This window comes from Amblyomma mixtum, chromosome 3 (assembly GCF_055824585.1).
Source record: "Amblyomma mixtum isolate Tamu chromosome 3, ASM5582458v1, whole genome shotgun sequence".
Taxonomy (NCBI): Eukaryota; Metazoa; Arthropoda; class Arachnida; order Ixodida; family Ixodidae; genus Amblyomma; species Amblyomma mixtum.
In genome coordinates this window covers 360,518,474-360,806,831 of record NC_143014.1, presented here as the reverse complement: position 1 = coordinate 360,806,831, position 288,358 = coordinate 360,518,474, and the positions used below count along the sequence as shown (strand labels likewise).

At 47.0% G+C, this 288,358-nt stretch overlaps 8 protein-coding genes, 1 long non-coding RNA gene and 2 pseudogenes across 9 annotated transcripts; 6 read left to right on the top strand and 5 right to left on the bottom strand.

Moving 5' to 3' along the window:
• Window positions 1-12,926: 12,926 nt before the first annotated feature.
• Window positions 12,927-15,284, bottom strand: LOC149356531 (uncharacterized; annotated as a pseudogene).
• An 80,969-nt stretch (window positions 15,285-96,253) lies between these two features.
• Window positions 96,254-98,092, bottom strand: LOC149356530 (uncharacterized). The gene is made up of 3 exons (XR_016289820.1): window positions 97,978-98,092; window positions 97,411-97,505; window positions 96,254-96,327 (listed from the first exon to the last, which is right to left on the bottom strand). It is a non-coding gene; the product is annotated as an uncharacterized LOC149356530 (long non-coding RNA).
• Window positions 98,093-107,335: 9,243 nt separating this feature from the next.
• On the bottom strand, window positions 107,336-164,494 carry LOC149356529 (uncharacterized). Its single transcript, XM_089576367.1, has 9 exons — window positions 164,438-164,494; window positions 159,621-159,737; window positions 147,670-147,793; window positions 138,048-138,134; window positions 137,034-137,127; window positions 125,243-125,360; window positions 117,279-117,321; window positions 107,406-107,507; window positions 107,336-107,346 (listed from the first exon to the last, which is right to left on the bottom strand). Exons 2-9 carry the CDS (start codon window positions 159,726-159,728, stop codon window positions 107,336-107,338), a joined length of 687 nt encoding a protein of 228 aa, XP_089432493.1. The 5' UTR covers window positions 159,729-159,737; window positions 164,438-164,494.
• A 7,835-nt stretch (window positions 164,495-172,329) lies between these two features.
• Window positions 172,330-177,598, top strand: LOC149356528 (uncharacterized). Its single transcript, XM_089576366.1, has 6 exons — window positions 172,330-173,682; window positions 174,772-174,982; window positions 175,364-175,430; window positions 175,536-175,815; window positions 177,204-177,414; window positions 177,456-177,598. The coding sequence occupies exons 1-6, from the start codon at window positions 172,330-172,332 to the stop codon at window positions 177,596-177,598; spliced, it is 2,265 nt and encodes a 754-aa protein (XP_089432492.1).
• Window positions 177,599-183,954: 6,356 nt separating this feature from the next.
• On the bottom strand, window positions 183,955-187,834 carry LOC149356527 (uncharacterized). Its single transcript, XM_089576365.1, has 2 exons — window positions 185,842-187,834; window positions 183,955-184,801 (listed from the first exon to the last, which is right to left on the bottom strand). Exons 1-2 carry the CDS (start codon window positions 186,061-186,063, stop codon window positions 184,115-184,117), a joined length of 909 nt encoding a protein of 302 aa, XP_089432491.1. The 5' UTR covers window positions 186,064-187,834; the 3' UTR covers window positions 183,955-184,114.
• Window positions 187,835-209,723: 21,889 nt separating this feature from the next.
• Window positions 209,724-211,730, top strand: LOC149356526 (uncharacterized). The gene has a single exon (XM_089575367.1). It carries the CDS (start codon window positions 209,724-209,726, stop codon window positions 211,308-211,310), a length of 1,587 nt encoding a protein of 528 aa, XP_089431493.1. The 3' UTR covers window positions 211,311-211,730.
• A 4,234-nt stretch (window positions 211,731-215,964) lies between these two features.
• Window positions 215,965-216,973, top strand: LOC149356525 (uncharacterized). The gene has a single exon (XM_089575366.1). The coding sequence runs from the start codon at window positions 216,083-216,085 to the stop codon at window positions 216,971-216,973; it is 891 nt and encodes a 296-aa protein (XP_089431492.1). The 5' UTR covers window positions 215,965-216,082.
• Window positions 216,974-229,860: 12,887 nt separating this feature from the next.
• Window positions 229,861-251,780, top strand: LOC149356523 (uncharacterized). Its single transcript, XM_089584192.1, has 2 exons — window positions 229,861-230,178; window positions 249,906-251,780. The coding sequence occupies exons 1-2, from the start codon at window positions 229,861-229,863 to the stop codon at window positions 251,358-251,360; spliced, it is 1,773 nt and encodes a 590-aa protein (XP_089440318.1). The 3' UTR covers window positions 251,361-251,780.
• LOC149356524 (uncharacterized) lies at window positions 236,014-237,177 on the top strand. Its single transcript, XM_089577786.1, has one exon. The coding sequence runs from the start codon at window positions 236,132-236,134 to the stop codon at window positions 237,020-237,022; it is 891 nt and encodes a 296-aa protein (XP_089433912.1). The 5' UTR covers window positions 236,014-236,131; the 3' UTR covers window positions 237,023-237,177.
• Window positions 251,781-256,356: 4,576 nt separating the features above from the next.
• On the top strand, window positions 256,357-257,468 carry LOC149356522 (uncharacterized). The gene has a single exon (XM_089577785.1). It carries the CDS (start codon window positions 256,423-256,425, stop codon window positions 257,311-257,313), a length of 891 nt encoding a protein of 296 aa, XP_089433911.1. The 5' UTR covers window positions 256,357-256,422; the 3' UTR covers window positions 257,314-257,468.
• Window positions 257,469-260,558: 3,090 nt separating this feature from the next.
• On the bottom strand, window positions 260,559-273,089 carry LOC149356521 (serine/threonine-protein kinase PLK1-like; annotated as a pseudogene).
• Between the last annotated feature and the right edge of the window lie 15,269 nt (window positions 273,090-288,358).

The window sequence follows — 288,358 nt, the reverse complement described above, 5'->3', positions numbered from 1 at the left end:
CAGTTCTTGCCTCCGGAACTGCGGCGCCTAGTTTTCCGTTTGGAGGGGTGGTGACCGGTGGCGCATAGGAGAGAGCGAACGGCGTCGAGGAGACGACGACCGATGGCTTCGGGTGTAGGATAGTTTAGTTTAGTTTATGGGGTTTAACGTCCCAAAGCGACTGAGGCTATGAGAGACGCCGTAGTGAAGGGCTCCGGAAATTTCGACCACCTGGGGTTCTTTAACGTGCACTGACATCGCACAGTACACGGGCCTCTAGAATTTCTCCTCCAAAGAAATTCCAGCCGCCGCGGTCGGGATCGAACCCGCGTCTTTCGGGTCAGCAGCCGAGCACCATAGCCACTGAGCCACCGCGGCGGCCTTCGGGTGTAGGAGTCGGAGCGAGACGGAGAGGGATTCTGAGGAGGTAGAGGAGAAGTGACAGGGACGGAAGGCAATGGAACGTCGTTCGTTGGCGGGCGCCCGTAGTCGTAAGGACGGGATCCGCGCGTGCGGCACCAGCGGGCCACATGACCAGCGAGACCGCAGGCATAGCAAATCGGGCGGTTATCTGGGGTGCGCCACGGATTCACAGGGCGGGGACCGGTGCGAGGCAGAGGATGGTGAGTCAGTGGCAGTGCAGAGGCGACCTGCTGCTGAGGGTGTACGTTCACAGGTGGCACATAAGCAGGCATAGCCGGCTGAGGTCGTGGCCGGGCGACGGCCTCATCATATGTCAGCGGTGCAGTGACCAGAGGGGGTGGATTAGTAGGCGGCAGGACCTCAGCTACCAGCTCCTGGATGACACGCTGAATAGAAGGCGACAGCGATGGCGTTGGAGCGGGTTGGCAGGTAACCAGCGATAATTGACGAGCCACCTCCTCCCGCACAAACTGCTTGATGCGCTGAAGAAGTGTCGGCTGACCGTGGGCAGGACTGTCTGCTGCCAAGCTTGAAATGGTGTCGTCCGAGCAAGTGGTACGGCGGGTGACATGTCGCTGTTTGCGGAGTTCGTCGTAGCTCTGACACAAAGACACCACGTCGGAGACGGTTTGGGGATCTTTAGACAACAACATATGAAACGCATCGTCCTCAATCCCTTTCAGAATGTGTCGGATTTTGTCAGCCTCGCTCATAGATGGATTGAGCTGCTTACACAAATAAACGACGTCCTCAATATAACTCGTGAAGTTCTTGCCGTTTGCTGGGCACGACTGTGCCACTGTTGTTCAGCCCGAAGGTTTCGGACAGCGGGGCGGCCGAAGACATCAGTCAGGCTGGTTTTTAGAGCCGCCCAGGTAGTAAAATTCGCTTCGTGGTTGCGGAACCACAAATTGGCGACATCAGTCAAGTAGAAGATGACATTCGTGAGCTTAACGACGTCATCCCATTTGTTGTAAGCACTCACGCGTTCGTAGGAGGCGAGCCAATCTTCTACATCGGTGTCGTCAGTGCCGCTGAAGATCGCAGGGTCGCGCTGACGGACGGCACCGGAACCGACGACAGCGGTGGGGACAGGTTGGGCCGAAGTTTCGGTTGTCGTGGTAGAGCCTGGTAGCCTGGGCATCGTGGCGTAGCTCCAGGAGAAGAGCAAGCAGCACCTCCACCAAGTGTAATGTGGGGACTCGCACAGGTAGTGTGGACGGCCACAGTCCTTGTCCCAGCAGTGCTTCTCAGCAGGCCGGCTGTTGTTGTTGTTGTTGTCCTCTAGAAAATGGCGCATACCCACTGCGGGGGATTGGCCAAGACACAGGCGGCAACTGATAGGTGTACAAAATGTTAAACAAGAAAATAATGGTGGGGAAAAATAAAATAATCATGATAATAATAGCAATTAGGAAATAAATGAAAGGATCTCAGATGAGTAATTGAAATAGGCTAAAGAAATGCTGTGAGATCGGTGACTGAAATAGAGAACGGGGCTAAATATTCCACGGTTCAGAAATCTTTGATTCCAGAGAAATATTGATCATGAGAAAGAGCACAGCTTAAGACGGCAGCCGTTTAGTGTCTGTAAGGAAGTTTTGCATGGCGGAGAGCACATTCCAGTTGCTGTGCCCAAGGGAGGAAGCCCCAAGAGACAGAGCAACCCCAGCTGACAGACTTAAACCAAGCTGTCGTAACGGAAGCTCCAGCAGGCGGCTCCGTAAAGAGGAGAAACGGCGGCAGGTCAACAAGAAATGATCTATCGTTTCGGGTTCTCCGCAGAACGGGCACAATGGGGAGACCGCCAGACCAGATCTATAAAGGTAGAAGTTTAAAAGAGGCACGCGACAACGTAGACGCGAGAAGGAAACCTCAAGCTTGCGTGATCGCCATCCTTTACTGCACCACGGGTAAAGGAGATGCCGGAATTCGGGAGAGGAGGTCAGAGCTGATGCTGCGAATTCATTCAAGAGCAGACACCTGCTAAACCTGGCCGCCGTAATATATGCGCTGGGTGGAAGCACAGATACGACTGGGCCTTGAAGAGATGCCTTCGCCAGGGCATCAGCAACCTCATTCAAATGGATTCCTCTGTGCCCAGGCACCCAGACCAACCGTAATGAACACACGTGGGGTGGAACCAAGCATTTGAGTAACCGAAGTGCCCGAGATGTTGTAGGCGCGGTGAGAGAGGAACACAACGATAATGAATCTGTCATAATTATGACAGAAGACAAGGAGCTGTTTAATTTGCGCAACGCTAAGACTACTGCTAGAAATTCGGCCAAATAAATAGGGGTGTAATCGGGAAGGCGGAGTGAGAATGACCAGTCAAGGGAGATGGAGAAAATGCCAACACCGGCCTTTTCTTCACACTGTGAGGCGTCTGTCGCTATGAGCACATGAGATTTAAAGCACAGCAGGTAATCCTGCAATAAACCACTGAGCAAATGAAAAGGCATTAACTTTGCATGTTTTGGAAAGATGTCATCGAAGACAATCTGAATAGATGAGTTGGCGCATACCGGACGGATGTCCGAAATGCGGACGTTTAAGGGGTCCAGGAGGGATTGCACCAAACATATCTGAGGGGTACGGAAACGAGACCAGGTTTCGTTGAAAAATAGCCTAGGCTGACGAAGGAAGATCAAATTGGAGGCATGGAGCGAAGAATCGCACATTCTTACGAATGTTTTCACCGTTAAGAGCCGAAATCTAGAAATCAATGATGGAGTACGCGCTTCCAGGTACAAAACGGAATTCGCCACAAATTTTGGAAGGCCCAAACAAAGGCGCAACGCCTCCCGCTCCAAGAGAATCAAGGGGCGAAGTTTATACGCTGGTGCACCAGAGAATAAAACACAGCCGAACTCTAAGACTGGACGGACGTACATTCTATAAATCATAAGAAGTGAGTGCCTTCTCATGCCAGAACGAACACTGCTCAGCCTGCGCAGCATACCGACTGCTCGGACTCCTTTCACAGTGATCTGCTCGATATGGGCCCCCCAGGAAAGAGAAGGATCATAAATTACTCCGAGGTATTTGACACTTTGCACTTGAGGAATTACATGGTTCCGGTAAACAATAGAGATATTAACTGGACGAGAGAGCGGAAAAACCAATAAAGCACATTTATTGACATTAAGGGACAGATTAATGTCTCCTAACCATTGGTCTAGGACATTCAGGTAGGACTGTAAGGACTGGTACAAAGAGGAAATGTCGTTCTCTGAAGCAAAAAAGGCGATGTCATCAGCATACACATAAGTGGACACCTGAGGACTGCAGGGAATACTGCTGAGTAAGATGTTAAAAAGTACAGGGGAGAGGACCGCCCCTTGGGGCACTCCTCTCGCTTGCCGAAATTTGCTTGATGAAACACCGTTCTGAAAGCAGTAAAATTCCCTGTCAGCAAGGAATTCAGCAACCCAAGCCACAAAGTATCTCGGAAGTTCTACTGCCTGCAGTCTTTGCAAGAGCGTCCTGTGCTCAACGCTGTCATAGGCTTTAGATACATCTAAAGTAACAAGCGCTGCGTATTGGTTTCGGCGACGAGCTAACTGTATGCGGCTCTCCAGATCAGTATGGGCACACCATATAGAGCATCCTGGCCTGAAACCTATCTGCCAAGGGTTCAAAAACCCAGTCTCTGAAATAACGGACATTATTCTATCATGCAACACCCTCTCAATTAACTTAACGAGATTCGAAGTTAAAAAAATTGGCCTTATATTGTCTAACACATAACCATCTCCCTGCTTTTTAAGCAACGGGATAATCTTTGCTAAACGCCACTTATTTGGAATCCATGGTCCCTTAAGAGAGTAATTTATAAGCGCCAGTAAGTCGGTGGGAGATTCCTCGAACAAAATTTTAATCATAGAAGAAGTCACACCATCAGGGCCAGGGGCCGCGGGTGGAAGGCGGGATACAGTGTTCGATAGCTCAGTGAGGGTGACCTCCTCGAAATCGTCCAAAGTGGCAAGAAATCTCTGAGGAGAAGGAAGAAGAGCCGTAAACCGGCGCTCAGGACCTCTGCCTATCTCTTCCAGGGACTGTGCAAGTTCAGCCGGTGACTGAACTAGGGAGACAGCGTTCATGGTGGACGAGATTAGTTTCCTGGATTTTAGGTAATTGAATAAAGCGCGCCTGTTACCAGATTTTGAAAGGAATTCGTAGCGTTCAGTATCGTGCAACTCCTTTGCACGAGATACGGTGCGCTTAAACGTAGCAGCAACGAACCTATAATCGATCCAGTTTTTGGGACACTGATTATGGAGAAGTTTCTTCCAAGCAGCCTTTCGGCGCCTATAATCGCGAGCGCACTCTGCGTTCCACCAAAGGCACGGCGATGTTCCCTTATGTGCCTGAACCAAGAACTCCGATTTTTTACGAGCTCCATCCAAAATTGAACAAATGCGGATGGCATTACCTCCACTGTTGGAATGAGATAATTCCTGAAGGTCTGCTTTGAGGGCATTTTTAAAACTGTCGTAATTTATGAATGTGCGCCGTGTGCTGTTAGGAGAGGTCAACTGGCACATAACATGGAAGCTGATCGGAAGGTGATCACTATTGGAGGCACAGTCAACTGGCGCCCAAGAGGACACAGTTATACCGGGGGAAGAAAATGACAAGTCTAACGCTGAGCGAGCCTGACCACGGACAAATGTGGGGAGACCCGAATTTAAACATATGAGGTTATTCACACAAGCCCAGTCCCATAAGAGCGCACCGCAGCGATCTGTACGAAACCCCCACGAAACATGATGCGAGTTGAAGTCTCCAACAATTAAAACCTGTTTCCTGCAACTAGATAAAAGCGAGTCAAGAGGCCGAACGTCATGCACACCTGTTGGAAAATATACATTAGCCAGAGTGAGTGGCTGATATCCAGGAATATTGAGATCAAGTGCCTGAATTTCGCACTGCCTGTCCATATATTCAAATGACACAGTTGCCCTGTGGCAAAATTTTTTGGATACGAACAATAGCAACCCACCACCTCTTGAGGGCCGGTCAAGCCTGAAAGAACGATAATTTTGTAAATTGTACTGAGAATCTTTAGAGAGCCACGTTTCCTGAAGAGCAATTAAATCTGGACTTAATTTACTGATTAAACAAACTAAATCTGTTGAAGCAGAAAGAATAGACCGGCAGTTCCACTGCAACACCTTCAACGACCCTATGTCGCCGAAAGGGCCGCAGCGGAGACCGCCTGATCCAAAATGCTGCCTTTGGGTGTAGATCTAGGGTGATTCTTTTTATTCTTCGACTGAGAGCAAGACGGACTAGCACCACCTATCGGAGACGCACTGCGCTTTTGAGCACGCATCTCAGTCTCCATATCAACGCACTCTTCAGATGAGAGTTCTGTCTCACTGTGATGTGAATAACTGGTTGTAGGGATAGACGAAGACTGTGATTGAGTCTGACTCAGAGGATTGGAAGTCACGGGCACAGAAGGTTGGGGAGGTGCAACCAATGGAGAAGTGATTGTGCCACAAAGGGGCGCAATAGAAGCTTGCAATAAAGTGGACATTTGGGATTCCATGACCTGCGAAATGCACGCGGACAGATTTTCAACTATGCGATCCATGGCACTTGCCATTGCTTTCTCCACCGCCGCCGCAATCGCTTGCGACAAGGAGGAATCCACAACGGTTGCATGCCGCGCTGCCACACTTGCATAGCCAGATGTCCTATCTTTGATGACTGCAACTGCCTCACGTCTTGAGCACCTGCGCTTGTCAATCAACTCTAGTACTTGCACTTCCTCAGCCCGCGCTGGGCATTCGGAATGGCTTGCTGAGTGTCCACCGCCACACAAACAGCATTTCTCTTGTTGAGCAGAACACCCAGCGGGGTCGTGGCTCTCTCCGCACCCACAGCAGCGAAAACTCGATTTACAGGCCTTGGCGCTATGGCCAAACCTCCAGCAATTACGGCACTGAAGGGGCCGAGATGTAAATTGATCCACACGGAAAATCAAAGGCCACACCTTAACTTCAGATGGACAGGACAGCCCCGCAAATGTAGCAATAACAGTCTCCGTCGGTACCTTTGTTCCATCCACCACACGACTGCATCGGTGAATGGCGATCACGCCAGCCGAAGTGAGCTTTTCTAATGTCTCGGACGCGCTTAGCCGTGGGTCTACGCCACGGACTAGCCCTTTCGAACACGCCAGATGAGGAGGTATGAACGCGCTCACCGGGTGATTGGCAAACGACGAACACTTCAGCAGGTCGGCTACGCATGCCTGGTCTGGCGATCTGCATACGATCCCTCCACGGCCGAACTGCCGGACGTCAGTAATCTTCATGTAATGGGGGGTGGTAGATTTAAGCGCAGCCTGAACAGCCTCCGGGTTATTCAGCTTGATGGAGCCCTCATCCGCGGGGACGAGAGCAACCGGTATGCTGCTAACTCCGCCACGGAGGAAACAATCAAGAGGCAGCTCATCTGGGGCGAGACAAGCTGACCAAGGGGTGTTCCCCTGGCCGGGAGAGTTTGTGGACATCAGTCCACGTTCCCGCGTTCAGTCACCCTGGAAAATAGGAAGAAAACCCAAGAAATCAAGCAGAAATTCAAGGAATAACTCAGCACCGCCTGGTACTTAGCCGCAACGCAACAGCAGAACCCACAGGCTCCTGCGCTCTGCAGGCTCTGGAAGCGCTGCTGTTGTTGTTGTTGTTGTTGTCCTCTAGAAAATGGCGCATACCCACTGCGGGGGACTGGCCAAGACACAGGCGGCAACTGATAGCTGTACAAAATGTTAAACAAGAAAATAATTGTGGGGAAAAATAAAATAATCATGATAATAATAGCAATTAGGAAATAAATGAAAGGATCTCAAATGTGTAATTGAAATAGGTTAAACAAATGCTGTGAGATCGGTGACTGAAATAGAGAACGGGGCTAAATATTCCACGTTTCAGAAAGCTTTCATTCCAGAGAAATATTGGTCATGAGAAAGACCAGAGCTTAAGACGGCAGCCGTTTAGTGTCTGTAAGGAAGTTTTGCATGGCGGAGAGCACATTCCAGTTGCTGTGCCCAAGGGAGGAAGCCCCAAGAGACAGAGCAACCCCAGCTGACAGACTTAGACCAAGCTGTCGTAACGGAAGCTCCAGCAGGCGGCTCCGTAAAGAGGAGAAACGGCGGCAGGTCAACAAGAAATGATCTATCGTTTCGGGTTCTCCGCAGAACGGGCACAATGGGGAGACCGCCAGACCAGATCTATAAAGGTAGAAGTTTAAAAGAGGCACGCGACAACGTAGACGAGTGAAGGAAACCTCAAGCTTGCGTGATCGCCATCCTTTACTGCACCACGGGTAAAGGAGATGCCGGAATTCGGGAGAGGAGGTCAGAGCTGATGCTGCGAATTCTTTCAGGAGTAGATACCTGCGAAACCTGGCCGCGGTAATATATGCGCTGGGTGGAAGCACAGATACGACTGGGCCTTGAAGAGATGCCTTCGCCAGGGTATCAGCAACCTCATTCAAATGGATTCCTCTGTGCCCAGGCACCCAGACCAACCGTAATGAACACACGTGGGGTGGAACCAAGCATTTGAATAACCGAAGTGCCTGAGATGTTGTAGGCGCGGTGAGAGAGGAACACAACGATAATGAATCTGTCATAATTATGACAGAAGACAAGGAACTGTTTAATTTGCGCAACGCTAAGACTACTGCTAGAAATTCGGCCAAATAAATAGGTGTGTAATCGGGAAGGCGGAGTGAGAATGACCAGTCAAGGGAGATGGAGAAAATGCCAACTCCGGCCTTTTCTTCACACTGTGAGGCGTCTGTCGCTATGAGCACATGAGATTTAAAGCACAGCAGGTAATCCTGCAATAAACCGCTGAGCAAATGAAAAGGCATTAACTTTGCATGTTTTGGAAAGATGTCATCGAAGAAAATCTGAATAGATGAGTTGGCGCATACCGGACGGATGTCCGAAATGCGGACGTTTAAGGGGTCCAGGAGGGATTGCACCAAACATATCTGAGGGGTACGGAAACGAGACCAGGTTTCGTTGAAAAATAGCCTAGGCTGACGAAGGAAGATCAAATTGGAGGCATGGAGCGAAGAATCGCACATTCTTACGAACGTTTTCACCGTTAAGAACCTAAATCTAGAAGTCAATGATGGAGTACGCGCTTCCAGGTACAAAACGGAATTCGCCACAAATTTTGGAAGGCCCAAACAAAGGCGCAACGCCTCCCGCTCCAAGAGAATCAAGGGGCGAAGTTTATACGCTGGTGCACCAGAGAATAAAACACAGCCGAACTCTAAGACAGGACGGACGTACATTCTATAAATCATAAGAAGTGAGTGCCTTCTCATGCCAGAACGAACACTGCTCAGCCTGCGCAGCATACCGACTGCCCGGACTCCTTTCACAGTGATCTGCTCGATATGGGCCGCCCAGGAAAGAGAAGGATCATAAATTACTCCAAGGTATTTGACACTTTGCACTTGAGGAATTACATGGTTCCGGTAAACAATAGAGATATTAACTGGACGAGAGAGCGGAAAAACCAATAAAGCACATTTATTGACATTAAGGGACAGATTAATGTCTCCTAACCATTGGTCTAGGACATTGAGGTAGGACTGTAAGGACTGGTACAAAGAGGAAATGTCGTTCTCTGAAGCAAAAAAGGCAATGTCATCAGCATACACATAGGTGGCCACCTGAGGACTGCAGGGAATACTGCTGAGTAAGATGTTAAAAAGTACAGGGGAGAGGACCGCCCCTTGGGGCACTCCTCTCGATTGTCGGAATTTGCTTGAAGAAACACCGTTCTGAAAGCAGTAAAATTCCCTGTCAGCAAGGAATTCAGCAACCCAAGCCACAAAGTATCTCGGAAGTCCTACTGCCTGCAGTCTTTGCAAGAGCGTCCTGTGCTCAACGCTGTCATAGGCTTTAGATACATCTAAAGTAACAAGCGCTGCGTATTGATTTCGGCGCCGAGCTAACTGTATGCGGCTCTCCAGATCGGTATGGGCACACCATATAGAGCATCCTGGTCTGAAACCAATCTGGCAAGGGTTAAACAACCCAGCCTCTGAAATAACAGACATTATTCTACCATGCAACACCCTCTCAATTAGCTTAACGAGATTCGAAGTTAAAGAAATTGGCCTTATATTGTCTAACACATAACCATCTCCCTGCTTTTTAAGCAACGGGATAATCTTTGCTAAACGCCACTCATTTGGAATCCATGGCCCCTTAAGAGAGTAATTTATAAGCGCCAGTAAGTCGGTGGGAGATTCCTCGAACAATATTTTAATCATAGAAGAAGTCACACCATCAGGGCCAGGGGCCGCGGGTGGAAGGCGGGATACAGTGTTCGAGAGCTCAGTGAGGGTGACCTCCTCGAAATCATCCAAAGTGGCAAGAAATCTCTGAGGAGAAGGAAGAAGAGCCGTAAACCGGCGCTCAAGACCTCTGCCTATCTCTTCCAGGGACTGTGCAAGTTCAGCCGGTGACTGAACTAAGGAGACAGCGTTCATGGTGGACGAGATTAGTTTCCTGGATTTTAGGTAATTGAATAGAGCACGCCTATTACCAGATTTTGAAAGGAATTCGTAGCGTTCAGTATCGTGCAACTCCTTTGCACGAGATACGGTGCGCCTAAACGTAGCTGCAACGAACTTATAATCGATCCAGTTTTTGGGACACTGATTATGGAGAAGTTTCTTCCAAGCAGCCTTTCGGCGCCTATAGTCGCGAGCGCACTCTGCGTTCCACCAAAGGCACGGCGATGTTCCCTTATGTGCCTGAACCAAGAACTCCGATTTTTTACGAGCTCCATCCAAAATTGAACAAATGCGGATGGCATTATCTCCACTGTTGGAATGAGATAATTCCTGAAGGTCTGCTTTGAGGGCATTTTTAAAACTGTCGTAATTTATGAATGTGCGCCGTGTGCTGTTAGGAGAGGTCAACTGGCACATAACTTGGAAGCTGATCGGAAGGTGATCACTATTGGAGGCACAGTCAACTGGCGCCCAAGAGGACACAGTTATTCCGGGGGAAGAAAATGACAAGTCTAACGCTGAGCGAGCCTGACCACGGACAAATGTGGGGAGACCCGAATTTAAACATATGAGGTTATTCACACAAGCCCAGTCCCATAAGAGCGTACCGCAGCGATCTGTACGAAACCCCCACGAAACATGATGCGAGTTGAAGTCTCCAACAATTAAAACCTGTTTCCTGCAACTAGACAAAAACGAGTCAAGAGGCCGAACGTCATGCACACCTGTTGGAAAATATACATTAGCCAGAGTGAGTGGCTGATATCCAGGAATATTGAGATCAAGAGCCTGAATTTCGCACTGCCTGTCCATATATTGAAATGACACAGTTGCCCTGTGGCAAAATTTTGTGGATACGAACAATAGCAACCCACCACCTCTTGAGGGCCGGTCAAGCCTGAAAGAACGATAATTTTGTAAATTGTACCTAGAATCTTTAGAGAGCCACGTTTCCTGAAGAGCAATTAAATCTGGACTTAATTTACTGATTAAACAAACTAAATCTGTTGAAGCAGAAAGAATAGACCGGCAGTTCCACTGCAACACCTTCAACGACCCTATGTCGCCGAAAGGGCCGCAGCGGAGACCGCCTGATCCAAAATGCTGCCTTTGGGTGTAGATCTAGGGTGATTCTTTTTATTCTTCGACTGAGAGCAAGACGGACTAGCACCACCTATCGGAGACGCACTGCGCTTTTGAGCACGCATCTCAGTCTCCATATCAACGCACTCTTCAGATGAGAGTTCTGTCTCACTGTGATGTGAATAACTTGTTGTAGGGATAGACGAAGGCTGTGATTGAGTCTGACTCAGTGGATTGGAAGTCACGGGCACAGAAGGTTGGGGAGGTGCAACCAATGGAGAAGTGATTGTGCTACAAAGGGGGGCAATAGAAGCTTGCAATAAAGTGGACATTTGGGAAGCCATGACCTGCGAAATGCACGCGGACAGATTTTCAACTATGCGATCCATGGCACTTGCCATTGCTTTCTCCACCGCCGCCGCAATCGCTTGCGACAAGGAGGAATCCACAACGGTTGCATGCCGCGCTGCCACACTTGCATAGCCAGATGTCCTATCTTTGATGACTGCAACTGCCTCACGTCTTGAGCACCTGCGCTTGTCAATCAACTCTAATACTTGAACTTCCTCAGCCCGCGCTGGGCATTCGGAATGGCTTGCTGAGTGTCCACCGCCACACAAACAGCATTTCTCTTGTTGAGCAGAACACCCAGCGGGGTCGTGGCTCTCTCCGCACCCACAGCAGCGAAAACTCGATTTACAGGCCTTGGCGCTATGGCCAAACCTCCAGCAATTACGGCACTGAAGGGGCCGAGATGTAAATTGATCCACACGGAAAATCAAAGGCCACACCTTAACTTCAGATGGACAGGGCAGCCCCGCAAATGTAGCAATAACAGTCTCCGTCGGTACCTTTGTTCCATCTACCACACGACTGCATCGGTGAATGGCGATCACGCCAGCCGAAGTGAGCTTTTCTAATGTCTCGGACGCGCTTAGACGTGGGTCTACGCCACGGACTAGCCCTTTCGAACACGCCAGATGAGGAGGTATGAACGCGCTCACCGGGTGATTGGCAAACGACGAACACTTCAGCAGGTCGGCTACGCATGCCTGGTCTGGCGATCTGCATACGATCCCTCCACGGCCGAACTGCCGGACGTCTGTAATCTTCATGTAATGGGGGGTGGTAGATTTAAGCGCAGCCTGAACAGCCTCGGGGTTATTCAGCTTGATAGAGCCGTCATCCGCGGGGACGAGAGCAACCGGTATGCTGCTAACTCCGCCACGGAGGAAACAATCAAGAGGCAGCTCATCTGGGGCGAGACAAGCTGACCAGGGGGTGTTCCCCTGGCCGGGAGAGTTTGTGGACATCAGACCACGTTCCCGCGTTCAGTCACCCTGGAAAATGGGAAGAAAACACAAGAAATCAAGCAGAAATTCGAGGAATAACTCAGCACCGCCTGGTACTTAGCCGCAACCCAACCCGAGCTTCGTCTTCTGTCGTCTTCCTCTCCTTCATCGGCGCTAGCCGCTGGGGCAGCAAACCCCAACTCTCTTTCTTACACTCCCTTATTGCAAATCTGCTCCACCTTAAGAGATTCCCCTAAACATTTGACCAACTCTGTTCCCACTTCGAGTTATTGATCAATTCGCTCTCGCCCTACCATAAGCTTGCCGCCTCGGTTAGTGCTGGTGGAGTGACGGGTTCGAACGCCGAACCAGGATGTAGTTTTCTTTAACTGCGAAGTTTCTGTGGAAGCTGTATATTTTTGCTCTGTAGCCGTGTGGATGCGCATGGGTGGATTCCAATGAGTAATTAGTCCCTTATTACAGTTTTTGCATGTTTCACATGACCTTAACACGATCTGAATTTACAGTGGATGATTTAGCTGTTGAAGCTGAAATAAAATTGACATCAGAAACAATTTCATTAATCATTCACACATCATTGTCAGGGTAAGCTGCATCAATTAACAAACTGTGAATTTGCAGCTTAACCTGTTCTTTTCTGCGGCCATCCACCTTGCTGAGAAGGCCTTTTAAGCTCAAAAGGAAGTGCTCGTCATCGTCTACTGATATGGTAGCCGTCGTCAAGTCACTTAGCCTCTGCCGGTTTTCTTTTAGAGCAGACATCATCAATTCATCCATGTCCATCCTCTTTCTTTTAGCACGCTTGCTGAGGGTCTTGCCTGGCGCACACATTTCGCTTGTGGCAGGCTGCGCACTTAGGGCAGGCTGAAAGTCTGGCTCATTACACTCCATCGGTGCCGATGCAGAACCCCCTTCCACCTCATCAGGCAGTGCAGGCTCCTCCTCAGTGCTGTCTATATAAAATGAGAGTCATATGCCCTCAACAGAAGCAGCTGAGTCGGTGGCTGCGTCAAGTGACTGTGAATGCTGAACTGCAGCCTCGTCTCTTCTTGCCAGGCTGTGGATGGTATGAGAAAAAATATATTAGACGCTTAAATGCACACATAAACTCAAGCATAATTAACAACATGAAGAGAATAGCACATGCAAGGTTTGTGTCACACGGGGCTGTTTATAAACTCCCTGTCAACACGTGACAAGTCAGTGGTGCCCCATTGTATGGGCTGGTTTTGGCTTCTAAATATTTTTCTGCTCTTGGTGGCCTTTTGTCACAGTAGAATGGAGCAGAAATGCTAGCCATGTGCTCTGGAATGAAGTAGGTTGCGGAGAAAAAATAAATCTTAACCAGCACTACACATAAATGGGGCACCGGTTTTTATTACTTCAATGGAAATCAAATGTAGACTACAGGGGAGTACAATATTACAAACATGCAGTAACAGAGATGAAGGGGCCTATTTGTCCAAATATTTTACCAATTCCCTAAAAAAGACACCTGTGTTGCGGTAGTTTATTTTATGTGCAGCGTACTGGCAGTTGTGGCCCATTGGTTGTTCCCACTTTAGGAAGTGAAGAAGTGAACTGATTCATATATATCAAACATACTACTAAAACAGATTGCGTGCAAAGTACCAATGCCGAAATTCAGAGTACAAAGGATGTCGCACTGTTGGCTGCAGGTTTGTTTGTTGTTTTTTTTTTAACCAGGGGGTCAGTTGGTGTACGCAAAAAGGTAGGTACATGAGCCTGGTTTTATTTCTTTCTTCATCAAAATATGGCGGCTGCAGCCAAAAATATCAAACCATGCTTAGCAGCAAAACGCAACAGCCACTCAGTAGCAAAGAAGCTAACAATAGGCCTTCACCTTCGACGTTGTATTGCGTCAGCCAGGAACATGAGGTTTGGCATCAACGTCCAACTTTTTTCCACGTCCGCTGCGCCACTGCCAGACTTTGCATACCCTTTCCTGAGGCGAAGAAACTTCTGCCTCAGGAAGGCCCACCGATGTTGTAGCACTGGCACTGCATTAAACATAGGAAAAGAACATATTTACTTTTTACAAACAAAACACTGCACATATTTTTCTGAAAAATGCGTTCGTCTGAAGAAACCTCACTGCTGCCGAATTATGCTGATCTCATTTCTTCAGCCCAACATCAGGTTTATGAAAATTTGTGAACACTGCCGTAGAAGTCAGCTACATTCGTTCTTTTCAGCCTACCAGCTGGAGTTCGGCAGGGTAGCATCAAAAACAAAGAGGGTCACTTCATCACGGATTAAAGACAAAGCGATAGCAAGACACTCGTGCCATAGAGACCCATAGTGTGACCCACTCCCATAGACACCCTTGGACATGTTGGTTACAGTTCGACTCCCAAGCGAAGGCTAGCGCAAGTTGCGACTAGCAGTTCTGTGCTACAACTCACGCAGATTTCAACGCAATCAGTCACGCACGTGTGCGCTAATTCCAGGGCCCACAATCTGCCCTAGAAATCGCCGCTTCACCGAGTGTGACAGCGAAACACCGGAAAAACGCTTCAACAGGCCCCTTGTCCTATCGCATAAAAGCACCGTTGTAGACACGTCGCTTGATGCTACGCAGGCTTTTTACGGGCTGCAAGAACGCACAAGAACGAAACGGGCAGCGCACCGCCGTCAATATTGTCAACGCTCATCCAGCGCCATAATCGCACTTTTCTAGACGAGGGAAAGCATTTGACTGCCGCAAGTTTGTCCGCAGATAGAAAGAAACGAAAAGCACTTACCGCTTTGATTCAGCGCACTAGAGATTTCGAGCCAGGCGTCGTTTTGTAGCTGTTTGTCACGGTACGTTTTCAGTCGCTGGTCGTAGAGAACAGGCCTCTGCCGAACTTCTTCAATGAGCAATTCATCGGATAATATAAAAGGGCGTTCGGCATTGATCATGATGACAAACCACGACACAACACAAGCGAGCTGAGACCACGTGCTGTCGGAGCAGCGCTGGTCGGAGCTTCGAAAGGAAGGAACATCGATTTGCGCGCAAAATTTCGGCAGGCCGGAAGCCTCGTGACCGGAAAATGAAAACCGAAACTGGCGTACGCATTGGCCGAGCAGTAACAGTTGCATCTGTGCTCGTCGTAAAAGTTGCGGGTCCACCAACATTTACGTCCACGCTGACAGCAGAATTTGCGTACTTTACGCTCAATGCAACACTCGTCTGAACAGACTCATTGCGCTTTTTACGTTTACGCTTACGATCCGTAACAACGATCCGTGCGTAGCGCACGTACTCTGAACGCGGCTTAACGCTCACGCTCAACGCATCCACTTCAGGTACGCCTCGGCAACGACGACTACTGATGTCATCAATCCGGTAAACTAATTCGGTAAACAAACCTAAGAAGAGAATGGAGCTCATTTTAAAGAAACGTAGAGCCTTGCGCTCGCAAATGACGAAGCTCATCAACAAAACGGAGGAGAGCCAAGCATCCCTCACAAGTACAGAAGCTGTGTCATTTCACGCTCGGCTCAGCAAGCTGCAACAACAGCTAGAGCTTCTCAACGAAGAAGTTGAACCATTGGTACCAGAAGATGCTGAAAACTAATACCAGCAAGTGTACGAGTATCAAGACCATGCTATATCCTGCCTTGCTGGATTGCAACTTCGAATGGAGAGTGGTTCATCAACAACGCAGACTCCCGTGGATTCGGCGGGCAGTGGCATTACCAACCAAACGGCCACGCCAGCCACCCTAACGACCACGTCAGTGAAGACGAGAGTGAAGCTGCATCAAATTGAATTAATCAAATTCACCGGGCGGTGCTCGGACTGGCAACCCTTTGGGAAGTGTTCCAGCAGCTGGTAGACAAAAACGAAAACTTGACTGACACAGACAGGTACCACTACCTGCGAGCATTGGCTACAGGCGATGCGGCAGCTGCACTGGCGGGCCTTCCATCGACGTCACGATGTTACAACGACGCCATCCAACTCCTGAGGAAACGGTTCGGCAACGAGGAACTTCTTGTTCAGGAACATCTCAAGAAGCTAATTGATTTGAAGCCGGTGCGTTCTTCAGAAGATGTCCGTGGCCTACGCCGTCTCTACAATACCCTGGCGGCGCACGTCAGAGGCCTAGAAACGCTCGGACGGAAGTTGGATTCCTACAGTTCAATGCTCTTCCGATTGTACAGCGAGCAATGCCCTGGGACATCTTACTAGACTTCAGCCGAAGGTGCGACGCCGACAGCCTCACCAGCGAGCAACAAGGCTCTGTCTCCGAAACTTCGTCACATACTACCGACGACAGCGGATAAGGTACCGTGTCCTCATTTTCTAAGCTACTCTCCTTTTTGAGAGTAGAGGTGGAAAGTAGAGAGAACTTGGCATCATTGCAAGGCATGGACCAGGGGCAAAGACCTAGAGAAGGCATGAAGGAGGGTCACAAGCCGCATGGAAAAACGCATGACAAGCAGGTCCGATCCGCAGCGACGCTGCATCAGAGTGCAACACCGCTGACCTGCTTCTTCTGTGACTCCAGCGAGCACCAAACGCAGAACTGTGACGCCTCAAAAACCGTGGAAGAAAAGAAACGACATCTGTGTTCCTCTGGTCGTTGCTTCAGGTGCACGAAAACTGGACATCAGTCACGAGCATGCCGCGTAAACGTGCAGTGCAACAAATGCCGCAAGAAGCATGCCAGCACGATGTGCGACCCGACGTACTCTAGTAACAAGAAACCCGAAGCGAGCCGAACAGTGACGAGTGCACAGATAAGCCTCGAAGCTCGAAGCGACAGCCACACTCTTAGAAAAAAGGGGCGAATAGGGGGCGAGAGGTTAGTCTTTTTGGGGACTAACTGCAAAGGGTGTAACTGTTGGTCCCCTTCGAAAGGGTGCAACCGTTAGCCCCCGGGAGCAGACATTTAATGAAAAAATGCAAACGACGCGTGATTTCCAACGTAATTTATAGCGGAATAGTTTCCGACAGAACTTCACACATATAACAACGATAAAGGAAACAGAAATAAACATACATGAAAACACCAGGATTCGAACCGACAACCTTTGGATTATGAGCCGAGCGCGGATATGACTACGCCGCCACAGAGGACAGTCCACGGTAGAAAATAAAAGCCTTGTATGCGAAACACACACACGGTCTGTCTGTACCGCTCAAATTGTTATCACAGTGTGGTGGTTTTGGTGTCATATGCTTTTGAAAAAACCTGCGGTAAGCTTTAATGCGCACGCACAACGGTCTAAATCACGTTTTGGCCAAAAAAGAAATGCTAAACTGTGTATACATTACGGCCGGTACTTCACAACCACAACAGTGGTTTTATTTTTGTTTCTTTTTTGCGTATAAGGTGGTCTTCTTCCTTGCAATTGGCAGCTGCACATTACAGCCTGTTGAAAACAAAGGTAGAAGGCGATGGTTCACTTCGTTTTTTGTTACCGGCGGAGAGCGGTGACAGGGAATTGACTGCTATAAGTGTCGCCGATACTTACACAGCATCACATAAGCTCGTAAACAACGGCAACGGTATGAAACTAAGTGTACTTGCTCAACCCTAACTTTTACAACTCACATTTGACACGTATTGAAGTTCGTAGTAATTGTTTATGCACTTGCACAGCTGCCAGCCGTTTCGGTGGCACGAAGCCTATTTCTCACGGAAAAGGGTATCCGCCTCGTCACAGGCAGCGGCAGTGCCCTCACTGGCCTATAGACGACATCCATGCGCTTCAAAAATCGAGTACTATTGCAGTCAGGGTCTTCTCGCGCAATTTTCGCGGGCTCCTGTGCTGCGATTCGCCTCCCGTTAGTCTCTTTCTCGGCAGTTAGTCCGTTGAGTTTGCGCACGGCGCGCATTTTTGGCAAGGAGTGTGTCGTGTGCAAATTTACGGACTAAAGAGCCCTTTTTAGGACTAAAGTTGTCTTTACTCCCCCCTGGACCGGTTTTTTTCTGAGAGTGCACGGGAGACAGCTCCACTCGCAAAAGAACCGTTTTGCTGCAGACCGCGACTGCGTTGTGTAGTGGAGAAGCTTCCAGCGCTCAGGTGCGAGTTTTGTTCGACGGAGGCAGTCATCGCTCTTACATCACCGCTGACACCTCGCACGGAAACTGGGATGCACGCTTCTCGGGCATGAAAGGTTGACCGTCGGTGTGTTCGGAGGCCACCAAGAGGAACGCGAGTTCCGAAGAGTGAGAGTCACTCTAAAGACAAAGCGCGGATGTGAACGCGAACTCGAAGTGCTGGAAACAGAAGTCATTTGTGACCAACCGATTCCCTCGCCACCGGGAAATGTACTGCAGAAATTAAGCTCCCTTGGGTACGAGCTAGCTGACTTCTCAATTTAAGACGGTTCGAAAAATGTTGAGCTGCTCATCGGGTCTGATCACATATGGGACTTAACGACAGGCAGATCCGTCAAGCTGGGGAAACGACTGAGGGTGGTGGAAACATCAGTGGACTGTTCAAGGGCCTATTGAGGACGGTGCCGAGCAGACAAACTGACTCCATACCGTGGCACTGCGAACCTCAGTAATTAGTAGAGAAACAACAGATTTTCCTCACACCGCGATCCAACTGCAGCGAGGCATTTATGTAGATGACCTGCTAACTGGTGCAGACGACAAAGAGGAGGCCGTGAAGGTACACACCGAAGCCAACGCAATCTTCCACGCCTCCTCGATGAAGCTGCACAAATGGTCATCGAATAACGAGGGGCTGCGCCAGCTATTTGGGCAAGACTCTAACAAAACCATGCCCCTGGGATTTATGGCTGGTGTACTGAAGGTAATGGGGCTGACATGGGACTCCATTTTAGATCGCCTGGCCTTTGCGCCATGCGTTGCAGACAACACTGCTACACCAGACACCAAACGATCCGTGCTACAAACTACGGCACGGATTTATGACCCGCTGGGATGGCTGTTACCCTTTATCGTGCGGACCAAGATCTTGTCTCAGAATCTGTGGCGACAAAACGTGGATTGGAATGATCCCCTACCAGGAGGTATAGCCGAAAAGTGGATCACATGGTACGGTGAATTAAAACATGTCCCTGAGACACAGGTGCTGCGGTGTTATGGAGCGGATGTCGGCGGGCAGGCAACAAAGACGGATCTACGCATCCTTGCAGACGCCAGTGCCGCGGCTTACGGGGTGGTCGCATACCATACCATCGCCTCAGAAGGTGGCCTGACCTCAACTGTAGTGATGAGCAAATCCAGGGTGGCTCCTCTGAAAGAACTAACTCTAGCGAGGCTGGAACTCATGGCATGTTTACTCGCCGCTCGACTATGCAGATACATACTAAGCACTCTCGGGCGGCACCTGGATCGCGTAATTTTGAGGACCGACTCAACGATCGCGCTTCACTGGATACGAAGAGACGCGGGGCGCTGGCAGCAGTTTGTGCGAAACCGTGTCTAGGATATCCAGCGCGTCACCAGCGGCTATGAATGGAGGCACTGCCCAGGAAAAGAGAATCCCGCGGACCTCCTGACGCGCGGCGTTGCTGTTTCTCTCCTTGCGGCCAGTGACGTGTGGTGGACAGGGCCCCAGTGGCTCCACAAACCTGATAGCGAGTGGCCACAGGGACTGGTGCAGAACACGTTCACGGATGGGGAACTGGAGCATAAAAAGCCAACGAAGGCGCTGCCAGTCACGTCATCTCACGTGCCTTCCCCTGCATTAATGGACATTCAGCGCTACAGCTCCTTCAAAACACACAGCTTGGGTGCTTCGATTCGTCTCAAGGGTGAGACGACGCAACGGCGAAGTCGGAGCTCTTACCGCACAAGAACCGGATCAAGCTGAAATATTTTGGATCCGCAACGAGCAGAGGGAGGGCTTTCACACAGAGTTGAAAAGCATTCAGAACCAGCAGGAACTCTCCGGTTAGCAAATGACTTCGTCATTTCGGGGTCGGGGGGGGGGGGGGGGGGTGAGTGTGTCGGAGACGAAAAGGGGGACAAGATGCAGCGCCATTCGACACGCATTTTCCTCGGTCAGGGACCCTTGTACATGTGTGTGCGCGCGTGTGTATGTGTGTGAGTGTGTGTGCGTGAGCCGACCAAGCGGCAGGCGCCCGAAAGGGGATCCCACGGTCGTCCCCCCGCGACCGTTCCTGAACCGGGCGGCGGGCTGTGAGGTTCGGCAGCGGGGTTGACCGTTGCCGTTTTCCGGGAACTCTACTGTCCATGGTCGGAGAGGCGGGAGGGGCGGCAGAAGAGGGAGAAAAGGAGGACTCGGCCCGTCATCGAAAGGCGACTGTGGTTTTGTGACACGCTCAACGGAAAGGTCGTGCTTCCAGTCTCTCTGTAAAGTTTTCTTGTTTTACCGTTCGGCCAATTAAACCAGTTGTTAAGTTTTACCGGAGTTCCTTCATTGTGAACGAAACTAACGAACGCGTACGTAGAGCACGTACTCTCTCACGTACAATACAGAGCCAACAAGAACGACATTGGCAAGGTCAGCTCTCACTGCCTTTGTAATCTATCCCGTACCTCACCTCATTCTGCCGGAGACTTCGCGTTTGCAATGGTTCCAACATATATCAGCGAACCCGGGTGATCTGTTGCAGAATACCTTGGAATTTAACCCTTTCGGCCCTGGATTTTTTTTTTCGGCGGTAGATTTTTTTGCTCCCAGTTTTTACAATGCCTAGGGCCCCATAACCACGCAGTAAAAATTTAAAGCTTGTGGTGTGAGTATTAATCGATTTACAGGTATGGTGTCAAAATCAGACATCAGGGCTCAATGGGTGTAAAATGCTAGTGGGACCGTTTTGGTAACCGCAACCGACAAGAAAGAAACTAACGAAAAAATTTCTCATTTAGCAGTGTGGAGACCTAGAAAGAAGCTTTTTTTACTTTGTAAGGAATGGATAATCTCGCAGTTTCCACAAAAAACTTCGCTCGCTCCTGTTTACCCTGCGTTTTGTATCATACCTCCGCGTTCTTGTTCCTGTCAGGTTTGTGTTCCAGCTTGTGTACGTCACGTCAACAGCTCACATGTTCAAAACTTGCGCAGTCTTCCTGGAAGGCGACTGTGGTCAAGATAAAGGCTTTCCTCGAATATGTAACGCCCTCCTCTATCGAGCTTCACGAAGCACTTCCGTAGAGCCTAGTGCGAAGGTCGGCAAATCTAAGTTCTATGCTTGCGCGCGGTACACTGCATCTCGCTAGCGCTTGTTTTCAAACCAGCTGTTTCCTATAGAAGAATTCATAAAGTGGAACATAATCTCGTCGTGTCTGTGTCTTGATCGAATGCTGTTCCCTACAGGTGACATGAAATTCCCTCTCATCCATAGGCTAATGAGTTCGGGATATCTCTCGGCCGGGGTGAAAGCAGATGCTGATTATCAGCACACCAAATACGCTTTCTCAAGAAAATACAGCCAAACACGCTGCATTGATCCGAGCGTCGAGGGCGTGCCACACGTGCTGCACGAGCGGCGGAGCGCGAGTTTCAGTGTAAATACCCCGGTCGCTTCTTGCAGCTGAGTGTCGATGCTCACAGCTCACAGGAGGAGGAGAGAGGTAAAAAAAAGGAATAAAAGCGCAAGGTCAGGCGTGCATTTGTTCTGGCTATTCCTTTGGTCCGGTTGCTGTTCGCCGACATCCGCATGGTCATTTCCAGGCTCAATCCGAATATTCACCATGTATGATAGCGAAAATTTCCATTTTCCACTTCATCAGAAAGCAAATTTTAAGATTTTGTCCGTTTTCTGTAATGAACATTCATGTCAGCAGTCCAAAAAGACCGTTAGTATAGGTGCATCTGCTAAAATACTAGCAGATTCTATTCTACAAAGATGACCTATCATCACTCAATGGCCACCGCTGGCAACCGTCGAGCCCTGATGGTGTCAAAATCGCACATGTAAAAAATGTGTTCTAATGCAGCGTCTACGCATTCAGTAATATTTACGACGGGGAAGTGAGCTTGGATAGGCGTTTCACACAATATATAAAAATCTGAGCGCAGAAGAACGAATGTTTAGTGAGATAAAAATGATCAAATTTGCTACACCTCGGCTTCTTCACTCCATGCCTCCCATGCTGCTACTTCTTCTTCCTTTGACCGCACAGCTCAATGGAAGTCCGTGAACAGCGATGTCGATAGCAGCAGGGATCCCTAAGGAACTATTGTATTAAAAATTAATAGTATTTTCTTCTGTTACTGAGGCGTGAGCGTAATATTTGTGTTGTGGTGTCAATTGACGCCGCCAGGGCCGAAAGGGTTAAGCATTTAAAGTACCCATGGAATGTTCGGCCGTGTAACTCAGGCCTGTGTCAGGTGCCAGTGATGCTTCTGCGATGCAGAATCCCCCACTTCAGTTTGTACTTATGCAGATGCGGGTTCGCTACGACAAGCCTTTATACCTCATTTGGAGAACAAGAAAAAATTTACCATTTTCTCCTCTCTTGCCGACGGCTCGCATTTCAGAGAAAGCAGTATTTCGTGGTCCCTATTTCGAGGTAAGAACTTACTTCCTCTCTACAAGTTATCTCGTTCGTTGTGAGCACCACAGGACTCTCGTTATGCACTGTTTGCGGCTACCTGCATGCTTACATTATTGAAACTAGTCGGTAATCATGTTAACTCTACCTAAAATTCTGCCGCATGTCCAAAAAGTGTATTTCATTCTATTCCTGGTGCTTCAAATTTGTTTAATTTATTTCAATTTTGAGATTAATATAATTTTTGAGTTTCAGTCATACTACTAATATACTTCGCTGCCTTACACCTTTTTTTCGCACATATACTTCCTTGGCATTCACCAACGTACATTGGCCATGCCCCGCGTGGGTATCCGTCACATTGTTGTTGTTGTTAACATCGTATAATGGCGCACGCCCACACAGGGGGATCGGCCAAAAAGTGGGGGGCACAGAGATTTTTTTGTGATGAATTTTTTCCATGGGCAAAAAATAAAGGATTACTGGGGAAGAGAATACTGAGGTGAAGAAGAAGAAACACGTGCAGAGCTCGCTCACTGCTGTTGTAATCTCGGCTAGAGCGCTTCATGAACGGGTCCCCGCAAGAGAAGCTGCTGAAACCCTACTCTGAGAGTTCCTGGGGCATTTTCCAGATCTGTGCCTGATGCTTACGGTGTAGAGCCCACTCCAGAGCCTGGACACCCGTGAGTTTCTTCGATGGGCCTCGGAAACCGGCTGTGGCGACAGTCACCAGTCCCGCGTGCACTCTGGAAGAAGCTTTCTGCCGACGCCGTCTGCAGTGCTCAGGTGAGGTGGTGATTCCAATTCCACCGCTAATTTTTAGTCTCGGTTCCTGGCTGCCGTTCCTCGCCTGAGGAATGGTGCATCCCCTGTACTCTCTCGGACCCCGATATAATACTTTATCGCGCAGTGAAAGATCGAGAGCGCCAGAAGCTGACGTTTGTTTTGACGAAAGTTATACTGGCGTTCATAGGCACAGACACAAAAAAGGATAACATTTGCTTACGCGTGCTTTTCTTTCGCGCATCCCGTGTCCTATTCTTCTCGGGCCCTATACTTCTGGGTCCTATTTATGCGCGTTAAGATTTCATCAAATATTTTTATCGTAAAAGATGGACGAAGTCTGCTAAAAAATTTTCACCCCAATGTAAAACGCTGTTCGCATGAACCTCAATCACGTGACCATGCCGTGCTGGATCATCGCTCTAACTTCGCCGTCTTCAGATTGGGCGAGCGCTACATCGGCGTCGCGTAAGACGCCAGGAAACGCTTCAGAGAGTCTCTCGGACGCTGCACACAGTAAAGAATGTTCTAGCCAGCTACATGCGACGGGTTGAACAGAGGAAGCGCGAGCCGGGCCCGCTGCCCGCAGACGCATTCCTGAAAACATTCGGCGGTGCTTATATGCCCACAAATTTCATTAGCAAAAACTTACAGCGCTTACGCTGTGCAGCGTAATGAGGCGAACTCGGAGATGGCCTTGTCACCAGTCCACGCTGTTGATGCGTCACTCTGCCCCTTCTACAGAGTGCGCGTCCACCTAGTGATCATAAGTTGTAAGAAAAAGCGCGGCGGCAGTGTTCCAGTTGCTGGACACTGGACCACAAGATGAGGGGCGAAAGGGTTACATATATAAGAAAACTTGCAACATTTACTCTTTCTAACTTTATCTGAATTTCGCGGCTTAAGCAACCGGCCTCAAGATTGTTTCGCACCGAATTATGTCATAGCTTTTTACAAGCCACTTAGAAGCAGCAAATTACGGGGTACAAATTCAGCCATGTAACGTGGTACGCGTAACGCGTTAGGTGATCACTACTGCCACCTACCTCAAAGCGCAACTGAGACGTTCGCTAACTCAGTCAGTCAGCTAAGCGGCCGTCCCTTCCTCAAAGCCACCGAAGTCTAAACTTATGTTCGCTTTGAGAAAAGGAAAGGCTAAGAAGTGCCTCAGATTGTGAGTGCACACTTCCGCCGCCTCACAGTGCGATTGGTGCTCCACTGGCCCTGAGAGCCAGTTATGCGCCTTTCCTTTCCTTAAAACCTACGGAATGTTTACACTTCTAAAAAGACAACAGTTGGAACTAGACTGTTTGCTTCATGGAAGCCGTCCATGGAGTGCATGAAGTGTGCTGGGAACACGATCGAACCGATGACCGCAAGCGGAAGGAGGCCGAATATCCACGTGGGCGTACTGAAGCAAAAACCGGCATGTGTGACGCACAACCCGTAGTCCCCTCTGAAACGCCAAAATGTGGCTTCTACTCCAGACCTCTCCGCTAATGTCAATCAGCTTTGGTTGATTCATGCACAAAGCCGATAAACTAAGATCGAGTTATTGTATACGCGGTGTTTTTTCAGCGTATGTTAAGTGTGGGGACGGGCTTAGTATATAAGAAATAACTAGCGGGTGACCACACGATCCTAGGTGAGAAATCTGCGTCAGTAGTAATGGTTGTACGTTTCTCTTTTACAATTGTGGATTTCGCGTTGCGTCAGTGAATTTTGTTTCGCAGTCGCTTACTTCTTCCGCGGCTTAGTAGGCTTCAGGTGGATGGAGGCATTCTGTGGGTGAAGGTGGGCGGTATGGCGGTGGTGACAATTCTCGACTGTGGCATATTCACTAGTCGAGGTTCCACAGGGGGCCTTTTTGGTTAGAACGATAATCATATTGCTCACGTAATAAAGAGGCAAAAATACGAGCAGTACGCGCTTGACAGCACATCTTTCTTCCCTTGCTCTACAGTTGCTAATCGAGTCCATTGTAGATTATCCTGTGCCCTTCCGATCGTTCCGTCAGAGAGACTCTAGGCAAAGGCTTTATATCCCTTTTGCTCGAGAAACGAGTTAAAATACGGCCTGCAGACTAAACGGTCGCGCGGATATCTCTCTCGCAGAAGAATGCGCGGTAATTGCTTAATTCAATCCATAAGGCTCACACGGGATGAACTGTTTGCGAGCTAACTCTGCCAACGAGACGTACGGTATTCGTTACTATTTTGAGAAATAAATGTGTGAGGGTATTTGGTCAGAGATCAGTGTGTATGTCCGCATGTGCAGGATCCATGGTATCCTCGCCAATGTTCGATGGTTCTCTTCACCCACTCCTGCGTGCAGGTCTTCCCCCGCAACGTCGCTCACATCGCCCGCCAGCAGTCTTCGCTCGTATTCCTCACCTGCCACGGTCGGCTCGGCGGGGTCATGATGAGTAAGCCTGTATCTACCATCAAGTCGCTGGTTAAAAGCAGCCAGGACGAAAAGTACGCATTGAATGGTATACGCTGGCATGGCATTCGAGATCAAAGTACGCAACATTGTGCCTCACGAAAATACGAAAGTTCGCAATGTCAAATGCTCCCGCTGTGAGAGAGTGGCCCCAAATGGCAGCATTTGCTGCGGCATACTTTCTTGCAGATTTATATTGTCGTCTGTAACGTCCTTGAAGGTAGAAAGTACTGGCTGCCAGCCTTACAATGCTGATGGCCGGTCCGCATCACCACTGATCCGGCAGACGGCTGTAACAAAACTGCTAACACTCGGATTCCGATCTCTGGAATGAAACCATGATACGAAAAATAAATGTCTAATCAAGTCAGAATATTGGAGGCACTTATCTTGGAGCTCATGATCTCTCTAATGTTTTCGGCAAGACCACAAGCCAATACTCATGGGTCGGTGTGATGGAAAAGTAGGCTGCTCAGAAAGACGCATTGGCAAGCGAGGACAGATGGGGCTACAATCCCTCATGCTCATGATGTTTAGGAATGCGGCTGTATACAGTAACGCCGCTGGTATACATTATTCAGAATTTCGATGGAGGAATCCAGACTGTCTTGCGTTCGCAGGTTGTGATATGGGGGTGAAATTTGCCTGCGGAATCTTGTAACTGCCGCCCGCTCAGGATACGAGTTAATATCACGCAGTGGCCGCTGTGAAATTTTCTGGGTGAGCAGAGGCCCAAAATGTATATACGGAAGATATTTCAGTGATTTTCTAAAAAAAAATTGTGGTAACAGCGCGCCGCTCAATTCGAAAATAGTTCCGCTTAAAAAAGAAATATTTTGGACTTGAAGTCCCTTGAGTTTATTAATCGGACCTGCATACACGAAGAACAGCACGTCATTTATCCCTCCCTCACTATCAGCAAACAAGGGGTTATCAGCAGCAGCTGTAGAAAGAAACATTGACTAAGTATGCTGACGTTTGCAAGATGACGTTATCAGAATGCAGCAGTATCTGGGCTCTAACTTTAACAAGAGCTAGGCAGGAGAACGTGAATCCGTGCACAACTCTTCAAGTAGGAAGGCGTTGCACATACCCGACAATTCCGGACAGGAACATTTTTGAACGAGACGATATTTATGAACGTAATTTTTTCATATCTTGGTAAGATTTCATTATAACAAATAACATATCTGAAGGTCTTCCGTCGGCGGGCTTTCATTTTTTTGCTGTTAACGTTTTGGTATGTATTTCTTTTTTGGCAGTATTAACTGCTCGATGCGAGCGATGGAAAAACTTTTAAAGAAAGATCTTGCTACACATTGGAAGAATAGACTATTGCACTCAGTGTTGCTGTTGCAGCATTTCGCAATTTTTCAATATTCAAAATTTTTTCCCAAAAAAGGTGGAGAAGACCCCGTAGCTAGTTTAATAGAAGCTCTGGTTATGCGTCTGCAGCTGCCTCCGCTGTGGTGTACGGCGCCTTTACGAGCTACTTCCAACCGTGTGGGTGCAGGATTCAAGACCGAATTGACACCAGCTGCAGAGACCGACTGGCGCGGCGGCTTCCTCGACGACTTCCAGGATGACCCCTTCTTCCACACTGATGAGCAGTCGCCGACGACGGCCGCCCACGTTGGATCGGTGACTCGCTGCCAGCACCGGATAGCGTCGACCTCGAGTGAGTGGTGGAGAACCGCCGACTGTCACCTTGCGGAAAGAAAGGCGCCTATGAAAGGTCGCGGGTTCCTCTGTGGAGGAGGTATTTTCGAGTAGCTTAAGGGCTCTAAACTTAGGGACAAGCCCTGCAGTAGAATATTCGCTCGAAGCTAAAGAGTTTTTTTGACGCATGGCTGGGCAGAGAGTTAAACAGGTTGGAATAGTTTGGCATCCAGAAGAGTAAACGCTGCAAGTTCAATAACAAATAAGTCCTTGGCAAATAGACGCAGGAAATAGCGGCGAAATCGAACAACATACGTTCCCATAGGGCCAGCATAATATAACAATTATGCCCCAGTTCTGATTCGTTTTGATTCTTTTTCCTTATCACCATTTGCCCACCGATGCCGCGTCTCCGTTCCTGGCGGAACCTTCCAGTCAATAGGGCAGACACCTCGAGTAGAATTGAATTGGCGTAGAGTCATGACTGTAAGGTTCTGCTTCAGTTGCTCCCAATTGTGGTACGCTGGAATCATTGCTGAAGGGTGCTGCATTTTTTCGCTTCTCAAGCACAAGCGCCACCATCACCTCCGCTATGAGGGCATGGAAGGCCGTTCGCAATGTGCGGCTGCTATCTCGGGCAAAGGGTACTTTCAATTCCAAATCATCTGATAGCGGCACTATGCCGATATCGCAGACACAGTGAGCAAGCAAACAAGCGTGGCTACGAGCCTTGCTACTGCTATTGTGATAGGTTGCTTCCGCTGGTGTTAAAGGTGTACTATATATACAATGATGACCGGCCCGACGATGCAGTTCATGAAGCTAGCACAGCGTATCGTGCTGCAGCCGGCTTTCGCTTGGCTTCTCTTGAAGGGCTCATTACCATTTTGGCTTTTTGGTTATCTGCGTCAATTTGCTTTATTATCGCTTCATTTCTTGACAATGTGGACAATTCATGTTGGGTCAAATGTTATGAAGGGCACAAACAAACCATTCATCAATCGGAAAAGTTCCAGCTTTGCAGCTTTGGAAGAAGATAAAAAACACTTCTAGTAAGCAAAGAAATAATGTCAAATTATGCTTCGGGACAAAATGTGCACGCATTTTTTGTATTCCCTTTATCAAAACAAAGTCCAAGTCTAAGGAGACCAGGATCATTGGGAGAAACTTTTGTGAAAGTGTTAATGGGTTGGAGCGCTTTTAATTGTCCCCTTCAAATAATCAGCAGAATTTACCCAGAGCAAGGCTCCCATTATGTAGCCTATACGAATCCATAATCAGACGATTATCTCCGATTACCTAATCAACTTTATGGTTCTTAACTCTATGAAGCACAGTTATGATGCGAAATTCAATGCCGTAACATCAAAGGTGAGCTCTGTTTTAAAATTTTTCATTCGACAATGCGGTTCGAAATATCGAAAGTCAAATATATGCATCTGAATGCTCGTTGAGTTGGTTTCCCTAATTGCTTTATATAATATTAAGTCGCTCGCATATATAACACATCAAATAAAGACGCAGCTTGTATACTTGATGCTGTACAGGAAGTTAACTTTGTTTCGTCGACACTGTAACCCGCAGCGACGCCATTTTATATTTACACACTGCGGGGAGCCAACCTAACGAGCTTTCAAATGTGTGTATTTTGACGTTCGATATTTCGATCCACATTACCGATTAAGAAAATTTAAAAGCTGTTTTCACCTTCGATGTGGGCCACCTTAGTTTGCGCAATATAATCTTGCTGTTTAAGGTCTAAAATAAAATTTCATTAGTTCTTTTTATTCAATTCACCGTCTATTGAATTATATTACGTACATAATGTCGGACTAGTGGTACAGTCAACCTGCGCAGATCATTCCGACGTATCTCTCGTGGATTTTAAAATAAAATCTTAAAATGCTAAAACAAAGCAGAACGAGTGCTCTAGAATATTTCGCTCCAACGATTTTTGGTGCGGTAGCGTCAAAGGCAGTGTTCTCCACAAAATCCTGTGTCGGCGTAGTTGGCGTCGGCGTCGTGAGTGAAAAGTCGCGATTATGATCACAACCTCCCGACCACAGCCTCCACACCGAGTATGAACACAACCTCGGGTAGTGCAACCTGGTCCGGACAAGGCCCGCCGCTGGGAGGACCTGCCATCGCAGGGCAGTGACGCATCGATTAACCGCTGCATCACTGTGACAGAAGGGCTATGAGGACTCCCAGGAATCTATGAACGTAAAGTAGAGAATGACCTTCTTCATAAATGGGAATTAAACAACTACACTCTCTCGTCATACCCTTAAGGGGGTACTTTTGTTTCCCCTTGAACTTTTTTTGTGCTTTTGTTTTTGAAGTTGGACGCCACGGTGATCGCAGGTTCTCGAAGACCGGGCCTTTGGGCTCCAAAGTGGAAATTGACATAGACACGGCATTTAATTCGCAGCATTCCACAGCCACAGCATTCATAACCGGTGGCCTGTCAGTGCGGCACAATGAGTACTAATGGAAGGCCTAGGTTGTCAGTGGCCGTATAGATTCGACATTTCAAAATTTGCGACAATAGCGCCTGCCAGCCGGTACAAAGCGTGGAATGGCTGAGGTCATTTGGAAAGGCCCTTGGTATTCCGGTGACTGAAATAAGGAGGCGATGGTGATGATGATAGTGGTGGCTATTAACATAATGTTGACTTAATTGGATTAATGCTATCGTTTCGATCAGCGCAGGTACCAAGCTCATATAGAGTGAATTTCGCGCGACCTAAGCGATGGCCTTGTTATGCTAGTCTAATTTACTTGGTTAGCAGACTGTGGCAACCTTGCGTAGCTTTTTGTTTTGCCATCATTCATAGTGATCAATGATTTTTTTTCTCGCATCACCAGGCGCAGTTCGTCCGCGTCCGCCTCGTGTAGCCGGCGCGCATCGTGCATCGGGGCCATCAAGTGCCCGCGCGGTCCCCAGGTCCTTTGGCCATTCGCCGGGCTTCCATCCCTCAGTGGGGCAACTCGGCCGTGTTAATTAAGCGGGAACGGTGCGTGGTACAGTGCGCTGTCAAATGCGCCCAAGTTCTGGCTGCTGCTGTTGGCGGTAGCCTGCATTTGCCAGCTGCCGCTTTTTGATCAGGACAACTAAAAGAACGCAAAGCTGATGACACATAGATCTAAATATCTTCAAAAACCAGTCCGGAAACAGGTGACGAGCTGAGAACCATAGCATATTTGCAAAATTCATCGTTTTTTTTAGCTGCGACTGATGTTATACCATTTCCTTTTATATTTAAGCGAAAATTAGCACAAACTCACCTTTTTTAATAGCATACGTGTTAGTAGCTGAATTACCGTGCTCTGGGGAATTACTTAGGTTGCGATAAACCTGAATAAACTTTAGGTGAGTAATAGATCTTTGGAAAGAGCTCAGGTGGCATTCTTAGCAACGTCAGAAGAAACAGCTCGACCAAAGTGTTGTTTTTATAAAGTTCTCCAATAATCTTAAAATGCTAAAGGTGCAGCCGGGAGTTCTATTCAAACGTTTCATTAATGAAGACAATGTTGAAGTGTGCCTCTAGCTAAACAAACGTTTAAAAATGACTACAGGATAATGAAACCTGATGTGAGAAAGTTTCAGTAGCATTCGAATATACGTACCTTCGATGATTACTAAGATTCTTTTTCATGAAGCCGAGGCTTCACTCAAGCGATGTGATTTTTTCTGAGGACGAAGGTGAGTGGAAGAAGTGGGTGGCACTTGTGGAAAATGGAAGTGTGCAAGGGGGGGGGGGGGGGGGTCAAAGGCGGTTTTGGGTTCATGGGAAGCACTCAACCTAGAGTTCAGGTGCGGAGGTGCCTTGTGGGCGGTGCTCTTTGAAGTGGCTTTCCCACTGCCTCTATGAACTCAATTTCGCTGGCGTTTTTCGTTCTGCTGGTGCATTGTTTGGAGGCCTTGTAGAGGGTGTGAGTAGGTGAGTTGCTGGTGGGTAGCGATTCTGGAGGGCAGAGTTTTGTGAGTTGGTGGTGGATGACGCCTCTGGAACTTGGTGGTAGTCGGAGGCGGGGGGGGGGGGGGGGTCGAGGGTGTGCAGACACGTAATGGAGAGGGGAGGGCGGTGGGGCTGTGGCCATTGAGCGGCGCATCTGGCGTTCGGAGGCTTCATTGCTCGATGGTACAGACCGTCAGACAAACAGACGCCGCCATTTCCCTACCGTGACACTGATACTCGTTTCGCAGTAAAGCGGCCTAAGCTGCACAAAACAAGAGGAAAGCGACAAAGTGCGCGTGCCTGTCCTTTTACCGCGATCGCAGTAACTGTGCCAAGTGCCAGCGTTGTCTGTTGGAAGCCTCGCTGAGTGAAGCCTTCACCCTCCTGATGCGCCACCCACCACCAAACTATCTACCTTCACTTTGCACAGTGCCACCACCCACTAGAAGACCACTCGACACCGGTATGAAAAAGGGACGGCGAAATCGATTTCAAAGATGCAGTTCAAAATACTTTTGCCCACCAGAGGAACCAGCCACCTCTCAATCTCAGCTTTCCAAATAAAAAGCAGAAACCCCCACCGCCACCTTCAAGTCTTCCCACCTCCATATTCCAGAAGCGCCACCCATCTTCGCGCATATTGAAATGAAGAAAATTTCTATCGCGCCTGTGACGCCTTTAGTAAAAGAGCAAAAGCAACAAAATAATCATCGAGGCTTAATTCAACTGCTATCCCTCCTTTTACGGTTCAATTTTCATGATCGCGCTCTCAAATTTTTCACTCGTGCTTCGACCAGTTTACGCTATTTTCTACAACAATTACGAATCTACACCAACTGGCCCAAACATTTGCATTGCTAAAGCCCCGTGTTTATTGGACCGATGGCTAGTTATTGCTAAATCTGTCATGACCGTTAACGACCCTTAACTGGAGCCACCTGAGCATACAAACACATTCCCTTCCCGGGATTAGACAAGCATTGGCAGAATTGCACGTGACGAAGCGGAACCCTACAAGCTGTTCTGAGAGTTCTCGTGCAGTTCAGGTGCGAGAGAACTGACGGGACAAAAATTTTGTACGTGAAGAGTTCTTTCGCAGGTAATCTGACACGGAGTCGCGTCTTGGTTCGTGGCAGTCGCTTGACTGCCGCTGAAAAGCGCATTAATGTCTCCCGCCTTTGCTGCACAGAGGGCTGCATGTAAATATTTACTCACAGAGCTATTACCGCAGCTCACAATTTTTGATATTTGATCTTTTTGTCATTGTTTGAAAGGGATAATTCGAAAGTTCATTTTGGGATTTTTTAGCCATCTGTACAAATACTGAGAGTGTGTGTTTCGTGATTGTAAGGGGTCTTCGCGTTTCAGGGTCTTCATTTGAACGTGAGAAATAGAATCTGTCGCGAAACTGTGCCTGACGAAGCTCCGTTGTGATATGTTGTAAAAAATGCACCGTCAATTTCACCGCAAATGGATCATAATCACAGAGTTTGTTTCTTTTCTTTCTGTCCTTTAGGCTCAAGGGAAGGCGCGCCCCGAGTCATACTTCGTGCAACTAACTTGTGAATTACAAGCAACATAAAAACATCGACTGTGAATCTCATGAATCTCAAGGGACGTTTTGATCTTGGGGTTGACGATTCGCATACACGGAAATGCTCGACCGACTGCCGTGCCCAGGTGTCCCGCTGTTTGTCGTTACTATTTTACCTGCATGCGCTCGACCGCACCTGTTCTCTGTCGGCAGTGACAGACATACACGCGCTCAGCAAAGAAATTCTCGCGTTCGTAACGGCAGATGGCAGACAGCAAAATATGACTGCGACAAGGCGCGATAGCTAGAAGCCTGCGCACTGTCGATAGTAGCAAAAAGCCAATTATTTCACTCGGTAAGGAGGTGAGTACCTTTCCAGCTCAGAAAGGAGCTCTGGGCATATTTTAGACTGCTTGTAAGAATCGCAGCAGCCTCAAAATTTATTGCAAGTTCATTTAGATGGTGAGCGCGAATAACAGGTCTCCATGCAGATGCGGCCAACACAGCGTTTTCATCCACCGCGGGTCTCTAGTGGTCGCGCCGTATCTGCTAGGCGAGAGAAGGCACCGAGCTTAATCGTGCTTGCACCTGCCCGCGTGGCCGCTTTGGGCACCTTGATTATGGCCCCTCGCACCATAACCCAAGGGTCGAATTGATGGGCCTTAGCTTTGACGGAAAACTCTGCCACCCTGCCTTCAAAGCGCCCCCACAGGAGCGTCTGTCTGCATCAACTGAGTGACTGAGAGAAAACGCCGCAAAGGTGCTCACATTAGCTTCTGTCTCCTCCTGTTTATCTTATTTCTTGCTGTTCTCCAGAAAGTACCTTGTCCTTGAAGACTTCAGTTAGACAAATCATCTAATATTATTCAAAACTGACTTGAAATTCAGTTCGCGTCTGTATGTGTAAACTCAGCATTCGAAGCATATCGCGTTCATTAAAAAACGCCACTGTTCGTAGAATACCTAAACATGGCTTACTTAAAACTACTTTGTGTGCCCAAGAAATCCGTGTTGGATTATCACATTTAATAACCTATATAGCTTATCAGAATTCAAGCAATCATGTGGATGCAAACCACAATGTGACATAAGTCGCCACCTCCATAAGTACTGCCCATACATTTGAGTACGGTCAGACGCTAATTTTCAAGGTATATAGCATGACACACTCAGAGTTTTTCAAGAATTCGTTTGGTTGACATTCAATCCGCTCTAGGATGCTTCGTTCCTCTGCATGGTCCTTGTACATTAGTGATTGGCAAACCGATACTCAAAAACAGTGCCGGTGAAATTAAATGCAACATAGTGGTGGTTTTTCGAGAGCTTCTCACAGTTTAGATGCTTTTTATTTTTCGAGCACTAAATCTGATATTAACTACTCGTTACTTCGCTCGTTGCATTCACGTTGTGTTAATATAGGTGCTGGTACCTAAATACATGCCATAACAGCGTAAGCCCAGGCTACGCTTCTCATATTAGCGTATGGAATGCAATTTCAACGGTATACTCCTAGATTAGAGCCCCGTGTACTGTGCGATATTGGTGCGCGGTAAAGAGCCCCAGGTGGTCGAATATTCCGCAGCCCTTCATTACGGTGTCTCTCATAGCCTGAGTATTTTTGGACGTTAAACTGCATATACCAAAACTAGCAACTAGACTGTTGAACGTCAATGCAGAAAATTTGAATTTTTGTGCGAGGTCAATTTTTTTTGTTAAGATATGGTAAGCGAACTATCCCGCAAAGGAAAATGTTTTACACCAGTTCATGCTTTAAAGGTAAAATGTATGGAAAAAGGTTTACTTTCCAGCATATCCCATTCCCTCTCCTTATGTTAACTGCACTGCTATAGCTGGCATCCGTTATCTTTGAGCAATTCGGCTCGCATAATTCGGGTGGACTTGAATTCTTTGAACACACTCCTCAGCACAGACACACGCCACCAAAACGCACCGATTGGCCTGGGCACTTGGACACGCCGGCTTGGGCACACATACATGGATGCCATAAGAGCGCATTGGAATTGTTAGTTTTAGCCTCTTCATGAGAACACAGTAGAAACAGATAAGGAATGCATCGTGAGCACTTTCTGTCCTTCGACCGTACCCTGTGTCAGCTTCTGCGTTTTCAAACGAATTTATATGAATGAAAACCACTTTATACCAAGCAGCACTGGTCCCTTAAAACTTGCCCGAACTATCCGTTCCATTTAAAAGCAAAGGAAGTGGCATAAGCGCTAAGTTCAGTAGTTGCACTCTTAAAATATTTGCTACCATCGTCAAGAAGCTTCATTCCTCAGCAACGTGCTTGTCGTGGGAGGTTCCTCGGCAGGGAAATTCATAAAGAAAACTAGACATAGAAATCAGAGCAGTAAAGAACGACTTCTGTCGTCTAAAATTACTTCGGGAAAATTTCGTCAGCTTGTTACATTTTGGCTGTTTATTTACCGCTGCACAGAATTTAGCTGCATACACTATCTCCGCAGCGACCTGTTTCCCCCGTACCTCCACCTACATTCTGGGATAGTGTAACTTCCGGCGCACTAATTTGGAGTCCTTGCTAACTCGACGCTATCATGTGCTTTCCACATCTAGATATATACGTCTGCCTCTCCTTAGAGGGGCACTAAACGGAAATCGCGGACTTTGAAACATGGACTGAGTATTCCTGGCAAGCACTTCCATCGTTGATTCTCAGCGGAAAGATTTCCAGGTTCTTGAGAAAATCGCAAAATAAGTTCCTGAAATCTTCCCGCTTTCAAATCGCCCGGAGATTTCTTCACATCAGCATTATTTTTATGACGTCGTAGTACTCTGTCTCTCCGGCCAACCAAAGCGAGAATGCCAAGCGTGATCTCCGGCTGGATCGCATTTCGTACCATGCGTCAACGCTGTGTTCTTAGATGTTTTTCCGCATTCAGGCGTAATCCACCGGCGTAACGGGTTTTGTCAACAATGCATCAGTGTCCGGAGCGCATGCAAACATTACCAGGTTGGTGGTTACGAGGACACAAACCGCGCAGCAAGCGAGCGGTGCGATTTGGCGTAGACCAATTTCCTCGTCAGGGGAAATCAGGGACGCAGTCTACTGCATTATTTGCTTCCTCGTTTAGTGAGACTCGCCGACACTGTATTGATCGCGATCGATGAACTAGCCCACTCTGCGTCTTTCGATGCGCTCTCGTTGCTGTTATCAGCGAGGGACACTGCACAGTGAGCCGATCAACTAAGTTGGTGTCGGACCTGTTTTCGAATCGAACAGCGTAAGTTCAGCGTTCTTAAGCGTCAGTGGCTATTGATTCAAGAACAATAGTGAGAAACATACCCTTGCGCACAACATAATTCCCTAGTGCGGATACAAGAACTTCCAGTGTCAAGCAAGTAATTATCTTGAACTAAATTCAGATGTCAGGAAAGCGAAAAGTGAGCCTGTCGGTGTTCCTCTGTTTGTACCACCAGTGTCTCATCCAATCGTCAGGAGTAAGGCGGGAAAGCAAAATCTGCAAATCCTAGAGTTGTGGATAATGTTATGTGCATGCGCCATCCGAGTGCATTTTGTGGTGTGCCATGACTCAAAAACAAGCTGTTTATCTTTAACCATATAACGAGGTACAGAAAGCGTACGGCATGCTTGCCCGTTCGACGCGGGCGGGATAATAATATTTCGTCCTCATGGACCTACAAACAGGAATAAATTTCGCCGCTTCATGCCCTGCGTCTGACGTATGGCGTTTACTTTTTGGGAGCCTGGTAGATTTAAGCTGGGCTTATCATTGTTTTCTCTTTTTTTTTTGCGGCCATGGTGATCTCATTCATTGAGCTGTGCTTACCCGTGACTAGGCAATTTTCAATAATTAATTTTATGATATTGCGATTTTTTCACAGTGCCTTAGCCGGGTCTTATAGAGCAGGAAGAGAGCAATGACAAAAACATTCTTCCTTAACGGATTGTTGCTGTATTGGTGGTGAAATACAGCTGTGGTGAAATGCAGCTGTTATGAAATACACCGACGGCAATATCTTACCTTGACCAGTCGCTTGTGGCCGCTTGTTGGGGCTATTGGGTAGATTTTTTTAAAAATCCCCTGTTTATTGTGGTGTAATTCTGTGAGGCAGGGGTGGTATTTCTGTGAGACGGAGAACACGTGGTTAAATGTTCTGAGAGCTATCCTGTTGGGACGTGCTTGCTCATGTGCATACAAACCGTTTTCACCACGCGTTAAAATAAAAACTGCTACATGCGCCTGAAAATAAGAAGCGGCCGGTTTCCCGATGGTGCTTGCCCATTTCCGTGGTAATAGCGATGTAGGGGAAAGCGAACAACTAATCATGGCGGGAGGGAATCATGGCCAGCTGCAGTGGCAGGAATAATCGAGAGATGACGCCATGTGTACTTCGCTTCTAAATGCTTTTACGCCATTCTGGGGCTTATGAATGCTGTTTTCGGTATCATTTGCATATTTTCTATCAGGCGACGCTAGCCTATCGATGTAGCCCGACCTAGTACTCTAATTTAAAGCCCCTCTGGGATTTATAATGCGAGCTTTAATGGCAGCTTAATATCTTTGCATCATAGATTGCTTTACAGGCATCGTGGCGTCAATTTTTGTGTCACGACCACCTATTATCTCACTTCTGCGTTAAGTCCACCGTTGTGGGAGATGAACTGTACATTAGCTCATAACCTTCTATGAAAGTGAATGTTGAGTTTGGGTATATATCTGTAGCCTATTGTGCCCGTTAGAAAAAAAAGCTCGTAGTCCGTGCGCTGTCACACCTTTTCTCAGAGAGATGGTAGGCCCAAACAGCTACTTATTGAAGTAGCGGAAGCCTTTCATATTATCCGGAAAGATAAAGGGTGCGTGAGTACGCCATCTCTAACATTATCTCTTCGAGAAATGAATATGCTACATAGTGGGTAGCGGTTTTGCGCATGCACACATGCTTTTAAAACGGTTTTACCTTGTACCAGCACTAGGAGATTGTTTACATTGCGCAAGTGCGCTGTTTTTTTTTCATGTGTATATTATTACCTGCTTCTTCCTAATAAAAAAATCAGTTGCAAGTACAGCGCTGGTGTGAGTGTCTTGTCTCTTTCTTGGTCTGTGTGTGTTTGCGCTGTTGAACCATCATTATCAATCTACGTCGACTAGCCCAATCTGCAGTTCTTCTACAGTAACTCCAAATTTCGCTGCAGTATGTAATGTTAATTACCGTTTAAAGTTATGGCGGTGATAGTTCGCCCCTCCAGCTGTGCTGCGTCTACTCTGCTGTGCTGGTTGGTCGTAGTGCTGATTTTTCCTTGCGTTATTCTTTATTCGTGCTGTTTTGTCGCTGTGCCCTTTGTCCCCCGCGCTGTTTTGGCTCGTGCTGCTTTTCCCTGTGCTATTTTGTCGCCATGCTGTTTTTTCTCCGTGCTGCTTTCTTGCTGTGCCGTTTTCTCCCTGGGCTGTTTTGTCGCAGTTCTGTTTTTGTGCGCTGTTTCGGTGGATGCTCTTTTGTCGCGTGCTATTCTTCCACGACGCCTTTACCTGCATTGTACGTGTTAAGTGCTAGTTTAGCCGACGTAGATTTTTCATGCTACCGAACATGCCGTGCAGCCGCCTGGCTCCGAGTTAGGTTCTGGCTTCGTTCCCCGTTTTAATGCGTGCGCAAAACCGTGCGCGTGCGTACGCACGCGTTTGCGTGCGTATGTCCGCTAGCATATGTTGTGTGCTCGAGTTTGGGTGTGTGGATGTACTTTTGCGTGCGTTTGCGTGCAAGCGTTTCTTCCTTCCGCGCGTGGCGGACGCCGCGTACGACGTGACCTCGAACCTGTATCATTGTAAAAATGATACCAGCTGGCTTCATTCAAAACAGGAATAATGGTTTTTGCTTGCTGGGTCGTCTTGCAGACGTTTTATTACGCATTTGAGAGCAACTCGACTGTCCTGCTTGTTACTTAGAACTGGTCAGAAAATGGCTTGAAATTTTAGAGACACAGTCACCGTCAAATGTATTAGTAAGTGCGTAGCGTTGTTCAGCGGAAACACCAGCGCTCGTGCCTGAGCATATGCTGCGTTAACTCAGTGGGATCGATAATCAGGGTGTTGTCAGGGTGTTGAACCGGAACCGCACTTTAACTCGAAACCAGAACCTAACCAGAATTTCCAACTGGAACCGGAACTGAACTCAACCCATATTTTTTCCGCAATCTTGCAACTGAACCCGAACCGGAATGATTCAAAGGAACCGTTTCGAACCGGTTCAGGACTCTTCAGCCTCACTTTTTTTTTCAGACAAAATGAGATGATCTAGCGCGTAGGTTTACCCATCCGAGGCTGTCTGCGCTGGAAAGGGCCAAAAAGGCATCCATTCTATGCGACAACAAAAATGAATGAAGTCTGGTGTCTGGGAAGAAACCTAATTGACGCTTCTGCAACGAACTAGCGCCAGTTCTAAAGCATTGTACGCCAGGTTTATGTGAAATCTTGGACTATTGCTCTTCCCCATTTACATGTTTGCGTATGGTTCTGAGTCAAATTGTTAGCGCTGCTCTATAGCTCAAAAAACGAGTATTGGCACCAAATTTTAGCGCGCGTGTTTTCTTCTTTCAAACGATGCTTTCGACATTGGTACGCATTGAGCACCCCGTGCAGCATCCCTGGGACCAATAAATAATTTATATTTCAATTTCTTCTTGACCGTCTTTCGGTTTCATCAACAGAACAATGGCTGTGACATGTAGAAGAATTTAGGTTACGTGAGGCACGAAAAAAGCAGCAATATAAATAGCAATATAATATAGGCTGCTTTATGTGCAGTAGTGAGCCAAAACGTATGAGGGTTTGTACCCGTTTTTCCGCGCCTCACGTGACCTAAAGTTGAACTACGCGTCAAAGCCATCGTTCGGCTTATGAAAGTGAAACAACATGGGAGAATAAATTTCTTTGTAAATTACTCAGCGGCCGTAGGCGAATACTACACGGCGATTCATGTATTCTAATATATATGGGGCATGTTTTGAAAGGAGAAAACACGCAATAAAATTAGTTGTGCATAGCCCTTTAGGTACCGGTTTAGAATACCTTCCCTTTCTTTGCGTCGTTTACCACAAATATATGAAACAAACGACCTAACAGAGTTGTGGTGGTGGCTTTTGAGGAAAGGAAATCGCGCAAAAACAGTCACTTCTTGATGGACACCTCAACCGCGCCGCAAGAAAAGTGAGGAAGGTGGGAGTGAAAGAAGAAAGAGAGAAACCGATACGGTAGTGGAGGGCTCGGGAATAGTTTGGTACAACTAGAGATATTTAACGGGCATTCAGATCGCACAGCACACGGACGCCATTTGTGTTCCGCCTGCAACGAAACGGGGCAGAGTTCGCACCCAGGTGCACCGAATAAGTAGCCGAGTGCCCTAAACACTGAACCACCGCAGTGGGCAGTGCAACACTTACTTTTGGAAGCGTTCGTTGTCTCAGAAAACAGATACTATATAAAACTCCTGACGATGGGTAAGTGGCGGAATAAAGAAAACAAAAAGGCCTCAGTGGCTGTGGAGCTCGACTGCTGCTTCCAAGGTTGCGAGTTAGATCTTGGCCTCGAGGGCCGCATTTCGAAAGAGGTGAAATGCCAAAACGCGCGTGCGCTGTCCCACGTTGAAAAAAAATCGCCAGTGGTATAACTCTTCTAAACATAGTTAAAGTGAAACTCCAGTACACTTGGCTACGCTTTGTTAAAAGCCTGAAACGCCTCGCAGGCGTTTCAGACACGCTGTCAGCCGCGCTCTTATCCATGGTGAAACTGTGAAACTGCATGCGAGAGTGGCGGCGCCTCCTTGAGCGAACGCCGAGTTACGTGCATAATCACATGACCATATCTGGCGAAGTGGCGGTCAGCGCACCGCGGTCAGAGCAGCGGCATGGCGGCTGCAGCTGCGGCGAGTCACGTGTTCTTACGTCACAGCAACTCCTCCGGCGCTCCTCTTGCTGAAGGTTGAAGTGCAACACATGATGACCTTGGCGAAACAAGGCGTAGTGGAGCTCTCGCTCTAAAACCCCAGCCAGTCTAATCTGGAGTCTTCCACTACAGCGTCCATCATATAGGCCCCGTGTCTACTCGGCACGTTAAACACGAGGTATTACCACTATTATTACCAAATAAAGGATGGATAAATTGGTGCAGCTTCTTTTTTTAGAATGCGAATATTATTTTTTGTACACGACGGAAAAAAGCAAGGAGTGCGCGGGCAGTGGTTGAGTTATAAGACAAAATTAAATGCCGATTATACAGAGGGGCAATGCCAAAATGCCTGCGTTCGCTGCCAAGTGACAGTGATAGTGCCCAGAAAAATGATACTGCAATGACATGTAACTGCGATGGAATGATTTCGTTACTGCGATTAGCTGAAGTGGTCTGGTTATAAAAAACATTGATGCCAGTCGCCAGCGGGTGGCTTCATCACACTGTTGTCGGACTGCTGGATCTTGAGTCCTCTGTCTTTAGGCTTATATCTACTTTTCACTCGCATACTTCCAGTTCTTGGTGTCTGAGATGAGAGGCTTATGCTTGGTGTTTTTTCGTAGAACGCTTGGGCGACGGCATACGTTGAGCATTCACATCAATCCTCCACGGCTACATCGGGTACAGGTGGGTGATGGGGGTACGTATGAAGGTTGTTGAATATGGTTTTTTACCAGTGAGTGCCCGGATGTGCGCCCACCGGAGTGTGCATCGAGCGTGGAGGCTGCACGAATGCAAACACACATAGCGTGGTTATTTTATGCGAAGCATACTACTTTAGCTACCACTTCAGCCCTTCACCGTGGCTATGCGCCTCCAAATCACGTGATACATGACGTCACACCACGTGAAACGATGACGTCACGACAGTAGAGAAACGGGTGCCCACCTCGCGCCGTCGCTGTGGTTGTGCACCTCCAAATCACGTGATACATGACGTCACACCACGTGACACGATGACGTCACGACAGTGGAGAAACGGGCGCCCACCTCGCGCCGTCGCTGTGGTTGTGCGCCTCCAAATCACGTGATACATGACGTCGCACCACGTGACACGATGACGTCACGACAGTAGAGAAACGGGGGCCCACCTCGCGCCGTCGCTGTGGTTGTGCGCCTCCAAATCACGTTATACATGACGTCACACCACGTGACACGATGACGTCACGACAGTGGAGAAACGGGGGCCCACCTCGCGCCGTCGCTGTGGTTGTGCGCCTCCAAATTACGCGACACGATGATGCTTCGCACTCTCCAGGCTTAACCAAGTTAAGCCTCAGCCATTTTTTTGGGAAAGGAGGCTATACAGCTCACGCAGTAAAAAGAACGACTGAAACTAAAAGAGTATGCATATTCCGAGTTGAATTCATACCAGTGAAACAGGAAAGCTCCGTTTAGAGATGCCTTAGAATATTTCGCTATCTCCGAGGCTTCTTTTTATTGTTGTTGCATGGATTATTAGCAACCTCTCTGGCCCTCCTCGTGCCTTGCTTGATGTCGTCGAATTCAGCGGTCTCGGCATAAGGCCTCACGCCACCATGACTCCCTTGACTCCCTTCTTCCGCTCGCACATAAAAATTCCGGAACCAGTCAGGAGGTTCAACTTGCGCAACATATTCCTCCTGCCTTAAAGCGCACTGTTGTTTGAACAGTGACCTTTCGAACAAGGTGGTTCTGCGGGCTGATCCTTCATGCGGATTTTCCATACGCTAAGCAGAGTTTGCAGGGAATTCCGTTGTCTTTCATCGCACACAGAAACGTTATAGTGAAGTGCATGATTTCCATGTCTTTTTAAGAGATTTCTGAAGTACGTCCCGCACAATCACAGCATCACGACAAAAAATAATAATTGTACTGCTGAACGATTTCTCGTTGCGAGCACAGGCAGCAATTTACTGACCATGGCATAAACGTCTCCTAGGCGCGAAGGTACAGCCAACTGGTAACGTCTTTGTTTGAAGAGTGCAAAAAGGCTTTCGCCGCAGATTTAAACTACAGTCGGGCCCATTTACAACGGGGGGGGGGGGGGGGGGGGGGCATCTCTTAGTGCACGCAAGGCTCGCCCTCTCCGTCAGCATCGCGAAGAAACGACTCGGACAGTCTAGAACAATCGACGGCAATCCCCCGCGCCGCGTCCGTCGAACGGTGGTGGAAGGGGCAGCCACGCACACAAGGTAGTCGCTCACCGGAGTTTCCTTCTCCCCCGTTTTACGACGCGCGGCAGCAAGAGTGGTCGCGCGGCGCTGTTTTTTTTTGTTTCTTTTTTTTTTCAAACTTGCGCCGAATTTTGTGACACAGGCAGCGAAACGAGTGGAGCTAACACGCCCTCTCGTCACCTCCCCCAGAAAATGCTCGGGGATGGCTTAGCCCAATAATACGGCGCGCACGGAGAAACCCGGCCGTCATTATCGGCGCGTACAAACGTTTGCCGCCGATACCATCATAGTCGCCCCCCTGCCCCAGCCGGTAAGTCGGAAACCCTTCTTATGTTAGCCTTCTATTTCCGTCGAATGTAAGAGTATGTAGTAAGTGGTTTTAATGACATAGAAAATTGCGAGGAACTTTAGCGACTAAAGTGGTGAAAGGCGCAAGCCTGAGTGCTGCAATCTGCTACGCGATTGTTCACTTCACATTCTGTTGGTGCATTAATTAACTGCCAATTAACGACGCTTAATCTTTGCCTTGATGAGTGGAACGTGACAGCGTGTTGTAGCGCCGTCAGGGAGACCACGGAACGCCACGACCCGTTCGGCGCAATACGTTGCCCTTTGAACACAACCCTTTTTGAGTAAAGGAAATGGCGCTGTAATTCTATGTCATTTTGGTGCACACCTGAACCGCACCGTACAGGAAGGGAAGAAGTGTTGTGAAAGAAGAAAGAGAAAGAGGGCTCGTAATGAAGAAAATGAAAATTGTATTTCAGGAAAGGAAGTTACGCAGTAACTGTCTCACATATCTCGGTGGACACCAGTCGAAAATTGTTTTTGAGGAAAGCAAATTGCGCAGTAACTGTTTCACATATTTCAGTGGACACCCGTCAAAATTCCCGCGCAGTGACGTCACGACCATTTCGACCAATCTGAAACGCGGAAAAATTTGCTAACACGTCTTGGTCACGACAGTATGAGCCATTAAAGGCTTTCGCCTTAATAAATGCAAAAAAAAGATTTTTGTTTGCCCCGGAATTTGGTATCGCTGCTCGAAGCACCTGAGCTGGGGCAGCGTAAATAAAGAATAACGGACAGTGTGTTGAAGGGAAATGAAAGGAGTGAGGGGCTAGTAGAAAGGAAGAGGGAGAGGCACACTGTAATAAGTCAATATACATATTGATATATGCACAGGTGGAACACGCGTGATGGTCTGGTTGAGCACAGTACACACACACGCGCGCACGAAACAATGCACAGAAGAGCTGGAATGGGGTGTCCAGCTGATCGTCGTCCAAGGTAGCACAGGCAGAGCGTTCGGATACTGCTAGTAACTACCTGGTGGAGAACAGGCGGGACGTCAAGCCCGTCTGTTCAAGAAATGCACAGATGCTCACCATTGTTCGCTCACGGGTGCGCTCACTGCCCTGCGGCCACAACAGCGTTGTGAGACCGTTTGGGAGAATACCCAAGCGCCCTGTAGGTCGCGAGCATGTCACGACAAGCATCGGCGAACGCGGTACACCGAAGGAGCAGGTGCTCTAGAGTTTTCGCCGCGCCGCATCTCTCACACACTGCACTCGTCGCGAGTCCGTGACACACCCGTCGCTCCCCGGGCCGCACGCATACAATGCGCAATCGAAGGATCATCGCGCGCTGCGCCCGTGTGAGCGGGCGATCTCGCGCTGTACCTACGAGGCAAGAAGCCAGGGCGTGCAGGCGCCGTACGGGGGCGAGCCTTCTGTTAATTGCTCATATTCGTGCAGCGCCGCGCACATCTGTGAGCGGGGGTGCGAGCGAAAACGCTGTAGCAGCGAGCCGCCGTCCGGTGCGCGGTGGAGTCGATCTATGAGGTTAAGTGCCCTGCGCGCTACTTGGAGCTGCAACGGCCATGCTCCTGCCTCGTTGGTGTTTTGCAGCTAGCTGGCCCACTCTGTGTATTCATTGCAAGTGTAATAAATATCATATGAGTGTTCACGCTTTGACGTCCGTCCCTTTGTTCCCTCGAGCACGAATTCCTCCGCGGTTAGCGAGCGGGAACGCTGCATCCGTGGAGTGGAAGTGCGCGGGCGGAAGGCTTGACCCTCATATTTCCACACGGTTAGCGCTGCGCACGGCAGTGCCGCCTTTTACTGCATTTTTGGTTGAGATGTTCTTTCCGGGGTAGGGTCGTGCAGGTTCAGAGGCGCTCTTTCATTTCTGTGCTTAGTGGAAGCACTACCTCTTGAAGTTCGGGGGTAGTTTACGGTGCCTCCTCGTTCGTTATATCCGAGTGATGCGGCCAAAGTTGTTCGTTGTATCTGCGACGAATTCCCATTGCCCTTATGCGTATTTTGACGGTAGTACCGCACCATTTCGTAATAAGCGAGCGTTCGTTATATGTGCGGTCGTTATAAGTGGGCTCGAATACATTCCCTGAATTTGCTTTAATACACTGATATCAAGAAAGGCTGGATAAGGTTGCAAATATATGGGTAGAGTAAATATTGATCGTTCCCAAACTTTGTCATCTGCTTTGTGGACAGGTCGTGCAGGTATCCTAAGGAAAAGTGAAGAGTGAGAAAACCGAACCGGTCAGCACAAAGTTCTGTCACGACCGTGTCCAGAAAAGATAGCAGAGCACTTAGTCTCCAATTAAGCACAGCTGCAGAGACGAGTTGTTTGTAGTTCTGAAAATAAATGCCTTTAAACAAGCTGTTGAGCAAATGGCGCACGACAGATTCGCCAGACTCTACCAAGGGCGCAAAATATTCTGCAGAGGCACAGGTCCCTTTGATAGGGATCAGAAAAGTTACAAAAATTCTTTGTAGTGCAAGTACACCTTCTTTTTCGCAGAATGTTGCACTAGCAAGAATGTTGAAACGCAACATCACAACGAAAATGTTGCCAATTTGTGTCCACGCAGAAACGAAGCAATCTCAACACATCCGAATGCACTGTTTTATCACACGCTTTTAATCAGATGAGGTCTACGTCATTTCAATATGCCAAAGTCGTAATTTCTTACTGTACTGGCGAGAAGGCACGATTAGTTGTGCTTTTGAAGATACTGGGCTATAGGAGCTCGAGATGTATAACGCGAGTCACGAAGGCGATATCGAAGAGGTAATTTAAATAAAATATGTTTGGTAATCTATGGGTTCTAGAGAACGCCAGTGCTCCCAAGAGGCTCTGCTTAAGGCCGATTCACACGACGGACCGTTCGCCCGCGGCCCGCGCACTACGTGTGCATACGTCAGCACTTTGAGGGGCGCGCTGTCGGCCGCCATCCATCCATGCATCCAGCGCGCCTCTCAAAGTGCTGACGTATACACACGTAGTGCGCGGGCCGCGGGCGAACGGTCCGTCGTGTGAATCGGCCTTTAGGTGTTGGATGGCGGCTCTCTTAAATTCTCGCACCATGTAGTAAAAGGGGGGGGGGGGGGGGGGGGGGTTGACAGGCAAGTCGGTTTCGGGGCGACGGAAAGGTGTCTGCCTGTATACAGGTGCCGATACATGAGAGCTTCGTTTCTCAGTAGTGCGCGGGACGTTAGAGGACACGTGCGGCGGTCAAGTCGGCGTAAGCGCACTACGTGCGAGAAACTCCCGACTGTCTCGAGCTGCAGGCGAGAGCAATTACTCGCGCGACGGGGTCTCCGAAACTGCTCAAGCCGGAGATTTTGTAGATGCAAAATCCACCGGCTTTTCGTCTTATACCTTTTCAAATAGGTTATAGCGCACACACAGCCGACTTGCATTAATTTCGAGTTCATTTCATGTTGCGGCTCTTGCCGTAATTCGTCTTTTTGCCGCGGACAATAAATAAAGTGGGTTAAATGAGAACATCTCGCATTAATCAAATTTATTCATTTTTTATTTAATATATCGATGTGCCAGAAAAAAAGGAAACTGCATAACAAGGTTGATTACAACCCATCTACGTTATATATTTTTTTTTTGCCCTGAAACGGTTTGAACCCGTTTGAAGCGGTTCAATACGGTCCGAACCGGTTCGAGCCAGAACGGAATGTCGCTCTGGAGCCAAACCGGAACTGAACCCGAAAGGCGTGAAACCGAACCTGAACCGCACCGGAAAAAATTCCGGTTGAACACCTTGCTTCCAGTAGCAGCAGTCTGCACATCCAGCTTACGATGGCGCACTGAAACTGAATTAGTTGTCAGTTTCCGGAAAAACCAATAAGACTTGCACGAAGTAGCAAACAAAAGGCAGCTTCCTACAGGCCTTACATAAAAGGTATTCGCAGGGCCGCATAGCATTGTTATAGGCGAATGAGAGGATTCTGCTTCAATTTCAAGCAGCAAGAAAAAGTTACAGAAAACAAGAACCGCCGAAAAAACACGTGCTACAGGCTTGACAGCCTAGTGGCAGTATTTCAGAGAAACAGCGCCAGGCTTGTGGCCACTATTTCAGAGAAACAATAGACTACAATGAAGATCGAGCAGAAAGCAAATTTTAAGTTCTATTGCTGACTCTGACACTGATACGTTCATAACGATTTAGTAAAATGTCACCTCATGTTTGTTGTTATTACATGGTTGCGTATTCTTTTAGTCTGCAACTCCCAATTGAATGCATGGCGACGCGCCGGAGGAATGTACTTTTTGTAATGGTGGCAGGACCAGCTTCGTGGTTGACCTATTCTTCAAATATTGCTATAAAATATTTGGCGTGTTTTGGCCTTTACTTCTTTTTTTTTTCTACGGATAACAGTACATCTTCATGGTAGCTCCACCATGCAGTGGGCCTGACACTGGCCCATGTACTCTCGTGGCCCGTAGTATACACTGCCATCTGTTCTTTATGACATCAAAGTTCGTATAGAAAACGCCAAGGCTTGACATCTGCCTTGACAACTGCTGACACTTCAATTGTAAGTATCAACTTGAATTTTGGTGTGCATACTGAATTAAAACCCATCTCGCAGGGATCAGGAAAAGTGTATCAGCTAGATGCAAAAGTCCTAGTTCTTCAATACCCTGTCCTGAGGATTACAGATACCACTGGCTACATATGTACACAACATTTGCTGTTACCGAGTTTTGGGTGACTAAAGAGGATGGCTAATAGTATGTTTGCTCAGTTGTCCTTCGAGCTACAAGTCACTGTGGAGGAACAGATGATAATGTGTTGCCATTGGATGTTATTATTACGTGCATGTTCAGTTCAGTAATTGCACATAGAATGTTGCTATACTGGTTACAGTTAGCAGTGCGCTTTCAAACTGCAAATGTTCTACAAGGAAAACGTCGGATCTTCAGGCAGGATTGGAGGAACGTGTGCTTTGAGTATAAAATGTCCCATATAACAAAAAGTATCGGCTCTACATACAATGCATGAATTAAAAAAGGAGTTTGCCAGGAGAAAGGGATTGCTTCAAACAATTTCCCCCCGTGATACAGTGCCCTAAACCATGGCCAGCCTAAGAGCACTAAATATTGCTATACTTCTTTAAAACTGAATTCCTCACTACTTTAAGCATCTACACTAATAAACATGTACCTATGTCTTAAAGCTTAGGCGTTGATTCAGCATGAATCAAATTACTTGCCTAAAGAACTTTTTGCTGGGCTAGTTGGTCCATTCTGACATTGGTGAAAACAGCGCGAAAGAAGAAGCCCGAAGGCGAAACGAGGAAGTGACAGGAAAGAGCGCTGTTTCAGCGCTCTTTCCTGTCACTTCCTCGTTTCGCCTTCGGGCTTCTTCTTTCGCGCTGTTTTCACCAATGTCAGTACTTGCCTAAAATCTGTCCTTATATGACAGATTTATCCCCTTCACTAGAAGGGGATAAACGTGCGTCTCGTGGTACCGTGAAAAGGTACCAATCGTTGGTGTTTATTTCATCATTAGCCTGACAGATATTACTCACTATTTTCTTAAAACCCGCCGCGGTGGCTCAGTGGTTACGGCGCTGGGCTGCTTTCCCGAAAGACGCGGGTTCGATCCCGGCCGCGGAGGCCGAATTTCGATGAAGGCGGAATTCTAGAAGCCCGTGTACTGTGCGATGTCAGTGCATGTGCGATGTCAGTGCATAAAAACTACAGCAAATTAAAGTGGTTAAAATACACATTTGCACTTTTTTTTAATGCGATGTTGATTGCCTCAGGGCATAAAACGGTATGTAATGATAAATGAGGATGCCTAAATAAATGAGTAAAGGTTCGCTGATCTAATGAAATCGAGTAGTGAACGATGATGAGGTCCTTGTGTCCAAGCGGTGTATGAAGCACTATTATCGGGCGAAAGACCCGCTGCCGCCAGGTGCCGAATTCTTGTCGGCTTCAACGCCGGGCAAACCCACAGCAGATGGTGAATGTCGGCCTCAAGATTTCTGTTCTTGCAGACTGGACACCCGGGGCGGGGAAATACACCTTCGAATTGCGGCCACTTTCGTTTAGCGGCCGGAGTTAGGGCAACCCCGACCCGGATCCTCCGAAGCGCAACCTCCTGTGCACGGGTAAGACCACGGGGGAAGGTTACCGCACACGGAGGGATTAGAGCACGTGTGCGACGCCAGAGGTGTTCCTTTTTTTGTTAAAAGAAGGGTGGTGTCATCCAGTGTTATGATTCGAGGTGAAGACGAAGTTGGGGTCACAAGGTGGATCGCAGAATCTGCACGGCTTTGCGAACTCAGGAGGTCTCGTGGGACCCACTGAATTCGGATTGGCTACGGGATGCATGCCGCGAGACGATGGATGTCCTGGCAAATGTCTGGGGTGCGACTGACGCGTCGTAGTAGGCGTATGACTTGAAGAGCGTCGGTGCGGATGACAATGCGAACCGTAGGTAGTAGGGGAACGGCGGCCACTGAGCATAGTGCCTCTTGAACGGCAAGCATCTCCGCACAGAAGGAGGAAGGAGGTTCTGGGAAGCGAAACCTGGACGTTTTGTTGAGGGCCGGCTTGCGAGGGCAGTAGATTGCAGTAGTGGTTTCGTAAGCCTGGATGCCTGCGTCAACGTATAAAACGATGGAGCCATGCGGCAGATGGGCGTCTTCTTGTGTAATTCGTTCGCGAAACGACGCCGCCGCGAGGGTAGATGATGGCCGACGTAGATCAGTTGGTTTGTTATCGCTTAGCTGCACAAAATGCCAGGGAGGGAGAATTGGCGGAGGCGGCTGTCGAATCGAGTGCGAGGAAGCATACGCCTTGAGTGCACACGTTGCGTGTGTAAGGTTAGACTTAAGCCGGCGAGCATCACGTCTTTGCTGCACCAGCTCATCTAGAGTATTCAGCTGCGCATGTTCTTGGAGCGCCACGATCGGGGTGATGCGGGGAAGACAAGTGATGACTCTCATTGCCTCTCGATTAACGGCTTCAAGGCGATCCCACTGAGCCCTCGTCAAATGCTGGAATTGGGCTTGGTACACGAGGCGCGGTTGCACAACCGCCCGCACCAACTGCCTTGCAACATGAGAACGGGCGCCGCCTGTTTTAGGAGCAATTCGTGTAATCAGACCTAACGCCTGAATCGCTTGCTTTTTAGCTCGAGAAAGCCAAGCAGTCCCTGTTCCTGACTCGTGAATCGTCAAGCCCAATATTTTGACTATCGAACTTTCTTGAAGTGGAGTTCCGGATAGATGGAGACGAATTGGTGTCGCAGCGAGTTTACGGCGTCCCCAGCGGTTGGCAACAAACACATACGTAGTTTTGCTCACTGAAAGCTAAATACCAATTGAAGAGGCATAAGTCGACGTTAAATCTAGGGCTGACTGTAGGGCGGAGGCTTGAGTCAACAGGTCGTGGTGGGTGCTCCAGACAGTGATGTCATCAGCGTACAATAAAAACTTAATATCAGTGACTTCATGTAAGCGCCAAGCAAGAGGGATAAAAGTAATATTAAATAATGTGGGCGATAGTACCGATCCCTGGGGCACGCCGCGAAGAGGCACAAAGGATCCGACGGCCTCGCCACTGAGGCGTATGGCAAAGTGTCGGCCTTCCAGAAAGGATTTTACAAAATTGCGCACTCTAACGGGGAAATGCAGCATGTCAAGTGATTCCAGGATAGCAGCATGACTGATATTGTCGTACGCCTTTTCAACGTCCATGGCCAGTACGGTACGCACATTGTGGCTGCGTGTTGATGCTAGAACTGATGACGCCAAGACAGCCAATCCATGTTCTGTACCTATGGACGTTCGAAAGCCGATTTGGGCGGGATGATAGAAACCGTGGTGCTCAAGCCACCACGACAGGCGTGTGGCAAGCATCTTTTCAGTAAGCTTGCACAAAGTGGGCGTAAGCGATATAGGCCGGAAATTACCAAGATCTGTCGGCGGCTTCCCTGGCTTTGGGATGGGGATCACAATAGCCGATTTCCAACTTTCTTGTACGACGCCTTCTATCCATACCTTGTTGATGGTGGCGAGGAGTTCAGGCAGTAGAGCGGAACTCATGTTCTTGTACACCTCGTACGGAATGGAGTCCGGGCTGGGTGCAGTCTTCCGACGGGCCTCATCTATTGCTGCAAGCAACTCGGGCATGGAAAATGGGCTTGCGATTCCTTCGGCGTCGGCTGTAGATGGTAGCCTGTCGACATATGCTGGAATGCCAGCCAAGGAGGCTCCTGCGGTCCTTGGAGGCAACACGTCATACTTGGGAAAAAACTTCCGCGCTGCTTCTCTTGCGAAATCATCCGGAGCTAAGTTAGCAGCGAAGCATGCTGTGGCCGCTGCGTCAGGACGAGAACCATGTTCCATAGCGCGAAATGTTCGCCATAAAGAAGCATTCCATGACTGTGTCGAAAACTCGTCACACCACGCATGCCACTGCCTTCGCGATAGATCACGTTCATATTGTCACGACCAGAGAGGCCGTGGAGATAGGCGTCGGGAAGAAGCCAAGACTGGGAGCCTTCTTTTCTCTCTTCGGCGATGTAGCGTTCGGCGTCGGGGCGATTGGGTCGGTGCGGCGGCGGAAGCGGGTCGGCGATTGGGGTTAGGGCATCGCGGCGAGTCGAAAGGCGCGTGGGGGAAAACTGCGCAGCGTTGCGGCATCCGACGTCGGGGCTATTCGGTTGCTGCGGCGGTGGAAGCTTTGCGGCGGATCGGCGTTCGGCGGCCTCGCCTCCAAAGGCCGCCGGAGCTAGTTTTCCCGACGAGGGCTCGAGGAACCGCGTTGTCCTGAGGCGAAACGGAGTCCAGAGGGGGAAGACCGGCGTGGAGAAGGCGATCGCGACTCGCGGCGCGGAGGAGACGGCGAACTACGCTGGCGGGTGACATACTCGGCGATGTCGTGAGGGCGCTCTCCAGGCCGTGGACGGGGGCTGTCGATAGAAAATCCGCGTAGTCCCATTTCGCGATAGGGGCACCGCCGGTAGAGATGGCCGGCCTCACCACAGTGATAGCAGAGCGGTCGTTGATCCGGGGTGCGCCAGAGGTCAGTCTTCCGCGGTGCCTGGCGCCAATCCGCCCAGTAAGGAGTAGGCTGAGCAGAGTGCACCGCGACCAATGGTGCGGTGTAAGGCAAAGGCCCAGGAGATGGGGCCGCGCGGCGCACGACGTCCGCGTACGTGACTGGCTGGACCGGAGTCGGTCACGGCGCGGGATCGTATGGAGTCGGTTGCGGCGCCGTCACAACTGCAGCGTCTGGTGCTCTGAGGGCCTGCCGGACTTCCTCGCGGATGACGCTGGTGACGGAATCGACGCGAGGGGCAAAGGTTCCTTGAAGGTGCTGCAGCTCCTCGCGGACCACTGAACGGATGAGTTCGCGAAGGGAGTCCGGATTCGTCCTGGGATCATGGTCGAATCGGTCCAACGTTGACAGTGTCGACGACGGACGCAGTTGCCGGGCGTACTGTTGGGATCTCTGCTGCAGCAATTTCTCCATGTGGACGGCCTCGGCCAGAAACTCCGCGACGGTGTTGGGCGGGTTCCGCACGAGGCCGGAAAAGAGCTGGTCTTTCACGCCGCGCATGAGGTGCCTCAGCTTTTTTTCTTCAGGCATTGCCGGATCGGCGCGATGACAAAGACGCGTCACATCCTCGACGTACATGGCAACACCCTCATTGGGGAGCTGAATTCTAGAGGACAGGGTACGCTCCGCGCTCTCCCGGCGGTCGCTGTTGGCGTACGTACTCAGGAGCTGACGTCGAAAGTCCTGCCACGTCGAGAAAGTAGCCTCACGGTTCTCGAACCACGTGCGTGCAGAGTCCTCAAGGCTAAAGTACACGTTACGCAGCTTTGTAGCGGCGTCCCAGCAGTTGAAGGTCGCAACCCGTTCGTAGTGCGCCAACCAATCTTCGGCATCTTCAAACAGGTCACCGTGAAAGGGCTTAGGCGTTCGTGGGGTCTGAAGAGTGAGATAGGTGGGGCTGGCTGCAGGGACAGTCGGAGGCAGGGCGGGTATTGGCGTCGCCATGAGTGTAGGGGTAGTCGAGGGCTCATCGACAAAAGGGAGGGCTTCGGGGGACAAGCCTCGGATCCTCCGGCTGGCACGATGGACAGGGGTGGTCACAAGAGGCGGGCGTGTCGAGTCGTCCTCAGGAGTAGGGAGCATCGGCCGCACCTCCAACAGTGTCACGACCAGAGAGGCCGTGGAGATAGGCGTCGGGAAGAAGCCAAGACTGGGAGCCTTCTTTTAATTACAGCGCCAGGTTCCAGGACACCGAACAGAACAAGCGCGCCTCGAGAGCCCACCGCCGCTTCGTCGTCGTCCTCGACTCAGCGCGGAGGCCGCGCGGCGCGTTAGGCGCGTGGCAATATCTGCGAGCCTTGGAAGTAAGGTAATTCAGCCTTGTGCGTGCTTGTGCAGAAGTCGAGTCTCGGGAAGCTGCCATCTCCGCTTGTCGGCGAGCAGCCCACAAGTTAAGCAGACCCACATCCGGCACCGGTCGATTGACGTCTGTCCAGGTGACAGTTGTAGCCTTGTTGAGCGCAGTTTGTATGCAGTCCATACGTAGTGTAGATGACTGCACAGAGAGATCTTCGAGCGTAGTGTGAAAGGTGTCCCAATTGACCACAGAACACCTACGGCGTAATCGGCGGGCTCATAACGGATGGAGACCGATGATGATAGGGTGGTGGTCACTACCCCAGCAGTCAGGCTCCAGGTGCCACGAGGGAGTGCCGGGACCGGACCACCACGTAAGGTCCGGAGCATACGTTGGACTGCGAGCATGGCGCACAGCCCGCGTTGCTCAATCGGGATGGTTCAGTAATACAAGCAACGCATCCGCGAAGGCGTCCCGCACACGCCTACCACGGGGGCTAGAAGTGGGGTATCCCCAGTCTGGGTGAGGGGCGTTAAAGTTACCACCGACTAAAATAGGGCACCCTGGGTGTTGTCGTCGCAGAGTTAATAACCACCCCAGATTAATGCGGGAGGAAGCTCCACCGGCGGGCCTTACATAGCATGACACGACTACAAGAGTTGCCTTGGGAAACTTCACGGCCACTGCAACTACCTCCTGATATGAGGTGCACCATTTTTCTAGGGAGATGCGAACTTGAGTAAAGCGCGTATCGACATATACCGCCGCCTTTCCTGGAAGGGCTGCAGTGTGCACACGACGGTCGGTCATTGATGGAGACATGTATCCATTAAAGCCCGGAATGGATGGCAAGGCATTGGTCTCCTGCAGTAGCAGGGCCCACACCTGGAGCTTGTTCATGCGAAGTCGATATTTGAGCTCTCCCAGCTTTGTGGAGAGGCCTCTGCAGTTCCACTGGAGCACGCCACAAAAACGTGTACTCGCCATTTTCGATTAAGCGTCCAAGCGTTGTAAAAGAACGGATGTCAGGTTAGATAACTGGGTTACCATAAATCGGAGGAGAGATGTTGTAGAACTATCCCGCAGTGGAGCAGAAGACCTGGTAGAGTCAGCAAACAATGCGTGAGGGCTAGACGTAGTCGACGGTGCGGCAGCACTCAGTGGCGCGAGGTTGGATTCCGCTGTTCGTCTTCGACGTGCAAGCAGCTCACGGCGCTGTCGTAGCTTAGAAACCTCAGCTAAAAGGCGTGCGATTTGGTCGTCAACTGCTGCCATGTCCTCAGGCAGTGGCTCCAGCATGCTGGTATTGTTTGTAGCCTGAAAGCGACGGCGATCCTTGCACACTTTATCTCTGTAAGACTGTTGAACAGAGGCTGCAGGCGGATTGGACTCGGAAAGCTCTAGCCAGTCGTCGTCATCCCACTGGAGGGCCGCAAACCTGTTGGATGTCTGTATCGGGGCTGCATTTTCAGGTGGAGGCACGAGTTTATGTATCCTACGCCGAACCTTTTCAGTTGCCTTTTGTTTTGTTGGGCAGGTTGTAGAGGTGATCTCATGGTCGTCGGTCTTGCAAAGTCCGCAACGGTAAGACGGTGTGCCTTGTTGCGTAGCCTGATCTTGAGTTGTAAAAGGGCATGATCGGCGCATGTGGCCAGATCTGAAGCAACTGTAGCAGTAGACAGCGCTCGGTTTCTATGGCGGAGGTCGCAGAATACAGCCATAATAGTAAAGGCGTTCTGGAGGAGTTGGTGGGCCTTGCAGTGTGACGATGCAGGAGCGCCCTTTGCCCATATACCGCGCTTGGATAACACGGTGCGAAGGGCAGTATAGCTCACGCTGTAGGGTTGCCTGGTCTTCGGCGACGTCGACGTTGTACACAACACACCGTTGTTGGTCCGAACCTTCTACAAGGTACACCTGGACAGGCACCGAGATCTCGCTTGTAATCGATATACACTTGAGCGTTTGCAGACGCTCGACGGCAGCCAGAGTCGGGAGCCACACAGCGATGGTATTGGATTTCGTTCTAGCGGTTCCAAGACAAGCGTCCAGGTTTGCCTGAAGGATCCTGTTCGGGATGTCTGTGAGGCTTGTGTTTGCCAGAGCTTTAATGGCCACTTTATACGATGCCGATCCAGGCGTCGACACAACGTGGCTGGCATTTGCTAGGTAGGAACGCTTGCCTTGTGAGCTGTTGTTGGCCGAAGATGAATCCTGTGCAGTGTCCCCTGATGGGCGCTTTTGAGAACCGCGAGAAGCCGGAGTCACGGGTGCAGGTGCTGAAGTCATGTCCATTGGAGAGCTCTCCTCCTCACGCAGCGCGGTTGAGGCCCCGTCCAAAAGTGGAGGCTGGGTAGCCATTGCCGTGTTCCGACCAGAGGGCAGATCGCTCACGGGCTGAGAAACATTTGGAGAAGGCGGGATGTGCGCTGCCGCTGATGGACCGGGAGCAGGAACCAGGAGCTGGGACCCAGGCTCAGTTGTCAGAAGAGGTGCTGCTGAAGCCGTCGCGACGAGCGACACCGGCGGAGTCACCTCCGCCAGCGCGTCACCGGAGGCCCTAGGCCTAGTCTCGGAGCACAGTCCAGTTGCAGGGATGACTGTGGGACATTCTGTCAATGCCACACAGCCAGACGGCGCATGAGCTTCGGGAGCTTCTTCAGATGGTATGAAGCCAGTTCTCTTGGTATAGGGAACGTATTGCAACGGATAATCTCCGTGAAGACGACGCAGAGGAAGTGCCCAGTGTGTGCCCGCTTGCCGCTCGGGGCTAGCTGTGATCTGGACCCTGTGCTCCGGTCGTCCTTGTGCCGACATAGACTTCGGGCCACGTAACATCTTTGGTGGACGTGCCGGGTAAACGATCTCCACGCCACGCAGCTCCGAAGCGGTCGTCAGGCCGGGGCTACTACCATCATGGCTCCACCCGGCGAGTCACGAACCACTCCCTCTGCTCCCTTCGTGGTCATGGCTCCTCCCCGCGACCCTGGTACCTTTTCTGGGAACGACGGGACCGATGTCGACGACTGGCTCAGCCTATATGAGCGAGTGAGCACCTATAACCGGTGGGATCCCACCGTGATGCTAGCGAATGCGATCTTCTATCTTAGTGGCACGGCCCGGGTCTGGTACGAAACCCACGAAGAAGAACTGACGAGCTGGGAGACTTTTAAAGAAAAGCTCCGTACTTTGTTTGACAGACCCGATGACCGGAAGCTCTCCGCGAAGAAGCAGCTCGCGTCGCGCGCCCAGTCGTCAACCGAAAGCTATGTGGCATATATCCAAGATGTCTTGGCGCTTTGCCACAAGGTCGACGCCGCCATGACCGAGACCGACAAAGTGAGCCATATTCTGAAAGGGATTGCGGATGATGCTTTTAACTTACTGGTTTGCAAAGACTGCACCACCGTGGACGCAATCATAAAAGAATGCCGTCATTTCGAACAGGTTAAAAGCCGCCGAATTCCACAGCAGTTCTCTCGGCTCCCTAATACTGCCGCTACTTCTTCCTGTGAGGAACACCGATTACCGTCCCGCGCCTCTTCCGAAGATGACCCCGTTACCGGCACTGTGACCCGCATCGTTCGCCGCGAACTGGAAGCCCTTGCGCCTGTTCTGCCCCGTCCGACCGCACCTGATAACTCTCTACCCACCGTGTCGCTGATTCAGGCCGTCGTGCGTCAGGAACTCGCTAACCTGAACCTTCCTCCGGCTGTGTGCACCGTCAGAAGCCCGGACACCCCCCAGCCACCTCTCTCTGTTTATCGTCGCAGCTATTATTCTCCGCAGCGTTATCGCAATCCAAATGAGTGGCGTACGGCAGACGACCTCGTCCCCATCTGCTTCCGGTGTTCTCGCATTGGCCACATCGCCCGACATTGCCGCAGTCCATGGTCTTCACCAGCCCGCAACGTCTGCCCCTCCTTCTACAGTTCTACCTCGACCCGCACCTTCTCGCCCCGAGCCCCGTCCGAACCATCTGAAGCAGCCGTTCCCCCTCCACGCCGATTCTCCCGCTCTCCGTCGCCGCAGGGCCGCCGATCTCGCTCCCCACAGTCGCCTTCAACCAGCCGCTCCCATTTGGAAAACTAAATGATGCAGCTCCCGGAGGTGACGCTGCATCAACGACCCGGACCACAAATCCTCTCTCGACCTCTCGACCAAATCTCCTGGACGTCTTTATCGACCGTGTTCCTGTGCGCGCCCTGATTGACACCGGTGCTCAAATATCAGTGATGAGTGCTGCCCTCCGCCGTCGCCTTTCGCAAAGTCCTCACGCCTGCAATGTCCCGTGTGCGTGTCGCGGATGGTGGCACGCCTGCTGTCGACGGTACGTGTACCGCGCGCGTTACCATTGGCGGCCACAGTATACCGGTTCAATTCACCGTGCTGACCACCTGTGCCCATGACCTCATTCTTGGCTTGGATTTTCTGACTGACCATTCCGCCCTCATTGACTGCTCGGATGGCGTCCTACACCTCGAACTTCCACTGCTGGATTCAGAACCCGTCGATATATCACTGCGACTGTACAGTACCGATTATGCTCGCCTGTCATCCCGAACCGCCTCTTTCGTTCCACTGACCCCTTCTCGCCCAGTTCCTGATGGCGACTATCTCGTTACGCCCAACCTTGACCTCCTGCTGACCCGTAACGTTGCCCTACCTCATACCATCGCCACCATCCAAGCTAACGCCCTTTCTCTGCCTTTCCTCAACTTCGGCGTCTCTTCTCAAGTGCTCCCGTCCGGCATCTGCGTGGCTACACTATCTCCTCTCGCTCCTTGCCACGTCGCTCAGTTGGCCAACACCCCTGTTCACGACACTGCCACCCCGCGCCGGCAGTCTCCTCAGTCGCCCGACGCCTTCACGACCATGATGGCCACCGACCTCAGTCCCGACCAAACTGCCCAGCTTCGTGCCCTTCTCGAATCTTTTTCGGATATTTTTGATGTCAACAACACGACGCTGGGCCAAACTCTCGCCGTCAGGCACCGCATTGAAACCGGCGATGCCCCTCCCATCCGCCGCCGCCCGTATCGAGTCTCTCACGCCGAGCGTCAAGTTATCAATGCGGAAGTTACTAAAATGCTCGCGAAAAACATTATCGAACCCTCGCACAGTCCCTGGGCCTCACCCGTCGTACTTGTGAAGAAAAAGGATGGCTCCTGGCGTTTTTGCATTGATTATCGGCACTTGAATAAGATCACCAAAAAGGACGTGTACCCCTTGCCGCGTATCGATGACGCCCTTGACTGCCTTCATGGTGCCAAATTTTTCTCATCCATAGATCTTCGCTCCGGCTACTGGCAAATTGCTGTAGACGACCAGGACCGTGAAAAGACCGCCTTTGTGACACCTGATGGGCTTTACCAATTCAAAGTTATGCCTTTCGGATTATGCAACGCGCCAGCCACATTCGAGCGCATGATGGATGCCCTTTTGCACGGCTTTAAGTGGTCCACCTGCCTGTGCTACCTCGATGACGTCATTGTCTTTTCGCCCACGTTTTCCACTCATATCACTGACCTTTCCCAGATCCTATCCCTCTTTCGTCATGCCGGCCTGCAGCTCAACTCGTCTAAGTGCCGTTTCGCGCGCCGCCAGCTCACCATCTTGGGTCATGTCGTCGACAATACGGGGGTCCACCCTGACCCTGAGAAGATCCGAGCCGTCAAAGACTTTCCCCAGCCACGTTCTTCTCACGACGTCCGAGGCTTCTTGGGGCTCTGCTCCTACTTTCGTCGATTCGTGCAAGGCTTTGCCGACATCGCCCGCCCCCTAACCAACCTTCTGAAGAAAGACACCACCTTCATCTGGGGACCCGACCAGGCACAAGCGTTTTCCAACCTGATATCGAAGCTTACTACCGCGCCAGTTCTCGCCCACTTCGATGTGACCGCTCCCACTGAAGTTCGCACCGACGCCAGTGGCTACGGCATCGGCGCTATCCTCCTACAGAGACAATCCGGAGAGCACCGTGTGATCGCGTACGCCAGCCGTCTCCTCTCTGCCCCGGAGCGGAATTACTCAATTACCGAACGCGAGTGCTTAGCTCTTGTCTGGGCTGTTGGGAAATTTCGCCCATATTTATACGGCCGCCCCTTTACAGTTGTCACTGACCACCATGCGTTGTGCTGGCTCTCTTCCTTGAAAGACCCTACAGGACGGCTTGGTCGTTGGGCACTGAGCCTGCAGCAGTACAATTACTCTGTACTCTACAAGTCTGGCCGCTTGCACGCTGATGCCGACTGCCTTTCCCGTTACCCCGTTGGCCCGTGTGACAATCTTGGCACTGACAGCGTGGATGCTCTGTGCTCCCTCTCTGTCCTTGCTAACATGGCCGAAGAACAGCGCCGCGATACCGAGCTGCGCTCCATTATCGACCGCCTCAACACCGCCCCATTCGACCCTCCGATGCGCCGCTTTGTGCTCCGTGATGGAGTTTTATACCGCAGGAGCCTTAGCCAGGATGGCCCAGACCTCCTTCTCGTTGTCCCCGAGCACCTTCGCACTGCTGTCCTCCAAGAGCTGCATGATCTTCCCACTGCTGGTCACTTGGGTGTCTCCCGTACTTACGACCGCGTGCGTCGTCGATTCTTTTGGCCGCGCCTCTACCGCTGTGTACGCCGCTATGTTGCTGCCTGCGATGAGTGCCAGCGCCGGAAACGCCCCACCACTCTGTCAGCCGGTCTGCTTCAGCCCATTGACGTCCCACCCGAACCTTTCCATCGCGTCGGCTTAGACCTTTTGGGACCATTTCCGGAATCCGCCTCGGGCAACAAATGGATAGCTGTTGCCACAGACTACGCTACACGTTACGCGATCACACGCGCACTGCCCACCAGTACGGCTACTGATGTTGCCGACTTTCTTTTGACCGACCTTATCCTACATCATGGAGCTCCCCGTCAACTTCTGACCGACCGAGGCCGATGCTTTCTGTCCAGAGTTGTCGCTGACATTCTTCGATCGTGCTCTACGAAACATAAGCTCACCACCGCCTACCACCCGCAGACGAACGGCCTCACAGTACGCTTCAATCGCACTCTCACCGATATGCTGGCTATGTACGTTTCTCCGGACCATCGCGACTGGGATACCGCTCTCCCCTATGTGACCTTCGCCTACAACTCCTCCCGCCATGACACTGCCGGTTACTCCCCTTTTTATCTTTTGTATGGCCGGGAGCCCCTGCTGCCTCTGGACACGCTGCTTCCCACTTCTACTGCTCCGCCGTCTGCTTACGCCCACGACGCCATTACCCGCGCTGACCACGCTCGCCAACTCGCACGCTCCCGGCTCCTCGCTTCCCAGACCTCTCAGCAGGAATTCTACAACCGCCGTCACCGTGTGGTCTCCTTCACCCCTGGCTCCCTCGTCTTGCTTTGGTCGCTATCTCGCCGCGTGGGGCTCTCTGAAAAACTTCTGTCCCGCTACATCGGCCCGTACCGTGTCCTGCGCCAAGTCACCGCAGTCACCTACGAGATCGCTCCGGCCTTCCCCGGTGCCACGTCCTCTCAGCATCAGACCGATGTTGTGCACGTCTCTCGCCTCAAGCCCTACGTCTTGCAGTCCCCCTCACTGCCGTGATGAGCACCGAGACGGTGCTTTTCCGACCGGGGGGCCATGCAACGGATAATCTCCGTGAAGACGACGCAGAGGAAGTGCCCAATGTGTGCCCGCTTGCCGCTCGGGGCTAGCTGTGATCTGGACCCTGTGCTCCGGTCGTCCTTGTGCCGACATAGACTTCGGGCCACGTAACAGTATTTACGCGGATGGCGAGATTTTTCACTGGAGCGATGTGCTGCCACCGTACAGAAACACTTCGTCCACATTTGCACTTCTGATAACAAATTTTAACCCTCTAGGGGGCCCCCCGAATTTATTATCTGATTTCCGTAACGTTGTCACTGCTGAATTTGATTGCACTATGTGATTACATGTGAGCAGCTTTTTCTCATTACCTTTAGCAGCACCAGGTGTTCACAGAATTCACTTATATAAATTCCGATTGCAGCTGCTCCGATTTAACGGCAAACTATGAAAGCTGTAAGTTTATTATTTGACATTGTAGCGCTCTTTAAAAGAAACTCAGCGTCAGCTTACTGAGGACCATGAAACACTGGAAGGCTACGCAAAGAAAGTAATGTGGTGAGCATATTCAACATTATACAATGCTTTAACTATACGAGTTGCCACACCAATGGCGTTTTTTTGCTGTTGAAGACGGAAATAAACTTCGTCAGTTTTTTTGTCACCATGTGTCCAGACCATAAATATGCGATCGATGAATCTTGTGTGAAATATTGGTTTATATGGAGAACTATTCAGGAATTCTGTCGCAACTACAGCCATGAATACTTTAGCGTTATTTGGTCCAATTTCCGTTCCCATGGACGTTCCTCCTATTTACACGTAGTTCTAGCCATGAAACTCTAGTTGTTTCACTCAAGCATCAGTTTTTACAGGTCTGCAAGCGTGTTGCCGTCAACCTGTTGTTTGGATTCTAAGCGCTCATAAGCTTAGACGACTGCTTTGATGCTTCCCCCCTTCTGAACACCTGCATCCATGTGAGGGAATCGCTCATTGAAGTTTTCACTGATTCTCTTTTTTTTTTCTCGTCTTCGTCATCCTCCACCCTCTCCTTCATTGTTTGCATTGGTGCTTTACGTTATTCCTGTGCATCGCGCGTGCTTTAAAAGCTGCGTTCATGCTGTAGTATATCCGAAAAAGGCTGGTCCTCCAGGCGAAACGTCGTGAATTAAATCCTGTTATATTTTTGAATTCCTTGTGGATTTATCTATATACATGGTATTGCCAACCTTGCACAAGGAACTTTTTCTACCTAAGCCTATATACCTAGAAACCTGCCCAACGTATCGGGCGGCATCTCAATCGTGAGGAAGCTTAGGAAGAGAACTCTGGTCCCACTGAGGGCAGTACCTGGCATAGAAGGGGAGTCGTGCATCACTTGACCGCTGCACCATTGCGCCAGGAGTGGCAGGCAGACTCCCAGAGATCTATGAATGCAGAGAATGACTAATTCCGAATATATGGACTTTAACCCATTATCCTTATCCGAACAACTGCCATCAGTGAACGTTGGATGGAACTCAACTTCGGAACCGAAGTGAAAATCGAAGTGTTAGCACAATTCGCATTGCGGTTAACTACGCAAATCGACCACATTTCTTTTTAACAGTGTCATTCAGCTGATGTCTCAGTCTTCAAAGACTGTCTGTGCTTTATTAATGTCATTTTCGTTAGCCACTGCCATGTGTTCACGGATTTTTGATCAGAAAAAAGGCGGAGACAAAAAAGAAGAGCGCAGGGGCGCAGCTCGCCCATTGCTCCTGGATGCGTGTTCGCCAAATGCAGCCGGTACAGCCAGCGATGACAGCGCCACCCACCGGAAGGTAGCAGCCACCATTAAGGCTCGTTATAAATATTCATTCAGAACGACGGCTTCACGCAGTGGATTAGAGGCACGTGTTGCGTATGGAAGATCGCCCGTTCGACTCCGCTCTCTGTACTGTAATTTTATTGTTTTTTTTTAAATTTCATTTCTTAATTTTTTTCCCTTTTAGGTCGCAAATCGTGATTCTTAGTGGCATATAACGCCGTTTAGGCATTATTTAGGGAATAATTATCCCTTTTAGGTAAGCCGTTGTGACAATCTTCAGTCACCGTGATCAATTCACCGTGGTTTCAAGCCTTGTGGCTGTACAGGCTGCAGTTGGCGAATACGCCTCCTGGATGCTCCCCTAGAACATTCCGTCGAGCCGTCCTTGCTCGGGGGCCAGATTGGAACTCGACTTGAGAGCGCCTATGGGACTTCATCCTGATCTCTGCCTGGAGCATATGGTGGACAGCGCCGTGAAGTACGTGGACACTTGCAGAACCTTCGTGTATGCGGTCAAAAGCCCGCACAAGGTATGAACTGTGTTGCGCACAACTCCGACAAACAGACGCTGTTTGTGGCGACAGCAAGGCTATTGCGAGCGAGAAATGTTCTTTAGGCGTCCTTTTGCTCAGGACACTGAGGGGCCTCAGCCAGTTGCAATGCTTCGCACAGGGCACGCGTGCGCAGAGATAAACCGCAACGTGGCTTTCAACGCCGACCTGTGGCCTTCAGTCGCGTTCGTCGCCTGCCGCGCCCACCTCGGCGAGGACACGAGCGACAAGCACGCCTTTCCACCGACCATAGCTGTAAGATAAACGGACCAATGAATTATACGCTGACATGACATACAGGAGCCTAAGCACTCTGCTTTTAGGTCAGCCGTAGTTATTGTGGGCATATTTGACTGTATAAGCGTGCACATGCCTGCTGCTCTCGCTCTGAGGTGAGATAAATGTGCTAATTTGTTCTACAAGTGCTATAGTTTGTGAATTCCTCTTGACACCATTGATGTCCAGGACAAATGAAAAGAACAGCTTTGACTCAAAACGATCATAGCCATTTGAAATAGTCACTTTTTCTGCTTCACCGGTAGCGCTGGTCATACCAGAGTGGGCGTGCAGGTACGTCGAATGTGACTGTAGTCTCTCGCTGTTTGAATTTCTAGCAGAGAGGGTTCAAGTTTAGTTGCTTTAAGACTGCTCAACTGCCTACCTCCGCAGTGGTCCGGTGCCTTCATGAGCTTGGGTTCCTCGGCGCGGGGTTCGCACGCTTCAAAAAAGAACAGACCAGAGCTGCAGATGCCTACTGGGATGACAAATCTCACGTCAACTTCCTCGGCGAGTTCTTCTTCCGCACTGACCCGTGGCCCCCAGCGACAACCAGCAATGATGGTACTGAATCCCCGCAGCCGCAACCGGACAGCGCGGAAGCCGAGTGAGTGATTGTAGTCGATAGCAGCACAACAGCAGGTACTGGCCGTTCAGCCCTACAGGAAAGCAAACGTGTTTTTCAAGTTCACGCTCCGGAAAGATATTAAGTCAACGCCTCACCTAATGGGAGGCCTAAAGTTTTATCGATTTCTTACATTAAATTATTTGCAACATAGGCTTAAGAGTTGAATTTCTTCACCTTCTTTACCAGGTTCGCTTCCACGTCTTATGAAACTGAGTTAACTGGAGCGTCTATCTTCAAGTTCAATGACTCAAGAAAGGAGGTTTGCTTGTGCCGGTGCTCATTACAGTTGCGGTTAGCTTGGTGAAAAAATTTAGGAGATAAGTGAGGGGACCCAGGGACAGTAGTTTGATTTTTAAAAAAATGTTCTTTTGAACTACGTACATTGATTTTGTCACAATTTGAAAAGTGTACCATAAATTTTCGACATACTTGTCTGCGACATACTCAGTATTACTGGCCTTCAGCCAGTCCTATGCGCCCTTTCAAGTTGAAGTAGTGCTAGCAGGGCGATGGAACATGTTTGCTGCAAACATATTGCCAAGCTCATTCAGTGAGCACTGGGTGTGGCTTTGAAATACGTGAACAGGGAAGTGCACAGACTCATTTTTTTCTATCATATATTTTTATTTTAAATACAGGGAGGGACACATCGGTGCGCTCTGTGCAGGTTGACTGTAAAGTAAGGCTGACATGTGCCTGATATGAATCCAAAATTTGTCTATTAACTAGAATTAGGTAATAAAATTTTTGTTTTTTAATTTTAGGTTATAAGGTTGAATTGCGAAATTGAAGGCCAACCTCGAATTTTTTTTTGTTTTAAAATTTACTAATCGGCAATGTGGTTAGAAACATCGAATGTCAAAAATACGCTCTTGAAAGTTCTTTCAGTTTGATTTCTCTGACTGCATATTTATGAAATAGCATCGGTCAATTTTCTTTTGCATAAAAGGCACAAGCAGTTTGTGTATCTTACGATGCAGGAAGACTCTACTTGATTTTAGCTACAGTACCACGCGCAGCGACGCCAATTTATAAAGTATCGATGCTTTTTTGGTTTTGGTTATGGTGTTTAACTGTCCAAAGGTACTCAAGCTATGAGGGGCACCGCAGTGGAGGACGCCAGAAATTTCGACCACCTGGGGTTGTTTAACATCCACTCGCACTGCATAGCACACGGGCCTCTAGCATTTCGCCCGCATCGAAATACGACAGCAGTAGCCGAGATCGAACATATATGTCTTTCGGGTCAGCAGCCGAGCACTACAACCACTGAGCCACCGCGGCGGCCCTACAGAACAATACGAAAAACGCAACCTCACGAGCTTAATGCGTATTTTTCAGTTTTTATATTTCTGACTACATTGGAGATTAAGAAAATGTAAACTAAGTTTACCTTAGATGTTGACGGCCTTCAATATCGCAATGAAGCCTTCTATTTTTTGAATTTTAAAATAAACAGTTGATAAGTAAAATTTAGTTAATCAACCCTTTCGCCCTTCTTGCGTGATTTGACCCCGCAGCAGAAATATTCCGGTCGTGTCTCAGCAACGAAAGAAAATATTATTAATTCTTCCTGGCGCAATTCCTCCGGTATCCCTCTTGCTAACGTAATCACTGTTCACGCATTTCCACTTAGCTGTGCGGTTGAAAGAAGAAGAAAAAAAGTAGCAGCATGTTAGGGATGGGATGAAGAAGCCGAGCTATAGCCCATCTGTAGTTTTGAATCTCACCAACCATTCTTCTTTTCGGCTTAGCTTATTACATGTTTCGTGAAACGCCTATCCAAGGTTATATTCACACTGTAAATATTATTTAATTCGTAGGTTCAATGACATGAATATTCCTCACAGCGACTAGTCGCAATCCTGAAATGATCTTTTTGATCAACTGGAAAATGAAAACTTTCGCTATCGTAGGTGGTGAATGATGGGATCGAGCATGTGAATGGCAACGCGGATGTCGGCTAACAAGAACCGGAGCAAAGAAACAGTGCGAATGAACGGACGGCTCACCTTGCGCTTTATTTCTTTTCATCTGCCGCTCTCCTCGTTAGCATGGGCAGTTGCCTGCAAAAAGCAACCGGGCCATTTATATTGCGACTCGCGAACCGCTGCTCGTGCAGCACGCGTGCCGCACCCACGACGCTGGCAGCTATGCAGCGTGTTTGGCTACTTTTTTCTTGGGAAGGCGCGTTCGGTGTGTTCATAAACGGCTGCACTGTTTCGTCTCAGGTCGCGAGATATCAGCGATATCAGTCTATGGATGAAAGGGAATTACTTGTCGCCTCTACAGGACAGCACATGGCCAAGATGCAGACATGACAGACCATATTCCAGTTTACAAATTCTTTTACCAAGTGATTCCTGAAAAACTACGTTTATTTAGCTAAAGTAAGCCATTCTCAGTTCTACCGGTGTTGGCCGACACCAGAAAGCTGGTGAATCGTTTTAAGTAGTAGGCTGGTTAACTAGTTTTTAGTAATTACCTTTTTAACTCTTAGAGTTAAGCGCCCAGTTGCAACTACAGATATGTAGCCGGTCGTTAATGATAGTCATAACAGTGTTTACAATTTCGAAAACGCGATTACCCTTGGCGCTGGCGCTCGACAAAATTTGGCTTTTTTGACTAGTTATGCGCACTAGAAAGGTCTCTTTGCCTGCATGCTTTTCAAAAGCGCATGTATTTTCGCACGATGTTGCCAAGTTTTGTCCAGGCGTAGCGTCGTGGTTAATCGCGTTTTGCAAATTCTAAAACTGATATTGCTGTTACTAATGGCCAGCTACAAAGCTCTAATTCCAGCCAGTTGTCTAGCTGTGAGAATTGAAACGTTAATTATCTGAAATTAGTTAACCAGTTTACCACTTAAGACAATTCTCCAGCTTTCCGGTGTTTGCCAACACTGGTAATATTGTTCCGCAAAAGCCATATTTTTACCCAAAAAAGTACTTTCGAAAATTATTGGAAACCATGCCTGATTAACCTCGTATAATAAAAAACTGGTTTCAGAACAAACACAAGCCAGATGCATTTTGCGTCACGCATGCTAAGAGCTTAGACCTAATACGCTCCGCGCTGAGCATTACTGAAGCGCTTCAAGAAGCTCGATAGAAGAAGGCGTCGCTTATTTGTGGAAAGGCTTCATCTTGTCCACAGTTGCCTTCCAGGAAGGCTGTGCAAATTGTGGACAGGTGTGTTGTTGACGTGACGTTCTACCAACTGGAGCTCTCGCTTGTGAGCACCAAGAACTGGTACAAAACGCAATGATACAAAACGCAATGATACAAAACGCAAGGTAAACAGGAGAGAGCGGCGTCTTTTGTGGCAACCGCCAGATCCATTGCTTCTCTTACAAAGTAAACGAAGCTACTCAAAGTTCTCCACCTCGAAAAATAAGAAATTCTGTCTTTCAGTTCTTTGTTATAAGTACCGGTAGCCAGAGCGGTCCCTTTCGCATTTTACATCGACACAGGCCTGACGTCTTAATTTTACGCCATACTTGTAAATCAGTTAATAATTGCCCCATGAGCTAGAAATTTGTACTGCGTGGTTACGGGCTATTGGACAATGTAAAAACACAGCAATAAAACCTTAGCAATAAAGCAAGAAACGAAAATAAAAAAACCCAGGGCTCAAAATGTTAAACGTCTTAATTACTGAACGGTATCAATTACCTTTGTCCGCCTTGCTGTGCAATCAACCTGCACAGATCCCTCCGACATTTCATTCGCAGTTTCTCACGTAAAAATCCGTAAATGCCAAAACATAGAGGTTAAGGAGGTGCTAGAATTGAAAACATTGTTACATGGATATATTTTTTCTTCGCTTTTACTTTTTGACGGTGGACAGCCCTGCGATGGCAGGTTCTCCAAGGCCGCGGCTTTGGGCTCCTCAGGTCTCGGACAGGGTCTTCGCCTCCAAAGATTTGGTGGCAAAAGCGCAGCATTATCGCACTGTAGCTGCAATACTTACCCCTTAGAACATAAGGACCTGATTCTCAAAGGCCTTTGCAGCGTGCATGTTACAGCGGTGTAAGTCAAATCTATGCAGGTACCAAGATCAAATGGAGTGAATTCCTGATGAATTAAGCGGTGGCCTTCTGGCACTCGTCCCCTTCTTACCTAGATTAGCAGCGTCTAGGAGCCTTGTATATCATATTTTTTCTGCTTGAATATTGATCAATATTTCTTTCCCCCTGTCTGCAGCCGCAGTTCGTCTGCGTCCGCCTCGTGTAGCCGCTGCGGCACCATCACGGACCTCAGGTGCCCGTTCTCGTCGCTGGGTCGCTCGTCGGGCTTCCGTGCGAGCTTTGGCATGGTAAATGAAATTATCAGAGGAGATAAAGAGCAACCTGGATTCTAGAAGAAATGCGAGTTGAAGATATTTTGGGTTTAAATTATTAAGCGCAACTGGTCACCGGCTCGCCATGTAATGCGTAGCGTTTCCTATCCGCAGCATTCTTGTCGAGTGGTCATTTATGGCGGCTGAGTCAGTACTAATTAAAGGTCCATATTCTTAGCGGCCTTAAAGACTCGACGCTGCAGACACTGCGACCATAGCGCCAACCAGCCGTTGCAACGCCGGGGATGGCCGAGGTAATTTGGAAAGGCACTGTTCTTCCAGTAACTCAAATCGGGCGGAGAGGTTGATAATGATATCGTCATCATCCCCGTGAATATGAAGGTCACTTGCATGAATAAAGACTATCCTTCAATTGGTGCAGGTAGGAAGCTCACATGCAGTGAATTCCAGATGACTTAAGCGGTTGCCTTGTGGCACTCGTCCACTTCTTTAATTTGATTACCAGAGTCTGGTAGCCTTGTGTAGCATAATTATTCTGCATGAATATTGATCAATATTTATTTCCTCGTATCTGCAGCCGCAGTTCGTCTGCGTCCGCCTCGTGTAGCCGGCGCAGCACAATTCAGGAAGACATCAGGCACCCACACCATCCACTGGTCGCTGGGCCGCTCATCTGGCTTCCGTGCCTGTGGGGGAAAACGTTGCGTAACTTCGGGGCCTTCGGAAATGGCCACAGGGTGCTGACAGATGCGGCCGCGTTCCGGGCGATGCTGTTCGCGGTGGCCGGCCTCTACCACGTGTCACTTTTCGAGCAGGCTACCTAAAGGTCTGAACAGGTGATTCTACATGACGAATGTAAATATCTTTCAAGTCCTGACGTTAAACAGACAATGTGGTGCGCACAATGACAGCTTTGTAAAGTTATTCGCTCCTTAGAGCCCCCACTGATGTTAAAGAATTCCCCTTTAATTTTCAACCTAAACTAACGCTAATGTGCCCGCTGTTCTGAAAGTATACCTGTTTTCAGTTAGCTGGAAACACACAAGGATGTGTTTACAAACTGCAAGTAGCTCTGTAGTTAACTAAAGGCGCTCCAGTGAGCTATTTAGGTAGCGCTGAGACTGAATAGACTTCAGGTGAACAGTAGCTTTACGGAAAGAGATGAAATGTAATTTTTAGGAACATCAGCTGAAGCAGCTCAAAGGAATATTTCAATCTTAATTTATTTTATTTCCATATGCTGCCTTCCTCGCTGGGAAATATAGCAGGGTGGGATCCACCTAAAGAAAACATAACATAGTAACACAAGCAAGGAACAGAAAAACAGAACAAATTAACGTAGCTTAAACATTTTGATAAGCAAGCATAGACGACATATTTTAAACAGTGCTGGAAACAAATTCACGATGGATTGATTTTGAATCTTGTTCGTTGGTTACAAGATTCCACCAACTACTGTTCTTGGAACGAAAGTAGAGTTATTACGCGTGCTTTCAAGGAGGTTATTGAGAGACTATGCGCCTTGCGGTAGAACGACATGAAACAAAAATTGCTCCCGTCAGATTTCTTATCAGGTCCATTAATCAGGTGAAAGAGGTATTTTAGTCCACACATACGTTTTTTTTAGTTCCTGCGGCATGTTCCCCTTAGTTAAGAACTCTTTCATTGATGTACATCCAGACCTGGTAAAATTAAGCGAGTCTGAAGACAAATGTGTAATTAGAAACATACTGAAAACTAGTATATGCTCCATACGTGTAGCAAACGTAAAAACAGATTAATGAAAAGTGGTCGATACTTTCCTAACTTTGAACCTGCCCACACCTTTTCTCAAGGAATCACTCAGCAACTCCTGTACAGCGGCGTTCTCAAGTCCGGAGTACAGTACAGAAACATTAGAATTAAGCTTTACCTTAATAGGAAAACCATTCAGCACATCAATAAACAAAAGGGGGAAAAATTCTTAAGTAGCGTACCCTTGTGAACACCAGTCTACTGATAATACTTCTGAATTATGATGATTAACGACAATAAATTGTTCCCGGTGCTTGAGGTAGGCTCCTAGCCAATCTGGAATTTTTTAGTACCCTGCTGAATGTGTGAAGTAGTTTTTGTGAGATATCTTCTCGAACGCATTCGAAAAGTATATAAATTTAACGTCTATTTGTTTCTCATCGTGTATTTCTTTGAGAAAGTCGTGCACTGTTAAGAACCAGTTAGGTACATGCAGCGCAGCCTTTTCGGAAACCATGACGAGGCTTTTTCAGAATATTATATTTTTTTCAAGAATTCTTAGATTTGATTATGGTTGCGTGCCGCAAAAGTTTGCATGTGGTAGATATTCGAGAAATTGAGCGATAGTTTGAATGCACTACCGTATTCCTCTTTTATGTTGTGACTTCAGTCTACAGTCTTCATGACACTCACTACCTGTCCCTCGCACAATGATTTTGTGAACACGACACGCTGGTGCTTCGACGCTGATGCTGCATACCGCCTGAAAATTGTGTTACGAATGTTGTGTGGTCCTGAACACTTTTTATTGTCGAAATTTCAAAGCGTGTTCAATGTGCCTGATTCATTTATTTCAACAAAAAGTATAGGCGCCAGAGACAATTCGATGGATGGCATTCCCTTACCGCTATTAAAGACGACGTTTATAGATGCATTTGCTGTTTTTCTGCCACCGTGGGCTGTCTTACTATTCCTGCACGTTAGAGAAATGGCACGCGAAAATTTTTCGAGACCTTTCGTAGCGAAACTTGGTTGGCGTTCAACACAATAGCTGTCTTGTGAACACGTATTTGACTTTTATGCTGCGAGGAAACGTCCTGTTCTGCTTTACCAGTTACGCGCCTTAGATTTCAAATTTCTTCTTCAGCCGTTTTAATTGCAATGGGAGCCGCAGTATAAAACCCAGAAAATCGAGCGATTCTAGCCATTTTCTTTTTTCACAAAGTTTTTTTTTCCTGCACCAAAGCGAATTCACATCTTTTGTACTTCTTGACAAGGCATAAAATCTAAGCGAAAGCGAGTCAAAAATTTACGTCAGCCCGAGAAAATTTCGGTAAGATGAATATCTGGGCAATCTAAGACGGCGTCTGCACTGGTCAGTAGTGGAAAGGACGAGTGGGATAGCCAGCTGCCACCTGTGACATTACAAACTCTTCCACCTGACCCTCCTATCTAGGGGACTTCCCGCCCACATACCATCACCCTCGACCCCTATCTCCCGACGTCTACCTTCCATAACAGCCACCCACTACGCCCACCTTCACACTCTAGTAAAATCTTGTCTCTGTGAAATGGATCAAAGCAATCATGGAGAATAAATCCAATCGCTATCACCGCTTTCCCATTTTAGGTTACCTGATCGCCGTGCCATTTTTTTTTTCGTGCTTCGTCCGGTATGCGCTGTTTTCAACCACTGTCATGAATCTTCAACTAGCTGAAACGACAGCCTTCCTAAACCTCTGTGTGAATTCTGCAGCTCGATAGCTCTCGGCAAATGTGTCATGACCGAGAGTTTGTGTTTCGGCATCGTAAGCGAACTTCGCGATTAAGGTAAGTCATTTGAAAGCAAGTAATAGAACGGGAATCAAAAGCTAGCCCGACAAAGGTGCGCTGTACGTGAAGAACAACGCATCCTTCATTTTCATTGCAGATGCAATAGAGTCACCGAGTTTTCTTTTTGTCTTTCAGGTTTAAAAGGTGGTGTCGTCAGGCCATCTACATCTTTGTACATAATCAAGGGTTCGACAGAATCCTGTCTGGCGAGGGAGAGGCATAGTGGAAAAACAAAACATACACTTTTTTTATAAACCATCTTTTGGCGAGTGTATGTTTTGTTTTTCCATCTTTGTACATAAATTTTCAATTAGAAGTGACATAAAAACTTCGTCTGTTCCTCTCAAGTCTCGTCTTGATCATGCTGCTGACGCTTGACGCACACTGGAATGCTGGACCGATTACCAAGCCTGCGACCTGCTGTGGATGTCACTATTTTACCTGCATATGCGCTCCAAAGCACCTGGTCTTTGTCTGCACTGACAGACATACACACGTTCAGCAAAGAAGCTCTCTGGTCCGTAACCATTGGCGGAAGACAGCGAGACATGACTCCGGGAAGACGCGACAGCTAAAAACCTGAACAGAGCCCAATGCAGCAAAGAGAGTAACTCACAACTGTGACAGAAGCAAATCTTTCCCTGGGTACTCAAGGTGACTGCCGCTGTAGCTGAGGAAGCAGCTCAGGGCACAGTGTCGATTGCTTGGAAGGAGCACAATTGCCTCAAGAATTCTTGCAAGTTCGTGCAGATTGTGAGCGCTAACAACAGGTCTCCAGGGAGATCCTGTCAACAAGATGCCGCAAGCAGCGCAGAGTTTTTCTCACGACTGGTCTCGAGTGGTCCTCCCAGATTTTTTAAGCGCGAGCGAGCACCAGGCTCGATTCTCCTGCGCTTAGTCACGGGGACACCCAAAGTGGCCACCTAAAATGTTGCAGGGGCCTTGGTGCTTGACCTGACTGCTATATCACCAAAAGTTGGGAATTGATGGCGGTTAGCTTTCACTATAGTGCCTAGAATATACTGGCGCCGCCACCCATGTTTCAGGTGCTCCCTGTGCTATGCCAGAGTCTGCCTGGGTCAGCTCAGTTCACTGAGAAAAGAAGCCGCAGATGTGCTGACATTCTGTTCTGTTTCTCAAGATCAGCACCTTATTTTTCATCGTTGTTGCGAAATGTGTGGAACTTTGTGTGTGGAAATTTGTGGAACTTCAATCAAAATTTTGAGAAATAACCTAATTTTGTAGAAAACCGGTATTAAATTGAGTTCGTCACTGTTCGTGTAAATTAATCTTTCGTATGACATCGCGCTCGTTAGAGAGAGCCACTGTTCGTTGACTACCTGGAAATGGCTTACATAAAACATGTCTCGACTATCTGTGCCCATCAAAGTAGGGTTACATCAGTAGGATTGTCCACCAGTAGGATTTTGGGATCCCTGTGTCTGAGGGAAGCCATCCATTGGAGCTCACCGTTGTATGTTGCCAGACCTATATAGCGCTAGGTAAATTAGAAACAATCTAATATGTGAACACTACGTGAACGTGAACAAACGTGAACAGAGTTTTATACATGAACACAAAGGATCTCTAACAGATATTGCTATGCGGGCTGAATTGAGAAAATTTCTTTTCCCACGGACCAGGAGCAAGAAATAAGAAAATGTGGATGGGCTTAGTCACATTGGCATTTTTGGGACGTATTTGAAGAGCAGCAATGTTGCAGTGCGTTGAATAGAAGAAACTACGAAGGTAATTGGATTGTAAAGTAGAGGATTGATTTTTTTGTTGCCGGAATTACCCTTCAGTTCACAGCATGCTGCAGGCTTCAGGTTTGACAATAGCAGCGACAAGAGATGCAATATCCGGCCTTAACTGTGCGGAGACGATTAGTATAGTGGCTATGAGAAGGTAGTTTGCCATCTACGAACGTGGAACCGAATTGTTCACTTTAAATAAAGATAATAGGAGTTCGAATAAGCACGTGCTCCTGAACAGGGCAATCATACTTGTCGCTTGGTGGCGCAGAGCTGGAAAACTTATGTAAAAAAATTGCAAACTCCGGGACACCGAAGTCTTCAAAGTACTGTCGCAATGTGGTGCTCGCTTGATGTCCAATAAGCTCCATTATTTCCATCTAGGGCTCAACATCGTCCACTCACACAGCAAATGGTGCTGATAAAATTTCGAAAGTTTGGAGAAGCTGAGGGTAAGTTGAAACTAAGCTTTCAATTTTTTCTCAAGACTGCGAAGAAAACATGCGGAAGTAAAGCGAGATTTTTGGAAAAGGGCTCCTAGGGACTTGAAAGTTGAAAAATGGCCGTGCTTATTCGCTTTTATCTCTCCCTGCTAGAGTTCTAATTTCTCCTGAAATTCTCGAACGTCCTTGCTTATTTTCCTTTTGATCTTTCTTTTCTCCGATGTTTTAAAGCCAAGATGTTAAGGTGACCCGATCAACATTTTCGAGAAATGCAAAGGAACTAATGCACTTTTGAATTGACAGCTGAGCAATTGGCTCATTTTTTTCTAAGAAGCTATCGACTTTCTCCCTTAGTTCCAAAAATCTCCTTACTTTTCCGCAGCTCAACCAGCGCACGTCGGTGTGGTATAGGATCTCCTTTTGATTGCATTCTTTCTCTTTTAACGCACAGGTGATTGAGAGATCTTGAACGAAGTTCACTGTGCCAAACATAATTTTCATGACAGACTTCGTATTATGTTTCTTGCTGCGTGTTGTTTCTTGGTGTAAGATAAAGTGCGCCACCACAAACTGCCTCTCTCCCTCTTGCAACTATTGATTGTGAAGGCCGCTCCTGCTTGCGACCATTGATAGGCCATTGCCTGTTGCCACATACACACCCACTCCCACTGCAAGTGGGTGCGTTCAACTCCTTCAAACGCCGGAATTTTGTCCGCACCTGTAGTGGTGGCTCTGATCGGCACAATGTCCAGTAGTTGTTACTGCACGTCGAGTTTTTTTCTGTGCCAAAATGAAGATGCCATATTGGGCGTTATCTGTAATATCAGTGCCTTCGTCATTGGCTAGAGAAAAGACTTCGAATTCTCGACATTGAGTGAATTAGACGTTTTCGATGTCCTGACCTAACTCACTAATTATCTTTATTGCCATGGCCTATCTCAGTAATTCTTTGCAACCGTGCAAGGTGAAACGCTTATCTCTTCGAAATACTTTCTAATGCTGGTAGAGACAGCACCTGCGGCGTCAAGCAAGCCGCTTTTCTCAATTTACCTAAGGGTCAAGTTTTCCAGATTTTGCAATTTGATGATAAATAATGAAGCTTGTTCTCACAGCTTCTTCGGATGCTTTTGGCAGGTTTTCGGAAACCTTCTTGCTGTTTTCCGAGTGACGCCTTCAGTTTATATGTTTTAATGTAAGGAATCATTCTAGTTAATGCGCCGCACTTATCACAATGAGGGGAGAAGAAACGCCGTCGCACGTTGTACTCCTTCGGCACAGGCACAGACTGACGGCAGATAAACACATCACTTTGTCCCGCGACTCAGTGAAGAAATACAGCGTTTTCCATCTAAGTTGAAAAGACTTTTCAGCTTCAACTTTTCGTTTAGTTGAGGCCTTTCACAGCGACATTTCAACATTGAACTTTCGCTGCAAAAACCATATGTTCTTGCTACCAGAAGGGCTCTTGGAAATACTGAAATATATTTGGTGCAAATGAAACACAAGTCACACATGGCTACCGCCGAGTGGTATTCGCTACGGTGACGCGACTAATATACTTTCCCGAAGAATGTTCCAAAAAGAGAGAACAACATAAAAAATACCCTCCTTCCCCCCAATAAAGCGGCTGTAGCTTGCGCTACGTGCATATCAACGTATCCAAGCACTTCTGGCAACAGGCACTTCTGGCTGAGAAGGCCACTCCTCAACCCAAGCTGTTTTCTTGAGTAGGAACGCTTGCATGGCACTCCGATTATCGGTCCTCCCTGAACGCGCTGAAAGAAACAACAAAAGTCGTTGTCCAGCACAATTTTGTATTAATTTTGCGTGCCTTAACACTCCCCTCGATACCCTTGATCTCCAAGTACTAAAAGTGGTAGATGATAATCTCCACCAGCTAAACGTGCAAGCCTTCCTAACTACAGTTTTTTTTCAATTTGTTTGTCCTGAGATTTGGAGCCCAATTTGGCTCTTAAACTACTTAAAACACGGAAATGTACGTGAGGTTAACAGCAGAGTTTCTGAAATAAGATAGGACAAAGAGTACGTAAGGATGCTGTCAGGAAGCTCGTGGATTGAACAGGAAGAAATAAATCGTAGATGGACATCCTTTGTCTTTCGTTTAGTGAGGTGGTGAGAACTTAAACAAAATGCTCTGCAGGACCCTCTGTGCCCACTTCCGCTCTCCCCCCCCCCCCCCGGTAAAAAAAAAACCCATGCCTCTAATCCCACCTGCTCACATAGGTATGCCCTGAGTGCAGCTCGAGGTACGCTCTCAGCGGCTTCAGATCTTTCATTAATGGCCTGTAGCTGCTTGTGTCGTCTTTGGAATGTGATGTATGAGTGAGGAATGTGAGGTATGAGGGGCAGGTTCGATGGTGTTAGTGGGTGCGTATGCAGCACCCTACCTTGCAGTTAGGGTGCGTGTTGACTGGTGGGTGGTGCTCCTTGAAGACAGCTGGCTTTCCCACTGTGTTCATTAATGCATTTTAGCTGAAACTTTTTTGTTCCGCTGCTCCGTTGGCTTCTAGTGTGTGGCGACCTTGTGAAGGGTATGGTTTATAGTTTATTATGTTTACTGTGCCAAAGCGACTCAGGCTATGAGACGCCCTAGTGAAAGGCTCCGGAAATTTCGACCACCTGGGGTTCTTTAACGTGTAGTGACATAGCACTGTGCACGAACCTCTAGAATTTCGCCTCCATCTGCATTCGACCGCCGCGGCGGGGATCGAACCCGCATCTTTCGGGTCAGCAGCCGAGCACCATAACCCCTGAGCCACCGCGGCGGCTTTTGTGAAGGGTAGAGGTAGGTTGATTGTTCGTGGGAAGCGATTCGGGGGGATATATTTGGGTGAGTGAGAGGTAGTTGGCGAGTCTTGACCGAGAAGGGGGGGGGGGGGGGGCGTGGGGTGGAAAGGGAATCGAAAGTAGGCATCCGCTCTCTTAGGGGAGTGTGGTTGGGTTGTGACTGCTGAGCGGTGCTTCTTGAGGGTAGAGGCTTGACTGTCCGATACTTCAGACTGATATACACAGACGCCACCATCTATGCGGTGTGACACTGCTACTAGTTTCGCAGCAAAGCTGCTCTAACTGGACCAAAGAAGAAAGGAAGAGGAATATATCAAAGTTCGCGTGTTATTTACGTTTCAGTGCGACACATTCAGTCAACCTGTCTATCGCAGGCTTCCTTGCCGTCAGCCTCCATTAGCGCTATCTATACCTTTAAAACCCCTACTTCCACACTCCGATGTACCGTTATCTTGTAGGAAGCCACACAAAAGTGGAACAAAAAGCCACGCGGAAATCGATTACAAACACTGAGTTCGAAAGCTTGTTGCTCACCTGAAGTACAAGCCACCTGTTCATTTCACCTTCCTATCTAGAATGCTGACATCTTCGGCCCATTCACCCATCTACACCTTCCAGTTGCGCCACCCACCTTGACTCAAGAAACATTCTGTCCCGTCTGTGACGCCTCGAGTAAATCAGTAACAAAATCAACGCAATCATCGAGGGTAAATAAAGCTATTTTCATCGCTTTGCTTCATCAGGCTTCCTGATCGTACATCTCAATATTTTTCCCTCATGCTTGGTCCAGTTTTTGTGGTTTTCAAACACTATCACGAATCTACAAAAACTAGCCCAGAAGTTTGCATCGCTAAAACACTATGGGAATTCGACGGCTCGTTTTGGGAAAAATAATCGTGACCCTTAACTGTATCCGATTACATCATACAACCCCATTTGTCTCTCGATACTGGACAAGCATTGGCAAAATTACACCTGACGAAACAGCACATTACGCGCTACTCTCAGAGCTCTCGTACAGCTCAGATGCAACAGAACTCACGGGACGAAAATATTATATGCAAACAGCTTTGTCGGAGGTAATCTGGCCCGGATCTGCGTCCTCATCAATAAGAGCGGCTGCAGCGTAGCTCAGGTGCGCATTAATATGCCTCCCACCTGAGCAGCATAGACAGCTACACGTAAATGTTTACTCACAGATTTTCTATGGCAGATCACAACTTTCCAATTTGAATTTTTTATACTTTGGATATGGGTTAATTTTATAATCATTGTAGTATTTGATAGTTGTCAAAATATTAAGAGTTTGTGCTGCGTGGTCGTATGGGGACATCGTGGTTAAGGTTAGTCATTTCAATCTGTGAAATAGAATCGGACATCAAACCGTGTTTGACAAAGAAAGGTTGTTCTATGTTCTGAACAATGCATCGCGCAGTTTCACTGCAAATGCGTCAAGGCGAGTTTTTTTTTTCGTTCTCTGCTTTAGGTTCAAGCCATAGCGTTCCTGTAGTCATCTTCATTGTAAATAGTTTGTGAATTAGAAACGACGCAAAAACTTCCCCTGTGCCTCTCAGGTGCCGTCTTGATCATCCTGTTGACGTTCTGCAGACACTACAGTGCTCGGCTCAATGCCATGGCCACGTGCCCCGCTCTGCCACGTGCCCCGTATTGCTGCCAATCATGACAGAACCAATTATTTCACTCGATACGCATGTGATTACTTGTTAGCTCAGAAAGCAGCTCTGGGAAGAGTTTGGAACGCTAAGAAGCGCAATTTCCTCAAGTCTTGCACCTTTGTGAAGATGGTGAGCGCAAACAACAGGTCTCCGTGTTGAAGCTGCCAACAAGATTCCCCAGGGCCCACGGGGTTTCTTCCAATAGGGGTCGAGAGAGGTTTCCCGGGACATGCTAGGCGCGAGGGGGCACCGAGATTGTTCTTGCCAGCGCCTGGTCTTGGGGACGCCCAAAGCAGGCACCGTGATTATGGCCCCTGAACCCATGATGTTTGATCTGACTGGTATCACAACCCAAGAGTCGAATTGTTCGGCGTTAGCTTTGATAGGAAGCGCTGCTACCCTTTTTTTTTAGCGCCCCTGGGGCGACTTGGCAGCGTGTGTCTGGGTCATCACGTGTGAAAGAGGGAAAGGCACAAAGCTGCTACCCATTGGTTTCTTTCTCACTCTCTGTGCCTTATTTCGTGGTGTCTTTCCGAATGTACCTTTGGCTTCAGGGCTTCAATCAAGCTTTAGAGAAATCATCAAATGTTTTGCAAATGTGTTGTTAGACTGACTTCATGACTGCACATGTAAAATGAGGGTTGGAAGGACATGCCGGTTGTTAGAAAAAGTGGCAGGCTTTTAACGTATTGAAATCGACTAGATGTGCGAAAGCATGTGTTCACTCTTCGCATCTACTTCTTCTACCATATGCCACTGCTGGCATGACGCTCCTCCAGAACTTTCCGAGCTTCCTCCCATTGGCTGCAGCTTACGCCACGCTCCTCCGAAATAACCCGACCTTAAGCGAGAAGACAAGGAAATATTCTTGCTCTGGGTTGGTACTTCTGGTGTAGTGCTTTCACACTAAAACTCAACTCTATGTAGAAAACCTTACGATGCATTACTTAAAACATAAAACGACCATTCGTGCCGAACAAACTGATGCCAAGTTATCACATTTAAATAGCCTGTCAGAATGCACGGAAACATGTGGATACAAACCACGGCGTGATACAAGTTATCACATCGCACGCTTATAGCCAAGTTATGAAGCACGGATTTCATCGGTGCTTGAGGAATCGGTTCGATCCTGAAGCAGTTTGCTCTAAGACGCTGAATTCCTCTACATGGTTCTTCTAGTGCAATGCTGGATGGCGGGGCGGTGCTGAAAAACAGTGCCGCTGAAAATAAGAGTCACAAAGTGGTGAGTATTCGCTAGCTACCCGCAGTTTAGATGCTTATGCTTCTCTGTCTAGCATTTATTTGAATGTTAGCTATCAATATTTTGACCCATGTATTGTAGCTGCTGGTGCCTCAATACCTGCGACAATAATGTATGTCAGTTTGTCGCTCTTCATAGGAATATATGGAGTGCATATCAAGTGTAACCGCCCAGAGGGTTCAACCTGTGTGCTGAAAAATATTATTTTCGTTCCACGCAACTTTCTATTTTTGCCAGGATTAGGTAAGCGAACTATCCCTCTAACAAACGTACTTTGCACCAGTGGGGGCCTTACAGGTAAAGTGTCGGGCAAAAGTTTCACTTCGGAACATATCTCGTTCTCTCTCCTTTTGTTAACTGCGCTGCTATGACTGTTATTCATTTGTCTGAGAAACTCTGCTCACATAAGTCCTGGACTTAGAATTCCTCGAACATACTCCTAAACACGCACACACGCTTTCTAAACGCGCCGATTAGCCTGGGCACTTGGATACACCGGCTTCCCTGGAGAAAACAAACACACTAGTCCATAGCAAGAGAGGCGCAATTGTGATGCCCTCTGTTAAGGGCAATGAAAAGAAGAAGCCCCTCCCCCCCCCCCCCGTGAGAGCTTGTGGCACGTTCATTTGGCCAGGGCAAGATTTCGGTTCTAGTGTGGGACCGAACTGGCGCGAACTGGCGCTTCTAGAGAGAAAAAAAAACGGAACGAAATAGTTTCTAGACGGCCTGGTTTTCAGAGGCAGACCGCAATCCGAGATCTTTTTTTTTTCTATGCTACAATGCAAAGCCTTTACCGTATGGTGCCGGACAGAAAAAAAACAGCGCCGTGGCTACATCACTATCGTGTAGCCCCGTGGATAGCGGGGTAGCTAGGTCACGCGACTGACCCTATGACAGCTAACGCTGACTAGACAAAGGGCCCCAGTCCAGATGAGCGTGTGTTGGGAACGAAGTGTCTAGAGATACATCTGACGAACCCAGTCTCCTGTCACTGAATGTACGGCGTACGTCCCTATAGGCTCATGACTATAGTCCCCTTAAAACTATTCCCGTCATGCTGCTTGCAGTGCGCACTTTCCCGCAACGCTACATTCGCTACATTCGAGGAGCTGTAAAACTAAATTCGAAAGCCCATTCTTAGGTTTCCGCGCCCCAATAAAGGACACGAGACGGCATCTTCACGCCCGGCTGCTCGCAGAGAGCACCGCTAATCTTTGGACGTAACTAACTGCGGCAACTATGCGACACGATGCACGCTCGGCGTCTTTTCTTTGCTCGGTATGAACAGTCTCGCAACATGTCACCTCTGTATGTCTGTATCTTAAGCTAGCTCTGACAAGGATCTTCGGCGCGTGCTGTTCTGCGTCAACCTCTGAAGCGCATATCGAGCGCCCGTAGCCGTCACAGCACGCATCTCACAGTGCAGAATTAACAATCGTCCCAAGGTAATCCGAAAAGAATGTTATGCTAGGTCTTCAACATCCGCAAGCCGAGTAAGTAGGATGTTCATCATTAGTTTACTCTACCTTACACTCATCGCAAAAGGTGTGTCTGGCCTATTTGAGGCATACGCTGGTAGAGCGGACAGACCAGACCGGAGGGCCCGCAAAGGCAAAGGCGTGCTCCTCCGCAGTTCAAAAAACACCAACCGGAAAGCTGGAAGCGTGGATGACCCACATCCTGGTCGACGTTGTTTTTGGAAAACCAGTCAAGCGCCCAGCCCGCAGCTTTGTGACCTCTACGCGGGTTCGATATTGAGCCACCACGGGTTCGAGGTTGGTGTGAGCCGAACTATCCAGGCGATGAGTGGACGGCCTCCGCTCAGCCATCGCCAGAGGCGAGCAGAGGTGCGGCGTGCTCTAGATTTCGGATAGAGAAAATGGCTCGTCGCAAGAACATCCTCAGCGCTCGCGGAGCGGACAGATGGGCCTCTTCGTATGCATGCTCGGTAGTGCGCAGCAAGCGCCGCAGTCACTCGCACATGGAAACGGCAGCGGCGGCAGCTCGAGAAGCGAGCAGAGATGCACATACACTCTGTGCCTTCGCACTTCGACTTGGTAAACAAATATGTCACCTCGTACTGCCTCTAATTTAAGCGAGCTCGCACCCGCATTTGTGCCAGCGGCAATTCTGCAAAGACCTGTGATTTGTACCCGGCACTGCACACGATTCTCGCACTGGAGATCTCCCATCAGTAATAGGCAGCAATTAGTAGTAGTAAAAGATAAATAGTAATAGGCCAGCTCTTCCCTAATTGCAAATCGAATGTTCCTCATTAACATTTGCAAATTCGGCTTCATAGGCATAGCAAAAGCAATAGATTGTCGAATTTCCTTGACGCCTGCGTTGGCTCTGCGCCGATGACCAGGACGACGCGAGTGCCGAGGCAAAGTCCTGCTTCACCGCATAGCATGGGGAAGGAGCTGCAAAGCCGAAAGTAGTGTACGAGGCACTTTCGCAAAAACACTGATGTTTCTGGGGGGGGGGGGGGGGGGGGGGGGGATGAAAAATTGCATGTTCGCAGCTTTAAAAAAAGACGACAAAGTTCGCGAATATGGAGTATAAACGGTTCTCACTTAGCGCGAGCTCAGCAAAAGCAATTGCAGCTCTTGAAGTATGTACACAGAACGCCAATAACCACGTTCCGGGCAGTGTGTAACATTCTTCAACCAAAGGTATACACCATTCTGGCAGATGCGAGTCCAAATGATCGCAATGTGGTAAAATCCAGCAGACTTCCGAGTGAAAATCAAATGGCCGCACTTCGAAAACACTGGTCAAATCGAGCCCACAAGCGAAGGGAAAACAGGAACTCGTTATGCCACACCCGTGAGGGAAGCCAGCAGTTACTGAAACCACGAAGCATAGCAGATTTTTTTTTTCAATTTGTGGTGTTCATCGGCGAGGTCAAGAAACATGGGGGATGTTTTTCTTATTTGTGGTATTTACGAATACCACAAACATCCCGTATGCTCTTTGGTTTCAGTGGCTGTTGGATTGCGACATGTATGTCATAACGAGCCCCTCTTCTTAGATGGACGCCCCAAATTCTTTTTTTTTCCTGCGCAGAATATCCTGCGCTGGCTCTCCATCTGTCCTGGCAGGTGTTGGTAGAAGGGAGGCAACAACGAAGAGGGACCACGCGAGCAGCTGATGCAGCTCAAACTTTTTCTAGTAGAGTCTAGAAACTCCGCCTTTTAAGCCTTAGTACACAACGAAGAAACCAACGAAAGGTCCATACATAGTGGGCACAACTATCTCACTGCGCTGTCCGCGTGCTTTTTTGTGACATACTTTTGTTTCCATGAGTGCCTTACTGCGGGGATGGAGCTTCGTGAACAGCCGTAAAAAATTCGCGCTGCCCACAAAAGCTAGACGCTCCGGCGCGGTCGGAGAATACCGGAAGCAGCCGAATACTGCAGGGGTCATGTGGCAGGCGGTGGGTATTAGAAGGGGTCCGTGCCGCGCGCACTCTACACATACCCTGAGGCACCTCGAGTCTCTGCTATTGTAGTGAAGCCAGGCCAAGTGCCACCAGAATTGAAAATGGCTGCTGGCACCCGTTCCACTGGCGTATAACCCGCAGGCACACGGTAGCATTGTCGTTCAATGTTGTCGTTCAAGGGATTCTGCTGAAGCGTAATTCCTCCCAGGCTTGTGGCAAAGAACCAAAACACACTTAAACGCCACCTCTACTAGTGCACGCAGCAGCCTTCGGTCATCACCTCTGCCGGATTCGGATTTCGGATTCGGATATGTGGCTTTCCCTTTGTATCGGGCGGTCCTTACGGAGAAAACCTCCGAAAGTGTCCCAGCCTATTTTAGAGTCTTCCTCGTCTTCATGGAGATTTCTCTCCACAATATCAAACGATGTTTGGTTGTTTTCGCCGCATCTGCCACGGCATCTGTCCCTCCGATATCTGCTGTTGCAATGGCAGCCGCATTGCCATCCAGTGGCCGGAGCGCCGGGAAACCAAGGGCCTGCGCAAAAAGGGTTCCAACCGGATGTTGTGGCTGAAGCACCGGACAGGACAGAACTACGTGTTCGGCCGTCTCTTCCCCTTGTTGGCACACCACACATGTCACCTCCGCTTCGGTTGCGTCTTGTCTCTTGCATTTGGGCCACCAAAGTCGTGTCCGTAGCACTCCAGCGCGCGCCTCAAAAAGCAGTGAACTTCCTACGGAGTTATCGTAGAATCTCGCCTGCTTGATCTCCGTCTTCCGAGCGCAATACGTACTGAGGGCTTAATTATTCTCCGCGATCGGCCTCCAACGTTGTGTCTCGGTTGCTGACACTCTCGCTCTCAGTTGACCTCTGCTCAGGCTTGTTCCCTTCAGGTCACACAGAGCTGGGAGGGGGACCTCAAACTTGGTCGCTAATCCCCGAACTCTTTTCACCCATCTTGTGGACAGGCTCGAGTATAGGAGGTAGCGTCGGACCCGATTCACCCAGCGCTCTTCCCCCGGGCCCACGACCGGATTTCAAAGCCCAGCTTCGCCACTGCCTCTCTTGCCTCGAATGCGGACCACCCAACGTCACCCTGTACCGCTTCGTTGGGCGTCGACCGGTGGGCGCCCAGTGCTTGTCTGCCCACCTCTCGTTGCCGTCGCTCTAAAAACTCTCGGGTAGCAGACGATAGACACAGCACCGCATTGCCAAAAGTGAGTCCAGGTACCATTACCGCCTTCCATAGGCCTCTAACCACCTCCATGCAGCTGAAGGCCCACAACGCACGTGCCTCGAGTACACACTGGCCTCTCAGAGCCTTCTCATGTACCCGTTTTTCATGGGCGACGAGGTAATCTCCGCCACACGACCACTGAAGTCCATCGCAATGCCGTTGCCGGGCCGCCTCGGCCACTTCGCTCACCTAATGGGCGGACTAACAGACAGAGCATCGAAATAGTCCAGTTCGCATCCTCTGCATCATTTATCACTGAATATTTTAGGAACCGATCGATTTAGGTCTATCTTCTTTAGCCATCTTCGTTCAATATTGCAGTGTTATTTTTTTCCGCTGCTTAAACCTGATCCAACTCATGTGGCCCTGAATTGCCTCGTTCCTGGTTTTGCCAAGAGCATCTCCATATCTCCAAGAGCTCTCAGATTTATTTCTAACCCAGATTGCACTTGTGACGTTAGGCACAATACCAAATAGTACTCAAACAGAAGTCCTGTCACCATTATATCTGTCGAAATACCTGTAAGCCCTTTATGAGCCTATAGTACCTCCACAGTGATCGATGCTTCATTATCGCAGCATTTCCGTGCAATTTCACACACGTGGTGAGTACAAGCTTTTGAATGCATATCTGGCCTGAGATAGAGTTGGGATCATGGACGCTTTTCCGACAAGCGCTGAAGAGATTTTTCCTAGAATTGTGGGCTGCAGTGGTGGCCTTCTCCAACCCCTGAATTCCGCAATAGTGTCTTTTGAAGCCGCACTTGCAACGTCTGGGTTGATGAACTTTGAGAGCACAAATATAAAGGTGAGGCATCCGTCTCGTGACAATATTTTGGAAAAATATTGTCACGTAGTGGTGAATGCAGTCCTGCAGTCCTGCAGAAACGGAACTCTTTATTTGGGCTGACTTGCGCCCGCAAAGAACTGAATCACTCGGCGGCGGCGTAGCAACAAGCGTGCTCGTCGGTCGTCGAACAGAATGCCCGCCGCTGTCGGCCGTGCTCTTTTTAAAGCTGATAGCGAACATTCGAGATAAAGCTTGGGAAGTTACTAGAACATTCTGGCACAAAGTAGAATCGGCTCCGCCTGGATGCGATCAATCGAGATGATTCTAGGCGTGTCTTGCGTCACAAACGAAGCGATAAAGCGGCGTGCCGGAAGCCTTGAAGCATGAAAAAATAAACACAACAAACAAACGCTACAAAGATTCGCGGCATTACTTCCCTCTCAAAGAAGCATCGACTCGATGCTTTAGAACATATGCGGCTATAAACAATCAAAAACGGATTATGCAAAAATAAACACCGAATGTGGAAACACGGCGTCCTTTAGCGTGCATGATAGGGCTTTAGGCGTACGACATGGACCACATCTGGTCGTACGCGGCGTCGCTGGGATGCAGTCATTTGGTCAGGGACTACTTCATAGTCCAATTCACCTAGCCGACGAAGAAACTTGTACGGGCCGAAATAGCGGCGCAAAAGCTTTTCATTCAATCCTCGGCGGCGAATAGGCGTCCAAACCCAGACTCGGTCTCCTGGCTTGTATTCCGCGTTGCGTCTTCGTAGGTTCTAGCGTGTGGCGTCGGTCCGCTGCTGGTCTTTGATCCTTAATCGGGCAAGTCTTCGGGCTTCTTCTGCGCGTTGCAGGTAGGCGGCGACGTCGACGTTATCTTCCTCGGTAACGTTCGGCAGCATGGCGTCCAGCGTTGTCATGGCCTCTCTTCCATGGACGAGCCTAAAAGGCGTCATCTGGGTGGTCTCCTGCACTGCGGTGTTGTAGGCGAAGACTACGTAAGGCAAGATGACGTCCCAGGTCTTGTGTTCGGCATCAACATACATGGCGAGCATATTGGCGATGGTTTTGTTGAGACGCTCGGTGAGTCCGTTGGTCTGCGGGGGGTATGCAGTTGTTCTCCGGTGGCTGGTTTGGCTGTAATGGAGGATGGCTTGCGTCAGTTCCGCCGTGAATGCTGTTCGTCTGTCAGTGATGAGCACATCGGGGGCGCCGTGTCGCAGAAGAATATTCCCCACGAAAAATTTGGCGACTTATGCTGCTGTTCCTTTCCGTAGGGCTTTTGCCTCGGCGTAGCGGGTTAGGTAGTCGGTCGCTATAACGAACCACTTATTTCCAGATGCTGATTTCGGGAAAGGGCCAAGCAAGTCCATGACGATCTGCTGAAAGGGCCTGGATGGGGGTTCAATGGGGTTCAGAAATCCTGCTGGTCGCGTTGCAGGGGTCTTTCGTCGCTGACAATCTCGGCAGGTTCTCACATAATGTGCGACATCGGCAGACAGTCGGGGCCAGTAATACTTGTCTTGAATGCGGCGGAGGGTGCGAGAAAACCCGTGATGTCCAGCTGTCGGCTCGTCGTGTGAGGCCTGAAGAACTTCCCCACGCAGACTTAAAGGTACAACAAGGAGGTAGGCTGCCTTGTTCGCTGCAAGGTTCTTCTTCACGAGGACATCGTTCTGTAAACAGAACGAAGACAATCCTCGCTTGAACGAGGCGGGGGGTGAACAAACCTTGCCTTCCAAGTATTATATGAGGCATTTTATGTCGGGATCTGCACGTTGCTGCTGTACAAAAGAGCTGGAGCTGATGGGTCCCAGGAAGGCGTCCTCTTCGTCGTCCGACGGCGGTGCATCTACAGGGGCTCGTGGCAGGCAGTCGGCGTCAGAGTGCTTGCGTCCGGACTTGTAAACGACGGTTACATCCAACTCCTGGAGCCGCAGGCTCCATCGAGCGAGGCGGCCGGAGGGGTCCTTCAAACTGGCGAGCCAGCACAGTACGTGGTGATCGCTGACCACCTTGAACGGTCGTCCGTACAGGTAGGGGCGGAATTTCGACGTAGCCCAGATGATGGCAAGGCACTCGTTCTCAGTTGTCAAATAATTAGCTTCGGCTTTGGACAGGGAACGGCTAGCGTACGCGATCACCTTCTCCACTCCGTCAATTTTCTGAACGAGGACAGCGCCTAGGCCCACACTACTTGCGTCGGTGTGAATTTCAGTCTCGGCGTTTTCATCGAAGTGCGCGAGGATCGGTGGGGACTGTAAACGACGCTGAAGTTCCTTGAAGGCTTCCACTTGCGGCGCTTCCCATTTAAATGGCACGTCTGCTTTTTTCAAGTTGGTCAGTGGCTCGGCGATGCGCGAAACGTTCTTCACAAATCGTCGGTAGTACGCGCACAGTCCGAGGAATCTGCGCACAGCTTTCTTATCGGCCGATGGTGGAAACATTGCGATAGCAGCGGTTTTCTGCGGGTCTGGCCGTACTCTCTCCTTGCTAACGATGAGGCCTAGAAACAGCAGCTCTTCATAGGCAAAGTGGCACTTCTCTGCTTTCAAAGTTAGGCCGGACGATTTGATTGCGTCTAGTACTGTTCGAAGCCTTTCTAGGTGTTCCTCAAAGTTCGAGGCGAAGACAACGACGTCATCTAAATATACCAGACAAATCTTCCACTGCAGGCCTGCCAGCACTGCATCCATTACTCGCTGAAATGTGGCTGGCGCGGAACAGAGACCAAATGGCATCACCTTGAACTCGAAAAGGCCATCTGGAGTGATGAATGCGGTCTTCTCGCGATCTCTTTCATCGACCTCAATTTGCCAGTTGCCGCTCTTGAGGTCCATCGATGAGAAATATCTGGCGTTGCAGAGCTGGTCTAGTGTGTCGTCGATGCGAGGGAGGGGGTAGACGTCCTTCTTTGTGATGTTGTTCAAGCGCTGGTAATCAACGCAGAATCGAAGTGCAACGTCTTTCTTTCTCACTAGAACAACAGGTGCCGCCCTGGGGCTCTTTGAAGGCTGATTAACGTCGTCGCGCAGCATTTCTTCCACTTGGTCCCGGATGGCTTGTCGTTCTCGTGGCTACACTCGGTAGGGGCTCTGGAGGAGAGGTCGGGCGTGCTGGTCGGTTATAATGCGATGCTTGGCAATCGGCGTTTGTCGGACCTTCGGCGATGACGAGAAGCACTCGCTGTAGCTTCGAAGGAGATTGCGGATCTGATCTTGTCTGTTCGGGGGCAGGGCTGGGTTTATGTCGAAAGTGGGCGAGTTCTCTAGGTCAGGCGAATCTTCTACGGATGGATGGGAGAGCGCGAAGAAGCCTCGTACGCCGGATATTTCGTCGAGGAATGCAATTATCGTTCCTCTGTTAACGTGCCGGTATTCTTCGCTGAAGTTAGTCAGCAGTACTTCGGCTTATCCTTTGCGGAAATGTGCAATGCCTCTTGCGATACCGATTCCCCGCTCGAGAAGCAACTGCATGTTCCCCTCGATAATGGCTTCAGTGTTATTCGCTTCCGTGGCGCCTACAGTGATGATGACGCTTGAGCGGGGTGGGACACTCATTTGGTCTTCCAGGACACCAAGCGCAACGTGATGTTTCGGAGTCCTCATCGACGGGATGGCCTCGTCCGTGGAAAGTGTGATCATCTTGGATCGCAGGTCGATGATCGCTTGATGCTCATTAAGGAAATCCATGCCCAAGATCACTTCGCGGGAACATTGCCGTATTAGTACGAATGTCGCGGGATAGGTATGTCCCTTGAGAGTCACTCGAGCTGTGCACCGTCCTGATGGCGTAATGAGGTGGCCCCCTGCGGTGCGAATTTTTGGGCCGTTCCAAGCGATCGTTACTTTCCTCAGCTGCACAGCGAATGGTCCATTCATCACCGAATAATCGGCTCCTTTGTCTACCAGAGCGGTAACTTTTCGGCCGTCGATAACGACTTCTAAGTCGGATGTCCTGGCTCTGGCGTTGCATGTCGTCTTCGGCGTCAGGTCACGGCTTTGTCGCATATGTGAATTGTGGGTGGGGGTGTGGTCGAAGCTTTTCCTGATGACGGCTTAGTTTTGAAGGCGGTTCGCGTCGTGGTCGAGGCTGTTGTTGCATGCGTCATCGGCGTATTAGGTGCGGCGTCTATGTACGGTGTGGTCGCTGGAGGATCTTCGTCGTTTCCTTCGCAAGCAACCTGACCTCCACAGGTTGCTTTGTTTAATTTCCCCCACGTGGACTAGGGGACCTTCGTCGGACAGCCGCGGCGTAGCTCCGGCCCGATGATGCAAAACGTGCGGTGGACGGGGACGGCGAGCGAGAAAGACTGTTTGTCGACGCGTACTCCCCTCTGTGCAGGTAGTCGTCGATTTCCCGTGGTCGCTGGCCGGGGAAGGGTCGTGGGGCGTCGATGGCGAAACCACGCAGGCAGATGCGTCTGTACGGGCAGTGGCGAAGTATATGACCGGCTTCGCCGCAGTGGAAGCACAACTGGCGGTTGTTGGAAGTCCTCCTGGCGCCGCACTTCCTGGTGCTTGGGCGTCGGTCGTAGGCTGGGCGGGCGGTCGCTGGGGGGCGGCGTTCGGGAACAGCTTGTTCACGTCGAAGAGGCGGACTTCAGCTCTCGCGTTGGGGCTGAGGACTGCGTACTGCAGCGGCGTAGGTTAAGGCTGGAGGCGGAGATGACGGGGTGGCAAGCGTATGCTGCACTTCCTCGCGTACGATTTCCTCAAGGGTCGCTACTTGAGGCTGGTTAGAAGATGGTAGCAGGCGACGCAGCTCTTCCCGTACAATTTCGCGGATAACATCCCGCAGGTTGCCTTCGAATGGAGTGCCTTCCGAGAGGGCAGTCGTGGTCACTTGGGGCTGTCGGGGAAAGTGACGGGCTCGTGCTTCCAAAGTTTTCTCAATGGCGGCTACTTCACTGGTGAATTCCGCGACCGTCTTCGGTGGATTGCGGATCAGACCGTCGCAAAGTGCCTCTTTTGCGCTACGCATCAAAAGCTGCACCTTCTTCTCCTCTGTCATGTCAGGATCGACACGTTGAAAAAGGCGCTTCATGTCTTCTACGTACGCAGTCACAGTCTCACTCGGTTGCTGGACGCGTGATTCTAGAAGCAGCTGCGCTCTTTCTTTGCGTACGACGCCAGTGAACGTACCCAGGAGCTGCTTCTTGAAGGCCGCCCAGGTCGTGAGAGAAGATTCGTGGTTTTCAAACCACGTTCTGGCAGGGCCACCAATGCAAAATAAACGTTTCGGAACTTAGAGCTGTCGTCCCAGGCGTTCAGAGCTGCCACACGGTCGTACATGTCCAGCCAGTCTTCTATATCTTCGTGTGGTTCTCCACGAAAAGTCGGTTGCTTCCGGGGCTGGCGAAGCACGACAAGCGTTGGCTGTGCACCAGGTTCGATAGTGAGGGGCATAGCTGGATAGCAGATCAGCACCTCCACCAGATGTCACGTAGTGGTGACTGCAGTCCGGCGAACAGGAAAACAACGAGGATGTCTTCGAAACGGAACTCTTTATTTGGGCTGACTTGCGCCCGCAATGAACTTAATCACTCGGCGGCGGCGTAGCGACAAGCGTGCTCGGCGGTCGTCGAACAGAATGCCCGCCACTGTCTGCCGTGCTCTTTTTAAAGCTGATAGCGAACATTCGAGATAAAGCTTGGGAAGTTACTAGAACATTCTGGCACAAAGTAGAATCGGCTCCGCCTGGATGCGATCAATCGAGATGATTCTAGGCGCGTCTTGCGTCACAAACGAAGCGATAAAGCGACGTGCCGGCAGCCTTGAAGCATTAAAAAAGAAACACAACAAACAAACGCTACACAGATTCGCGGCAATATTTAAAGGCATCTGCTGTGCGTGCTTTTTTTTTGGAAACAAAAAATTGGCTGTGGTTTCGCTCTGGTCAAACCTGGTAGAGTAGCGAGAGTCTAGCTTCTTTCAGAGACGCAGAACTCGGTTCATCGTCATCTGTCGTCGTGGATGCACTGTCGTCTGCTAATTGGGCCCGTCTAACCACCCGTCTTTACGTCTGTTATCGAGACGCTTAGTACGCTCTTCCTCGGTCTCCTCAGCTGGCCGCCTCCTCTTGCCTTCGTTCGTACCACGAGCCCTAGCTTCCCCCGAGCTGTCCATTTCTGCCACAGCTCCGTATCGTTGCGATATACATAACCGCCGCATCTCTGACGACACTCCGCGCATGCGCACAACTGACGCGGCGGGCGCGTAGATTTTTGATAGAGGCTAAATTCTAGTGTTCCGTGTACTGTGCGATGTGAGTGCATGTTAAAGAACCCCAGGTGGCCGAATTTTCCGGAGCCCTTGAGTCGCTTTGGGGCGTTAAACCCTTATAAACCATAAACCACTTCTTTGATCCCACTGTTTATCGCTTCCTCTATGGCGCGGTTCGGGTGTTCATAGAGATATGTGAGACAGTTACAGCGTGTTCCCTTTACTCAAAAACCGCTTTTAAATTTTATGAAGGAACGCGACGCCTTGCCTGTGGTGCCGCGGCTCAGCGCCCAGCCACGCTGACCTCGCGAAGCGGCTAGCTTAGTGTAGCTCTCGCTACAAAAGTCGTTCTTAACGTTTAGTGGCACGATGAGCATGTTGGTAGCAGCGAATTAGTCGAGGTGTAGCTTCGCGCTGTGTATTGGTTACCACATCCGTGGGAGACGTCCGCTACCACAAGTGGCAATGCTATTGATTCGAAAGTATTACTAGGCTATGTAGGCGGCGTCGTGTCCGCAAAATGTGTTGGCAGCAGTTGTGGGCAACTCTGAAGAGGCAGCGTCAAACGAATGGGTGCAATCGAAAGTGGATGATGTGAGGATGCTTCTAAAAAAAATTAGAAATCGGAAGAATAGTTAATTAATTAGAGCCAAAAATGTTCAAACATTGGGCGGGGCCAGAGCAAAACTCGCGCCAAATTTGAATAAGCCGGAAGTGTGGGGCCATGTAACCATAAGTGTGGTTTGGTTTGGTGGGCGGAGCCAACGCATGACACCAAATTTGAAAGTCCGGAATGAATACTCAGAAGAAACGAGGGAAAATGTGCAGTTAATCGAAATTCAATCAATAATTAACGATTATAGAAAGTGTCAAGAGTGAATTAAGGCGCATTAATTGTGAATGAAGGTGATTTAATTATGAATTAAGATGAATCTGTGATTTTATTGTGATTTAGGTGAATTACTGTAAAATGCTAATTTTGAAATAAGGGGAATTACAATAAATAATTGCGAATTAAGTGGATAATTAACGAACCAATTAAAAACAAGAAAGCAACTTGAAATGAGGAGGCGTCATTGCTTTCGCATTACTACAATTCGGGTTACCACAGTGATCTCGAATTTTTTGGGTGGAGTGCAAGTGGAGGAGCCACCCAGAACTTCCAGGAGTTGCGCGGGTTAGGAAGTCATCAGAAGGGTGATGTTTTGCAGCGCATTTTGCACAGGTTGAATTGGAGCGCGGAGAGGCTAGCCCAAGCAGTCGCGACTTAAAACAATGCGACTATGGGCTCAATTTTTTCACGCAACTAAATCAAATTCCAGTAAAATGTTGAATTGAAAGGTGAAGACGAAGTACTGTACGCACATTTCTTCGTTGCTTCTGCTGAATTCTATACTGTACACATAGGTTGCAATTATTTTTTTCTCAGGCTTTGGATGCTTGTTTCTAAAATTGCAGCCCGAATTATGTTCATGCCTCTGAGAGAGGACGGGGGGGGGGGGGTCTACAAACATTGATTACATCTCCAAAGAGAGCTATGAATGAGGTTTCTTAGGCTCCAGTGAGCAGCACTGATTAACAAGAGGGGGAGCGCCAAGAGTGCAAGACATAGGAAGAAAACTACCAGCTGGGTTAGCTCGGTTTTGGTGCTCATAGTTATATTCTCACGCATAAATCAACAAAACTAGTGAGACGGTATAAAAGACACGCTCTATCCTGATTTTTGTTTCTTGTGTTTTTAGTGCGAAGAATTCTCCACCATGACGTAATTGTATTCCACTTGTAGTGGTTTTCGTGCGTAGCGCGCATACTGTTCTGTAATATTTAACTGATTTCGCTAAGAAACTTGTTTTCTGTACTTCAAACAGCCAAAAAAAACTTTTTTTTTTATTTGACCGATGGATACATCGAAGAAAGGAACACGAATAAAGAAGAAACGAACAAAATCACAGCAAAGAAATAGTGGCTCATAGAAAACAATCAGCAAAGCGGAAAGTTGGGCAAGTTGGATAACGTTCATGATGTAAAAAATAGCGCACAGGGAACACACGGGACGGAAAGTAAACGACGCGGACAAGCGCTAACTCGCAACTGACGTTTATTGCTGACGCGCGCAATATAAGGTAGTCACTTTAAAAACATAAAACAAAAACAACCACAAACAGTCCCTCCTGGAAAGACCAAGTCAGAGGAAAAAATTGAAATTGAAGCATCAGGCGCCACTCATCGCTGCGGAAGATCAGTTAAAAAACCGTTATCAAAAAAGGAATTCAATGCAACGCTGAGGCTAAAAAATCGATTTCACAGTCTGCCAAGTTAACAGAGGGCTCACTGATACACGGATTCCGACATTTCCTAATATAGTATGCCTCCATTATCTCGCGTACACGCTGATCTCGATGTCTGAAAAGTATGACGGTACTAGAAAAAATCGGTTTACAAGTTTTCCCCTTCTGCTCTTCTTTTTTGCTACATTCCCGGCAATGCTCAGGAAGATTGCCATAAAGATCTTTTAGGGAGTTACGGTGTTCACCAAGCCTAACGTTGAGGCATCGCCCCGTTTGTCCTACATAGACAGCTCCGCAGGACAACGGTAGTTTGTACACTACACCCAAGCTGCAGGGAACAAACGGGGCGTGGTGCCTAACGGTGCATCCGCGCTTTTTTCGCTTATCTCCAACACCTTCTTGCCTGTTCCGTATCTGAGAGCTTAAACTGCTCAGCTTGCTTGGCCCGGAAAAAAACCACCTGGACGCCGTAGCGGCTCCCTACCTTCTTTAACCCATGTGCCATTCTATGCACGTAGGGCACCACGCCAGGTGAACACAGCACAGGTGAACAGGCTCAAGGAATCAGGGTATCCCATGCATGTCATCTCGATGACGTGCGGTAAACTAGTGCGCTGGATTAAAAGGGCACAAAAATCCCAAGACGTTGGAAGGGAGCGGCAAAAAGTCGGCGTGGTGCCCTACGTGCATAGAATGGCACATGGGTTAAAGAAGGTTGGGAGCCGCTACGGCGTCCAGGTGGTTTTTTCCGGGCCAAGCAAGCTGAGCAGTTTAAGCTCTCAGATACGGAACAGGCAAGAAGGTGTTGGAGATAAGCGAAAAAAGCGCGGATGCACCGTTAGGCACCGCGCCCCGTTTGTTCCCTGCAGCTTGGGTGTAGTGTACAAACTACCGTTGTCCTGCGGAGCTGTCTATGTAGGACAAACGGGGCGATGCCTCAACGTTAGGCTTGGTGAACATCGTAACTCCCTAAAAGATCTTTATGGCAATCTTCCTGAGCATTGCCGGGAATGTAGCAAAAAAGAAGAGCAGAAGGGGAAAACTTGTAAACCGATTTTTTCTAGTACCGTCATACTTTTCAGACATCGAGATCAGCGTGTACGCGAGATAATGGAGGCATACTATATTAGGAAATGTCTGAATCCATGTATCAGTGAGCCCTCTGTTAACTTGGCAGACTGTGAAATCGATTTTTAGCCTCAGCGTTGCATTGAATTCCTTTTTTGATAACGGCTTTTTAACTGATCTTCCGCAGCGATGAGTGGCGCCTGATGCTTCAATTTCAATTTTTTCCTCTGACTTGGTCTTTCCAGGAGGGACTGTTTGTGGTTGTTTTTGTTTTATGTTTTTAAAGTGACTACCTTATATTGCGCGCGTCAGCAATAAACCTCAGTTGCGAGTTAGCGCTTGTCCGCGTCGTTTACTTTCCGTCCCGTGTGTTCCCTGTGCGCTATTTTTTACATCATGCTCATAGAAAACAATCCACAAAGCCACAATCAGAAGAAAAGAACAAGGAAATAAATCAGGTTCGAGAGGACGTCCGCTGGTGTGGACACGTGAGCAAACCCTCCACTTCATATGACCTTGCCCTTGTGCGAAATAGTTCCTGCGAAGAAGAAAAAAATAGCAGAGTAAGAAAAAAAGAATAGAGAAAATGTGCCATTAAGCCTGAGGTCATCATCATATAAAAAGACATGACTTGAAAGCCCACCCTGCCAGAAATATTATCGATGCAGGTTAAATTCCAGCCAGGACATCTGAACAGCTATTTTGTGCCTCAGGTGGTGGACAAAAATGTGCCGACACTCGTGCTGCACGGGACACTTTTCTTTTACTGTACGGGTCTAAGAAATCAGCGGCGGCAGATGAGTGAAGTATAAAACTAATGACAGGCAATGCAAGCTGCCAAAAACTTGTACCTTAAAGGGTAGAAGCAAAATTTCGCTATCCTCCTACTTTAAAATGATGCGCAAGACGTCCTTAAAAATGAATCATCACATTGGGGTCGCTTGCACATGGTAAATAATTTACAGCCGAATGTCTGCTCTCCTGAAGTTGACGTCATGATAACAAACAAATCGTCTTCATCATGTGGAATCTTCAAGGCCTAGATAGTGACGTATCCGGCTGCGTTGAGATGCTACAGCAGCGCTACGTCACCTAGTATTTTCAAGTGCTGGGCGAAAGTATGAAAAACGACGACGTTGACCTATGCACTTCTTGGCATCTGTGTTGTGACATGACGCACCTGTGCTGTCACGAAACGAACATCAGCGCCCCTAAAGCTGCACCGTCTGTTACACGCGCGCCGGCTCAGTTTCTAATACGTGCCGCTGTCTCTGTTAATTACACACATTGCAACACAAGGCGCAAGTCGTACCGACGACGGCCAAGTGGTCTGAGGCCTGTGAAAACGGTGCTCCTCGGATCCCTGGGAGATACTTTTTTTTTCTCTTTGAAACTATTCCCACCAAAGTTATTTTGCGGCAGATGGCTTCAGCATCCGATAAGGTGGCCACTGCGGTCCGACTGCACGATGATGTCCCCCTAAGTCTACCAAATGTCGAGAATCGGAGCTAAAAATATTCCACGTTGAAAAGGAAAGCTGCTCTCGCATCCTCTTCCTGAAGGTTTAATAATGCCCAGCATGAATAAAAAAGCAACATCACTAGGAGGAAGTTCTACTCACTGCGGCAGCTGGTCACTTCAGCCGTTGCCCCCGGCCGATGCCCAGCAGCCGCATCCGCGAACAGGCCTCCTCTTCCTCGGCCCACGGATCGGATTCTGCTCAAGATAATAGGCAGCGCCTCTGGCAGTACCGTCACGAACTACAGCAACTAATATCACGAACATTGGCAGCAAATCATGTGGAACCTATGCCAGAAATATTGTCTCTGCGTGCTGCATTGCGTATCACCTTGCAAAATGCTTACTGTTAGAAGGCCCTACGGCAGTCTCACTTTGGGGCCTCCTAGTGTGACAGCTATTGTTTAACGAGCATTGTATGTTTCATGAATAAAACTTGAGACGATATAATGGTCCTGTTTACTCAATTTCTTCCAAATAGCACACAATTCCAATTATATGGAAATAGTAAACAGTAGATATACTTCCGGAAATCTACTGCGAAGAGTAGAACAGCAAATTTAGTCACGAACGAGGGAGCTGTTATTACAGCTGAGATGCCACTGTTATTTTTCATATATTCAACTCGTCAGCGATGTGCGTCATGCTTTATCTTTGCATATTTCCTCACCAGGTGGTGTCACAAACGGCCTGTCGACCGGGCCGTGTGCAGCACTGAAGGGCGGTGCAGCCGCAACGCAAGACAAGCCGGGCGTGGCCATGGCCCCGATGCTCTGCTGGTCACCCCGGCCTGCGTGTTTGGAATGTCGCAGATGGCAATAAAAAAATGCTAGTCTATCAATCCAATGCGATTTGAGAGGATAGCAGAGCAAAAAAAAATATCGACACGTACCATACATACGAATATAAAAACATGCCTTCTTACATGCTCAGGGTGTGTTTACTCATCCTGCAAATTGATCCGCCCCGGTCAATTTCACGATATAAACCCAGATATTTATCCGTTCATTGCTGTCCTGAAACCATGTCACGGGCATCCTTTTCTGCTCCTTCTTGCAGAAGCGAACAGTCAAATGCCTTCACTAAGTACGGCTGCCACGCGGTATTTCAGCGAACTTTCAGTCGTCTGGTACAAGGAAAGCGGACTACTGGAACAGCTCTTGAGGTGGTGAATGCGGGGGGGGGGGGGGGGGGGGGGGGAGTGCGCCGGGCTGCCACCCCAGGTGCCGATGACTGTGGCGACGTCTCTCCGCCTATATCCCCGCTTCATTTCGTCCAAGCCTTCTCATATCACAAGCATAAGGAGTACCACATGCTACAAATAACTGTGAGCACCAACACGTGATACGCGCAGAGCAAAAGAGCGATCCACACACTGCCAAAAAGACCAGCCCTCGAAGTCGATGGTGAGGAGTCAGTCAAATGGTGCACGTAGGAGATGCCACCAGGAACATGGATACATTCATGCCTCAAATTCTTGGTATATACGGCTGGAAAATTCGACTAAACAACGTGACAATATAAGCCTGCGCACGGAGCCTAATTGCAGTATAAAGAGCATTTAAAGTAACTATAGAATAAGCAAGTATGACGGAAGCCAACAGGCACCGAAACCGAGAAGCATAGGGGACGTCTTTTTACAATTTGCAGTTTTAATGGGAGAATAATAAAAGCAGAACAAAAACGACCTGCTAATTTCGCGTCCTGTGCTCTAGCGAAAGAGCTACGGTGACGGCTGTCCTATCTGCTGCCTTCGGGGGTATTTATGCGGAGTGTAAGCGAACCTTGAGAGGGTTCAATAGCACCACCCTCGTACAGGGTCAGTCAAAAGTTGCAAGGCCACAGGGTTTGCTTTTGAGCAGCATAGTCGGGCTGTTGAGATACCCTCGAAGCTAAAATATCTGTACAGAATAGAAGAAGGGTCGTTCTACCATCTGAGAACCTCGATAGCTCTATCGGAATCTTAAGTGTCAGGATATACCGATGAAAAGCGGTGCATGTGGCTTGGGAACTTTTGACTGACCCTGTACATAGCGGCGGACGTAGTGTGTCCTGTATTACCGCTAGTGTCATGCAGGAACGTGACCGAAGAGTGAGGGTGGAGGTTGTGCGAGAACCCTGTTATGCTAGCTATTGCATCAAGGCTGCCAGATTGGAGGCCCTCGGTAAAATCCCTTGGTATAGCATCAGACGCGAAATTTGTAAGTCGTGGGTACGAGTCCCACTGGCGGCCAATGGTTCTTTTTTTTTCTTCTCCTTTTATTATTCTCCCATTGATCAAAAACTACAAATTAAAAAAGGACATCCTCTATGCTTCGACGGCTGTTGGCTTCCGTCACATTTGTGATAACGAGCATCACTTTCCATCCCCTTGTCTGCTGAATAGTTTAACGACGGCCTCGAATTTGGTACTCTTGATACCATAGGTAGCATAATAGGGCTCTCGTAGAGCCTCCGCTTTCGCCATTTGACCACGTTCTTACATGGTACTCGCGGTAATACACGACGCACTGCGTCCACCGCTATGGACGAGAGTGGCGCTGGTGAACATTCTCAAGGTTCGCTTACAGCACACATAAATACTCCCAAAAGCAGAAGATTGGACAGCCGTCGCCATAGCTCAGTTGTTACAGCACCAGCGACGAAATTCTAAAGTCCTGGGTTCGGATTCAATCGGCAGCTTCTTGTTTCTTCTGCGTTTATCAATCTCCAATTGATGAAAGTACACAAGTTAAAAAAGACATCCCCTATGCATCTTGGTTTCGGTGGCTGTTAGCTTCCATCATATCTAGACTAAACAGAAAGCATGGCCCGTTCCCACTTTCCATTCTTCAGATGCTTGCGTGTAGCTTACGCTTAGCCCCTTAAAGATGGAGCTAGCATTTCAGGGTGACTCTTTGGCGAAAGCTTTTGAGTTTCTTGAAAAAAGACAGAACAATACTGTAACAGAGTAATCCACAGGAATCAACAACGCCGCCTACATTTCAGAAGCTAAAACTATCAGAGCTCAAAAATGAGCCAGAGAATTACAAACTCTCTGGTAGTATACAAGATACAAGCGCATGCCGGGGAGAATTGAGCGATGAGCGACGGAGGCAAAAGTCATAACGTGCATTTCTGCCGTGACCACCTGGTCTGAATGAGCTCGTAAATGTATTGAACATAGAACTCGCGCAAGAATTTCATCTTCACGTAGATAACAATGAACTAAGTGGAGAAAGAAATTACCCTCCCGTGTGTGCATCCGTTTAGTATGACGGCTCGAAGCGCAGAAACCAAAAAATATTTATTCTCAGAACTGTAGAATACTATATCTCATGTAATTGGGCAGTGGACCTCATTAGCACAAATGTTCAACATAAAAAGTATCGTTTGATGTCGGCATACAATATTTTCAAAGAGGCATCTTCGATGACCACCCCTGTGCATTTCTTCAAATTTTCACGGGGACTCTAAGTAAGAAAAGTTTGAAAAGTTTGTGCTAAACATCTGTGGGTTATCGCTTCGTCGTCAGCTGCATGCGAAATCTATTCAAATTTATTCATGACAGTGAGAAGGTAGAAATTTACCCACCAATCTGCGCCGATTCCCTGGGTGTTCATCTTCTATCTATTAGAAGCGCGATGGGCAGTTTACGAGATTTCAGCTCTAAAAGGGCTGTCAAAGAATTTTGCGGAGGAACGCTCTGAGACACGCTGAGAAGAAATTCAAATGGAAGATGTCGTGTATCGATGCTCAACGGTGTTTAGTGAAGAGTAGCCTGCTTTTCCTAAACACTGAGTTTTTATATACTGGAAAAGGCTAAAAATGGAATACTGGTATCGTCATCGCCAGTGTTTCTCACAAGATAACTGGACTGAGGTCAAGACATTTTTTTTTTGCTGATCTTTCAGGATAGTCCTTATAGTCATTAACTTGTAAATGGCGATGGCAGAGTCCTTTCCGATCATGAGGTCGCAGGTTTTGTTCGAGTGGCGCGAAAATCTTCAGATTCAATTTTTTGGCTCTAAATCCTTCTGCTGCCGCGAAATTATCATCAGAAAAAAAAATCAATTTTACTAAGACAAAAAATTGCATTAAATTTTCCCCGCAGTATTCGTTTAGATATGCGGCACAAAAAATCTTGCAGGATCATTCGCAGACCGAGCTTACTGCAGGGTACATGTAGACGCAGTAGATTAGAGACTCCGTCAGAAATCTACCAAGTACCAAGTCAGATGACCAACTGAGTTCTAAGCCACGCTGGCAGCGCTTCCCTTGGACGTGGCATCCCACGCACGCATCGCCTTTGAGCTGCAATGTTTATCTGGTCGACGCTGAAATACACTTTGTTCGTAGACGCTGCTCCCAACGACATTAAAACCCTGGCAGTGATGATTTATTCTGCACCGACAGCAGGCAACCTGGCGTTGTTGTAGGGATACGGCTAAAAGGAGACAGCACGCCATACACGCAGTCGCACGTACGAGAAATACGAAGAGATTAATCAGCAATTAATGACCATAGTCGAAAAAGCACTGACGCTTACAGGCAAACGTGGCAGTCTGTAATATATCTTCTACATCTTTCTAGCCTTAGTCGCTTTGGGACGTTAAACCCCATAAACCAAACCAAACCAAACCTTCCACATCTTTCGGATTTACTAACAAAACTGATGCCAATAAAAACGTTCGATTCAGAAGCAAGGTGGCGAGTTGGAAAGTTGTACTACCTTCGGCACACTGCAATTAAGCACCAAAAGAAAGAACAAATTACGGGTTCAAAACCTTTAAATACCAAATGAGTTCCTTTCTGAATGAAAACAGAAGCACTAATGACCTCCTGTACGATTGTAAAAATCAAGAAATATGCACGAAAAAAGGGACTGAAATGTTGCCTGCATGATTGCTTGCTAAAACATGTGATCTACTGCAAGATTTCGAATAGTGCACGAGTGTTTTCTGCATAAGACTGTTTATTTTTCTGTGTATGGCTCCATGTATTGTTACAGCTTGCATGTGCTTATGAACTCTGCAGCTTGTGTAGCAAGCACAGTGCAGTTTTTCTTTTTCGTACGTTTATCTTAGGTTGCTTTTCAGCACCTGTCGTATCTGACGACCTACGTTTCAACACCTATCGTATGTGAAGGCCCTTGCCAGGCATCGTGCCTTTTTGCCTCTTTTCTGAAGTGCATGCAAATACACTCAAAATAAAGTTCCAAATAGATTAGTCATCTCAAAAGGAATGCGTGAACCAAACGACTTTCTTGTTGGCTCGATCTTGGTTGCCTGTGCTCTGGCGTGCTATTAAAGGAGTACAGACACTTAAATTTTCTGGCATGTTTTCTTCTTTATGATGGTGCAGGAGACAGAGGAGTACAGACACTTAAATTCTCTGGCATGTTTTCTTCTTTATGATGATGCAGGAGACATTAGTTTGCACTAATCATGACGTGGTTTTCAGTTACGGGCAATAAATAATTTGTAATCGAGGTTTTGTCATTATGTTGGGGTTTCGCCTTCAAAAGCCGAATGATGACTGTGACGTCAAAGTGTGCTTATAGCCAACTGAGGCATGAAAAAACTGCAATACAATCGTTGATTCTACAATCGTTGCCTGTAGGCTGACGTTGGCATTGTAGTGAATTAAAACGACGGAGCAGCAATTATACAGCAAAGCGGAAAGTTGGGCAAGTTGGATAACGTTCATGATGTAAAAAATAGCGCACAGGGAACACACGGGACGGAAAGTAAACGACGCAGACAAGCGCTAACTCGCAACTGAGGTTTATTGCTGACGCGCGCAATATAAGGTAGTCACTTTAAAAACATAAAACAAAAACAACCACAAACAGTCCCTCCTGGAAAGACCAAGTCAGAGGAAAAAATTGAAATTGAAGCATCAGGCGCCACTCATCGCTGTGGAAGATCAGTTAAAAAAACCGTTATCAAAAAAGGAATTCAATGCAACGCTGAGGCTAAAAATCGATTTCACAGTCTGCCAAGTTAACAGAGGGCTCACTGATACACGGATTCCGACATTTCCTAATATGGTATGCCTCCATTATCTCGCGTACACGCTGATCTCGATGTCTGAAAAGTATGACGGTACTAGAAAAAATCGGTTTACAAGTTTTCCCCTTCTGCTCTTCTTTTTTGCTACATTCCCGGCAATGCTCAGGAAGATTGCCATAATGATCTTTTAGGGAGTTACGGTGTTCACCAAGCCTAACGTTGAGGCATCGCCCCGTTTGTCCTACATAGACGGCTCCGCAGGACAACGGTAGTTTGTACACTACACCCAAGCTGCAGGGAACAAACGGGGCGCGGTGCCTAACGGTGCATCCGCGCTTTTTTCGTTTATCTCCAACACCTTCTTGCCTGTTCCGTATCTGAGAGCATAAACTGCTCAGCTTGCTTGGCCCGGAAAAAACCACCTGGACGCCGTAGCGGCTCCCTACCTTCTTTAACCCATGTGCAAAAAGTCGGCGTGGTGCCCTACGTGCATAGAATGGCACATGGGTTAAAGAAGGTAGGGAGCCGCTACGGCGTCCAGGTAGTTTTTTCCGGGCCAAGCAAGCTGAGCAGTTCATGCTCTCAGATACGGAACAGGCAAGAAGGTGTTGGAGATAAACGAAAAAAGCGCGGATGCACCGTTAGGCACCGCGCCCCGTTTGTTCCCTGCAGCTTGGGTGTAGTGTACAAACTACCGTTGTCCTGCGGAGCCGTCTATGTAGGACAAACGGGGCGATGCCTCAACGTTAGGCTTGGTGAACACCGTAACTCCCTAAAAGATCATTATGGCAATCTTCCTGAGCATTGCCGGGAATGTAGCAATAAAGAAGAGCAGAAGGGGAAAACTTGTAAACCGATTTTTTCTAGTACCGTCATACTTTTCAGACATCGAGATCAGCGTGTACGCGAGATAATGGAGGCATACCATATTAGGAAATGTCGGCATCCGTGTATCAGTGAGCCCTCTGTTAACTTGGCAGACTGTGAAATCGATTTTTTTTGCCTCAGCGTTGCATTGAATTCCTTTTTTGATAACGGTTTTTTTAACTGATCTTCCACAGCGATGAGTGGCGCCTGATGCTTCAATTTCAATTTTTTCCTCTGACTTGGTCTTTCCAGGAGGGACTGTTTGTGGTTGTTTTTGTTTTATGTTTTTAAAGTGACTACCTTATATTGCGCGCGTCAGCAATAAACCTCAGTTGCGAGTTAGCGCTTGTCTGCGTTGTTTACTTTCCGTCCCGTGTGTTCCCTGTGCGCTATTTTTTACATCATGAGGAGCAATTATACCACAATTTTTCATGCGTCACATCACCTGAAAGGATACGTTGATGTCACATAATCGTTCGTCTGTTGAAACCAAAACCGAAACAGCGCGACCAAGAAATTTGAGTCTCAAATATTTAGCGCTCGTTGGAGAATGCCTCGAGGTAATCCATGTATGACACGGCGTTACGCATCTTTACAAAGTAAAAACGTGCACCGAAAAGTTGGGTGTCTATATTCCATGAAAAGTGGCTTCTTTTCTTAAATAAAAGAGTATATTGTAAAGTAAAGGCGCCAAAAACCACACACACACACATAAGACAAGAGAACGGTCACAAATAGTTTATTTTGCAGAACCTAGATACATATATACACAGCCAGCAACTGCGCGAGGGACAAAATTAAGCATCAATGTGGTAACGAACGCTCAAAAAACTTTTTTTCCGCCTGATACAGAGATACAGATGTTTCGCTGACACACGAACTGCCTTTCTTACTGACATAGAATGTTTCAATCAGTTCTCTGGCTTTGATATTGCTGCTTCTGGCAGGGATTTACACGGATGAGAAGCATGGCTCACAAGAGCGTGAAGGGCAGGATCTGATATGTTTCGGCAAATTTGGGCCCTCTTTATTTTTTTCTACGTTTCGTTCATGTTCCCTGATTCGCTCATCAACGCAGCGCCCTGTTTGTCCTATATAGGAACGACCGCACGAGAGGGGAATTTCATAAACAACTCCTTCGGCACAGTTCACGAAAGGCCGCCCATGCTTAGTACCGCAGCCTCTTTCTTGTTCTTTTTCTTTTCTTTTGTCGATTTGAGGGCAAATGCTTCCGAGCTTCAGGGGGGCTGAAACGACGAGCGGCACACTATGCCTGCTCGCAACCTTCTTCAAGTTGTGGGCGAACATGTGCAAGTACGGCACCGTCATAGGTCTCACCTCTTCACGAGGGACCTCTGACCCAGCTCTCACTGCCCTCATCTTCAACTTCTGTAAGAGGCTTTCGGCGACCCCTGTCACGAGCGAACCAGGGAATCCGGCTGAAGCCAGCCTAGCCAATTGGTTTTCAAAACTCGGTCGCATCTTGTGAACGCATGTCTTCCTTAACGCGGACTCAGGCAAAGTGACGCAATACCACTTTTCACTAATTTGGAGTGCGAAGAGTCGTATGGCCGAAGGCCTTTTTATGCTCGCGGAGCGTCAGCCCAGCACACATGATCCGTACAGAACTCAGTTTTGATATCTAAAAACTAAAAATTGTTCACTAGCATTCACGCGCAAAATCCAAGCCTTTTCCATGTTGTCTGAATAGGGATAAAACATTATGTGCAGCTTCAGTGAAGTTTAAGCTTGCGACCTTGTTAAAACAATAAAAAAATCGTCCACCTATCTAAAAACTTTAAAAACGGCGTTAGCAGGCTGCTTCGCTGAAGCTGCACATATTGTTTTATCTACTATATTCAGACAACATGAAAAAGGCTTGGATTTTACGTGTGAACTGCTAGTGAACAATGTTCTAGTTTTTAGATATCAAAACTGAGTTCTGTGCGGATCATGCGTGCTGGGCTGACGCTCCGCGAGCATAAAAAGGGCTTCTGCCATACGACTCTTCGCACTCCAAATTAGTGAAAAGTGGTATTGCGTCACTTTGCCTTGAGTCCGCGCTAAGGAAGTCATGCGTTCACAAGATGCGACCGAGTTTTGAAAAGCAATTGGCTAGGCTGATTTCAGCCGGATTCCCTGGTTCGCTCTTGACAGGGGTCGCCGAAAGCCTCTTACAGAAGTTGAAGATGAGGGCAGTGAGAGCCGGGGCAGAAGTCCCTCGTGAAGTGGTGAGACCTGTGGCGGTGCCGTACGTGCATAAGTTGGCCCACAATCTGAAGAAGGTTGCGAGCAGGCATAGTGTCCCGCTCGTCTTTTCAGCCCCTGAAGCTCGGCAGGATTTGCCCTCGAATCGACAAAAGAAAAGAAAACGAACAAGAAAGAGGTTGTGGTACTAAGCATGGGCGACCTTTCATGAATTGTGCCGAACGGGTTATTTATGAAATTCCCCTCTCGTGCGGTCGTTCCTGTATAGGGCAAACAGGGAGCTGCGTTAATGAGCGAATCAGGGAACATGAACGAAACGTAGAGCAAAATAAAGAGGGCCCAAATTTGCCGAAACATATCAGATCCTGCCCTTCACGGTCTTGCGAGCCATGCTTCTCATCCGTGCAAATCCCTGCCAGAAGCAGCTATATCAAAGCCAGAGAACTGATTGAAGCATTCTATGTCAGTAAGAAAGGCAGTTCGTGTCAGCGAAACATCTGTATCTCTGTATCAGGCAGAAAAAAAGTTTTTTGAGCGTTCGTTATCACATTGATGCGTAATTTTGTTCCGCGCGCAGGCGCTGGCTGTGTATATATGTATCTGGGTTCTGCCAAATAGCTAGTTGTGAGTGGCGCTCTGTCCCGTTCTCTTGTCTTGTGTGCGTGTGGTTTTTGACGCCTTCACTTTACAATGAATTACCAACTAGCCCAGCAAGAAGTTCTATTAAAAGAGTATATACTTCAAATACGCTTGTTTCGTCGTCTACCTTCCATTTTGTGGTCGTCTTGCTAATTCTGTCCTTTTAAGAGGAAGATTCGATCCTCGCAAAGGTACCCGCCAAAAGACGCTGGTATCTCATAGCATGATGGACGCGGCAAATGCTTGCAGCAAGACGGCGTTTTGCATAAGGAACAGCAATTTTCAAACGACTTGAAATAAGGAAAGAACAGCTTGCGAAATCTAGGGGTAATCTACGCGAGGATTTCAGCCACAGCATATAAACGGTGTGAAAGAAGTTACCGCCACTTACCATCTCTGGAGGAATTGCTTCCACGGCCTAGGCTCATGTAGTAGACTTCGTCACCCTCTTCAGTGCTCACATCATTGCTGACCATCATCTTGGCCCCCAGTGCTGCAGCCAGAAAAGAATCAACAGGGGCGTCAAACACGCTGCTTTCTGCGACCCGGGAAAATCTCCATGTTTCGTTCCCTGTACTAGACCCTCCTATATTACGCGAATAACGTGAACGGCTGATAAAATTTAGGAGTTCGCGCGCATCGCACACTTCCAGAAAAGCAAAATTTTAGTATGATTTTTTAACTATTTATGCCAAGATATTTACTTTATCACACGAACCTGTTTATGCAACACAAAATTAACGGCAGTATAGTGTCCATTAGTAAAACATTCCACCCCCTGAGAGAATAAGTGAGAGTACCAGGCAGAACTTCCTAAGCGCGCCGTTAAACTAGGCGAAGTCCGTGTGTATTTCTTGGTTTGGTAAAGTGACTCTTAATTTCTAGACACGAAGTGGCACGGCGATTCTCTCCTTCAGGTATTTTAAATGTACCCGGCATCACTGACTTCCTGGGATTAAAGCTATCCGCCTGGAGAAAAATTTTGACATGGGGTGTCCAAAAAGCTGACCGTCGTTGCCGCAAGAGATGATATCCTTCACAGTGAAATGCATGCAGAACATCGTGGCTAGCTAAAATAAGTCCAGGCTTTTTGAATCCAAACTCATAAGGAAGGCAAGTGAAAATACATTACCCATAAGTTTCCAAACGTGCACAGCCCCAACATGACCTTCCACCCCCAGAGAAGGAAACAACACTTCACTTTGCAAGAACAGATCGACACCATTTTGCTACGATGCATTCAAATTGCTTGGAGCCGAGAGTGTGAATGCATCCGGCCCTAGGCCTTCTTTAAACTGGCGTTTTCTGGGTTTCACTGCTTTCAAGTGTACTAGCTCCGGCCTGGAGGAAACAAACTAGCCTTACAATGGCACGGGCGCTGAGTCATGCTGTGTCTACTTTAAACTAGCACTGCACGCAGTATGAAATTGCGCATGCCCCAGTCGCCGATAAGAAAATCTGGTGAATATGCCAACCTTACCTACTTAAAAACGAAAAGAAAGAAAACGGCTTCATGAAGTTCAGTACGTTCAGTGAAGATAACAATGATGAAAACGCACATGACAAACTATGTATAATGTGCAGAACACACACATTCACTGCAGGACAAGAGTTTAGGTTTCCCGTGCACAACTTATTCGAATTAGGCTGATATTCTAACTGAGTTTTCTGATGGAGTATGTGACAAGACTGACTGTCACATATGAGAAATGTGAATAATTGCATCAATAACTGCTATAGGGAATGGAGTCATTAGCAGTGCAGGAATGCTTCAATTGGTAAACTCTCGCCACTGTTAGTCCGCAAGTTTTTCCGTCCAAAGCTGTACTACCAGGACTTGCGTAAGCGACACCGTACTGCTTAAAGCATGCTCTAAATATACGTACCCTAATTCATACTGCAGTTATTTCGGGACATCGTTAATTTGAGCTGCGCCAACTACTCAGGGTTTTAGATTGTATCCCGAACAATAAGGGCTGGTTTTATCAGGTTTAACCTCCCAAAGTGACTTAGATAATTAGGGACGCCGTAGTGAAGAGCTCCGGACAATTTTGACGGATTAGGGTTCTTTAACGTGCACTGGCATCGCACAGTACAGCGGCCTCTAGCAATTTACCTCCATCGAATTAGGACTGGTGCGTCCGGGATCAAACCCACGTCTTTCGGGTCAGCAGCCGAGCTCCATAGCCAGAGAGCGGCCGCGGCGGCTCCTACAATAAAGGCGTTACGAAGGCAGACACTCAAGGTATTTTAAAAGAAAAACTGTTGCAACACCAGGCAGTGGCAGGCCGGAGGAGTCCGCAGCGCGTGCGCACTGCGGTGCTCTATCCGCGCATCTGTACGCAAGAATCGCCACGTGTCGGTGAGGTACGTGCGCGCATGCCTGCGCATGCGTCGGGACCAATCTGCGGGTGTGCATTATCAGCGCTAGTCTTTTATCACCCGGTGCTCAAGATAGAACGACCAGTTTGACTGGCCTCTGATTTTACTCAGCTGTTTTACTGTGACCGATCAAAACTGCGTCTACATCGGCAGAACCTTTCACGAGTACTGCTGCCGGTCGACGAGAACGCGGTCGGTTTCGGAAGCGACATGCGAGATCTCCACCACAGAAGAGCACGATCGCCTAAGGAAGCGTCCGACGAAATGGTGGGCCAAAAAAGAGGAGCGAGATCAAGAATGCCTTCGGGAGGCATACCAGGGCCTTCGGGAGGCCGGTTAACCGGCAGGCATACGTTCCTGCATTGAGATTCTCTAGGTGTAGCACAGATTGCAGCACTACATTTCGGGCGATGAGCGGCTTTTGATTTTTAAGGATTCTTTGGCATCAAATGCTGTTCTGAAACAGAATATGCTTCAGTACAGGCCTATAGCTAACTGAAAAGCATTGTTCTTTCCCTGTAAAAAGCTGCAGCCTTATCTAGATACACAGCACATTTTTTTTCTGTCATCACGACAGATTTACGTCGAATTCTGAGACATGAACTTTAACTAAAGCCAAATTTTTGTGTACTTTCTGTAGACAGCATTGTGCTGCCCTCTGTCGTAGCGACACTACCACAGAAAACTTACTACAGTATTATAGCTGAAATATTTCGCTGTGTTTTGGATTTGATTCTCGCGTCTTTTTTGAGTGGGACTATCTAAAACGCAAAGGCGATGCCAATCTAGAAATACACCCGCAAGAGTGACTGCTGAAAGCTTCAAATTAAGGCCGTCATCAGTGATGAAAATCAAGGAACGCAAGAAAGAATGATTTTTTTTATTTGTGGTAGCGTTCAAGGAAAAACTAATGCACACTTTTTAAGTAAAAGATTATCTATTAGAGAGGACCACAAAAACAGCTACACTTCGTCGGTGGGAACAGAAACCTCGACCTCCCTATGTCGCTAAGCTGCTCTCCAAACTGAGCTACAACGGCCTTTTTTTGTTGAATGAGCTACGGCCATGGCTGGCCATCCAGCTACTTCCAGTGTGTTGCGTGTGACCTACCCTTTGAGTGTGTTCTACCAGCGCCACCCATGTTGCAGGCTACAGGAGACATCTAAAGTGAGATTGAAAAGAACACGAGAACACTGCGTCCCTCCGGAGGGCTGCGACCCTGAATGTGCGCTATCGCACAAATTACGCTGCAACAAACGAACCGCGGCCTCACATGGGTTAATCGGGCAGCATTCACGACCATCTCAGGGTGAGCGGCACTGTGACACCACAGAAGAGTACGGCAATTCAGTACTGAAAAATAATTCACTGCAGCACTGATTTATACAAAATGGCTGGACGTAATAAATACAACTATCAAGAATTACTGACGCTGATTCCCAGGACAAGTGCAACACGTATGCGATACAGAAAATTCAATTGCATCGCTTATTTCTGGAAACAGGAGAGCGTGGTAAAAGTAAGGAGTACCTCACACATTGGGATAAACCATACAATTGATCTAGTTCCTTAGCATTTACAAAAGACACCCAAGATGCTTCAATCGCAACCAATGAGCGAACCCTAATTTGTCAAGCTTTTCTATACTGCCCGACGAGGAGGTTAGACATTTCCATCCACACGGCAACCGGCATCAAGCCGAACAAAAAAGAGAGGAGATAAAAAATCGAGATGTCTTCATGGATTTCTGGCAAAAAATGGCGCATTGGTACCCGACAGGCTGCTCGGGGGCGAATAGAAGAGGAGAAACGAGCGTCCAGCGTCAGAGACTTCCAAGCACACGTCAGCATCGACGCCGCAGAGACTGAATGCGAAATTTAGCGGGATCCCTTCATTTACCTAATATTTTTAAATGTCATTGTTTGCTAAGTGCAAATAATATCTACCTGTATTATTTTTGTCAAAGAAAACAGTTTTGAAGCTTCCCGGAACTGTTGTTTTTGCAAATTTGGGTTACGAATAGCTGAAAATATGTTCCAAGGATAGACATTAAAATTTCTGTGGCAATTTATGCTTTTTTATAAATTTCTTCCTGCCATTTTCGCCAATTCTACAATTTTGTTCTTTTTTTCTAAAATTTTCCCACTGGGCGAAGGAAAACTATTTTGGTAACAATGGAGGTCTTCATATAAACAATTACGTAGAACCGTCAGCTTTCCTTCTGCATTCTAAGGAAACTTATCTACTTATCAATGTAAAATACATAATTTACGAACAGATATATTACTGCAAAAACTTCAGAAAGCACAAAGCACTATGAGTTTTTAATCGGCAATGAAAGTCCGGTTTTTATGTTTCTATAATTTCTCCTCATATTCTACACTGTTTAAATATCATACCCTTTAAAAATTCGTGCATAATATCGCTGGTGGATCATATCTAAGTGGTTTCAAAGTGACCGCACTTTGCGCAGACCATACTTTTTGAAAACTTCGGTTGTCGATAACGTAAGATATCTTGCAAGGACATGTTTGAAAATCATGAGGGTACATTTGCGATTATTTTACAAGGAGTCTAGATAGTACTACGAGAGCACCATTACACTACCCCTTACCTGGGAATCTTTTCTTCTTTATTTTTGTCTTTATTGATTTTCATTGCAAATAATGGAGATGGCCGAGATAGCAGCTCGAAAGGCCCTCGGCCGCCTTTACATTCAGCAGCTCGGAAATGCATGGCATACTTAGTACATCGTGACACTTTCACTAATAAAGTTTACAACGAGATAATGGTAACCTAAATATGCAAACGATGAACTTGAAATTTGCAGATTGCCTCTCCTAGAGGAAAATATTACAAACATATAGCAAGACACCGCGGTGCCTCAGTGCATATGGAGCTCGGCTGCTGACCAGAAGGACGCAGTTTCGATCCCGTCCGCGGTGGTCGAATTTCGATGGAGGCTAAATTCTAGACATCCATGTCGTGCGCAATATCTGTGCATGTTAATGAACCCCACGTGGTTGAATTTTTCGGAGGACTTCAATACGGCGTCCCTCATACCTTGGGTCGCTTTGGGACGTTAAACCTCAACAAAATTAAGCCCATAACGTAAAGATATAAAAACTGGCCAATGTTTGAACGAACGTCTTGGAGAGCACGGCAGCACCTGTCGATTAGGTACAGGAAAAAACCTGGTCTTGCATGTAAAAAAAATGCACTTATTGTTCACCTTTGTTTCAGCGAACCACAATAATTCGATGGGAAAAGACTAGACAAGAACGCGAGTTTCTCCAGACATTTCTAATCAAAAAGAATGAGCTGACCTGCATTAGTATTCCGTCCGTAGCTATCACCGAGAAAGAGTGCCATTTTTTTTTTGTCGGGTATTTGAATCATGGCCTTACTTTGCATTTTTTGATGTGCGCTTCCACAGGAAGGTGGTTTTAAGTACGTGGCTGTGCCAATAATAAATCAGTTGTAAGTCCAGCGACTGTGCGTATTTCCTCTAGTCGTGGGTGTTTTTTTCGCCGGTTCCTTTTCCTAGAACACTTTAACCAACTGGCAGGCAATTCTCTCTTTAGAAAAATAATGAAGAGAAAATATGGTATATTTCATACAGTCATAATTAAGTATAGGACTGTAGCGAAGGTTTCATTTCTAAATGGTTCATGTTTCGGATGCCAATGCCTATTTCATTTAGGGCGTTTATTAAGGTTTGCTGCAATTTGTCCTATATAAAATAAGGTTGAACATTTCTCTGCGGCGTGTACTGTAAGCGGGCACATTTTTCAGTGCATTGGCAATTTCCAGTAAAATTAAGCTTATTTGTACTGAAGTAAAACCTCCCCACTTGTCTGCATGTGTAAAGGGCGTGGATTTTTTCTGTGTAGCACTTGTCGAAGAGAGGGTAAGTGTGTTAAGTATAGGAAGCAAAATAATACCCAGCGCCCTTTTCTGCATGACTAATATGTTACTAAGATTTGATTGTGCGGTTTTACACCATACTTAAAGAAAGTAATTATTGTGCGCGGCAAAAGAAGCGTTGTATAGTAGTATTTTAACAGCAGTAGGGAAAATGTCTGTATTGCGACATAACCTATGAACTGTTATGCTCAGGTTATTGAAGGCTCAGCCTGTGTGGTCATCCCATTGTGAGTTGCTGGACAGGGTTATCAGAAGAATTTGAATTGTGTTCACGGCCTCAATATGCATAGACTAGAACATTAGAGTGTAATGCTATCGGATTTGTTTATCTTGAGTTCGACATATTAGGGCATTGGGTTTATTGCAGTTAACCCTCAGGCAATTTGTTTTGAACAAAACAGAATGCCTGCGAAGAAGTTCATTTGTTATTCGCATTAATTGCGTGCTATTGTGGAACGATAAGAAAATACTTGTGTGGTCAGTATACAATACAAATTTTGCTTTTTGATAAAAAGGTACTTGATAATTGACGTAAAAACTGAAAAGAAGCGGCCCAAGAGCACTTTCCTGTGGTACACCTGACATTATTTCTTTGGTTTGCAATATTACTTCAGTTATTTAGACAAATCAGTGCCTCATTTAAAGATAGGAGGATAAGAATGCGAGCCCTGCACCCCCTATGCCTTACTATTCTAGCTTGTTGAGAATAATCTTGTGATTGATGTTTTGTGAAAGCTTTCAGCCCAAGCGAAGAGCCTCCTCCTCACCTCTGCAGAGGCACAACCCACCAGCCACCCTAAATCTGGCGCCCAACCTATGCCTAGCTTCACCCTCCGTCGCCCATCCGCCAAGCTCCGCCCTCCAGAAGCGCCTATGAGCCGCAATCCACCTAGAACCAAGCATGAATAAGCCTTTATGCAAGTCAAAACGGAGCAAGCGGTCCTCTGCCGCACACCCTTTTTGGGGCAGGGTATTCAACATAAAACTCGGAGCAAATGTGGATCGGAAAATATACAGAATCCTCACTTTTGGCAACGGTGGCAAATTCGCAATGAAAAGTATAGTACTTTACTCAAATGATGGAGTTGGAAATAGCAGGCAGCTGTTAAACGCGGCACCGTACATATTGAGGTCAAAGCCTGGATTAAAATCTTCGTAGCAGCTACAAATTGGTATGTTTTTGAAGAGAGAATTAATTTTCATTTTTAACCGTAAGTGTTCGATACTTTTGTTGAACAAAATCTATCCCAAGGCTTGCGCAGCTTACGCTGCCTCTAAAAGAGGGTGCGCCAGAGGACAGCTGCTCCCTCTTAATTCCTATGTAGGCTAATTCATGTTTAAAGCATGCTTGCACCCTCCACAAGGCCTCCACCACAAGAACCCAACGCAACACCAGCAGGAAAAAGCGGCAACGAAACTGAATTGAAAGGTGCAGTCAGAATACCAGCTTCTCTGCAAAAGCATCACCCTCGAGCCACATTCGCCCACCACCCCACCACCATAGGCAGCCAGCTGCCACCCGCCAACACAACCTTTTATGTACTCCTGCTCAACCTCAATCTCTAGAAAAACTTCGTAGCATGCGTGAAGCCTTGGTTTAGAGTAAAAGCATAAATAATTAATTGAGGGTAAATACAAATACCCTCGCAGAACTGTGGCATCAGACGTTTGACCTCCCCGTTATTTTCATGCCGATTTCTTAACTTCCGTCTTTTGAAAAAGATTTTGGAATGTTAGTGCACAGGTAACTTTATATGCAAATGGGGAGTTCTTGCACTCAGAAGCTATAACTAGTACTAGTTTGCGTTGTGATCTATACGACGCACGTATTTACTAAAAAAATATGAAACTCGGTGCTGAAACATGGCGAATTTCAAGAAAATCCACAATAACAAAGAATTTGATTATTTAAAAAAGAAGGGATTGTTTATATTTTTGTTATGTTCTAATCATGTTTTCAGCCTTGTATAAATATTCATTGGCAGCATCAGCAGGTGCACAATATTTCCGCTGGTAGATGAACTTGTAAAAATTCTCTTCTTACAGGCTCGAAACCCTTTCTAGCTGTGAAGAAACTCTCTTTATGAACTTGTTTAACCCCTGAGAGTTCACTGCAGTGGGGCGCGAACAGGCAATGCAATATATGCAGCCCCCATAATCTGCACAATAACAGCACAACCGTGAAATAAAGCAGGGACTTAAGTTCGCGTAACTTATGCCGGTATTTGCATTTCTGGCGCACAAAACAGGGGACGACATATATCGAGGAGAACCTAGAAGTTTTCAGACCTCGTATAATAAATGCGATATTCCCGCCATACTAAGCGATGCTTAATGCGATATTCCCGCCGTACTAAGCGATGCTTGGGGATGTGGTAATCCCACTGTCTCCCCCATCTCCCGCACGAAATTTGCAGCCTCGTCTTACGGTGCAGCTCAGCGGCTCTACTTTCTGCAAAAGGGAGGCGCTGTGCTCGGAATGCAGGCCGAAAACTGCTGCAGTGCAATACGCTTTCAGATGTTTTCGAATAATCACATCGTGCGAAATACCTTGGCAGAGTTGAAAAAATATTCGTACAATCTTTTTCTTACCGTCATCCCAATTTTTTCAGCTCTGTACATTCTTGAAGTGTGCTCCAGGGTAATTTACGGACGTAATACATGTATCCATGATATTTATAATTTCCAATATAGAAGTGCATAGAATGCAACTTAAACTACTTGTGATTATCTAAGGACCTTCACATTTCGATAAAACTTCGGGCGCACAATAGGCACCAAAGATAATCTCCTAGGGCGGCGCACTTTGCTGCAACTCTCGCAGATGGACCATGCTAAATTTCTAAGTTCTGGCCATACTTTCCCTCCTCCTTCTATGGTGACCATCCTCTCGACTGTTCCCGTGGCAAGCACCTTCCTGCTGCGAATTACTTCTCGCTCACCAAACCCTCCTGTTTATACGTAACCGCCCTGCTCCTTCTTCCTGAGTAACCACCCTCAGATAGGCTCCCGTAGCAGCCACGCCCTGTATGCGCCGTAGTGTCTCACCATACCTTCCACTTTCTACTATAACCACCCTCTCGTTGGGGATTCATTCACTCCCGTCACACCTTCCGTCTTCCGCGGTAACCATCTTGTGAACGATTCCTGTGGTAACCACCTTCCGGTTAGGCTTTCCTATCCTCTCGCCATACCCTCCTTCCAGGGTACCCTCCTTCGCCATACCCACTGGGTGGTTCGCGTGGCACCCACCCACCGGTTACGCCTCCTCCCACGGTAACCATCCTACGGCTTTATTTCCCCCTCCAGGATACCTCCTCCTTCCATGATAACCAACCGCCGGTTTCGGATTCCTCCGCTCACGTCACACTATTCACCTACCACGGTAACCACCTTCCAGAGCAAATACTGGTTCCCGTGGCAACCATCAACGGGCTGCGCCTTGCATTCTAGTCGTACCCTCCTCCTTCCACGGTAAACACCCTCCGGATGGTTCCTGTGGTAACCACCCAGCGGTTACGGCTTTCTCCACAAAATCGTAGCCTCCTACTTCCGCAGTAACCACCTTTCGAGTGGTTCAAATGGCAACGCATGGACTACGACCTACTACTACGACGCGAAACACAGGAACGGGATCTTAACAGACGCCGCTGTAAAATTTTTGATGTTGAAAGACGGCATTAGAAATTTAAAGCAGCACACAGTAAATTTTTGTGGCGCACTTGGTTTTCTATAGTGCTTTAATTATTTGTTTCAACTATCATTTGACGGCGTTTAGGTTCAAATTCATACAGATAGTACTCCAAAGGTATCCATCAGCTCAGTCCAATGACGACTTGAGTACGTTGTAGGGCGTAGGTCACTGCTGGCAAGGTAATTTTACAGGCCGGCTGAGAAAGCAGGCTCTAATACCACCTTCAAGTGCACCTTAACGAATCCTTTTGCACAAACTTACCTTCCAGTGTTTGATGCGGCTTCATCTTTAGGCTCTGAAGAACCTATAAGAAGTAAGGAAACAAAATAACAAAACGCAACTTTAGGCACCTGCGGTTTCTTTCGACAACCACGTTCTATAGACGTGCGTTACGAAAATAATGGGCTATGTGATCCCAGAACCTGAAAGGGACATGGCTGGATTATGCAGCACACTGTACAAAATATGTAAACCATGGATACACTTGGAGCCCCAAAAGTGTTTACTGATGAGCTACTTTGCTATTGAGGCTCCACCTGCTATGGTTTGTACAGCTGCACGGCCGAAAGCCTCTCAAACATGCTGTGTTAGTATGCGCCTTTGGACCCAAACGCCATGAACAGCGCAAAACATAGAGAGGGTTTCGGGCATCATCACTGATAGGAAGTTAATCGGAATATCAGCTTTTACGCATTATAAGGATTACATAAGGATTTTACAAATTGTATTAAAGTCTTTTTAAACATGCCGATAACGAGACTTACCACAGGGGCTCTTCTGTTTACATTTTAATGTAAATATGCTTGTGTCACCCAGAGCAGAAGACACGCTCCGAGTGACGTGCTGCTCCACAAAGGCGCTGTGACATTTTGGATAGCTCCTCTACGACCAAAGCACATGGCATACCCCAGGAAGCAAGATTGTTCTAGCACCCATTTTCTGCTATGCTCTCCAACGCGTCACGGCAATGTGCGAAAACACATCGAGCCAGGTGTTGACGAAGCTGAGAGCTTAAGACCTAAACTGAGATGGACACAGCCAGCAGCATCCATTCAAACCCTACGGGATACGGGCTCGATATGTACCAAAACGCACACTGGCAAAAAGTCCTACATTTATCAGGTTCTCGCATTTACCAAAATAGCGGACCCAATATTAGGTTAAGCCTATGTATGGTGAGCACTATTTCCTAGTATCGGTACTGAGAAGTAGAAGTAAGCTCTAAACATTCCAACCAAACTACGTCACAAATATCCTACAACTACTAAGGCATTCTCGATACTTTGTTATACCGTACTTGAATGACCCATAGAGCGTCTTTCCCAATTGTCTTACGCAAAATAGAGCGTACAAGTATAGAAACTCTTCCCAACAGTAATAAATTTCCGAAACAGGAATAAAAACATGAAGCAGCGTCACTGGACAAAACGGACAGGAAAACTGCTTAGGAGGATGTTTAGAAGAAAGCCCCAAGGTTGTGTAGATTTCTAATAATGGAGTAATTACTCATTGACATGCACCCGAGCGCAGCCATGCGGCTACAAAGGAAAGCTATACAGCTTTCTGAGAAACTTCGTAGTTAAAGAAGAAATCGTCCTGGTTCGAACCCGGGACCACCGCTTCACCTGAGCAGTAGCTCTACCAATTAAGCTAACCGGGAAGGCAAGATTATGGTAGGGCGAGAGCTAATTGATCAATAACTCGAAGTGGGAACTGTGTTGGTCAAATGTGTTGGTCAAACATTTAACCAGCACAGTTCCCACTTCGAGTTAATGATCAATTCGCTCTCGCCCTACCACCACATTTGACCAAAACAGTTCCAACTTCGAGTTATTGATCAATTTGCTTTCGCCCTACCACCATATTTGACCAGCACAGTTCCCACTTCGAGTTATTGATCAATTCGCTCTAGCCCTACCGCCACATTTCACCAACACAGTTCCCACTTCGAGTTATTGATCAATTCGCTCTCGCCCTACCACCAGATTTGACCAACACAGTTACCACTTCGAGTTATTGATCAATTCGCTCTCGCCCTACCATAAGCTAGCCGTCCCCGTTAGCTCAATTGGAAGAGCGACTGCTCCGGTGAAGCGGTGTTCCCGGGTTCGAACTCCGGACCAGGACGAATTTTTTTTTAAGTACGAAGTTTCTGAGAAAGCTGTATAGCTTTCCTTTGTAGCCGTATGGCTGCGCTCGGGTGGATGTCAATGGGTAATTACTCCCTTATTACAAAGTCATATATTTATGCGTCTTTCGTTTTCTCGAAACTAACTGAAGGTTTAGACTGCATGAAAATGAGACAAAACTGTGAACTAGGCTGTCTAATTTGCTTCTTGTAAGCGGGCCCTTTGTTCCTCTTGTGGGCTGCTCTACATTACTTTTCTCTATAAGTTTTAGCGCCACAGTTCTCCTGCCCGTGTTCAGGCCCGCAGTCGTGCGCAGCAATGCCCGTTTCGATTAGCCGCAGCCAAGCATTTCTACTGACTTATCGCCAGCCCTTCCTACTCCCACCCTCTAAACTGCTCTCAAGAGTGCTACCATTGCCAGCGGAGAGCTTGCGTCTCTCTGCTTGGCACATTTCGCAATCGCTGTTCTATGACGTGTCCTGTTAAGGGCTCCGGTGGCTGTGCGTTCTCTTTTGACATTTTCTGGCACCTTTACATACAGCTCTTCTACACCCTGATCACTCAGTGCCTGCACGACTAGTGACATTCCAGCTGATTAAAATGTTTTCCGCAATCAGTGACGACTATACAGGGCGGTTTAGTTAGAAGCACCTGAACTAAAACAATAAGGTTACTTTATGTAGATATATTTTAGTTCTGTAGCTATATCAAGGGAGACGGCGGGAACCAGGTAAGAGGTAGAATGATTTAATTGGTTATCGACTTAACTAACCACGTTTATTAACAACCCTTACTTTGTTTCAGAGGACATGTTCCCTAAATGTGTTTTAGAGGACATGTTGTATTTGCAGAATTGGAGCTCGTCCTCTAAGCAGTAAAGCAGAGAAAAAAATTCCTTTCATAAAATTTTAAGTGCGCGTTATGGCGCGAGAAAAAGGCACCTTCGCAGGCGGCTGCATGAAATTATACAAAATCTCGACACTGCAAATGAGTTTCAGTGCCTTATACATTTCGCTATTGAAATCACTTTTGTTAATCGCTAGCTTAAGTAAACTTGCTTATTTAAAAAACCTACATAACGCAAGTTCTTATAGAAGCGAACGTTCCTACCATGGTTGATTGACAGCACTCTTGAAGTTGGATATCTTTAAGAAAAAAAATAAAACTACCAACTTGAAATTCTGAACCACAAAAAAGAGAATTGAATGCTTACGTCCCAGCAGCTAAGCAGCGTGCCCAGATTTGATGGAAACACTTTATTGAAGTTGTGCCTTACTGGGAAAATTACAAGTTGAGGAGTAACATGCCAACAAGAAGCGGTACTAGAAGCACACAACTTTTACAAGAAACTCTCGAAATGCTGCCCCTCCGCCGCAACACAAATCATGTATCGCTCATGTACCCAACCAGGCACCCGCCCTAGCATTGCAGGCTAAACTGCAGCGCATTCTGTGATGATCCTCGCCTTAAGATCTTGTGCACTGGCAGGCCCATCAATGAAAACATTATTTTTCATGTACCTGCGCAGAAAGAAACCTCGAAACCTTGGGGGCAAAGGAAAGAGGATGTTAGATCCTATCTCACTGCAGTGGAGTTTTTCCGCAGCTATCAAAAATAAAAAATAGGTTCTCATAGGTATCACAAATAAGAAAATACACCTCATTAGGCAACCAGAGATGAAACTGAAATTTTCACAGACAATTCCCTGGAGAATTATAGTGTATAGGAACATACCTTCTCTTGGCTGACAGAAATAATGTAGTGCCTGGCACAGAACACATGGAAGATGCAAAACGCAAAAAAAAAGCTGAGCAGCACAACCAAGGCGTATCAGCTAGACTATTGAAAACTGTTCTTATAATCCACAGTGGAAGCCTCACAATTATTACAAACATTAAAATCAAAAACTGCCTAGGTCGAATAAAAATTAATAAAGGAAACAAGACAGCATTACAGTCACGTCTTTTGTGCAGCCAAAAGAAAAATGCCGCACAGTGTATGGCACAGCAAAATACATAAGTAAAATGGCTAGCATAAAAAACATTTTCGTGATTAAAAAACGTGAACTGTTCACATAATGTTTGAATCGACAGCTTTGCACTGCATAATATCAAACCCAACATAGAAGAGACAGCAATACCAAAAATAAAACGAATGCCACTACTTATCGGTGAAAAACTAATTGTCAGCAAGAAAACATTGGCTCCTTTATCTGGAACAGATCAAGATGAGCGAAAACTTCGTTATGCAAGCGAGGAATCTAGTAATAATATGAGTCCAACGACGCGGCGCACACGAGACGGCCGATAAGAGCGCTGGTACCGCACCTACTCCAAGGAAAGGAGAAGGAGATGGTTGGAGACCGCTTTTCTTCGCGTGACCTCTCCCTAGGTTTACCCGCCCATGACAAGTTGCCCTGCGCCTCGCGTCCCGCCGTTAGCTTTCCTAGGTCCACCCTAAACTCGCCGAGGCAGCAAACTTCGAAAACGGGAGCAGAAGCGGTGCGCGTGCGGACTTCAAGCCACGCTAAAACAGGCTTGGAGGCCGCGAAAACCGTCTTCTAATGGCCCTTTTTTCGACGTCCGAGCTCCTTTACTGCAGGAGTGGCGCCAGCGGGCTTTTTTGCGACGCGCGCCCGCCATTCTTGCTGCCAGTATGTCGGAAAGCCTTCCTTACGCAGCACTCGCATTTACTTAACCAGCCAAGCTGCTGTTTAATATCAGTTGCAATTTTAATTACCACACGACCGTTTGTGTCTCCCTGCTTTCCTTGAGCAGAGGCGCGACCGCAGTATGCCACCGATAGCGCCGCCTAAGTGAAGCTATAATGAGGCACCCATCATGACATGTACTTCCGGCGCTTTCTCTCTTTGTTACCAAACAACCATATGCAAAGAGAAATAACTACACACATCTTCAAACATCATTATTTCGATGGAAATAAATGGCATGATCACCTGCGGGCTTTATTATTGGCCCGCCAGTGACTTGCCACCACTGCCGTTTAATTAATACCTGCCTTGGACTTTAAATGATGTAATTCGTGCTGCGAAGCTGCTCTCCACTTTAGAGATACTTATTGCAACCGGAATGCTTCGTACAACTGCACATGGCCACCCGATACTAGTGAATGACCTCACGTGGATACCGTGGCCGCCACTAGTTTTCGGCGCTTCAGCAGTAATAAGCTTGGTACCGTAAGGTACAAACGAATAAAATACGAACACTGTGCTATAAACACTAATGAGAGAAATTGAGAACACTCTCTCCAGTGGGCTTTAAATAATGACGGGTAATGCGGGTTAAAGCCGTGACCATTCCCTTCCTTATTTCTGATTGATTATGTTTCGCTTTTGGCAATGTTAATGCGCAAAGGCAACCAAAACGTGAAAGCTTCATTTAGTTTTGAGAGCGCCTCGCTTGACGCCATGGTGACGTTGCAACGCAGTCAACAGTTTTATAGTTAGCAACAACCTCTTCAGAACAGTGCAGTAACAGGCGTTGATAGAATCGGCGGGACACGCGGGACCCACGGGCCTGCCCGTGAGATACTGCGATTAATAATGGGGGCGCAGGTTTGTAAGACACCACACCAAGGCGTTATGCTTGCCAGTTTTGATGCATACGCCCTTCAAGATTCAGCTAGAGTAACTTCCGAAAATATCAGCAGGTTATTCTCAATCCACTAAGCGCCCCACATTGTCGCTTTATTGATATCCTTTAAGCTGTGCATACATTGGCAAAAAGTACGATGTTATAAAGCGCAGGCATGCCGGATGAACAGCATATGACGTTCGCTGCAAGAGCTAAGGCAGAACTTGGAAGACTGACAATATTCAGAAAGCTTTAATTTCCTCATAACGGAAGGCACATGGCTCGCCGGCCGGTGGCTGCTTGTTTGCAGCGCGAATAAATGCATTGCAGCTGCTATAATATTCAACATTTCTTTAAAATGTGCCCACTTGCAATGCTTCGTCCGCTTTTCGTCTTCGTCGATGCTGCGTCAACCAACGAGCGTGAACAGCGTCGTCTGCTGGCGCGAGCTGCACGACGGGATTGCACCGCGCTCCACCGTCGGTCTCCACGGCGGCGCGGTGGCGCGCACGCGTGTCGTGCTCGTCCCACGCGAATGTACGGCACTGCACGAGTGGCATCCAGCCGAACGTGGCCACCGCACGAGTGCGTAGAAAACTCCACGAGTGCCGTCAGCCGAAGACACCTATAGCGGCATTAGTACTAGCCATCATCATCGTCATCATCATCCTGGCTACGCACACTGCAAAAACAAGAACTCTCCCATATCTCTTCAATTAACCCTGTCCTGTGCTAGCTGCGGCCATCCTACCCCCACAAACTTCTAATGTCATGCACCCAACTAAATTTCGGCCGCCTCCTGCTACGCTTTCCATCTCTCGGAATCCATTTCGTTAGTCTTAAGGACCATCGGTTACTTTGCCTTCGCACCACAAGACGTGCCCACACCCATTTTTTTCTCTTCATTTCAACTAGCATGTTCCTTGACCCACTCTGTCCTCTTCCTGTCTCTTAACGTTGCACCCATCATTTTCCTCTCCGTAGCTCGCCGAGTGGTCCTCTATTTAAGTTAAACCCTTTCCGTTACCCTCCACGTTTCGTCCCCACAGGTGCGTACCACAGGATATAGCTGGCATATGCATTTGTCTTGAGGGATGCTGGTAAACTACACTTCATGGTCTGAGAGAACCTGCCAAATGCGTTCCCCCCCATTCTTATTCTGCTAGTTATTTCGCTCTCATGAACCAAATCTGCGGTCAATATCTGCCCTATGTAGACGTATTCCCTTTCCACTTCCAGCCCCTCACTACCGAACGCAAACTGCTGTTAGTTTCCGAGACAGTTAAACATTAATTTGGGTTTTCGCATATTAATTTTCAGACCTACTGTTATGTTCTCCCTATCTAACTCATTGATCATGCTTTGCAGTTCATCTCCTGGTTGACCTAGCAAAGCAGTGTCGTCTGCGAATCGAAGATTACTAGATTATTCTCCATTTACTATTATCCCAAACTCTTCCTATTTCAGTAAGGCATGTTGACGGGCTAGTTGCTTTTGCATCTTGAAACTTGGGGAAAAAAACCCACCTGGCGCCTGTCCGTTGTCTCCTCGTCTCTTTTTGTGTCCTTGTGAAATTATTTGCGCCTAGGTGGGTTTTTTTTTCTCCCCAAGTTTCAAGTTCCTAATTCAGTTCTCTGATTACCTCCTGTAAACAGGCGGTAAAGAGCATTTGCTAGGTTGTCTCCTTGCCAGACACCCTTCCTTATGTTATTGCTAGCCAATAAGAAATAACTTCGTTTGTTGCTGGAAGCCCTTACGTATTATGCAAAGTGTCTTCCTGCATTACAAGCTTTGGCTGACCCACTTTACAGGCCAGTACTTACCTGTGGCGGAAGTAAGATGCCTTGTCTCTGCTGTCGCCCACTGGGTTTAACAGGTTATTGTGCGGCACATAGAATTGTGTCTAAGAAATCCTCAACGTAGTTTTCTGACTTCACGGTGCGCCTGTGAGGCCCTCTCTTCGTTCAGAAAAGCCCCGTAAAAGTCCCGTTCAGAAAAGCCCCGTACTGAAGTCAGAGAAAGGATTAATGACAGAGGTAATACAAAACCAAAATTAGTGAACCAATCGGCTAGTATGAAGGAACTTTTGCATTAGGTCTGCCTTCTTTGCGTGCACTGCTGTGTACTATGCCTACATCACAGTGCCAGATAAAAAAAAGCAAAAAGCCAAGACCAGAAAGCGCACTCCCTCTTTGGCAAGGTGAAGCTGAATAGATAAATCTTGTGCGATTGAAGGTAGATTAGCCGCCGCGGTGGCTCAGCGGCTATGGTGCTCGGCTGCTGACCCAAAAGACGCGGGTTCGATCCCGGCCGCGGCGGCTGGAATTTCTTTGGAGGAGAAATTCTAGAGGCCCGTGTACTGTGCGATGTCAGTGCACGTTAAAGAACCCCAGGTGGTCGAAATTTCCGGAGCCCTCCAGTACGGCGTCTCTCATAGCCTTAGTCGCTTTGGGACGTTAAACCCCATAAACCAAACCAAACCAAACCAAGGTAGATTACACACCTTCGGCTCAGACGTTGGCTGGGGTGGCGCTTCAGACCCGTCCTGCTTGAATAGCCTCCGAGCAGCGTGCTGCTGCAGTGTTGTCTTGGGCCGGGCTCCACCATGCGAGGCACTATCCCTGCAGTGGTGTGAAGACGTTCAGCGGCTGTGAGAACCAGGCCGCGAGAATAGCTGCCCTTCCTTCCCATAAATAGGCAGCATCCCCTACCCTACTGCCCTCCTCTCTTTCCTTGCTCCTCTCGCTCTTTTTTGAACCCTTGTGCCAGAAGAAAGGTCGCTTCTTCGTTAACTACCCCCTCGACAGCGCGCACGGCGGCCGTGCCAGTGCGGTGACATAACCGCCCGATCATGATCCTATGGAGATGGCAATTCTGGTATTCGTGGAAGCATGTGGCGAATATCGAGGCTAGATTCTCTGCCAAAAACATCCATTATCACACTGATATTGAAAACTGAAAATAGAAAGCACGCCTCTGGTGCAAATACGCTTTTAAATGAGTAGTTTCAGGCACTTTCAAATAATTGCAGCACAAGTTGGCTATCGGTTTCTTGTACTATAATCATTTTCACGTCCATTTCAGTATGCTTTGCGTTATACCTTTGAAATATCCAGAGCTGCCGCTTCGTGTAGCAAAGTGAGTAGCTTCCTACATGCCTAGAATAATTTGGAACATCTTGGAGGAGAAGTCTTGGAGGAGTAATTTGGAGAAGTCTCACTATTATTCCCTGCGTGTTTAGATGTATCCAGAGCCTTATATTAGGAACAACCAGGCATAAAAGTTTACCGAAAATACCACAAATTCTTCCGAGTTTTACATCATGGCCTTGTGCCGAGTACATTAGAGATTACGCGAGGCCTATGAATCGGAGCTTGTACACCCAGAACACAACAGTACTTCTTAAATGGGAAAAACATGACAGTCAGCAGGAAAAACAGATACTTCAGAAAACTTCGTGAGGTAAACAAATATTGAGGGGTGGTATATAAGTTGAATGATATTAGTAAAATTGGTCTATGAGTGACATCAGTAGGAAATGAGGATGCGTTAGTGTGCATTTGGCGCGCACTACAGAATGACTTCAGGATTATTACCTTTTTAGCGAAAGCTGTTGTAAAAATCACTACAATGCCAGTGCACAATTACGGGCCGAAATGCGAGCGAACACAAAAAGGACTGAGACCTGCGAAAATATGAAAATTCGCAGATGTTCAGGACCCGGAGCAGTACAAAATGCGATAGCAAACGCTTAATCCACACCGATGACAATTCCATTTTTTGGTTCAAGTCTCCCGCTGTTTTGTGTGATTGGCTGCATCTTTTTAAAAGGTGGAAAGCAGCGCAAGCATACAAGACTGGGAAGATGAAAAATACAGACACGCGTTGTCCACGTTTCCTTCCTCTGTTCAACTGGGCCAACAACAAGCCTTATTATAGATTTGCGGCACGCCTCCAAAATGGTGTTCCTTCATGTCAGTAAAGAGGCGACGCATTCAAATTTTGGCCTGCAAGTGTAAGTGCTCGTCTGCTGCTTTTGTACTGACTTGCGCGCAGATGAAAGATGATGAAGACGAGGACTACGAAACCACAACGCGAGGGACCGGCAGTTTAACGTGCAGGATGGTGGGTTTCGGCGATAGTGTACTGATGTAATACAGCAGCCAGCGAAGTTGACCTTTTCGCGCTCCACAGGTTTCTGTTTCTTTCTCTTCAAACGCCGACTTCAAACGCCAAGCAAGAAAATAAATTGAACAAAAAACAGAAAATGGATACGAGTTCTGAGAAAGCGCGAAAGGAAGGTGGGAAGGAATTTTGAAGCCAATGGTTCCTGAGAAATGATAGGAGGTGCAGGGCATGAGGTAAAAGTAGAACGACAAATAAACCAAGTGGAAAAAGGAAAGGAGGAAGAAAAGAGGAAGTGAGGAAGGAAACGATCGGGCGGGGTGTAGGGTTAGGGTAATAGACACGATAAAGTGGTGCTATAAAGTACTGAGCAATGCTCTGACCACGTGCTAGAGCGCCTTGAACAATGTCACCAGTACAGGAATGTGCCTGAGGGCTACGAGGTTTCCTCTGAATATGTTGATCCGTGATGGTTGTAAGGGTTTAAATCTGTGGATTAGGAATGTCTCTCTCTATTTTCTATCCCATGCATATTCGAAGCCTGAGTGAAGAATGAACAGTTTATGTACGTCGAAGCTATCACCCGTTGATTAAAATGCTCCGAAGCTGTCTTCTCTGCATTCTTTGCTGCGTCCGCTCGGTTGTAAATTATTCTGTGGCTCACTGATTGCCCGGTTTCTCCGATGTCTTGTTTCTGACAAGTGGAGCATCGAAGCATGCACACAACAAACGACGCGCAGATAAAGCGAGTATTAATATCGAAGCTGAAGTCGCTTGCCGTGCTTTTAATAGTAGTGTCGCTCTTTAAATGCATGCGTGTCTTGATTCTAGGTCGAGAGCATGAGCACACTGTCGACGGGGGTTGCTTATCGAACCTAGCATGTCCTAGTCTATCTTTCAGGTTTTTGTTCCACCTGAATGCTACCCTTGGTGCGTCAGGTAATACTTTCTCTAGACGAACGTTGTTAGTGGGGTATTTCCGCAGAATATTGTTTATGTTCGGAAGGGCGTTCGAATATTTCGCTATAAGTGCGGCAGGCCACCGACTGTAAACTTCTGTCCGTTCTTTAAGTACATCGTATCGTTTTAGAGCGGTTGCTTGTTGAAAAGCATTATTAGGGGAGTTCCCGGGTGTTTTTATTGAGTAGAGGTGTCTCAAATAGTCGCCGCCATGGTTACACATTCTTCTTCGGCGCTTTGCCTGTACTATAAATATGATTTCCTTACAGTGTCTAGGATGATGGCTAGGGAGATCTGAGTATTCCCACAAGACCACTAATATCCGACAGAAGTACGGCGGTTATCCCAATTCGGACTTTCGGATGTCCGTCGGAAATCCAATTTTTTGCCCAAAGTCAACCCCCGGACGTCCGTCGGACCATCCGATGAAAAACCGCGGATTATGTGCAGCTTACAGGACGGACGTCCGAACGCGGACGTATGGACACTTCTCGGAACAATGCAGGGTAGCGTGCATATCCAGGCTGTTCAAGCGGTTACGTACGGTTTTTGCCGCAGGACGTCGGCAGGCGACTGTAAGAACAAAAATAACTAGCAAGAGGTGGAAAGAAAATTCATGTATTGCACGAGAACGCTGTTTCCGAAGCGATAAACAGTACAAACAATATACACTTACGGCAAATTACATAATCACAGCAAACACAGCAACGGTGGTCTGTCCACGTACAGAGTTGAGCACGTTTTTCTAGAAGTCTCGAGCGGTGGCATGCAGTGTTAATAATGTGAAATTTATGCAGCATAAGGGTGAATAAATTCTACCTGCGCGCGGTTGAAATGCTATGAGTCTGGAGTCGAGCGTGTATATTATTTCTCAAATTCAGTACCTTTTCCGACAATTCATTTTATTTTCTCAACAGAGCACCGTCGGAGCGCTCCAGAGAACTGTGCTCACCCTTCGCGCATTCCAGATGAGTTACGATGTGGAGGCTAGGTGTACGGACGTCAGACGACACGACGCAGGCAAACTTTTTCTAACTTCGTTTTTTTTTTTTCAATTAAAAGTACCACTTGACGGCACCATGCTGCATTTTCACACATTTGCTTCCCTTAAGTAACCACTCTCGCAAGAAATGTTCCACTGCCCTGCTTATGAGTACAGCGAGGCATAATGGCAAATTGCCTCTTTCTCTTGCTGTCGAACGTTCTTTGCCGAAATTAAATGTCACCTCTAGATGCGCGAGGTACTCATTCGTCGACCTCAAGAGCCACATCATCGGCGAACAGCGCTTGGCGACGAAAAATAATCCTGCTAATCGAGCGCACGAGCACACATCCACAAAGAACGCCAGCCATATTTGTTATTTACTTCAACGCAGCTCGGTATCACCTTTGGCTAGTTTTGGCTAATTGGTGACGCCACCGTTGCCGTCTTATTCTTTTACGCGGGCCTTTCTTTTGCTCTTAGGAATAAAAATAAAAATAAAGATTAACAGGGTGCTTTTAAAGCGTTTACAATTATAGTTTAATGTTGGTAACCACTGGGAAATTTATGTTAAGTTAAAAGCAATACAGGATACAAGGTTCAAGTCAAGTGTAGCGAATATTCGATAAAAGCAAACAAACATGATGGCCAGGACAGCAGCTTGGGTATGTTGGTTATTCATTTGTGACGGAACAGCGCAAAACACCGGGACAAGAGAGAGCGCTTGTCTCTTGTCCCGGTGTTTTGCGCTGTTCCGTCACAAAAAAAAAAGAAAAACATGATGGAGCAGAATTAAAGCGCTTTAGAGTACCGGGGCACTGCACCAAAATCAATCGTTCGCGTTGTTCGAGGCTCGTTTTTTGTTTATTGCGTGAATTCACCCATTGGTATACATTAAGGCTCGATGCTGAGACGCATATGTCCACATGCGCACATCTGGCGGGTGGTTTGTGTGGCACCTGTGTCTGCGTAGATGTCAGTCGCGCGCAACACGAAGTCCGGAGTAAGCTGTCAAAAAGCTAACCATGCTTCCATGGCTGGAGTGGGGCAGAAAGGGCATGTCAGTGGAGGGGTGTATCATGTTTAGGATGCAGCACAGCGCCCACTTGAATTCTGAGTGCAGCCTCCACCCAGTGAGTTAGACCACCGGGAAGGTTACGTCCACGTGGTGGATTTATTGAACGCGTGTAGCGGCGCAGAGATTCTCTTTTAGAAGGTCTGTGTCTCCATATAAAAGGTGGCTTGCTTACACGAAAACAAGTCTTCTGCTTGACAAGCAGCGCCACCGGGGACGTTGATTGGTTGGTTGGCCTCAAATTGGCACATACCCACTACGGGGGAGTGGCCAAGACAGAGGGGGTGAGCTGCTGGAAACAGGGGTGTTTATAGAGGGGGAAGAGGAGTACTTGTAGGATATTGGCTGACATATTGGAGGACGCAACGACAGGGTACCTGCCGAATGCAAACAGAGCGCGGCGTTTGTGTTCAAGCGACTGTGCTAAAGAATACAATGCAGACACCATTCCATGTACTGCTCCTGCAGCTTACAGTTAGATAAGTTTTTCGACTGCAAATTAGAGGTGCAAAGCACAAGTAATAGACTAGATGCCGCCGAGATAATTCGAGCTTCTAATAATAGGAGTCCGCATTCGGAAGTTGTCTAATCCTTCCCGCCTCCGCCAGCAACCAGACACAAAATATACTGGTTTACTGCCGACTGGAAAAGGGATTTTTCTATTCTGCCCGTATTTCAAAATTAGTGCGAAGAAAGACGCCCCTCGTAAGCCCACTGAAAATCTGGATTCGGATGTCAGTTTTCGGATCTGATTCGTCCTTCCTTCTGATGTCTGAATTCGGCGTCGGACATACGGACCTTAATCGGACGTCCGTACGACAATCTTGGCCATCTGGGTTGCTGTTGGTCTGTAGGCTTCTTTTAGTGTGTGGTTTCAAACAGGCTATCTTCTAACCGGACGGGAAACGACTTGCGCTTAAGGGTACAGGAAGGTAAAGTTAATGCTAAAGCGGAATCAATTAAGTTCTGACACGAAGGTTTTTACAGACTCAGACCCTTGTTACCATACCATATAAACGTCGTCTATATAACACATTTACATGGCGGTTTTTCGAAAAATGAATTTAGAAGTTTAGACTCCAGTAACCTCATAAAAATCTGCATAAGTCGTTGCGAACGGAGTGTCCATACTTGGTCCATATACTTGGAGGTAATAAAAAGATTCGAACTCAAAATAGTGGAGGGTGCGTACCAACTGAAGTAGCACGGTAAATACTACAGATTTATGCGGCTATGGATTTTGAATTAGAGCGATCGAGAGCACGTCGATCCCTTTAATTATGGGAATATTTGTGTACAAAGTGACGGCGTCAAGTGTAATCAGTATGCTATCCGGTTGGACAATGGTTACATCATTAAGCGACTCCATTATTCGAAGAAATTGCGAAATACCTGCATGACTGCTCAGGGTTCCACTGAGTAATATGCTTTCTCCTAATCAATGAAGGATATATATAGTGTTTAGTTATATTATTTACATTTCCCTATCAGCTGAATGATATTGTGAACATGGTCAACGAAGTAGAGAGATGGACGAAAACTCGTCTGGTCGGGGTAAATCATAATATCGCGAAAATTTAAAAGCGAAGGATTATCGAGTATCCTTTATGAAAGCCTGCCTGATCATTCGGTCGATTGAAAGCGGTTACCTCAGTAAATAGTTTGAAGGCAATGGACAGTAAGCCAATCAGTAAATAATTTTCCAGGTACTTGACGTTTCCTTTCTTATAGATTACGATGATGTTAGCGCTCTTCGGAGAATACGGTATGATCGAGGTCATAAGATATTGCCCATAGAGGGTGGCTACATTTTCTAGCACAATCTTTCCGTCATCTTTCAACACATTTGCTTATACCTGATCCTCAACAGCTGCATTTCCACTTTGCAGTCCTCCTGAAGCAAAGGAGGTCAATCAAAGCATACAGGCACGATAGGACGCGGATGCTCGGTTCGCTGGAACAAACATCAGCTGGCTGGCTAGTGAGGAAACGCAGAAATCAGGTATTTTCCTCGAACCTGCACCTCGCAATCTTTTTCCATGACCTTATTTAAATAAGAGAAGCCTAAATTAAGCCATTTCCAAATTTAATGAAGATAGGAGAATATTCTAAACAGACCTTTTTCTTTGCTTGTTTCTTTCGACTTTTCCCTACGAGAGGCTCTCAAAAATGAGGGAAAAAGGATCTATAGTGGCCATGTGGCAGCGCCGTGAGTGTGGGCGAGCACCTGGTGTGCGCTTGGATGTTAGTTCCAGGATAAGTATTTGGGTGGAGGAGAAAAATATTCAAGAGTACCTGGGCTCTCTATCTACCAATCATGCTCATTGATACTAAGAACTGCGTTTCGAAATAGTGTTCCAATGATACCACAATGAGGCAACCGGCACGATAGGATTTATTTGTAGTTCAGCGTCCGTAAATCTACCGCGGATGCCCAGAGGTTTCCTAGTCTGATAGATTGCTGCGGCACCCTTGAAATATTTTATATTTTATTGGAATGCATGACGGTACTCCTTGCTATATGTCATTTCTTCTATTTTTTTTATCAAACATGACATAAGTTGCCTAATAGCAAAACGAAAATCAAGAAAAATATTGTCGCACAAAATACAGACGAACGGCCATGAGAATAAGAAGACCATTAACAAAATTGGTGACCGAAATAAACATGATTTTATTTGATAGGTTTGAGTGCAATAATGTGTGACGGGCAATTAAAATCAGATTATCACTGGAATTACAAAAATGAATTAGTTTCTTGTGATAAATGAAATGAGTCATGTTTTTTCTTCAAAAATACTAGTTACTTTCTACGTGGCGCTCTCGTTTTAATTTTAAAGTTTAAAGAAAGCTGCTAATGATAAGTACAGCTACCTTTTTGTCGATGATCAGGATAGGGTAAAAAGATTGGCTTTTCTGAGATGCCGGTGCACGTCAATGCCGAAGCTTAATGGTACCTGGTCCAGAGTAGCACAGGCGCAGCACGAGGCGCCAGCCCGAAGTGAATAAGTGCTCCTAAGCAGCGTATCCAGTACAACATTTCCAGTAAGAATAGCCAACTCATCCAAAATGTCACGTTCCCAAGGCGTCTCATTAAAGGATAGAAGTAAACCCTGCAGCTCGAGGCTCCTCGCGTTGTTTTGCGCAGCAATGCGTCCAAACAAGGCATGAGTGTTTCATCTGCCGGTCACCTAGGCACGCCACAGAAAGCTACCCGTCTGACGTCGACGTGCTTAAGAAGAAACGCTGGCCGGCGAAAACTGGCAGATGTTTCAAGTGCACATTTAAACGTCAATAACCGAAAGACTCCCACCTTAATGAATGGTATTTGCTGAGTTAAACCACGTGCAACCATACCTACACCCTCAACCAAAGGTGCACCGCAACAAGTGATATGCAAATATTCTCTCTGAGCAAGTGCCGAAGGAAGTCTTCGAGACCTTGTGCGAGTAGCGGCAGATTGCGGAAGCCTTGTTAGCCAGCCGTATTATGTGCTTCCGACATCGGGCAACTGCTTACGCTTTTGACGCAGAAATGGTATTCCTCAAGAGACCAGTATCTACAGTGGTCAACAAATAGATATATCACTTTCGTGAACTTAACTTTTCGTTTGCGGACTAAAATGTGCACATGAGGTTGGTGAGGCGACAAAACTGAACTTTTTAAACAGCCACAACCAGTGTTCATCATCATATTAAAGACAATTTGCTCCCTCATCCAGTTTATCGAAGGGCTGCTTTCTACGCTGCGTGAAGGTGGCAGCTATTATGTTTTTAATACTAAATTAAGCAACAATTTAAATAATGCCTTTTAACAATAACTCAATGCGCCAGTTTTACGCACGCAACCCTTTTTCATCGATCACTGCTTGACAGCGCAGAATCACGGCGTCCAGGAAATCTGTCAGTGAGCGTGTAGTTCATGTTCGCCGACTTTTAAAGCAGTTTCTCGACATTCTGCTAGGCGCCCCTGGCTTTTTTATCCTTCGGACGATGTGCAGTTGGTTTCCACAGACATTGAACTTAAATAATCAAGTAGACCAGCTTGGGCACGGCATAAATTTCATCGTTCATTTCTTCATCCAATTTTTAAGCGTAGAGGAGTACTTCTTGTCCTAATTCTGTTGAAACACATATCCAAATCACAGATTCTCGCCAACTTATGGATACAAACATTTCCAAGAATGCCTGATCAACCTTTTTGCTCATGGTACCTTGAATTCAGTGAAGGAGAGAAACTCCAGGAGTACAGAATCAGCCCCTTGCCATTAGGTTCTCTTGTGTGTGGTTTAAAGTGCGAATTTAAAAAAAACGATATCAGGCAACATATACGATGATTCCTATCATTTCTGCGCAACAGTCACTTCGTTCGTCTAAAGAAACCACTCTTTTTACTAATCTATCAAAGCCAGGTGCTCCTTTGCCTACATCCCCCTGAAATCTATTATTTTCAAAGATGTGCGGGGTTCGAGCGGATCTCCTATTGTTTAGTTCAGCACAATGAAACAGGACGTCTCACAGTTCATGGAGTTGCTGTACAGCCGGATAACGTAAGCCTCACGCGAAACATGTCTTTTGCGACAGCTTCGTTGGTCGTTCTGGAGTGTCTCCTGCGAAGATCGAAAAATCAAACCTCCTCTAAACCTATACTGCAAGAAATTTTGAGAAGGATGGAGTGCCCTACTCTTAGGTTCCTCGAGAGCTGACGGCGCTCCATAGCAAAGTTGTGGCCGCGGATCATTGCCATTTCAACAGTCTAGATGACGTAATGCTAGCCTCACACTAAGCCTGCTGCGAGTAAAAACATCCAATAATACATGAAACCGCAGAATATGTCAGCTCAAAATGACAGCAAGTTAATAATACCTTACTAAAGACGAAAAATGGATGCAACAGAAAGCACCGATGAAAAGGACAAAAATAGAAAACAGACTGAAGGCGAAGTCCCCCCTCTTCCTCAACAACTACTGGCGGAAGAAGAGGGCAACATTGCATCATAATAGGTTCAGAAATAGCGTATAGGCATTTTATATTCGTTATGTTTTCAGTTTACATGAAAAAATTGAAAATGCTGTACCTTATTGTCCACTACTGTACTTCGCGAGCAATGACACAACCACCGCTGGCACAGCTATGACTGCATGCTCTCGATGTCCGGCCTCAGTGACAGGAATAAAATATTTCGGCGAAGACAAACCACTCCTTCAACTTGAGATAACTCGCTCGTGTCGTCTCTTGTTTCTTTCACTTGTCCTGTGTATCGCGCTGCTTTAAGATGATTCCGTTCCAACTTGCCCCGTTTTCTGTTCTCGTTGAGATAACTACGCTGCGGTCTGAGTACAAGCGGCTTTTCCGCATCTGGGAAACACAGCACGTTCTTCCAAAGCAAACAAGAGCGCTTGCTGCTCAAACAAGGCCGCGTCTGGGAAGACACCACAGCTCCTACATGGAACAGATTGAAAACGAGAACAGTGTACACTTTAGAATACAAGCAGCACAGTTGGAGTTCTCACGCGACCGCAGCGAGATGAGAGTGCCTGCGCGAAACTCGCTTGACGGCCGCAGAGGATATGCAAGTCAAGTGCAGCTCCAAGGCTGTCGAGTATCTGGGCTAGTCACGGAAAGTAAGGCGCTCCAGAAGAAGCGAGATGGAGCGAGATGGAGATGGAGATGAAGCGAGAAGCAGCGGTAAAGAACTTGAAGAAGCTCAAAGACGAGTTTAAGAGAGAAAAGGCCAGTTTCAAGACTACAAACACGGCATTGAAAAGACAGCGTGCAAAACCTGTTTTGGAAATGTAGTGCTATTATCCAGGACAGTAAGAGCAAGGATGAGAACTAGCACGAGGATTACAGCTGCTTTGGCCACTTCAACGCCACTCAGCTCAGAGCCCGGAGCGTGTTGAACACTTTCGCCTGCCGCTGTAGGCAATGAAGGAAGAAGCTGGCTCGAGGTGAACGCAGATGGAAAGCAATGCCTTGTTAGCAGCCCTGCATTTAAGGACTTCGGCGCAAGTTGCCTGCCTTGCTTTCCAGCTTTGACTACGCAAAGCCATCTCGGGACTACCATCTAAAAGTTTCAGGTGTTTGAGGTCACTTCAAACCTCTAGCTCACTTTCGATTTCGGCTATTTGCACTTCTTTCCAACATGCGATTTCTAGACACTATTACCTATCAGCGTTTCTAGGGTGGATATTCATGTAACATTCCTGAATTCATAAAATTCTTGGCAAACACTTTCGCTTCAAGTCACGTACTTTGTGCAAGCTCTTCTCTGCACTGTTATAGACAGCAACCACTGACCGCAAGGAACAACCATTTAGCAGTTGTTTCACGAAGTGGCGAGGAGCGTAGATTTTACACTGATATCGATGCTGTCGATGACAAGCATGTATGACAAGCATGTCGACTCAGGTAGGAATAGTGAGGTGTAAGATGGGTAACATCTAATATGAGTAAGAAAATGGGTTTCAAATTAAGGAACAAAATTTCTTGTCTCAGGGAAGCCGCGTGCAAATGTGCAGCTGTGAGAACTGTCGAGCCAGAGTGGTTTGGCTGCCACCGGAGAGCAACAGTGCTCGTAGAAACGTTGCCTGTGTCTCACAAGGAACATAAACAAGAAAATTTCCAGGGCGCACCACACTGAGCTGTAAACTTTTCCCCGCCGCTAAAAGAAGAGTTCTGTTTACGTCACTGCACCTCCACCCCAATTCTAGCTGATCGGAAAAACTTGTTCAAGTTATCCCAACGCTGCGAATACCTAGGCCGGCTTGCACGAAGCAAAGAAGACAGTCTTATTTCCAGTCTAATCTTATTCGCGGTCTAAAAGCTCTCTCGGTTTTGAAAAAAAAGGAAAGGCGCATAGCTGGTTCATTTTGTCAGTGGACACCTCAAATCCACCACGAACTGCGACTGAAAGTTCAGTAACTCCACGTTTTAGTCGGCGTTCATGCGCACTTGAGGCACTCACCGACAAAGTGAACCAGCTATGCGCATTTTCGTAGATCTTGTGTAAGATTAGACTGGGAATAAGACGTTCTTACTTGCCTTGTACAAGCCACCCCTGTTGAACTTCAACAAATTGAGCGCTGTGGGCATCGCGGATCCAGCTAGGAAACAGGGTATTGCTGCCAAAGCAAAAGAAAACAGCTTATACCCATGGTGGTACTGCGAAGCCTCTGGATGACTCCATTGAGTGGCAGACTGCATGTTGGAGGTGCCAGGAAACTGCAGTCCTGGCTCACTGGCCTCTGCATGCGAAGAGAAGACGTACGATAGCAACCAATACCACTTCACGAGGAACATCTCAAAAGAGAACGAAGGGTAAGAAGAGACCTTGTTAGGCTACGAGGTAATTTTGAATGTGAAACTTCAAAAACATCCCTCACACGCACATAAATGAAGGGCACATGACACACATTACAGCATAATAAATGTAGGAAAGGTAACCATAGATGAACTCTTCCGCTGCGCACGTCTGGCACGCATTCAGTTTGGACAATGATGATATTGTCAAAATACGCCTCTGAGAACATGTTGCCGAGAAATTGTTATAGATGCTTCAGTTTCTTTGTGATTTTATGAGACATCATTAACGGTATGAAGGGCTGGGTGCAATATGCATACAAAAGAAACTGACCCGCCGCGGTGGCTCAGTGGCTATGGTGCTCGGCTACTGACCCGAAAGACGTGGGTTCGATCCCGGCCGCGGCGGCTGGAATTTCTTTGGAGGAGAAATTCTAGAGGCCCGTGTACTGTGCGATGTCAGTGCACGTTAAAGAACCCCAGGTGGTCGAAATTTCCGGAGCCCTCCACTACGGCGTCTCTCATAGCCTTAGTCGCTTTGGGACGTTAAACCCCAGAAACCAAACCAAACCAAAAGAAACTGACCGCAAACGAAACCTGCCTTTCAAACGCTTCATTCTCTTTGTGCGCTCTAAACACCGAGTGCCTGTTAGAAGTAGTGAGTGTCTTTTAGGGCCCAAGTGCCTATACAGCACTGCTTCTCTTCTGAAAAGAGGCAAAATAAGTAGTGATCTAGCCCACGTTCCGCGTCGACTACCCCACTGCAGTAACTCAGGCGTGCTGACCCCTCTTAATAGGTCATAGCGCTAACACTCTCTCCTCCAAGCGGTAGCCACATCGCCAGCAATCGAGGAAAAGTACGTACCGCTCTCCCAGTTCTCCGTGGTCACTATGTCCTTGCTGCCGTCATATGCCACGATCCGCTTCATCACTGGCACATCTGCATCGGAGGCTGCGCAGTGTAGACATCCAATGTGTGAGGCGGACACACTCCACCATCGGCAGAGCGTGCACTCTTTCGAGCAATACTATCAACTCTGTCTGCACTTGATCATCATTATGTTCCATTTTTCACCGAAAGTAACCAAGAAAAGTTGTTTGTTGCTGACGCGTGTAGTGAGGCACTTGCAGCACCCCTTAAGCTCTAAATCTGAGGTAAGGAAAATCCTTGTCCCTAGGCCTTTAGAGACATTTTGGTTGTCAGCAGTGATTTGGGAGGTCTACTATGGGGCGGAAAAGCGAACCCGCTTGCTTGGTTATTTTTTGCAAAGACGGTACATGTTTGTAACTGCACTAACCGCTAGTGCGCAGATGTATCATTCCGAAGAGCATTCCATGTCTTTTCATTGAGATCAAGAGATAGCTATAAGAAACGCGGAGGAGGCCTGAATGCATGGAAGCCGCGATATTTAAAATAGGCCTCACATGGCCTTTATTTTCAAAACTACTCATCAAAAACCGTAGTACACCAAGCAGGAGGCTTAAATTTATTTGCATAAGATATATTGAACTTTTCAAATGAGTTCTTTGAAAGAATTAATTAGGCACAATTCCGCTGCTCAGGAGTAGCAGCGAAAGGTGGCGGAAACGGGCAGCCGGCCGTTTGGGGCAGAGAAACCACACAGAGCCTCTTAACATTTTTTAAAGCACAAGTTCTGTGCATGTCTCTCCGTCATCATCATCAGCCTCACTACGCCCAGCACAGGACAAAGGCCTCCTCCGATCTCTACAAATCACACTGTCCTGTGCCAGCTGCAGCCACTATATCCCCGCAAACTTCTTAACCTCATGAGCCCACCTTTCTGCCACCCTTGCTACACTTGGCTTCTCTTACTTTTCATTCTGTTGCCCTTAATGGCCATCGACTCCTTGCCTTCGTATTACATGCCCTTCCTAAGCCCAATTCTTCTTTGTTCACTGACCCACTCTGCCCACTTCATTTCGCTTATCGTTACAATCAATCAATCTAGCGGCGCAGAAGAACTCGAAAAACGCTCAACACAGGACTGGCACTAATTTGGTCTAATTTAGTGCAGTTGATTGTAACAAAAGAGTAATCCAGTGCGACAGAACAAGGAACCGAGAAAAAACTGAGCAAATTCGCACTGTTTTGGTCTGGGCTAGCTGGTTCATTGCAAAAAGGGTTATTCCAGCGTGACTGCACATGGACACGAGAAAATACTTAACATAGGATGGGCGCTGTGTTGAGTGGAATAATCTGGATGAATTTTCTTTTCCAATGAACAAGCTTGTCTGTACCGAAATTCTTAACCGTACACCTATTCCTTTCGATAGCGCGCCGCGTTGACCTCAATTTAGACGAATCCTTTTCGTTGGCCTCCACACTTCTGCACTATAGGCCATTACCGGTATGATATAGCTGTTATACACTTTATCTTGAGAATACTGGTAAACTTACATTCATGATCTGAGAGAACATGCGAAGTGCATTCCACCCAATTCTTACCAATGTAGTTATTTCGCTGCCGTTGTCCCGACCTGCTGTCACTATACCTCTTACCAGTTCCAGCTCCTCGCTACCAATCGTGAACTTTGTTGCCTTTTTTTACGTTTTATACCGCATAAAAATGTCACGCTTAATTACGTGCCCCCTTGGACTATCGGCCGTGCAGACATTTCACTGCCGAAAAAAAAAATTGCTGAGGCTCAGCTTGGCTAAGCCTGGGGAATGCGAAGCATATTAGTGGCTAGGCTTGGTAATACATGGCTTTCCTTGGTTGAATACTTGGTCATTTTAATACAACCACTAGAAGCCTTCGTCGTGGGGGAAGACAACGGCATGGCTACAGCGGAACGCCGACTAACCCCGAGACGCGCGTTGGGTGAGCGCCTGGATTGCCACGGAAGCCGCGTCTGCCTGCCCGGTGGAGCGAGCGTTTCACCTACACCGAGTGTGAACGCGCGTTCGAAATGCGCGGGAATGCGCGGGTGTGACGGCTAGGGGTCCCACGGCGACGGCGCGAGGTGGAGGCCGGCTCTCTCATCCGATGTCACGTGGTGTGACGTCACGGTGTCACGTGGGGGTCCCACGGCGACGGCGTGAGTGGTAGCTCTAGCAATATGCTTCGCATAAAAAGACCGCTTAGGCTACGCACCGCGCACATGAACTGCTCAGAGGCGTCTTAAATTTGTCCTTGAATCCCGCGTCAATGGCCGTGCGTATGGGCGGAATTAGACTAAGGGCCGTTTCACATGCTGCAACTAGAACGAAAATAGTCGGCCTAGTCGGTGACGCCGCAGTGCGATTTTCGCACAGTGCTTTCACATGCAACGCGTGCCCAGCGAATTGGGTCGAAGGGACACGCAAGGTTGCTCGATGTTCGCATAGGCAACCCACGATTAAACGCGACAGAAACGCTGCACAGAATTTGTTGCTGATGTTATGACCAGCGTGTTTTTAGATGCAAGGCAACAGTTGGTATGTTTTGATTAGAATAAACAGTTTTGCTTACGCCGCGGGAACAGCTCCCACGTGACCCCACGCCGAGACGGCGCGTGATGTGACGTCACGTGGGAGCTGTTGTCGCGGACGGTCTCGACGCGCGCGCCTGGAGATCGGCCGTGGCCGCGGCAACAGCTCCCACGTGATAGCACGTCATGCGCAGTCTCGGCGCTGCCCACTGGTCAGTCGCAGAGCGAACACACCGACGCTGCGACTGAATTCCAACCGGACGGAACGTGGTCGCAGGCCGTCTGCGCCTAGACCGACGGCTCTCCCCAGTCGCAGACAGGCAGAATTCGCAGCGTCGCAGGCGAGAATCGCATGCATGTGAAACGGCCCTAAGAGGGCAGACCAGCAGTCGTTTTCTTGATTTTGGCGCCTACTGAGGAACAGTGTTTTCGTCGTTGTGGAAAGGTACTTTGCACCAGGACAGCAACTAGACGAAAGCAGCAAAGCTAAGGCCACGTATGGGCGCGATGCCTGAAATAAGATCTTCTATACAGATACCCTCAAAACTTGTATATCAGATACCGATACAAGATACCCAACCAAAATTGAGTTCCAATACTGTATCGTCGATACACCGATGCAGCACTGAAATAGCTATTTTAAATCTGGCTATATTGTCTGCTAAATTCAGGAATTGTTATTGTATCTGACATGGAGCATTGTATGGAGCACTTGAAAGGGTGCAAAAGAATCTGGCCGCAAAGATTTCTCCAGATTTTTTTTAGCTCCACTGTCACAGCATGTGGCTGCGTTACAATTTGAGCATTGCAATGAAGCCATGGTGCATTGAAACAATCACTGCCATCACTGCAAAACTTTTGTTAAGGCGAACGTTCTTCATGCGGATCGGTCACTGAGCCCTTAATTACACACTAACAACCTAAAAATATTTCTAATGCTCTTCGTTTCTTACCGCATATTTAACGGTTCCTCTCCTTTTGCTATGTGCTAAAAGATGAAAGCTCCATGCGTTTGGCGAAGCTGGACAGTTACTTCCCCATAACTGTGTTCAGCAGACGTTTGAGGGTTAACATTCTTTGTTTAAGGCTAGAACGAAAAGTACAAAGGCAAAGGATAAAAGTAAAAATTGTTAATAGAAAAGCCTATCTTGCTAATCTCCCTAGTTTATACGTTTTTTTACTTCACGGTACTAAGATCTTTCGCTACAACCGCTGGTCCTAAAAGAGCCCCGCCATGCAGCCGTGCTTTAAGCGAAGAAAATGAAAAAGCCTAGGTACACAGCACCACACGAGCACGTTTCCATGCATCATTTTATGAAGGTGGCTTTTACTGCCATAACGTTAAGGGTCCCGTTCAGTTCATGTGCGTTTAGAGTAAATTCCTGACTGGTGGAGAACGTGGGGGCGTCACAAGCGCATTAAATTGCTCTGGTAAATAACCCCGGTAACAATCACACAGTACAACAGTGATGGCGTCACTACAGAATTTCTCACTGGTCATGCCGTCATTCACCACCATTATGTAGTGCATCTGAAAAAAGAAACATAAACGGGCTAAAAAGAAAAACTGTCGAGCCGGGACTCGAACCGGAGCCCCTTGGTTCTTGACCACCGAAGAACCGTTTTTTCCTTATTGCGTTGAAAGAAGTGGGGATAAAATACAGTACAACTCAGGTGATTCGTTACAAAAGTGCAGCACTCTTAGCTAGTAATGAACGTTCGGATTTTTAAGTGAGGCTAGATACCGAAACAACAATCGACTTTCATTATCGCAGTCTCTGTCCTTTATTACGTCGTGGATTTTTCATCGTTCGGTAGACTTGGTTAAAGAGAAGTCTTGTGAGCAAGAAACACTAAAATGTAAGCATAATACAATAAAAAATGAAGCAAAATAAAGAGACGTGTCCGTGTCTGGGAAGTGATAAGCAAAGAGGTCCCCAGGCTGTCAAAGGGACCCGTTTGCACTATGACGTCATACTCTGAAGGCGGATTTTAATTGCCCCCAAAATTGTTATCAGCCGACAAAAATGAAGCATAGCCACGTCGATTCGAGGATGCTCGAGGCATAGTTAAGAAACTGAAGTTTCACTACAGTATCATGAAAACTACAGCATGTTGTAGTGTTCCAGTCCTGTTAATGAAATGAATGCTTCAGCTGATGCAATTGACGCCGCCGGCGAGGATGACCCCAATCAACCAAGTGCGGATGAGTGTGTGATCGTTGTCGTGCTTGCGGTGTAATCAACAAATGTTCTGTAAGTTACACAGCATAACTGCAAAAGTATTTCGTTTCTGTTAGCAACTACCACAACTTGAAATACACTGTGGAAGAATGTCATTTCTACCTTATCAGTGAGCCTGTCTCTTTGATCCTTCTGTCACGGAGTGCGCACAAGCTTAACATTTTTGTACGAGCCGAGAAGGAAGACACCTTCGGGGCTCTTGAAGACGACATCCCTGAGAGAGTGCATGTAAGCGTTTCTGAGCCTCTGGTCGTATAGTACCTGTCAGCGCCGCACAGCTGTTAGTATACCTGCCCGTAACATTTAGTGAAGGTGCTCGGTGGTGCCTTCAACCACCGCGCGCGCACCCACAAGCTTAACCTACGCAATGGCCGTCACCTTGGTACGATGGCGACGACTACCGAACGGCTCCATCCATGCCAACAGCACCGACTGTCGTCCTGGCCGACCCCCGTGATCCGGGCACCTTCTGCGGCACTGACGACGTGTATATCGAGGACCTCTCGCTTCATGACCGTTTCAGCAAGCACAAGAGGTGGGACAGTACGCTCATGCTTGCGAACATTATAATTTACCTTGCCGGAAAAGCAAGCGTATGGTTCGAAACCAAGGACGATCTTTAAGTGCGGAATGTATGCAAACAGAAGCTCTGAGACTTATCTGGGAAGCCTCTCGGAGAGCAGCTCACCGCTAATGAGGAACTTGTTGCTGGTGTCCAATCTTCCATCGAATCCTGCATTTCCGATATTTAGGAAGTCCTGCTTTTGCGCAGAAAGCTGATAAGGAAAATTCGAAGGCAGATAAGGTGGGACACATACAAAAGGCGTTTCTGACGACGCCTTCATGCTTCTCCTGTATAAAGACTGCTCCACAGATGATTCCATTCTACAGCTGTGCCGATGCCTTCAGCAGGCAAACATCGAAAAATTTAGCACCATTTTGACCATCAACCAAACCAGCTGCCAGCTCCTCACGCGAGGATCTACCGACCTTGCGGCACCTTCGAACCCTGACAACTTGACTCGGATCATGCGCCGTGAAATAGAGGCCCTCACCGCCTTTGCCGGACAACACGCTGGCTACTGTATCCCTCATTCAGGCCGTTACTCGCCAGGAGGTTGCAAACATGACCATGTCCTCTAGCCGCACACTGGAGAACCTGTATCAAGGCCAGTCCCTTCTGTGGCCGCTACCGCTACGCCTGCAAACGCCTTCACGAAAGGCTCCCTATAACGCGCAATGCTGGTGAATGGCATGCCCCTGACGATCGGCCAAACTGTTTCGCGTGCTTACGGGTTGGTCACATCCCTTGTCATTGCGGCAGCTATTGCTGCACGCCTCCACGCCCTTCTCTTACGGTGATGGTCGTGCCGACTACGGACGCCGTTTCTTGCCTGGCTGTGAGCCACCCAGCTCCGAGACCGCTTCACCTGCTCATAGGCCGAGCTTCTCACTTTTCCAGCAAACCCACCGTTCTCGCTGCCCTCTTCCTCGCCGCAGCTCCTCCCCATCTGCCGCCGGCCGCTTCTCGGGAAACTAGGCGATGCAGCTCCAGGAGGCGACGCAGCATTAATGCCCAGGAGTGCAAATCTTCTGCTGGCGACTGCTTTTCCTTGCCATCTCCTATACGTCCTTGTGGATTATGCTCTTGTCCATGCCCTCATTGATACTGGCGCCGAAAGATCCGTACGCAGCTAATCTTTTCGCCGCTATCTTAAGGAAGTAACGGCCCCTGCCGCTTCACCCACAGTTCGCCTCGAGGATGGCAGTACTGTTGCCGTTACTGGAATGAGTACTGCCCCTGTCACTGTTGGCGGACATTACATCCCAGTTCTGCTAACCGTCCTTAACCAGTGCCCTCACGACGTGATCCTTAGGCTGGACTTCTTAACAGCTCACTAAGCCCTTATCGACTGCTCAAGCGGCCTTCTTCGACTGGACTTGCCCCGATGCTCTAACGCCCCCTCCAGCTCTACCCGCCTTCGATCCACGAAGTTCGCTCGCCTGCCTCTTGGCAGCTGTCTTCCTCTCTATGCATACTTTTCCGCCTGTTCCTGGTGGCGACTACGTCGATTGCCCCTTGCCGATGCTGTTTGCACCATAACGTCGTTCTACCGCACTTCGTTCTCGTGTCACCCAGAACAGCGCTTGACTCCCTGTCCTTACTTCAGCCGGACGTCCCAAGTTCGTGCCGAAGGCATTTCGCTCGCTTATTTGTCGCCTTTGGCCGCCTGAATCGTTTTACCTCAAACACCTGCTCCGCCTTCTCACACTCGTCCGTTATCCACCTCCGATCGCCCTCTTAGATCTGCACAAGAGCTGCACAAGAGCACAAGAGCTGAGCTCCGAGTAACCTGAACATATTTACCACCTATTGATGTCCTACAGTACCATTCTCGACTTTGTAACTCGACCTGTGTGAAACGTCTGCCGTGCCTCACCGGATTTACACCGGCGATGCCAGTCCTATACACAGAGGCAGTAATGTGTATCTCTTTCTGAAAGCTGCATCATACATGGAGAGCTCCACAAGGTGCTGGCGAACGTCATTACTGAACCTTCCAATAGCCCCCGGAATCCCCTTTGGTGTCGTTAATAACACAGCTCAGAATTGGCGCTTGTGTCCACTATTGCCATCTTAACAAGTCACCAAGAAAGATGTCATTCCTGTTCCACGAATTGATGATGCCCTGGACTGTTTACGCAGAGCTCGCCACTTTTCCTCCGCTGACCTTCGTAGCGGCTACTGGCAAATCTCTGTCGACGAAAGGGACAGTCAGAATACTACTTTTGTTACCCCAGACACTCTCTATCAATTTAAAGGAATGCTTTTTGGGCTTTGTAGTGCCCCCCCCCCCATTTTCACTCATGATGAACTTCTTGCTCTGCGCCTTTAAGTGGACAACTTGTCTTTACTACTTGGACGGCGTCATTGTTTTCTCGCCCAGATTTGAAAACCCCCTTCTGGATTTTCGCCCCTTTTTGCGTGCTTCCGCTGCGCTGGGTTCATGATTAACTTAAACAAATGCAGTTTTTGTCACCAGAAGCTAAAAGTTCTAGCCCGCCTGGCTGATACTACTAGCTTTCGGCCCGATCCCCACAAAGCTCGCGCTGTCATTGGCTTTACCACTCCCTTTTTGCCCAGTGATGTGAGCAATTTCATCGGACGCTTTCTCCAGCCCCATTGCTGTCCTCGCTAACTCACCTGCCCTGGCCCACTTCGACCTTTTTGACCCGAGCATCGAGTGTCGTTAAAATACACGATGCACTAAAAACGTATTTTCGATACCGACACGCCGATACTTTCATTTTTGGCAAGAGGTGCCTAATATCGAGAAACAAAAGGTATCGAAATATAGTATCGAAGATACATGTATCTTGATTGTGTCTATACGCGCGAAGACGGTGAACATGTAGATGTATGCATCTTCGATACTGTCCATGCCTGATTCGAAACCTTCGCATTATGTGGTCGCCATAACGTCCCGTTACGAGTACCTCGACATCCTGCATTATGCCAGGGTGAACGCATAGCATAAAGTCTACTTCATGTTGAGTCTCTCCATTGGGGCGCTTCAAGAACTTTTCCTGTGCTCTGTTTCCGGAAGAAGGTCTTGAAGACCGATAAATGATTTCTCTCCATGAACTCTACGAATTACTCCACCTTGCAATTCCTACACCACTGACGATACTCGCCCACTGCCTGCATCTTGCTTACCGGCATTCATGCCTGTCAAGCATACAGATGGAAGACTTGTAATCAGGGCGTTTCTAAGAAATGAATGACATTACCTTCAAGCCGATTCGACCACAGATTTTGAGGTAAAAAAAAGCAGTGCACAGTTGCACCCATGCCTTCGAAAAAATATTTCAACATCGGCACGCATCTGTACCAGAGTCTTTTCGACGTATAAGACAACTTGGCTTACAATTGGAAACTGCTTAATGAACTCTTATGAGTCAGTTGACTGATGAGAAAAGATAACAGCTCAAATATTCTTCAAAATGGATTTTTTTTTTTAGCGAAGTGGGTCTCGTCGACCTCTGCAGCGCACTAGTGAAATCATGCAAAAGACCAAGTATCCTTATTAGCGTAAGGTAAAAACGCACTGAATTGTTTGTTTGATAATTGATAGTTGTGTAGTTCGGTAATTCGACGGTTTAAAGGAGAGGTGCCAAACCTCACAGTACTCGCCCATAAAACACTCTTAAACAGATTTCACACTTTTTCGTGCTTATTGCAGCAAACCACGGCCGTAAATGACAGGTCTCTGGTACCTCAATTTTCATAGTTGAAGCACCAGAATGTAAACAAGAATTCGGGACATGAAGTTCAAAACAGCCGCTTCCCTCAAACATGGGAAGTCAAACTTGGAACAGTTATTGATGTTCGGATGATAAAGCATGTACGTGGAAACCAATCTAATGCACTCCCAGATGAAAGCAGGCATACCGTTTGCAACCGAAAGCCATTGTAAATTATTCCTATCACACCTTATTCGATGACACTACATGGCAAACAGAAAAAAAGTTTTAAGACTTTAGTCGCAAAGAAAAGAAAAGAATGCGCGATACAGGCATCTGGAGCTGTACATAAATGTGTGCTTATGACAAAGATTCAGCAATTCTAGGTGTTTCAGCTTCACCGTTTTTAAAGCGGCACTTAGTCGGCCTGAGTGAAGCTTCAAAGCTCCAGTGTGGCGATTTGGTCATAATGCACTTCTCGTACGCTGGAATTCAAGCCTCTTTTTTTAAGCATCAGCTCAGGATAACCCCAAGAATTATACAAAAATGACCAGCTGGTCGACGTACGTGGCTCGGTGTAATTGATGGCTTTGTTCAGAGGGCACGTGTAAATATGGTGCATGAGCATGTACGGCTCCACCTCGTGGTCAGGAGAGAAGGGGCATTGCTTCATGCCTTCCCCACGGCACGACTGCAAAGGAGAAAAGAGAGCCGGAACACATGCTTCAAAAGAGAGAAAATGCAATGCTTACGCTGCCCGCGCTCAGATAGTTAAAGTCAGCTAAAGCTCGGTACAGAGAGCGCTAGCACGATGCTTTAGTCCACTAATTGTATCCGTGCCAGGATGTCACCGCTGTCACTGCTCTTATCTCCACACCGCAAAGTTCATACATCGTACACAAGCGCCAGTAACGTGCCTATGGAAATCCATTCACGCCTTCTGTCTAAAGGTAAGTCAGCGGTATGACGTAGGGACCTGTAAGCATGACCATCGACGATCATAACACTGGTGCCTATGCTGTTCACAGCTCCTTTTCCATTCCACCACCGTCTTCACACTGCAAGCTCGGCGTAAAGCTAGCGCGATGCCCCGTCGACCGTGTGCTGCTCCTCCCCTTTTCGCTTGACTCTGAAGATAAAACTGCCATGCGACCTAGTTGGTACAGCATCTTGCAGACATACTGCGCAGAAATACGACGGACGCACAAAGGACAGACAAACAAGTGGCGACTCGCAGATTAGCGTTCATTATTTGTAAAACACTCAATATGGTGACAAAAATAACTGATCCAAGTTTCAAAACATACTAAAAAAATGTGTGCACAAAACAACATTGACACAGAAGAAAGAAATGAGGCGTGGCTAGATATGACAACTGCCTTTCACGCAGAACAACTGACAGCCCGCGAACACGTTCTTATAGATAAGAGAAACCTCTGACACCGTTCTAGTCAGTTTATTAGGATGGCAAAGGGAATTTGTGGTTTGACCAATAAAAGAATCCCACCCACGGCCTTCAATACAGGCTTTGCTAAAATTTAAGACGTCCTTCCGAAAGATAAGTTGCGCTCTTGCAAGCGTACTGTCGGGGACTAATGTCGCCAGGACGCGTCATCGGGAACAGAAGCTGATAGCTCTATGATTAGCCGCTGCCTGCAGACCATACTTGTCGAGGTGAATTCGGACTCGCATGCTGTCATGTGTGATAGTGATAGCAGGTATGGATAGCAGGTGCTCGCTAACAAAGATCACCGCTATTAGCCAAAATCACTTGACGCGCGTCCTGAAGAATTTTGTCCCCCATAGTACATTTCAGCACCATCCAGTTTGTCCGAGATAGATTAGGGCAGAAAAAGATATATTTTATTTTTCGTAAAAATAAAATATCACCGATAAAAAAGATCAATTAGGTATTTCTGAGTATATTTGGAGGCAATAACACCGTGTTCATCCGCCAGGAATTGTTGGGAGCGCTACTGTTTGCGTTCAGTTCGTTTTTCATCTTTGTCCTTTCATGGGCACTTCCAATTGCAGCCACTTTCCGTCTCTTATAAGTTATTAATAGCTTGCAATCGTTTTAAAATGATATATTCTGTGGTTACATGCATTGATGCACATATTCATAAGTAGTGCGTTGAGAGGTCAACATAACACGATTAAGCCTGCTGAAATGGTATTTGTTCGCGACCCAAACTATCAGATCAAACTCTACCAGCTTTCACTGGCTTTGACAGTAGCGCAATCTACGCGCACACAAGTTTTGTACAGATACAGGCAAAGGGCTGATTTCTGTTTTTAGATCTTCCCAGGAGACATGCGAGAACAGGTAAATGGTGTGGACAGGTCGCGGAAGGAGAAGACCGATTTCAATAGAAGAATCCAAGTTCTCTTCGAGCGGAAACGATGGGATTCGTTGTATGCGTCGTCCGAAACGCAATTATATGAACAATCGTCATTAACTTTCCATGCTAAACCACAGCAGCGGGAACGTAACGACACGGGGCTGATTCCCCGCTCGTGGAGTTTTTCTTGACTGAATTCAAGGTATCATGAGCAAAAAGTTTCATCGGGGCCTTCTTGTAGAGGTTATGCTTCCATAGGCACGCAAGAATCTGGGATTTAGATGCGTTTCCGCAAAACTATGATCCGAAACATTATTCTATGCTTCTCAAAAATTCGTTGAAGAAGAGAGCGGTGAACAATTTGGACTGGCCAAGGGAGTCTGCTCAGAGTGTTTGAATTGAGAAACTTCGGGCAAGCATCCCGTGTTGTACGAGGGACAGAAGCGCGAGTAGCACCGAACAGAAACTAGACCAGCGGCTCAGAAAGTAGGGAAACATAGTCTAGACGTTCACTGACAACTTAAAATGTGAAAACAGTCCGACGTAACGCGCTCGCCCACGCTGCTTTACGTTGGCGAAAACAACTGCTAATATAGTCCGACGCTCTGCAGCGCCAACGTAACCGGCGGCTGCCAGCGCGCCCCGAAGTACCCGGCACAGATCTAGCTCTTGCTCCATTCGCGCGCCAGAACAGCCAACTGCGTCGACCCACAATGGATCGCACAGAGAAAAATGGCTGATGCCTCCCCGAACATGAGTGGCGCCGGCGGCTCGAACGTTGCACATGCGTCGGATGGCGTGGTGGAGAGGTTCATCGAAGCCATAAAACGACACCACTGTGTGTATGACTACAAACGACTCGATTTCAGCGCGTGGGAACAGATACGGCACAGCAGCGCTCTCTCCACAGGTTAGCTGCTCACGACTGCAGTTTTCGGTTTCATTTGTAGGTTTCTCGGCCTGAGCATAGCACTTGCTACACGCGCCGTAATGTTTGATCTCATTTTGGTCCCATTTTCCTTTACAGTTGAAGAATGCGACAACTTGCGGAAAGAGCACACATGTTACAAACACCGTTCCAACACAAGTGTGTTATGTCACTAGTGCAAGCCATGCATAACTCCAGAACATTGCTAAATTTAGATTGAGATTGCTAAATAAAGCCACATTTTTAGCTGACGTGTGAATTTTGCTTGCTTTGTATGCAAATGAACGCCGTTCTAAGAAGAAGAGGCAACAAAATCATGTTGTGCATTAGCATCGCTTGACTACCCTCAGTTGCCATGGCAAGGAACGCTTTGGGAACATGAAGCACTCCAATGGCGTCTCGAATTCACATGGCATCTGAAGATGAGCGGCTGCCCTCTGATGGGTTATGCGCGCTATGGACTGCCTCCAGCCGCCTTCTTGGATTCTGTCACCACTGACCCTGTCACTACAATCATTGAGGCAATAGACACTGAGAGAGCAGAAAATTACGCAGGCAAAATTATGTCCGCTGGCAACTCCACATCGGTTCCTAGGAAGGAGAGCCACCGGGAAACCAAAATTCCAAACACGTTCTAAACCCGTTTCTAAACCTCTAAACGTTCTCAACCTTTCGGCGTCATTGAGTAGTATGCCTAATAAAGTTTAAACTGTTTTTAAAACAAGGCTTTTCAGGTAAAAAGCAGCTTTTTTTCGGCATAGTAATACCAGTGTTGGCGGCCGTCCAAAAATAGGTGAATCATGTTATGTAGTGAAGTGAATAAATAGATCCTAATAGTTAACTATCACTGATAGACACCTAATTGCAATCAGAGATCTGTAGCCGGCCACTAGTGATAGCCATATCAGAGTTCCGAATTTCAAAACGCGATTAGTCTCATCGCTGTGGCTGGACAAATTTCTGCCATTTCTCGCGCCATTCGAAAACCGCGCTCTTGCGGGAGGGTGCAGAGCGACATCTATCAAAACGTCACACCCCGTGAGGCGTCTAAAGCGTAACATTGCGAGATACCCGATCCATACCGATTCCACAATCAATTCTATAGCCATCCAACAAGCCAATCCTTATTGTAATTCATAATGCAAGAAGCGAAACCATAATCCACAATCCAATCCATAATCCACAAAGGCACGAGCTGTCAATGAAGAAAACTATTAGAAAATTTCCGTCTAGGTAGGAATCGAACACGGGCCTGCGGCGTGCGACTCGACTAGGTGCGAGACGGGGACGATTGTTCTGCGCCACGGTGGTTCGACTTTAGCAAAAGAATGAAAGCGTGCCTAGTGAATGCAGAGTTGTCCTAGAAGCGTACATGCACATATAAATTGCAGATGCCGCAATTTACGGAGTACAAGACGCTTGGCGTATTGTATTGCTTGGCGTATTGTAGCGCCATCATGCGGCACCCACGGAAAATCTCTCACGCAAAGTACAATGCTAGCCCAGCAGATGGCGCCATAATGCAAGCACAAATGTTTTCCGATTATCTCAGGTAAGTTGTCTTAAGTGCCTCCTTGAATTTTTCCGAATAGCGCGACAAAAAGTTAAAGGACGCTTAAGCCTCGCCTTTAAGAGTGTAACGCGACAGAGTGTCGCAGCCTGCCAGGGAGCCCGCGGAACGCCATCGCCAATTCGGCACGAAGCCTACCCCGTTGGACAAATTGCTCGAAGTCTCTAGGAGGCCTCTCAACAAATCCGATGCCACGAATGCCAGCATAGCTTCCGCGCTGAACGAACGGGCAGCAAGCCGCATGGTGAACACGCCTTGAATGTGCGCTGCGTTGTTCGCCGCTCACCGCGTGATTTTTGCGTCCCCGCACGGCCCCATGCGCCCGAACGAGACGAGCGGGAGGCGCTAAAGCCCCTCAATGAAACAAAAGTAGCGAAAAGCTTTGAACTTTCCGACACACCTCCTCTCCTAGCGCGCTGCCGGGTAATCGAGCCTCTCATTGGCTGACGCGCCATGGTCACGTGTTAGCGCGCGCTTTTTGGCTCCGCAGCAGACGCCGGCGCCATTGCCGGGGCTTCGTTTCCTTTTGCAACACAGTTTTGGCGGGAGCGTTTTCCCACCTTTGATGGTGTCTACGCGCTGCGGCGACGCCGAGCTTTTGTTGCACTTGCGGGTGCAACAGCCAAGGAGGCAGTGGGAAAGGTTTTTCGTCATTCCGTCCGCAAAAAGCAATGCGGCTCGCCGAAAAATTTGGCTGCATAGGATCGGCGGGGAAAGCATTGATAATGAGCTGGATCCCTGTCTTTACGATGCGAGTGCCGCTCTTCAGTTGTCAGTCGCGTTTTTTTTTTCGGAGGATTTGGTGTGAAGCGCGAGCGACTGCAGTCTTTCTTCGCACTTAATGCCATCTGGCATGGCTGTAGATGGATTCGTTCGCTCGCGGGCTACAAAAGTCTTGCTGCTCGTTGTCTTAGCCCCGCCTTTCACGCTGCTGGCTCTGCTAGGCTCTGCAAGCGTAGCTTTGATGTAGCGCACGTTTTGTGGCGTATTCGTGGTTGATGTCGGACTCGTTCGCGGGCTCGACTCAGAACTTGCGCTTCATTTTGTTTGAAGTCTGCTGTTTACGCTGCTCGTGGTGCAGGCCTAGCTAGGTTTCATGTTGCGCGCATCGCTGGACGCATTTGTTTTGTTGCAGCTGGACTCCTTCGCGCACGAACTCGATTCCAAAGGGGCGGTCCTCGCTGCTGAAGCCCCCGCTGTTCATGCTTGAAAGAATGTCGTACGCCAAAAAAGGACGAAACAGGAAGGAAAAAACACAGAACAGGAAAGAGGCAAGACAATGTACCAACTAACCCGTCAAAAAGTTCTACTCGCGGTGCAGGACTAGCATTCATGCTGCGCGCAATGCTGACCGCATTTGTTCTGGCAGGGTTCATACCGAAATCGGTCGTTACTGTGCCCAGGAATAGCGACCGAACTATCGCTTGAATACTCGATATCTGCTTGGATAATACTTGAGAATGCATGCGAGGACCTCCGTCAAACATAGTTGCATACTTTTTTTGTGTGTTTTCAACTTTCGCGTGAAGCAACTTCCTAAACGGACAACGTTTTGCTTCGAACTGGACTGAGTGAATTTGAATTTTTGTTTTTCAGCTCCAACTTTTTTCGCGCTGCTTCGACCGAAAGCGATTAATGAACTGCGGCAGTCCAGACTGTTGCGCATTATGCATGGCAATTACACGATTGAAGACAGTGTCCTCTTATAAGCCATTATTGCGTATGCTGACCCAAGATGACAATCACTTAAACAAACATTAGAGTGGGTCGTAAAGCGCTGTAGCTGCGCGCGATGCAGCGGTCAAAAGCCTTTTTTAATTGCTGTTACTCAACCCAAACTATTAACCCTGCATAAAAATTATTCTCCTCACAACCGTGTAACAGTGCGCAACTAGGGATCGCCAGCCTGCGAAGTGTCCGAGATATATAGTAACTCTGAAATAACCGCTAGGCTTTCCTGCAATAAAAAAAATTTGCAACTTAGGTAAATAGGAACCTACGCAGAGCCGATTGCCCGAGAAAACGCGCTTTTGAGAGAATATACTATGGCAGCATTACACCGCCATCCATTCATATAAAGCCTAGGCCGCACGTCTATTTGTACGTCGTACCACTTCCCATTGGCGGAGTTAATTATGGTTAAGATTAGGCAAAAGACGCCGAGCTCGCTCGCGCATGCTATTAGACACCTTTAGCATTCCGTGTACCGTGTTCCCGTTACCAGTACCGGAGTACCGGGAGCCCGCGCGCAGCCAATGCGCATGCTCACATCGCCTTGACGGCGCCAGATGGCACCACGTACCGAGCAGCTACACGCACGCCTGCAGCATCGGGACCAATCAGAGTGTGCTCACCGGTGGTGGGCGGTCTCCCGGTACTCCAGTAACGGCAACGGTAACGTGGTACACGGTATGCTAAAGGTGTCTATTTCCACCGTGTGCACCGCAATCAAAGCGATCGCAGTTCAAAAAGTTCCGATAAAGCAGTGCAGCATAGGTCAGGGCAGTTGTTTGAGTATACCTATAATTTTTTAATCTCCCATATCATGATCGCATTGCGGCTGAGTCGAAGGCAGAAAATGCAAAAAGTTGATTCGAGCGGGCGGTCCACTGCGCGCCGAAGCGCGAGCATTGAGGAACAACACTCTGAGGATATTCTCGGCCACGCACGCCACTTCCACCGAATCACATCGATCGCAGTACAAAAAGTTTCGATAAAGGAATCCAACGATGCTGGGGGCAGTTATTTGAGTAACTAATTCTTCATCTCCCATGCCATGATCTCATTTCGAGAGAAGACAAGGCAGAAAACGCACGCACGGTCTACTGCGCGCCATAGGGCGAGCGTTGGGAGCGTCTGCTAGCTTCCCGCGGCCTAGGTGCCGCCACCGTCGGCGCCCGGGAGGAGCCGAGAGAAGGAGCGCCGGCATAGGAGGAGGAGGGACGAGATGTCGTTACTTTTATGCGAAGCATACTACTTTAGCTACCACTTCAGCCCTTCACCGTGGTTATGCGCCTCCAAATCACGTGATACATGACGTCACACCACGTGACACGATGACGTCACGACAGTGGAGAAACGGGGGGCCCACCTCGCGCCGTCGCTGTGGTTGTGCGCCTCCAAATCACGTCATATATGACGTCACACCACGTGACACGATGACGTCACGACAGTGGAGAAACGGGGGGCCCACGCGCCGTCGCTGTGGTTGTGCGCCTCCAAATCACGTGATACATGACGTCACACCACGTGACTTGATGACGTCACGACAGTGGAAAAACGGGGGCGCACCTCGCGCCGTCGCTGTGGTTGTGCGCCTCCAAATTACGCGACACGAAGATGCTTCGCATTCTCGAGGCTTAACCAAGTTAAGCCTCAGCCATTTTTAGTTTATTGAGGGGCTTTAGGAGGCGCTGCCGTCGCGCGCTATCTGTTGGGGCAGTGGCGTACATTGCGAGGAGGAGGTTTCAGGGGCCGCCGTCTGATGGCGCTACGTGCGCGCCAAGCGAAGAGATATTTTTCGCTCACGGCCAACGCCGCCGACGACGTCACCGGCTTTTCTGCGAGACGGGACCCTTAACGCTGTCGCGTTAAAAGCCACAAGTTAGTTGAGCCCCTTCGGTGACGGTGATCGCGTTTTCTAAATTTTGAAAGCTGACATGGCTATTATTAAGGGCTGGCAGCAAATCTCTTAGTAGTGTAATAGCTTAAACCTCACTATGAGAATTTAGTTCGGCACTTTAGTATCTTGTGTAATTCGCCAGTTTTTTTACGTCCGCCAACACTGGTACTAATATGCCGCAACAGCTTCCCTTTAACTCAACAGCATTTATTTCAAAGTTAGCAATCGGCTTTCCTGTGACACCTGCTATGTAACTAAGGAAGTTTCCGCATAAGCGACAGCACAAAGTGGAGCCGAAAGAGGAACCGCACACCGAAGACGAAGCTGACGGAGCTCGGGCTATGCTCTCGCACCTTACTTGGCTCTAACGCGATGATCGACAACCCGATCCAACCTGGCCAGCCTGTTTCCGCCGCTGTGATCTCTTCCTGTACCATGCGTCACCGCGACCCTGCCATCTTCAGCTGCACGAACGACACCGACATATAAGACTGGGTTGCCTCCTACAAACTTGTGAGCCCCTTCAACGAACGGGATGATGCCGTTAAGATCACTAACGTCATCTTTTGCTTGACAGACGCCGCGAACACTTACCGTTACAAAACCACGAAGACAATTTTTCTACCAGAGCGGCGCTCAGAATCAGCCTGACCGACGTGTTCTGCAGCCCCACTACCCAGAAACTTCGCGCCGAACAAAAGTTGCGCAGTCGGGCCCAGCAGGCAGGCCAAAACTTGACAAGTTATATCAGAGATGCCGTGGACTTATGTACACGCCTGAATCCATTTTTTAGTGAGGCTAACAAAATCAAGCACATTCTGAAAAGGATTGAGGATGGCGCGTTTAAAATGTTAGTGTGAAAAATCCCCAAACCGTCTCTGACGTCGTCGCTTTTTGACAGAGCTTTGACGAGCTCTGAAAACTGCGTCTTGTCACCCTTCATACCAGTGCTCGGAAGGTGAACTTTCAAGCTCGGCTCTAGGCAACACTGATCCCGATCAGCCGACCCTTCTATAGCAACTCGACAGTTTGCTCAGGAGTCGGACGCCCGCCAGTTATCATTGGCTGCATGCCAACCCGCCCAACGCCATACCTGTTGCCCTCACTTTCAGCGTGTCCTCTAGGCGCAGATTGCTGATATCCCGCCACTGAAATCCGCCCGTCTGGTCAATGCTCCGCTGACGTATATGGAAGCCGTGGAGCAGCCGAGACTTCAGCCCTTTGTTCCTGCCTATCCGCCGCCCGGCACCGTCTTCGCTCGGCTGCAGCTGGCGCCTATAATTCCACTCGTTCACCATTCTCTGCCTCGCACCGGTCCGCACCTCGCGAATCGATGGCGCACGCAAGAAACCGGCCATTTGCTATGCCTCCGGTGTCGCTGGCCATGTGGCCCGATGGTGCCCCACACGGCCAGTATGGTCGTGCAAGAGCACGCGAAACGGCGAGACTGTGGGCAATGTAGCTCACGCAACAATATGTGGCTACGCGCAGATGTTGCTTTCGCAATCCTCCAGGTTTAACCAGAACTAAACCACAGCCAGTTTTTTGAGACAGATTAACAGAGAGGGTGCTACGCAGGCACTTCCTAATTGATCGCTCTTGTCTGCTTCAATTAATTCCTGCCTGCTCTTATCTTTGTTTTTACCAATTAGAACTGTCTTACCATAGGCCATTTTTTTCTCTACATTGCGATGGTGCTCTCAGAGTCGATCATTTAAACACCAACTAGTCTGTATTACATACCGTTTCTCACACGACAGAGGAATCTAACACACCACACTCTCTTTACATTCAACAAAGGAAGCTGTGTGCTTCTTCTTGCACATCCTGGACACATGACTTTCTGGTTTGTTAACCCTGCATGGCCTATCGAAGTTATCACGTGCGAAAAAACGACGCGTGCCTCTATGCACTTAGCAGTATGCTTCAACTTGTGGGATACAGTGTGCCTATACGGATCAACAGCAAGTTTTTTCCGTTCTTCTCCGACAGAATGAGCAGCAGCTTGCTTATTCACGTTTATCTTTCTCAACAGTGATTCTGCAACAGCTATCTGCAGATAGCCATGGTAGCCAGCGACCGGCAACCTATTGCACTGCTGCTGTAAACTACTGTACATAAAATGAGGACAAGACTTACGAATGGCATTTTGAGGTTGGCAATCGCACTTTTCACCAGTTGGTTAGTTAGTTATATGGGGTTTTATGGCGCATAAGCAACTATGGCTATCATGCGCCAAACACAAGGTTAGATGATGTTATTTTCACCAGTTGGGAATGTGCAGAATTAAAGGGTAGCAAAGGCTTATTGCTACGCTGTTCATATGTCCAGCAGGTATTACTTGGTTCAGAAACCAAGCCAACGTCCAGGAAACTGAGCCTATTGTTAGATTGTAGCTCATACGCCCACACTAGCGGGTTGAACCTTTGTTTCAACATAGTATGCTAACCACCCTGGATTCGAAAGAATCCTGGTCACTGTCAGTAAATTTCAGAAATCCGTCCACATATCTCTCGTTCTGTGTCCTTGGCGTGTGTTGCGCTACAACGATGGTTTTATATATACGTACCTCTTCACCAATTAGCTCAAACCAAATTCCTACGGGAAAGTATGCTTTCTAGAACTCTCCGTCGTCAAGCCCAGCACTTTGTCGTACGTGATCAGCAGACGTACCTTCGGAACTGCCTACAAGATGGTCGGACATGGTGGCTGCTCGTAATTCCACAACATCTCCGCTCCGTCATTTGCACCAGTTATGACGACGAACCCCAGTACGCCCATGTCGGCCAGCTGAAAACTTTCTCCCGCCTGTGTCTTCAGTGATACTGGCACGTATCGCTTTTTGCGCCAGCACTGGCACTCTTGTCTGCAATGTCTGCGTAGCAACAACCCACCACCGCACTAACGTGCCCCTCTGAGGCCTTTACCTTGTACAGCCCGGCCATTCGACCTTGTTCAGGGCCAACTTTATGGCCCTATTCCCAGCACATTTGCAGGAAATCACTGAATCATGGCCGCCATTGATCATCTCACGCGCTACGCGGAAACTGTCCCGTTAACAGCGGCGACGGCATCTGACGTCGCCAGTTTCATACATCAGAACAGCATTATGCGTCACGGTGCGCCCCACGAATCTCTACAGCGATCCTGGTCACTACTTGTCGGGCGTCGTGGAAGCCCTTCTTCGGGCGTGTAATATCTAAAATAAATTTTTTAGATAATATTTTAGATATTAGAGAAAAAGTAAAATAAAATTTTTATTATTTACTGTCGTTGCAAATGTAAAGATTGATTAAAATTCATGGTGCATATTTGTTTTTCTTTTATTCACAATGTATCGAGCTTGCGTTAAGTGCTCTTTGAAGTGACATGTTGAAGGTGTTTAGCTGCGCTCTGTGTGCTGTATTGATACTCCTGCGGAAAGCTAACTCTCGAAGATAACTCTCGAAGAACATAATTGCTTTCCTAAGTTGTCGCATGGCTGAAATCCATGCGTATAGGAAATTTGCGGTGATAATTCTGTACGTGTGGAGGCAATGCGAACGTTGAGCTGCCAGATGACAAGACTGCAGGGTTCACCAAATCCCCGACAAGAGGAGAATTTGACTGCCTCACATCATTTCACTTCGAATTCCACAGATGGTGGCAAGCGTGCTAAGGAAATTTTTTTTAAACGCATAAAAGAACCAATTGCTCAACTATACACTGCAGCATGCTTGTTTGGTCGTACGTTTTGCCAAAGCTCATATTCCGTTTCATTCGAAAAGATACGGCATAAACGAACCAACAAGACTACGGCAGGTAGACGTGTGGAGTTCTCATTGCATCAGTGTCCACACGGGGTCTAAGCTGAAGATTCAGCAAGAAGCTGGAGGTGCCACCTGCTAGCTTCAGCATGTTGCTGCGCGTTCACCTCGGCGGGCAGATGCAGACAAGGGGGAGCTTAGAGAAATTCTAGGGCTAATTCAGTCTTCAATCTCGCTAAACAGAACAACAGGCATCTCGAACCAACACCGTCGCCTTCTCCCCCAGCGATCCCTGGAGGCTTCTGCTCACCTTCTTGCACTTTGAGAGGTGTATCTGGTACCTTCCACGCCTCATCCGGTGAGCCGGGTTAAAGGGGCAGGTAAGAAGAGGTTCATGTTGCGGTGTGTAAGTGGCCATTGCTGACACCTGCACCAGCGCATAAAGGGCGTCACCGGTTTGATCGGAGCGGAATTAAAGCCTCAAACACTTTGCCTGAAATGAACGCATGCGATAAGCATTGTCGAGACGGAGAGGTGGATTCTGGGCAACAAGCTGTAAGAGGATAGACATTAGCGACAAATTCGTTCCAAAATGTGCTTGTGAACATTCATGTCTTGTTACATATGAGTGCAGATTGAAGACCTCGCAAGCTGTATCAAGGTATAATTTTTCTTGTCTTCGTGAACGCTCTCGTGGAAATATTTATGTTAAAACTCTCCCATATTTATTCCATCTCTCGCGTCTAGGTATTTCGCTGCGTTCTTTGCAACCTCAGCATTGACGCTGAAGCCGCACACAACCCCAGAAAAATTCTGTTTTCGTCACTCAGCGAACGCATAGATTTGGGCTCATTTTGTAAACATATGACTATTGTGCGTTAAACGAAGAAACTGCCGCAATCACTCAGTGCCTACGGGATTCCGCAGCAAAATCAAGGCTTTGAAGCACAGCGCTCGTATTTCAATAGAGATGAACTTCAAACCAAAAACACACATGTGCGGTGACATATCAGAGGATGTTAAAAGTCCAGATAGTCGAAGTTAACATGCAGCCGTAGCGGTTCTCACTGCCCACATGTGATTTCAGGGGCGCTAAACCTGTAAACAATATACATACCGCACCGAACGGGAAAAAGGGTTACACTATTCCGCACAAAAATACTAGCATTACAATCAGTGACACTAAACAGCCAAAAATCTAACTAACTAATTAATGAGGACACTACCCCCTCGGCATGACATATCGGGACAAAACACTTCAAGCAACTAATATAAGCTACTTCAGTAACAAACACAGTTTCTTAGTACAGGAAAGCACTTCACGGCAAAATATGTTAGAGAATTCACAAAGTAGCCACTGATCAATTACTTCGCACGCAGACCACTATCCTCTTAATAATTGGAGGTAGTAAAAGTGAGAAAGAGGAAGTTACCACCTCAGGAAGCTAGTTAAGTGCACTACAGTCACAAACAAGAAGCTAGTAATGTCTAACAAGAAAATGGGTAGATACTGTTTTCGCTTAAGTTGCTAGGTTCTTTCGGTGTTCTGCTAGCGCGGTTTGTTAAATTTGTGTACAGAGAAAAAGTAAAAAAAAAATTGGCGGGGGCTTAGCTTTGGTTAAGCCTGGTAGGTTGCAAAAGCGAGCGCAGCGCCTCTAACGGAAGGAACGCGGCGCGCCGCGTCTAAAGAAGGAACGCAGTGCGCCGCGTCTACAGGTCACGCGTGGCTACCGGTCGCCGCTGTGCGATGACTCGACTTGGTAGCCCATCTCTCACCCTGGTAACACCTCACACTATGACGTCACAATGCATGACATGACTTCACAGGTCATTCTAAATATCACGCGTGGCTACCGGCCGCCGCTGCGCGACGACTCGACTTGGTAGCCCATCTCACACCCTGGTATGACGTCAGAGGTCATTATAAAGGTCAAATGGGGCTACCGGCCGCCGCTACGCGAAAGGCTGTTCATGAGCGTAGAACTGCTTTCGCAATAAAAGCAACATGTTTATTTTGTTTGATTCCTAACACCGGTAAGAACTGCCAATATGTGCTGGTCATAAATCACAAACATAGGTATAGATATATTGAGGCATGACTTCAGAAAATTAAGCGAGCTGATGGCATCAAACAACCCTGCAGGCCAACCACAAACGACTATAATTCAAGAAAAGCGCAACTCCGAAAGGGTCACACAAGCGTGACACATGCATCGAGGGTGAATACGCACGTCTTTCTCCGCTTTATATACTTCGAACATCTGACTTAGTTACGGGCTAGAAGCTTTTAACCGTTGATCTAAGCTAGCAGCCTTTGTTATGAAGTTGTAGAGTTATTTCTTTTTGCGCTTGTAGTGGACTTTCTGTTCAAATTTTCTTGGTATAACTAAATTGAAACGACTCCTAGGATGATTATCTAAGAATGAGTGCATTCGTTTACGTTAATACTTTGTCAACAGCTTTCGAAAATAAATATGGTCTAGCATGCCAACTGTCACCATCTGCGCTACCTGCATGCGGCAAGAATACGGTGTGCCAGGAGACGAGGAATTTGCTGTCTCGCTAGGTTCTGGCTATGCTTGATACTGCGTTGCAAGGTTCGTCACAGCTGCTTGGTCTGTAAGCACCCTGAAAATGCATCCCTACAATTGGTGGAGGTGTTGCATGCTTCCCAAACCACCTTAGAATTCTGGAGCCGTATGCTGTCCCCTGCGCCCACCACGCCTGAGGAGAATATTCCTCATCAGGAAGGAGAGTGTTCCTTTCTTGTATTTGACTTGTACCGCGTTCTTGTACCGATATTACGGTTTTTTCCATCTATATATACCTTTTTTTCCATTTGCCCCCCTCACCCAATGCTCTTCGGGGCCTGTGAGATACTAATAAATAAATAAAAATAAATAAATATGTCGATATCGGCGCCGATCTCTACCACAGTCCTCTGTTCTGGAGTCCAACGATAGCGCGATTCTTGCCTATTAAGTGGTACAGCCGGCCACGACTTCGACGACTTTCTCGTCATACGAAAGAGTCAGCAGCTACAATTGGGACGATTATTTCAAATTCAGTACGCCCTCGTCCATCTCACGGAGGTGGCGAATGTGTGGTTTCCCAACCATGAGGCTGACCTGTCCACTTTGTCAGTTGTTAATAGGAGCTTTTCGAAAGTGTTCGGTCGGTATGCAGTGCGCAAGCTTCATGCCGAAAAATGAAACAGCGCTGTGTCATCGCGATCAACCCGACGAAGAGGTCTTTACTAGCTACATCGAGGACATCGTTGACATCTGCAAACGCCTCAACCCGGCCATGCCCGATGGGGATAGGATCAATGGGATCCTTAGAATCATTGCTGATGACACATTACAGATGCTCCTCCCGAAAAATCCTATCAACGTCTCTGAGCATCTACGCGGCGCTGCGCTGTCTGCGATGAATTAGTCTCCCCATTGGACCTGGCTGGTCTCACTTCCGAGGACTCCCAGCTGCTCGAAGAAATCAACGCCTTTGTTCGCGAAGATGTCGCCCGCCAGCTGTCCCTCGCCCCTCACTTCAAACACACCGCCCTTCTTGCTCCTGACTAGGCTCTATATTTGGCCCCAACCATACGTGTGTCATGCAGGACCCCGTCGCTGATGTGCCACTATCCAGCCCTGTGCTCCCTCTTGTGACATGTGATGTACGCGCAAGCCGTGGCCGCGTCACCCACCAGTTTCTGAGTAATATCAGCCAGCCTCTTCCTTCCGGCAGCCGGCACCGGCGTTTGAGGCTCGGTACCACACCAATCTTTCTCAAGGTTCCGCCCACACCCGGCGAAGACTTGGCGTGCTGCGGGCAACCGACCCTTTTGATACGCCCGTGAGAGCCAAAATTGTCACCTGCCCATGCGTTCTCGCGTCGCGATGCTGACCGCATTATGCGTGCGCAGCGCCTCGGTGTGTACAGCCCATCGTGAAGGGCTGAAGCATGGTGCAACGAGTACCGAGCAGCGGCAGCACCAAGCTCTCGCTCGGCTTCCGGCTTTAGTTGCCCGCAAGGTGCCTGTCAGGCTGTCAGGTGATCAATTCTCATCGCGGATAATCGTCTATAAAATTTAGGGGGGCATTTTGTTGACCTAAAGTGCGGTGAGTCGGAAGCCTTAAGCGCGGTGGTGCTACTTGTGTCACTGATGTGTGGTTCTAAGAGTGGAACGCGACAGCGTCTTGCAACGCTGCCAGGGAGTCCACAGAACGCCATCGCCAGTTCGGCTCTACACCTTGCTCGTCGGTAAATTGGTGTTTGAGGAAAGGAAATGTATCTGTCTTGCATATCTCGGTGGACACCTGAACCTCGCCGTAACGGGAAGGGAGGAAGATGGGAGTGAACGAAGACACTGTATTTACTATACGCGCCTTTGTTCATTACAAAACATCGAGCTGGCATGGCTTAGTGGTAGCGTGCTCGTCTCGCACTCCCGAGGCCCAGGTTCGATTCCTCAACTCGAACTATTTTCTACTCGTTTTTTTATTTATCTGGTCTGACTAGAAAGGTTAATTAGGCTACTTGGTTAATTAAGTAATTAACTAACCTCAGTCCTACTTACTTGGAGACTCACTATACCATCCCTTTAATCGGTGGCATGGCTACTAGCCAAAGTACAATTGGCCCGTTTGAATTTCGCGCACTGTGACGTCACGACCAATTGAAAAGCATGACATTTCCGTCGCCAACTCCTGCTTACGACGATGAGGCATTAAAGGCTTCCGCCTTAATAGGCCACCAGGTTTATACTCATAGCGGCCGCCAATACAATGGCCACCAGCCACATGGAACTGTAGGTGCGAGAGGCTGCTTCTACCGTTGTAGGAAGCCGAGACTTGCTAGCGCCTCCAAGAAAGCGCCCACTGACACAAAGTATTCTCGTGGCACACGGAAAGCTCGCGCAGCGCCCCGGCAGTAGACCACGACCCCCATCAAAAGCATGGGCCTAAATGCAGCGGCAGCATGTGAACCAACGATCAGGCACATAGGCGTTCTGTTCTTACAGAATCCTTCGTGTGTCCAGAATTCGCCTGAAGGACACAGACGTCGCCAGCGATACTGATGCAAGGAAAGAAAACACGGACGGGGAGTAAAGAAACGAGTACTCACAGCTTTTCTTCGAACACAGTGGTGGCCGATGCCCGTGATAATTGTCTTCTTCTTCCTATTGCCTGGGGACTTCAACTTCTTCTTCCTTGTCGATGACGATGTGGGTGGCTGGAACCTTTCTCCAGTCGTAATTCCACAAGCGATAGAAAAAGAGGAAGATGGCGAACATCAAAAGAATGAAGGGAAGAAATCGAGAGGATATAAGCGTACACTTTTCCAGAAGTTGCGATATAGTCTAGGATTTTCGAAATCGTGCCTGCTCTGTCCTTTCATTTTCCATTCTAATTTCATAATACCGTACTTGAAGCCTACTGACCGCTTTCAAACACCTCTCTACATTACACAAAAAAAATTCTTTTTTATTACTATTTATTGTTAACTAAGTTGGCCGGGTCTGCATGCGAGTGTGAGCCCGCGGACCACTATGGCCTCGTTTGGTTCGAATGTGCTATCGCAGTTCGCAAGGACTGCGACCAGCCAGGCCGCGGCACCTCGCTTGCTGCTAAGGCGGAAAGCTCCCGGACCGCACAAGCTTGTCCGAGCGCCAAATTATTTGGCCTAGTTGGCGCTTCTTGAAAGCAGGAAATCTCGAGCACGGCGAAACCATGAACAGCGGCCCACGAGCGCCGCTCACGAGGATACTCTGCTACGAGGCTGGGCAGCGTGCACCACGCAACCGTTTTAGCTTTTATTGCGAAGCAATACTACTTTAGCTACCACCTCAGCCCGTTCCAGCGCGAGGCGGTGGTAGGCACCACTTGACCTTTATTTCAGATACTGTCAATCCCATTGGGATTTTTACAGGATGGGCACATAGTAACATACAAATCGAATACAAATGGAATGGTATACTTTAAAAACACTGTTATTTGCAAGTAATTACATCAGCATGGGAAAAAACACAGATAACAGAAAATAAAACACATAACGAAAGAGCATTTTTCACAGAAAAGGGTGCAATTTTATACATTGTAAGTAATATGTTCATGCAGATGCAGTTATATGCAGTGATACGAGTGGTCTGTTGTACTTGAGTAATTATGATTTAGTTATCTATTTAATTATCGCGCAAATGTTCTTCTACCAGAGTTACAAATTTCTGCAAAGGTGTATTAGTAGTGATAGAGGGGTTCTAACTATTCCATTCTTTTATGGCAAGCGGGAAAAATGAATATCTGAAACAGTCGGTTCAGAATGTGTACTCTCTAAGGGTTAATGGGTGTTTATGCCGGGATGGTCTGGATTCATCTACAGATATATACAACGAAGTATCTATGTTTAACGTGTTATGAACTAATTGGAACAATAATTTTAGTCGTGCTAGTCTGGCGCGTTTCTGTAAAGTAAGAATACATGCTTGATTTACATGCGTGGCATGACCTTCGGCATGACGTCATACCATCTGTGTAAAAACGGGGCCCCATCTCGCGGCGTCGCAGCGCGAGGCTGGTAGGCACCAACGGCGGCCTAACTCCCGCTCCTCTCACCAGGGGCGCCGCGCGCGGAGTGACGTCATAGCATCTGTGTAAAAAAAACGGGGCCCCATCTCGCGCCGTCGCAGCGCGAGGCTGGTAGGCCCCAACGCCGGTTCGCCCCTCTCGTCAAGCCTGTCAGATGCCGCCTCAAGCAAGCAAGACACTTAGGCTATGCGTCATTAGCCGTGTCAGTACATGGGAAACCAATAAAATAGCGGAACCTCTCGTATTGCTTCGCAATTACCAGGTTTAACCAAGCTAAGCCACAGCCAGTTTTTTGTTTTGTTTGCATTGGATTTTTTTAATATTTAGGAGAGCCGTTTCAATATAATAATGTACTGCTGGAGGCATATTTTCATCGACGCACTAGACACTACAAAATGGATGGGAGAAACAGAAATTACGACTGACTAACAACTTAAACGCAGTATGTTTCAAATGAGTCCGCCCGCTAAGTGCTAATCATCATCAGCCTCACTACGCCCAATGAAGGGCAACGGCCTCTCCAGCGTCTGTACAATTAACCCTATCCTTTGCCAGCTGCGGCCTCCGTAACACCTCAAATTTCTTAATCTCGTCCGCCCACCTAATACTCCTCGCACATGGAATATTTAACGCCATTCTCATGGAATGATGTTTTTTTGACTTAAATTCTTTTTTTCTACCCGCTGCTTCACGGCCAAAACTAATGTCATTCGCAAATTATGGGGATTGCGAGAGAGAGAGAGTACATCATACAAAAATTTCGATGTATGCTTCAATACGTTGTTTGCGCATGAAAACCGATTTTAAAATCTTAATCTTCATTTCAATAACATGTTCATCGCGGCTATCCCCCACGAGTCCAAGCCAAGCCAATGCTCAGCCAGCGGCGGCAGGCAAATAGGGGCCGTCGCTTTTTGAAATCCGGCAGTTTTAGCTGCGCGTCCGCAAAACCTCTGCGTATGCTACGGGCTCACCAGCCGCACTGCCACCCGTTCTTGCAACTACAGTTTTAGTTGGGAGTGGCTAGCGCAGCTCCTAAAAGAATAACATAGTGGCCAGCTAGTGACCGGAAGTCAAAGCTCCTAAACTGTGTGCCTAAGAACATTTTTTCTGGTTTATTATTGGCAGTAAAAGATGCAGTCGAAGGCTTTCTTTAAGTGCAAATGAGTTGAATAGAATAAAAATGTAAATTCCAATGCAAAGTTTGAGAACTAATTCTCCAGGGGGAAGGGGGAGGGGGGTCATTGTAATGACGACATTGCAATTTGTACATAGTTAGGCTTAACTGAAAAAAATTCTTAAATTTACCTCAAAAGCGATGAATATTTCCCTCCTATATCATAACGGAGGGATGCCAATGCGCAGAATAAAAGCGAATAGCAACATTCAGAGTGAGCTATCGCGTCGGAAAATGCAGCCGCGACGCTGTATTTGGTCCGATGCGGACGAGCAGGGCGCCGCATGTTGTCAACCTTAACCACGCCAGCCAAGCAAACACCGCAACGTAAAGTCCGCTGGGGCATCTGAATATCGAGAATCGTGCCAGGGTGAAGAATCGACAAACCATATCCTGGAAATATTTGTGTTAAAACTCACCCATAGTTATTCTATCTCTCGCATTTAGGTATTTCGCACCGTTCTTTGTAACTTCGAAATACGTAGCGCGAAAAACAAGACACAGGCAAGGTGAAGACAGGACACGAGCGCTTTCTCACGACTGAATTTTTTATTAGGAAGGATATCAGAATATATACCATAGATATGGAAGCGGAGAAGAAAGAAGGAAAAACAAAATAACAACTAAAAAAAAGAACAAGACGAGGAGATAAAAGGCCGGCGATGGAAGCAGGTACATAGCATAGCAACATAAAACACGTGCACTGTTACTTAACAACCGATTGGAGGTACACAGTCTCACTTTTTGTTAAGGCGATGGATGCGTCACTAATACACTTCCCCCCCCCCCCTTTCGCGATATGGAACGCTTCAATAATCTCTCTCGTACGTTGATAATATGCTTTGTCAAGTACTACAGTCTTATCGAAAAGGGGGCGACATTTACATTCTCTGCAATGCTTCGGTAAATTTTCAAGAGCTGTTGGCGTTAAAGAATTTCTGTGTTCGAACAGCCGGACATTTAGACAGCGCCCGGTCTGACCTACATAATATTTTTCACACGAAAGAGGAAACTTGTAAATCACCTCTTTTCTACATGGCACAAACCTAGATTTGTGATTAACATGGCAACGATGATCACTTTTTAATCCCTCTGCTTTCGCTCTGACCAACGCACACAATCCAGATAACTTCACGGGAGCTGAGATTACTGTGCCCACCTCGTAGCGATTGGCAACATTTCGTAACCCATGTGAAAAACGATGTACATAGGGCAAGAATACAGGTTTCTTTTTCGCGTCGAATAACATAGCCCTCTTGGCATCCTTGCCCTTGAGCCACAACAGGAGTTTTTCACAACTAGTGCTAATCAACGAAAGCGGATAACCGGACTTAGTCAATCTATTAACTTGTTCATGAAAACTTGTGGATATTTTATCATGGCAAGACTTAAGTAAAGCAGAGCGTAGGCATGAGGAGACAATTGAATTTTTTACAACTTTAGAATGCCCGGAGTGAAAATGGAGTAAAGGTTTAGAAGACCTAGGGTGGTAGCCCCAGCAAAGATGCTTATTGCCAAAATGAAGAGATAAGTCAAGAAATTGAAGAGAGTTTTCATTAGGCAATTCGAAAGTGAAACTCAAACCTTGACCACATGTCTTAAAAACCTTTAAAACGTCAACGACAGAGTGATTGAAACGACCAGAGGGAAGAAGAACCAAATAGTCATCAACATACCGAAAAATGTTCAATGATAGGCCGTCTAGATTCCTCTCAATTGTTTTGTCGATATGGCTAAGGAAAATGTTTGATAGAACCGGAGCTACCCGTGAACCAATACAGATCCCTGATTTTTGCTGGAAAAACGACCCTTTCCAACCCACAAATGTGGACTTCAGGTAGAATCATACCAATTCCAAAAAGGAATCCACGGGCATGCCACTATGATTGATGAACCGCGCCTCATCATTGCAGTCGCAGATGCACGTCCGAACACTTTGCAAAAGAGCATCGTGGGGTATATCATAGTAAAGATTCTCCACATCAATGCTGAAAGCCCGGAGCCTCCTCGTGTCGGACGTCTGTTGGTGCTGGACGATCTTTTCCGAATTAGATACTAGGAACGGGTCATCAATTTCTAAGGCCGAAAGGCTCCTAACCAAGAAGCCTGAGATGGCATGTTGCCATGAGCCCGCTTCAGACACGATCGCCCTGAATGGAAAGTCAGGCTTATGTGTTTTGACTGAGAAAAAAATGTCCAAATGCGACACTTTTGCGCCCTTCACAGCTTTCGCTAGGCGATCCATCGACATCTCTTCAAGCAGAGATATCGCCCTCTGCTTGACCTGGGCTGCTTTTTTAGTGACCTGGTGAAAATTCTTTTCCATTGCAACGTTGGCTTTTTCCAGATACATATCATTGGGCATGACGACAAAGAAGCCCTCCTTATCCGAAACCAGCACCCTTAATGCATCTGCGACTGCAATGATGAGGCGCGGTTCATCAATCATAGTGGCATGCCCGTGGATTCCTTTTTGGAATTGGTATCATTCTACCTGAAGTCCACATTTGGGGGTTGGAAAGGGTCGTTTTTCCAGCAAAAATCAGGGATCTGTATTGGTTCACGGGTAGCTCCGGTTCTATCAAACATTTTCCTTAGCCATATCGACAAAACAATTGAGAGGAATCTAGACGGCCTATCATTGAACATTTTTCGGTATGTTGATGACTATTTGGTTCTTCTTCCCTCTGATCGTTTCAATCACTCTGTCGTTGACGTTTTAAAGGTTTTTAAGACATGTGGTCAAGGTTTGAGTTTCACTTTCGAATTGCCTAATGAAAACTCTCTTCAATTTCTTGACTTATCTCTTCATTTTGGCAATAAGCATCTTTGCTGGGGCTACCACCCTAGGTCTTCTAAACCTTTACTCCATTTTCACTCCGGGCATTCTAAAGTTGTAAAAAATTCAATTGTCTCCTCATGCCTACGCTCTGCTTTACTTAAGTCTTGCCATGATAAAATAGCCACAAGTTTTCATGAGCAAGTTAATAGATTGACTAAGTCCGGCTATCCACTTTCGTTGATTAGCACTAGTTGTGAAAAACCCCTGTTGTGGCTCAAGGGCAAGGATGCCAAGAGGGCTATGTTATTCGACGCGAAAAAGAAACCTGTCTTTTTGCCCTATGTACATCGTTTTTCACATGGGTTACGAAATGTTGCCAATCGCTACGAGGTGGACACAGTAATCTCAGCTCCCGTGAAGTTATCTGGATTGTGTGCGGTGGTCAGAGCGAAAGCAGAGGGATTAAAAAGTGATCATCGTTGCCATGTTAATCACAAATCTAGGTTTGTGCCATGTAGAAAAGAGGTGATTTAGAAGATTCCTCTTTCGTGTGAAAAATATTATGTAGGTCAGACCGGGCGCTGTCTAAATGTCCGGCTGTTCGAACACAGAAATTCTTTAACGCCAACAGCTCTTGAAATTTTACCGAAGCATTGCAGAGAATGTAAATGTCGCCCCCTTTTCGATAAGACTGTAGTACTTGACAAACATATTATCAACGTACGAGGGAGATTATTGAAGCGTTCCATATCGCGTAAGGGGGGGGGGGGGGAGTGTATTAGTGACGCATCCATCGCCTTAACAAAAAGTGAGACTGTGTACCTCCAATCGGTTGTTAAGTAACAGTGCACGTGTTTTATGTTGCTATGCTATGTACCTGCTTCCATCGCCGGCCTTTTATCTCCTCGTCTTGTTCTTTTTTTGAGTTGTTATTTTGTTTTTCCTTCTTTCTTCTCCGCTTCCATATCTATGGTATATATTCTGATATCCTTCCTAATAAAAAATTCAGTCGTGAGAAAGCGCTCGTGTCCTGTCTTCACCTTGCCTGTGTCTTGTTTTTCGCGCTACGTATTTCGAAGATGCAATTGCTCCGACTAGCCCAGTTTAGCTTACTTGTGCAGTTCTTTGTAACCCCAGCAGTGGCGCCGAAGACGCACACATACGCAGAAAAATTCTGTTTCAGTCACTCAGGCAACGCATAGATTTGGGCACATTTTGTAAACAAATGACTATTGCGCACTAAACGAAGAAACTAAAAGCAATCACTCAGTTCCTACGGGATTCCGCCGCAAAATCAAGGCTTTGAAGCACGGCGGTCGCATTTCAATGGAGACGAACTGCAAACAAAAACACACGTGTGCTGTGACACGTCAGCGGATGTTAAAAGTCCAGGTTGCCGAAGGTAACCTGCAGCCATTCATCCTTGCGCTTCTCACTGCCCGCATGCGATTTCAGGGGAGCTAAACCTCCCAACACTATAGATACCGCACCGAACGGGAAAAAGGGTTGCTTTATTCCGCACAAAAATACTAGAATTCAAATCAGTTTAACTAAACAGCCTGAACTATAGCTACCTAATATTGAGGACACTACCCCCTCGGCATGCAATATCCGGACAAAACACTTCAAGCAACCAATATATGCTACTTCAGTAACAAACACAGTTTCTTAGTACAGGAAAGCACTTAACGGCAAGAAATGTAAGAGAATTCACAATGTAGCCCCTAACCAATTACTTCTCAAACAGACCACTATCCGCTTAGTAACTGGAGGTAGTATAAGTCAGCAAAAGAAATTTACTACCTCAGGAAGCTAGTTAAGTACACTACAATCACAAACAAGAAGCTAGTCATATCTATCAAGAAAATGGGCAGAAACTGTTTTTGCATATGTTGCTAGGTTGTTTCTGTGTTGTGCTAGCATGGTTGGTTAAATTTGTGTACAGAGAAATAATAAAAAAGCTACAAGTTTATTTTGTTTGATTTCCGACACCTGTTAGAGCTGCCAATATGTGCTGGTCATAAATCACACAAATAGGCATAGATATATTGAGACATTACATAAGCAAATTAAGCGAGCTCATGGCATCAAACAACCCTGGAGACCAACCGCAAAGGACTATAATTCAACAAAAGAACAACTCAGAAAGGGTCACAAAAGCGTGACACATGCAACGAGGGTGATTACGTACATATTTCTCTGCTTTATATGCTTCGAAAGTCTGACTCAGTTACGGGCTAGTTGTATCGGGCATGCGCTGTCTGCCTTATCGTGTCAGCGCATTGTCTTATCAGTGCTACCGCAAACTGTACGCTTGGCACTGCTACTGCCCCGCCCCCCTCCATCGCCTATAAAAGGGCGTGCTAATAAACCCTTCCTGTTCTTCTTGTTCCTGCCACCATGTAGTTGCCTCTATCCTTAGTGCGACACACATCACGATACATGGTGCCAGAAGTGGGATTCTGCGACAGCTATGGAACTTCTAAAGGCCCCGCCACCTTTGCAACTGACCGGCAACCTCTCTGAAAATTGGAAACGTTTCAAGCAGAAATTCGACCTGTTCCTGCAGGCGACCGCAACGAAGGAGCAACCTCGCAGCAATTCTGCGAAAGCCGCACTCCTGCTGAGCATAGCCGGTGATGAAGCGCTCGACGTGTTCAACACGTTCAAGTTCGAGGCAGCCGAAAGCAAAGACGATTACGCAACAGTGGTTGGAAAATTCGAGTCCTACTGTGCCGAGGTGAGCAACGAAGTTCACGAACGTTATGTGTTTCGCTCAAGGAAGCAGGCAGATGGAGAACCTTTCGAAAAGTTTGTCCGGGACCTCAAAAAGCAAGCCACGCAATGCAATTTCGGAGATCAGCATGATTCGCTGATCAGGGATCAGATCGTGTTTGGCACGAATAACTCAAAGCTGCGCGAGAAAATGCTTCGAGAGAAATCTTTAACGTTGCTGAAAGCTGAAGAATTGTGCAAGGTAGCAGAGTCTCTCGCACAACGAAACGAGGTCTGGAAAGCCGCGGATGACAGGGTCGATGCTGTTTCAAGGCACGCGCCACCATCGCGAAGCAGAAGTGATGACTGCAAGAAGCAGTACCGTTGCAAAAAGTGCAACCGGCGGCACAGGCCCACACAGTGCCCAGCCTACGGGAAAAAGTGCCATGAATGTCGAAAACTTCACCACTTCGCGGTTTGCTGTGAAGGCCTATCTAGAGTTGAACAAGTTAGTAAAGACAGCAGCGATGACGACTTTGACATTCTAGAAGTAGGAACTGAAAAAGGAAGCAGCAAAGACTGGATAGTGGAAGCACAAGTTGCCGGAAAAAATATTTGCTTCAAAGTAGACACCGGGTCCCAGGCCAGTCTGTTACCATTCTGTATGTACCGCAAGACTCGGGAGTCACAGCAGTTAACGCCCACAAGTGCGGTTCTGAGAGCTTACACCGGGGGTGTCATAAGTCACTTCGGAACAACGACACAGGAAGTAACTATCGGTAACGCTTCCGCCACCGTGAAGTTCTTTGTTGTAAAGAATGGCCGTCAAGCCATTCTGGGACTAGATGCAAGCGAAGCTCTGGGACTTGTCCATCGCACGGTGGCTACTGTAAATGCTTCGGAGTACCAAGCTCTCAAGGATTTTAAACATGTCTTTCAGGGGCTAGGCTGCCTGAAGCAACCATACAGCATGGTCATGCAACCATCCGCGATTCCAGTTGTTCAACCAGCTCGACGGGTACCCCTGTCCCTGCGACAACCACTTCGGGAGGAGCTGCGTAGAATGGAGCGTGCAGGCGTCATCGTCAAACAGGATGGCCCGACAGACTGGGTAAGCCCATTGGTTTTGGTTAAGGAAAAGGATGGTAAACTTAGGGTTTGCATGGACCCACGGAAAATAAACGAGCACGTAAAGAGGCAGCACTACCAGCTCCCGAAGCGTGAGGACATGGAAGGGGAATTGGCCGGCGCAGCCTATTTCAGCTGTTTGGACGCAAATTCTGGTTTTCACCAGATACCACTTGACGAAAAGACGTCCAAAATATGCACTTTTTCTACACCCTTTGGAAGATACCGTTATCTCCGGTTGCCTTTCGGTATCTCATCTGCTCCCGAAGTTTTTCAGCAGCGGATGAGCGAAGTCTTCGATGGCATTCACGGTGTACACGTTTACATCGATGATATTTTGGTGTGGGGCGAAACCAAGCAAGAGCATGACCAGAGACTAGTGGCAGTAATGAAAGCAGCTGAAAAAGCCGGCCTAACGTTCAACGCAGAGAAATGCAAGTTTTGCGTCACCAAAGTGCAGTTCCTAGGCGATATCATCACACGCAAGGGCATCTCGCCAAACCCAAAGCTTGTGGAAAGTTTGCTGCAAACGCCAGTGCCCAAGAACAAATCCGATGTTCAGCGCATGCTCGGTGTGTTGAACTATTTTGGCAAATACGTTCCGCGCCTGTCTGAGCGAACCGTGTTGCTGCGAGCCCTTATCAAGTCTCACTCAGAATTCGAGTGGACTGAAAACCACACGAGGGAGTGGAAAAGTGTCGTCCAGATTTTAAGCACGACTCCCGTGTTAGCCATCTTTGATCCCCGAAAAGAATCTAAGATAACTTGCGACGCATCGAAAGACGGCGTGGGCTCCGCCCTTTTGCAGAGCCACAACGGCCAATGGCGGCCAGTGGCTTATGCATCTCGTGTGCTAACGCAAGCTGAGCAGCGTTATGCTCAGATTGAAAAAGAGGCGCTTAGCATTTCTTTTGGCTGCGACAAGTTTTACCAGTTCATTTACGGACAGAAGATTCTCATCGAGACAGATCATAAACCTCTACTTTCTATAGCTGCGAAAGGAATTTGTGACATGCCCCCCCGCCTCCAAAGGTTTTTTTTGAAACTCCTGAAATACGACTTTGTATTGCAGTATGTCCCAGGAAAGCACCTCATCTTGGCAGACATGCTGTCACGATCATCGCCGGTTGCTCGAGACGACACCACTGGCGCAACTGACGACGTTGAGGTACATGCAGTTGCCGCCTTGGGCTACATGGTCACGGAGGCAACATGTCAACAGCTGGTAAATGAAACTGCCCGCGACGACTACCTCCAGGCAGTCATTTCTTGCCTGGCAACTGGCAAGAATGTCGACGGGGAACTTAAGCCATTTTCGTCTGAGCTTTCCGTCGTAAATGGGATATTGTTAAAAGGCACGAAGGTGGTGGTACCAAAATCCATGCGGCGTGGCATTTTAGCGAGAATTCATGCCGGGCATTTGGGTCTACAGAAATGCAAAGAAAGAGCCCGTCGTCTTGTTTTTTGGCCCGGTCTCAGCAGTGACATCAGTGTATTGATCAAGGGTTGCCCGACTTGCCGCGAGTTTGCTTACAAGCAAGCGCAAGAACCAATGCTGATGCGCCCAGTTCCTCGATGTGCGTGGTATCGCGTTGGTGTTGATATTTTTTCTTTTGGGGGAAGTTCGTACATCCTGGCATTTGACGCGTTTTCTAACTTCCCAGAAGTCGAGAAACTTGTCGACACTACTGCAAGGACGGCAATCGCTGCACTCAGTGCCATGTTCGCGAGGTACGGCGTACCACTTGAAGTGTGCACCGATAACGGGCCACAATTTGCCAGTCACGAGTTCGCAGCCTTTGCAAGAGCATACGACTTCACTCACATCACATCCAGCCCCCGCTACCCACAATCCAACGGACTGGCAGAGAAAGGTGTCCAGGTGGTAAAGCGGATCATGAAGAAATGTGAACATTCACAGGAAGACTTCTGGCTAGGTCTGCTGGCCTACCGCTGTACGCCACTGGAGGACGGCCGATCACCTGGGGAACTTCTTCAAGGCAGGTGCTTGAGAGCTAATCTTCCAGATTTTGGCGCTGTGCAGACAACTGTGGTCAAGAAGCACCATCAGAAGTGTGGCGGAAAGCCTCTGCCACCTTTGGCTGAAGGTTCTGTCGTGAGGATCCAGGACAAAACATGGTCAAAAAAAGGCACTGTCGTTGGGACTGCGGCTCCCAGGTCCTACAAAGTGCAAACCGAGGATCGGCGGGTGTTTAGGCGCAATAGGCGGCATCTTCTGCAAACCCGTGAGAAGTGTGCAGAAGACACTAGTGATGACGACAGCAGTTCGTCCGAGCGTGGGCCAGATAACTCCGGCCAATCTGCTCCGAATATCTCGCCTGGTGCCACAGCACGAACATCTGCTGACTTCCCTCGGCAACAGTCCGCCACCGACAGCTCGGCGCTCGGAGGCTGTGGGAACCATATGCCACTAACTCTGCCTGGACCCACACCGGTTCCAAGAAGGTCGGCACGGACAGCAAAGCCACCTCAACGTCTTCAGTACGACGCTGCTTTTAATCAAATAGCTTGAACATTTGTCGTTTTCATTACCCCTCGGAAGATGTATCGGGCATGCGCTGTCTGCCTTATCGTGTCAGCGCATTGTCTTATCAGTGCTACCGCAAACTGTACGCTTGGCACTGCTACTGCCCCGCCCCCCTCCATCGCCTATAAAAGGGCGTGCTAATAAACCCTTCCTGTTCTTCTTGTTCCTGCCACCATGTAGTTGCCTCTATCCTTAGTGCGACACACATCACGATACACTAGTAGCTATTAACCGTTGAGCTAAGATAACAGCCTTTCTTATGAAGTTGTAGAATTATTTCTTTTTGCGCTTTCAGTGCACTTTCTGTCCAACTTTTCATCGTAAGACTAAAGTGAAACGACTGCTAGTATGATTATCAAAGAATTAGTGCATTCGTTTACGAATAACTTAGTCAACATCTTTCGAAAATATGGATGGTTTAGCATGCCAACTGGCACCATCTTCGCTACCTGCGTGCGGCGAGAATACAGTGCGCCAGAAGACGAGGAAGTTGCTGTCTCGCTTGGTTCTGGCTATGCCTGATTCTGCGTTGCAAGGTTCGTCGCAGCTGCTTGGTTTATAAGCACCCTTAAAATGCATCCCTACAATTGGTGGAGGTGCGACATGCTTCCCAAACCACCCTAGAATTCTGGAGCCGTATGCTGCCTCCTGCGTCCACCACGCCTGAGGAGAATACGTCGACATTGGTGGCGATCTCTACCACAATCCTCTGTTCTGGCGTCGAATGGCAGCGCGATTCTTGCCTATTAAGTGGCACAGCCGGCCACGACTTCCACGGCTTTCTGCCGTCATACGAAAGAGTCAGCAGCTACAAGTGGGATGATTCTTTCAAATTGAGTAACGTCCTCTTCCATCTCACGGAGGGGGCGAATCTGAAGTTTCCCAACCATGAGGCTGACCAGCCCGCTTTCTCAGTTGTTAATAGGACTTTTTGAAAGTGTTCGGTCGGTATGCAGTGTGCAAGCTCCATGCCGAAAACCGGAACAGCGCTGCGTCATCGCGATCAGCCCGACGAAAAGGTCTTTACTAGCTACATCGAGGACATCGTTGACCTCTGCAAATGCCTCAACCCGGCCATGCCCGAAGAGGATTGGATCAATGGCATTCTTAAAAACATTGCTGACGACACATTTCAGATGCTCCTCCCGACAAATCCTACCACCGTCTGTGAGCTTCTACGCTGCGCTGCGCTGTCTGCGATGAATTAGTCTCCCCATTGGACCTGGCTGGTCTCACTTCCGAGGACTCCCAGCTGCTCGAAGAAATCAACGCCTTTGTTCGCGAAGATGTCGCCCGCCAGCTGTCCCTCGCCCCTCACTTCAAACACACCGCCCTTCTTGCTCCTGACTAGGCTCTGTCTTTGTCCCCAACCATACGTGTGTCATGCAGGACCCCGTCGCTGATGTGCCACCATCCAGCCCTGTGCTCCCTCTTGGGACATGTGATGTACGCGCAAGCCGTGGCCGGGTCACCCACCCGTTGATTAATATCAGCCAGCCTCTTCCTTGTGGCAGCCGGCGCCCCCGTCTGAGGCTCGGTACCATCAATCTTTCTCAAGGTTCCGCTCACACCCGGCGAAGACTTGGCGTGCTGCGAGCAACCGACCCTTTTAATATGCCCGTGAGAGCCAAATTTGTCCCGTGCCTATGCGTTCTCGCGTCGCGATGCTGGCCGCATCATGCGTGCGCAGCGCCTCGATCTGTACAGCCCATCGCGAAGGGCTGAAAGATGGTGCAACGAGGACCGAGCAGCGGCAGCACCAAGCTCTCGCTCGGCTTGCGGCTTTAGTTACCTGCAAGGCGCCTGTCAAGCTGTCAGGTGACCGATTCTTATCGCGGAGACTAGTCTAATTAGGCCACCTGGTTTATACTCATAGCGGCCGCCTATACAATGGCCAGCAGCCACATGGAACTGTAGGTGCGAGAGGTCCCTTTTGCCGTTGTATGAAGCCGAGACTTCCTAGCGCCTCCAAGAAAGCGCCCACTGACAAAATATTCTCGTGGCACACGGAAGGCTCGCGCAGCGCCCCGGCAGTAGACCACGACCCCCATCAAAAGCGTGGGCCTAAATTCAGCAGCAGCATATGAACCAACGATCGGGCATTTAGGCGTTCTGCAGTTACAGAATCCTTCGTGTGCCCGGATTTCGCCTGAAGGAGACAGGCGTCGCCAGCGATACTGATGCAAGATAAGAAAACACGGACAGGGAGTAAAGAAACGAGCACTCACAGCTTCTCTTCGAGCACTGTTGTGGCGGAGGCCCGTGACAATTGCCCTCTTCTTCTTCCTATTGCCTTCTCCTTCTTCTTCTTCTTGACCTCTTTATAAAGGCACATACCCACGTGGGGGGATTGGCCAAGGTATAGTGGTATAAATAAGGGAATTTCCATAGGATTACGACAAAATATCGGAGCCAAACGTGAATTTTGAAAAATATATTCATGAAAAACTACAGAAGAATATATGCAGTGAAATAACAAAGAACATTTTGGCGAGAATAATAATAATAAAAAAAACTCCAATACTTTTTAAAAAGTTAGCAAATCAACCTGCCAGTTGCAATTATGTAATCATGGACATTCCCACAAATTGAGCCCAATGCAAATCCTTTGGCGCTCGCTCCGAACGATAACAACACTGGCAGAGATAACAGGAGTCCTAACCTGGAGAGAGGGACCTCCAGGTAAATCGTTCTCTGAAGTGCGAACTTTGGACAGTAGAGAAGGAAATGATCCACAGATTCAACGTCCCCGCATGAGTAACATAGGTTTGTCGGTGACCACCCACATCTGCATATGTATAAATTTAAACTGGGAATCCTGCACCGCAGTCGCGTCATTGACACCTCACACTGCCTGCTTTTACACGAACGGACGTTTCATTTATACGCTAAGTGCTGATAATCAGTAGTATTTAGTAAGGGATCGCGTAATCTGGATGACATGTGTTGGAACCGCTAAAACCTGGAGATCGCCAGCAGACTGAAATTCGGGACGGGATGCGTTACTGGCCCGTCAAGAGCTGACCTTGCTAAATAATCTGCCACCTCGTTGGAATGAATGCCTGCATGACCAGGAACCCAGACAAAACGGACCTCCTTTAAAGTGGACGGGACAAAAAATCGCAGGAAGCGGCGCAAAAAATCTTTTTGGGAAGTTTCAAGGGAGGCTAAAACTGACAAACAATCAGCCAGGATGATAACGTGAGATACATGACACGAAAATTTGTGCAGGGCCATTCCAAGAGCCGAAAATTCCGCAAAGAATATGGGGATATAATCTAGGATGCGGACTGAATAGCTACATGCAAAATCCTGTGAAAAGATGCCAACTGCAGCTTTTTGGCAGCTGACGGAGGCATCAGTAGAAAGGACCACATGATGGGGGAATTGCGCTATATGACCAGAAAGAATGCCGTTTAAAATGTTTGTGGGCAGTTTCGCATGAGATGGGAAGATGTAGTCAAAATGGAATTCCACTGCTGCCGGCGTGTCGTCAACCCACTGCAAAGAACTGAGATCAGCACCAATCGAGGTTAAAAGTTTCTGCGTTAAGGTAATTTGTGGCATTTGATATCGTGGCCAATGATGGTAAAAAAATAAGGCCTGCTGAGACACAAAAATAGGAGTACTGACATTAGTCATCGGGTCCAACGACCTGAGGAAACTTCGCACCGTGAGTATTTGAAAGCGGGAAATTAAATCGGGCATACTGGCTTCGAGATAAAGCAGGGCGTTTGAAACTGATTTTGGGAGACCAAGGCAGAGACGTAGAGCACGCCTTTCCAGTAAGATTAAGGGTTGAACATTGTAGTTTGCGCTACCCGAGAACAAAATGCAACCAAATTCAAGAATAAGTCTTACATGAGCTTTGTAAAGTAACAGTAATGTGTCGCGGCGCATCCCAAACCTTTTATTGGCGATTCGTGTCAGCCGGCCTAGAGCGCGTTCTCCTTTACGCACGTTGTTCTTGATATGAAGGCTGTAATGATCGGAGGCCCAGACAGCGGAGAACGGCGAGCCAGTCAGGCGCCATCAGGTATGCGGCCAAAAGCGCTGCTGTTTCTCGGAGAAGACGCAAGGAAAAGCTAGCCTGGGGGCGGCTTCTGGCGACGGCGTTGGCGTGGACAAAGGCTCTAATCCCCTTCACCGGCGATGCTGAATGCGGCTCTGGTGCCGGACTGCGCTCCTGGGGACTGGCAGCGGAAACAGGCGAGCCAGTCGGGCGCCATCAGGCCACTTTGGCCGAAGGGCTGCTGCTCGGGGAAGACAAAAGAGACACTGCGTGGGGCAGCTACTGGCGACGGCGTCGGCGTACACAAAGGCGTCTAATCCCCTTCGCCGGGGAGGCTGAGTGCGGCGCTTCTCCCGGACTGCCGTGGACCGACGGACAAGACCCAGTGGCGACGACGGCGGGGCGACGGCGCCGCCAACTCAGTGCCCGAGTGCGCCCTGAGCAGCCGACAAAGCGAAGGGCGACACGGCTGATTTGTCCCTGAAACGGTCACCGGTGTGAGCGGTCAGCGCTCGCGTCCCCATCGATCAAGATCATCACACAGCAACAACGACCTTTGGGCCTGGTCGGCCCGCGGAAAACCAACAGTTCGCGACTGAGAGACGCCAAGTTCCTCCTTGCTCGTGTGTGTGTATGTGTCTGTGCGGTGGGCGCGGCCACGTGGGGAGGGCGGAGCCTAAGAACACGCTAGCGGCCCATTGGACGCTCAACCAGAGATCAGATTCCCTAGCCGGGTGCCTGGGGAATGTGAACTGCATTTAAGCAGCTATCTGTGGGGTGCCAGATCATCCTCCCCCATTTTCTGACTTTGGTCTCCTTGCTACTGTACATAATGTAAAATAAACCTTCAAGTTTACTTCTCCTCCCGAAGGCTTCTCTCCGTAGTCTGCCTGCTTCATCCACATGCGGTGAAGACCCTGGTCCCGATCCCCGAGCACATCAAGGCTCAAATCTAAGGTTGGATGGTAAGTAACGCCTAGATATGTAACAGATTCCACTTGTGGAATCAGATTAGAGTGATGGGCTAATGAAATATACAAAGGCGTGTCTGGAGGAAATACCAGTGTGCCACATTTGTTAACATTCAGGGATAAATTAATACGGTGCAACCAAACTCCAAGAGCATCCAAATATCCCTGCAGAATCTGGTAAAGCGAATGGATATCCGTGGCCGAGGCGAAAAAAGCTATGTCATCTGCATACACAAAAAATGGCTGAGGCTTAACTTGGTTAAGCCTGGAGAATGCGAAGCATCATCGTGTCGCGTAATTTGGAGGCACACAACCACAGCGACGGCGCGAGGTGGGCCCCCGTTTCTCCACTGTCGTGACGTCATCGTGTCACGTGGTGTGACGTCATGTATCACGTGATTTGGAGGCGCACAACCACAGCGACGGCGCGAGGTGGGCCCCCGTTTCTCTACTGTCGTGACGTCATCGTGTCACGTGGTGTGATGTCATATATCACGTGATTTGGAGGCGCATAACCACGGTGAAGGGATGAAGTGGTAGCTAAAGTAGTATGCTTCGCATAAAAACTGTTATATCAGGACGGATGGGGATGTCACTGACCAAAATATTAAAAAGCAGCGGTGATAGTACCGAACCCTGCGGCACTCCTCTTGATTGATGGTAAGTATTAGAACATAGGGTACCCTCTGCGCAATAAAAGTATCTGTCCTTTAGAAATTCAGATATCCATGCATAAATGTAGGTTGGAGGATGTAACTGCGCATTTCTGTCAAGTAAAATAGTATGTTCTACACTATCATAGGCTTTTGCAACATCAAGAGTCACCAAAGCTGAAACTTCTCTTCTGCGTATCGAGAGCCGAATTCTACTCTCTAGATCCACATGCGCGGTCCATATAGAGCATCCGCGACGAAAGCCAATCTGTGCTGGGCTAAGGCCATTAACATCCTGAACATGTTTTGTGAGACGGCTGTGCACTACCCGCTCAATTAATTTGACTAAATTTGAAGTTAGCGCAATTGGCCGAATATTATCTAAAACGTACCCTTTACCTGCATCTTTCCTCAATAAAATAATTTTCGCTATCTTCCAAATGCTTGGAATCCATGCATTGTTCAATGAAGTATTGACAATATCTAAAAGGTTGCTTGTGAAATCCTGGGCTAAAATTTCAATCATACCAACAGTGACACCATCTTGTCCGGGAGCTGCAGGGTGCATCATTGCCAGGACTGAGAGGAGCTCTGACGCATCAACCTGGGTATAATCTGAAGAGGGTGGGATTGCGCGCAGAGGGACATTTCTTTGAGTCTGGAAACGTACCGCTAGTCCCTGAGCAATACTATCCAGGGTTTCCTGAGCCTGTTGGGGTGATAACACTGTTGAAGAAGTAAGGTGAGGGACTGAAGAACTCTTGTTACGTTCCATAAATCTATACAGGGCCTTCCGATTACGAGGATTTGAAAGATAAGTGTTCAAATTTTGGTTATAGTCCTCCTTGGCTTTTGCAATTGTTCTTTTGAAAGATGCAGAGAAAAATTTGTAATTTAACCGATTTGCTGGACTCTGGTTGCAGGATAGCCTCTTCCAGGCCGCTTTTCTGCAACGATAGGCCTTCCCACATTCTTGTGTCCACCAGGGAGACGGCCGTTTATTAGAGACTGCTGCGGGCACAGTGAATATTGCATGGTCTACTGCACTTTGCAAAAATGAAACCGCCTGCTGAGCTGTCATCCCGGCTAGTACTGACTATAGAGGCAAGTGAGGCGGACATCAAACTTTTATAAATATTGTGGTTGACAAATTTATGGTTTACAGAACTATTTTTGTGCGGAGATAACCGCGGATAGTGAAAGTTATAGGAAAGTGGTCACTAGATGTACCCGAATCTTCTGTCAACCAATCAGTCACCTCAAGCCCACCTGCTGATAATGTTAAGTCAATGGCTGAGCGAGCACCACCTCGCATAAATTACAGCAGCGTACAGCATTTGCAGACAGCCACGACCAGAGAAGCTGGCCGCAGGAATCAGTGCGACTGCCCCATTCACTGTGGTGAGAATTAAAATCTCCCGCAATAACTACACTGCTTGCGCCAGCCACTAAGCTGTCCAAGCAGTCTGTCCTCTGTACACTTAAAGGAAAGTAGGTATTAGCAATTGTAATATCAGCACACTGCGGAAATGAAATTTTGAGAGCTAAAAGCTCACAGTCAGGGAGAAGAATTTTCTTAGAGATTTTCTGATGACATATGTGTTTAGAAAGCATGATTACCAATCCGCCTCCCCTACCAGCATTTCGATCTAATCTCTAAATTCGAAAGTTTTTCATTGAAAATGATTTATAAGGTGATAACCACGTTTCTTGTAAAAGCACGATATCAGGGATGTGTTTCCGAATAAGTAGTTCTAGATCTGGAAGAGAAGAGAATACGGAGCGGCAATTCCATTGTAACACTTTGATACCTGCCATGATTACTCACCAGTTGAAGAGGCAGACACCGCCTCTTTGAGGATATCAACATTGGGAAGAAGTTTTGGTGGTCCTTTTCTAGCTTTCATCTGATGAGAACTAGATTTAGATGGTGACGAGGAAGCACGACGCTTCTGCGTAGGACACGACATTTCTGTAGAGATTGCCGAGATGGCAGGGTTGCAGAATTGGGCCGGCTACTAGGCCTAGCCTGGACCCATGCTAGCGGACGGAGCCGCAGCAATGAACGCTCTCAAGACCGGAAGCCAAAGACCCTTTATTGACGCCAGCGTCTCTATTTATAGAGCTGAACCAGCGCCCTCTACATCTCCCCTTCCCGACACATTGACCCCCATCACGCACACGACACAGCTCAATGTCACACACAGTCTGCGAGGTTCAGTCACACAGGTTCACAGGTTCAGTCTGCTCGGTGTCCTCACACGTCGGCCGGATCTTGTAGTGCGCCCAGGTGGTGACGAAGAGGGGAGAGCGTCCAGGACTTCTTCTCGCGAAGACTGAAGCATCTCACGATGAGGTGAGGGACCGTGCAACCCTCGAGGTGGTGTATAAACAGGGCTGCTGTCAAGTGCATTTGTCGGAGACGACAGCGTGCTTGAACCCTGAGGTTCAGTGCTTGCGCCCGAGGACTCCTCTGATGCTGCTTGAGTTTGAGTAGGCAAGGTCGAGTGCCCGTTCTCATTCCACACAAGCTCTGTCGACTGCGGAACAGAAATGTCATTGACAAAAGGCATCAAATGAATCCTGTTGCGGACTAGAACCTTAGTCGGCGTCTCCACCACATAGCAGCGCGGTCGGGCGGCTGGACTAAGTACCACCGCAGGAGTTTTTACGTCTCGGACCCAAACACGATCCCCAGCTTCTAGATCTCTCTGACGACTGGCTGCATGCCTTTTGTCGTACTGCTTCTTCCACTGATCTCCACTAGGTGGCTGGATGCCGCATTCCCGCTTTCCGAGACGAGCGCGAGTGAAGCCACCGGAAGTTGGACCGCTTGTCCCGGAAGTCGGGTGTCTGCTGTGTATTTCAATGCAAAAAGTCGCGTCTTTCGCCCTTTCGTTCTCAGTTTTTTGCGTTGTTTTCGTGTGGTGTCTGCTGTTATATGAAAGGAACAAGCAAGCTGAACGCGAGAAATGTGAGCATTGTGTGCAGAATCCTGTAATTTCTGCGAAAGTGAAGAAAACAGGCATGCAGGTCTCACCCTGCCTCGGCAAAGGGGTACGTGCATTAAACACTATGTTCTTGCCTGGTTCTTGTATTCCGAGCGTAAAGGAGAAGTAGTGGAATGACGATGAGCTTAAAACCGAATTTTCGTGCAGTAAAGAAAAGGCACAGCGCGAGGGGAACGACTGACAAGAAAGGCGAATGGTGCAGTGCGCGTGAGAAGCGCTGTTAGAAGTCAACTGCACCAAGCACCACGAATTAAAGACCATTCAGGCTTAACTTGCAACAACACGAAACAGTACATGACACGCTCCGTCGAAAAAGCAGTACCATACCTTTTGGAGGCGCTAATATGAACCAACCGAACACCGTCGACACCTCACAAGACACCTCACAAGTAGCCTAGCCCTCGCTCCGGTTCGGTCTAAATATAATTCGGTAAAATGGTCGCTGCAAAGTAAGCTGCCTGCGGAATGTTTCAACCTATTCTTTCTTATATTTATCCCCCATTGATAGCATAACTTGGGCTTGAGCGTGGGAACAAGCATCGCAGTAAAGAGCAGAGTTGGCGAAGCTAGGCAAACGAGACGACACCGAGCCGAGTAGACGAGGCTCCATACTTGCTGTGTGTAGCGACGTCCTGTCGTCTGCTAGTGTCGCCCCATTGAAATGCAATGGGCCCTTATTCTTGAAACGTCCTTCCCGAAGACTTCGCTGGTCTCCTCGCTCAGTCGGCGGCGCAAAAGGTGGGCATTGTCATGGAAAAAGACGAGAACGGCGAAAAGACGAAATGCTAAGTGGGAAAACAAAACTGGAACTGAAAAAACGTGCTCAGCTCCGGTTTCATGCACTGCCAAAGGCTGACTTCCGGGACAAGGCCGCTTACTTCCGGTGGCTTCACTTTCGGGCGCCCGATGCGGCATCCAGCTCCCCTAGTGGAGATCAGTGGCTTCTTCTGAAGCTGGCGAGCCTGCCGATCCCTGGAGTGGAAAGTCGTAGATGACGGCCATTTGAGTCTCAACTGGCACTTAGCCATCGGCAACCTTGTTCTCAATCTTCTACCTAACAATAGCTGCGCTGGGCTGTAACCAGTGACACCCGGAGTATTACGATAGGCCAACAATCCCAGAAATGGATCTGAAGACTTGGTGAAGATGTCTTTGATGGTGCGAACCATTCGCTCAACTTCACCGTTCGATTGCGGGTAATTAGGGCTTGACGTTCTATGTTCGAAACCATACTGACCCGCAAAGGAGGAAAAGAGCTTTGAAGAGAACTAAGGTCCATTGTCGCTTCTTACTAGCTTGGGTATGCCAAATCGAGCAAAGATGCTTTTGATGGCATTTATAACGTCAACAGAAGTTGTATTCTTCAGGTGAATGACATCTGGATATCTCGAGTAATAGTCGACTACCAACAGATAATCATGACCTCTGTGCTTGAACAAATCTATACCAACCTCCTCCCATGGCATCAAAGGAGTTTTTGTAACCATAAGTGGCTCCTGACGAGGGATTCGTGTTGAAGCACATTGTCGGCACATGAGTACCTTGTCACGGATCTGTTGAGACATGCCAAACCACCAAACAGCTTCTTGCGCCCGTTGACGTGTTCTATTGATACCCTGGTGACCCTCGTGGAGAAGTTCTAATGTCAACTTTTGGAGAGAAGCAGGGATGACAAGTCTATGGTCCTTAAAGAGAATATTATCTATGAGGGACAAATCACCTCTATACTCCCAATACTTTTTCATATATTGTGGAAGCCTTTCCTTACGCGGCCAACCCTGAGTACAGTATTGAGTTAAAAGGGTACATTCTCCATCCTGCTGTTGATGGCTGCGAACATCATCAGGACTGATTAGACGAGTCTCAGTGATTGCTGAAATATGCAGCTGTAAGAATTTTTCGACCATATCCACTTGTTGGGGAGGTGAAGCTACTGGAGTGCGAGACAGCGTGTCTGCAGTAGCAAGCTGCTTGCCAGGAACATAAACAACTCGGAACTGATATCGCATCAGTTTGATACGGAACCTCTGAATCCTAGGTGGCATCATGTCAAGATCTGATTTCCCTAGAAGAGTTACTAGAGGTTGATGATCCGTTTCCACAATAAATGAGATACCACGAATGAACTGGTCAAACCGGTAAATTGCCCATGTCACTGCTAGAGCCTCTTTTTCGGTCTGGCTGTAGCGTTTTTCTGCCTCTGACAGAGCACGAGACGCAAATGCTACAGGACGTAGCTCACCAGTGGGCTGTTCTTGCAAAAGAACTGTGCCAATGCCAAAAGAGCTGGCATCACATGACAGAGTGGTGTTGTAGCTTGGATGATACTTAGCTACACACAGTGAAGACGTGAGCATTGACTTGACCTTGTTGAATGCTAACTCTTGCATAGGACCCCAGTACCAGTCGCTACGCTTATTTAGAAGTTCTCTAATCGGTGCTGTAGCCTGTGACAGATTTGCAAGGAAGCTACCAATGTGATTCACCATACCCAGAAACCGGCGAACACTATGAACATCTGTCGGAGTTGGTAAAGAACGGATAGCTTCAAGCTTGTCAGGACTCGGAGAAATACCATTTTCACTCACAACTACGCCTAGGAATTCTATTTGCCGCTGGCCAAAACAACATTTGCTTTTGTTAAGCTTTACACCTGCTTTGCTTAGACGATCCAGAACTTCAGATAACTTCTGGTCGTGTTCCTCTTTATCTTTCCCAAAAACAAGAATGTCATCAATCATATTAACAACATTAGATTGGCCTTCCAAGATTCTAGCCATTTCCCTTTGAAAGAATTCCGGAGCAGATGTTATTCCAAACGGTAGACGACAGTAGCAGTAACGACCAAAAGGCGTGATGAATGTAGTGAATTCCTGACAATCTTCCGAAGGACGGATTTGATGAAATCCAGCAGTGGTGTCCAGCTTTGAGAAAACTTTGGCATCACCTGGTTGTCCTAACACCCATTCAACCGTAGGTAAAACGTGCCTTTCCCTGAGAACTTCCTTATTAAGTTTGGCCAGATCGACACAGAGGCGGTATCCACCTGAAACTTTTGGAACTACCACCAAGCCTGCACACCATGCCGTTCGCTTGTCAATACGCCTAATAACTCCCTGTCTTTCAAGCGAGTCAAGTTCATCTTTAACCACGTTATGGAGGGGCAGGGGAATCCTACGTGGGACGCTCAGAGCAAAAGGTACAGCGTTCGGTTTTAGTCGGATAGTGGACTCCGCACCAAAAGTCCCTAAGCCTTCAAAAATTTCCTGCGTCGGCAACTGACCAGGAGAATGAGAAGGAGGAGCCTGACTTACTTGCGAACGTGCCAGCGAATCAACGAAATGAACTCCAAGAGCTGTGATGGCTGGATAACCCAGAAGTGGCGTCGACTGCGATGGCAGGACGTAGACTCTCTGCTGCGAAGTGCGACCTTTCCATTCGAGGGTGGCTAAAAATTGACCAGCAACCCTCAACTGCCGGTTGTCTGGCCCGGTGAGGCGACCCTCCGGCGCGTCCAGCCGCGACGGAATGCCTGGAAAAGTGGCGGGAACCACAGTCACTTCTGCACCAGAGTCCACTTTAAATTCAAGAGGAAGTCCGTTGACCTTGACACACACGAACTTGGCGTTCTCCGTCTTCTCCTTCTTGATAGGATGCACAGAAATGGAGTGCGAGTGTCTTGCGGATGAGCGTTGCTTGGAGACGCAGACGCTCTCAAAATGACCCTTCTTTTTGCAGAACCTGCATGCAGCGTTCCGCGCAGGGCAGGTATCACGTGCGTGAGCTTCGCGTCCGCAGAAGTTGCAGGGTTTTTCCGAAGCGTTTCGACGAGCGTCTCTCGGAATGGATTTGCGACGCGCGGTGGCGTCCACATGCACAGGCAAAGTACCGTTGTGCGCTCGTTCCTGGCTTTCCTTCTGCGCGTCCTCATACAAGCGTGCATGTAAAAGCGCCTTCTCGAGAGTCAAATCCGGCGTTCGGCAAAGCTGTTCCGAAAGCTTAGTATCGAACAGGCCAACAACGAAGCGGTCACGAACCAGCCTGTCTTCCACGCTGGAAGAGCCGTAGTTGCATTTCTTTACCATCGAACGCAGGGTGGAATAGAACGCGTCCACGCTCTCGGATGGTTGTTGTACACGCTTATGGAAGCGAAAGCTTTCATGAACTTCGTTCACAGGATGTATGAAGTGAGCCGTGAAGCGTTGTTTAACTTCGGTATACGACGCGCTTGCCAGCTCGGTGAGCCCAAGAGAAGAGAGGATGCGGCGCGCTTGAACACCCATGCAATAAAGAAGTGTGCGAATCCTTACTTCATCTGTTGCTGAAGACGCACCCGTGGCGACAGCAAAATCTTCAAATTGCTCCACCCACGATGACCAGGAGGCCGGGTCATCGAAGTCGAACGCTGGTGGCGGCGCTAGGCCAGACAAACCCGCGAATCGAGGTTGCGTCTCAGTCGAAGACGACGCGTCCATGGCGCTGCAGATGGTCTTGGTCTTGAGATGGTCTTGAGATTTCAAAAAAAAAGAAAAATCAGAATCGAAACACTTCTGACACCATGTAGAGATTGCCGAGATGGCAGGGTTGCAGAATTGGGCCGGCTACTAGGCCTAGCCTGGACCCATGCTAGCGGACGGAGCCGCAGCAATGAACGCTCTCAAGACCGGAAGCCAAAGACCCTTTATTGACGCCAGCGTCTCTATTTATAGAGCTGAACCAGCGCCCTCTACAATTTCGACATCTGTTGTGCAGATATCGGTGCAACATGCATTGCTAGGAAGAGAGATGTTAGGTGAGACCTGGGAAGCATCAGGAGGTGATGCTGAGCTGCTAGCAGTAGCGGCACAAGCTGAAACAGACGCAGGCTTCGCTGCCAGAACGGATGGAGATGGTGACACAGATTGAACTGCAATAAACTGAGCCAACGCCTCAGAAAATGTGTCTAGCATACGCTCAACAACATTGTTAAGGGCTTTTTCTACAGTGGAGACAATGGAGGCAGTCAAGTTGGACTCAATATCCCCAACAGTAGCGCGCACATGACTAGCGTATGAATCCTTCTTCGTGTTAAGAAGAGCGTAAGCATCGGTTCTTGAGCACCGCTTCTCTTTGATAATGTCTAACAAGTTGCGCTCCTCACTGCGTTTTGCGCAGTCGGCATCATCTGCTGGGTGGTTATTGCTGCAGAGGCAACAATGAGGCTGCTCTGAGGTGCAGTTCTCCGCAGCATGACCTTCGCCACACAAACGGCAGCGGGTCTCTGACTTGCATGCTTTGCCGCTATGCCCGAACCGCCAACAGTTGGTGCATTGAAGTGGGCGCGGTTGCAGAGTGTCAACACGGTATACAATAGGCCAGATTTTTAGTTCAGTAGGGCAGGAAGAGCCAGCAAAAGTTGTTATTACCGATTCAGTAGCAACACGCGAGCCGTTTACTTCTCTACTGCACCGATATACCGAAAGGACTCCAACACCTGCATCCTGAAATTCTTCTAGAATTTCTTGCGGGGAAGATGCTGGGTCCACACCGCGGCTACAAATATGGCGCTGCTTCCGATCTTCAGTAAGCGGTTTCCCGTCCCGGCTTGATAAGGGGCAAGATCGAGGGTCACCTTGAACCGTAGGTGGATGTTCCGAACCGGGGAGCCCAGTTAACGGAATTCAATGCATGGGTGTACATATCGTCTTCGGCGACATCGAGAATGGAGACCATATGGTTGTTCTGCCTCCATCCACACAGATCGGTAGAAGTTGTCACATGGGTCTCTAGACAAGTTGAGAGAATATTCTATGCCAGCCTTGTACCTCTGGCACGCAGTACTGCCGCAGCCAGGGAAAAGGAGCAGATCCGCGGGGTCGGTGTGCAGCCTTGGGGCCGTGGAGCGGAAAAAGTCTCCGTGCTAGACGTGAATCCACTGCGTGACCATCAGCCAGATGAGTGGAGTGACGACGAAGAGAAGTGTTGCTGCTAGCACGGCCACCTTAATCCACAGGCTCAGACGGCAATTTGGCTGGCGGGCAAACAGCCGTGGCCCTGCCCGCCACGGCTGTTTGCGACGAGCGCCGTGGCCCTGCACTCGAGAAAAACAAAAAGCGTAAATTTTTACTGACCCATTTTCTTATGACCATTCGTCCCATCCATTTGTCCATCCCTTCCGGTACTTCCCAGGGGAGATCAGGGGAGTCTCCCCGGGCCCGCTCCCCCGGCTGTGGGTTGCTATAGTAGCTTTCCCTTACTGATTTCTTTCCACCTTCGGGTGGCAAAATTACAATTGCCTACGGGCCAATTCGTCTTTTTTTATTGTCTTTATACCCGCGATACAATGGTGCTGCGGGAGAGGCTTATTTTCTTATTCATTTATTATGCCTCGATCTACTATGTCTTCTCAGAGCACACCAGACATAGTAGTGGTGCGGGCGAGACACTATCTGATTTAAGAAAACGCCTCAAATTATGCTCTGCCCTGTCTCATCAGAGCTTGGAACTAATCGAATATCTTCTTAATTGATTCGTCGAATGAATCAACTAGCTCATGTTCAAGATTATTTAAAAGAGCCGAATAAATTCGGAATTTTTCGAAAGCTGATTTATTGGGGGTTATCGTCCAAAAGCGACTCAGGCTGAAGGTAAAATAAGCATGAAGGTAAAATAAGGCTAGCCATAGTGTTCTCCGTCGACTGTTTCAAGGGAAGGGCCCACTCCTACCCCTCTCAGCGCTCCTCCGCCATCTTTCTGCGCGGGAGGCAGGGTTATCGCCACATAGCCCATTTGATTCGCGGTTTCACAACGCTCATACATGGCCTCCAAGATTGGATGACGCAGCAGGGCTGAGACAGGTTTAGCAAACCCGGCTTAGACGTCCGATCTAGGAGGTCATGGCTCAAACGTTGCTCTAGCTCCTTTCGTCTACTGAGTTCTGGCTTGTCATCAGTAGCAAAAGATGATTTTCCTATATGTATAACATAACGATCAGTTATTATACTGGCTTTGAGCAGTCTACCCCTCAGTGGAGATCAGTTTTGCTTCTTGGGCAGCCATGGCTACTCCACAAGTTATAGAGCCGTACCGCATATCCCGTTATCACTTCTGTGTTTTTTGCATGATTAATTCGTTTTCTACGATTATTCACACTAGAAACGAATATTTGCAATAATGACCGAATCGTATTCGATTAGGTTCTATTGCAATTCCATTCACATTCTGTTCAGTTTTTAGCAATACTATTCTTATCCCATTTGGTTTTTAAAAGTACCATTTGAACCCCCTCCCCCCTTATAATAAGTAGAACGTGTTGTCGGGCTAGTTGGTTCAATACTTCAGACATGGCAGTTGCGCGAAACACACACACACAATACACGTTACGGGACGAGCGCAATAGGATACAACTTAAAAAAAAACAGCAGCTGTTGACAGTGGGCCATGGACCGAGGCGTCCTGTATTTCAACAGGAAATGAAATCAGATTTTTAATGTTGGACTTTATTAAAGAAGCCAGGGATCAGAATTCCAGAGCTAGGTAATTTTTTTGTGATTAGCTTCTAATCTAGGTAACAAGAAAAACTTTAACAACGGAATACTTTTCTTTGTCGTGAAGGAATACTGTGCGCTGGTCCTGAATGTGGGCGGAGCTTCACTGCAGACTTAAGTTGTATCCGACTATAGTTACCTTATTTAGTCGGTTTGTGCAAAATTTCAAATACAATAATAAGGCGAAGGGGCAAATGGGAAGGGATGATCCTATTTTCACAAGGCATTTCTTAAACATTCTTCACCAGAAAATGGCGCATAGTGCGATTTTGCCATTTAAAGAATTTCCCGCTTTGGAAAAGGAGAAGGAAAGCGGTCACACCTCCCAGCCCCCTCCTCTTAATTCCACCCCGAGCGTTTTGCTAAAGGTGGACTCAATGGGAGTCAAAAGGCTATACGTTTTTGGTATCCACTTTCCGGGTTCTAAAAAAAGCTGGTGAAATTTGAAAAGCAGTCCAGGAAGAAGCATTCTCCGTCCTGGACAGTAAAGCGCTCATTCAACAAAACCTGAAATCTTATGTGTACAGCGCAAGATTTCCGCACTCTGAGGCATTCCGATGGCGTCCATATAGTCGGAAACTTCGTTTCGAGCATAAACCCTACACGACTGCACTGTGCCGATGATATGGTTACTTCGCCTCCCGCCTTTTCGTCGATATAGTTCCTTACCAAACAAAGGCTTAAAACGGCATCCGTAGCCGAGCGTCGCCGAGTATGCTTTCCTCGTTCGGAAATCTCTAACTCGCACCGTCTTGTAATCCCTACGTGGGCGAAGTGACCCGTCACTTATTCGCGGTCAACCGTTCAAAGCACGCCGGAGGAGCTAGGAATAAAAACTCTTAGGCGATCCTGGGTGGATGGTTTGAATGCGCTAGCAGCGGAACGTTCGTTATATTCGTGGTTAACACACTAAAGTTCGTTATATCCGAGGTAAGCACATTAAGGTTCTTTATATCCGACCTTAACACCCGAAAGGTCGCTATATCCGAGTGGCATACTGTTGTCACCTGCCCACCTGGTTGTGGGAACCTGCTTTCCCCAGGCTACTCAGAGACGGCGGTCGCCATTTCCGCTTGCACAGACTCGTCTAGTGATCACGCATTAACAGCCTTGAGTGCCCTGGCACGTGAGAAGAAATGCTGCACCACCGAATACACCCACTGGCAAGACCACGTCTTCTTTATTCTCGGCCCCTTCCGGTGAATATTAAGGCGAAAGCATTTAATGCCTCATCGTTGTCGAGACAAGGCTATCAGCAGAAGCTTGTCAGCAGAGCTGTCACGCTTCTGACGGGTGTCCACCGAGATATGTGAGACAGTTACTGCGTAATTTGCTTTCCTCAAATACAATTTTCGTTTTCTTTATTACGGCCCCTCTTTCTTCTTCCACTCCCGCTTCTTCACTGCACGGTGCGGTTCAGGTGTCAACCGAGATGACAGAGAATTACTGTGCCATTTCCTTTCCTCAAAAAGCGTTGCGTTCAAACGGCAAGACATCGCGCCGAACGGGTGGTGGCGTTCGGTGGACTCCCTGGCAGAACTACAACATGCTTTCGCGTTCCACTCCTAAAGACGAAGCTTATGCGTCATTAATTAGCAGTTAATTTATATTTAGTCATTATAAGTAATTAGCCATTGATTATTAATGTGCAATAACTTAGTATTTAGTCATTAATTATGTGTGACGTCATCCAGTGGTGACGTCGCCAGTGCCACAGAGGAAGTCAAAGTGGTGCGGAAAACGCTTTCGCCTCTACGAACTTTAGACAGTCAAAGTGCCCGCTGATTTTTTTTTTATCTTTGGCCAGCGAGAGCGCGGGAATTTTCGTTTAAGTCATACAATGCCGTCAACGACGCCTATTACTACGGATAAAGCACCTCACACAGCTGACCTTTAACAAGCTAAAGCAGACGACTTTGTAAACACTGTCGGCCCAGCGCGATTTTCTCTTTGTAGAGAAGGACGGCTGACCGAACAGGCGCACCGGTGCGCCGATTCGTCAACTGCGGGCTCTACAGCCATGAGGTCCCAAACAGTATAATCATTATAACGATGCAAACTCATAAGTGCTTCAAGAGCTGCCGTATAATGGATAACACACACAATTAAGGGAGACAGTCAAATAGTGTCGCAGGGGGAAATTCTGAGCCTAAAACAAAACTGTATGCGACAATTCAAAAGGAGGGACTAGAGGTAGATCGAACCTCAAAGCTTCTTTAACAGTGTAAGGGGTGTTTGAGCATTTCACCTAACGTAATGCACAGCCCGGGTCGATTTTAACTAAAAAAAAAACAGCGATAAGGTTCCTATTACACATCACCGTCCAAATGGTGGCCAAAATACGTTGTTGATCCACAACAACTTTACTCGCACTACTGCACGACATCGATGCGAACGTTGCCTTCTGTGAGTGCTGGTAACCATTAGGCTGCAACGGCTGCCACCCGCGTGGTGCTGCCACCTCTTCCTACGGCGGCCGCATTTTGCCAAACAGGCATACGAATACACCACTGGTAGCACTACAGTTGTGCTACATTTCGGCATGACTCATCACGACGCTTATTGCGAATACTATAAGAAATAAAAACTCAGATCAGTAGGTGGAATAGATCCAGTAGCACCGCGAGCGCTGTAGATGCACACCGTTTGTCAAAAGAAGAGCCCGGAAGGGGTTTGCTTCTATGCCGTCTTGAGGGGTTCTTTTAGCAACCCCGGACTTTTAGAGAAATGAGTAGACGAGTTTCCCGCAACTTCAAAAGATTTAGAACGCTGGCGATGCATAACAAGCCACACAACATGGCTCAAAACGAAACTCCTTGGGCTCCAGACTTTTGAGAAAGGGCATACGTATACTGTGCGCGAAGCCTTTGCTGAAATGATTTCATTTTTTTCGGCATATAGCATGAAAGCAATTCTATATCGTGTATTCGGTCGACGACGTGAACACATGAGCAGCAAGATGCCATTACCTAATTAGGCCCGATAGGGTGCCGTATTGAAGCGAATGTTGACTGAGGATCTTTAAAAAACGAAAAGATCTTAGACCACCATGTGCTTAAGCGCGCGCACGCGCGCGCACGCACGCACACACACACACACACACACACACACACGCACACGCACACACACTTACACACGCACAACCGCACGTACGCACGCACGTACGCACGCACGCACACACACACGCGCGCACACAACACACGCGCGCACACGCACACGCACACACGAACACGCACAGGGTCTGCCCTGAAAGTAATGAGACAAGTCGCGGCGTGACGCGCGCATGCACTGGATTGGGAAAGCGCTTTTGGGGGAAGAAGGGGGAGCCTTCAGGTTCACTGCGATGAGCTTCGTTGGCTGCGAGCAGGCGGAGTGGACGTCTTCGAGCGTGTACCCATGTTTCGTCGCTGCGTCGAGGAAACCATGGAGCGAACCTTGGAACAGCGCTACGCTGTGAAACTTTGCAATAAACTGAGTAAGACGCCTACCGCGCCATTCGACGTGATCAAGACAGCATATGGGAGCGATGCGATGTCCAGGTGGCCTGTTGTAATGACACAAATCATTTACAAACGGCCGTGAAGACATTCACGACGGGCAACGGTCCGGGCGCCCGTCGATGACGGTTAAGAACGGTAATATTGACTGTGTAGTCCTGAACGCCTTCACGACCCTTTGTAAATGCTTCGTGCCATTGGAACCCTTGAGATATGGACATTGCATCATTCCCACATGCTGTCAAATGCCTCGGTAGGTGATTTACTCAGTTTGCGCAGTTATAACTTTCGCTCCATGGTTTCCTCAACGCAGCGACGAAACAGGGGTACACGTTCGAACACGTCCAATCGCTTGACCTGCTCGAAGCCAACCGAGGTCTTTGCATTGTGAAGCTGAAGGTTCCCCCTCGTTCCCCGAAAAGCGATGTCCCGATCTAGCGCATGCACGCGCCACGCCGCGACTTGTGTCCTTACTTTCAGGACAGACCCTTGACTTAACGGAATCTCGTTCATGAAAACGTTGACAGCACTACGTAGAATGCTCGCTGTGTATGACTTTCCTGTTATGATTTTCTTTCAGAAAGTACGGCCCCACTACTCGATTTGAGTAAACCTTTAACAAAAGAGCAATGGTTCGTGAAAGCTGCACCCTGCCATAAGCGACACAACAAAGTTGCTCGCCGTCGTGGTAGGCCTGGTAAGAGCCGGAGCTACAAGACAGGGTCCAGCGATTGTAGACGTGAGTTCGAAAACTGCCCGATATTCCATGATGCAAGCGGGATCTCCCGCGTCAGTGTGCCAAGCCTGCTCGCTGCGTCTGCTCTCGAAATGGGGATCGACACACATTCACCGTAGTGGTGGGCAGCTCGCGCGGCTTCGTCCGCGCGGTGATTGCCTGCCCGGCCGCTATATCCTGGTATCCGCTATATCCTGCAACGGTGAGCGAACGAGAGCATAATAAACGGAGAGAGAGAAAAGAAAAAGAAAGATATCGAAAATACTCGCCACACTGCCCTGAGATAGGATGGAAGCATTTGTCCCTTCCTCCTTCTTTTTAACTGCTTCATTCCTGCTCTCGAGGCGCAGTTTTCTGGTCTGGCGTGCATATTCCTGCAATGCTAGAAGCCCTATCCGTCGCACATTACCCTCATCATCACTAGAAGTATTTGGGCTCAACAAAATGGCTGATCATTTTTCATTTCATTGATTCTTAAAAATCGTTAGGTTAAAGTCACATTTAGCAAAGGAGGTAAATTCAGAGCCATATTCTGGAAAGCGAATCGTCCCGCTGGACCGAGGACAGCCGAGCACTCTAGAAGGCATGTCAAGGAAAAGGGATGAACCGTAGAGGAAGGAAAGAACCAAGGAGAGGCGATTACGTCACTTATTTTGAAGCCGGCTGCCCCCTGCGCCATCATACTTGGCCGCCATCTTAGCGCGTTTGCGCATGCGAAGCAGATAATGCAGCAAACAACGCCGCTGCACCCAGCGTTACTAATTGCTGCGCCGGCGACCAAGTACTGCCAATAATCCTTGCGGAAGCACGTGACTTCCGGCGCGCTTTCTGGCGTGCAGCTGAATGGCGAGGGCATCCCCCGAGTTATCCTCCCTCCGTGGGATGAACAAAGAGGACCAGGCATCAGGTCACCCAGCATCACAGGCCAATCGGCCCAATACTACAAACGGATGGTGTCACAGTGGTCCTTTGTGGGACCGACCTTTGCCAGCACGTTTCTTACATTGGGTCGACTACCTGCGATGCTTGCGTAGGAGTTAAGAGTGCCTGGAATTCTCAGATATGCCAGTCTTTGCCTAGAGTGGGCTGTTCATGATTCAGTTTTTGTCTGCATATAGGGTATCTTCGCCGCAGGGTACGTAGCAGACTCTTAACGTAATAGGAACACATCAATTCGCATTCACGCAAGTAACCAATTTACAATTAACTCCAGGCAAAAAAAATGCGCCTTAAGTTGCGCGTGCACTGTATCCTGTGTTGTGCATTCTTTAGCGCAGATTCTCCATGTCTAAAGAACGTAGCGCGTAGTTTTTCCATTGCTGATGCACTTCACTTCACTTAGTTGTGTGTTATCTACGGACGTGCCACTTTCTTCTTAAGAAGTCGAATACATTAACGTCCAATAACTGCATCTGGATTAAAATGACGGTATTAAAAAAATTTAATGCGTAACTTGGAGTGGTGTTTTCACATTTTACTTCAGCCCCGCCGCGGTGGCTCAGTGGTTATGGTGCTGGGCTGCTGACCTCAAAGACGCGGGTTCGATCCCGGCCGTGGTGACCGAATTTCGATGAAGGAGAAATTCTAGAGGCCCGTGTGCTGTGCGATGTCAGTGCACGTTAATGAACCCCAGGTGGTCGAAATTTCCGGAGCTCTTCGCTACGGCGTCTCTCATAGCCTGAGTTGCTTCGGGGCATTAAACCCCAATAAGCCAAACATTTTACTTCAAGCGCACCAAAAGCTTTAGCGTCACCGTTGATCTCCGTACAAATATTTACGTCTATTTCTTTTCAAGGTACAGTGGGTGGCACTTTGTTCTAGTTTGAGTAGATGAATGAAGGACAGGTTTAGAGCAGTGACGTATAGCAGCAGCGCTCGTATGTACGAGTCTCAGCCAATAGCGTGATACTGAGCACCTTCTGCTTTGGGAGTAAACGAAAACTTCGTGGACTTTTGAAGCATTGTGCGATCATATCCCCTTAAATTAAAAAAAATAACTAAAATGGTTTCACGTGGCGTATGTTAGGGTAGAGAGATGAAAATAGCGCTTCTTTCTGAGTCACTCGGAGTGTACTATACGAACGCGCATCTTATTATAAGTGTTATAAGTGGATACATAAAGCAAATCATAAAGGTCACTGACACACGTGCTCGATGGTGTCAGTGACCACAGGATTTTGCAGTGCGATTTCACAGTAGCCAGGAATAAACCAGAACAGGCAAAGAAAGTTATATTTGACTATGCCAGGGCAAATGTTGATATGCTGCTCAATGAACTATCATTATTTTCTGCCGATGTTTTTCATTCTTTCAGTTCACGGGATGCCAATGAAAACTGGTCTCTTATTCGCGACAAACTAACTTTGTTAAAAGATAAGTACGTGCCAAAAGTCACCATCACCACATCTACAGAAAGCACATGGTTCACAAGGAGCGTCAAAAGATGTATAAACAAAAAGAAAATGTTGTACGCGAAATATAAAGTGTCACGATCGGCGCGCGATTTGAATCAATACCGCACACATGCGCAACTGTGCAAAACTGAAATTGAAGACGCGAAAGACAAGTTTTATAACCATGACATTTCGGTTTGGTTTATTGGGGTTTAACGTCCCAAAACAACTGCTGCTATGAGAGACGCCGTAGTGAAGGGCTCCAGAAATTTCGACCACCTGGGGTTCTTTAACGTGCACTGACATCGCACAGCACACGGGCCTCTAGAATTTCGCCTTCAAGAAATTCAGCCGCCGCGGCCGGGATCGAACCCGTGTCTTTCGGGTCAGCAGCCGAGCGCCGTAACCGATGAGCCACCGCGGCGGGGTCCATGACATTTCGCATCTGTTAAAGAACAATCCTAAAAAGTTTTGGCGAGTTGTTAATCCAAATTACAGTTCCAACTCCTCAGTGTCAATAACTAAAGAAGGCAAGCTCCTTACCTTCCCTGAGGTAGCAGAGAAATTTAACCAATTTTTTTGCTCAGTGTTCACAGATGAGAGCCCTTTACCTCCTGACCTGCGATTTACAAAGCTGCATTCAACTATGCCCGACATAACTGTCACGCCAGCGGGCGTATCCCCTGCCATAGACCGTCTACCCACTAACTACGCACCCGGCCTCGATGGGATATGTCCTAAATTACTCAAAATAGCAAAACCTGCAATATGCCCCATCTTAGCTGCTATTTTTCAGCAATCCATTGACACGGGTTGTGTTCCAAACGATTGGAAAATTGCGCGTGTCATTCCCGTTTTTAAATCTGGCGATGCTTCTAAACCTTCAAATTACAGGCCCATTTCGTTAACTAACATCAGCTGCGAATTGCTCGAGCACATACTCTCATCTGCCATCATGGGTTATCTTGTACAGCATAACTTCTTTTTTGTCAATCAGCACGGCTTCTTACACGGTCGATATTGCGAAACACAGCTGTTTGAACTGATCACTGACCTTCATTATTCGTAGATTTCGTATTCGTAGATTTCGCCAAAGCATTCGATAAAGTCCCACACATACGTCTAATAAATAAACTTGAGAATCTGAACTTAAATTCTAAGGTTATTTCTTGGATCAAAAAATTTTGGCCAGTCGGCATCAAACAGTCTTTGTTAATGGGCATTCATCGTCCCTCTCCCCCGTTAAATCTGGAGTACCGCAATGGTCTGTACTCGGACCTATCTTGTTCTTAGCACTTAGGACTTATCTTGTTCTTATCTTGTTCTTAGTTTAGTTATATTAATGAAATAAGTAATAACCTAAATTCCACGGTCAGATTATTTGCAGATGATTGCGTGATATACAGACAGATTACTGATCCTTCCGACTCTACTCGTCTACAATCAGACCTTAACAAAATTAATGACTGGTGCACACTATGGCAAATGGAGATTAACACCTCAAAAACAAAAATTGTTAGATTTACCACAATATCTAGCGCCGAACCTTGTTATTACACTTTGAACAATGTGCGAGTAGAATCGGCACCCATCATAAAATATTTAGGTTTGCATTTAGCAGCAGACCTCTCATGGAACAAGCACATCGATACGGTTATTAACAAAGTTTCCAAAACACTCGGCTTCCTCAGACGTAACCTGCGTTTAGCTAATCCAGACACAAAGCTGTTAGCATACACTACATTAGTTCGCTCGAAATTGGATTACGCCTCTTTGATCTGGAACCCCCATCAAGCATACCTAGTAGCAAAATTGGAGTCCCTGCAAAATAAAGCCGCCCGGTTCATATCGAAGAAACTACTCGCGATCAGCGAGTGTAACTGAAATAAAAAAAAGCTCTAAATTTACCTCTTCTCGAAAAACGGAGAATGGTTTCCATACTGTCATTTTTCTACAAATTATATCGCAGTCATTCTTCATTTGCTTCGTACCATATCAAGTCGGCTCGTCGGATATTCCCACGCATTGATCACCAATTGAAAGTAGAACCCATCTTTGCTAGAACTAATCTCTTCTTTCATTCGCCTCTCCTCCTCGCCATCCGTTAATGGAATCTACTCCCTGGCACCATTGCGTCTGCCAATGATTACGAAGCGTTTGTAACCGCTCTAAAACGCCACTTCGAGCTGTAACCTTCATATTTTTTGCATTCTTGTTGAAGCACTGCTTTTGAAGGAAACCTGAGTGTTCTTTGTGATGTGCCTTTATATTTTGAGTGTTTGATGCTTTTCAACAATGTGTTCCCGGCCAACGAATTTTGTACTCATCGGAAATTTTTCTTGCTTTGTTTTTACTGTTGTTTACCCCTATGTAATGCCCGCTCGGGCCTTTAGGGTATTTGAATAAATAAATAAATCTACGCTATCGTCGTCAAGTGCCGAACGAGAATAAGGCTGCTTAACCTTACTTGTAACACACACACACACACACACACACACACACACACACACACACACACACACACACACACACACACACACACACACACACACACACGCACACACACACCGGGTGTTTCAGCAAACACTTTCAAAAATTGTCGAAAGAAGGCTTTTTGTGGTAAAAGTATTGCTTTTGCGGCATAGTATTACCACTGTTTGCGGACACCAGAAAACCGTTAAACCGTCTCAAGTAGTAAGCTGGTTAACTAATTTTTAATCATTAGCTTTTTAACTAGTAGAGTTATCCGCCTAGTTGTAAATAGAGATTTGTAGCCGGTCATTAGTAGTAGCCATATCAGTTTTTAGAAATTCGAAAACGCAATTACCCTCACCGCTGTGGCTCGAAAAAGTTTGGCTGCATCGTGCGAAAAATGCATGCGCTGTCGAAAGCATGCAGGCAAAGCATCCCCTCCAGGGCACGTAAGTAGTCGAAAACGCCAAATTTTGTCGAGCCACAGCGCCAAGGATAATCGCATTTTCGAAATTATAAAAACTGATATGGCTATTACCAATGGCTGGCTACAAGTATCTGATTGCAACTAGGCGCTTAACTGTGATAGTTAGAAAGTTAATTATTAAAAATTAGTTAACCAGTTTACTAATTAATACGATTCACCGGTTTTGTGGTGTCCGCCAACACTGGTAATACTATGCTGCAAAAGCCATATCTTTACCCCGAAAATTCTATTGTGAAAATTTTTGAAAGTGTTTGCTGAAACACCTGGTATATATATATATATATATATATATACACACACACCGGGTGTCCTAGCTAAATGTAACCAAACTTTTAAGAAAGGCGAAGTGTCCTAGTCCAGTGAAACCAGAGAGGGTTGTTCATAGTCGCGTGGCCTAGTCTTGAGTATTTATTTCGCTCTTCACAGTTAAATGATAAGTTAAGTTTAAATACCTAACTTTTTAATTATTGACTTCAGGAAGGAAGTGTCAATGAAAAAGTTGTAGATCGCCTCGAAAAACCGCTAGTAGTGCTGTTTCCGTCAAGTTACGATTTACGTAGCTTCATTTATTGGCCTTAAAAGAAAGTTATCACGTGACCAGCTTTTCGCTCACTTCTCTGTCCCAATGTGCACCCAAAGTGTCATTGAGGAGAGGATTTCAGAAAAAACGGATTTTATTCTTTAAGGCGCATCTTGGGATGTTGAAGTGGCACAGTTGTCATGTGGAAGCTTTTTCTTATTGTGCGGGTTATGGTTAAAGGCCGGTAAAAAAACTACTTTACGTAAATACAGTCGAACCCCGCAATAACGAAACCGCCGGGGAAGGAAAACCTTTTCGTGGTCGTGAGAATTTCGCTGTCGCGAAAATGGACAAACAAGCACACCCATTACCTTCCAGAACCAAAAGTTTAATGAAAAAAGTCGCTTATTTTGCTCTGCTTGACATTGCTGTGCAGGAGCTTGACGACTCTGGCTTCGCAGCTTGATAAGCTATGCATAGGTTCGTCGTCGTCGTGGTCGCCGAGAAAAGTCCGGATAACATCGAAAGCATCAAGCACATCACGCGAGCTTACTTGCGTAACTTTCCTGCATCCAGGACGATGCTGCTTCAGCGTCGACGCGCGCACACTCCCCTGACAACACTTTGGCGACGATGCAGTGCCGCGCGCTTTAAATCGATTTAGCCATCCGGCGCTCGCCTTAAAGTTGTCGTGCCCCAGAATGCACGCGAAGTCAATCGCATTTTGCTGCAGAAGGCTTCCAGACAAAGGCACCTTGTTCGCGCTCTTTCTCAGGAACCACTGAAATACGGCTTTGTCCACGCCTTCGTACACCGGCGTTGCCAAAGTCTTGTTCAGAGCGCGCGCGCCGTTCTGGAGTGCCGCCATGATGCCATTCTTTGACTTCATAATCGTAGAAAGTGAGCTGCACGGGATACTGAACTCCTCCGCAATGTCCGCCTTCTTTCTGCCTTTTTCAGCTTCGGCGATGATAGCAGCCTTATCCTGCAGCGTCAAAAACTTGCGCTTCTTTACAGGAGGCAGCATGTTTCCGACAGTCGAAAAACAACAAAAAACACTGTACACAAGCAAGTCGCGGGCGAATTCGGCTTGCACAAGGCGGACGGCGAGATCGGCGAGACAGCGTGGTCGGCGCACTAGAGAAAAGAAAAAAAAAGGGTTCCTTGCTCTTCCCCGGTTGGCCGGCGGTGTCGTCACGTGAAGCGTCACGTGCGTGCGTAGTCGCCAACAGACGGGCTAGCAAAAAGCCGCTTTCAGCGGGCAAAAAAAGAAATTGCTTTGCTATCATCATTACCGAAACAACCGAAAGTAAACAAAAATGGCTGCGCCGGTGCTTGTTGGCAGGTGAAATGAATGGGCCCGACTTGTCGGATGAGTTTAATGCTGCAGTTTTGCCCATTCTATGTTCCCGACTGGCTGACGTGCCGAAAAAATGTTGCAGATCACTACCTCAAACTTTCGTTAATGCGGGACTGCTTTTTAAAAACCCTTCGCTATTGAGAGGGGACAAATGCATTGAACCCTATGGGAGTTCGCCGGGGGCGCCAGAATTTTTCGTTGCCGCGAGAATTTCGTTCTTGAGGGCGTTCGTTATTGAAGGGTTCAACTGTATTACTTTGCTGCAAATGTCTTAGTAAGCTGTTTCTCAAAGCGATCTACAACTTTTCCATTAAAAAGTGAGTTAATTAAGCTTAAGTAATTAGTCAACCTTGAAGAACGAAAAAAATACTGCAGAATAGGTCACGCGACTCTAATCAACCATCATTTGGTTTCAGACGGTTAGGACATCCCGTGTTTTTTAAAAGCTTGGTTACATTTAGCTGGGAGACCAGGTATATATATATATATATATACACACACACACACACATATGCCACTCGGAGTGCACTATACGAACGCACATTGTAATATAATTGCAAACAAAGGAAATCTATGCCGGACAGGAATCAGGCTGCTTAGCGTTACTTGTCATATATCTTCCTGATAAATTTCCATACAGGGAACAAAGCAGGCGGGCACGCCAGGTTAGAATAGTCTTTTCTAGGGCTAATTGGTTTTTCATGCTGTAGGTGTTACCCAGGTTACCAGAGCCACTCCCGACGACGTGCAGAAAGTTGCCGTGTTACCATGACAACATTCTTACACAAGGTCAAGCAGCTGCCATCACGTACAAAATTTTTCATAGCAATGATAATGTTGAGCCCCTCGTCGGTGACGTACTCTCTCTTTTGTTCCCACTACAAAGGTTTCGCACTCATACAAGCCGGAATTCTCCAAGACTGCAAATTTTAACCCAAAGAAGCTCAACAGCTATCCGGAATTATATAAACCGGAACAGCAGAGAGGAGAGAAGCCAGTTTCGCTTGATATGTACCTGTCAATAAAATCCCGACATAGAAAGAAGACGACATCTGAATACTGCGAGTTCGCGCTGTCGGGCTCCGATATGTGGCACTTACAGGAGTTGGTGGAGCCAGCCCCAGCCGCAGCAGCGTCCAACGGACTCCCGAAAAATGAAGGGGTGACGACCCTAGAATTTCTTCAATAAAAACGTTTCCCTCTCTCTCTTACATGACGAGAGACTGCTGTAGCTAACTGCCTTTTCCTTTGCATGTTTTTTATTGCTTCCCGTCTCATCAGTAGAAAGCGCTTATGGAAAAACAATACTTTCCCAGCGGTTTAAGGCTGGTTTTACTGGCCACCAAGTGGTTGATCTGAGGCTTTGTATTAAGACATCTATCCTGGCTTTAATGATGTCATTTTATGCTTGGGTTTTATAACACAACTGCACTCGGCTGTCGATATTGCACCGTACCGTGGCAACTTAAGCTTCGAAAACAACTCCCACCACATCATCAGAAGTAAATGGCAAGTACGGTCAAAAAGAGCAAAAGCTTGGTTGGTTTGTTGGGGTTTAACGTCCCGAAGCAACTCAGGCCATGAGGGACGCCGTAGTGAAGGGCTCCAGAAATTTCGACCACCTGGGGTTCTTTAACGTGCACTGACATCGCACAGCACACGGGCCTCTAGAATTTCACCTTCATCCAAATTCAGCCGCCGCGGCCGGGATCGAACCCGCGTCTTTCGTGTCAGCAGTCGAGCACCGTAACCACTGAACCACCGCGGCGGGGCAGAGCAAAAGTGCACTTCATTCTCTGTTTATTGACACAGTTATAAAGAACTATGTTGAAAACGAGTGCTTACAGTGATATAAGAATGCAGTTCTACACTACTAAATGTAAGAGCAATGCAAATGAAATTGTCGTCATTAAAACACATGTTAGTTATATATAAAAGCATACTGTGGAAATGCCCATACACACAAAAACTAAAAGTGACACAAATTGCGAAGAAACAGGGCAAATGCAAATGACGAGACAAGAGACCCGAAAGTAGTTGGCCTGCAGTTTGCTACGAGTCGCACCGCAAGGCAGGCTGTGAGTGTCATGCAATAGTTGGCGTGTCTCACTCCGAGGCTTACAGATGAAAAAAAAAAACTGTAAAGGGAGTAACAGTAAGGACAATAAGAACATCAACACTGCATTATAATGTGATGCGCAAATCATAGGCAAGCGATATGCGCCCTTTTCATATCGCCGACTGTGAACAAGTTGCGTCAATACAGGTGAGAGCACAACACAGAGCCTTCAATTCAAAAAGGGCAAAACAATCTTCGGAAGAGGTCGTTCAATAATGTGGTAGTGCGAGTTAAATTAAGATGAACGCGGCAGAAGGTGGGAACACAACTGACAATCTCTGCAACCAAGGGCCATGGTTCAAGCTGCATGCCAGTGGACTGCAATACTGATGACGGTGTCGCATTGCACCATAACTTGTCTCGCCTGGCTCACTTGCACTAACCACGTGCGATTGAAATTAGCATTTCTGAGTATGAAAGTAAGAAAAAAAACGCATGTGACAGGAATCTATTACTGAAGTTTATTGCAACAATACAGTACGCATATGTGAGTCGGTGACCCCCATGCAACGCCCTTTATTCTTGAATCTACGGCGGGCACATTCCGGCCAGTTTGTTGCGTAGAACAGTGACCCTGCTCTGCTATGGGCATGCAGAGGCCATTTCGTTGAACAGAGAGCGTGTGTACTGGAGGCGCAATAGCAATTTTGGTGGACAGCCTTCCTGAAGTGTCTTGAGACGGTAAGCGTGGAAAAGACCGTCGGCGTCGCTGTATGTAACCGCGGCCATCAAGGGACACAGAATAAGCTTCGTGTGGTCCTGGAAAAAGTTAACCTGTGGAGAAGGAGTACAATGAAAAGTAGAGTTGCTGCTGCAGGCTATAAAAGTTATTACCACTGGTGAAAAATTGATCACTGAAAGTTAGAATAAATAAACTTTCAACACTTCGCCTCTAGTCCTGCATTGCGCCCGCTTTACCTCAACTTTGCGCAGTGCGCTAGACAATGTTGTGCAAACGAATGGCATCATGTTAACCGATGAGATGTTAGCCAATGGTATCCTGTTAACCAATGACAAAATGCTAATCATTAGCATCGTGTTAGTCAACGGCACTAACGCTTGTTTCGTGCTGGCAAATTCCCGGGATATAAAAAATAACTTTGCGAAAACATCAGTGAAAACATCGCGCGCTGCTCTCGACAAAAGTTCCTACACGCAGGACAATGGCGGTTTTGGTTTCATATATGACTTATTTGGAATGGTCGGTTGGTTGGTTTATGGGGTTTAACTTTCCGAAGCAACTCAGGCTGAGATGGATGCCGATGTCCATCCGGATAATTTAGGCCGCCTGGGGTTCTTTAACGTGCACTGTCATCAGACAGCACACGGGCCTGCAGCATTTCGCCTCCATCGAAACGCAAGCGCCGCGGCCGAGATCAAACTCGGGCCTTTCAGATCAGCAGCCGAGTACAACCACCTCTTAGCCACTGTGGCGGCTAAGGGTGTAAAATAGGAAGGAGGGCACAACAACTGCGGCCTAGCAAGAGGTCTCTGAAAGAAATGTTATAATGCCAGTTTTGAATAAGAATGAAATATCTCCTTGCATATTTAAAGGAATGTTTGCCTGATAAGGGAGTAATTACTCATTGGCATCCACCCAAGCGCAGCCATACGGCTACAAAGGAAAGCTATACAGCTTTCTCAGGAACTTCGTAGTTAAAGAAGAGTTTTTTTTTTCTTTAACTACGAAGTTTCTGAGAAAGCTATACAGCTTTCCTTTGTAGCCGTATGGCTGCGCTTGGGTGGATGCCAATGAGTAATTACTCCCTTATTACAAATTTACTCCACGCTGGGGGATTCCCCTAAACATTTGAGCAATGTTTTCCTGAGAAGCAACTCTATAGCATGAAGTGGGCTGTATACAGAGCACTTGACGAACCAAACTGCCCCTAATAGGAAATAAATGCCTTGTCGTTTGTACCCTCTTTAATTTTATTGTTCTCTCTTGATTCGTCGTGAACTACACCTTTCAAATACGATATCCGAGTGAATTTTCTTCTCTTGGCTTTTGCTCAGAATTCTCAGCGGATTTTAAGCCCCCTACGGCCAAAACGACTACATAAACAAAAAAAGACCGCGATGCTCTTCAAGAAAAATGGCGCGGACTCAAGTTCCGCCTTAAGCGTATGGCGCGATGCCGTTAATGCGTAAATGCCCATATACGCGGAATTGGTCATTTTCTACTTTATATTCATAGGTCGCTGGGGGTCCTCATGCCGCTCCTGGTGCAGTGGTGCAGCGGTTAAGCGATGCCCGACGTCGTCGCTGTTGTCGTGGCTGTGTTTGAAAAACCCACCTGCCAAGGCAGTGACTCCGGCAGGTGCCTGTGTCCAACCCAGCCACCGGTGGGGCGTTGTGAGACCGAGGTTGCCGTTCTAATGCAACCTTTCGCGACCAACGGCTAATTTCGCTGCCAACTGCCGTGGGGGTCAGGGTGTGATGACGTCACTAATTTCGCTGCCAACTGCCGTGGTGGTCAGCGTGTGATGACGTCACAACTTCACGTGACCGAGACCGCCCTCTTCTCTGGCGATTTTTCGCTCACGCCGCTGACGACGACGTGCTTTCTGCTGAACAAGAATTTTTACGCTATCCCGTTAAAACCTGCAGTGGTGTATGTTGAGCAAAGAGAGCGAACGCCTTTATCCCTACCTGTACCGTCCCGTTAGTCAGGTAGAAGGAGATGGCCTGGCGGGTGTGCAGCCATGAACCCAGGTAAGGCAGCCTAACAAGATCGTCACAGTCACGCGTGCTGACATGTTCGCCAGTCTTTAGCAGACTCTTCATGAAGGCCAAGAAGTACTTGAGCAGTGTGGTTTTCTTCTCTAGTGGCGAAGGGTACTCTTCCAAATTATGGTAGTACTCAAGGCCGTCCTCGTCCACATACATCATACTCCTGGAAAAAAGTATGTGCAAGCGTCACAGATGAGGATACTGCGGAAAGATGCACATTTCCAGCCTCCCGGTGTTCTTAAAAGAAAGGAGATCGAAAATTTTACTCCCGAACAGTACGGAAAAATGGCCTTCATTAAAAAACTCAACACGCCGTGCTTCAGAAAGCCCGATTCCGCAACCAGAGATTTCAGGTTCATTTGAAACCATTCAACAGAATCTCCAGGCAATAATATGATGCGGTGGTCTGCTTATTCTTACAACTGCCTCTGTTGTAAATGAATGAGTCAAGTGACCTCTTCGAGCGTGCCTGTTGTTCTCTGTTTTATAGCGTATAACCAGCTAAGGCGCCAGACATGGGGCTAAGTTCGTTTGTTGCATTTAAAGACCTGAAGGAGTTAGAAATATTTGATTCCGTTTGAAATCACTATACGCATGGCAGATCTACAACCGCATACTATGTGTCCGTTCTAGAATAGAGTAACGTTGCTGTTTCTTTTAGAGTTTCATGTCCTAAGCATGCACTTAAAATGCAGTTTACTGTCACCATGTGTAGGAATTTTTCAGGGGTAGGTTTGTTTTGTTTCATTACCAACATGTGGTGCGCAGTGTGTGTTCAATCTGAAGGCGGCACAAAATGACTTCGATGAAACGTTTTTCACGTCTACATCGCTGCCAGTCACCTAAGGTAAGCTCTACTAGGTGGAGGTCTTCGCTGTCCCACTTATAACCTGCCTTTTGCTTCTTGCCTAACGTTCTATTAAGTTCATGCAGTATTGGTAGGTGATGTTTACTTTCTGGACATTTATTTTTGGTTGTCCAGCAAGATGTCCGTTCATCCCTTCCAGCTGATTGTAGCCCGATGCGAGGTTACGGTACATAAGCAGCTGTTGTACCCAGCCACACCGGGATCTGGCGCCGACATGGCAGCCAGACGCTTACATCTTGTTCTTCTTCAGATGCTGCAAATGATGGCGATTTTCGATCCTGCCGCGATGACGACGTGCCTTCCAATGAATGGAGCCGCTTCTACCGAGCAAGTCTGTCCTGCTGACCTGGCTTTTTTGAGTGACGCTTCGCCTTTGGACCTCACAGCGCTACCGGCGCTCGAACGCTTCATCGACTGGCAACCCTGGAATCTTCAGCACAAGCATGACCTACATAAGCAGCTGTTGTACCCAGCCACACCGGGATCTGGCGCCGACATGGCAGCCAGACGCTTACATCTTGTTCTTCTTCAGATGCTACAAATGATGGCGATTTTCGATCCTGCCGCGATGACGACGTGCCTTCCAATGAATGGAGCCGCTTCTACCGAGCAAGTCTGTCCTGCTGACCTGGCTTTTTTGAGTGACGCTTCGCCTTTGGACCTCACAGCGCTACCGGCGCTCGAACGCTTCATCGACTGGCAACCCTGGAATCTTCAGCACAAGCATGACCTACATAAGCAGCTGTTGTACCCAGCCACACCGGGATCTGGCGCCGACATGGCAGCCAGACGCTTACATCTTGTTCTTCTTCAGGTTTGTTACTCTTACCTTTCTGTTAATGGCAAACCATTTAGGAAGTCGACGCCAGATCCCAACTTTGCTGTGTGCATGTTTTTACGCCTTCTGTACGATGTGTCCGCGAGCTGTTCAGGATACATAGGTTTGTTTAAAAGAAAGCTTTTGCTTGCGGGAGACGTAGAGCAAAACCCTGGGCCTCTGTCTGCTGAGCAGGAAAAGCAGATGTTCGATACTATCATGACAATACCAGTGATACAACAGCAACAGACCGAAATATTGGACGAACTACGTTCCATTCGGCTTGAGCAAAAGAATCTCGAAGAAAAACTAACAAAACTCGCAGAAAAAGTCAAGAGCGTTGAAGATAATGTGTCACTGGTGCTCCCGCTAAAGCCTGAAGTAGAAAGATTATCTCAAAGTTCCCAGAAACTTGCTGTTGCGTGCACGGCCCTCCAGTCATCGCACGATGACCTGGAGAACCAATCACGAAATAACTTAATATTCTACGGCATCCATGACAAAGAAACCGAATCGTGGGAACAGTCTGGGACTAAAATTATCTCTTTTTGCGCTGAAAAGTTAAAGCTTTCCGTAGACGCCGCTGCTATTGAAAGAGCGCACAGACTAGGAAGATATGCGCCTGACAAGCACAGACCCCTGATCGTTAAATTCTTGTCCTTTAAAGAGAAGAATCGTGTTCTTTCAAATGCTGCCAAACTAAAAGATACTGACTGGGCGATAAGCGAGGACTATTCGGCCAAAGTACGGCAACAAAGAAAAAAGCTCATGCAGTTTGCTAAGGCACGCGGCGGAAAGTTGAAACTGCGGTTTAATAAGCTAAACCTGGACAACAAAACCTATATGTACAACATTGAAACAGACAATATCACTTGCGTAAACCAATAGCCATCACCGAGGCTTTTAGCTAGCCCACAAACTGCTATTAAAAATGAACTTGTCTGTATTGTTGTTAATTGTCGCAGTCTAAAAAACAAAGCTGACCAATTCTCCTCACTCTTACAAATGACAAACGCACATGTGGTGATTGGAACCGAGTCATGGCTGGACAGCAACATAAGCGATGGTGAAATATTTCCTCCATCCTATACCACGTATAGGAAGGATCGCAATGTACGCGGTGGTGGTGTGTTCATCCTCGTTCATAGCAGTTTGAAAAGCGTGTCTGTTAACCTAGAAAACGATTCCTGTGAAGCTGTCTGGTGCAAGGTACAGCTGGGCGATGGTACTTCTTTCGCAATTGGCTCTTTTTATAGGACGCCCGGTTCAACCTGCGCACAGCCATTTTTTGAACTTAGCAACACATTATTAGCCTTAGACACAACACATATTATCCTTGCCGGTGATTTTAATATGCCCTGCGTAGAATGGTCTTCTTTTAAACCAGTAATTCGCACTGCATCGCTCTTGTATACCGCTTTCCGTGAAGTAATTGGTGCTCACTCATTATTCCAGCTTGTTCAAACCCCTACCAGACTCGGCCTTACCAGTGCTAATGTATTAGACTTGTTTTTCTGCAATGACCCTAGCCTAGTCTCGTCTGTCATAACGCTGCCAGGCATAAGCGACCACGATGTAGTTTTAGCAAAAGTATCCTGTAATGCTATGAAGACCCACTACACCCAACCACACAAAGTGTATTTTTATAAAAAAAGGGGATTATGCTTCGCTATCACGGGAACTCAACGCATTTTTTCCCGAGTTTCTTTCACATCGGCCATCTCTGGATATCGATTCCTTCTGGAACTTGTTTAAAACTGAAATTTTGTCACTGACGCAGACTTTCATCCCATCCCGCTTGATTTCAGCCAAGCGTCGTGACGATATGCATTGGATGAATAGACAGTTGCGGGCAATGATCAACCGGCGGAAACGGCTGTTTCGCAGATATTGTGATACGCCCGCACTAACTTTGTACTCCGAGATGAAAAAGCAAACTAACAACTTATCGAAAGAAATCCGTAAAGCAAAAAGGGCATACTTCAGCACACTAGGCCAACAACTAAAGACAAACCCGAAGACAGTCTGGAAATATGTTAAAAATAAGAGAAACAGCAGGGTCTCTGCGCCTGATATACTAGACGAAACTGATTTTGGAAGGGATTCAAAAGGTAAAGCGAGAAGTTTCAATCTTTATTTCCAATCGGTGTTTTCCGATCCCATTAATATACATACTGACTTTCAATCTTCCAGCACCCTGACCAGAATGAATGACGTAGAAATTTCTGAACGGGAGATCATGCTTTTATTACAGAAAATTAAAGTTACATCAGCACCAGGGCCTGACAACATTTCCAATTACGTTTTGAAAAATTGTGCGGCTTCGGTTGCCCCGTATCTAGTTGCATTATTTCAGAAATCGTTAGAGAATTCTTCTTTACCCCTTGACTGGAGAAGTGCCAATGTCGTTCCGATTCATAAGAGTGGTGACAAAACTAAAACATGTAACTATAGGCCCATATCGCTGACGAGCGTGTCGTGCAAAACACTGGAACATGTCATTTATACTCAGTTAATTAGCCATCTACAAAACAATAGTTTTTTCTGTTCGACACAACATGGATTTAGGTCCGGCTTCTCATGTGAAACACAGCTCGTGGAATTCACACATGACAATTCTGTTTCCTTAAACTCTGCCGGTCAGGTAGATTGTATATTTTTAGATTTTCGAAAAGCGTTCGATTTAGTTGCTCACAACCTATTGCTACAGAAGCTTTCAGAATTAAATATTCCTACCTCACTCTTATCCTGGATTGAAGCGTATCTTGCGGAAAGGAAACAGTTCGTGGTTATCGACGGTGTCAGCTCGGAAAGTGTGGGTGTAACTTCAGGTGTTCCGCAGGGGTCGGTTTTGGGCCCTCTTCTTTTTCTCATTTTTATAAATGACCTCACTAGTAACATTTCAGGTATAATCAGACTTTATGCTGATGACTGTTGTATCTACCGCAACATTTCTTCTGAAGCAGATGCAATTTCACTACAGCATGACCTCAACTCTGTATTCTCTTGGCGCAACAACTGGAATATGGCGCTAAATATCTCCAAATGCAATCTGGTCCGGTTTACAAACAAGAAACAATTCTTCCAAACAGACTATTTCCTTGGTAGCACTGAATTATCCACAGTTTCAACTTATAAGTACTTGGGAGTCTTTTTTTCTACTGACCATCATGGAATACACACGTAAATTACATATCTGCTAAAGCCAGCCGCACATTAAACTTTCTCAGACGTAACTTTAAGGACGCTCCCCTTACGCTGAAGGAGACATTATACATGTCTACTGTACGTCCGATACTTGAGTATGCTTGCGCGGTTTGGGACCCGCATACAAAACTGAATATTGAGGAGCTGGAGCGCGTCCAGAAACGGGCTGCTAGGTTTGTGTCTGCCGATTACAATTTCCAAAAAAGTTCTTCTGGTTTGCGCGAGAAGTTGGGATGGCCGTTACTTGAAAACAGGCGCAAATATTCGAGACTCTCTTTCTTTTATAATGTGCTTAATAATAAAACTGGAATTCCAAAAGAGAAATACATTAAAAGAGAAATCTTTTTTGTGTGTGTGTGTGTGTATGTTTAGGGTATGTTTGCCTTTCTACAATGGTTTTCTGTATTTTCTCTGTAGACCGCATCATTTGCCTAATTTATTGTGTACTAGATGTTTGTTCTTATTTATGATGTTTCCCCCCTACAATAATGCCCCAGTGAGGGCGCTGTAGGTACTGTGTATAAATAAAATATAAATAAAATAAAAAAGATATTGTAGGTGAAGAGAGAGCATCACACGCCGATGGGAAGTAATCAACACCACAAAAAAAATAAAAAAAAATCTCCTGTGCTTCTTGGTTTCTGTGGCTGTTGGCTTCTCTCATATTTATAACGAGCCCCTCAATCCCCTTCCCTTGTTTGCTTAATTGCTTAGCGAGGGTCTCGGTTCTGGCAGCCTTGACGCCATAGGAAGCATAAGAGGGTTCTCACACAGCTTTCACCCTCGCCGTTCGATGGTGTTCTACGTCACACCAGCGGTAACTCAGGACGTTCCACGTCCGCCGCTTACGAACGTGGGTGGCGCTGATGAACACTCTCAAGGTTAGGTTATTTGTAAACATAAATACCCCCGAAAAGCAGAAGGTTTGACAGCCGTCGCCGTAGCTCAGAGGTAGAGCACCGGACGCGTAATTCGGAGGTCGTGGGTTCGGATCCCACCGGCGGCGTGTGGTTGTTTTTTCATCTGCTTTTCTAATCAATTAGGTTTAAGCGATAACATATTCAGTAATATTCTTACTTGATCAACACCACAAAAATAATTTAAAAAAAAATCCCCTGTGCTTCTTGGTTTCTGTGGCTGTTGGCTTCTCTCACCATTTCCTCTAAGTAAAACGAGTCGTACCTTTGCCAAGCGGCCTATTTCTGGGTGTAATTTGAATCTGTTGCACAGGAAAAAGCCGCCGCTTTCATGACAGAGCAGTAACACTCGTCTGAGGTTCCCTCGTTTGGCGTCCCTCACAACGAGGACAGTCTAGCGCACACGTTCAAAAAAATAAAAACGATTACAGAACGTGTATGGCGTGGTTCCACTGAACGGCGGCCGGCCTGCCAAACGGCAAGACACACACGCTATGTGAGAGCATCCCATTTCTATGGCAAAGAGATATTTCCTCTTTGTCGTTCCTGCCGGCGAAGTATCACTGCTTGGTTGATAGAAGTCGCTGCGATCACAGGCTAGAACTGGCAGAATGGGAGTGGTATTTGGGCACTGGTGTACAGTGTTTCCCATGGTAAGCACCACGCTTGTGCTGCGGCACTTGTATTATTGGTTCGCCTTTGTTTATTGGGGTTTAACGTCCCCAAGCGGCTCAGGCTATGAGGGACGCCACAGTGAAGGACTCCGGAAATTTCGACCCCCTGGGGTCCTTTAACGTGCGCTGACATCGCACAGTACACGGGCCTCTAGGATTTCGCCTCCATCAAAATTCGACCGCCTCCATCAAAATTCGACCGCCGCGGCCGGGATCGAACCCGCGTCTTTCGGGCCAGCAGCTGAGCGCCCCCAACCACTGAGCCACCGCGGCAGCTGCTGTATTTCTGATAATATGTCCAGTCAGGGGTTCGATTGTGTTTGAGGGTTGTAGGGCTTTTAGTAATGTGAATTAATACTTTTGTGCATATCTTACTGTATTTTCTGGAGAGCATCATTCGTTGACAGCGTAGCATTCGACCTTAAAAATGATGCGCATTATAATTGGGCTACTTTCTTCCAGTTTTTTTTAAATGAAAACTTTATTGCGAGAACAGGTGATATACACAAACACTGTTTGGACCGATAGCTATCAGAGCTAGTGGCCGGTCCAATACAAAAAATAATTGTAGTTTTATGGAGTTGTCTTTAGACAGTCTGCATAAAAAAATAGATTGGACACCTAAGCCACGCCTTAAGAGAATAACGCGATAGCTTAATGGGTTAATGCCCATACATGCAATATTGGTCATTATCTGCACAGACATTCACAGATTCCTGGGAGTCTACATACCCTGTGCTTTGTCGTGCTTTCGAATTTCTGTGCCGCTTGTGAGCGAGGGCCAAAAGAGGATGACCCCAACTACTTGACATGGAAAGAAAATCATGTCTGCCAAAAAAATTCAGAAAAGAAAGCTGGAGAGATGGAAGTGGAGGCTGGCCTCATATTGTTCCAGAGGTCACTCCAGCAAAACAACCTGCGCTATACCACTGTTCTGTCAGATGGTGACAGCCGTACATTCTTAGCTCTGCAAGAAGCTAAGGTGTATGGCTTCATTCCTATCAACAAGAAAGAGTGCGTAAACCATGTGCAGAAGCGCATGGGCACAGCTTTACGCAACCTGGTTGCCAAACACAGAGACCCTCCTGACAGAATCAGTGGTAAGGGCAGGTTGACTGGTGATCTAATAACGAAGCTGACCTCATATTATGGCTGGGCAGTAAAATCACATTCAGGGGACGTAGAGGCTATGCATAAGGCTGTGATGGCGACATATCATCACGTGACATCAACAGACCTTGCATCAAACCATAGCCTTTGCCCAACAGGCCCAGACTCCTGGTGTCGCCATAATGCAGCAGAGGCCAAAGGCCTGCCTTCACCCAAACACCACTACAATCTTCCACCCCACGTCAGCAAGGCTCTTCTTCCCATCTACCAGCGCTTGTCGGACAGGAAGCTCCTTCAGAGGTGCCAGAGAGGAAAGACGCAGAACAGTAACGAAAGTCTGCACGCAATGATCTGGGCACTGGCATCCAAGGAGCGCCACGCTTCTTTGTTCAGCATTGAGGCAGCTGTGGCTGAAGCTGTGCTAAAATTCAATGCTGGAAATGAGAGAGCCTCAGCAAGCATTCTGAGAGAGCTCAAAGTAGCTCCTAGCACATGCAATATGCAGCGCATGGCAGAAAAAGACCGGCGCCGACGAACTGCATCTGTGAACAAGCGTGCATGCGCAGAAAATCTGCAGCAGGCCTGCAAAAAGCGGCACTTGGGAGCTAACAGCCAGACAGATTACATGCCTGGAGCATACTAGTCCATTTACAGTGTAAATATGTACATATTTTTCAGTATTTTTTAATAAATTCCATCTCAGTTTGTTTTTCCTTGTTTTCTCAAAACACAATTTTTTACTGTTTGCAAAGTTTACAAGAAGGATATCTTGGCTTCTAGAGCAGATACAGCAATAGGTTTTACTGCAGCATGCTTCTGAATGATTAGAGTATACAACGTTGGGAACAGATTTCTCAATTTCTGCTCACTTATTTTATTGTGCACACTAATTAAAACTGCTCGTCAACCAGTCTTCCCTACACTGAACTTCAGCAGGCTCTAAAACAGCTAATACTGGATTAATCAAAAAAGTACTTCCTATATTGTATTGCTTGTACTGTACACTATCTAGCCACACATTAAAAACTGTTTTCTGATGAGTGATTTTTTTTGTATTGTTCTTGCAAATTAAGGAGTGAAAATGTATAATATCTTGAAAAGTAATTGACATATTTGAAAAATAATTACATATTTTAAATCAGCATAAAAAACTGATTAATACTGCAAATTTTCATTGCATTTAGTCCAAAAATCAAGAAAAAAGTTTCAAGACCCCTGTCCCCCCTTAAGCGATGCGCCGCTGCCCTGTGATGAGGTGCCGGCAACGGTGGACTTGTGCGACCTAGGTTGCTCCCGCCGAACAACCTAACGACAAAGCATTTATTTAACTGCCACCTGCCACGGTGCGCAGTTTGCTCACTATCCGCTGGGCAGGTTGTATTGGCGCCACAAGGTCGCGTCACCTAGGTGGCCCACGTGCTTATTAGGTGGCTTATTTGGGAATTTTTCGTTGATTTTTCGCTCAGGGTCAACAACGCCGACGACGCTGAAGGTGAAGCCTGATTTTATGCTACACGACCTCCTTACGGTTATCGAGTTAATACGGTGTAATTCTCAGAATTTATCTCCAAAGTTAAGTGTTCTTGTGGGGTTTGTTTTCTGCAGAGCAGTGCCAGTGAAATCACATACACTATGCAGGTCGTATCTTGGAAGACAATGGGTTAAGTTCATGTGCGATACGTTGCAGTTTATCAAGCAAATACAGTTCGAGGCATGAGTCTTGAAACCGCATTAGCAACGATGTGACTGCTCTTTGTTTATTGGAATATATTGTTGAGGGGCAATCAGCGATAATGAGGTAGCACAGAAGTCTCGGCAGTACCGTATTTCAACGATGTACGCACATGAGAGCTTGGTTCTGTCTACACGGAGCGGCTGATTAGTTTCTACGTAAAGGCTATTTATGGGGGATGTCTTTTATGAGAGACGCCAACCTGACTTGTACCCGGGGACTAGACATTTTAACTATGAACGTCTGGCTGAGCCATACGTTATGCGCCCATAATATAAATGCCAAGAGAAGCTCACCAGAGATTGGTAAATATGTAACAAGCATGTCCAGTGAAATCCACACGATGTTGGCTACAGCACTTTTAGAAAATTTAGGTGAGCAAGGTTCCGGGATAGTTGTTAATGCATTTAAAAAGAAGAAACAGCGCGAAGAAACACGGACACCCGAAGAAACGACACACACACGAGCGCTGTTTCCCCTCTGACCCAAGAAAAGAACAGCGCTCGTGTGGTGTCGTTTCTTCGGGTGTCCGTGTTTCTTCGCGCTGTTTCTTCCTTCTAATTAAAATTTAGATTTCGGGTGGCTTCAGATTTAAGGCGCTCATGGGGCTCAGGAATATCTGCTTCCTAGCAAAAATTGTGCCTAAATTCTTGTGCTCCGTCTATGGTAGTGTAATTTCGTTCAGGGGCTAGGTGGGATAAGTTTCCTAGTCTCGTCTGAGCCAGAAAAAAACAGCGCTGATTTTGCGGGCGAACATCGAACGCACTTCTGTCTCCTGCGACCAATCCAGCCCCTTAATGTGAGAACAGTTTGTCTTAAAGAGCTTGACTGCATCCGTTCCATCCACGAAATATATATAAAACATATAAACACTATCCGCAAGAAAATGAACCGAGTCCATGGTGCCCTGTGTCGACATAGATACACACTTCCAACAAAGATAAAGATTCTTATATATAATGCATACTTACTTCCCATCATTACCTGCTGCATAAGTGTCTGGGTTACCACAACAAAACATAACAAACACAAGATCTTAGTTGCACAGAAACGAGCTGTCAGATTGATTGCAAATGTACCCTGGCATTCCCATGCGTTTCCTTACTTTAAGCAATATGGTATTTTGTCTGTTGATATATTGCACCCATTCATATTGTTATGTGCATACAAAAATGCAGTTAAAACAAATAATCAACTGTTCCTTGCAGCCTTTAATCTACGTCAATACACACCAGTGTACAATACCCGATGTCTTTTACTTTGGCTTCTACCCTTTTGCCGTACTTTATATCGTAAACAGTCCTTGTCCAATAACCTAGGAAATTACCTCAACATATTGGCAACAAATAATGTTTATATACAAGACACCTCAAAGAAACAGTTATTACCTGTCATGTGCATTTTCGAATCTATTGTGGCATCATTGTAAACAGGTTTGGTGTATTGTATTGTATATTGTTCCTGTTATTTATGTGCATCTCTGTTGTTGTGTACGTGGTCAGGGCTACACTGTTGTTGTCTTTTTTCTTTGTTTGTTTTGATGGAGATAGTCAGCTCACCTTAAGCTTGATGTTCGCGAAACACACTGCTGTCATTGTATTCATGGGGCACTGCGTGCTACTTCAAGCTGCATTATGCAGCTTTTTGCTCAGTGTCCCCTTTTTCCACTGTATTGTGTGTGGAGAAATAAACTTTAAATTTCAATTTTCAAATCACATTGGAAGGGACATTTAAGCTCCACCATTGTGGTACGACGCGATAGCCTTAATGGCTTAATTCCTATATATGCAGGAACGGTCATTTCTTGCTTTACATTCATAGGTCTTTGGGAGTCATACGACTGCTGGCGCAGTGGTGCAGCGGTACAACTGCGCGGGCACCGAGAGAAACTTACATTTCATTGTTGAGCAGTATGAGGCGTGTGTCGTCATTGAACAGGACGCCGATGCTGCCGTCGCACAGCTGGTAGCCGATGCCGTACTTGTCGATGTAGTCGGCCCATTTGCTGACCCAGAAGACTGGCGTGGAGGCAGGGTCCTCCGCCTCGTCAGGGCGTTCGAAGCAACGCTCGGGCGGCTCTGCTCTGCACAGCTGCTGCAGGAGAATCTGGAGCTCTGTCAGGTGATGTTGTCGATGCCCTCCTCGTTGCATCGGGTTCAATATATCTGCTTCAGATGGCGCTTGAGCTCCCTTGAATCCTGCGGCTGCACCGTAGGGGAAGTCCACCAAGTCGAATAAGTCAAAGAAGTCTGAGAAGACCAACAAAGCAATGCTGACAGCTGCGCGTGTGCCCTTCACCCAAGGTGAAATCATGACCATTTAAGCAGCGCTTTATTGCAGACAGAGAACCTCTGAAACCTTAGGGTAAAACAGTGCGCAACAACGGAATGGAATTGTGGGCAGCGGAGGCAGGTTAGTTGGGTAGGGAGGTGGTAATGACAACAACACTGCCATCAGCTCGCACACTATTAGAGACACCTGGCTGAACAAGCGAACAAAAACAGATTGCGATGCGATTGGGTTAGCATTCCCTGAATCCATTTGCGCAACTGAAAATTCGGGTACCTTTTTTTAGTGAGAGTGAGAAAACCGACAAGCATGAGTGCGTAAAGACCATGCAGCTTCCAGGCAAGAAGAAGACGGTGAGCATGGCAATTTGTTCTGACTGTGGCCAGGTGCTGCCAGCATCGCAACTTCTGTTTTCTGCAGGTGCCCGTGTAGAATAAGCCCTCGCTCTTTCAACACCCCTACATCCCCCCCCCTCCTCCTTTTGCTTGTAAATGATGTAATTAATGGTCGATTTGAGAACATGCACTTTACTTCAGACACGAATGGTTGGGATATATTTTCCCGACAGTTTTTAAAGCACCTGTAAAGTTATTTTTACAATTTTGGCACAAAATTAACCTGAGTGCTAGTAATGTAATGTTATAGGTTCCGTGATAAGAAAAAGGCATAATCTTGGCCCTTGCCAGATAGATCCGCGATAGAAAGTTTAGCGTGAAGTCCGCATGCGTGCATACAATGCGTCCTTCGTCTACGTCAGGTAGCAAATTTTCTACTCCCAATCAATATCAAAACGACAGACGTGCCATATGCGGTATCTGGCCAGGACAGCTTAAGACAGGATATTGATGGTCATCTCATTTCATATCTAGACAAACCGGCAAGCTCTACCTTCAGTGCGTAAATGAAAGCTAACAAGAAATGTTACGCACACTGCTGTGACACTGCTGTGCTGTGACTGCTGTGTTTTGCGCCGGCTTTGCCTCCTTTTCGGGTCGCTTTTTCAGAGGAGTCACCTTGGCCTCCAGCTCTGGAAAAACAAAGTCGTGCAATGGAGGTTGTGCTTAGGTGAAAGGTCCGACATGCAGTACATACGATGCTTTACGGTCTATCTGCATTCCCATTTAATTCTAGCCAATGATAAAAAGTGCCTGAAAAACGTTTGCCTTTGATGCGCACATCGTTCTTGGTCTATGACAGCTTGTTTTGGCATGAGTAAAAATATTTGCTTCAGGAAGGCCGCGAGAGCGTTCAAGGGAACCAGGAAGAGAAATTTTTGAAGAATATGCCGGGAAAAATGGATGCTTAAAATACACTACCAAATTTGAAGGTAACCTTGATAAAAATCACTTAAAGTCGGCATTTAAAAAGTTAGGTATTTAAACTTAACTTATCATTTAACTGTGAAGAGCGAAATAAATACTCAAGACTAGGCCACGCGACTATGAACAACCCTCTCTGGTTTCACTGGACTAGGACACTTCGCCTTTCTTAAAAGTTTGGTTACATTTAGCTAGGACACCCGGTGTGTGTATATGCACGTATTCGTGCTTAACTCGACGTGCCACGTCGTTTTAGAGCAAAACAAGCTAGATTCGAACACTTCGTTTTACCAGTGTGCGTGAGTGTGAACTCAAAAACGTAATATCTCCAGAACTGCGTGAAATGCACGTATTCGTGCTTAACTCGACGTGCCACGTCGTTTTAGAGCAAAACAAGCTAGATTCGAACACTTCGTTTCACCAGTGGGCGTGACTGTGAACTCAAAAACGTAATATCTCCAGAACTGCGTGAAATGCACGTATTCGTGCTTAACTCGACGTGGCACGTCGTTTTAGAGCAAAACAAGCTAGATATGTGTATATGTGTAGCTAGGTGTGTGTGTATATATATATATATATATATATATATATATATATATATATATATATATATATATATATATATATATATATACACACACACCGGGTGTCCTAGCTAAATGTAACCAAACTTTTAAGAAAGGCGAAGTGTCCTAGTCCAGTGAAACCAGAGAGGGTTGTTCATAGTCGCGTGGCCTAGTCTTGAGTATTTATTTCGCTCTTCACAGTTAAATGATAAGTTAAGTTTAAATACCTAACTTTTTAATTATTGACTTCAGGAAGGAAGTGTCAATGAAAAAGTTGTAGATCGCCTCGAAAAACCGCTAGTAGTGCTGTTTCCGTCAAGTTACGATTTACGTAGCTTCATTTATTGGCCTTAAAAGAAAGTTATCACGTGACCAGCTTTTCGCTCACTTCTCTGTCCCAATGTGCACCCAAAGTGTCATTGAGGAGAGGATTTCAGAAAAAACGGATTTTATTCTTTAAGGCGCATCTTGGGATGTTGAAGTGGCACAGTTGTCATGTGGAAGCTTTTTCTTATTGTGCGGGTTATGGTTAAAGGCCGGTAAAAAAACTACTTTACGTAAATACAGTCGAACCCCGCAATAACGAAACCGCCGGGGAAGGAAAACCTTTTCGTGGTCGTGAGAATTTCGCTGTCGCGAAAATGGACAAACAAGCACACCCATTACCTTCCAGAACCAAAAATTTAATGAAAAAAGTCGCTTATTTTGCTCTGCTTGACATTGCTGTGCAGGAGCTTGACGACTCTGGCTTCGCAGCTTGATAAGCTATGCATAGGTTCGTCGTCGTCGTGGTCGCCGAGAAAAGTCCGGATAACATCGAAAGCATCAAGCACATCACGCGAGCTTACTTGCGTAACTTTCCTGCATCCAGGACGATGCTGCTTCAGCGTCGACGCGCGCACACTCCCCTGACAACACTTTGGCGACGATGCAGTGCCGCGCGCTTTAAATCGATTTAGCCATCCGGCGCTCGCCTTAAAGTTGTCGTGCCCCAGAATGCACGCGAAGTCAATCGCATTTTGCTGCAGAAGGCTTCCAGACAAAGGCACCTTGTTCGCGCTCTTTCTCAGGAACCACTGAAATACGGCTTTGTCCACGCCTTCGTACACCGGCGTTGCCAAAGTCTTGTTCAGAGCGCGCGCGCCGTTCTGGAGTGCCGCCATGATGCCATTCTTTGATTTCATAATCGTAGAAAGTGAGCTGCACGGGATACTGAACTCCTCCGCAATGTCCGCCTTCTTTCTGCCTTTTTCAGCTTCGGCGATGATAGCAGCCTTATCCTGCAGCGTCAAAAACTTGCGCTTCTTTACAGGAGGCAGCATGTTTCCGACAGTCGAAAAACAACAAAAAACACTGTACACAAGCAAGTCGCGGGCGAATTCGGCTTGCACAAGGCGGACGGCGAGATCGGCGAGACAGCGTGGTCGGCGCACTAGAGAAAAGAAAAAAAAAGGGTTCCTTGCTCTTCCCCGGTTGGCCGGCGGTGTCGTCACGTGAAGCGTCACGTGCGTGCGTAGTCGCCAACAGACGGGCTAGCAAAAAGCCGCTTTCAGCGGGCAAAAAAAGAAATTGCTTTGCTATCATCATTACCGAAACAACCGAAAGTAAACAAAAATGGCTGCGCCGGTGCTTGTTGGCAGGTGAAATGAATGGGCCCGACTTGTCGGATGAGTTTAATGCTGCAGTTTTGCCCATTCTATGTTCCCGACTGGCTGACGTGCCGAAAAAATGTTGCAGATCACTACCTCAAACTTTCGTTAATGCGGGACTGCTTTTTAAAAACCCTTCGCTATTGAGAGGGGACAAATGCATTGAACCCTATGGGAGTTCGCCGGGGGCGCCAGAATTTTTCGTTGCCGCGAGAATTTCGTTCTTGAGGGCGTTCGTTATTGAAGGGTTCAACTGTATTACTTTGCTGCAAATGTCTCAGTAAGCTGTTTCTCAAAGCGATCTACAACTTTTCCATTAAAAAGTGAGTTAATTAAGCTTAAGTAATTAGTCAACCTTGAAGAACGAAAAAAATACTGCAGAATAGGTCACGCGACTCTAATCAACCATCATTTGGTTTCAGACGGTTAGGACATCCCGTGTTTTTTAAAAGCTTGGTTACATTTAGCTGGGAGACCAGGTATATATATATATATATATATATATATATATATATATATATATATATATATATATACACACACACACATATGCCACTCGGAGTGCACTATACGAACGCACATTGTAATATAATTGCAAACAAAGGAAATCTATGCCGAACAGGAATCAGGCTGCTTAGCGTTACTTGTCATATATCTTCCTGATAAATTTCCATACAGGGAACAAAGCAGGCGGGCACGCCAGGTTAGAATAGTCTTTTCTAGGTCTAATTGGTTTTTCATGCTGTAGGTGTTACCCAGGTTACCAGAGCCACTCCCGACGACGTGCAGAAAGTTGCCGTGTTACCATGACAACATTCTTACACAAGGTCAAGCAGCTGCCATCACGTACAAAATTTTCCATAGCAATGATAATGTTTAGCCCCTCGTCGGTGACGTACTCTCTCTTTTGTTCCCACTACAAAGGTTTCGCACTCATACAAGCCGGAATTCTCCAAGACTGCAAATTTTAACCCAAAGAAGCTCAACAGCTATCCGGAATTATATAAACCGGAACAGCAGAGAGGAGAGAAGGCAGTTTCGCTTGATATGTACCTGTCAATAAAATCCCGACATAGAAAGAAGACGACATCTGAATACTGCGAGTTCGCGCTGTCGGGCTCCGATATGTGGCACTTACAGGAGTTGGTGGAGCCAGCCCCAGCCGCAGCAGCGTCCAACGGACTCCCGAAAAATGAAGGGGTGACGACCCTAGAATTTCTTCAATAAAAACGTTTCCCTCTCTCTCTTACATGACGAGAGACTGCTGTAGCTAACTGCCTTTTCCTTTGCATGTTTTTTATTGCTTCCCGTCTCATCAGTAGAAAGCGCTTATGGAAAAACAATACTTTCCCAGCGGTTTAAGGCTGGTTTTACTGGCCACCAAGTGGTTGATCTGAGGCTTTGTATTAAGACATCTATCCTGGCTTTAATGATGTCATTTTATGCTTGGGTTTTATAACACAACTGCACTCGGCTGTCGATATTGCACCGTACCGTGGCAACTTAAGCTTCGAAAACAACTCCAACCACATCATCAGAAGTAAATGGCAAGTACGGTCAAAAAGAGCAAAAGCTTGGTTGGTTTGTTGGGGTTTAACGTCCCGAAGCAACTCAGGCCATGAGGGACGCCGTAGTGAAGGGCTCCAGAAATTTCGACCACCTGGGGTTCTTTAACGTGCACTGACATCGCACAGCACACGGGCCTCTAGAATTTCACCTTCATCCAAATTCAGCCGCCGCGGCCGGGATCGAACCCGCGTCTTTCGTGTCAGCAGTCGAGCACCGTAACCACTGAACCACCGCGGCGGGGCAGAGCAAAAGTGCACTTCATTCTCTGTTTATTGACACAGTTATAAAGAACTATGTTGAAAACGAGTGCTTACAGTGATATAAGAATGCAGTTCTACACTACTAAATGTAAGAGCAATGCAAATGAAATTGTCGTCATTAAAACACATGTTAGTTATATATAAAAGCATACTGTGGAAATGCCCATACACACAAAAACTAAAAGTGACACAAATTGCGAAGAAACAGGGCAAATGCAAATGACGAGACAAGAGACCCGAAAGTAGTTGGCCTGCAGTTTGCTACGAGTCGCACCGCAAGGCAGGCTGTGAGTGTCATGCAATAGTTGGCGTGTCTCACTCCGAGGCTTACAGATGAAAAAAAAAAAAACTGTAAAGGGAGTAACAGTAAGGACAATAAGAACATCAACACTGCATTATAATGTGATGCGCAAATCATAGGCAAGCGATATGCGCCCTTTTCATATCGCCGACTGTGAACAAGTTGCGTCAATACAGGTGAGAGCACAACACAGAGCCTTCAATTCAAAAAGGGCAAAACAATCTTCGGAATATGTCGTTCAATAATGTGGTAGTGCGAGTTAAATTAAGATGAACGCGGCAGAAGGTGGGAACACAACTGACAATCTCTGCAACCAAGGGCCATGGTTCAAGCTGCATGCCAGTGGACTGCAATACTGATGACGGTGTCGCATTGCACCATAACTTATCTCGCCTGGCTCACTTGCACTAACCACGTGCGATTGAAATTAGCATTTCTGAGTATGAAAGTAAGAAAAAAAACGCATGTGACAGGAATCTATTACTGAAGTTTATTGCAACAATACAGTACGCATATGTGAGTCGGTGACCCCCATGCAACGCCCTTTATTCTTGAATCTACGGCGGGCACATTCCGGCTAGTTTGTTGCGTAGAACAGTGACCCTGCTCTGCTATGGGCATGCAGAGGCCATTTCGCTGAACAGAGAGCGTGTGTACTGGAGGCGCAATAGCAATTTTGGTGGACAGCCTTCCTGAAGTGTCTTGAGACGGTAAGCGTGGAAAAGACCGTCGGCGTCGCTGTATGTAACCGCGGCCATCAAGGGACACAGAATAAGCTTCGTGTGGTCCTGGAAAAAGTTAACCTGTGGAGAAGGAGTACAATGAAAAGTAGAGTTGCTGCTGCAGGCTATAAAAGTTATTACCACTGGTGAAAAATTGATCACTGAAAGTTAGAATAAATAAACTTTCAACACTTCGCCTCTAGTCCTGCATTGCGCCCGCTTTACCTCAACTTTGCGCAGTGCGCTAGACAATGTTGTGCAAACGAATGGCATCATGTTAACCGATGAGATGTTAGCCAATGGTATCCTGTTAACCAATGACAAAATGCTAATCATTAGCATCGTGTTAGTCAACGGCACTAACGGTTGTTTCGTGCTGGCAAATTCCCGGGAAATAAAAAATAACTTTGCGAAAACATCAGTGAAAACATCGCGCGCTGCTCTCGACAAAAGTTCCTACACGCAGGACAATGGCGGTTTTGGTTTCATATATGACTTATTTGGAATGGTCGGTTGGTTGGTTTATGGGGTTTAACTTTCCGAAGCAACTCAGGCTGAGATGGATGCCGATGTCCATCCGGATAATTTAGGCCGCCTGGGGTTCTTTAACGTGCACTGTCATCAGACAGCACACGGGCCTGCAGCATTTCGCCTCCATCGAAACGCAAGCGCCGCGGCCGAGATCAAACTCGGGCCTTTCAGATCAGCAGCCGAGTACAACCACCTCTTAGCCACTGTGGCGGCTAAGGGTGTAAAATAGGAAGGAGGGCACAACAACTGCGGCCTAGCAAGAGGTCTCTGAAAGAAATGTTATAATGCCAGTTTTGAATAAGAATGAAATATCTCCTTGCATATTTAAAGGAATGTTTGCCTGATAAGGGAGTAATTACTCATTGGCATCCACCCAAGCGCAGCCATACGGCTACAAAGGAAAGCTATACAGCTTTCTCAGAAACTTCGTAGTTAAAGAAGAGTTTTTTTTTTTCTTTAACTACGAAGTTTCTGAGAAAGCTATACAGCTTTCCTTTGTAGCCGTATGGCTGCGCTTGGGTGGATGCCAATGAGTAATTACTCCCTTATTACAAATTTACTCCACGCTGGGGGATTCCCCTAAACATTTGAGCAATGTTTTCCTGAGAAGCAACTCTATAGCATGAAGTGGGCTGTATACAGAGCACTTGACGAACCAAACTGCCCCTAATAGGAAATAAATGCCTTGTCGTTTGTACCCTCTTTAATTTTATTGTTCTCTCTTGATTCGTCGTGAACTACACCTTTCAAATACGATATCCGAGTGAATTTTCTTCTCTTGGCTTTTGCTCAGAATTCTCAGCGGATTTTAAGCCCCCTACGGCCAAAACGACTACATAAACAAAAAAAGACCGCGATGCTCTTCAAGAAAAATGGCGCGGACTCAGGCTCCGCCTTAAGCGTATGGCGCGATGCCGTTAATGCGTAAATGCCCATATACGCGGAATTGGTCATTTTCTACTTTATATTCATAGGTCGCTGGGGGTCCTCATGCCGCTCCTGGTGCACTGGTGCAGCGGTTAAGCGATGCCCGACGTCGTCGCTGTTGTCGTGGCTGTGTTTGAAAAACCCACCTGCCAAGGCAGTGACTCCGGCAGGTGCCTGTGTCCAACCCAGCCACCGGTGGGGCTTTGTGAGACCGAGGTTGCCGTTCTAATGCAACCTTTCGCGACCAACGGCTAATTTCGCTGCCAACTGCCGTGGGGGTCAGGGTGTGATGACGTCACTAATTTCGCTGCCAACTGCCGTGGTGGTCAGCGTGTGATGACGTCACAACTTCACGTGACCGAGACCGCCCTCTTCTCTGGCGATTTTTCGCTCACGCCGCTGACGACGACGTGCTTTCTGCTGAACAAGAATTTTTACGCTATCCCGTTAAAACCTGCAGTGGTGTATGTTGAGCAAAGAGAGCGAACGCCTTTATCCCTACCTGTACCGTCCCGTTAGTCAGGTAGAAGGAGATGGCCTGGCGGGTGTGCAGCCATGAACCCAGGTAAGGCAGCCTAACAAGATCGTCACAGTCACGCGTGCTGACATGTTCGCCAGTCTTTAGCAGACTCTTCATGAAGGCCAAGAAGTACTTGAGCAGTGTGGTTTTCTTCTCTAGTGGCGAAGGGTACTCTTCCAAATTATGGTAGTACTCAAGGCCGTCCTCGTCCACATACATCATACTCCTGGAAAAAAGTATGTGCAAGCGTCACAGATGAGGATACTGCGGAAAGATGCACATTTCCAGCCTCCCGGTGTTCTTAAAAGAAAGGAGATCGAAAATTTTACTCCCGAACAGTACGGAAAAATGGCCTTCATTAAAAAACTCAACACGCCGTGCTTCAGAAAGCCCGATTCCGCAACCAGAGATTTCAGGTTCATTTGAAACCATTCAACAGAATCTCCAGGCAATAATATGATGCGGTGGTCTGCTTATTCTTACAACTGCCTCTGTTGTAAATGAATGAGTCAAGTGACCTCTTCGAGCGTGCCTGTTGTTCTCTGTTTTATAGCGTATAACCAGCTAAGGCGCCAGACATGGGGCTAAGTTCGTTTGTTGCATTTAAAGACCTGAAGGAGTTAGAAATATTTGATTCCGTTTGAAATCACTATACGCATGGCAGATCTACAACCGCATACTATGTGTCCGTTCTAGAATAGAGTAACGTTGCTGTTTCTTTTAGAGTTTCATGTCCTAAGCATGCACTTAAAATGCAGTTTACTGTCACCATGTGTAGGAATTTTTCAGGGGTAGGTTTGTTTTGTTTCATTACCAACATGTGGTGCGCAGTGTGTGTTCAATCTGAAGGCGGCACAAAATGACTTCGATGAAACGTTTTTCACGTCTACATCGCTGCCAGTCACCTAAGGTAAGCTCTACTAGGTGGAGGTCTTCGCTGTCCCACTTATAACCTGCCTTTTGCTTCTTGCCTAACGTTCTATTAAGTTCATGCAGTATTGGTAGGTGATGTTTACTTTCTGGACATTTATTTTTGGTTGTCCAGCAAGATGTCCGTTCATCCCTTCCAGCTGATTGTAGCCCGATGCGAGGTTACGGTACATAAGCAGCTGTTGTACCCAGCCACACCGGGATCTGGCGCCGACATGGCAGCCAGACGCTTACATCTTGTTCTTCTTCAGATGCTGCAAATGATGGCGATTTTCGATCCTGCCGCGATGAAGACGTGCCTTCCAATGAATGGAGCCGCTTCTACCGAGCAAGTCTGTCCTGCTGACCTGGCTTTTTTGAGTGACGCTTCGCCTTTGGACCTCACAGCGCTACCGGCGCTCGAACGCTTCATCGACTGGCAACCCTGGAATCTTCAGCACAAGCATGACCTACATAAGCAGCTGTTGTACCCAGCCACACCGGGATCTGGCGCCGACATGGCAGCCAGACGCTTACATCTTGTTCTTCTTCAGGTTTGTTACTCTTACCTTTCTGTTAATGGCAAACCATTTAGGAAGTGGACGCCAGATCCCAACTTTGCTGTGTGCATGTTTTTACGCCTTCTGTACGATGTGTCCGCGAGCTGTTCAGGATACATAGGTTTGTTTAAAAGAAAGCTTTTGCTTGCGGGAGACGTAGAGCAAAACCCTGGGCCTCTGTCTGCTGAGCAGGAAAAGCAGATGTTCGATACTATCATGACAATACTAGTGATACAACAGCAACAGACCGAAATATTGGACGAACTACGTTCCATTCGGCTTGAGCAAAAGAATCTCGAAGAAAAACTAACAAAACTCGCAGAAAAAGTCAAGAGCGTTGAAGATAATGTGTCACTGGTGCTCCCGCTAAAGCCTGAAGTAGAAAGATTATCTCAAAGTTCCCAGAAACTTGCTGTTGCGTGCACGGCCCTCCAGTCATCGCACGATGACCTGGAGAACCAATCACGAAATAACTTAATATTCTACGGCATCCATGACAAAGAAACCGAATCGTGGGAACAGTCTGAGACTAAAATTATCTCTTTTTGCGCTGAAAAGTTAAAGCTTTCCGTAGACGCCGCTGCTATTGAAAGAGCGCACAGACTAGGAAGATATGCGCCTGACAAGCACAGACCCCTGATCGTTAAATTCTTGTCCTTTAAAGAGAAGAATCGTGTTCTTTCAAATGCTGCCAAACTAAAAGATACTGACTGGGCGATAAGCGAGGACTATTCGGCCAAAGTACGGCAACAAAGAAAAAAGCTCATGCAGTTTGCTAAGGCACGCGGCGGAAAGTTGAAACTGCGGTTTAATAAGCTAAACCTGGACAACAAAACCTATATGTACAACATTGAAACAGACAATATCACTTGCGTAAACCAATAGCCATCACCGAGGCTTTTAGCTAGCCCACAAACTGCTATTAAAAATGAACTTGTCTGTATTGTTGTTAATTGTCGCAGTCTAAAAAACAAAGCTGACCAATTCTCCTCACTCTTACAAATGACAAACGCACATGTGGTGATTGGAACCGAGTCATGGCTGGACAGCAACATAAGCGATGGTGAAATATTTCCTCCATCCTATACCACGTATAGGAAGGATCGCAATGTACGCGGTGGTGGTGTGTTCATCCTCGTTCATAGCAGTTTGAAAAGCGTGTCTGTTAACCTAGAAAACGATTCCTGTGAAGCTGTCTGGTGCAAGGTACAGCTGGGCGATGGTACTTCTTTAGCAATTGGCTCTTTTTATAGGACGCCCGGTTCAACCTGCGCACAGCCATTTTTTGAACTTAGCAACACATTATTAGCCTTAGACACAACACATATTATCCTTGCCGGTGATTTTAATATGCCCTGCGTAGAATGGTCTTCTTTTAAACCAGTAATTCGCACTGCATCGCTCTTGTATACCGCTTTCCGTGAAGTAATTGGTGCTCACTCATTATTCCAGCTTGTTCAAACCCCTACCAGACTCGGCCTTACCAGTGCTAATGTATTAGACTTGTTTTTCTGCAATGACCCTAGCCTAGTCTCGTCTGTCATAACGCTGCCAGGCATAAGCGACCACGATGTAGTTTTAGCAAAAGTATCCTGTAATGCTATGAAGACCCACTACACCCAACCACACAAAGTGTATTTTTATAAAAAAAGGGGATTATGCTTCGCTATCACGGGAACTCAACGCATTTTTTCCCGAGTTTCTTTCACATCGGCCATCTCTGGATATCGATTCCTTCTGGAACTTGTTTAAAACTGAAATTTTGTCACTGACGCAGACTTTCATCCCATCCCGCTTGATTTCAGCCAAGCGTCGTGACGATATGCATTGGATGAATAGACAGTTGCGGGCAATGATCAACCGGCGGAAACGGCTGTTTCGCAGATATTGTGATACGCCCGCACTAACTTTGTACTCCGAGATGAAAAAGCAAACTAACAACTTATCGAAAGAAATCCGTAAAGCAAAAAGGGCATACTTCAGCACACTAGGCCAACAACTAAAGACAAACCCGAAGGCAGTCTGGAAATATGTTAAAAATAAGAGAAACAGCAGGGTCTCTGCGCCTGATATACTAGACGAAACTGATTTTGGAAGGGATTCAAAAGGTAAAGCGAGAAGTTTCAATCTTTATTTCCAATCGGTGTTTTCCGATCCCATTAATATACATACTGACTTTCAATCTTCCAGCACCCTGACCAGAATGAATGACGTAGAAATTTCTGAACGGGAGATCATGCTTTTATTACAGAAAATTAAAGTTACATCAGCACCAGGGCCTGACAACATTTCCAATTACGTTTTGAAAAATTGTGCGGCTTCGGTTGCCCCGTATCTAGTTGCATTATTTCAGAAATCGTTAGAGAATTCTTCTTTACCCCTTGACTGGAGAAGTGCCAATGTCGTTCCGATTCATAAGAGTGGTGACAAAACTAAAACATGTAACTATAGGCCCATATCGCTGACGAGCGTGTCGTGCAAAACACTGGAACATGTCATTTATACTCAGTTAATTAGCCATCTACAAAACAATAGTTTTTTCTGTTCGACACAACATGGATTTAGGTCCGGCTTCTCATGTGAAACACAGCTCGTGGAATTCACACATGACAATTCTGTTTCCTTAAACTCTGCCGGTCAGGTAGATTGTATATTTTTAGATTTTCGAAAAGCGTTCGATTTAGTTGCTCACAACCTATTGCTACAGAAGCTTTCAGAATTAAATATTCCTACCTCACTCTTATCCTGGATTGAAGCGTATCTTGCGGAAAGGAAACAGTGCGTGGTTATCGACGGTGTCAGCTCGGAAAGTGTGGGTGTAACTTCAGGTGTTCCGCAGGGGTCGGTTTTGGGCCCTCATCTTTTTCTCATTTTTATAAATGACCTCACTAGTAACATTTCAGGTATAATCAGACTTTATGCTGATGACTGTTGTATCTACCGCAACATTTCTTCTGAAGCAGATGCAATTTCAATACAGCATGACCTCAACTCTGTATTCTCTTGGCGCAACAACTGGAATATGGCGCTAAATATCTCCAAATGCAATCTGGTCCGGTTTACAAACAAGAAACAATTCTTCCAAACAGACTATTTCCTTGGTAGCACTGAATTATCCACAGTTTCAACTTATAAGTACTTGGGAGTCTTTTTTTCTACTGACCATCATGGAATACACACGTAAATTACATATCTGCTAAAGCCAGCCGCACATTAAACTTTCTCAGACGTAACTTTAAGGACGCTCCCCTTACGCTGAAGGAGACATTATACATGTCTACTGTACGTCCGATACTTGAGTATGCTTGCGCGGTTTGGGATCCGCATACAAAACTGAATATTGAGGAGCTGGAGCGCGTCCAGAAACGGGCTGCTAGGTTTGTGTCTGCCGATTACAATTTCCAAAAAAGTTCTTCTGGTTTGCGCGAGAAGTTGGGATGGCCGTTACTTGAAAACAGGCGCAAATATTCGAGACTCTCTTTCTTTTATAATGTGCTTAATAATAAAACTGGAATTCCAAAAGAGAAATACATTAATGAACCCAGCTACATTTCCGCCCGCACTGACCACCCACTTAAGGTGCGCGAGTACAATAGCCGTATAAACGTATTCAAATATAGTTTTTTCCCACGAACAGTGCATGACTGGAACTGTCTCCCTTCTCGGGTCGCTACCGCTCCTCCTACATCGTTTCTCGCTGATTTGCAAAGCCACCTGTCAATATAAGTGCAATAATTCTTGTCCGAGTGTATCATGCTGCTTTTTTTGAAATTTTTACAAAGTTGATTATTCCTAAAGCTTTATTCTTTAAGCAGTGCTGTATTTTAAAATGTATCTTTTTTGTGTGTGTGTGTGTGTATGTTTAGGGTATCTTCGCCTTTCTACAATGGTTTTCTGTATTTTCTCTGTAGACTGCATCATTTGCCTAATTTATTGTGTACTAGATGTTTGTTCTTATTTATGATGTTTCCCCCCTACAATAATGCCCCAGTGAGGGCGCTGTAGGTACTGTGTATAAATAAAATATAAATAAAATAAAAAAAGATATTGTAGGTGAAGAGAGAGCATCACACGCCGATGGGAAGTAATCAACACCACAAAAAAAATAAAAAAAAATCTCCTGTGCTTCTTGGTTTCTGTGGCTGTTGGCTTCTCTCATATTTATAACGAGCCCCTCAATCCCCTTCCCTTGTTTGCTTAATTGCTTAGCGAGGGTCTCGGTTCTGGCAGCCTTGACGCCATAGGAAGCATAAGAGGGTTCTCACACAGCTTTCACCCTCGCCGTTCGATGGTGTTCTACGTCACACCAGCGGTAACTCAGGACGTTCCACGTCCGCCGCTTACGAACGTGGGTGGCGCTGATGAACACTCTCAAGGTTAGGTTATTTGTAAACATAAATACCCCCGAAAAGCAGAAGGTTTGACAGCCGTCGCCGTAGCTCAGAGGTAGAGCACCGGACGCGTAATTCGGAGGTCGTGGGTTCGGATCCCACCGGCGGCGTGTGGTTGTTTTTTCATCTGCTTTTCTAATCAATTAGGTTTAAGCGATAACATATTCAGTAATATTCTTACTTGATCAACACCACAAAAATAATTTAAAAAAAAATCCCCTGTGCTTCTTGGTTTCTGTGGCTGTTGGCTTCTCTCACCATTTCCTCTAAGTAAAACGAGTCGTACCTTTGCCAAGCGGCCTATTTCTGGGTGTAATTTGAATCTGTTGCACAGGAAAAAGCCGCCGCTTTCATGACAGAGCAGTAAGACTCGTCTGAGGTTCCCTCGTTTGGCGTCCCTCACAACGAGGACAGTCTAGCGCACACGTTCAAAAAAATAAAAACGATTACAGAACGTGTATGGCGTGGTTCCACTGAACGGCGGCCGGCCTGCCAAACGGCAAGACACACACGCTATGTGAGAGCATCCCATTTCTATGGCAAAGAGATATTTCCTCTTTGTCGTTCCTGCCGGCGAAGTATCACTGCTTGGTTGATAGAAGTCGCTGCGATCACAGGCTAGAACTGGCAGAATGGGAGTGGTATTTGGGCACTGGTGTACAGTGTTTCCCATGGTAAGCACCACGCTTGTGCTGCGGCACTTGTATTATTGGTTCGCCTTTGTTTATTGGGGTTTAACGTCCCCAAGCGGCTCAGGCTATGAGGGACGCCACAGTGAAGGACTCCGGAAATTTCGACCCCCTGGGGTCCTTTAACGTGCGCTGACATCGCACAGTACACGGGCCTCTAGGATTTCGCCTCCATCAAAATTCGACCGCCTCCATCAAAATTCGACCGCCGCGGCCGGGATCGAACCCGCGTCTTTCGGGCCAGCAGCTGAGCGCCCTAACCACTGAGCCACCGCGGCAGCTGCTGTATTTCTGATAATATGTCCAGTCAGGGGTTCGATTGTGTTTGAGGGTTGTAGGGCTTTTAGTAATGTGAATTAATACTTTTGTGCATATCTTACTGTATTTTCTGGAGAGCATCATTCGTTGACAGCGTAGCATTCGACCTTAAAAATGATGCGCATTATAATTGGGCTACTTTCTTCCAGTTTTTTTTAAATGAAAACTTTATTGCGAGAACAGGTGATATACACAAACACTGTTTGGACCGATAGCTATCAGACCTAGTGTCCGGTCCAATACAAAAAATAATTGTAGTTTTATGGAGTTGTTTTTAGACAGTCTGCATAAAAAAATAGATTGGACACCTAAGCCACGCCTTAAGAGAATAACGCGATAGCTTAATGGGTTAATGCCCATACATGCAATATTGGTCATTATCTGCACAGACATTCACAGATTCCTGGGAGTCTACATACCCTGTGCTTTGTCGTGCTTTCGAATTTCTGTGCCGCTTGTGAGCGAGGGCCAAAAGAGGATGACCCCAACTACTTGACATGGAAAGAAAATCATGTCTGCCAAAAAAATTCAGAAAAGAAAGCTGGAGAGATGGAAGTGGAGGCTGGCCTCATATTGTTCCAGAGGTCACTCCAGCAAAACAACCTGCGCTATACCACTGTTCTGTCAGATGGTGACAGCCGTACATTCTTAGCTCTGCAAGAAGCTAAGGTGTATGGCTTCATTCCTATCAACAAGGAAGAGTGCGTAAACCATGTGCAGAAGCGCATGGGCACAGCTTTACGCAACCTGGTTGCCAAACACAGAGACACTCCTGACAGAATCAGTGGTAAGGGCAGGTTGACTGGTGATCTAATAACAAAGCTGACCTCATATTATGGCTGGGCAGTAAAATCACATTCAGGGGGCGTAGAGGCTATGCATAAGGCTGTGATGGCGACATATCATCACGTGACATCAAGAGACCTTGCATCAAACCATAGCCTTTGCCCAACAGGCCCAGACTCCTGGTGTCGCCATAATGCAGCAGAGGCCAAAGGCCTGCCTTCACCCAAACACCACTACAATCTTCCACCCCACGTCAGCAAGGCTCTTCTTCCCATCTACCAGCGCTTGTCGGACAGGAAGCTCCTTCAGAGGTGCCAGAGAGGAAAGACGCAGAACAGTAACGAAAGTCTGCACGCAATGATCTGGGCACTGGCACCCAAGGAGCGCCACGCTTCTTTGTTCAGCATTGAGGCAGCTGTGGCTGAAGCTGTGCTAAAATTCAATGCTGGAAATGAGAGAGCCTCAGCAAGCATTCTGAGAGAGCTCAAAGTAGCTCCTAGCACATGCAATATGCAGCGCATGGCAGAAAAAGACCGGCGCCGACGAACTGCATCTGTGAACAAGCGTGCATGCGCAGAAAATGTGCAGCAGGCCTGCAAAAAGCGGCACTTGGGAGCTAACAGCCAGACAGATTACATGCCTGGAGCATACTAGTCCATTTACAGTGTAAATATGTACATATTTTTCAGTATTTTTTAATAAATTCCATCTCAGTTTGTTTTTCCTTGTTTTCTCAAAACACAATTTTTTACTGTTTGCAAAGTTTACAAGAAGGATATCTTGGCTTCTAGAGCAGATACAGCAATAAGTTTTACTGCAGCATGCTTCTGAATGATTAGAGTATACAACGTTGGGAACAGATTTCTCAATTTCTGCTCACTTATTTCATTGTGCACACTAATTAAAACTACTCGTCAACCAGTCTTCCCTACACTGAACTTCAGCAGGCTCTAAAACAGCTAATACTGGATTAATCAAAAAAGTACTTCCTAAATTGTATTGCTTGTACTGTACACTATCTAGCCACACATTAAACACTGTTTTCTGATGAGTGATTTTTTTTGTATTGTTCTTGCAAATTAAGGAGTGAAAATGTATAATATCTTGAAAAGTAATTGACATATTGGAAAAATAATTACATATTTGAAATCAGCATAAAAAACTGATTAATACTGCAAATTTTCATTGCATTTAGTCCAAAAATCAAGAAAAAAGTTTCAAGACCCCTGTCCCCCCTTAAGCGATGCACCGCTGCCCTGTGATGAGGTGCCGGCAACGGTGGACTTGTGCGACCTAGGTTGCTCCCGCCGAACAACCTAACGACAAAGCATGTATTTAACTGCCACCTGCCACGGTGCGCAGTTTGCTCACTATCCGCTGGGCAGGTTGTATTGGCGCCACAAGGTCGCGTCACCTAGGTGGCCCACGTGCTTATTAGGTGGCTTATTTGGGAATTTTTCGTTGATTTTTCGCTCAGGGTCAACAACGCCGACGACGCTGAAGGTGAAGCCTGATTTTATGCTACACGACCTCCTTACGGTTATCGAGTTAATACGGTGTAATTCTCAGAATTTATCTCCAAAGTTTAGTGTTCTTGTGGGGTTTGTTTTCTGCCGAGCAGTGCCAGTGAAATCACATACACTATGCAGGTCGTATCTTGGAAGACAATGGGTTAAGTTCATGTGCGATACGTTGCAGTTTATCGAGCAAATACAGTTCGAGGCATTAGTCTTGAAACCGCATTAGCAACGATGTGACTGCTCTTTGTTTATTGGAATATATTGTTGAGGGGCAATCAGCGATAATGAGGTAGCACAGAAGTCTCGGCAGTACCGTATTTCAACGATGTACGCACATGAGAGCTTGGTTCTGTCTACACGGAGCGGCTGATTAGTTTCTACGTAAAGGCTATTTATGGGGGATGTCTTTTATGAGAGACGCCAACCTGACTTGTACCCGGGGACTAGACATTTTAACTATGAACGTCTGGCTGAGCCATACGTTATGCGCCCATAATATAAATGCCAAGAGAAGCTCACCAGAGATTGGTAAATATGTAACAAGCATGTCCAGTGAAATCCACACAATGTTGGCTACAGCACTTTTAGAAAATTTAGGTGAGCAAGGTTCCGGGATAGTTGGTAATGCATTTAAAAAGAAGAAACAGCGCGAAGAAACACGGACACCCGAAGAAACGACACACACACGAGCGCTGTTTCCCCTCTGACCCAAGAAAAGAACAGCGCTCGTGTGGTGTCGTTTCTTCGTGTGTCCGTGTTTCTTCGCGCTGTTTCTTCCTTCTAATTAAAATTTAGATTTCGGGTGGCTTCAGATTTAAGGCGCTCATGGGGCTCAGGAATATCGGTTTCCTAGCAAAAATTGTGCTTAAATTCTTGTGCTCCGTCTATGGTAGTGTAATTTCGTTCAGGGGCTAGGTGGGATAAGTTTCCTAGTCTCGTCTGAGCCAGAAAAAAACAGCGCTGATTTTGCGGGCGAACATCGAACGCACTTCTGTCTCCTGCGACCAAACCAGCGCCTTAATGTGAGAACAGTTTGTCTTAAAGAGCTTGACTGCATCCGTTCCATCCACGAAATATATATAAAACATATAAACACTATCCGCAAGAAAATGAACCGAGTCCATGGTGCCCTGTGTCGACATAGATACACACTTCCAACAAAGATAAAGATTCTTATATATAATGCATACTTACTTCCCATCATTACCTACTGCATAAGTGTCTGGGTTACCACAACAAAACATAACAAACACAAGATCTTAGTTGCACAGAAACGAGCTGTCAGATTGATTGCAAATGTACCCTGGCATTCCCATGCGTTTCCTTACTTTAAGCAATATGGTATTTTGTCTGTTGATATATTGCACCCATTCATATTGTTATGTGCATACAAAAATGCAGTTAAAACAAATAATCAACTGTTCCTTGCAGCCTTTAATCTACGTCAATACACACCAGTGTACAATACCCGATGTCTTTTACTTTGGCTTCTACCCTTTTGCCGTACTTTATATCGTAAACAGTCCTTGTCCAATAACCTAGGAAATTACCTCAACATATTGGCAACAAATAATGTTTATATACAAGACACCTCAAAGAAACAGTTATTACCTGTCATGTGCATTTTCGAATCTATTGTGGCATCATTGTAAACAGGTTTGGTGTATTGTATTGTATATTGTTCCTGTTATTTATGTGCATCTCTGTTGTTGTGTACGTGGTCAGGGCTACACTGTTGTTGTCTTTTTTCTTTGTTTGTTTTGATGGAGATAGTCAGCTCACCTTAAGCTTGATGTTCGCGAAACACACTGCTGTCATTGTATTCATGGGGCACTGCGTGCTACTTCAAGCTGCATTATGCAGCTTTTTGCTCAGTGTCCCCTTTTTCCACTGTATTGTGTGTGGAGAAATAAACTTTAAATTTCAATTTTCAAATAACATTGGAAGGGACATTTAAGCTCCACCATTGTGGTACGACGCGATAGCCTTAATGGCTTAATTCCTATATATGCAGGAACGGTCATTTCTTGCTTTACATTCATAGGTCTTTGGGAGTCATACGACTGCTGGCGCAGTGGTGCAGCGGTACAACTGCGCGGGCACCGAGAGAAACTTACATTTCATTGTTGAGCAGTATGAGGCGTGTGTCGTCATTGAACAGGACGCCGATGCTGCCGTCGCACAGCTGGTAGCCGATGCCGTACTTGTCGATGTAGTCGGCCCATTTGCTGACCCAGAAGACTGGCGTGGAGGCAGGGTCCTCCGCCTCGTCAGGGCGTTCGAAGCAACGCTCGGGCGGCTCTGCTCTGCACAGCTGCTGCAGGAGAATCTGGAGCTCTGTCAGGTGATGTTGTCGATGCCCTCCTCGTTGCATCGGGTTCAATATATCTGCTTCAGATGGCGCTTGAGCTCCCTTGAATCCTGCGGCTGCACCGTAGGGGAAGTCCACCAAGTCGAATAAGTCAAAGAAGTCTGAGAAGACCAACAAAGCAATGCTGACAGCTGCGCGTGTGCCCTTCACCCAAGGTGAAATCATGACCATTTAAGCAGCGCTTTATTGCAGACAGAGAACCTCTGAAACCTTAGGGTAAAACAGTGCGCAACAACGGAATGGAATTGTGGGCAGCGGAGGCAGGTTAGTTGGGTAGGGAGGTGGTAATGACAACAACACTGCCATCAGCTCGCACACTATTAGAGACACCTGGCTGAACAAGCGAACAAAAACAGATTGCGATGCGATTGGGTTAGCATTCCCTGAATCCATTTGCGCAACTGAAAATTCGGGTACCTTTTTTTAGTGAGAGTGAGAAAACCGACAAGCATGAGTGCGTAAAGACCATGCAGCTTCCAGGCAAGAAGAAGACGGTGAGCATGGCAATTTGTTCTGACTGTGGCCAGGTGCTGCCAGCATCGCAACTTCTGTTTTCTGCAGGTGCCCGTGTAGAATAAGCCCTCGCTCTTTCAACACCCCTACATCCCCCCCCTCCTCCTTTTGCTTGTAAATGATGTAATTAATGGTCGATTTGAGAACATGCACTTTACTTCAGACACGAATGGTTGGGATATATTTTCCCGACAGTTTTTAAAGCACCTGTAAAGTTATTTTTACAATTTTGGCACAAAATTAACCTGAGTGCTAGTAATGTAATGTTATAGGTTCCGTGATAAGAAAAAGGCATAATCTTGGCCCTTGCCAGATAGATCCGCGATAGAAAGTTTAGCGTGAAGTCCGCATGCGTGCATACAATGCGTCCTTCGTCTACGTCAGGTAGCAAATTTTCTACTCCCAATCAATATCAAAACGACAGACGTGCCATATGCGGTATCTGGCCAGGACAGCTTAAGACAGGATATTGATGGTCATCTCATTTCATATCTAGACAAACCGGCAAGCTCTACCTTCAGTGCGTAAATGAAAGCTAACAAGAAATGTTACGCACACTGCTGTGACACTGCTGTGCTGTGACTGCTGTGTTTTGCGCCGGCTTTGCCTCCTTTTCGGGTCGCTTTTTCAGAGGAGTCACCTTGGCCTCCAGCTCTGGAAAAACAAAGTCGTGCAATGGAGGTTGTGCTTAGGTGAAAGGTCCGACATGCAGTACATACGATGCTTTACGGTCTATCTGCATTCCCATTTAATTCTAGCCAATGATAAAAAGTGCCTGAAAAACGTTTGCCTTTGATGCGCACATCGTTCTTGGTCTATGACAGCTTGTTTTGGCATGAGTAAAAATATTTGCTTCAGGAAGGCCGCGAGAGCGTTCAAGGGAACCAGGAAGAGAAATTTTTGAAGAATATGCCGGGAAAAATGGATGCTTAAAATACACTACCAAATTTGAAGGTAACCTTGATAAAAATCACTTAAAGTCGGCATTTAAAAAGTTAGGTATTTAAACTTAACTTATCATTTAACTGTGAAGAGCGAAATAAATACTCAAGACTAGGCCACGCGACTATGAACAACCCTCTCTGGTTTCACTGGACTAGGACACTTCGCCTTTCTTAAAAGTTTGGTTACATTTAGCTAGGACACCCGGTGTGTGTATATGCACGTATTCGTGCTTAACTCGACGTGCCACGTCGTTTTAGAGCAAAACAAGCTAGATTCGAACACTTCGTTTTACCAGTGTGCGTGAGTGTGAACTCAAAAACGTAATATCTCCAGAACTGCGTGAAATGCACGTATTCGTGCTTAACTCGACGTGCCACGTCGTTTTAGAGCAAAACAAGCTAGATTCGAACACTTCGTTTCACCAGTGGGCGTGACTGTGAACTCAAAAACGTAATATCTCCAGAACTGCGTGAAATGCACGTATTCGTGCTTAACTCGACGTGGCACGTCGTTTTAGAGCAAAACAAGCTAGATATGTGTATATGTGTAGCTAGGTGTGTGTGTATATATATATATATATATATATATACACACACCGGGTGTCCTAGCTAAATGTAACCAAACTTTTAAGAAAGGCGAAGTGTCCTAGTCCAGTGAAACCAGAGAGGGTTGTTCATAGTCGCGTGGCCTAGTCTTGAGTATTTATTTCGCTCTTCACAGTTAAATGATAAGTTAAGTTTAAATACCTAACTTTTTAATTATTGACTTCAGGAAGGAAGTGTCAATGAAAAAGTTGTAGATCGCCTCGAAAAACCGCTAGTAGTGCTGTTTCCGTCAAGTTACGATTTACGTAGCTTCATTTATTGGCCTTAAAAGAAAGTTATCACGTGACCAGCTTTTCGCTCACTTCACTGTCCCAATGTGCACCCAAAGTGTCATTGAGGAGAGGATTTCAGAAAAAACGGATTTTATTCTTTAAGGCGCATCTTGGGATGTTGAAGTGGCACAGTTGTCATGTGGAAGCTTTTTCTTATTGTGCGGGTTATGGTTAAAGGCCGGTAAAAAAACTACTTTACGTAAATACAGTCGAACTCCGCAATAACGAAACCGCCGGGGAAGGAAAACCTTTTCGTGGTCGTGAGAATTTCGCTGTCGCGAAAATGGACAAACAAGCACACCCATTACCTTCCAGAACCAAAAATTTAATGAAAAAAGTCGCTTATTTTGCTCTGCTTGACATTGCTGTGCAGGAGCTTGACGACTCTGGCTTCGCAGCTTGATAAGCTATGCATAGGTTCGTCGTCGTCGTGGTCGCCGAGAAAAGTCCGGATAACATCGAAAGCATCAAGCACATCACGCGAGCTTACTTGCGTAACTTTCCTGCATCCAGGACGATGCTGCTTCAGCGTCGACGCGCGCACACTCCCCTGACAACACTTTGGCGACGATGCAGTGCCGCGCGCTTTAAATCGATTTAGCCATCCGGCGCTCGCCTTAAAGTTGTCGTGCCCCAGAATGCACGCGAAGTCAATCGCATTTTGCTGCAGAAGGCTTCCAGACAAAGGCACCTTGTTCGCGCTCTTTCTCAGGAACCACTGAAATACGGCTTTGTCCACGCCTTCGTACACCGGCGTTGCCAAAGTCTTGTTCAGAGCGCGCGCGCCGTTCTGGAGTGCCGCCATGATGCCATTCTTTGATTTCATAATCGTAGAAAGTGAGCTGCACGGGATACTGAACTCCTCCGCAATGTCCGCCTTCTTTCTGCCTTTTTCAGCTTCGGCGATGATAGCAGCCTTATCCTGCAGCGTCAAAAACTTGCGCTTCTTTACAGGAGGCAGCATGTTTCCGACAGTCGAAAAACAACAAAAAACACTGTACACAAGCAAGTCGCGGGCGAATTCGGCTTGCACAAGGCGGACGGCGAGATCGGCGAGACAGCGTGGTCGGCGCACTAGAGAAAAGAAAAAAAAAGGGTTCCTCGCTCTTCCCCGGTTGGCCGGCGGTGTCGTCACGTGAAGCGTCACGTGCGTGCGTAGTCGCCAACAGACGGGCTAGCAAAAAGCCGCTTTCAGCGGGCAAAAAAAGAAATTGCTTTGCTATCATCATTACCGAAACAACCGAAAGTAAACAAAAATGGCTGCGCCGGTGCTTGTTGGCAGGTGAAATGAATGGGCCCGACTTGTCGGATGAGTTTAATGCTGCAGTTTTGCCCATTCTATGTTCCCGACTGGCTGACGTGCCGAAAAAATGTTGCAGATCACTACCTCAAACTTTCGTTAATGCGGGACTGCTTTTTAAAAACCCTTCGCTATTGAGAGGGGACAAATGCATTGAACCCTATGGGAGTTCGCCGGGGGCGCCAGAATTTTTCGTTGCCGCGAGAATTTCGTTCTTGAGGGCGTTCGTTATTGAAGGGTTCAACTGTATTACTTTGCTGCAAATGTCTCAGTAAGCTGTTTCTCAAAGCGATCTACAACTTTTCCATTAAAAAGTGAGTTAATTAAGCTTAAGTAATTAGTCAACCTTGAAGAACGAAAAAAATACTGCAGAATAGGTCACGCGACTCTAATCAACCATCATTTGGTTTCAGACGGTTAGGACATCCCGTGTTTTTTAAAAGCTTGGTTACATTTAGCTGGGAGACCAGGTATATATATATATATATATATATATATATATATATATATATATATATATATATATATATATATATACACACACACACACATATGCCACTCGGAGTGCACTATACGAACGCACATTGTAATATAATTGCAAACAAAGGAAATCTATGCCGAACAGGAATCAGGCTGCTTAGCGTTACTTGTCATATATCTTCCTGATAAATTTCCATACAGGGAACAAAGCAGGCGGGCACGCCAGGTTAGAATAGTCTTTTCTAGGTCTAATTGGTTTTTCATGCTGTAGGTGTTACCCAGGTTACCAGAGCCACTCCCGACGACGTGCAGAAAGTTGCCGTGTTACCATGACAACATTCTTACACAAGGTCAAGCAGCTGCCATCACGTACAAAATTTTTCATAGCAATGATAATGTTTAGCCCCTCGTCGGTGACGTACTCTCTCTTTTGTTCCCACTACAAAGGTTTCGCACTCATACAAGCCGGAATTCTCCAAGACTGCAAATTTTAACCCAAAGAAGCTCAACAGCTATCCGGAATTATATAAACCGGAACTGCAGAGAGGAGAGAAGCCAGTTTCGCTTGATATGTACCTGTCAATAAAATCCCGACATAGAAAGAAGACGACATCTGAATACTGCGAGTTCGCGCTGTCGGGCTCCGATATGTGGCACTTACAGGAGTTGGTGGAGCCAGCCCGAGCCGCAGCAGCGTCCAACGGACTCCCGAAAAATGAAGGGGTGACGACCCTAGAATTTCTTCAATAAAAACGTTTCCCTCTCTCTCTTACATGACGAGAGACTGCTGTAGCTAACTGCCTTTTCCTTTGCATGTTTTTTATTGCTTCCCGTCTCATCAGTAGAAAGCGCTTATGGAAAAACAATACTTTCCCAGCGGTTTAAGGCTGGTTTTACTGGCCACCAAGTGGTTGATCTGAGGCTTTGTATTAAGACATCTATCCTGGCTTTAATGATGTCATTTTATGCTTGGGTTTTATAACACAACTGCACTCGGCTGTCGATATTGCACCGTACCGTGGCAACTTAAGCTTCGAAAACAACTCCCACCACATCATCAGAAGTAAATGGCAAGTACGGTCAAAAAGAGCAAAAGCTTGGTTGGTTTGTTGGGGTTTAACGTCCCGAAGCGACTCAGGCCATGAGGGACGCCGTAGTGAAGGGCTCCAGAAATTTCGACCACCTGGGGTTCTTTAACGTGCACTGACATCGCACAGCACACGGGCCTCTAGAATTTCACCTTCATCCAAATTCAGCCGCCGCGGCCGGGATCGAACCCGCGTCTTTCGTGTCAGCAGTCGAGCACCGTAACCACTGAACCACCGCGGCGGGGCAGAGCAAAAGTGCACTTCATTCTCTGTTTATTGACACAGTTATAAAGAACTATGTTGAAAACGAGTGCTTACAGTGATATAAGAATGCAGTTCTACACTACTAAATGTAAGAGCAATGCAAATGAAATTGTCGTCATTAAAACACATGTTAGTTATATATAAAAGCATACTGTGGAAATGCCCATACACACAAAAACTAAAAGTGACACAAATTGCGAAGAAACAGGGCAAATGCAAATGACGAGACAAGAGACCCGAAAGTAGTTGGCCTGCAGTTTGCTACGAGTCGCACCGCAAGGCAGGCTGTGAGTGTCATGCAATAGTTGGCGTGTCTCACTCCGAGGCTTACAGATGAAAAAAAAAAACTGTAAAGGGAGTAACAGTAAGGACAATAAGAACATCAACACTGCATTATAATGTGATGCGCAAATCATAGGCAAGCGATATGCGCCCTTTTCATATCGCCGACTGTGAACAAGTTGCGTCAATACAGGTGAGAGCACAACACAGAGCCTTCAATTCAAAAAGGGCAAAACAATCTTCGGAAGAGGTCGTTCAATAATGTGGCAGTGCGAGTTAAATTAAGATGAACGCGGCAGAAGGTGGGAACACAACTGACAATCTCTGCAACCAAGGGCCATGGTTCAAGCTGCATGCCAGTGGACTGCAATACTGATGACGGTGTCGCATTGCACCATAACTTATCTCGCCTGGCTCACTTGCACTAACCACGTGCGATTGAAATTAGCATTTCTGAGTATGAAAGTAAGAAAAAAAACGCATGTGACAGGAATCTATTACTGAAGTTTATTGCAACAATACAGTACGCATATGTGAGTCGGTGACCCCCATGCAACGCCCTTTATTCTTGAATCTACGGCGGGCACATTCCGGCCAGTTTGTTGCGTAGAACAGTGACCCTGCTCTGCTATGGGCATGCAGAGGCCATTTCGCTGAACAGAGAGCGTGTGTACTGGAGGCGCAATAGCAATTTTGGTGGACAGCCTTCCTGAAGTGTCTTGAGACGGTAAGCGTGGAAAAGACCGTCGGCGTCGCTGTATGTAACCGCGGCCATCAAGGGACACAGAATAAGCTTCGTGTGGTCCTGGAAAAAGTTAACCTGTGGAGAAGGAGTACAATGAAAAGTAGAGTTGCTGCTGCAGGCTATAAAAGTTATTACCACTGGTGAAAAATTGATCACTGAAAGTTAGAATAAATAAACTTTCAACACTTCGCCTCTAGTCCTGCATTGCGCCCGCTTTACCTCAACTTTGCGCAGTGCGCTAGACAATGTTGTGCAAACGAATGGCATCATGTTAACCGATGAGATGTTAGCCAATGGTATCCTGTTAACGAATGACAAAATGCTAATCATTAGCATCGTGTTAGTCAACGGCACTAACGCTTGTTTCGTGCTGGCAAATTCCCGGGAAATAAAAAATAACTTTGCGAAAACATCAGTGAAAACATCGCGCGCTGCTCTCGACAAAAGTTCCTACACGCAGGACAATGGCGGTTTTGGTTTCATATATGACTTATTTGGAATGGTCGGTTGGTTGGTTTATGGGGTTTAACTTTCCGAAGCAACTCAGGCTGAGATGGATGCCGATGTCCATCCGGATAATTTAGGCCGCCTGGGGTTCTTTAACGTGCACTGTCATCAGACAGCACACGGGCCTGCAGCATTTCGCCTCCATCGAAACGCAAGCGCCGCGGCCGAGATCAAACTCGGGCCTTTCAGATCAGCAGCCGAGTACAACCACCTCTTAGCCACTGTGGCGGCTAAGGGTGTAAAATAGGAAGGAGGGCACAACAACTGCGGCCTAGCAAGAGGTCTCTGAAAGAAATGTTATAATGCCAGTTTTGAATAAGAATGAAATATCTCCTTGCATATTTAAAGGAATGTTTGCCTGATAAGGGAGTAATTACTCATTGGCATCCACCCAAGCGCAGCCATACGGCTACAAAGGAAAGCTATACAGCTTTCTCAGGAACTTCGTAGTTAAAGAAGAGTTTTTTTTTTCTTTAACTACGAAGTTTCTGAGAAAGCTATACAGCTTTCCTTTGTAGCCGTATGGCTGCGCTTGGGTGGATGCCAATGAGTAATTACTCCCTTATTACAAATTTACTCCACGCTGGGGGATTCCCCTAAACATTTGAGCAATGTTTTCCTGAGAAGCAACTCTATAGCATGAAGTGGGCTGTATACAGAGCACTTGACGAACCAAACTGCCCCTAATAGGAAATAAATGCCTTGTCGTTTGTACCCTCTTTAATTTTATTGTTCTCTCTTGATTCGTCGTGAACTACACCTTTCAAATACGATATCCGAGTGAATTTTCTTCTCTTGGCTTTTGCTCAGAATTCTCAGCGGATTTTAAGCCCCCTACGGCCAAAACGACTACATAAACAAAAAAAGACCGCGATGCTCTTCAAGAAAAATGGCGCGGACTCAAGTTCCGCCTTAAGCGTATGGCGCGATGCCGTTAATGCGTAAATGCCCATATACGCGGAATTGGTCATTTTCTACTTTATATTCATAGGTCGCTGGGGGTCCTCATGCCGCTCCTGGTGCACTGGTGCAGCGGTTAAGCGATGCCCGACGTCGTCGCTGTTGTCGTGGCTGTGTTTGAAAAACCCACCTGCCAAGGCAGTGACTCCGGCAGGTGCCTGTGTCCAACCCAGCCACCGGTGGGGCGTTGTGAGACCGAGGTTGCCGTTCTAATGCAACCTTTCGCGACCAACGGCTAATTTCGCTGCCAACTGCCGTGGGGGTCAGGGTGTGATGACGTCACTAATTTCGCTGCCAACTGCCGTGGTGGTCAGCGTGTGATGACGTCACAACTTCACGTGACCGAGACCGCCCTCTTCTCTGGCGATTTTTCGCTCACGCCGCTGACGACGACGTGCTTTCTGCTGAACAAGAATTTTTACGCTATCCCTTTAAAACCTGCAGTGGTGTATGTTGAGCAAAGAGAGCGAACGCCTTTATCCCTACCTGTACCGTCCCGTTAGTCAGGTAGAAGGAGATGGCCTGGCGGGTGTGCAGCCATGAACCCAGGTAAGGCAGCCTAACAAGGTCGTCACAGTCACGCGTGCTGACATGTTCGCCAGTCTTTAGCAGACTCTTCATGAAGGCCAAGAAGTACTTGAGCAGTGTGGTTTTCTTCTCTAGTGGCGAAGGGTACTCTTCCAAATTATGGTAGTACTCAAGGCCGTCCTCGTCCACATACATCATACTCCTGGAAAAAAGTATGTGCAAGCGTCACAGATGAGGATACTGCGGAAAGATGCACATTTCCAGCCTCCCGGTGTTCTTAAAAGAAAGGAGATCGAAAATTTTACTCCCGAACAGTACGGAAAAATGGCCTTCATTAAAAAACTCAACACGCCGTGCTTCAGAAAGCCCGATTCCGCAACCAGAGATTTCAGGTTCATTTGAAACCATTCAACAGAATCTCCAGGCAATAATATGATGCGGTGGTCTGCTTATTCTTACAACTGCCTCTGTTGTAAATGAATGAGTCAAGTGACCTCTTCGAGCGTGCCTGTTGTTCTCTGTTTTATAGCGTATAACCAGCTAAGGCGCCAGACATGGGGCTAAGTTCGTTTGTTGCATTTAAAGACCTGAAGGAGTTAGAAATATTTGATTCCGTTTGAAATCACTATACGCATGGCAGATCTACAACCGCATACTATGTGTCCGTTCTAGAATAGAGTAACGTTGCTGTTTCTTTTAGAGTTTCATGTCCTAAGCATGCACTTAAAATGCAGTTTACTGTCACCATGTGTAGGAATTTTTCAGGGGTAGGTTTGTTTTGTTTCATTACCAACATGTGGTGCGCAGTGTGTGTTCAATCTGAAGGCGGCACAAAATGACTTCGATGAAACGTTTTTCACGTCTACATCGCTGCCAGTCACCTAAGGTAAGCTCTACTAGGTGGAGGTCTTCGCTGTCCCACTTATAACCTGCCTTTTGCTTCTTGCCTAACGTTCTATTAAGTTCATGCAGTATTGGTAGGTGATGTTTACTTTCTGGACATTTATTTTTGGTTGTCCAGCAAGATGTCCGTTCATCCCTTCCAGCTGATTGTAGCCCGATGCGAGGTTACGGTACATAAGCAGCTGTTGTACCCAGCCACACCGGGATCTGGCGCCGACATGGCAGCCAGACGCTTACATCTTGTTCTTCTTCAGATGCTGCAAATGATGGCGATTTTCGATCCTGCCGCGATGACGACGTGCCTTCCAATGAATGGAGCCGCTTCTACCGAGCAAGTCTGTCCTGCTGACCTGGCTTTTTTGAGTGACGCTTCGCCTTTGGACCTCACAGCGCTACCGGCGCTCGAACGCTTCATCGACTGGCAACCCTGGAATCTTCAGCACAAGCATGACCTACATAAGCAGCTGTTGTACCCAGCCACACCGGGATCTGGCGCCGACATGGCAGCCAGACGCTTACATCTTGTTCTTCTTCAGATGCTACAAATGATGGCGATTTTCGATCCTGCCGCGATGACGACGTGCCTTCCAATGAATGGAGCCGCTTCTACCGAGCAAGTCTGTCCTGCTGACCTGGCTTTTTTGAGTGACGCTTCGCCTTTGGACCTCACAGCGCTACCGGCGCTCGAACGCTTCATCGACTGGCAACCCTGGAATCTTCAGCACAAGCATGACCTACATAAGCAGCTGTTGTACCCAGCCACACCGGGATCTGGCGCCGACATGGCAGCCAGACGCTTACATCTTGTTCTTCTTCAGGTTTGTTACTCTTACCTTTCTGTTAATGGCAAACCATTTAGGAAGTCGACGCCAGATCCCAACTTTGCTGTGTGCATGTTTTTACGCCTTCTGTACGATGTGTCCGCGAGCTGTTCAGGATACATAGGTTTGTTTAAAAGAAAGCTTTTGCTTGCGGGAGACGTAGAGCAAAACCCTGGGCCTCTGTCTGCTGAGCAGGAAAAGCAGATGTTCGATACTATCATGACAATACCAGTGATACAACAGCAACAGACCGAAATATTGGACGAACTACGTTCCATTCGGCTTGAGCAAAAGAATCTCGAAGAAAAACTAACAAAACTCGCAGAAAAAGTCAAGAGCGTTGAAGATAATGTGTCACTGGTGCTCCCGCTAAAGCCTGAAGTAGAAAGATTATCTCAAAGTTCCCAGAAACTTGCTGTTGCGTGCACGGCCCTCCAGTCATCGCACGATGACCTGGAGAACCAATCACGAAATAACTTAATATTCTACGGCATCCATGACAAAGAAACCGAATCGTGGGAACAGTCTGGGACTAAAATTATCTCTTTTTGCGCTGAAAAGTTAAAGCTTTCCGTAGACGCCGCTGCTATTGAAAGAGCGCACAGACTAGGAAGATATGCGCCTGACAAGCACAGACCCCTGATCGTTAAATTCTTGTCCTTTAAAGAGAAGAATCGTGTTCTTTCAAATGCTGCCAAACTAAAAGATACTGACTGGGCGATAAGCGAGGACTATTCGGCCAAAGTACGGCAACAAAGAAAAAAGCTCATGCAGTTTGCTAAGGCACGCGGCGGAAAGTTGAAACTGCGGTTTAATAAGCTAAACCTGGACAACAAAACCTATATGTACAACATTGAAACAGACAATATCACTTGCGTAAACCAATAGCCATCACCGAGGCTTTTAGCTAGCCCACAAACTGCTATTAAAAATGAACTTGTCTGTATTGTTGTTAATTGTCGCAGTCTAAAAAACAAAGCTGACCAATTCTCCTCACTCTTACAAATGACAAACGCACATGTGGTGATTGGAACCGAGTCATGGCTGGACAGCAACATAAGCGATGGTGAAATATTTCCTCCATCCTATACCACGTATAGGAAGGATCGCAATGTACGCGGTGGTGGTGTGTTCATCCTCGTTCATAGCAGTTTGAAAAGCGTGTCTGTTAACCTAGAAAACGATTCCTGTGAAGCTGTCTGGTGCAAGGTACAGCTGGGCGATGGTACTTCTTTCGCAATTGGCTCTTTTTATAGGACGCCCGGTTCAACCTGCGCACAGCCATTTTTTGAACTTAGCAACACATTATTAGCCTTAGACACAACACATATTATCCTTGCCGGTGATTTTAATATGCCCTGCGTAGAATGGTCTTCTTTTAAACCAGTAATTCGCACTGCATCGCTCTTGTATACCGCTTTCCGTGAAGTAATTGGTGCTCACTCATTATTCCAGCTTGTTCAAACCCCTACCAGACTCGGCCTTACCAGTGCTAATGTATTAGACTTGTTTTTCTGCAATGACCCTAGCCTAGTCTCGTCTGTCATAACGCTGCCAGGCATAAGCGACCACGATGTAGTTTTAGCAAAAGTATCCTGTAATGCTATGAAGACCCACTACACCCAACCACACAAAGTGTATTTTTATAAAAAAAGGGGATTATGCTTCGCTATCACGGGAACTCAACGCATTTTTTCCCGAGTTTCTTTCACATCGGCCATCTCTGGATATCGATTCCTTCTGGAACTTGTTTAAAACTGAAATTTTGTCACTGACGCAGACTTTCATCCCATCCCGCTTGATTTCAGCCAAGCGTCGTGACGATATGCATTGGATGAATAGACAGTTGCGGGCAATGATCAACCGGCGGAAACGGCTGTTTCGCAGATATTGTGATACGCCCGCACTAACTTTGTACTCCGAGATGAAAAAGCAAACTAACAACTTATCGAAAGAAATCCGTAAAGCAAAAAGGGCATACTTCAGCACACTAGGCCAACAACTAAAGACAAACCCGAAGACAGTCTGGAAATATGTTAAAAATAAGAGAAACAGCAGGGTCTCTGCGCCTGATATACTAGACGAAACTGATCTTGGAAGGGATTCAAAAGGTAAAGCGAGAAGTTTCAATCTTTATTTCCAATCGGTGTTTTCCGATCCCATTAATATACATACTGACTTTCAATCTTCCAGCACCCTGACCAGAATGAATGACGTAGAAATTTCTGAACGGGAGATCATGCTTTTATTACAGAAAATTAAAGTTACATCAGCACCAGGGCCTGACAACATTTCCAATTACGTTTTGAAAAATTGTGCGGCTTCGGTTGCCCCGTATCTAGTTGCATTATTTCAGAAATCGTTAGAGAATTCTTCTTTACCCCTTGACTGGAGAAGTGCCAATGTCGTTCCGATTCATAAGAGTGGTGACAAAACTAAAACATGTAACTATAGGCCCATATCGCTGACGAGCGTGTCGTGCAAAACACTGGAACATGTCATTTATACTCAGTTAATTAGCCATCTACAAAACAATAGTTTTTTCTGTTCGACACAACATGGATTTAGGTCCGGCTTCTCATGTGAAACACAGCTCGTGGAATTCACACATGACAATTCTGTTTCCTTAAACTCTGCCGGTCAGGTAGATTGTATATTTTTAGATTTTCGAAAAGCGTTCGATTTAGTTGCTCACAACCTATTGCTACAGAAGCTTTCAGAATTAAATATTCCTACCTCACTCTTATCCTGGATTGAAGCGTATCTTGCGGAAAGGAAACAGTGCGTGGTTATCGACGGTGTCAGCTCGGAAAGTGTGGGTGTAACTTCAGGTGTTCCGCAGGGGTCGGTTTTGGGCCCTCTTCTTTTTCTCATTTTTATAAATGACCTCACTAGTAACATTTCAGGTATAATCAGACTTTATGCTGATGACTGTTGTATCTACCGCAACATTTCTTCTGAAGCAGATGCAATTTCACTACAGCATGACCTCAACTCTGTATTCTCTTGGCGCAACAACTGGAATATGGCGCTAAATATCTCCAAATGCAATCTGGTCCGGTTTATAAACAAGAAACAATTCTTCCAAACAGACTATTTCCTTGGTAGCACTGAATTATCCACAGTTTCAACTTATAAGTACTTGGGAGTCTTTTTTTCTACTGACCATCATGGAATACACACGTAAATTACATATCTGCTAAAGCCAGCCGCACATTAAACTTTCTCAGACGTAACTTTAAGGACGCTCCCCTTACGCTGAAGGAGACATTATACATGTCTACTGTACGTCCGATACTTGAGTATGCTTGCGCGGTTTGGGACCCGCATACAAAACTGAATATTGAGGAGCTGGAGCGCGTCCAGAAACGGGCTGCTAGGTTTGTGTCTGCCGATTACAATTTCCAAAAAAGTTCTTCTGGTTTGCGCGAGAAGTTGGGATGGCCGTTACTTGAAAACAGGCGCAAATATTCGAGACTCTCTTTCTTTTATAATGTGCTTAATAATAAAACTGGAATTCCAAAAGAGAAATACATTAATGAACCCAGCTACATTTCCGCCCGCACTGACCACCCACTTAAGGTGCGCGAGTACAATAGCCGTATAAACGTATTCAAATATAGTTTTTTCCCACGAACAGTGCATGACTGGAACTGTCTCCCTTCTCGGGTCGCTACCGCTCCTCCTACATCGTTTCTCGCTGATTTGCAAAGCCACCTGTCAATATAAGTGCAATAATTCTTGTCCGAGTGTATCATGCTGCTTTTTTTGAAATTTTTACAAAGTTGATTATTCCTAAAGCTTTATTCTTTAAGCAGTGCTGTATTTTAAAATGTATCTTTTTTTTGTGTGTGTGTGTGTATGTTTAGGGTATGTTCGCCTTTCTACAATGGTTTTCTGTATTTTCTCTGTAGACTGCATCATTTGCCTAATTTATTGTGTACTAGATGTTTGTTCTTATTTATGATGTTTCCCCCCTACAATAATGCCCCAGTGAGGGCGCTGTAGGTACTGTGTATAAATAAAATATAAATAAAATAAAAAAAGATATTGTAGGTGAAGAGAGAGCATCACACGCCGATGGGAAGTAATCAACACCACAAAAAAAATAAAAAAAAATCTCCTGTGCTTCTTGGTTTCTGTGGCTGTTGGCTTCTCTCATATTTATAACGAGCCCCTCAATCCCCTTCCCTTGTTTGCTTAATTGCTTAGCGAGGGTCTCGGTTCTGGCAGCCTTGACGCCATAGGAAGCATAAGAGGGTTCTCACACAGCTTTCACCCTCGCCGTTCGATGGTGTTCTACGTCACACCAGCGGTAACTCAGGACGTTCCACGTCCGCCGCTTACGAACGTGGGTGGCGCTGATGAACACTCTCAAGGTTAGGTTATTTGTAAACATAAATACCCCCGAAAAGCAGAAGGTTTGACAGCCGTCGCCGTAGCTCAGAGGTAGAGCACCGGACGCGTAATTCGGAGGTCGTGGGTTCGGATCCCACCGGCGGCGTGTGGTTGTTTTTTCATCTGCTTTTCTAATCAATTAGGTTTAAGCGATAACATATTCAGTAATATTCTTACTTGATCAACACCACAAAAAAAATTTTTAAAAAAATCCCCTGTGCTTCTTGGTTTCTGTGGCTGTTGGCTTCTCTCACCATTTCCTCTAAGTAAAACGAGTCGTACCTTTGCCAAGCGGCCTATTTCTGGGTGTAATTTGAATCTGTTGCACAGGAAAAAGCCGCCGCTTTCATGACAGAGCAGTAACACTCGTCTGAGGTTCCCTCGTTTGGCGTCCCTCACAACGAGGACAGTCTAGCGCACACGTTCAAAAAAATAAAAACGATTACAGAACGTGTATGGCGTGGTTCCACTGAACGGCGGCCGGCCTGCCAAACGGCAAGACACACACGCTATGTGAGAGCATCCCATTTCTATGGCAAAGAGATATTTCCTCTTTGTCGTTCCTGCCGGCGAAGTATCACTGCTTGGTTGATAGAAGTCGCTGCGATCACAGGCTAGAACTGGCAGAATGGGAGTGGTATTTGGGCACTGGTGTACAGTGTTTCCCATGGTAAGCACCACGCTTGTGCTGCGGCACTTGTATTATTGGTTCGCCTTTGTTTATTGGGGTTTAACGTCCCCAAGCGGCTCAGGCTATGAGGGACGCCACAGTGAAGGACTCCGGAAATTTCGACCCCCTGGGGTCCTTTAACGTGCGCTGACATCGCACAGTACACGGGCCTCTAGGATTTCGCCTCCATCAAAATTCGACCGCCTCCATCAAAATTCGACCGCCGCGGCCGGGATCGAACCCGCGTCTTTCGGGCCAGCAGCTGAGCGCCCTAACCACTGAGCCACCGCGGCAGCTGCTGTATTTCTGATAATATGTCCAGTCAGGGGTTCGATTGTGTTTGAGGGTTGTAGGGCTTTTAGTAATGTGAATTAATACTTTTGTGCATATCTTACTGTATTTTCTGGAGAGCATCATTCGTTGACAGCGTAGCATTCGACCTTAAAAATGATGCGCATTATAATTGGGCTACTTTCTTCCAGTTTTTTTTAAATGAAAACTTTATTGCGAGAACAGGTGATATACACAAACACTGTTTGGACCGATAGCTATCAGACCTAGTGGCCGGTCCAATACAAAAAATAATTGTAGTTTTATGGAGTTGTCTTTAGACAGTCTGCATAAAAAAATAGATTGGACACCTAAGCCACGCCTTAAGAGAATAACGCGATAGCTTACTGGGTTAATGCCCATACATGCAATATTGGTCATTATCTGCACAGACATTCACAGATTCCTGGGAGTCTACATACCCTGTGCTTTGTCGTGCTTTCGAATTTCTGTGCCGCTTGTGAGCGAGGGCCAAAAGAGGATGACCCCAACTACTTGACATGGAAAGAAAATCATGTCTGCCAAAAAAATTCAGAAAAGAAAGCTGGAGAGATGGAAGTGGAGGCTGGCCTCATATTGTTCCAGAGGTCACTCCAGCAAAACAACCTGCGCTATACCACTGTTCTGTCAGATGGTGACAGCCGTACATTCTTAGCTCTGCAAGAAGCTAAGGTGTATGGCTTCATTCCTATCAACAAGGAAGAGTGCGTAAACCATGTGCAGAAGCGCATGGGCACAGCTTTACGCAACCTGGTTGCCAAACACAGAGACACTCCTGACAGAATCAGTGGTAAGGGCAGGTTGACTGGTGATCTAATAACAAAGCTGACCTCATATTATGGCTGGGCAGTAAAATCACATTCAGGGGGCGTAGAGGCTATGCATAAGGCTGTGATGGCGACATATCATCACGTGACATCAAGAGACCTTGCATCAAACCATAGCCTTTGCCCAACAGGCCCAGACTCCTGGTGTCGCCATAATGCAGCAGAGGCCAAAGGCCTGCCTTCACCCAAACACCACTACAATCTTCCACCCCACGTCAGCAAGGCTCTTCTTCCCATCTACCAGCGCTTGTCGGACAGGAAGCTCCTTCAGAGGTGCCAGAGAGGAAAGACGCAGAACAGTAACGAAAGTCTGCACGCAATGATCTGGGCACTGGCACCCAAGGAGCGCCACGCTTCTTTGTTCAGCATTGAGGCAGCTGTGGCTGAAGCTGTGCTAAAATTCAATGCTGGAAATGAGAGAGCCTCAGCAAGCATTCTGAGAGAGCTCAAAGTAGCTCCTAGCACATGCAATATGCAGCGCATGGCAGAAAAAGACCGGCGCCGACGAACTGCATCTGTGAACAAGCGTGCATGCGCAGAAAATGTGCAGCAGGCCTGCAAAAAGCGGCACTTGGGAGCTAACAGCCAGACAGATTACATGCCTGGAGCATACTAGTCCATTTACAGTGTAAATATGTACATATTTTTCAGTATTTTTTAATAAATTCCATCTCAGTTTGTTTTTCCTTGTTTTCTCAAAACACAATTTTTTACTGTTTGCAAAGTTTACAAGAAGGATATCTTGGCTTCTAGAGCAGATACAGCAATAAGTTTTACTGCAGCATGCTTCTGAATGATTAGAGTATACAACGTTGGGAACAGATTTCTCAATTTCTGCTCACTTATTTCATTGTGCACACTAATTAAAACTGCTCGTCAACCAGTCTTCCCTACACTGAACTTCAGCAGGCTCTAAAACAGCTAATACTGGATTAATCAAAAAAGTACTTCCTATATTGTATTGCTTGTACTGTACACTATCTAGCCACACATTAAACACTGTTTTCTGATGAGTGATTTTTTTTGTATTGTTCTTGCAAATTAAGGAGTGAAAATGTATAATATCTTGAAAAGTAATTGACATATTGGAAAAATAATTACATATTTTAAATCAGCATAAAAAGCTGATTAATACTGCAAATTTTCATTGCATTTAGTCCAAAAATCAAGAAAAAAGTTTCAAGACCCCTGTCCCCCCTTAAGCGATGCGCCGCTGCCCTGTGATGAGGTGCCGGCAACGGTGGACTTGTGCGAACTAGGTTGCTCCCGCCGAACAACCTAACGACAAAGCATGTATTTAACTGCCACCTGCCACGGTGCGCAGTTTGCTCACTATCCGCTGGGCAGGTTGTATTGGCGCCACAAGGTCGCGTCACCTAGGTGGCCCACGTGCTTATTAGGTGGCTTATTTGGGAATTTTTCGTTGATTTTTCGCTCAGGGTCAACAACGCCGACGACGCTGAAGGTGAAGCCTGATTTTATGCTACACGACCTCCTTACGGTTATCGAGTTAATACGGTGTAATTCTCAGAATTTATCTCCAAAGTTTAGTGTTCTTGTGGGGTTTGTTTTCTGCCGAGCAGTGCCAGTGAAATCACATACACTATGCAGGTCGTATCTTGGAAGACAATGGGTTAAGTTCATGTGCGATACGTTGCAGTTTATCGAGCAAATACAGTTCGAGGCATGAGTCTTGAAACCGCATTAGCAACGATGTGACTGCTCTTTGTTTATTGGAATATATTGTTGAGGGGCAATCAGCGATAATGAGGTAGCACAGAAGTCTCGGCAGTACCGTATTTCAACGATGTACGCACATGAGAGCTTGGTTCTGTCTACACGGAGCGGCTGATTAGTTTCTACGTAAAGGCTATTTATGGGGGATGTCTTTTATGAGAGACGCCAACCTGACTTGTACCCGGGGACTAGACATTTTAACTATGAACGTCTGGCTGAGCCATACGTTATGCGCCCATAATATAAATGCCAAGAGAAGCTCACCAGAGATTGGTAAATATGTAACAAGCATGTCCAGTGAAATCCACACAATGTTGGCTACAGCACTTTTAGAAAATTTAGGTGAGCAAGGTTCCGGGATAGTTGTTAATGCATTTAAAAAGAAGAAACAGCGCGAAGAAACACGGACACCCGAAGAAACGACACACACACGAGCGCTGTTTCCCCTCTGACCCAAGAAAAGAACAGCGCTCGTGTGGTGTCGTTTCTTCGTGTGTCCGTGTTTCTTCGCGCTGTTTCTTCCTTCTAATTAAAATTTAGATTTCGGGTGGCTTCAGATTTAAGGCGCTCATGGGGCTCAGGAATATCGGTTTCCTAGCAAAAATTGTGCCTAAATTCTTGTGCTCCGTCTATGGTAGTGTAATTTCGTTCAGGGGCTAGGTGGGATAAGTTTCCTAGTCTCGTCTGAGCCAGAAAAAAACAGCGCTGATTTTGCGGGCGAACATCGAACGCACTTCTGTCTCCTGCGACCAAACCAGCCCCTTAATGTGAGAACAGTTTGTCTTAAAGAGCTTGACTGCATCCGTTCCATCCACGAAATATATATAAAACATATAAACACTATCCGCAAGAAAATGAACCGAGTCCATGGTGCCCTGTGTCGGCATAGATACACACTTCCAACAAAGATAAAGATTCTTATATATAATGCATACTTACTTCCCATCATTACCTACTGCATAAGTGTCTGGGTTACCACAACAAAACATAACAAACACAAGATCTTAGTTGCACAGAAACGAGCTGTCAGATTGATTGCAAATGTACCCTGGCATTCCCATGCGTTTCCTTACTTTAAGCAATATGGTATTTTGTCTGTTGATATATTGCACCCATTCATATTGTTATGTGCATACAAAAATGCAGTTAAAACAAATAATCAACTGTTCCTTGCAGCCTTTAATCTACGTCAATACACACCAGTGTACAATACCCGATGTCTTTTACTTTGGCTTCTACCCTTTTGCCGTACTTTATATCGTAAACAGTCCTTGTCCAATAACCTAGGAAATTACCTCAACATATTGGCAACAAATAATGTTTATATACAAGACACCTCAAAGAAACAGTTATTACCTGTCATGTGCATTTTCGAATCTATTGTGGCATCATTGTAAACAGGTTTGGTGTATTGTATTGTATATTGTTCCTGTTATTTATGTGCATCTCTGTTGTTGTGTACGTGGTCAGGGCTACACTGTTGTTGTCTTTTTTCTTTGTTTGTTTTGATGGAGATAGTCAGCTCACCTTAAGCTTGATGTTCGCGAAACACACTGCTGTCATTGTATTCATGGGGCACTGCGTGCTACTTCAAGCTGCATTATGCAGCTTTTTGCTCAGTGTCCCCTTTTTCCACAGTATTGTGTGTGGAGAAATAAACTTTAAATTTCAATTTTCAAATAACATTGGAAGGGACATTTAAGCTCCACCATTGTGGTACGACGCGATAGCCTTAATGGCTTAATTCCTATATATGCAGGAACGGTCATTTCTTGCTTTACATTCATAGGTCTTTGGGAGTCATACGACTGCTGGCGCAGTGGTGCAGCGGTACAACTGCGCGGGCACCGAGAGAAACTTACATTTCATTGTTGAGCAGTATGAGGCGTGTGTCGTCATTGAACAGGACGCCGATGCTGCCGTCGCACAGCTGGTAGCCGATGCCGTACTTGTCAATGTAGTCGGCCCATTTGCTGACCCAGAAGACTGGCGTGGAGGCAGGGTCCTCCGCCTCGTCAGGGCGTTCGAAGCAACACTCGGGCGGCTCTGCTCTGCACAGCTGCTGCAGGAGAATCTGGAGCTCTGTCAGGTGATGTTGTCGATGCCCTCCTCGTTGCATCGGGTTCAATATATCTGCTTCAGATGGCGCTTGAGCTCCCTTGAATCCTGCGGCTGCACCGTAGGGGAAGTCCACCAAGTCGAATAAGTCAAAGAAGTCTGAGAAGACCAACAAAGCAATGCTGACAGCTGCGCGTGTGCCCTTCACCCAAGGTGAAATCATGACCATTTAAGCAGCGCTTTATTGCAGACAGAGAACCTCTGAAACCTTAGGGTAAAACAGTGCGCAACAACGGAATGGAATTGTGGGCAGCGGAGGCAGGTTAGTTGGGTAGGGAGGTGGTAATGACAACAACACTGCCATCAGCTCGCACACTATTAGAGACACCTGGCTGAACAAGCGAACAAAAACAGATTGCGATGCGATTGGGTTAGCATTCCCTGAATCCATTTGCGCAACTGAAAATTCGGGTACCTTTTTTTAGTGAGAGTGAGAAAACCGACAAGCATGAGTGCGTAAAGACCATGCAGCTTCCAGGCAAGAAGAAGACGGTGAGCATGGCAATTTGTTCTGACTGTGGCCAGGTGCTGCCAGCATCGTAACTTCTGTTTTCTGCAGGTGCCCGTGTAGAATAAGCCCTCGCTCTTTCAACACCCCTACATCCCCCCCCCCCCTCCTCCTTTTGCTTGTAAATGATGTAATTAATGGTCGATTTGAGAACATGCACTTTACTTCAGACACGAATGGTTGGGATATATTTTCCCGACAGTTTTTAAAGCACCTGTAAAGTTATTTTTACAATTTTGGCACAAAATTAACCTGAGTGCTAGTAATGTAATGTTATAGGTTCCGTGATAAGAAAAAGGCATAATCTTGGCCCTTGCCAGATAGATCCGCGATAGAAAGTTTAGCGTGAAGTCCGCATGCGTGCATACAATGCGTCCTTCGTCTACGTCAGGTAGCAAATTTTCTACTCCCAATCAATATCAAAACGACAGACGTGCCATATGCGGTATCTGGCCAGGACAGCTTAAGACAGGATATTGATGGTCATCTCATTTCATATCTAGACAAACCGGCAAGCTCTACCTTCAGTGCGTAAACGAAAGCTAACAAGAAATGTTACGCACACTGCTGTGACACTGCTGTGCTGTGACTGCTGTGTTTTGCGCCGGCTTTGCCTCCTTTTCGGGTCGCTTTTTCAGAGGAGTCACCTTGGCCTCCAGCTCTGGAAAAACAAAGTCGTGCAATGGAGGTTGTGCTTAGGTGAAAGGCCCGACATGCAGTACATACGATGCTTTACGGTCTATCTGCATTCCCATTTAATTCTAGCCAATGATAAAAAGTGCCTGAAAAACGTTTGCCTTTGATGCGCACATCGTTCTTGGTCTATGACAGCTTGTTTTGGCATGAGTAAAAATATTTGCTTCAGGAAGGCCGCGAGAGCGTTCAAGGGAACCAGGAAGAGAAATTTTTGAAGAATATGCCGGGAAAAATGGATGCTTAAAATACACTACCAAATTTGAAGGTAACCTTGATAAAAATCACTTAAAGTCGGCATTAAGGTCGTGTGCCCTTACCAAGACGATCGCCAAGTGGGACAGGCACACCAATCACATGCACTAGGCCCACGAAGTTGGTTGGTTGGTTGGTTGGTTTATGGGGTTTAACGTCCCAAAGCGGCTAAGGATATGAGAGAGGCCGTAGTGGAGGGCTCTGGAAATTTCGACCACCTGGGGTTCTTTAATGTGCACCGAAGTAGATGCATTCATTGCTTTAGAAAGTCATAAAACTGTTTTCATAGTTTTCGCTGGGCACTGAAACTATGACCTTTCATGTATTACGTGTTCTCATGCTTGCGGTCATTATAACCTTTGAGGTGTGGGCCGCCATAATAACAGATTGAGACCTGGCACGATAGAGCACACACTTGCGACCTTGGTTGTGAACGTCTAGGGCTCAGCGACCATCAGTTTGTCGAAGCGCGCGCATACTTTTCGTTTATCTGCACATTCTGTATTCTGTCGGACGATGGAGGAAGCTCCTTTTGTCGTTTGCGGTATAGAAGATACTGTTCGTCAACTCACCACGTTGTACATTTCTTTCCGACAAAGGCCGACGGCCGTCATTGGTCACAGTGGCATTAAGAGTGTCAAAGCGTGGAGGTGTCACCAGACAGGATGTAGGCAGGTGCGATGGTAGAGGCCCTATAAACAGAAGGAACAGGAAAATGAATAACTTCACCATGGTGTATAGCGAGATACATTCCGCATACCAGCGGTTTTGGTGCAAAGCAACAATGCCTAGACAAACAAAGAACCAAGTAATTTATCACCTGCCTGGAAAAAGTCGGGAGCACTGAGAGCTGTAGCAATTGGGCACCTCCGCTACCAATACAACAGCACCGTCGCTCGTGCGTTCCTCCACAAGGCTTCCACAACCGCGGTTTTCTCCAGCCCGACTACCCAATGCTGATGTTTCATGGGTGTCGTGTTCATTACCCTCCTCGGATACCGTATAGCCAACGTGATGGCCCATAAAGAAGCTTTTTACTTTAGCTGGCAAGTTCATTTTCAATTCGCTGCACTCAGCACAAAATTTGCGGACCATAGCTGCTTTCCCTTTCCGACCCAGTCTAGGTCATGACATTATGTATACCAGCTCGATTTTGAATGAATGTGCACACGAAATCTAATCTCGAACACATGGCTTCACATCTGAAAAGGACCCTTGCTAGTAGTTGGTGTAAGTAAGGAATAAAATTCGTGAGCCTTCGATCGAAGACGTCCTAACCTGGGCACGGCCACTGCTGGAAAGGTTTCCACTCCAGCCGCGTAGCCGAATATGCTGCCACGTTTCATAAACGTTCGACCTTCACTCTATATAATCAATCCACATTCTCTCTTCTATGTTAGCTATTCTGCTACACAGAGTATGATACGTTTCATAGTGCGTTTTGTTTTGTATCTTATGCTGCTACTCACTCTTTCTTGCCGTGCCATCGCCTTCTTTTTGGCTGCGATCTTTCACTACATCTCCCTTTGAACCCAGGGTTAGCGAATGGATGTGTGGTTGCAGCAAGAGCACTCCAGCATAAAAGGTCGCTGCACTCATTTAGGAATAAAAAAAGAAATATACCTCCGGTAATGAAAACATCCTCCAGGATGGCGCTGATGCTTGGCCTCTTCCTGGTTCTCTCTGAAGCATCCTGCGGATGAGGTCACGTGCTGGGGTGCTCACCGTATAAGGGGTGTGGTGCCTGTTCTCTCTGATGAGGGCGTACGTTTCTTCGACGGTTGGAGCCTCGAACGGAGTGTGGCCCACAAGCATTGCGTACCTGCAGGGAACAGCTGCACTGCAGTCACTCACGCCACTCTGTGTCTTTAGCTGTACAACAGCCACGCATTTCGCGTCTGCCTTAGGCTGGAAAACCAGCAAATGTAAGAACTCAAAGCAAGCATCGCTCGCATAAACTGCTGTATATCAAAGAGAATAACAGTTTCTGAAGCATAAAGAGGCCAGGGCATTGATTTTAGAGCAGAGGTCTTCATATGCAGGCCCTGTCGCTTCGGTGTCTCTGAATGTCCCCTACTTTATTCAAGCTTTCTCTTCATAACTGTGTGCAAGACTTGGCACTGCTTTCTGTCTCAATATGTTTCATTTATACCAAATGTTTTGTTTCAAAAAATTTTGCAATTCTTTAGGAAAGAGCTTAAGATGTGGAATAATATAAAAGGAACTCTTTCTCTCTCTCTCAACGGACTGCTGACCTGGCTTTTGGGCAGCTTTTTCAGCAGGCTTCAAGCATCATGCAAAATGATGTAGATAAAGTATTATTATTATTATTATTAACTATTAATAATTATTAATTATCCGTGATCGGCGCCTGCGGAAAAGAGAGAGCTCACGTGATCTAGGTGGCCCAACTACGTGCAAACAGACATAAAACTTATTAAAAGCTTTCTATTCGAAAACCCCATCTAGCTGCTTCTGCAGTTACATGTGGCTTGCATAACTGCTCAATTAATTGCAGTGCATTCTTGATAAAAATTGCTTCTTGTTTGAAATTTTTAGGAAACCTTCTAGCAGAGCTGCACAGTATTTCGGAAAGAGTGATGAGGCCCATAGACGTAAAAGACTCACAAGATGCATCCGATAGACCATACGTCGACCTCAAAGCTATGTCCCCTTTTTGACAGGACCTCCGGTGCCATGTAGTTTGGAGTTCCACAAAGGGTCTTTTTGCGCTCGTGCCCGAGGCCGACACGGGTGGCGAGACCAAAGTCTGCGACCTTGAGCTCCATCTCCTCGTTCAGTAGCAGATTTCCCAGCTTCAGGTCTCTGTGTGTGACACGCTGCTCCTTCAGGTATCGGCAGGCCAGTAGAAGCTGGCGCATGAAATATCGGGCCTCGCCTTCCGTCAGTGATTTCCGGCGCCGTTGCATTTCCATGAGCGACTGGAAAATAAAGCAAAAAACGGTTTGCAACTAGTTGCGCAATAGCCTTCAACCCAGAGGTCTTGACGAGTGAAGCAATTTGGCCCGCAAGCTTCTATATTCATGCACCCATGCCTACCTACTTGTCACGGAGCCCCGCCGATTGCGTAAGGGGAATGCCATCAATAACTACATGAAAGACTTGAGGGGATCTTTAAGAACTGGGTTAAGAGTATGACGCGATAGAGTTAATTCGGTTAGTGTCCATAAATGCGGAATTGGTGATCTCCTGCCTTACATTCATATATGTAGCTGAGAGTGCTCATGCCATTCCTAGAGCAGTGCGGCAGCGCTGAAGCGATGCGCCACGGCTTCGACCACTGCACCGGCAGGTGGCTGCTGGAAACTCAGCCAGCAGTGGTGATTTTGAAACAGGTTGCCCACAAACTCTCGCGACCAGTCATTAACTTCCGGCAGCTACAGGGGGCAGGCTGTAATTACGTCACGAGGAAACGGGATCTAGGTGGGCCACTAGGTTGCTTCATTGGGGATTGTTGGTCACGCCGCTGTCGCCGAAGACAGCGGCGAGTTTTCTGGTGAATGGGAATCTGAACACTATCACTTTAGGATGCGGTGCACGCATGGCATGATTTATGTAGCAAGTGCGTATGTCAGGGGAAATATTATTGGCGTTTAGAAAAGCGAACAAAAACAGTAGAGATGACACTTAAGCTCCGCCTTAACCGCATGACGTCACAGCCTAATGGGCTGATGCCCACATATGCAGGATTTCTCATTTCGTACTTAACATTCATTGATCCTTACAAGCCCTCATATCACTCCTGGTGATGGCCTCTCCTGTGATGGCAGGCGCTGCCCCCAGTGGAGCTTGTGCCACCAAGGTTGCTCTTGCCGAGCAACATCTGGCGACGAACCAATTTTACTGCCGCCTGCCACGATGCGCACTTTGCACACACTGCGGTGAGCAGGTTGTGCTGATGCCAGAGGGGACGCCCTAGGCGGCCCGCCTGCTTCCTCGCTTACTTCTTGGGGGATTTTTCGTGGATTTTTAGCTCACAGTCAACGACACCGACAGCGACGCTGGTTTTTGTGCAACAGGAGCTCCTCAGTGCCACCACGTTAAAAGCTACGCTTAAATTCCTCACTCCTCTACATTTGTGCGTTGTAGTGAATGTATGTCCACGTATCTCTGATAAAACGAAGCCTCCAATGCAGTCTTTGTTTGAAGGCCAAAAGGTTGCAACGGTGGGAGGAGGGTTAGAAGGATCTCATGCTCGCGCACCAATGTTTAAAGTGCTAGTTTTTTTGCGATATTTACATCTAAGAATCTAACAACTTATCATAAGGCTACCATTGCTTTCTCTTCTAAAATTGAGGGAAAGATAACATGTGTGATAGAATACAGTAAAAAAATTTTGTTTCTCGAGTTTCTCCAGCTTTGGGCTCAAAACAGATGTGGCTTATTTTGACAGCTTCATCGCATAGTTCGGGGAGGGATCTACCGTGTTTCCCAAGTATAAAGGTTTGTGTAAGATGTGTACGTCCAATTCGAAGGGAACATAAGACGGCTTCAATAAAGCGTTTTCGCGCTGACGCAAGTTAAATTCGCAGAAGATCGGCTTTGAAAGGTGCAGTTTGTAATTGAGTTGATTGTCCCAAGTTGACTGCCGTTTTTTTAACTGTTTACTCTCTGCCAACATCAACCAATAGCTATATGAATAACAGCGTGAAAGCGTGATAGGACGGAGACGAGACAAGCGACAGGACAAGCTATTGTCCTGTCCCTTGTCTCATACTAGTCCTTTCGTGCTTTCATGCTGTTGTTTCCAAGTAACTGTAAGTACCAACATTCCCAAACCTATTAACTTTTCAAGCTTTGTGCGTAGCATTTACTTTGTCTAATTTATTTTCGTGAGCCCTTGCACCGCACATGCCGGCTTTTTCGTTACCGGATATGCTGAACCAGATATGTGGACATGGCTCGGAACCTAACAAAATTTTAATTTTGCACGCACCTTTTGGCTCTAGCAATATTGTGGATGATATCTCCTATTAATGGTTGCACTGCGTTTATGGAGTGTAGCGCTTTTTGGAATGTGTAGTGATTGCTTTAGTTTGGTTTATTGGGGTTTAACGTACCAAAGCGACTCAGGCTATGAGGGATGCCATAGCGAAGGGCTCCAGAAATTTCGACCACCTGGGGTTCTTTAACGTGCACTGACATCGCACAGCACACGGGCCTCTAGAATTTCGCCTCCATCAAAATTCAGCCGCCGCGGCCAGGATCTAACCAGCATCTTTCGGGCCAGGAACGTGTAGTGAGTCAAGGAAGGTTGGCACAGTGGTGAGCACCCAGCGATGAAGAAATGAAGATGCTCAAGGAAAATTCATACCCTCCTGTTGCACAGCTCGAAGATGATATAAACGTTCTTGTCGTCCTCGAAGCAGGTTTGGAAGGCAACAATGTGCTCGTGGTTGAGTGTCTTGTGGATCTGGATCTCTTGGGTCACCTGTGCACATCAAACACAGCGTGTAAAGGATTATGGGAGATCGTTTCACAGAGAACAAAAAGGTAGGTTGAAGCAGGCAAGCCTCATGGACAGTTTGACCAAGGAAGGAAGCAGGCTGTGCCACTTCGAGAGAAGGCTAGCGAAGGCTTATCGAGAGGACATCGCTGACAAGAGCAACATGCTTAGATCGATTAAGACGAACAATACAATGGGAGAACTTCAACTGTGCCCACTGACACGAATCGTCAGCGAGTAGACGGACTGATATTGGCACAAAAGTTTCGCATGGGTTAGAGACTGCGCTTAATAGTACCATTGCATTTAGAAACAGTTGCTCTAGAAGAATGTGAAATTTGAACGGCGTATGTGAATTAATAAAAAGTTATACTAACTTTTGCATTAATTTCAGTACAACCCTTATATTTTAGCATATCAGTCCATCACCAAACGCCGACGCCGAAAATCATACCTTCGCCTTATGGCCAGGTTTCAGGAGAACCTCCTTGGAACCTTATTGGTTTTCTTGTCCAGAAATTCATAGCACTTGGCAAAGCCACCCTGGAGAGCAAATAAAAAAAATGCCTGATGAACAGTGCAAGGGACGAGGACGTAGAAAAAACAGGAGAGAAAAGGGATATCCACACCGAGAGACACAAGAAAAAATGCATTGAGAAACACAAGCTGCAAAAAGCCTGCCCTTACACGCGTTTATGCGGTACATTGCCTTGCTAACTCTTTCCTGTCTGTGCCTATTCCCATCGATAGCCCGCTATCGATGGTTTCAAGTTCGTATTTTCCCGCTTTTTGAAGGTTCCTGGACAACTAGCGCCATCCAGTGTGAAATAAAGGAACTCTTGTTTCAGTTTCGCTTTTCGTTTGACTTTTTCCGCCAAGCGGCGATTTTTGAAGCCCCTCCGGAGTCAGCTGACCGGCGCTCCTTGTTTCCATCATGGCGTCGACGTCGCGCGCTGCTGCTGCGCCGAAACCGCGCGTTTCCACAGAAATTGATGCTCCTGAGAGTTCGTTTTTGGACGAGAACAGCAGCAGTGAGGATTCAGAAGACGACTTCAGCACCGACAGCGAAACTGCGTCAGACCGACCCGGAACGCCAACAGCCATGCCTCGGTAAGTTTCGCTTTCTCCCCCGAAATGTTCGGCTTTTTCTGCGCGCTTATCGGAAAAGATCAGAGTGTTCTGAAGGTCATAACTCTTATCTGCAGGGTGTCAACGTCTTTCGGGCAGGATTACTTGCCGCCGGCAGCGCAGAGAGCCGTGTTTTCGGCTCGAAGACAGCCAGGGGTCGACCTCGGCGTTGCGCGCCGGAGTGTCGCACGGCGCTCGGCGGCGCGGCCATCAACAGCTTCATACTTTTTGACGCGCATCGCCAGGAGCATCCCGAGGCGCCAGAATTGTCGAGGACATCAAGATTTGATCAGTTCGCGTTCAGACTTGAATTGATCGAGCAACTCCTCGGATTTGATGAGCCACATCCTGAGGACCCCAATGTTCGCCCTCTGTTTCCGCCTCCTGATTCACCTCAGGGGCTGCAGCACAAGCCGCAGAAAATGCAAAGTACCGGAACTGCAAATTGTGCTATGAAGAAAAAAGGTGGAACAAAAAACAAATGTTTTCTGTGAGACATGTGCGGCCAACCTCTGCTTCACGGCAACAAGGAACTATTTCGCGCGGTGGCACGATAGTCACTAGGACTACTGTTTCCTTTCCTAGCCCAGCTAATACTGTTCGCAGCAAACTAAAATTTTCTGCAATGTTGCATCGATCCCTGTTGTAAAGAATGTATATTTTGAAAATTTTGTATGTTTTATTTTTGTGACGAAACTTTGATGTTTTTGTGTTTTTTCTTTGTAACTACAATTTTCTTTGATATTTTTTTTTTCATCTCTTACTCAATAAACATGTTGACTGTGACTAATAACAATGTGAAGAGAATTTCCTCCTCTACAATTCGGTACCATACACTCCTGTACCAAGCAAGTTTTGTTAAAGAAAAAAAATATTAATGATATGACCTGAAAACCACCATTTTCCCCGCAGACAGGAAAGAGCTAAGCCACTCAGGATATGAACTGCAAAGCATGATCAATGAGTTAGACAGGCAGAGCAGAGCAGTGGGGCTAAAAATTAACATCCAGAAAACAAAGTAATGTTCAACAGACTAGCAAGAGAACAGCAGTTTGCAATTGGTAGCGAGGTGCTGGAAGTAGTAAGAGAATATGTCTACTTAGGGCAGGTAGTAACCGCAGATCCGGATCATGAGAAGGAAATAACTAGAAGAATAAGAATGGGGTGGAGTGCAAATGGCAGGTTCTCTCAGATCATGAATGGCAGTTTACCAATATCCCTTAAGAGAAAAGTACACAACAGCTGTATCTTGACGATACTCACCTATAGGGCAGAAACACGGAGGCTAACAAAGAGGGTTCAGCTTAAATTAAAGACAACGCAGCGAGCTGTGGAAAGAAAAATGGTATGTGTAAAGCTAAGAGATCGGAAGAGGGCGGAGTGGGTGAGGGAACAAACGCAGGTTAATGACATCCCAGTTGAAATCAAGAGGAAGAAATGGGCTTGGGCAGGGCATGTAATACGAAGGCAAGATAACCGCTGGTCCTTAAGGGTAACGGAGTGGATTCCAAGAGAAGGCAAACGTAGCAGGTGGTGGCAGAAAGTGAGGTGGGCGGATGAGATTAAGAAGTTTGTGGGGGTACGGTGGCCACAGCTGGCAAAGGACAGGGTTAATTGGAGAGACATGGGAGAGGCCTTTGCCCTGCAGTGGGCATAGTCAGGCTGATGATGATGATGATTGCCTATATCGATCTCTTCATCAATATTTTTGACATGCATGTAATTTTTACTTTATATATTGAACGCGGTTGGCCATCATAGGGGCATATCGAACTCCCCAGTGCCAAACTGTGGCCATTTGGATGGCAGGCAGCAGGCTTCGCCGCACTGCAGAAGTGACTGGTGGTGATGCAGCAAGCGCACTTTCATCTCGCTCTTGCCAACAGCGGCATGAACGGTTGCAGCCCAGCAGTCAGCAAGCGCTCGCGCCTCTGGCATTCATTGACAGTGCCATAGAAGCAGCACCGATGGTTGTAAGCTCGTAGTAACAATCCTGTGCTCATGTCGGCTGCTGCACAGGTGGTTAAAATGGAGATAACTTTCGCTCTGATGGATGGACCGCTTTCCTCTGGCCATGCTGAAGCTCCCTACCCTGCTGGGTGAGGCCCCAGGTGTGCAGCATGCCCTTGTACGCAGACGACGTAACCCTCTGGGCAACACACGGTTCGGTTGGAGAAATCGAGGTCAACCTGCAGCAAGCGGCGGCTATTGTGGACGATTATGCACACCGCTGCAGCCTTGAGTGCTCCCCGAGCAAATCGGAATTCATGTACATACGAGGTCTGTTAGAAAAGTATCCGACTTTATTTTTTTTCGCGAACACCTAATGGATATGAAACAAGCACGCTTGCATCAGCCGACCTTGAACCTTCGTGCGCATGCACGAATTTTTTCCCGCCTGCCGATAGCATCAGTGGCTGGAACACAGCATTAGAGTGAGGCAGTGCGTAGTGCTCTCGTCGGTTTTTTATTGCAAGTAAAATGGCGGAGCCACAGGAGCAGCGCTGCTGCATAAAATTTTCCCAGAAACTTGGTGACAGCCAAGTGGAAACCATCCGGAATATTCATACGGCTTTCAGTGACGATGCTATGAGCAGCATACAGATTAAGCAGTGGTACAACTGGTTTAAAGACGGCCGCACATCGGTGGAGAGAGATCCATGCTCCGGTCGGCCATCAACATGCCGAAATGACCAGGTCATTGCCAAAGTGAACGCTGTGGTGATGCAGGACAGTCGTGTGAGTATCTGAGAAATTGGGGAAGAGGTGGATATCAGCAATTTTTCTGCACGTTCCTTTATCACCGAAGATTTTGCCATGGAGAGAGATGCGGCGAAATTCGTGCCGAAGCTGCTCACGGTGGAGCAAATGCAGCTTCATGTTGAAGTCTCACAGGACATGCTGGATTCCACAAACAGTGACCCCGACTTCATCAACACCATAATCACTGATGACGAGACTTGGGTGTACGGGTACGACCCGGAAACAAAATCTCAGTCGTCACAGTGGAAGCATTTCATTTCACCGAGACCAAAGAAGGCCCGCCAAGGGCGCTGTAATGTCAAAAAGATGCTGACTGCTTTCTTTGACTCCCTCTGTGTGGCACACCACGATTACGCACCCCACAGAGTAAAACAATGACCAAAGAGTACTACAGGGATGTCCTCCATCACCTACGTGGTGCTGTGCGGTGCAAGAAACCGGAGTTGAGGTCAACCGGAAATTGGCGCATCCATCACGACAATGCTCCTGCACATTCCTCGCACTTGATTCAGACTTTTTTAGCGAAAAACTAGACTCCTGTAGTTCAACACACTCCTTACTGTCTGTTGAACTACAAACAGTCGTCACATCCTGGTTGTGCATGTACTAATCCCTACCGAACTGTAGAAAAATACGCCAGGTGTTCTGAACATGAGATGGACCCAGAAGTGGGATGCAGACTGGCTGAAGACCTACAAGAAGTATGTTCCTCATAATCTGTTTCATCCTCTTTAGAATCACCCATTCTGAACCCCAATACAGAGAAAACATCAATGAGTGCATTTTCCCCCAGGATTAATCTAGGAACGAAAGAGAATAGAATTGTGAGAAAAATTTTTCCCTTACTTTGTCGATGTCTGTGCATGAAAAAAAGAAATGAGCCTTGTCAGCATAGCTCGAATGCATGTTTCTGTTTTATTGTAAGCATAAAGATTTCAGTAAGGTTTGAGTCCCGAGGCCAAAGACAATAAAATCACTTCCACGAAATGTTCTTGAAGTGTGCATGACTTCCAGTCTAAGATGGATGTTACCAGGTGTGGCTCATTTATTTTCATTACTGACTTCATGCAATCCTTACAGGGCATGCTCATGCACATTCCTGATTTCCTTGTTGCAAGCTTGTGCAGCACACACACTGGAACACAAATTCCAAAGTGAGTTGGAACCCAGCAGAATTTAATATTAACCCCCAGTGTTGTGGCTCTTCTTCAACTGTCTATGGCATCTTCAAGTAACAGTGCCACTGTCTTTCTGGAGTGAAGTGCTGTGGGTGTGCATGCAACATGGAAGATGAAATAGCCACCCCAGGAAACTTTTACAGTGTGCTATGCATATCCAGTTTTGCAGTTCACATGTCACCAAGGTTAAATAGCAGGCAAGGTTCTGTCGCTCACATGATGTCAGATATCATGGCAAGCACCGGGTTACGCACAAAAAAAAACAAAAACCACCTCAATCCTACAATTCGAAAACACACTGAAAAGCAGACTGCGCATGGTAAGCAGGATTTCCGCTCAAACCCTGGCCGCATGCCACTTCTGCTGATAAGCTATGGAAGGCAGGCAACTGCTCTCTACAAATGGAAGAGACCTGAAACCAACTGCTGGGATAAAAAAGGAGAGAAGGACCACAAGGTTCATGCAAAAATAAAATGCAAGCATTCAGCACTCATCCCTGGACTCATAAATCAATGAAAAGCATAAATACTTACCAAGTACCACATCGCAAGGAGAGCTGTGCCCTGCATAAAAAAGGCACCTATTTGATTATGCGTCAACAAATTCAAGAGGGAAAAACAGCACTTTAGGGAAAAGTGTAATAGTGAAATAACAAAATCCCACGATTATGAAAAAGTGCCCTACCACAGAATTGAAAATACCCCACTTTTTTGCTCTTTCGCAACTGAAGATGACCTTTAAGAAAGTAAACTCTTGGACCAGTTGCTTTGACATAACACAGATCTTATTTAGCACATATAAGAGCATGAAGGAACACAAAGTCATTATTTGCGGAAAATAACACGAAAATTTCCACATGTCCGACCATGTATTATCCAGCGGCTATGAAGAGGGCCACACCGCATACAGAAGAGCCGCGGCTGACAACAAAAAATACACCATCACTGTTCACTTGGCCCAGCCCATCCACCTTACTTTCATGTCGTCTCTAGTGAGATCCTATGCGGGCTACCTTTATTGTCCAGGGTCGACTGTGTAAAGCATTGCAGTCCTGAAGGCATCAGCCAAGGCGCCAACCACAGTAAAATGCTGAAAAAAACCTAATGTTGAGAAAAATTTGTGTATCACCGGAAATTTTCATTAAAAAAGTGCCCATGTTCAAGCATGAGCATTGGATATATGCAAATACAAATTTTGAAGCATGGGTTAGAAATGCATTATGCTAGTTACTGTTCTGTGAGGGCTAAAGGAACACAAGTAGCAATAACTACCAGACACTGAACACAGCATAGTCTTAAACACAGCATAACTAGTCTTAAAGGACTAGAAGTTTCCAAGTACTGTAACATGTACACAATCCTCAGGCACCGTTTTTTTTTTAAATGAAAATGCGTGTAACAATCAGACACAAATCAGAAATGACACTACCTATGGGCGTGCAATAGAATTGTAGTTAAGGTACCAGCAATTTACTCAAAACATTTTCTTTAGGAATATTAAAGGCACATGAAGGATCTACTATGTCATGTTCACAAATGTGTAAGCCACAAGACAAGGGAAATGGTTTTCTTAGTTTCCGTATTTTTTTTCCTTGTTCATTCGAGCAGAATTGGCCTACTCTGAGCCCTCTTCCACATACTGCACATACAAGGGTTGTCATTTGGCGATCATAAAACTGCGTATAAGGCATAGGTACACGAAATGTCTGCAATTTAGTTATTGTCCACATTGTACACGATGCAATTTGGCCGAGGTATCATAAATTTCTACTACAGCCAAAATTCAGGTCAGCTGTGGCCCTGTCATCGAGACTGTAATGCTTCCTGAAATGAAAACACTGCAAGCAATGCACCACGGTAAAGCTAAGTAAACCAGCCATGCTAAGCTTACTGCAAAAAAAGCTTAGATCAACATTTCTCGACATGCTTTACAATTTTTTGGACTGAAATTTATATCCTCGAGTAAATGATAAATAGCTATTTTACCTTTTCAATCAGAAAATCGAGCATATTTAAAAAATTTCCTGTCACTGTAAACACAAGCGCTGAACTAGTAAAATTTCAAAAGCGTGTCCCTGTCATTTTTTTTAAAGCTCGTTATGAATAGTCATTAGTTAAATCATAAAATCAGTTAATTATAAGCAATTAAATATAAGCATAACCATAACTAAATAGTAACTCCATTAGCTAATTTAGGTCTCTGACCTGCTCTACTCATATAGAGGGTTCCAAATATCTAATTCCTTTTATGATGCGTCATTAATTACCGAGTTAAAAGCAAGTAAACATCGTCATGTGACCACTAATAATAGCGTCACAAAATCAGTGACTAAACCAATCACCAATTCGATTACTAATAGTCACCAATCAATCACCAATTGGGTTGCTATATCGATTTACTACGGGGGGCCACCATCTTGAATTCCTCGGACTTGGAAAATTTCACGCCGAACGGAGGTATAGGTGGTAGTAGACCCCAAAAAACTGAGAAACATGATGACTAAGAGGTAACGCTCATAAAAATGAGACTTGTCTGCATAGCTCGAATGCAGGTTTCTGTTGTAAGCATAAATATTTCAGTCAGGTTTGAGTTCCCATGGCAAAGACTATAAAATCACATCCGTTAAATGTTCTTGCAGTGTGCAGAACTGCCAGCATAAGATGGACGTTACCAGGTGTGGCTCATTAACTAGCCTCCAGAGAGCGGCAAGTCCGGTACAGAACTCACAGTGCATAGTCCGAATGGGGGCCGTTCATCGCGCCGCAGGAAGGCAGTGCGTCCGTTCTGGGCCAAGTCCAGAACGGACGCTGATCTTCTCGGCCAGGGCAAGGCAGTGGCGCGAGTAGATTCCGCCCCTTCATGCAGAAAGAAAATGCAAGCATTCAGCGCCCATGCCTGGATTCATAAATCAGTGAAAGGCATGAAAAAAGACTTACCAGGTACCACTTCCAAAGAAACATGCGACCTGCATAAAGAATGCACCTACGTGATTTTGTGGCAACAAATTCAAGAGAGAAAAACAGCACTTTACAGGGAAAGTGTAATAGGTAAAAAGCAAAATCCCACGATTATGAAAAATCACCCTACCACACAATTGAAAATGCCCAACTTTTTCACTCCTTTGCAAATACAGATGGCCTTTTAGAAAGTAAGCTCTTGGACTGGTTGCTGTGACATAACACTGACCTTATTTAGCGCATATAAAAGGATGAAGGAACACACAATGTCATTATTTGCAGAAAATAAGACGAACATTGCCAAATGTCCGATCATGCATTCTCCAATGGCATATGAAGAGGGCCACACTGCACACAGAAGAGCCACGGCTGAAAATGACAAAAATGCACCATCACTGTTCACTTGGCCCAGCCCATCCACCTTAGTTTCCGGGTCGTCTCTAGTGAGATTCTATGCGGGCTGGCCTTTATTGAGCAGTCTTTTTGTTCAAGAGGGAAAAGCAGCAATTACTGGGAAGTGGAAGAGCTAAACAACAAAATCCTACGATCAAAAAACAGTGCCTTAACACACAATTGAAAACTCTCAACATTTTTCAGAATACTGTAAAATAATAATTGCCTTTAAAAGAGTTGCCATCTTTTTGGCTGCTTGGTGCTCTGACATAACATTCATGCTATCTAGTACAAACAGGACGAAGGAAAAGACGAAGACTAACATGGGTGTACATATTTACCTTCACCTTCTCCTTCCTGTTGCTTTCACTAAACAAGATGAAAATCACTACCTGCTGAGATCGTGCCCTCCAATGGCTTACAAAGAGGGGCTCACAAGACAGAACTGACCGGGGTGAAAGTAACGAGAGTGCACCATCATTGTTCACTTGGCACAGTACATCTTCCTTGCTTACATTTCAAGTTGCCTCTGACGATATTCTATGCGGGCTGCACTTATGTTACAATCCTTCTCTTCCCTCTCACTTTCTATTGGCCCACGAGTGCTCGAAAAGCTACTAGGACCACTGCCCCAGAAAAAGAAGCACTGCTCTGCGGCGGACTGCAGAAGTGCTGAACAAGAGATCCACAATTAAGAGAACCATATTTCAGACCCCTTTTGCAACAGCAAGACTTGCAAGAGCCTGCCGTTCCAGGATGCTCGACTACTGGCTGGTATGGTGTCTACCAAAATCCGCATTGAGAGAAATTTGCTGCTGCTGCCAAGGGTAACTGAAGGCTAATTTTATGCAACGTCCACCCACAGATGTCATGCAGATATCCCCATGGTGAAACTTCCCCATGGTACATATCCCCAGATATCCCAATGGTACACTAGGCATGCAATGTGCCTTCGCATCTATAAACACAGCCAATTTTTTCAGTGTCCGAAATGCAAATTGTGGCGCAATTTCTGCAGTTAAGGTCTCAAAATTCTACGCCTGCCTGGAAGCCAGTGAAGTATAATCAAGGCCATTAGTTTTCAGCTTTACTGCTATCCAAAATTCAGGGGGAGAAAAATAGGGCATATCTGGTGTTTAGTTTTAAGCTCAAACTTGGTTCTATAATGAAAAGTTTCAAATTTTTTTTTTAGGTTCATGATTCCACCAAAGATTACTAAATGCACTTGTGGTTGTGCATACGTATGATGGTTATTACGTGCAAACTTCAAGAGACAAGCACAGAAGAAAGTAGAAAGACAGGACGAGTTCGAACTGACGACTGTTTAAAACAACTGAAACAGTTGTCAGTACGCACACTCCGTCCTATCAGTATCCCTCCTTTCTTCTGTGCTCTTCGCGTAAACTCTAGCGTTTAATAAGCACAATGCGCAAGCAACTAGGCCCCGACTGTTCTTGGCTTAAACAGTGTAAAAATGATAGGTCCCATAAAGAAACTAACAAATCAGCTATCTGCAATCAGAACCTGGTCTGCAGGTTGGACAGCAAGTCTTCAAAGGCTCCTGCATAACGTTGTTTATGTTTGGCACTGGTGTGTTCTCTTGGCAAGCCAATTTCACAAGACACAGTCGTGTGTTGCCCGCACTGAAGGCTTTTACTGTGTAAGTGGACAGATGTATCTTGCTCGTTAGACTTCCCACTGGTGTATCTTGCAGAATGTCTCTGTATGGCCTGTTAACTCCCCTCTGCTTCCCGGATGATGCACGCACGGGAGATAGCATCGCCTCGCAGGCTGCCCCCGACGACTGCATGCCCTGGCGTCCACTTTACAGAGTGTTCCTAGCCACTGCGTAGGTTTTCACCCCGTTGAAAAAGTTGCAGGGCACGTGTCCCTTCAATGCTTGCTTGGTGTAGCATGGCTGTCGAGCAAGGCCAGGCAACGCGACAACACAGTGGCTCAAAACTGTGCCACTTGTGCTGCAGAGTGCTTCTCCTGTAACCTGTTGCATATGAAAATTTATCGCACTCAGCAACTGGAAACACTCAGACAACCGCTTAGTGCACAGCTGCAGTGCCATGCACAAATCAGCCAACTAGCTGACAGGCTGCCATGCCGATATCAGGAGGAGAGATTACGCAGCACCATTCCCAAGAAATCGGTGGGCTTTTGTCACTTCTGCCATTTTGACACCAGCATCACGGTGCGTCTGTCATGCTCTCCTGTGACAGTGACAACTGAGACACAGTCTAAATGACAATGAAAACAAAAATTTCTTATTTCTTCTATATTATGCTTGCTTGTGCTTTTAATGATATGCGCATGACATTGTAACATTTGTGCATTCATAAGTGCAGCCTTCAGAAGGCTCAATCAGGCTTTTCTATGCGTTCTCATGGGGTTCAGTCAAGTGAGGGTTCACTACATCCCTACGCGATCCAATGTCTTCACTTGACTTTTATGCAACACACTGCACCTGCACACCGTGGTACATTCACAATCTGCGACAGGCGAGCACTCGAAGCAAGGACTCACCCTTGGTGGCTGTGCCGGTACCCGGCTTCCTGAGTTGAATGAAAGCATGTGATGGTGGGATTGTTGGAATCAGAGTTCACAATTACTCCAGTCCGAAACGTCAAAACAAAAAGCTCAGACAAAAATGCATTTCACATGCCAGGTGCCGACATTGGTGACTACCATTCAGAATCATGCCTTACACTCATGCAGCCCTGACATCACACATTAATGGGCCAGTGCGATGTCAGTGCACGTTAAGGAACCCCAGGTGGTAGATATTTCCAGAACCCTTAACTATGGCGTCCCTCAAAGCCTGAGTCGCTTTGGGACACTGAAACATCCAACTTTTTTTTCTATTTCGATTCACACTTTCGTGGAGGTGACCACTATCTAAACCACACTGAGAAAGTAGCAAAAACCAAAAAGTGATGGCACGCCTCGCCTAAAACTGTGAAGAGAGAAGCTGGATAGGAAGCGAGGTAGCAGGAGGGAACCAGTGTTTGCTTTGCAATCCTACCTGCAAAAAAAAATCTGGGAGCTTCCTTTCTTTGTTGATCGAGCCAACCCTTGCCCTTTCTATGGCCGTGTACACGGACGGACGGCGCTGTCAAAATGCATTACTGTAGCCAGCCCTGGCAAGGCAACAGTTGCATGCCAGCTTCCGCTGCATGCGTGTAACGCATGGTTCTGAATGGTACTGGCCAATCTCAGCACTTGGTGAGTGAAATGCATTTTCAACTACGTTTTTTCTTTTGACTTTTTGGACTGGAGTAATTATAAACACGGATTTCAAGAATCCCACTTCACATGGTGAACTATGACGTGGTTTTACTGAACTCAAGAAGCGGTGCGATGCAATGGCCACCAAGGGCGAGTCCTTGCTTCGAGTGCGTGCACATCGCAGACTGTGAATGTACAAGAGGGAAAGGTTTCCACTAGGGTTATTCTTATTAGGGTTCTTCAGAACAGTTAGTCGCTGGGCTAGCTGACATTCTCGAATTAAGTTCATAGTATTCAGCACAAAGGCACAAGGTCAAAGAAAGGAAGGGACCAGCGCTGCGTTAGTCTTCCTCCCTGTCCTTCTCCCTTCCTTTCCACTACTATGAACTTATATTATCATGATTCGTTTGCTTTTCTTACTTTTCGGTTTTTGTGGCAAGCGAAAAGCTTACAGCACTAAGAAATATCATATTCTGCATCTATTTCACGAGTATAAAGCACAAGGTTCAAACTGGACACCAAACCAATTAGAAAGGCAGCACCCAATCTGGCTGCCACCTCACTTCCTCTGCCAAAAATCGCCTCTTCATTTTTACACCACCGACTTGAAAAAAGCACTACTAAAGAATAAAATATTTAAAATATGCTTTAGGCAATCTCTTCAGGCATTCATGCATCACAATGTCCCATACTTTGCATACAAAAGAATAAAGACCCCATGCTTTATTTACATCGCAGGGTCTCCTTATCTGGTTGGTTGGCTGGTTTATGGGGTTTAACGTCCCAAAGCGACTAAGGCTATGAGAGACGCCGTAGTGGAGGGCTCTGGAAATTTAGACCACCTGGGGTTCTTTAACGTGCACTGACATCGCACAGTACACGGGCCTCTAGAATTTCTCCTCCGAAGAAATTCTAGCCGCCGCGACCGGGATCGAACCCGCGTCTTTTGGGTCAGCAGCCGAGCACCATAACCACTGAGCCACCGCGCCGGCCTCTTTATCTCGTGATAGCATGCAGTCACAACCCAAACTGAACACTGCCACTTCAGCTTATCCCATGATCACATATGCAGAGGAATTTGGGTTCACCCGAATTCAACACAAATATTTATTGCAGACATAGGACTGCACAGCCCGTGCAAAAAAAAAACAAAAAATGTTCCTGAAATGACAGCTGCCATGCGTACCATGTTTGTAACCAGATTACAAAGTGCTGCCAGCAAACCATCGCAATCCGGCCACCCACCCTCACATAATGCACTTAGGGAGCACCAAGATGCAGAATGGTGGCGCCGTTTTTCTATAGGTTTACGTTCATGGCAGCTTAACGTGTGGGGTTCTTTAACGTGCACTGACATCGCACAGTACAAGGGCCTAGTAGCGGCAGGAAACAGTTTTACTGCCGTGCAACCGCTATCGTTTCACGTGCACAAAAAACAGTTTTCAGGAATATTATGTCACTCTCAGGGCAGTGCTCAAGCATAGCACACACACACAAACCACTATCAATGTGGCGATAGATATGTCACAGGAAGAACATCACGCGCACACCGTCACTGCGACCAAAGGAACAAGTGCGACAGGCTGTACACTCAAAGTTCAGTTCAGCATTCGGAAAACAAGGTGTGTGTAATGAGCTTCTCAAACGTAATGTAAACCTGCATGCGATTTCATTGACTTGGACCAAAAAGCGCTCATTCTGACCGTAACCACTTTCACTACACTCGCATTTTTCATGAGGCTGTGAAGCTTACTGCAAGCACAGGAAATTCACCATGGGGACTGCATTCTCGCTTGTGTCCATGTAGACCCTCGCACGAATTAGGAACTTTCAACTATCAAAAATGGCTCAAAATAAACACTTTGTGTGATCACTATTGCATATGTCTTGCGTATGATTGAAGGCCATTCTGTCAACTCAATGGAGGTGGCTGCAAAACTCAACTTGGGAGAAACTCGCTCACAGCTGTTGCAAGTGATGAAGTTCCAAGTCACTCTGAACACTCACAAAAGCATCATGCAGCTGATATCCATTTTGCAGCATAGCCACCACTATCTATAATCCGTAGCGTTGTCAAGGCTGCGGTGATATAAGCCATTAAGGACAGTGTGCGCTCCAAAACGTGTTCCTCCATGCTCCTTGCAATTACAGCAAATGCTGCTCAAAACAAGCTACAACACTGCTCATGTATTTGAGAGACTATTCGTTGTCTTCGTTGACCCCGATTCGACGAGAGAGCTCTACCTTTCACAGCGCCGCAAATGACTTGCAAGATGCAGAATAGGCATAGGGGAAAACGGCAGCAGAGTATTGGCCACAAAGTGATCATGAAGCCGCAGCAGCGAGACTGCATGCACAAAGCGCACATAACAGGACTTCATGAATGCAAGCAATTGTTGATAGCTTATTTTGTCAAATCACGAAGAAAGTATGCAAGTAACACAAATTTCTGACACAACCAACATTCATACCCCAGCTTTCTCATATATTACCAATTATAAGTGCATGACTGCTTTTGAGTAGTTCATTTGCTTTTTGTTCCTTCATATGCTTGGTTGCTAAAGCTCTTGCGAGCAGTTTGTATTCTGACTTAGGTCTGTATGCTATGAACCCACAAGATCAATAAAGGATTTGAACACAATGATGTGAACAAAGTGCTTCGCTCTATGGATTGCCCGCCTGTTGTTCCATTAGAACTAAGAATAAAACATGATGCCCGGCTAATCGGTTCATAGGTTCAGCAATTATGAAACTGCACAAGGAAGGCAAAACGAGAAGTGACACAAAGCGTGCATCTGTCTCTTCTTGCCATGTCTTCTTCCCCTAGTTTTATAATTGCAGAACTAAGAGTTCTGGTAACGAGGCAATCGTATTCAAGGTCAACTTCTTCCAGTTGATGTGTGCAGGAACTCTTAGGAGGTCATCAGAAGGCTTCTTGGCAGGCTAGGCACCTTGCGACCCCATCACCCCTTCCTGACACCATCTTCAAGGACACCATCACAGCTTCCTGCTTCTCTCTACACGTGTAGGCTGTTTTGACAGTTTCGAGAGGATCTTCTGGCAGAGTGGGCTTCGAGGTTAGCAAGCCACTGGACGTAGACAGCTGGCACTGACACTACTTCACTTGGTTTGGTTTATGAGGATTTAACGTCCTAAAGAAAGTCAGGCTATGGGGACGCCTTAGTGAAGGTCTCCGGAAATTTAGACCATTTGGGGTTCTCTAATGTGCACTGAAAACGCACATTACACTGGCCTCTAGAATTTTGCCTCCATCAAAACTCGACCACCAAGGCCAGATTCCAACCCGCGTCTTTTGTGTCAACAGCCGAGCGCCATAACCACTGAGCCACCGTGGCTTCACTTGGTAATTTGCTTCTCATGCGTAGGCAGCTTAACAGTTGTTTTCAGGAGGACCACCTGGTTAACTGAACTACCTATTTCTGGTAAGTACCACTTGCAGCAGGCACTGTCACTGTTCACTTCGTGCTTTTCTGTATAGTTCTCAGCTGTTTACCATATTTTTCACAAATCCTCCAGTTTGCTCGACCTGATCTTTAGATCGTGTTAGAATTTCTACAGTTTGCCACAAAAAAGGAAGAGTTCGGGAAAATTTGTTAGCCATACTTAATAAGAAGACATGGTGCTCAATAAAGACAAGAGAGAGCTTGTTCAAGTCGTCTATCGTCCTGTCTTGGTTTGGGCCCAATGTTTTCTTCTCAGGTATTACGTCTGCTATTAACCCAGAGGATGAACAAAGGAGTCGAAGGAATTATGTGGCAGTGCGATTACTGCAATTGAACACATGTCTAACTTTTTCTCCATTAAAAATTAAAGTCACAGGAACAAGATAACTGAATCAAAACCACCTTTCGGCAAGCTCCTTACTTTCCTTGGATTAATGGTGCTTCCATGCATGCTTGTGTAAAGGCCATGTGAAGTTTTCCAGAGGTCTCCTGACTGGCTGGGCTTCTGAGTCTCATAAGCCAATGGGCAGCTGGCACAGCCCTTGCTTCACTTTGTGCCTTTCTATTAAGACCACCTTGGTTAACCACATTTTTCGGGACAGTCCAAAAGGTTTATGGTTTATGGGGTTTAACGTCCCAAAGCGACTCGGGCTATGAGGGACGCCGTAGTGGAGGGCTCCGGAAATTTCGACCACCTGGGGATCTTTAATGTGCACTGGCATTGCACAGCACACGGGCCTCTGGAATTTCTCCTCCAAAGAAATTCAACCGCCGCGGCCGGGATCGAACCCGCGTCTTTCGGGTCAGCAGCCGAGCACCATAACCGCTGAGCCACCGCGGCGGCCAGTCCAAAAGGATACTGACAATCTCTTCTTACTGCAGCCTCAACTAAATAAGCAGTTACCAGAATCCTAAACATTAACAGATTCAGCTTACCTCCCAAATGACAAATCGAGAGTCTGCTGAAGACATGAAATGAATGGCCTTGCGCTGAGTCACTTCAAGCGCTTAACTGTTAGTTTTAGTAAATGGGTCCCAGGCAATGCATGCAGTTCAAACTTGGGTTTCATTCATCATGGTTAGGCCAAAGTTTTCAAGTCTGCAGGAGCATTCTTCAGTTTGTGCTTGAGGACACAAAATTAACAGATACCCGATGTGCACACATAACTTATATGCTCATTTCAGCTCAGATTGTTGGTTGTCATCATGCCAAGGAATCTATATTCACTTACCTCAGAAAGAGGAAATGATACAAGAGTAAAGGGTACACTAGACAGTTCTCTTGATTGGTTGGTTGGTTGGTTTATGGGGTTTAACGTCCCAAAGCGACTAAGGCTATGAGAGATGCCGTAGTGGAGGGCTCCGGAAATTTCGACCACCTGGGGTTCTTTAAGGCGGCGGTACCACGCTAGCGGCGGTCAGCAGCCGTTTTTCGTCATGTATGTGTGAGCGGTGTGGCTCATCCGTTTGCGCTATAGAAAAATGATATTGAGCGCATTGTAAAGATAATTGTATCTTCTTTGCGATGGTATGTGTCGCTAAAAGCTATTCACGTTAGTATAATAGCAGTGAGCAAAAGAGCGAGGGGCGTAAAACGATATTTTTGCTCGACTTGCCTGCGTTTGCTTTGCTGTTTACGAAAACTACTGCTCCGAAAAGAAAACTGCTTCTGCAGCTTTTAGATGAAGTGTGACTCGAGAACCTCACAGGCAATTTATTGAGTTATATTGGGTAGTTATTTAGAACTGGTGCCATAAATAAGTGTGAAATTTAAAAGAATGACGCATTAATAACTCCTATTCCAATTCATAAATCACAAACATATTTAGCAGGATTGTAGATAGTACCCATGTTGTTAATTCTTGAAAATTTCATTGAGCTACATGTCATAATTTTTTAGTTTTCATTGTTCAAAGTTGGTCGTAACCTAGAAACTGCGCTTTTTTTTATCTGAGTTGTAGAAGCAAGTAAACGTCGTATAGGAAACAAATTCGGCACACGAAATATTTATAAAATATTCCAAATCCTCTCAAGTCGGCATTTCGCTATGACAAACAGAACGGTAGTACTGCGCCATTCAATTGCGCCATTTTTTGTGCTCCGTAACCTCCGCAAAATACATCCAGCGCGAAAGATCGCTGCTATATTCCAGGCTTTTTTGACAGGAACTGAAGTCGCTGGTCTTAATACTACCAGTGATGTAAATTTGGGTATGATAAACGACTCATGTTAGCTCGCACTCGCCCGCTTTGTTGGTCGACGGGGCTGCTGCATATGAATCTCGCGGGCGTTTTGACTCAACAATGGAGTTCCGCCGGACAACGACAGTGGCGCTGTCAAACATTTTGAAGCAAGGCGGTCGTTTCTTCGGCTGCTCAGCAGGCTGTCATCGGCGTATCGTGCTGTTTTGCATGTTGGTGTTTTTTTTACTGTGCTTTTGTATTTATGTGCAGCGCCGTTTTTTATCACGTTATCTTGCCAGTTTTTTTGTGTGTAAAAGTGTCAAATGGGGAATCGGCGGCGATACCTTCAGCGCAAAAGGTCGACGATGACAAAGCTTCGTACGCGCATGGCTGATGTCAGGGCCAAACGCAGGTGAGTCATTCGGACCGCAATTTTGTTATTAGTATGTGCATTGAAGTCCCAACTGTACCTGTGTCGCGTGCGTGAGCTACCTCGTAGTGTGTGTTATCGAGTGCGGTTTTTCATGAACGCGTGTGCAAGATTACGAGTGTCACGGCACTGTGACATTTCGTAAGGCGAGAGCAGAAATCTGCTGCATAATTCTGTGTTCCTTAGCTGGGGTCCTGTAGAAGTGGCTCGAAATTGGAGAGCTGAGGGGCTTGTGTTTAGAAATAGGCGATGAGTTTTAAAAGTCACAGAGGGCATTGAGGGATATTTTATGTACCTATATGACGACTCTCGTCCTGAGCAGGCGCACGTCGCGGGTTGGATCCCAGATGTGGCAGATGGAATTTTTTTCTTCACTCCGCTCTGAAGTATGTCTATAAACTGTTGGCATTTCTAAAAAAATATACTACAGCTTATACACGGCGATAAAATCACCTGCTGATTCTGTATTGCGCAAAACATTTCGCGTTTGCGTTTTGCATTCCTCCTGAGCTCGTTAGGAGCTCGCAGTGCGTGGAAGCGGCAGTTTACGTTGTGGGGGGATGGACACCTTTCTATGCGAGTGGCATTTGGCAGCACGGGGAGCCTAATTTCACGGGGAGCCTAATTTTTATACGCACCACATCTAGCGCTGGAAAAAATGCTGGTACTGTATTTTCAAAATGGCATGCAACATGTCTGCACTCCCTGAAGACTTGCCGCTGCAGACCATCAGACCTCGCCTAGTCGTTTGCTCTTTTGCAACAATATAGTTTTTCTTTACGCCCTCCTGTTATGGCCTCGTAGGTGAGTATATGTTAGGTAAAATCATTATAGAGGGTATTTTTGCTATAAACTTAGCACTTGTTTCATACAAATGCTTGAAAGCTACACAGCCCTCCTTGAGTTGGGTGTTTTCCTTAGCTGAAAAGGCGCTGAAGCACATTTGTGGATGAATGCACTCTAAATACGTTTCAAATTGATTTTCAAATATAACCGTTGAGATCGCTGCTATATGAAACATGAAACAGTGTGTTTTCATTTTTTTCGCTTTATATTTTCAAAAATGTGGGGCTTTTATATTTGCGTTGCAACGGCACTGTTGAGTTGTTTCTTTTTCCCAAGTATAGCTTAGTTGGACATGTTGTACTTCTTATGCCTGCCCATTACTTTCCTTTCTTCTGTTCTATAGCTGCGTCTTTTCTTTTGCTACTAGCCCGCTTGTGGCGTTCACTTTCCTTGGAAGCACAGTATCAATATACACTTTCAAGGGATATTCAACCTCACAGCTCACATTTTTCTGCTTGTGTGTAATGGATACAGCCTTCTGCTGGTAAGCTTTTTCTTCGTGAACTGCTGGTGACATCAAAACAAGCAGTGTATCATTGTTCCAGCAGCTTTGTATCACCCTGTATGGCGTAAGCAGAATATGTTTCTGTCGTGCTCAGCAGGCTTTTATCCTAACATATCTGCTCTCATTGTTACAGTGGCAGCAAATTACTTAGATGTATGTAATGACTTTTCAGTCCACTTGCTATGTTTAGGCACATATTTTCTTTCCTTTTGCATTACTGCCCTCACATTTTTGTATGACGGGAGGTAAGCATATGTCTGTGTGTTACTGAAACACTAAGTCAATGGAAAGTAACTGCAATGATTGAGCAGTAAAGAACAAGCTAATACCCACTTTTGAGCACTGACATTTCCTGTCACTTCCTGGAAATAGACTCACATATGACATTGGTATGGACTTGTTTGCTTGCAGGCAGCCACCATGATGTGTGGGGGAGTTGTGCAAGGCATCTGAACGTGCTTAGCAGATGTTGCAATAAAATGGTCCTGTTTTTATAAGGAACATGCGTTTGTCTTTTGAAAATGCACATCAATGGAAGTGAATGAAGCCTTCTGCTTCTGCCTCTACCACTGGCGAAGTGCATGTGTGGACAGTGCGATTTCACTAGCATTGTAGTGAATGCAAAGCATGCCCCCAAAATTATATGTCAATCACACACTGCAAGAAAAAAAGAATGCACGGATAACATTCTTGAAAGGTATATGGGAGCGTAGCTGGTGATATGCATGCGCACAATGCAGCAAAAACAATGCCAGCATCTCTTGCCATTGTTTGCACTGCATAAAATACCAGTACTTTTCCTCAGCGGTGTGCAAACCACGGATACCGAAATCGCTAGAAATGCAATCAGTTGTCAGTCTCGGCTACAGGGTATTATGATTCAAAACTAGCTCTTGTAAATGGCGCGGTTTCCGGAAGAGCTGCTCCGCAATAGTACAGCGACATTTGCTGCGCACATGGCGCTGCACGAATGCGCGTGTAGTGTCTAGATAGGAGTAGGTGAGTTGCATAAATATGGAAGTCTGCTATGGTGGGCTTGCTGCTCGCACCGCTGGCACTTCCTCTATGTGCACGTGCCAATCTGCTCGCGGGTGCTCAAAAGGGTTGGTGTCCCTCATTGTTAGTCATGGCTGGAATTCCGCTCCGGTCAAGAATGGAGAAAATTCTGCTGCGGGCGTGCGGGGCAGCTTGGTGCATGCGAGTGAGAGGGGAGCTTGCGGAGCGGGCGAGCGTAGTGTAAGTGTGTGTGAGAGAGAGAGAGCGCGGTCGCCCTCTCCCGAAGTGTGCGCCTCACGTGTCAGGTCGCCGGCAACGCGAGGCTGCTGAAACTTTTCGCGGTCCTTCCCACTGGCTGTATCGCCTCGCGTAATGGAAATACAAGCAGGTGGGAAGGTATTCCCTTTTTCCCTCTCTCTCTACCCTTTCTTTTACCCTTCACTGTCATCTCGCTTTCCATTTCCATTCCCCAGCCCCAGCTCAGGTGCTTCTAGAAATGATAGCAGATGCCGGGGCTGGCAAGAATCCTTTTACCTTCTTTTGCATTTGCAATAAAAGCCACTTACTACTACTACTCAGGATAGTTCCGTGAACACGAGGGGCCGAGAGCTTCCTGTGAAATTTCTTGGAAACCGGTATGAAGTCCTTTGGCTGCGTGGTCTGTGGATGACATTGGTGAAAACATTTCGTCTAAGAGCTATTTTTCAGCAGATTTCGAAGCCTTCTCACCAACACCATCAAGGACTTCAGGATAATTCAGCAAGGTTATGTGGGAAGCAGGTTATACATCGCAAATTGTTTTTCGA

Coding starts and splice junctions, on each gene's coding strand:
- LOC149356529 (XM_089576367.1), bottom strand. CDS start 159,728: ATGGCCACTTACACACCGCAACATGAACCTCTTCTTACCTGCCCCTTT. Junction 137,128..138,047: donor CACGGAGAACTGGGAGAGCG/GTACGTACTTTT, acceptor CTTCGCATGCAG/AGGCCAGTGAGCCAGGACTG. Junction 125,361..137,033: donor GCTTCGCAGTACCACCATGG/GTATAAGCTGTT, acceptor ACACCACTGCAG/GGATAGTGCCTCGCATGGTG.
- LOC149356528 (XM_089576366.1), top strand. CDS start 172,330: ATGGAACTTCTAAAGGCCCCGCCACCTTTGCAACTGACCGGCAACCTC. Junction 175,816..177,203: donor CTTTGGCTGAAGGTTCTGTC/GTGAGGATCCAG, acceptor GTCGGTATGCAG/TGTGCAAGCTCCATGCCGAA. Junction 177,415..177,455: donor GACAAATCCTACCACCGTCT/GTGAGCTTCTAC, acceptor GCGATGAATTAG/TCTCCCCATTGGACCTGGCT.
- LOC149356527 (XM_089576365.1), bottom strand. CDS start 186,063: ATGGTTCGCACCATCAAAGACATCTTCACCAAGTCTTCAGATCCATTT. Junction 184,802..185,841: donor GGCAGGCTCGCCAGCTTCAG/AAGAAGCCACTG, acceptor CACCACACGAAA/ACAACGCAAAAAACTGAGAA.
- LOC149356526 (XM_089575367.1), top strand. CDS start 209,724: ATGTCCGTTCATCCCTTCCAGCTGATTGTAGCCCGATGCGAGGTTACG.
- LOC149356525 (XM_089575366.1), top strand. CDS start 216,083: ATGGAAGTGGAGGCTGGCCTCATATTGTTCCAGAGGTCACTCCAGCAA.
- LOC149356523 (XM_089584192.1), top strand. CDS start 229,861: ATGGCAGCCAGACGCTTACATCTTGTTCTTCTTCAGATGCTGCAAATG. Junction 230,179..249,905: donor TACATCTTGTTCTTCTTCAG/GTTTGTTACTCT, acceptor GTTCTTCTTCAG/ATGCTGCAAATGATGGCGAT.
- LOC149356524 (XM_089577786.1), top strand. CDS start 236,132: ATGGAAGTGGAGGCTGGCCTCATATTGTTCCAGAGGTCACTCCAGCAA.
- LOC149356522 (XM_089577785.1), top strand. CDS start 256,423: ATGGAAGTGGAGGCTGGCCTCATATTGTTCCAGAGGTCACTCCAGCAA.